The sequence below is a fragment of the Ustilaginoidea virens genome, chromosome 5 (genome assembly GCF_000687475.1).
Source record: "Ustilaginoidea virens chromosome 5, complete sequence".
NCBI classification, from domain to species: Eukaryota; Fungi; Ascomycota; class Sordariomycetes; order Hypocreales; family Clavicipitaceae; genus Ustilaginoidea; species Ustilaginoidea virens.
The window spans coordinates 1779158-2050652 of record NC_057320.1 but is presented as its reverse complement, the minus strand read 5'-3'; the positions used below and the strand labels follow the sequence as shown (position 1 = coordinate 2050652).

Sequence of the window (271495 nt, the reverse complement as noted above, 5' to 3'; positions counted from 1 at the left end):
AAGGAAATCGGAACGGCAGTAAATATCTAGAGCTATTTAGGAGAACGTAAAGTAATATATTCTTTTATTACCTATATCGTTTATATAGTAATCGATATCGATAGATAGCCATCTACGGTTATACTTTACGTTATCCTAGGCCTTACCTGCGATATTATCCTTAAAATACCTTAGATAGAGCACTATAATATTATACTACAGGCGAAGTAATATTAATTAAAGATCGGATTAATAGGTAGCCTTATTATTAAGGAATTAACGAGAAGGCGATAGGGTCCGATTATAATAAATATCCTTAGCTCGGTCTTTTATAGTATACTAAAGCAGGCAAAATGCTCTAAAGACTAATCGACTTCCTTTATTACAATAAGCTTATAGGAGATAACATATATCCTCTACGTTATACTGCCACCTTATTAAGACTCCGCCCTATAATCGCAAAAGCCACAGGTACTCCTAATAGAATTATAGGAATTTGCTAACCTCTTTAATAAGGAGAAAGCTTCTAATCTCCCTCTATACTAGGGTATATTAGACTACTATATCCGGCTTAAAAAGACTATAGATAAGAGCCAGCCAGACTTACCTTAGGGCCTATTATATAATATACCATAAGACTAGTTACTTAAGGTTCGAAGATAAGTAATTAACCTAATAGATAAAGGATAGATCTACACAAGCTCCTTATTAGTAGTAATACTAATCCTACTAGCTAGAAAAAGGAATAGTAGGTAGCGTTTTTATATCGACTACCAAGCCCTCAATAAGGTTACAATCTAAGACTAATACCCCCTCCCCTTAATTAAGGAGACCTTACGATCCTTATCCCAAGCGAAATAGTTTACCAAAGTTAATATACATATAGCATTCTATAAGATACATATTATAAAGGGCGATAAATACTTAACCGCATTCCGCATATAATTCAGACTATTTAAATAGCTTATTACGCTATTTAGCCTAACTAAGGCCCTTATAACCTTCTAAAGATATATTAATAGGGCCTTAGGGAATACACTAGGAGACTTTATAACCGCCTACCTTAATAATATTTTAATTTATACCGGGGGAATAAAGGCAGACCATATAGGGCATATTAAGGAAGTCCTTCGACGACTATAAAAGGCCGGCTTAAATTTAGATCTTAATAAATATAACTTCGCAGTAAAAGAGGTCTAATACCTAGGATATATCATAATAGCTAGAAAGGAAATCTATTTAGACCCTAAAAAGATTAAGGCTATCTAGAACTAAGAAGCACCTACGAAATTAAAAAGCATTTATAGTTTCCTCGGTTTTACCAACTTCTACCGCGATTTTATCCTAGACTTCTCCCGCCTTATCGACCCTTTAATTAGGTTAATAAAAAAAGGGTCCTATTCTAATAATTAGATAAAAAAGAGGCGGCATTCTAAGCGCTTAAGTAGTATTTTATATTATCTCTGGTTCTCGCCTAATAGGACCCTAATAAGGAGACGGTCCTTAAGGCAAATAATTCCGGCATAGCCCTCGGCGGCTATCTATCGTAAATTAGGGAGGATAGTATATTCTACCCTATTATATACTATTCTGCTTACTTATCGGACGCAGAATAGAACTATACTATATACGATAAAGAACTCCTCGCTATTATCTCTTGCCTTAAGGTATGGTTAGTAGAACTCTGCTTAATAGCCTCCCCCTTTACTATCCTTACCAACCATAAGAACCTAAAATACTTTGCCTAACTATAAGAAATATCCAAGCGATAAGCCCAATAGGCCGAAACTTTAGCACTCTTTAATTTCTATCTTCGGTATAAGCTAAAATTATAAGCCTAATGCCTTAATACGCTTTCTCAATAGGAATAAAAGGTAGATAAAGTAAAGCCACAAATCGGCTAGATCCTAAAACTACTATCTATTTCAGCACTTAATATAGATAAGATAAAAGGCAAGATAATACCGACCTTAGCCCTATAGACCACCCTACCTTATAGCCTATATATCTTCGCCGACTCCTACCTTTAAGCTATTTAAAACCAAGCGATATCTAAAGATAGCATATATCGGGCCCAATAGACGGTAGTCGCAAATAGGGAACGATAATTTTTAGTAAAAGCGGCAACACAAGAATAAATTACTAACTATACCCTAAATGCACACAGTATACTCCTTTACTGGGCATAGGTATAGCTTCTATCATTTAAGCCCTTAACTACTACGGTAATCTAACGCTACTATAACTCGCCCATTACAGGCTACCCAAAGAAAAATACTACCTTCTAACTATTACGATAGGATTATCACTTCGACAATATATCGTCTAAGGTAGCAAGATATATTTAGAATTGCCGATACTATAAGGTGCATAAGAGCCGCTAATTACGCTAGGGGTTATTATAACTGCTACTAATTATAGACCGCTTTTAATCGTAAATATTAATCGACTTTATAACCGACCTTCCTACCTATAATGCCTCTAACCCGCAATTCCTTATAGTCATTATAGATCGCTTATCGAAGTATATCTAGCTTAAGGCTATATACTTAATAAAAGCAGAAGACTACGCAAAATGCTTCTAATAGTACTAGTAGCGCTTTTATAGCTTCCCTAAGGAGATTATTAGCAATTAAGGTTCAAATTAGGTAGGCTAATTTTAGTCTATACTATACAAATCAATTAGGACCGAGCAACTTCTATTAATAGTATACTACCCCCAAACTAATAGCAGCATAGAGCAAATAAACTAAAAGGTATAAACAGTCCTCTGTATTATAGTTTCCTTTAATTAGTACGATTGGCCACACCATCTCGCGGCATATTAACTTGCATTAAACAACTAGACCTCATCTATTACTAAATTTAGCCTAAACTAGCTGCTTAATAGGTTTAATATACCGATTATCGCCCTACCTCTAGAGGTAACCCTAAGCTTAACTACCCTAAAAGGGCATATAGCCCTCTTTCTTAATAACCTTAAAGAAGGATAAGAATTAGCCTAGGCTACTATCGCTTTCGCATAATAATAATAGCAAAATACTACTAACCATTTATAACGCTTAGCCAAACGCTTCTAGGTTAGTAATTAGGTATAGTTAAACCTCTAGAATATTAAAACGAACCGCCTATATAAGAAGCTCGATTAGGTCTCTACTAAATATACTATTATTGCCATCTTATTACCGCTTAATATCCAACTCGATATCCTATAAGGTATCTATCTAGTTTTTTATATTAACCTAATCGAACGAGCCGCTTCTAATCTATTACCTAATTAAATAATAACCGATATATAACCCGGGCCCCTATTCGTCCTCCCCTAAGACTCTATAAACCTATATAAGGAGTATAAGGTTAAAGAGATACTCATAGCGAAGAACGCATAAGGCCGGGGATAGAAACATAATATACTCATAAAGTAGAAAAGGTATAACTTACTAATATAAAAACCCCTAGAAAACTTTAAAGATACTACCGCATAAGAAATATTCGAAGGCAAATAGGGGGATATTAAGACTCACAATAGGCCTAGCCGGATCTTAAAATAGGGTCTATTAGACCGGTAAACGATACTAAACGCCTACTACTACTAAAAAATAAAATAAAATAATAAAAACATATAAAAAAAAAAAAAAAAAAAAAAAAAAACATAATATAATAAACCAAACCGGGGCCGATATAGGCTTAACCCTAATACGCCCCTTCTTAAGGCCACTCTCTATCTCCCCAAGCCTCCTCCTACTCTTACAGCGGCATATTAGCTAATAGCAGCAGGGGCCCTTATCAGAATGAAATTATTTATTGTTATTTTATTTTATTATTTTTGGATATCTATCGCCGATAATTCCTACGCATCGCCGCATCATCAGATTGAAAAAGGTATTAAGTATTCAGTACTTATATTTATATGACGGCTGCTAGTAAAGTTGAGTACCCAGTACTTACACACATTCCCTTACGCGCAAATGTATGATGCATTACAAATTGATCACACCACTTTATCGTCGCAAATCTCGATGCATTATAAATGCACATTTCGCCACATATCTATGATATCACAGTATGGTTACGATATTTACGTCAGATTGATTTCACTAGGGATGTTCTATGTTGGAATATTATGTATTTAAATCCCTAGATATTCCTACCTAAATAGTGGGAAGGAAGTATGGATGGATGCACGCAAGCAAGTATGCAGAATTAATGCATATTAGATTGTCCCTACGCCTTAGTCTCGTATCTTATCTGTGCTGTTACTTTTACCTTACTGCGATTTTACCATTCCACTGCCTTTATCCTTCGCATACTGCATTATCTAAGCAGGCGCAAAAACCACCGTTTTTTGTTTGACAATTATAAGCCCGGTTTGCACCCGGTAAATCGCTTTATTCTATCTATTTTATCCTATCGATTTCTCTCCGACTATTATTCGCGTGCATTTATTGCCAGCTGCACGCCGACAAATTACTAGCTAGTCCGACGGATTGCCAGCTGTTTCCCCCTTTTATTATACACGCAAACAACTGCGTACTAACTTTAGCCAGCTGCACGCAGCTGTGCATAGGTTTGCAAGAGTGCAATTACGCATTCTATGCAATATTAATCTTTTCTTACTGCTATATTTCTTATACCTCTGTGCTAATATTATTACTAGGACCGTATAAACGCGTGATAAATAGCGTGCAAACTAGCACAATCGCGCATTTTCATATTGCAACTCTATCACCTTAATCTGACCTTCGCCGCGCAACGCGCAATAGGCATACCGACTGCTTACCTACGCACCTTCTATTATATTATTGCTATCTTGCCAGACGATTTTCTACGATTAAATATTCTTTCCGATGAAGAAATCACCCTCGGGCAAAAGTTCTGCTAGGGCATCCGTGCTGCCATACAAATTGCTAGTGTAAGGCATAGCCCAAAAGAACGCAGTAGTGCCGATATATTTGCCTGCGCGAAACATTTCTTCTGACTTAGGAAGCCGGCAAACGACTTTTAACTACTAAGGCCGGAAGACCATAAGTGTGGTATATTGTGACTAGATAATTGATCCCTTTTGCCTAAGACTATTTACCGGGATTATTTTGCCCTTTAGATTTATTTAGACCTTTATCCGTTAGATTTTCTTTAACTAAGGCTAGGTTATTATTCTTTCTTATTGTTATTCTTTCCTATCTATCTTACCTATCCTACTTATCCTACCTATCCTACCTATCCTACCTATCCTGCCTTTCCTACCTATTCCATTATGGCTACTAATACCGACCTAGGGAACCCGGCAAACTTCTAACTGCTAGGCAGTAAAGACTGGTTTAAATGGATCTCGATTATTGAGAAGTTCGCTATCAACGAAAACATTTGGGCCTATATTAACCCTTCCGTGGAGAAACCTAATAGGCCTACCTTATAATAGCCCGTTAAGCCTACCGCTTTTACCATTAAGCCTTATGCTTCCTCTATCTTTGACCTCGACGATTCTGATTTTACTAGGTTGCAGTATATGACGAATGTCTATAGGACTGCCCTATAGGATTATAAGGATAAGAAAAAAGCTCTCGTCAATATCTAACGTTGGATTATCGCAACTATAGGCAACTACTACGATACTATAAGCCAGGAGAATGATGTTGCCGCATAGCTATACCTGTTAAAATAACGCTTGCAGCCCACCACTTGGGACTATGAAAAAGATATCCGCTAGCGCTATATAGCTGTACTGCGAAGTCCTAATAGGACTAAGATATCCAGCTGGATTACTTCCTATAAGAAAGTCCTTGCAGAAGCTATTAATATCAACCTACCAGATATATAAGGACTCCGACCAACCCAGGATTTTATTGATGCTGTGGAATCTATTGCACCAGCCTTTTCTAATTATTGGAAGAATAGAATTAAGGAAAAGTAACGTAATAACAAAGAAGGATGGGAGAAGAAGATACCCGACGGTTATTATATCAGTGATTTATTTGAGCAAGAGTTTGCTACACAATAAAGAGCACAAGGTGCCTTTGCCTCGTTCCAGGATATAGATACCACTATAGATGCAAATAAAAATCAATAAAATCAACAAAAAATAACCAACATTACCAAGCCAAAACAACCATGCATTTGTGGCCTTTTTTACCGCTAGGAAGATTGTTATATTTTAAACCAGCAAAAGGCGCCTAAGGATTAGAAGCCTAATACCACTATACTTAATAAAGTCCAATCCAAACTTTCATCCGATCAGCGCTTTAAGGATATAGTTATTAAAGCATTGCAAGCGAAAGGAATCACAATTAATCCTATTGTGTTATAACTACCCTCTCCTTCTACATCACTAGGAAGTGCGTTTGCTAGTAAGGATAGCAATATGTTATACAACCTTATGCAACCCGAACCGACTATATCGTCAACGACTATTACCAGCCCATAAGCAAGCCCATAGGCATCCCTATCTATTACCAGCCTATAGGCATCTCTATTTATTACTAGCCTATAGGTATCCCTTCCTATTACCAGCTCATAGGCATCTCTCTTAACTACACCCTATCCACTCAAAGATTCCTGGATACTGGATAGTGGTTCTGATATTCACATTACCAACAATAAGGACCGGTTGCTGGATTACGTACCAAATATCGAGCCCGAAACAGCATTTGCAGGCGAATCTAATCCTTCTATACTAGGATATAGAAGAGTGCGATTAAATACTAATAAAGGCATCTTCGAGCTACTATATGTAGCATATATACCGACGTTTTATACTAATGTGGCAAGCTTAGAACGATTTATGCGTGCGAATTACCACTGGAACTTATAGACTGGCTGGATTACACATAATAAGGACCGTTTATTTTATACTAACTAGATGTTTGGCCAGTAGGTTATTAAGTATAGCGAAGTCGCTGTTGCTACTGCCACTACTACTACTACTGGGGATACTATAGTATCTTACCCAACTCGCACTACTACTACTACTGGGGATACTACGGTATCTTACCCAACTGGCATAGGGGATATTACGGTATCTTACCTAACTGAAGATACTATAGTATCTTACCCTTCTGACGATACTATGGTATCTTGCCCTTCCACATCTACTACCTCTAAGGATACTACGCCTCCTTTATCTATTATTAGTAGGGAAGACCCTACTATACTAGATAAAAATATATCTCCATCAATCAACAATTCTGCGGCTACATAATGTATATCATCTTATCCCACTCTAACTACTACAGCGCCCGTTACAGTAGTGGCTATCTCGAAGGATACTTAAAATGCGTCTGCCTCGGAAGCTACGGCTACGATATGGCATAAACGACTAGGTCACCGCGATAAAACATCCTTAGGTATAGAGGATGAAGTCACAGCGCCTTATTCATCGGCATAAAACGGCCCAGCTGAACGCTCGGGGGGTATTACATAAATACGTGATATTACCGTTGATGAGAATAACTATGATAGTGGTAAAGCCACCGCTATACCACAACGACTTAAGATACACCCACCACAACATATCGATAATACTTCTAAGTATGAGGATATAGATGAGCTCTATATATCTCACCCTTCTACTACTGTCATACCTATTCCCACTACCCAGCCTTATATTCCTAGCCTAACCTTACCTTCGACTTCTATACCTACTAGTGAATAAGCTGTTCCTAGTAAACAACAATATTATACAGTCCAGCTACCTACTCTAGCTTCCATATATCCTTCTGAAGCAAGTACTGAGATTAGTCCTATACTATAAAGGTCAGCTAGGCTGGCTAGTAAAAACACTTCTAGTACGGCTTTTATTAGCAGCTTCTTTCTAGGTACTAAGAAGTGCCTATACCGACCACTTATACCACCTTAATTAAGTAATACCGACTTGCTAGATAGAGCTAGATCCTAGCCTATCTAGGGGGGTATATCAGAATGAAATTATTTATTGTTATTTTATTTTATTATTTTTGGATATCTATCGCCGATAATTCCTACGCATCGCCGCATCATCAGATTGAAAAAGGTATTAAGTATTCAGTACTTATATTTATATGACGGCTGCTAGTAAAGTTGAGTACCCAGTACTTACACACATTCCCTTACGCGCAAATGTATGATGCATTACAAATTGATCACACCACTTTATCGTCGCAAATCTCGATGCATTATAAATGCACATTTCGCCACATATCTATGATATCACAGTATGGTTACGATATTTACGTCAGATTGATTTCACTAGGGATGTTCTATGTTGGAATATTATGTATTTAAATCCCTAGATATTCCTACCTAAATAGTGGGAAGGAAGTATGGATGGATGCACGCAAGCAAGTATGCAGAATTAATGCATATTAGATTGTCCCTACGCCTTAGTCTCGTATCTTATCTGTGCCGTTACTTTTACCTTACTGCGATTTTACCATTCCACTGCCTTTATCCTTCGCATACTGCATTATCTAAGCAGGCGCAAAAACCACCGTTTTTTGTTTGACAGCCCTTATAGGATAAGACGCGCATATAGGCTATACATCAGACAGGGATAATTCCCCATATATTTACAACGTAATAGAGTCTATAGGATACTATAAGGCGAATATAGCAGGAGCGCACCAGGTAACGATAAGACCCTTTAATAAGATAGGGCTAGATAATATAGTATCTATAGAGGCGGCTACGATAAAGATAGTAAGGGCGTAAAGGGCTATAGCGCGGGATCTGCCTACCGCTATAGTAGTTACACCAAATAACCTTATACCAGCGGCGGTAGAGCCTCCGCGTAATACCAGCCGCCCTAGTCGTACAATAGTTCCCCCCCTACGTAATACGCAGGGAGGGCGGGCCAAGATAGGGGCAGGGGTAGTCAGGGATATTAAGCTCTAACCTAATACTACTCTATCTTAGCATAATATTTTTAGGCTTCTACTTATATCTCCCTTATAATATTTAAAATAGGAGCGAGATCTATAATAGACCCAGCCTAGCGCCGCAAGGGCATTAACGCTATAGATACGGCAGAAACTATACTAGCAGCATCTTTTAGCCTAAACGCCAAACACGGGGCACTAGGGGCCACCTGCTCGGCAGCAAAAGCGCGACGCTATTAATCATTTAAAGCCTGAAACTCGGGGGTAAGGATAGCAGTATACGCTTTCTATATATCCGTCTTAGGATGAGCGGGCTTTACGATGGCCCTCCCCTCCTTTACTACTTTAATCTAGCTATATAAAATGCATCATAGTATAGGGTTCCCCGCAAGATGCTAATCAAGCTATATATAGGATGCATAAGAATTAGTACAGCTTTTATACCCTTTAGCTCTCTTATAACGCTTATATATAGGCAATTCTCCGGTCGACTATATACGCTTAGTATATCTATCGTACGGAAACTTTTTATCTTTTATATACTAATACTCCTTATCTAAAGAGTCCCCCTTTAGGAGATAATCGTTAGCGGCATAGTATAACTTCTAGGGACGAGTAGGGCTCGATCCCTCCCTAATAGGGGCACTTCCGGCGGCAGATAAAGATATATTCAGGCTCTAAATAAGGTTAGCATAAAACGCTCGCAATAAAGGTAGGGACTTAAGACTTACTAATAGGCTTTACGATAGGGTAGACCGGGTCTCACTATAAAAGGAGTTAGCAGCCAATTGCAATAAAAACAAAATTTAATAAGGAATACTAATATAAACGGGATAGAAATAATACTTCAACCGATTAGTATATAATACGGGCTCAATATAGGATAAAACTTATAACGATAGGGACCTTCAATACTTATTAATGGCCTTAATAAGAAAAAGGGAAGAAGGAAAAGAGCCCTAATAAGGAAAAATAAAGACTTTAAGGAGATTTCCAGCCGGCAGCTAGCGAAAATTTTTTTATAATATTCCTAGCTGTATTGGTTAACCTCTAGCTAGTAATACAACGACGAACTTCCACGCGCTTCCACTATATTATTCCCAGTTAATAACTATACGACTCCTATTAATTGTATGGCTATATCCGCTATAATTATAGATGAATCCTTCCTATACCCGGCAATTGGCCTATATACGGATTTAAGGATATCGCGATATAGTAATCGGCGATATGATTAGTCCCTAGCGGAGGATTAATTGATAATAGAAGGCGATTTTTCCGACTCTAAGGCAGAAAAGGGGGGTATATCACAGGCTCGGGCTACGCCCGCGCCACAATATGGCTAGGACTTAGGCTGCGCCCGCGACTAGCCTCAGGAGTATCGGCACAGGGTCATAAGGGCTCGCTAAGGACTCGGCCCGTACTACGTACGGGCATAAATAGGCTACTTAGAGGCCCTTATTCGGGTCCTCTCTCTTTCCTCCTTAGTCTATTTAATATATTTATTCGACGCCTATTCGCAGTAGCCCTAGGGCCAGTCCTTTACAGCTTACTATAAAAGCTGTTAATAATTCTGCTAGACCTAATAGTCTAGTGCCTATATTATTAGTCTTTAGGGTATATCCCCGACTTACAGATAATTCACCCCCTAGCTTATTAGTATTATAACGTGCCTTAACGTTACGAAAGGCTATTAATAAAGCTAGGAAATACCTCGCTAAGCGATAAATTCGCGATACCCTTACCTAATAGAACGGCCTAAATATACGGCCTATCTACTGACTACCCCTATAGTTAGATATATAGGTATAAAGAGAAAAAGGTAGATAGTATAGGCCGTACCGGCTAATTAGCATTAATAGTGAGACCTATATCGTATAGATGCCATATAGCCCGGTTAAGTACCGGTTAACGGTCGTTAAGCTATATAACTATAACCCTAACGATACTAAAGATATCGTTTATACCGAAAGACCGGCCCGCTCTAGTTAGATAGAAGTTAGGATACTAGCTGCAGCCGCACCTCTAGCCGAGATAATACCTATAGCCGCGATATATCTATCGCTAGCTACTAGCCCTAATTAAATCAGGCCAGTATTACCATTACTACCGCCAGTATGTATAATATCCAACGTTATAATTAATAAGGACCAAAAAGAGGCTCTTATTAATGCTATTACTTCTAGTACTATTATCGATGCCTTTTTCCTAACCGCAAAAGAGTAAGCCGACCTATAGCTTGCTAATTAATTACGCTAGGAAGGGAAGATAACAACCTTAAGAACCCCCTTCGAATAGTCTGACTATATAGAGGTAGAAGTATTACAGGCCCGCAATATATTCCGATTTATTACCTTTAATATCGGTAAATATAGAGCCTAATATCTCTTTAACTTACGTATAGTACAAGAGATTAAAGGCAAAGGTATAGATACGCCATATAAGAAGTCACAACTCGTTATATAAGGTTATAGTAATAATAAAAAGCAAATGATATTAACTTAGTCCCCTATAATCTAATAGGCTAATTAACGGCTATTTATATTATTAGCCCTATTACTATAACGCTCTTATGGCTTATTCCTTTAGATATATAATATTATATAGGCTTATATACAGTTATTAACTACCCTTAATCGGTCGATTATCGCTAAATTACCTAAGTAGATAGCTTACTAATACCCTAATAATACTATTATAGAAGTAGTGAAGCCACTATACGGAATAGCTAAGGCAGGCACTTACTAGTGGGCGATATACTTCCGGCACTATCGCGAGAAGTTGGGTATAACTATATCGACTTATGACCCCTATTTGCTAATATCCACCGGCGATACTAACCGTACTAGCGATATTATATGCTTCGGTATCGTAGGTATATAGACTAATGATACCCTCGGCTTAAGTAATAATGCCTTCTTCTAATGGGAGGAATTAGAGCTTACTAAAGCAGGCTTTAACGCTAAGCCTAAGATAAGGCTATTGCTAACTATACCCCTGATATTTAACAGATATATACTAACGGCTGATAATAATGGTATAACCTTATGCCAGAAAAGGCAAAGTAAGAAGATTACGACTATCGATAAAAATATACCTATAGCCTAGCATAATTATATCGAATAATGCGCTTATAGCGCTTATATGGCTATAGTCTGCTAGCCTGAGGCCTCTTTTAACCTATCCGTCGCAGCATAATAATAGCAACCTAACTATAATAATATCGCGAGGTTGAATAAGCGCCTTTAATAGTAGCGCGATAATTAGGATCGTAGCTTACAGTATATTAATCTAGCCCTTACTATAGCTAAACTCTTTATATTTATTAATAGATCCTTTGCCAATAATAAAGATTTAAGCTCCTAGATTGGTTACGTGATTATGCTAGGGAACGAGGTAGATATAGCGGATAATGCCTTCAACCTGATAGGTAATATTATTACTTATAGCTCTATAAAGAGTAAGCGTGTGATATATAGCGCACTCGCTTTGGAGCTATATAGTATAGTATAAGGGGTCGATATTGCATACGCGATAGGCATAACCCTTAATATAATTACCAGCAGGCTAGGATTGCCGAAGGTCCCTACCGTTATATATATAGATTCGTTTTTATTATACGAATGCCTCATTAAGCTAGGCACTACTAAGGAGAAAAGGCTTATAATAGATATTATAGCCCTGCGATAGTTATATAAGCGCCGGGAGATATATAAGATCTATTAGATTAATAGGAATAATAATCTCGCCGACGCAATGACTAAGGGAACGCCTAATAAAGCCCTTAAGACTTTTATCGACCGCAATCAGGCTGTTATATATATAGAAGGGTGGGTAAAGAGGCCAGTTAATGTCTGACTGCATTTGAGTATGATTGGTGATATTATAGGTGGCAAGTGTGTGGATTTTCCCATATTTAATGTTGTGTTGTTTTACTGTATTTACTACTGCCCCTTTTTTGCCCCTTTATTTTAGCTGCGATATTTAATATACCGGCTGTACGGTATGATGCCGGCCGCGCGGCGCGATAGCGTTATCGCCGGCATAACCTGCTGAGACCGCGCCGCACTCTCTTTTCTATATGTGCGCCTTATATCCTAGCGATTCTAATGTTTGCCTCTATAAAAAGAGAAGCTGCTAGTATCAGAATCGCTATCGCAAGGTGCCCAATTGGGCATATTGCAACGGATGTGCCGCGTATACTGCCGCATATACGATGTGGCCCCTTTTGCCTCTTTACCCCTAAGCCCGGTAGGGCACGCGGGCAGCCCGGCCCGACTGCGCCGATGCACGTGACCATGGCACGCATAAAAAGGCTATATCGTGTAATTACCCTCTTTTGCTTCCTTTGTTGATATAAACTCGGGGTACCCAGTTATACGTAGGGTCGCGCGCGTGGTATTAAGTACCGTGAGGTCACCGGTCAAAGGTATGGTTACTTCTTTGATTATGACTAACTAACTAAGAGGAAAGAAAAGAAGCAAAAGAGTAATTACACGATGTGGCCTTTTTATGCGTGCCGTAGTCACGTGCATCGGCGCGGTCGGGCCGGACTGCCTGCGTGCCCTACCGGGCTCAGGGGCATAGGGGCAAAAGTGGCCACATCGTGCGTAACGGGTGTGCGCGGCATATTCGTCGTAATGTGCCCAATTGGTGCCCAATTAGGCACCTTGCGATAGCGATTCCGATACTGGCAGCTTCTCTTTTTATAGAAGCAAACATCGGAATCGCTAGGATATAAGGCGCACATATAGAAAAGAAAGTGCGGCGCGGTCTCGGCAGGTTATGCCGCCGATAACGCTATCGCGCCGCGCGGCCGGCTTATATAGGATCATACCGTACAGCCGGTATATTGAATATCGCAGCCGAAATAAAGGGGTAAAAAGGGGCAGCAGTAAACGCAGTAAAAGCAATAAATGCATACAATATTGAATATAGGAAAATCTATACACTTGCCACCTATGACATCACCAACATCTCCTAAACGTAATCAGATATTGACCGGCCTCTTTACCCACCCTTCCACACGTATTATAGCCTTATTGTGGTCAACGAAGGTCTTAAGGGCTTTATTAGGCGTTCCCTTAGTTATTATATCGGCGAGATTATCGTTCCTATTAATCTAGCGGATCTTATATATCTCCCGGCGCTTGTATGACTATTGTAGGGCTATAATATCTATTATAAGCCTCTTTTCCTTAGTAGTGCCTAGCTTAATAAGGCATTCGTATAACGAAAACGAATCTATATATATAACCATAGGGATCTTCGGCAATCCTAGCCTGCTAGTAATTATATTAAGGGTCGTGCCTATCGTGTATGCAATATCGACCCCTTATACTATACTATATAGCTCCGAAGCGAGTATGCTGCGCGTTACCTACTTGCTCTTTGTAGAGCTGTAAGTTATAATATTATTAGTCAACTAGAAGGCGTTATTCGCAGTATCTGCCTCATTCCCTAGCATAATGATGTAACCAATCTAGGAGCTTAAATCTTTATTGTTGGCAAAGGATCCGTTAATAAATATAAAGATCTTAGCTATGGTAAGGGCCAAATTGATGTACCGTAAGCCACGACCCTAGTTATCTAGCTACTATTGAAGGCGCTTATTTAATCTAGTGATATCGTTAGGGTTAGGCTGCTAGTATTATGCTGCAATAGATAGGTTAAAAGACGCCTCGGGCTAGCAGACTATAGCTATATAAGCACTGCGAGCGCGTTATTCGATATAATTATGCTAGGCTGTAGGCGCATTCTTATCGATAGTGGCGATCTTTTAGCTTTAACCTTTCTAGTATAATATTATTGTGCCGTCGGTAGTGGCTATTAATATACATCCGTTGAATATTAAGGGCACAGTTAGCGATAGCTTCGTCTTAGGCTTAGCGTTAAAGCCTGCCTTAGTGAGCTCTAATTCTTCCTATTAAAAGAAGGCATTATTATTTAGGCCGAGGGTATCGTTAGTCTGCATACCTACGATACCGAAGCATATGGTAGTATCGCCAGTATAGTCAGGAGCGTTAGTACGGTTAGTATCGTTATTACCGGTAGATATTAGCAAATAGGGGTCGTAGGTTGATATAGTTATGCCTAATTTCTCGCGATAGTGCCGGAAGTATATCGCCCACCAGTAAGTACCTGCCTTAGCTATTCCATATAGTGGCTTTACTACTTTTATAATCGTATTATCGGGGTATTGATGCGCTATCTGCTTAGGTAGCTTAGCGATAATCGATCTGTTGAGGGTGGTAGATAACTGTACGTAGGCCTGTATGATATTATGTATCTAGAGAAATAAGCCGTAAGAATGTTGTAGTGATAAGGCTATTGATATTAGTAGCCGTTGACTCGCCTATTAAATTGTAGGGGATTAAGTTAATATTAATCGCTTTTCGTTATTACTATAATCCTGTATAATAAGCCTAGACTTCTTATATAGGGTATTTATACCTTTGCCTTTAATTTCTCGTACTATATATAAGTTGAATAGGCATTAGGCTCTATATTGACCGATATTAAAGGTGACGAATCGGAATATATTGCAGGCCTATAATGCTTCTATCTCTATACGGTTAGACTATTCGAAAGGGGCTCTAGGGGTTATAATCTTCCCTTCCCGGCATAATTAGCTAGTAAGCTGCAGATCGGCTTACTCTTTTGCGGTTAGGAAAGAGACGTTAATAACGGTATTAGAAGCTATAGTGTTAACAAGAGCTTCTTCTTAGTCCTTATTGATTATGACGTTAGATACTACCCTTACTAGTAATAGTAATAGTAGCCTGGCTTAATTAGAGCCAGTAGCTAGTGACAGATATATCACGGCTATAGGTATTATCGCGGCTGGAGGTGCGGGTATAGCCGGTACCCTGACTTCTAGCCTGCCGGGGCGGGCCGGGCCTTTAGTATAGATAATATCTTTAGGATCGTCTATACTAAGATTAGTATTATGGTCGGGGTTGTGGTTATATGGCTTAACGACTATAGACCGGAACTTGACCAGGCTATATAGCATTTATATAATATAGGTCTTACTATCGAGGCTGATTAGCCGGTACGGCCTATACTATCCACCTTTTTCTCTCTATACCTATATATCTGACTATAGGGGTAGTTGGTGGATAGGCTGCATATCTAGGCCATTCTATTAAGCAAGGGCATCGTGAATTTATCGCTTAGCGAGGCATTTCCTAGCTTTATTAGTAGCCTTTTATAATATTAAGGCGTATTATAATACTAATAAGCTAGGGGGTAAATCGTCTATAAATTAAGGATATGCCCTAAAGACTAATAATATAGGCACTAGACTATTAGGTTTAGCGGAATTATTAATAGCCTTTATAGTAAGCTATAATTTCTATTCTTTTATTATTAGGTCGCCTACTTCGTTATTAATAATAGTATAGGCTCGGCGTAACAGGGCGTAATATCTTTCGACCTTACTAATGCTATTGTAGGCTTCTATAGGAATTTTATCTATATTAATAGATAAAAGCCGGGCATTATGATGGAATTCAGCAGAAGCAAAGTTTAGTCTAGCATTATGGACTATCCAATCCGGTAGGCTAAGGTAGGTATTAATTTAGTATTCTTTGAGGGCATTCTAAATATTATAGGCCTTCTGCCTTTATAGATTAAGAAATCTAGCTGCCTAAAAGCTTATCGCGGCATCTATAATGTGTAATACCGGCCGATTATTAATATAAAGGATATTAACGATAATCTTATAGTTAAATTAGCTAGTATCGTTATCTTTAAGTATGAATTTGAATCGGCTAGGTGCCTTTGCGTTTATCTAGTATTAATGGTATATATAGGTGATGCTTTCGATGATATTACAATTAATATTATTATAACTAGCCCATTAAAGCAATTTGGTAAGCCTATTGATAGAGGGATGCCTGAATCGACGATAAAGCTAATGGATTTCCTATAATAAGAGGTAGAAGGCAGTAGTATCCGTGGTATTAAGAGTCTACTATAGATGTCCCTATTTCCTAATAATAGGGACCTTAATATCCCCTTAGATTAATAGGTTATCAATATTATTAAGCTTTATGCCTATCCTATCTATATCTATAATAGAATAAAGGAAGGGGGTGCCACTATTAAGGATATAGAAGGGGATGTTCCTAAATATTATAGGGATATTTAGTATGCCGGAAGATATAGTAGAGCTAGCGCCGAAGTTTACCATATGCTTTTTATTAGTTATCTCGATAGTCAGGGTCTTCATCAATCTTATTAGGGCCTTTACTTAACCTAGGCCTGCTATTGATAAGCCGGAAGCGCTAGTATCTAGTAGGATTCCGCGGAAGGTATGGTTACTATACTATTCTTCTTCTAGAAAGGCAGAATTACAGTCGGGTAGTAGTAAGGGCATTCGGAAGGGGTTAATCTATAGGAAGGCATATCGGCATAATTTATCCTATAGGGCTTATAATATTTCGATAGATAAAGAAGGTGATAGTTCTATTTGCGTAGGGGCTAGGAAGTACTAAGTGGCTATAATTTATAGTATAATAGCATTCTCTGCATCCTATTGTGCATCCCCTACTATTATGACTTTAATATCTTTAACGATATTATTAAAATCGGTATCTTTAAGGTGGCTTTAGTCGGCAGTCCTTTCGTATTCCTATAGGAAAATACGGAATTTCTTATTATTAGGGGCGGTCCGGTTAGAGCGGTTTTTTAGCCATTATGCCTTTAATTCTTATTGCTTTTTATCAGTATAGTTAGATGACTAATATCCTGATTTATTGCAAACGAAGCATCTTCTTTAATAAGGCCTAGATAGAAAGGCGCGATTTTATTATTGCCATTGATACTACTGCTATAGGCCGAATCGGCGTTAAAGGCGGGATTGACTATATCTACAGTCAATAAATAATGCTATATTATCATTAATAATATCGTCAGTATTATAATATTATTGTTGAAGGAAATAATGCTATTAATTTATATAAATTAACTCGTAGATAGAAAGGGATCGCCATAAGTTAGCGGCAAGGCCTTCGAATATAGGGGCATATCGATATAGCGCCTGGCTATACTTAGGGGTATCCTTTATAGCATTAAGGACTTATTAGTGAAGTTCTATATTAGCTATAAAGGGGGGAAAAAGACTATAATATAGGCATTAAAGTTCTTCCAATAGGATATTAAGGCATTCTAACTTTAACTTATTAGGATATTTTGCGATAGTTGATTGGAGTGTTATTCTATTCTAATGGTGCAAATAGAATTATTTTGTGTTTTTATTTTCGAAATGGCTCTTAACTTTGCGGACTATATCGTCAAAAGTGAGGGTATTGCGAATACATTTAATATTATTAAAGTAAAAGGTCTTAATATCGCCGATAAGTATAATTTAGAAGGCTCTAGCTAATGCATTATCGGGTAATCCTAGTAGGCGGCACTTACTCTTAAAAGAGATAATTTTTAGTATAATAAAGTCATCTATTTTACCACTATATCTATCCTCTATACGATAGCTATATAAGAGGTTAGATATCTTCTTCGATATATTATTAAACCCGGCCTCTATATAGGCTCTTTAGGTATAATCTTTTTGGTGGTATTATTATTCTAGAGGGTATTCCAGAACGGCTTATCGGTAGCCTTACGGTAGGCTAGCGGGAGCTCTAGCTGGGTTATCCTATAACCCGGGTCGGTCCGGATTTACCAATCCTCCCGTTAAAATGGTCCGTTCATCAGCCTAGGTAGGGCGATATTGATAGGAAGGGCCGGGTGCCATGCCTATTTTTAGTATTATTGGATAAGGATAAAGCGTTAGGGCCTATAGGCCGCAATACCGCGATTCGTGATATCTAGTATTAGGGGCGGCATTAGCTTAGAGGGTATTATTATTAGGGTCTTCTATTGAGGGAAGCATATTATTAGGGCCTATAACTCGACCTCTATTAGGTATACTATAACCTCAAAGGGTATTAAGATAGCCGCCTCGGCTAAGGGTATAATCCCTAGGTTAATATAATTAATCGGGTCGGTCTTATAGGCTATAATCATTAGCCGTTATATATTATTATTAATAACGAGAGCTCTCCCCTATTTCGAATAGCGGCCTATTATAAATAGGCGTCTTCCCTTTTAGTTATTAGGACCGGCCCTTTTCTTATTCGGTAGGGACATAAGGCTTCTTTAATATAGAGGGGGGGACGATAGGTTATTATAACTATAATCGTACTATTAGTATTGCGAATTCCTTTGGCGTTAATAGGGCTTGTGAGTGCTATAGCGAGAGCCTTAGCGAGGGTATTCGCACAACCGTTATAGGGGCTCGTAATAATAATAATAAGGGCCTTATGCGTGTATATAAAGGCGTATTTTGAAGCCTTTATATCTCTTGCTCGGTATTACCGATAGGTAGTAAGGTTTCCCTAGTAGGGTTAAGCCGGGATAGGAATATACTGCGAGTAAATTGCCGGGTTATTTCCTCTTGAGGCTATTGTGGATTCTATTATTATTAAAGGCATTTAAGTAGGGTTAGTATTATTAGGGAACCCGATACTCCAATATATACGCCGCATTCCCGTAATATTAAGCGGAATTGCCGTAAAACCTGAGTATTAATACGGCGGAATAGGGCTTTATTCTATTCGCTATAATCCTCGCGGAATTATTCCTAGAGATTATTATCCAGGTAGGTGTTTTCCTCATAGGTATCTATAAGGAACGCGATACAGTTATATAGCTATACATTTATAGCATTATCAGGGTCGATGGGCTCTATAGCGTTAGTCTAATTGTCGTTAAAGAGTGAGGCAAACCGTTGTATCCTTTTAGGTAGCTCTCATAATTATTATAATATTAATGATGATAAGGCCATAGTGTTAAGGTAAGGGTTTAAAGGGGGGGGGGGGGGGGATATATTACAAGGAGTATAAGATTCGAAAGGGCTTTTACTAGAGTAGTAAAAGAAAGAAAAAATAGAAAAAGGTTATAAATCGTTCTTTTTAAATGCTAAGGGTATCTTCAAATATCGTAATATTTAGCGTAAGTTTTCTTCCTCGTGATAGACGAAGGGAAGGAGAGGTCACAAATCGTTCTCCCTCTAGTTAGCATAGCTAAGAAAGCTTAACTGCCTCTTCGATATTAATATCTTGCTGATCTATAATGCACCGTTTTTTGCAGGATATTATCCTATGAGTGGTAGTTATCACCACTAATCAGTATTGATATAAACTCGGGGTACCCAGTTATACATAGGGTCGCACGCGTGGTATCAAGTACCATAAGGTCACCAGTCAAAGGTATGGTTACTTCTTTGATTATGATTGACTAACTAAGAGGAAAGAAAAGAAGCAAAAGAGTAATTACACGATATGGCCTTTTTGTGCGTGCCGTAGTCACGTGTATCGGCGCGGTCGGGCCAGACTGCCCGCGTGCCCTACCGGGCTCAGGGGCATAGGGGCAAAAGTGGCCACATCGTGCGTAACGGGTGTGCGCGGCACATTCGTCGCAATGTGCCCAATTGGTGCCCAATTGGGCACCTTGCGACAGCGATTCCGACATCCTTTCTTCCTTCTTAGATAGTCAGTCATTAGTAAAGTCAATAAATCCTTTACTTAGTGACCTCACGGTACATAATACCACGCGCGCGACCCTACGTACAACTGGGTACCCCGAGTTTATATCAACAGCCGGGACCTAAATTTACTAGGTTCCGTAAGTTACTAGGCCTTAGGGCCTGCTAACTTATATTATTTTTACTAAGGTTTTTTTTATATATATATTTTTCCTTAGCCCTTTTTTAATGCATTTTCTTTCTCTATCCTTTATATACGATTAGCTTGCTACTATAGTAGCTAATTAGAGGGGGTGTTAAAATCCTATAATAGTCTACTAGACTGCTGGCCCTTCTACTATCTTTTAGACTTACGACTATTCCACCGGACTTATAGTAGTCTTACTAACCTTAGGCCTTTACCGTATACCTTCTGGATTTTCAGTGGATTAGTACTATATACCAAATAAGGTAGGCCTTTATCGGGCCTTATTTTTAGTAAGGCTTGATATGATATATCAGGCCTTATTTTAAAATATATGGTAAGACGGCATATGACGTACCGGGCCTGATTTAAAAGATATTTAATACGGCCGGATATTACGTAGACACACCGGGCCTTATTTAAAAATATTTAATACGGCCGGATATTACGTAGGCATACCGGGCCTTATTTAAAAATATTTAATACGGCCGGATATTACGTAGGCATACTGGGCCTTATTTAAAAATATTTAATACAACCGGATATTACGTGGGCATACCGGGCCTTATTTAAAAATATTTAATACGGCCGGATATTACGTGGGCACACTAGGCCTTATTTAAAAATATTTAATACAACCGGATATTACGTGGGTATACCGGGCCTTATTTAAAAATATTTAATACGGCCGGATATTACGTGGGCACACCGGGCCTTATTTAAAAGATATTTAATACGGCTGGATATTACGTGGCACACCGGGCATTATTTTAAATATTTAATACGGCTGGATATTACGTAGCACACCGGGCATTATTTAAAATATTTGGTAAGGCTTGATATGACGTATTAGACCTTATTTTTAAATATATGGTAAGGCTGGATATATTGTGGTATAATGGGTATTACAAGGAGCTCTCTTATTGGCTACCTTGGATGCCTGGGCCTATCCTCTCTCTTAGATATATTTAGGATAGCTTTTCCCCTTCTTTTTAGATAGTAGAAGGGCAGTACAATCGAACTTATTAATGCACTATATGCCTCTTAACTCTTTTCACCTTTCCTGCGTTTCTGGTTATTTATATTTGTCTTGCCTTTTTACCGGCTTCACTTTATATTTACCCTCAGAATTGTAACAACAGCAATATGTAAAAATTATCAATAATAGATATTTGTAAATAATAAAATAAATGAATAATAAATAACTTTTATTCTGACATATTTTACAAGTAATTTAGGACTATATTTTAGAATATTAAAATATTAAAATATATTTTTACATAATTAATTAAATTTTATTAAATCTTAAATTAATCTTTAAAATTTAATTACTATTAAAATAAATAAAATTTCTTATAGAATTGGCCTATGCATTAATAAGAACAGCAATTATAATAGTAGGAATACTTTTAGTGCAAAATAACTAGGTTAATAGGTAAAGGAATCTTTCAGATTAAAGACTCCTCTCTACTGGTCGCTGACTTCCGACGACATAATGGGAAGGGAAGTCCCCGTTACAACTTCTCCGCTCGCGCGGCTACAACGACTCATCTCGTCTCCTTAACCGAACAACATTTGCTAAAACTCTTGCCCATCATGGTCGGTCCTTTCCCATCTATGTACTTTGGATGACTGTACGCGTTTGGACTTTGCCAAGCCCCGCACCTTTTGATGAGGGGCTGGCTGAGCTGTAGCGCAGCGTGCGCGGCGGAGAAATTAATTGAAGTTTTTACATTGACAATGCTGAGCGTAGGCCGACTCTCTCACCGAAGAGCAAGTTTCCGAATTCAAAGAGGCGTTCTCTCTCTTTGTCAGTTCTAGATCCTCCCCCATGCTTTGCCGCTTGGTATTTGTCTCGTATTGACCGAGCCCGCTTATTTAGGACAAAGACGGTGATGGTGAGTGAGCACACTAGATGTCGCCAACCTGGCGCGTCCTGAACGAACGTATCGCTCGAGCGGGATATTCTCTGGCTTTGCACCTTGTCTTGCACTTTACACTACTGGACATGAGTTAGTAGTCAGACTGACTTGCATGTGTAGGCCAGATCACCACAAAGGAGTTGGGAACCGTCATGCGCTCTTTGGGTCAAAATCCATCCGAGGCAGAGTTGCAAGACATGATTAATGAAGTCGACGCTGACAACAATGGTACCATTGACTTTCCTGGTAAGAGGCCGCTTGAATCCAAACATCTGGAAACCTACCGTTCCTCCGCATGTGCCGACGTTGACCGCTTTTTTTCTCTGAAGAATTCTTGACGATGATGGCCCGAAAAATGAAGGACACCGATTCCGAGGAAGAAATCAGAGAGGCCTTCAAGGTTCGATAAATCGTGTCGACAGGAATATACTTGTAGGTCCACTAATCACTATACGGCAGGTTTTCGACCGTGACAACAACGGATTCATCTCGGCCGCAGAACTCCGTCATGTCATGACTTCCATCGGCGAAAAGCTCACGGATGATGAAGTCGACGAGATGATTCGGGAGGCTGACCAGGACGGCGACGGCAGAATTGATTGTAAGGTGCCACAGCACTCGTGTGAATGAATGGATTTCTTGGCTAATAACTTGGTATCCGAAGATAACGAATTTGTCCAGCTCATGATGCAGAAATAACAGCCGAGCATAACTATTGAGGAAGGGAATTCGTCGATGAATGGGGAGACTGTGCACTCGCTCTTCTATTTGCTCAATCCACAACGTCACCGCATATCTAGAATGAGGATTCGCAGATACAATGGTGTTGCCGAGAGCTGAAAAAATATCCAGTTCCTCGTCCCTTCCCAATCTCGTTTTTATTTTGACATGTTTCATAGTAGGCAATCTGCTAGCCGCTCGCGCTTGATGTCGTATTGCGCCTTTGTTGAAATGCCACGTCCACGTCTTGTCTTGAATTCTCTGCTCCCCTTACCTTACCATGGACAGGTAGGTGTAGTCAAGTAAGGGGTGATATGACCATGGCAGATGGCTTGGTCAGTCGAACTTGTGCCGAATCCCGGCAATACCAGCTTCTCAGCTCCTCAGCTCCTCTTCTTATAAACACCGATGCAAGGTAGGTTTGGGGCAGTGCTTTGTCCACGGGAGTCGAAAAACGAACCCGAGGCAAGCTCCCCGGTTGCTCGGGCCGTAGCTCTCCCCGACGTTTAACAACGGTGGTCAGTTTTCCCAGGTACCGAATGGCGCGCCAAGAGGTTCATGGCGATAGTCACCTGCGTCGTCATCTCGGGTAGGATACAGAATACCTATTCATATGCAAGCATAGACACTTCTTGGTGATTATTTTTGGCCGTCTTATGACTGAAAGCCGTCGCTGGATACTGTTCTCTGGATTCCAGGCCGTGGCGCCATTACCTAAGGCTGGTAGATACGTACCCCATCCGGGCCAATCCCAACAGTCAACTGTCAACTACGGAGTAGTACCTCGTCGCCCCACGTTCCCTAACCTCCAAGTCCCAACCTGCCTCGCTCCAGGACATTGACTTCCCACGTCATCAGTGTCAATGGGTCCCTACGGTAGTTGGTGGGCTGTTTGATTCTTTCTCTGCTGCCTACCTGCCCGCCTCAAGCAAACGAATCATTACCTCCCAAACGGGGTGTATGCACAGCTCGCCTCTCTTCCGCAACCCCCCCCCCGGCCTCTTCGACCAGCCAGCCACTCGCCCTCACAATGAGCTCCTGTAAGATCTTGTCTTCAACCAAGTTTGCACGACTTGCTAAGAGATGACGCTGCATATAGTAAAGCAATTCATACGAAACGTCCGCGCGGCGAAAACCATTGCTGACGAGAGAGCGGTTATACAAAAGGAGAGCGCCGCTATTCGAGCAAGCTTCCGGGAAGAAAGTCATGATCACAACATCCGGTAAGGGGGCTGGCTGTTATATCACGATAGAAGACTCGGAATTCTTTCAAGTCGTTCGAAACTGACTCCTGTGACAGACGCAATAATGTCGCCAAGTTGCTATACCTCTTCACGCTAGGGGAGCGCACCCACTTCGGTCAGATCGAATGCCTGAAACTGCTCGCCTCTCCTCGATTTGCGGATAAGCGCCTCGGCCACCTTGCCACGAGCTTACTTCTGGATGAGAATCAAGAGGTTCTAACCTTGGTCACTAACTCGTTGAAAAAGTATGTATATTCCACTGGCGGTCTTTGGCACCGCATCGTTTCCCCTACAGGCACCGGGTTAACCCCTGTCGCGACTGAAGTGATCTCGGGCATTCAAATCAATACATCGTGGGCCTTGCTCTATGCACGCTCGGCAATATCGCTTCCATCGAAATGTCTAGGGATCTGTTTCCAGAGATTGAAAACCTGATTTCTACATCTAATCCCTACATTCGAAGAAAGGCAGCTCTTTGCGCGATGCGAATTTGCCGCAAAGTCCCCGACCTGCAAGAACATTTCCTCGAAAAAGCAACCCACCTTTTGGCCGACCGGAACCATGGGGTTCTCTTGTGCGGTCTCACACTGGTCACGAGTTTGTGCGAGGCAGATGAAGAGGAAGGTGGCGAAGAGGGCATCGTTGACAAGTTCCGGCCCTTTGCCCCCAGCCTCGTAAAGACTCTCAAGGGCCTCTCCACGTCGGGTTACGCTCCAGAACATGATGTCACCGGCATCACCGATCCGTTTCTGCAGGTCAAAATCCTGCGACTCCTCAGAATCCTTGCCATGGGAGACTCCGAAATCAGCGAACAAATCAATGATATCCTCGCTCAAGTGGCGACCAACACGGACTCGTCCAAAAACGTGGGCAACTCCATTCTGTATGAGGCAGTGCGTACCATCCTCGACATCGAGGCAGACTCTGGTCTCCGCGTTCTTGGCGTCAACATCCTGGGCAAGTTCCTGACAAATCGTGATAACAATATCCGTTACGTGGCGCTAAATACTTTGATAAAGGTGGTGGCTATTGAGCCCAATGCTGTCCAGAGGCATAGGAACACGATATTGGAATGTTTGAGGGATCCAGACATCAGTATCAGGCGCCGTGCCCTTGATCTTAGCTTCACCCTCATAAACGACAGCAATGTCCGCGTACTCATTCGGGAGCTCCTGGCGTTCCTGGAGGTTGCTGACAACGAGTTTAAGCCAACCATGACGAGTCAGATTGGCATCGCCGCCGACAAGTTTTCCCCCAACAAACGATGGCATTTTGATACCATGCTGCGAGTCATGTCGCTTGCCGGCAATTATGTCAAGGAACAGATTCTATCCTCCTTTGTCCGTCTTATTGCAACCACGCCAGAGTTGCAAACGTATGCTGTACAGAAGCTGTACGCCAACCTTAAGAGAGACATTACCCAAGAAAGCCTCACTCAAGCAGGAGCCTGGTGCATTGGCGAATATGCCGATGCTCTCCTCCAAGGCGGCCAGTACGAAGAGGAAGAGCTTGTACAGGAGGTCAAAGAGCATGAGGTGGTGGACTTATTCGCAACGATTCTGAACAGCAGCTATGTTACTCAAATCTCCACCGAATACATCGTCACAGCCTTGATGAAAGTGACTACGCGCTTTTCAGACGTCTCTCAGATTGAAAGAATCAGGCGAATCTTGCAAGGTAACCAAACGAGCTTGGATGTTGAAGTCCAGCAACGGGCTGTTGAGTACAGCAATCTCTTCTCGTTTGACGCCATTCGGCTCGGCGTTTTAGAGAAGATGCCGCCGCCGCAAATAAAGGAGTCTTCCAGAGTTCTTGGTCCAGCACCTTCCAGGAGGTCCAAAGTCGCAAACAGGAAATCCAAAGTTATCAAACCAACGGAGCAGGATTTACTCGATCTCATGGACGCTCCGGCGGCCCCCTCCTCCAATGTCTCCGCAACTACAAACTCAGATTTACTAGCCGACATCCTCGGAGGCGGCAGCGCATCACCCTCGTCAATGTCTGCATCACCAAGAGCTCCCGAACAAGGCGACATGGCATCCATGATGAATCTCGTCAGGCCCAATTCGGGACTATTCACCTCGTCGCCTGCGCCACCACCTGTCGGTTCGGATATGGCAGGGTCGGACCAAGCGCCCCCACGACATGCTCAAGCAGACCCGGGCTACTCTTGCTACAACGCCAACAGTCTCAAAGTCAGCATACAGGTGCAACGGAATGCAGAAGGGCTCATCCAAGCCGTCGCACGGTTCCAAAATGTGTCTACGTCTATCTCTCTCCACAATGTTGGGCTGCAAGCTGCTGTGCCCAAGTCTCAGAAACTCCAGCTTCTCAATATATCGGCTTCACAACTAGAACCTCATGCTGTAGCTACGCAACTGATGAGGGTTTCTGGGTGCAACGGGGTAAGACTAGCAGGATCTCTGTCTTAATGGCCCCTAACTACACCCCTGGAAAGGAAACATTGCTAACTATTCCGAACGTAAAGCCCCTTCGCTTGCGTCTTAGAATCGGATATGATCATCCATCCGCTGGGAAAGTAATGGATCAAGTAAACTGGACGGAGCCGTGATCACAATTCGGTTTCGGTTTCAAGGAAGGGGGGACGGGAACACGACCATCTCAAAACAGCTCTGGAGCTGGTGCTACGCCTCCGAGAGGTTGCAATAATGTAAGCAAGTTCATAAAAACAATGATCTGGTAACGCTCCATGCACGAGCGCCGCTGGGTCCTCCATGTTCTTCGCCTTTGCACACGGAGTCTCGGCTCAAGTCTTTGATTGGACCAGGATCTTTCTCGGACTTTTTTCGTGCTAGGATTTCACCGTGGCTGTTGGAAAACGGGGATTTTCGTATTCGTAACGATAAATGCCTCGCATCGCATCGGATTCAGCGCCGTTTGCTACCCTTGTAGAAAGTTTTTTTTTTTTTTATATATATATATATTTTGATAAGATATTGCGGCCGCTTTGGCTTTCTCGACTACGGGGACGACATACATGGCCAAGGTACCAAAATCACTACTACGTAAGAGAGCTGCTAGCAAGCCACTTGGGTGGGATACTTGGAGCGCATAATCAGGGAGAGCGGATGTTCCCCCTGCGTAGGAGTAGTAATCGATTGGAAATTTTGCAGTCCGATAAGTGGCATCGTCAACATTGTCAAGAGGGTTGTGTGTTTTTGATCTGTTGCTTCCCTCTCTCGTCACGCGGATTTCATATTCTTACCCGAAAACAAGGCAACTGAAATTGATCTAATGGTTACGGGCATACAAATATATGAAGCACCCTGAAAAACCTGCAGTGCATGAAGCAAGACTTGTGGGTGAGGGTTGGAACGCTTCTATCCACGGTCGAAAGGGTTGAGGGGAGTGAGCAAACTGTCAGAGCTGACAGCCTCGAAGTTTCTGTCGGAGACGTTTCTGTCGGAGATGAATTCAGGAGCTCTTGCAGACGCATCTGTTGTCAAAGTAAGCCCGTGTGTGTGGTGGGTGTTGTGTAAGGAAGTTGCTAGTTCAGGTCTCTCTCAAGGGCCTGGTTGAGACGGGTCGTTTTCGTCCTTGGAACCATCACGAAAATAGATCATGGGCTTTTTGCCTCCGTTTGGTGCGTGCTGGGCTTGGCAAGTCATGGCTAGCGTTCCTATTGCCCAGTTTGTCGGGGAACAGTTCCCTGGCGCTCCCAAGCGCCGCTCCCTTGATGGCAAACCCTCGGCCACGATTCCTTCGCTCGTCAGCAGCAGCGCCCTTGATTTTGAAAGCGTCATCGGTTGCGCTGTCCGGGGTGATGACGACGTTGGGGAAATCCTCGATCCGCAGTCGAGCCGATCCTATGGATTCCTCCAGCTGATCCAGCTGGTCCAGCTGGCCTCCCCTCCCCGAAGATTTCGTGGGAAAGAGCTCTTTACTACTATTATCGGCCAGGCCACTCTTTATCGACCTCGCCTCGATCCTATTTCGGTCATTAGATCTTTCTAGCTCGTCCTGGTGCGCATCGCCGCCGTCCAAGTGTCGACGAGGCGACGCTGACCTTTTCCGCAGCGAGGATCTGTTTCCAAAGAGCTCCTTTCCGTGGTTATGATTGCTCCTCAAGTGCGCATTCGTTGCGTCCCTTGAGCCAGAGCCGCGCCGGGACCGCTGACTCCGGGGGGCGTCATCATACATGCTTGCCTCGAAGACTTCGGCATCATCAGTTGATCCGTCGCGCCTGTGCCGGCCAGCAAGGCTATGGTAGCTGCCTTCTCTGTCTCTGTACCTGGCTCGGTCTTGTTGCTGCTTCCTTCGACGTTCTTCGGGATCATGCTCAGGATGTAGCAGGTAGTATCGGCTGCGCAGCGCAGCCCCAGCTTGTTTCTTGTCGCTTTCCACCGCAAACCGAAGTTGGAACGAAACTTCTGGCTTGCCGTGAAAAGGCTTCGCCGGCAGAGTTTCCCCAACGGCAAGCGCTGTTACGTCCAAAACCTCCATGGCACTCAGGGCGGCCAGAGCATCGTGAGCTATCATGTTGTTGGCAAAAACGAGGTTTGCGGAATGATCGTCAATCCACTCAATCCGGTCGACGAGACCAAAGTGTGATCTGACATATGCTTTGATTTCGTCTGTATGCAGGGTGTCGACCCCATGAATGTGTATTTTGTTTGGCACAACAGTTTTGCTCTCACTGCCCCCTTCTTCTCCGGCCGCGATCGTGGGTCCGTCCTCTGCCACCTCTCCAGGTTCTTGAGGCTCGTCGTTGAGTTGCTGCCCAATACGAAATTAGCAGGGGACCACTGACCATTGCTTTTCGACGGGAAAGAGACGCCGGTCGCGGCTCGTACCAGAATTTCCTCCGTCTGTCGGGGTTCGGGTTCGTCGGCGAGCATTTCGGGCATGCCATCCGCGGCATCGCCCATCTCAATGTCCAAATCCATGGCGCGGCACAGGTTCGGCAAGGCGGAAAAGGTGGAAGTGTGCAGAGTTCAAAGTCAGGGCTGTGGCTGTCTCTGAAGGTCCTTAGGTACGTAGTGGTGAAGAAGAGAGCAGAGGGAGGCAGCGCAGAGGGAAGCGGAAATTTTGAAGGCGCCGCACATGAGCTACCTGGCGTGCAATGTAGCCGCCAAGTATAGCTGAAGCACGGAGACCCGATCTTCAACTCCGCCAAAGACGACGATCGTAGTGAGCCTGAGGAGTTATTAGGGAGAGGTCCGGCCTTATGGATTCGAGCGCTAGGGAGGATAAACAGGAACAAGCGATGACAGGGACTGGAAAGGAAGCAGGCAGGAATGAACCGTTGAAAAGCCGGGAGTTGCATGCGACGTTGAGAAGCTTGACTAGCTGGCGTGTGTGTGTGCAAGCGTTTCTCCCACGCATCCCGAGGCCAGCACAGCCACAGAAGCCACCAGGCCAGCCACCTGCCTGCCACCAGCCACCAGCCACCAGCCACCAGCCACCTACCACCAGCCACCCGCCACATCGCATGCCTGGTTGCCCCAACAAAATGGGGCCAAGACATGTGCTTTCTCGCCCCACCTAGATCATCTATTGTTCGCTCTGCCCTTGTTGACAATGCTGACAAGTTAGCAGTGTTGACAACTTTGACAAGCTTCTCTGCGTCCAAATGTCCCAATACAGCAACCCGCAATTGCAGAAGATTATACGTCAATCGATCCAGACCCATACATGCCAGGCAACAAGATATCCAAGATGAAGTCTAAGTCTGCACTGGCCGGGCTCGTGACCTCTGGCATATTGCTCCTCCTCCAAAGCTCGCCCGTCTGCCAGGCAGCGGTCCTCAATCCTCCTCATCAATCCGCATCGTCAAGTGGCAACCCATCCAACATCTCCCGGTTCCCAATGCTGACGCGGATTTGCGACGGCGCCCTCGAGTTCTTCTGGGGCCGTCGCCGATTGAGAGAAGGATCGAATCAGTCACCGACTTATACTGCGTCGCGAGCCACGTACGCCAACCAAGTCGTGCTGAGATTCAACATCACAGACGACGGCCAAGAAGCCGTTCTTGCGGCAGCCGCGTCAAGGCTATTCCTGGACGTGTGGGCGCTTACAACCGACTTTGTCGACATTCGCCTGCACCGCGAGGAAGTGCCTTCACTGATGGGTCTACTTCCGTCTTCACTCCAGGCCGCTTCGACTACCCTAATCTCGGACCTTGCATCCGCCGTTTACAACTCTGTGCCGCACCACGATCGGGGGGCAACTGCCGAAGCCGATGATTTGTCATTGCCCCGCTCGTTGCTGGCTGCTGACAGCGACAACATCTTCTTCCAGGATTACCAACCGTTGCCGGTGATTGTTCGCTGGATGCGGCTTCTTGAAGCCATGTTCCCTTCGTTTGTCGAGTACATCTCCATAGGAAAATCGTTCGAGGGAAGGGATATATCCGCCTTGCGTCTCAGGGTGTCCCCCGTTTCTGTTGACTCGGGCCCGCGAAAGACGATAGTGGTCACTGGTGGCCTGCATGCCAGAGAGTGGATATCCACAAGCACCGTAAATTACTTGGCGTGGTCCTTCATCATGTCGTTTGGAAATGAACGCATGATCACAAACTTACTCCACGAGTTCGACATGGTCTTTGTACCAGTAGTCAACCCTGACGGCATGGAGTACTCATGGCGGGTAGACCGGCTGTGGCGAAAATCGCGGCAACAGACCAGTTTGCGTTACTGCCCAGGCTTCGACTTGGATCATACGTTTGGATACGGGCGGGATGGGCCACAGTCTCAGGCGCAGGCCGATCCTTGTTCAGAGAGCTATGGAGGAGAGGAACCTTTTCAAGCCGTGGAAGCAAGGGAGCTGGCGGCATGGGCTCGTAACGAAACCCTGAACAAGATCAAGTTCGTCGGGCTCCTGGACCTTCATTCATATTCTCAGCAAATTCTTTTCCCGTTCACCTTCTCCTGTCAGGAGAGACCCCCAAACCTGGAAAGTCTAGAGGAGCTGGCCGCAGGCATTGCCAAGGCCATCCGCATAGCAAACGGGGAGTCGTACTCGGTTTCGTCTGCCTGTGAAGTCGCCACGACCGCAACTGAAGGCCGCGTGGCTGGTCATCAGTCTGCATTTCGCATCGAGTCAGGCGGAGGCTCTGCTATCGACTGGTTTTACCATGAACTGAACGCCCACTTCAGCTACCAGCTCAAACTCCGCGATACAGGTAGCTACGGCTTCCTTCTGCCCAAGGAATACATTGTCCCCACCGGCGAAGAGGTATTTAGCGCCTTGAAATCCTACGGTGACTATCTTCTCGGCAATAACGGAATCGAAAGGTTACTGGATGATGAGGAATCCGATTTCCAGATCAATGCGACTTCGAGCGATGCCACCTTGACAACGAATCAAGAACTTAGACGACGAAGGTTGTGAGGCTGACCAGACTAGCGGAGAGCGATTGGTTTGAAACGAACTGGATTTATTCCAAATGTTGCGGCCCATCACAGAGCTTCAGATGACGAACCCTAGAGCGGTGCGGTGCCGGATGCTCGCGGAATAATGGCCGCATAACCTCGCTGTCGCAACAAGTATGGTCTGGCCGGCATGCCTCACCATTTCCCAGGACATATCGAAGAGACGTGTAGGCTGCTGTCAGCGTCGAGACGGAGTTGCACAGGATAGAACCGAACCTGGCCCTCGTAGAAGAAGGGAGAAACGCTGGCGAACAGGTGGCGATGACACGGATTCTTGATCCCTACAAGATCACCTCGTACCTCTGCGGGCACTATCTATATGTTACTAGTATCGTTGTTGTTCTTTGTTGGGCACCAGTTGTGCGAAAGCCCCTCGCCGGCAAGCCGCAACTAACGCCCAACGACGGATAACAATGACAATAACATGGATAGTGCCGCATAGAAAGAAGTGCTTGCGTATAAGTGTGTATATAATTGCCGCCAGTGTCAGGAGTGCGTAATGTCACGAATTGATGGCAAAGCGGTTGGTGAAGGCGGGTACAGTACTCCCAGTCTGCGCCTCGGAGGCCCAAACTGGTTTGGTTTTGGTTGGGTGCAACTGTGTAGAGAAGAGAAGAATGCTTTGGCAGACAATTTGATCTGGCCCGATATCGCATCACGTGAGAGGCCCCACCAAGGTCCTTTTCGGCTTAGCGTGATTCAACATGCCGCTCAACGGCCCAACACACGCTGAAATTTCGGAGCTCTTCCTGGTGGTTTACGTGTTTGAAGATTACCCATCCTCTCACTTTCTCTCCAAAGAGAGGCAAACGCCATAACGCCTCCGTCATGTTCTCCAGAGCTCTGAGAGTGCCCCGAGGGTTACCTCTACGTTCTAGGGCTCATGCTTCTACTTTTCTTTCCAAGCGATCCGTGACAACTGATGCTGCCTCCGCCTCCCTACACAATGGCGTTCCTCAGGTGGGTCGTTATCCTTCGGACATGATAGCTAAGCAAAGTCGATATACCAAAAGAAATCGATTTCCAAAAGGGCGAAATAGTGCCGCATGGTACCTGGCTACAGTTTTCCAAGCTATGAAGTTGCTAACAGTTCTTCTCTTTCCTCGCCTCGTGTCTGATTACAGTCCGAAGACGAACCTTTCCAGGTCACTCTAAGTGACGAGAGCTTCGAGACGTACGAGCTGGACCCTCCTCCGTATACGATTGAGGTTACCAAGAAGGAGCTCAAACAGATGTACCGCGACATGGTGAGCATTAGGTAAGACTGCGCATGAAACCTCACGGCTATGCCTATGCCGCACACAGGTTTGTTTAGAGATTACGGCCGGTGTTGACTAATAATCCCGCAGACAGATGGAGATGGCCGCAGACAGATTGTACAAGGAGAAGAAGATCCGTGGATTCTGCCATTTGTCTACTGGACAAGAGGCTGTTGCCGTGGGCATCGAACATGCCATTACCAAGGCTGATGATGTGATAACTGCCTACCGATGCCACGGCTTCGCGCTCATGCGTGGTGGCACAGTGCGATCCATCATCGGTGAGCTTTTGGGTCGACGTGAAGGCATCGCTTACGGCAAGGGTGGTTCAATGCACATGTTCTCCAAGGGTTTCTACGGTGGCAATGGCATTGTTGGTGCTCAGGTCCCCGTCGGAGCTGGCCTCGCGTTTGCCCACAAGTACAAGGATAGCAAGACGGCCAGCGTGATTTTGTACGGTGACGGTGCCAGCAACCAGGGCCAAGTCTTTGAGGCTTTCAACATGGCCAAGCTGTGGAACTTGCCCGCTCTCTTTGGCTGCGAGAGTAAGTCTCAAACCCCCCCCCCCTCTCCGCCCCCAATTTGCCCGCCCGTAAAATCTGACGCTTTCGCTCTAGACAACAAGTACGGTATGGGTACTTCTGCCGCTCGTTCTTCTGCTTTGACCGATTACTACAAGCGTGGGCAGTACATTCCGGGTCTCAAAGTTAACGGCATGGATGTCCTGGCTGTCAAGGCTGCCGTCAAGTATGGCAAGGAATGGACTGGTGCTGACAAGGGGCCCATGGTTCTCGAGTACGTCACCTATCGCTACGGTGGTCACTCCATGTCCGATCCCGGAACCACCTATCGTACCCGCGAAGAGATCCAGCGGATGCGTTCCACCAACGACCCCATTGCTGGATTGAAGCAGAGGATTCTGGACTGGGAGGTGGCCAGCGAGGAGGAGCTGAAGAAGGTCGACAAAGAGGCTCGAAGCCATGTCGCCGAGGAGGTGGCTATTGCCGAGGCCATGGCCGTTCCTGAGGCTAAACCATCCATCCTGTTTGAGGACATCTACGTTCGCGGTACCGAACCTAACCACATTCGTGGCCGAACCCCTGACGAGAACTTTTACTTTGCCTAAAATATTGCCTAAAGCCTTGGATTGGAAATGGAAACCACGAGACACAGACTACGTGTGGGTTATTAAACTTGTGCAAGATAGTGCATCGGCCCATTTATTTTTAACTCTTTTAACCTTTATTGCCATTTCCTTTTTGTATTATATTGTTTTAAATAAAGGACTGGAATAAAGACTGGAATGCTTAAACATTTATATTGTATTTTTATTTCATTGTCGACCGGCTCCTGCCAAATGAATTCAGTCGCGACTGCCAAAAAAGCAGTCGATGCGACCGCTAGCCATATGCGGCTCGACAGTCGGTAAATGTACTAACCACGTGACTCGGGCTCAGGACGTGATTCAGCTTCCTGCCGCGAACAAGCAATTAACGCGCTTCTGCTCTCTTCAAGCGCGTCATGGTGCTCACCAGCTATGTTGTCCATCGTAGCAGGTTTCCCCAGGCTCTCATTGCCATTCCACATCGACCATCACTTCGCGCTGATGTATTGAAACTGGCTTCCAAAAAGGGCTTTGTGAGTATTCTGCACCAGTCACTGGTTCAGTTGGACCCTGCCAAACGTTGCATCATGGCACCGTCAAAGCAGGCAACTCTGGGGTATGTAAAGGCTAATCAGAGCACTTTGGGGTGCGTGACAAAATGAATGAGCGATGTGGTCAAGTGCAGACCCTTTTTCTACCTGACTTGATGTTCTGAATGCTGACTTGTTTACTTTTTCTTCTTGTGTTTGTATAGGAAGTTTTTTGGTGCGAGAAATCCAGCGCCGCAGCAGCAAACGAAACTTGCATTTGCCACAAAAGCTTCTCCTCCAGCGGCTAAGGGAGACAAGAATTTGAGAACCAAAGAAAACGTAGATCCAGAATCAGGCCAGTGTTCTTGACTTGTTCCCTACTGATGACTCCATCACTGTCAGACGAGGCGCGCTAACCTGCTCCTTTGTAGACTCCAAGAAGCGAGTTCGGTCATCACGCAGCACTGGTCCCGTCAAAGCGGGACTTGATGAAGATGAGGAGCCTATAACTAAAAGGACGAGGAGAACTCGAGTCAAGATAGAGGAGGAAGAGGATGAGCCTGTTGTACCCAACTTAAAAAAACAGGAAGTTGAGGATGCCAATAACAAGGACGGCAAACCAGATATCAAGTATATCAGAGCCAGAACGAGTCCAAAAGCAGCTGCGGACCACGAGTCTGTGAAAAGTCTCGATGAAGAGAACCCAAATGAGGCTGCGGCAGGCTCCGGCTCCGATGTTGGAGAAGATGGCGAACTCGAGGAGGAGCCAGAAGTCGCCGCCAGGGCGAGGGAGAAAGTGCAAACACAACTCAAATCAAAGACCAACAAACCCGCTTACCCAGACTGGAAGCCCGGAAGCCCTGTTCCGTACGCTGCTTTATGTGAGACCTTCTCACTGATTGAAATGACGACCAAGCGACTGGTCATAATGGAGCATTGTTCCTCGTTTCTCAGACAGGTCATGCGCTTGACTCCTGATGACGTGCTGCCCACGGTTTTGTTGATGATCAACAAACTCGCACCGGATTATGCAGGTATCGAGCTGGGCATTGGCGAATCGCTGATTATGAAGGCCATTGGAGAGACAACCGGTCGAAGCCTGCAAGTCATCAAGGCTGACCAAAAGGAGATTGGTGACTTGGGCCTGGTTGCCGTCAAGAGTAGATCTACTCAACCTACCATGTTCAAGCCAAAACCCCTGACGGTACGGGGCGTGCATCAGGGCTTGATGAACATTGCCACCGTCACCGGTAACGGTGCCCAAGGCAGGAAAGTCGATGGCATCAAGAAGCTCTTATCTGCGGCCGATGCTCATTCGACCACCAAAGCCGACATCACAAAGGACAAGGGTGGGCCTAGTGAGGCCAAGTATATAATAAGATTTCTTGAGGGAAAGCTAAGATTAGGACTAGCGGACAAGACTGTGCTCTCCTCGTTAGCCCAGGCAATAGTCTGTCATGAGGCGGACCAGAAAGGCAAAGTTCCCAGCACAACCGAGATGGCGGAAGGCGAGACTATTCTGAAGACGGTCTACAGGTAAGTTGCAAGTTTCATGGGGGCCCTTTCAAGGATCGTCTGCAGAGTTGCTGATATACTCTGCCTCTTTTTGAAATAGCGAGCTGCCTAGCTACGACGCCATAATCCCGGCCGTGCTTGAGCATGGCATCATGAGGTTGAGAGAGAATTGCAAGTTGCGTCCTGGTATTCCTTTGAAGCCCATGTTGGCGAAACCAACAAAGGCTATCACGGAGGTTTTGGACAGGTTCGAAGGCCAAACCTTCACCTGCGAGTACAAGTATGACGGCGAGAGAGCTCAGATTCATTACGTTTCAAAGGAAGCCACTCAAGAATTTAGCCAGGCAGCCGTCGGGGCTGCCAAGCTGGCGGCTGACGGGGTGGCCAGCATCTTTTCCAGGAACTCGGAGGATCTGTCCAAAAAGTACCCCGATATTCTCGCCAAGCTGCATACCTGGGTCAAGGACGATACCAAGAGCTTCGTACTTGACTGTGAGACTGTAGCCTGGGACGTTTCCGAGATGAAGGTTTTGCCGTTTCAACAATTAATGACCCGAAAGAAGAAGGATGTCAAGGTGGAAGACGTCAAAGTCAAGGTGTGCGTCTTTGCGTTTGATTTGTTGTATCTGAATGGCTCGCCCGTTGTGGGAAAGTCTCTGCGGGAGCGCAGAGCCCTGCTTCACGAGTCTTTTGCGCCTATAGAGGGTGAGTTTGCGTTTGCTACGTACATGGACGGCCAAGAACTCGATGAGATTCAGCTTTTTCTCGATGAGAGCGTCAAAGCCTCGTGCGAGGGATTGATGGTGAAGATGCTGGATGGGACTGAGAGCGGATACGAGCCCAGCAAACGCAGCAGGAACTGGCTCAAGGTGAGTCCCGAGACCCCGACACCAAGAAAAATCATGGTCATGACCCATTTTTTCTTCCTTTTCTTCCTTTCTTTTTTTTTTCCTCTTCCGGCAGAGGATAGTATCCGGATTTTGTTTTCTGACGTGGATTACTCAGGTCAAGAAAGATTACCTGGTTGGCGTCGGTGACTCGCTGGACCTGGTCGTCCTTGGCGCTTATCACGGCAAGGGAAAGCGAACCTCGGTGTATGGTGCATTTCTCCTCGCGTCCTATAATCCGGCCGACGACACCTACGAGACGGTTTGCAACATTGGAACAGGCTTTTCCGAGCAGGCTCTCGAGGAGCTCCACACGCAGCTGTCCCAGATTGTGATTGATCGTGCCAAACCCTTCTACTCGCATTCCTCGGGCAACCAGCACCAACCGGACGTGTGGTTCGAACCGCGGTACGTGTGGGAGGTGCGGACAGCAGATCTGACCCTGAGTCCTCGGTACAAGGCGGGATGCAAGGAAGGAGTCGATCCGGTTGGTGGCAAGGGCATCAGTCTGCGGTTCCCGAGATTTATCAAGCTGCGCGACGACAAAAAGCCCGACGAGGCAACGAGCAGCAGACAAGTTGCCGAGATGTACAGAAAGCAGGAGAGTGTGACGAAGAATAAAGGGCCGTCAGTAGACGACGACTTTGAGTATTGAAACAATAGCAGCAGGGCGCGCAGGTAGTTGGGGCGAAATCCCAGCGTGGCTGACCGAGACAAGCCCGGATGGGGGGGTTTTTTTTTATCGCGATGTTCTAGTTGTCTTAGCTACACCAACATGATGATCATCATGTTTCTCGACATTCACAGAAGCCAAGATTCTCAAAAAAAAACTTCACGGAATGATGTGACGCCGGTTATGAAAGCATAACTGCCAAAGCAGCAGAGAATGAAGAAGAGGGAGAAGAAGGAGGAGAAGAAGAAGAAGAAGAAGAAGAAGAAGAAAATCTTATAGTATGCTCGCAGCATCTTCATTATCGTCAGTTCTCAACAATCCATGCGCACTCCCCTGCACGTCCTCGCCGCCCCCCTCTGCTGCGCCACGCATCCCGGCGTGCTCAACGCCGCCCGTCCAAGCGGAAGAGCTGGTGCGCCTCGTCTCCTCTGCGCCGTTCAAGACATACCACACGTCCTTCTTGGTCAGGATCCCCTGCAGAGCACCGCGGTCGGTAAACAGCACGTATCGAAGGCCGAGCCTCTGGAAATACGAGACGACGAGGTGGAGGCTCGTGCGGGACGGAAGGGTCAGCGGCGTCTGGTCCATCCACGGGCGGAGATCGAGCGTCGTGGCGGGATCCGCCAGGGGCTGGTGCGAGAAGTAGGCCTCTGTTTCCGGGGCCAAGGACCTCGGGGACTGCGTCGCGGTGCGGATATTGTAGGCGAGCTCGGCCCGGGAAATGTACCCCAACAAGACCGCTTCCCGGGGATCGGAAATGACGGGGAAGCCGCGGTAGGCGTGCGTGACGAGGATGGCGTTGAGAGAGGCGATGGTGTGACCCGTGGCGGTGAGAACGACCAGGTCCTCGATGCGCGTCATGATCTGCGACGCGGACACGTCGGGGATGACGAGCGCCTCTTCGCTGTTGTCGAGGAAGGGGTATTCGTTGAAATGGATCCAGGACTCGTAGATGCCGCGGCGGGAAAATGCATCGCCGACCCACTTGGATGTCATGACGGCCACCATGATGGGCAGGACGTAGGTGAGCGCGCCGGTGAGCTCGAACATGATGACGACGATGGAGACGGTCATGCGGGTGACGCCGGCCAGGGCGGCCGAGGCGCCGATGATGGCGTAGGTGCCGGGCGTGATGCAGGGCACGTCGGGCGCGCATGAGGCGAAGACGAAGAACGAGGGGTGGTTGTGGACCCAGATCTCCATGACGATGCCGACGGCGCGGCCGGTCAAGGCGCCGATGGCCATGGACGGCAGGATGACGCCGGCGGGAATCTGCAGGCCAAAGGTAATGCTGGCGAGGAAGAAGCCGAGGACCGCCGCAAAGATGAGCAGGATGATGGTTCTGGCCGACGCCGTGCCGGTCCGGCAGAGCCCTATGGGATCGTCGAGGACCTGGGAGCATTCCGAGAACAAGCTCGACACGAGCTCGGTAGACTGCACCTTCATGTAAAAGTTGGGGTAGTTGACGAGCGCTGTCAGGAGCGCAACCGCGATAACTTGGACGACGGGTCCTGGAAGCCACGGCTGCGCCTGCTTCCAGCGCGCAACAGCCATGTTGGCTCGGATGAAGAGTCCGCCGTAGACGCCCTATGCCCTCCATGTTGAGAATGGTGTTTTTTCTTTTGGAAAGCATCAGGAGGGGAAGAGGGGTGGGGGAAAAAAAACCGAAGGAAAAGCGACTTACGCCCAAGATACCGAGCATGGCATAAGGGATGATTTCAAACCCGTGCCAGTCCACGCTGTACTTGGTCTGATACAAGACCAGCTTCCCGGACCGAAAGGGGTCAAAGGCCTGCAGACATACAGCGGCCGTCATGGCACATACGAAACTCTGCCACATGGTCTTGTCTGGGAAGTAGTATGATAGTTGCTGCGAGGAGCGCAATTAGAACGCAGTCCAGAGACAGAGACAGAGACAGAGACAGACAGAGACACCGGTCAAGAGACTGGAGAATGGGCATATGGATGGGGGCCGGACCTCAAGACTAAACAATACGCCGCCAATGGGCGAGCCAAATGCTACCGAGATGCCAGAGGCTGCGGCTGCTGAGAGTATCTCGCGCTTTCGAGCTTGATGGCGACGTTAGGACGAAACGAACTGTCGAGGGGAGCATTCTTCGTCTGGGCGTATTTACCTTCGTTATCACCGATATTCGCGAATAGCTTAATGAACAGGTTGGCGCAGCAGCAAGCGACATGCACCAGCGGGCCCTCCTTTCCGAGCCACATGCCGGATGCTACAGCAAGAACCTATCGACACAGCTTGTTATTCACCGCGGCGAATGACACAAAATCGGCCCCCCCCCCGAGTCATTGCGCCATGACGACCTACCAGGCCCGCGGATTTGGTGACCAAGGTCCAGGTACCCAGAAACCTTCGTATGACGAAGCCGCCCAGGACAGTCTTGATCTCGGGGATGCCGCTGTGCTTGGCATACAAGGCGTACTCTTGGACGAGAAGGGCGGCAAAGTACGCCAGCGATACCTGGCGCGGGCTTGATTAGGGTGCGATCTGGCAAGCGAAATGGAGCGTTGAGGCGCCGAGGGCGTCGATTTATATAAAAAAAAATAAAAAAAAAAGAGGCTCACCGAAAACAAGAGGTAAAAACAGTACTCGATGATCCACCGTCCCCCCGCAGCGTGAACTCCGAGAGCCTCGCTCCAGTACTTCCACCCGGCACACTTGAACCCTTGATCATAGCCAAGACAGCAAAAGCTCTTGCTGAGGTAGAAGCGGCCACCTTCCGGCCCGCTGGAGCAGAAACCAAGCTTCAGGTCGCTCAACCAATCGCTAGTGACGTCTATGCCGGCAGCCACTAGACCGACCAGGATTCCCGTCAGGACGAGCACGATCCACACCTGGCTAGCGTCCAGGAAGTATCTGAGGTAGCCAACAAGACCGCTCGCGCTCGAGGACAGGACGCGAAGTCGCTGGCGTTCTTTGGTATACTCAAAGATCCAGTCGATGGCGGTCATGTCCTCGTACCCTACCCGCCGCCCAGGTCCTTCTGCGTTCCAGTCGTTGGGCAAGCCCTCTTTGAAGACGGCGTTAGTGTTGCTGGATCGCGTCGTACGTTGGGCCGAGTCGGCCGCCGCAACGACAGGGTACGTGTGTTTGTGTTGGCGAAGCTGCCGAGGCGAGCACGACGGTTGGTTTCCTCGCGAGAACGAGGGCGATGCAGCCAGGGCGGACAGGAGCCTTGACGGTCTGGGCAGCACGAATGGCTCTTGCTTGCGTTTGAAGGACGGGGAGTCATCCAAGTCCTGGTGGAGAGGATCGTCGTCGTCGTCGTCGAGGAGGTCATGACCAGCGTCAACATCAAGGTGGCCGTCGTCAGCTAAAAAGTCCATCTCGTCGCGGCCATCTGATGTCAACGACGGCGGCGTGTGCGCAGTACGCGGTGATGGTGACGAGCATGACGCGGAAGCGGAAGAATGGTTCTGGGCGGTTCCCAACATAATGCGGCCTATCCCATCTTTCAAGGGTGGTGGTGGTGGTGAACGGTCGGTCTATGATGATATGATCTGTCCAAGGTGTTAATCCAAGGCGGTGCGTTTGCCGGCTGAAATATTCAATCAAATGACGCTGGCCATGCTTGCAAGTAGTTGAGCGAGGATCGAAACCAACCACCACGGATGACAGACGTGCAAACGGAAACCTGCAGATACTGTACGGAGTACGGAGTATGTATGTATGCTTCCTGAAAGCTGCAAGGCTAGGGGGCAATTAGCGAGGCGTGGCCTACGGAATACTGTACTCCGTGCTTGCGGCGGTTTTGAGCCAATCGCCCCAGTTGCCTTGCTCCTGGTTCTCATTCTTTAATTGCTATTGGGTGACGACATCGTGCTCTGCCCCACCGAGTAACGTGTTCATCAATGTTTGCCACTTCTCATATCACAAACACCAAGCATTTCGGTTACATTTCGAACCAGTGTCCCAAGCGGCGGCTACTTTCTCTCTCATCACCTGCCCCGAGGCGGAGGTGTGGGATGGGGAAGGAAACAAGTAGAACAAGCAACAGGAATAGGAATAGGAACAGCAGCAACAGCAGCAAGCAGCAGCAAGCAGCAACAGGACGGGCTTGTACTGCCTCGAATACACCATGGACCAAGGCGCTGCCCAGACCAACCCGTCGTCGCCAAGGCAATCTCCAAGTCAATCCCAAAGCATCCCGGATGCTGCCACCATATCCCGCATACAAGCACTGCTCGAAAGCAAGCAAGACACCCAACGCTTCGTCGCCTTGGCTCTTCTCAAGTCCGTCCTCGACAATTCACCCCAGCTCCGCCAAGATGCTTCCGTCATCCAACGCCTGTGGGCAAGCACGTCGCCCAAGTTTCTAGAGAGACTGGTGCGAACGGGCTCCAGATCTTCCGGGCAAAATGCCAAAGAAATGCTCGACCTAGCCATCTCCGTCCTCCATACCTTTGCCGCGCTCCTTCCCCAGTCATCCATTGCAGAGCCCAAGTTCACCGATAGGATACCTGGGCTTGTCAATGCCGTACTGTATTGGTGAGTCTGAGCATGCACGGATTCATGTCTGAACCTCAACTCTGATACGTGGCAGCTCGAATGACTCAACCACCTCACTCTTGCAACTACTCCACACCCTTGTCAGCATTCCCGAGGGAGCAAAATCCTTCATCCATGTTGAGGATCCAAGTCCCTTGGCTGAGATTGCTCCTAGTCATGCGCTAGTATTGGATATATTCCGCTTTGCTTGGCTGAATGGAATGGCGGCCGTCGTTGAGAAGCATCTCTTGGTGAACCAGATAACCGATACCATGCGGTTCCTCGTCTCTTCATTCATGGGCACCGACGGCGTGACTTTGCTCGACTTTTTAGGAAGCTTCCTTCGAGACGCCCACCCAGATGTTGGTACCTCTTCCTCCGGCGCTGAATTTTTTTTTTTTTTCCCTCGTTTTCTCCTTCGTCTCCGTGTATTCGTTCGGATTGTTACCCCGTTTGAGTAGTTCCACCCGCTCATCAAAAACTTCTTAGATTTTGCCATACGAGCCTCAGTGGCTAGAAACAATTTCCGGTTTTATCAAAAACTTGGCAGCGAGTCGACCTAACCAACTCGCCAGGTCGGCTTACACCAGTGCAGCCGCTTCCATGTTGCAAGCGTATCCATCCTCGGCCCCGAGATTGCTCTTTGCCGATAACAAAGATGATGACAAACCATTCGCCTACCTTTTGGTGGACATAATCCTCATTGACATTCGATCATCTACCCCAACACTCCTCGAGCAACTCAATCAGCCTGGATACACAGAGCTATCTCAAAGATTAGCTTCAGCCCTTGACGTGATTGCCATCTTCATTGGCTATCTCGTGCGTTGTTTGGAAGACGACTCCATAGACACTTTCACCCTGTCACCGCAGAGCTTGCTCAAGCTTCGAAAAAGCATTTCGGAAACCATGTCTGGAATCGCGGAATATCTCCGCGACAGATGGGATGCTACATTTGCTGGGGCCATGGGCCTGCATCCGGACGCACGGGTTGCAAGCACAGACACGGCAACGGGCTTATACCGCTCACTGACTTGGGATTCGATGACTACGGTTGCCGATGAGGATCCTTTGATTCTGTCAGCCATTCGATCGCTTTCCCTCTGGTTGAGGGAAGACGAAAATGAAATGCTACAAAAGGAGGCAACCGGTCTAATGGACGTATTCATGGAATTGTACCGGAGAAGCTCGTCGGAAAGGTTAGACTTTAGACCAGCTGTGCTGGTTGCTTTGGAAGCCCTCATCACCATACCGCGAGGCCGAAAGCTGTTTCTTCAGCATGACGGTTGGGGCGTTTTGAGCCAGGACTTGGGCCAAGTTTTTCAGAAGTCTTTGGGTGGTGACGGTGACGCCGACGCCGACGCCGATGCCGACGCTTCTCGGGGTGTTGAAATCGTTCGCGTCTTGCTCACGGTTGCTGAAGAGGAGGCATCAGACACGCCAGAGGAGTGGATGGATAGCGTTACCGCGATGGCCCGATGGGATACTCCTGCTTTGGTCTCGTCGGCCAAATTCCAGGAGCTTCAGATAGCTTTTTTGCAATTGTGCTGTGCTCTTTTACACGGCGCAACCAGCGGCATGAGATCCAGACACAGGCATTCCATCCGCACGATTCAAGACGTTGCCAATCAGATGACAGAAAATACCTGCAAAAAGGACAAGGCGTTGGCCGACGCCCTGGACGAGGTCCGGGTTTCGCTCGACAGATTTTGCGGAGAACCTACAGCCGGTTCAGGATGAAATCGGATTGGAAGGCTTAAAAGAATCCTGCTTCTGGTCAGGACAGATCGGCCGGCACGCCCTCGGTCGCCGGTATCCTGTCTGACACACTCCTATCAACGAGCTGCACCACTGCGAGCAGTTGGATAGGAGACTTTGCGATGGGCTACTGCATCGTTCTATCGGCTCTGCAAGGGATGGAAGAAAAGAGGTTGGTTCGGATCGGCTCGTTGCTGCAGGTTGATGCTGCCAAGGGACTTGTTCGTCATGCTCACTGGTGTTGTTGAGCCTCCCCCAAACGTTTGTCTCGAAGCAACTACCCATGGCCAGTTGCAAGCTACATTGAAAGTGGCATGCGGCGCAAGGGGGGAAGAGGGGGGGGGGGGGTTACGCGGCTTCAGCGGACCAAGGAGGGCCGAATCAAGATATCTGCTGAGGTAAAGCTTGTTGAAGTGCAAGATGGGATCCATGCGATAATCCTGCCCGCGGAAATGTGTTAGGCATCCCAGTAGGGACAGCAGCCTTGAATGCTTCGTGAATGTCATTGCAAAGGTGTCCGGGGTCACTTCCGGGTGTAGAGCTGCAGACGGGAATTGTAGTCGGAAGGCGCAAGCATCTCGACATGGATCCATGCACTTGATCTGCTTTTGTCGAGTTCCCTGGCGGATCGAACGTGGCGGTGAAATCTCGAGTTCCGTCATGGCAACAGTGCAAGACACTCAGCCCTGTCGCTGAATTCCCTCTGCAGATTTGCACACAGCAAACGAGCCCTTGCTCACGGCACCGCCAGCCTTGGACTGCCTTTTGCGTGCCCGACGCACCTCAATCTCCACACGCCGCATCTCGGCATCTACCGAGGCCAGTCGTGGAATCACATCCTCCACCGCTCGAGCGGAATGGCTTCGCGCAGTCCGCAGCGGCATGGGCGTCAGGATGCCGAACCATCTGAGGGGATCGTGCGGCAGCCCACGCCGCGCGTCTTTGCGCGTTCCTTTGCCATGCTCGTCATCGGAGACTACACCCTCCTCTCCCGTCTCCTGGCCGTCTTGAGCCTCGAAAGGGTGGGCTTTGGTGCGGAATTCGGGGGCTTGGTGCTCGCTTTGCAGGATAGTCAGCCGGCGGCTGGCCCGCATCCTGTCGTCGTACTGGTCTTGACCGAACCTCAGGCCCCGCTCTGCGAGAAAGTTGGCACGCGCAATGTCTCGATACACCAGGGCTTGCAGCCTGGATAGTTCTTGACGGAGCCGCGTGTATTCCTCCAGGAGGCAGAGGTAACGCTGCAGGAGGTGGTCAATGTCTTGCTGATCGGGATTCATGGTCGCAAAGGCCTAGTTTTGGGAAGAGGAGACGCGGTCGAGGGAAATCTGACGCTTTGCTGTTTCCAAGACGGGGTAGAAGAGGGGTGGAGTCGTTTGCTTGACGAGGGGTGCTGGGAGGACCGATTTGGAGCTATAAGACGGGTGTTGCGAATGCATTTGTCGAGGTTGTTTCCTTTTCCAAAATATCATGTCCAGGGGCAAGAAGTAGACGAGTGGGTGGGGCCCGGCGGATGGGCTGGCGGCTGGCGACTGGCGGCTGGCGGCTGGCGGCTGGCTTACGGACATGAGCGAATGTTGGCGAATGTCGGCGAATGTCGGGAAACGTTGGCGACGCAGCTTGCGATGGATGGGAATCTCTAGCAACAGCCAACAAAGCGAACGCCAGCAAAGGCAGCCAGCCGTATCCTTTGATATACATCTTCTTTGCTCAATGCAGCCGTGCTGGAAAAGCTTGAAATTGAGACGGGTGTTTGCGTCTCACAGGACCAGGGTGTCTCTGGGGGTGACGGTAGCCAAAACGATAAAACGATGGGGCCTGGCAGTTGGAATCCAAGATCTGATCTGGCCGTGAACAATACTCCTGCTCTCTTGTTGTTGGTCCTTGGTCGTCCTGCGCTCCTCCGCCTCATCCGCCCGTCCCCAGCCCGAATTGTCTGGCTCCTTGGCAAAGCGGATGCCGCGCCTTTGCGCAGGTTGAACTACTCCAAGTGCTTAGCGGCCCACTGGGGGAAGACAATGGGATGTTTGCATTTATCAGACGGGTAACTCCATACGTACAGAGCTCTGGCTCTGGCAAAAGGAAAGAGGGGAAGGGGGGGGGATCGTCATTGCAGATCAAAAGTGGCTGTTGGACGGGTAGGGACTGGGGGGGTGGAGTTTATTTACGATGCCCCCGGAATCGTGGGAATCCTAACATGGCAAAATATACGCGGCGGCTTGGAAGTTGGAAGCTCCTGCAGTCAATCCGCACGAGACCCCCGTTAGCCAGGCAGTCAGCCATATGACTCGTACCACATACCATACCACACCGAGAACTGTGTGCTGCTCCGTCCTGGCCATACTCGGTACACATTGCAAGTCCCCTACTCGGTATAACTTGGCTGGCCATGTTTGCTGCGTTGGTGAAGGGCGCCGTGGCGTCAAGGGCCGTGCCCGAACGGATCGACCGCTCTGGGGCCCATTTTGACGAGGCAAAGTCGAGCATCTGAAGCTGCGGCTGCGGCTGCGGCTGGACTTGTCCCAACTGGACTTGTCCAGTGGTTTTTGGCGTCGACGCGCTGGATGCAGCCAAAGGCGAAGGAGGGGGGGTTCTGGCTGGTGGAGGAGCGGCAGTCAGTGGTTGTTCAACTGGTCAATGCCAAGCACTGCGATTTATATCTGGTCAATCTGGATTGGCGCCTGACGAAATGCATTCGTGCTCCGCGGTACGGAGTACGTGCCTCAGAAAGGTGCCTGCAGGTAGTTGCCGGCCCTCTTGAAGCATTTGAACTGTCAACAATGACACCTAGCAGCATGCTCTAATCCGAGGCTGGGCGACGGGGGCAGACAAAGATCCGGAAGTTTGTGCTGGTTCTGCCCGAGCAAAAAGGAGCCAACTCTGGTAAAACTGAAATCCAGAGTTCAACTTTGATTTGAGCTCGAGCCGGCGGCTCAGTTTGTCCATTGACCGAGGTACGCCCGTGCCTGCCTCGTACCCAAGGTACCAGGTACCTAGGGTATCCGGCACATTCGTCATTGAGCCGCAGTTCCTGGGAGGTACATACCCAGGTCCGCTGCCCGAGACAAGCCCGCCAGCCAGAACAGCCAGATCAGACCACACTGCTGGACCCCTGATTGGACGGTTGGCCAGGACCCCCCCCCCCAATCCCGCCCCACCCCGCCCCACCCCAGACGCCCACGACGCCCACCTCTCTCTCACCTGAGCCCCGTCCTCGCTCGCCATCCCATCTCATCCCATCCCATCCCATCACATCCCATCACATCCCATCAATCAATCAATCCCCGTCAACTTCATCCGAGCCATCACCAAATCTCTTCGTCATCACCACCTCCCACCCATCGCTTCCAACCCTTCGAATTCCGCATCGGCACCCGCTCCCGCGCCCACAATCCGCAACCCGCTCCCGCACCGCCTCCGCCTCCGCCTCCGCCTCCGCATCCGCCATCGGTACCGTACGCTCCTAGGCAGGCTTCATCGCGAATTTGGCCCTTTGCGCCTCGGGATCCGTTGCGACCTGTTCTCTACCCTCTGTCGACCGAGGCTGCTCCGCTCCATACACAGACAGCCAACATGGCCGTGGTCGCGACTATCAAGTATGTGCCTAGTTGCCGTCCTGCCCTGCTGGCCTGGGTACTCCCGTTTCCTCGAATGCGCACGCCGCCCTGCGTCGTCGTAGATTGCTGTTGAGCCAAACCGAATCCGCCTCCCCCTTTTTTTTCAATATCTTTTTTTGCATCCTTTTTATACCGCTAGTCGTCCTCCGACTTCCGTGTAGCCAACCGGCATCCCCTCCTTCGAGACGTCTCCTCTCCATGCCAACTCAGAATCTAACCGATGCCCTTCTGCTCGGCTTGGTGCATGAGCGCTTTCCCTACACCACCATCTCCATGTCTCCAGCCTATCTTTTGCTAACCGTGCATATCATTCCTTAGGTGCGTTGTTGTCGGAGACGGTGCAGTGGGCAAAACATGCCTTCTGATCAGCTACACCACAAACAAGTTTCCATCCGAATACGTCCCTACCGTTTTCGACAACTATGCTGTCACAGTCATGTGAGTAGAGGGCACGACGAGGGGCTTTTTTTTTTGTTCTTTTTTTTGTCTTGTTTTTTTTTTCCCCTTGTCTTCAACCAAATTCGTCCCCCTTGCCGCGACTTCAAGTCGATTCCTGTAGTCAGTATTCGGCCGCATAGGAGGGGCCAGGAGGCATGGCGACCATCCATTTACGATGCCATAAATAAATCATGACCACATTGCCAAGTGATTTCTTTTTCTTCTTTCATTCCCCCCTCCTCCCCTGTCGTTGTGTCTCTTGCTTCGAAGAGGATAATGCGCTTTCCCGTTCAGAATCATCTCCACGTCACCCAAGCTCTAACGATGCAACAGGATCGGCGACGAACCCTATACGCTTGGCCTCTTTGATACCGCTGGTCAAGAAGATTATGACAGACTGCGACCGCTCTCCTATCCCCAAACCGACGTCTTCCTCGTCTGCTTTAGCGTCACATCCCCTGCATCGTTCGAGAACGTCCGATCCAAGTGGTTGCCTGAAGTCCACCATCACTGCCCCGGAGTACCCTGTATCATCGTCGGCACACAAGTCGACCTGAGAGGAGACAAGAGTGTCATAGAAAAGCTAGCCAAGCAGAGGATGGAACCCGTTCAGGAGAAGGACGGCAAGAAGATGGCTGACGAGCTGGGCCTCAAATACGTCGAGTGCAGCGCACTCACGCAGTACAAGCTAAAGGACGTTTTTGACGAGGTAAGCTGTGTGGTGGGTGCATGTACTACTGTGCGTTTCGCGTACTGATGGGTGATGATTTAGGCCATCGTGTCCGCTTTGGAACCGCCAATGCCCAAAAAGAGGTCGCACAGATGTCTACTTTTGTGAAGGGCGTGACTATACTGAGCTGAGGGCCGACCGACCGATATGAGAACCAATGGAATCGAGGTTCAAACCGGCAATTTAAACGAAACAAGAAAAAACATATAAATCTATATACTCGAAATGGTAGAACAAGATGAAGACGGATGCGAGGGGAAGGAGAGGGGCCGCGAACACATGTCTCATCCCATGGACAATCAATGCAACTCGCTCTTCGGAGATTTTACTGCTCCATGAGTGGAAAAAGACGGAATCTTGTTTACAAGATGATACTCTTGACACACAAGTTGACATTAGACGAGACTTGGCGATGGCAGGTGACTGGGTAGGGTCAGCGAGTGCTCCGCAGGTCATGATGATATGGAGTGGATAGGGCGGAATGACCATGCCGACTTTGGGGGGAGGAAGGGGGCTGGGATTTCTCGGCTTCGGGCTTCTGCAAAGGCCGTTTGTGTGGGCTCATAACCGAATGGATCGCAATGGAGCACAATGTTCGCCGGGGCATGGCCAGACGGCTGGAAACCTCCCGCCGGGCTTTGGCTCGTTCGAAACCATGGGTTGAGAACCGTGTCTGTCTGTTGTTTAGTCTGAACCTACCACTTGTGTCTCGCTACCGGAATTGGGGCTGTCCTTTTATCTCTTTCCCGCACTCGTCTTTGGTTTTGCGCTTTTTAGTTTCCATGAGTATTTCTTCTTTCCTATTTCCTTTTTTTTTCTTTGCTTTTTTTTTTTCTTGGCCATACATCGAGATGAGATACCTTGACAGGAACAGTTTGGCGACTGGAGTGCAATTTACATTGATAAAATTTTCTTTTTCTTTTGCCGGTCTTTTTTATTTATTCTATTCTATTCTTTTCTTTTCTTCTCCTCTCTCTTGTTTTTTTTTTTTTTTTTTTTTTTTCCTTCTCCGGCTGTTCTGCCCTTGATTCTGCGGCGTACTCGGTTGACATCTGACACTACTTCAAACCAAGGAGGCTGCAGCATCACGCATTGGCCCTGAGAGACTGATATGCCGTGCTTCAGTGAACGAGAATCCGCGCCAAACAGGTGGTGTGAAAATACCGCAACCCGTCCGTCATCCATTTACGAATCGACATGGACGTGTCTGCTCTACATAGCCCTCGCATCAGGTGACCCAGTCGAGCTGCCGGCCTGGCAATTCCATTAGTTGGTCCAGTCGATATGCCACCGCGGTGCCTCGGCGGGGGCGGGATTGCCAGTGCGATGCTCTTCGTCGTGATGCCGCCGTCTCTTGTCCAAGCCGCAAAGCTTGCGTGACCAGCAAAGCATGTTTTGTCGCGTCAACAGCAGTCAGCGATGGCGAATATGCATGCATCATTCCCCGACAGAGCAGTTGGTCGTTGGACATGTAAAAGCAGTGCTGAACACATGGCTTTGACTGCTCCTGGGGTACACGATGCATGGGAGGGCCGGGCATTGCCGCCGGTTGGTGCTTGACATGGGACATTGGACGAACAAGCTAGAGGTTCGAATGACTCGAGATGCACAAGGAATTGAGGTTGTGCACTTGTGCCCCAAGTCAGCAAGATCCGCCGGTTCAAGCCAGCTGTCTCTGTCTGGTGCCTCATATCAGTCGTGCCGACGGTACCGGCACCTGGCAACTGTCTGGTCCTGGCGCACTTGATAACTTGGGTACCCCCTTATTAAGGTCCTGACAGGTATCGCAGTATACATGTAGAATACCCAATAAAGTCTCACATTGTGTGGCGTCACACTTTTGGTGCAACAATAGGTGGTAGGTACCTAACCTAGGTACCTAATTTGATTGCCCGGAGCACTTGCACGGAGCAGAACATCACATAAGGTAGGTACCTAGGTAGGTACCTACCACCTAAGGTACCCAGCTCCTATCCACTTCAGAGGTACCTGCCTTGTATAGAACTATAATGCCTATATCCGATGCATCCTGCAAGTCGACTACCTCCTCCTGTAGGCACCCAAGGTCCCTTACCTGGTTTCTTCATTCCTTGCCCCCAGATAGATGCCTTTGGAGCCCCCATGGCTCGCTTGTCTCCTTCCACTCGGAGCAATAGTTCCCGAGGTTGGCACTGGGATTTCCTGGCTTCATGGTTCAGGAGGATCAATGGCATGCCTGGCATGGCATCCCCTTTTACCCTGCAGTTGCTAGCTGCCAGCTGCTAGTTGCTCCACATGTCTGCTTTGTACCGCGACTTGTCTGCGTGCTAATTGCTTGTACTGGGGCACTTTGTCAGGAACGGCAGGGACTTGCACCTGTGCAAATCAAAGTAGTGCGGGATGCAGATACGCCTTTGTTCCATGATAATCTTAGATGCTAGGCCCTTTAGGTACCGCCTACTGATGATGCGGGCGGTAGGGGCCACACCCAGCTTGGTGTCTGGTACTTTGCCAATCCTTACCAGCTGGAGTTAGTTCCTCTTGTGCCTGCCTGCCTGGAAGCCAGTCTCAGGTTGGCCAATCCTGGCCGTCTACTCCGTACGGAGTATCTCCACTTCGTCCTCCCCCATCAATTCGGGGTGCCCCTTTGCCTTCACGACAACACGCGCATTGCCTGGCTCCGTGCTCGATTCTCCTCCTGGAGCCTTCACTTGTTTGTCTTGTCTATGGGCAATCAATCCCTGCTCTAGATGCATATTTACTTCCAAGCCTTCTTTTAAATCTCCCTAACCTTCATTTATGGACACTCGTTTTACCTAGCTTTGAATTCTTTATCTTGTTTTTTTTTTTTTTTTTTTTTTTTTTTTTTTTTTTTTTTTTCCCTCCCATTCGCTGGTTCCAACTTCGGTCTGACTCCCCCCTAAATAGCGTTTCCAGCCGCTGGACCTCATCGACAACCACCCTTTTCTCGACGTCCTTCTTGACCGCTTCATCCCATCTTTCCACTTGTCGTCTGATTCGTCTGACAAGTCGGTGTATAGCTTGTCTTGCTACATCCCCACGGAGCTGATAGGGACGACGCTGGGCTCGGCACACAGGTTGCTTGCTACCTTTGACACTCTTTTCTTTTCTCCCCTCCTTTCATCCTTGGCAGGCTTCTTCATATTCAGTCAACTTCTCGCCTTCAGTGGCCACCAAACAGGGCGAAAGATTTCCCTGGCTAATTTTATTCATCCATGATCAAACTCAACTGATCCTGGAACAAATTGTACATGGGCATCTGCATCAGCCTCTTCTTCCGCTGTATCTGCTGCCCTTTCCCCCTCCTGACATAAGCTTGCTTATTCTTACTGGATTCCGAATCCCACGATAAGGCTCATCTGCTCACCTAGCTGCAAAGATACGGGAAATTTTCGACAAAGCCCCGCGCCCCTCCATCTATAGAGAAACGAAGTCGACGAGAATCTCCCCGTCCGTCGATTTTTTCGTGCCTTTTTCAGGGCACGCACATATTTCACAACGGCTGTTATATCGCAACTCGGGCGGGACTCCCTCGTCCCCCCTCATCTACTTAGGATGGATGTGAGCGGCTCTGTTGGACAAGGCGCCAATGCAAACTCTGCTTCTCGTTTCCAAGGCCATGCGTCGAAGCCGTCAAACAGCGACACTGGCTTCTCCCATGGCGCCTTTACATCCAACATATCGGGATTTGCTGACCGCCACCCTCGCCGAGCCAACATCACCTCTTTGAATACGCAAAACATGGGCCAAAACGAACCCGCATCTCCAAGGATCAATGACATGCCAACTCCCGGGACCGCCTTTGACGTTCAATTCACCCCTTTACTGCCCTCTCAGCTACTCCTTGGCAGCCCTTTCCAACCAGGAAGCCCTGCTGCGTTTGGCACTTCCCAGTTCCAGAACCTGCCTTCTTTTCAGCGGAACCAGCAGCAGCAGAGCGGAAATCATCAGCAACACAATGGTGGAATATCTAGCCCTGGTCAGCAAAACTTTGCCCCCCAGCCATACCAGACAATGGTGTCTCCGTCCACCTATGGCGCCCCCCAGTTCTATCCTCCCCAGTCCCCGACTGGCGGTTTCAACCTGCAATCGGCTATGCAGCCTGCCTCCCCCGTTTTGGGCTCCAGTATCGCAACTGGGAGCAGTCGAACAGTTTACTTGGGCAATATTCCCCATGACACGTCTGCCGAGGAGATCCTTGGCCACGTCCGAAGCGGTCAGATCGAGTCGGTCCGGCTCTTACCCGACAAAAACTGCGCCTTCATCTCCTTCCTAGACGCCAGCTCTGCGACACACTTCCACTCCGACGCAATCTTGAAAAAGCTCTGCGTCAAGGGGCAAGACATCAAAGTTGGCTGGGGCAAGCCTTCTCAGGTTCCTACCTCGGTCGGCCTGGCTGTTCAGCAGTCTGGTGCTTCACGGAACGTGTACCTCGGCAACTTGCCCGAGGACATCACTGACGAGGAGCTGCGTGAGGATTTGGGCAAGTTTGGCGCCATTGACACGGTCAAGATTGTGAGGGAAAAGAACATTGCTTTTGTTCATTACCTCTCCATCGCGAATGCGATCAAGGCTGTGTCTCAGCTTCCCCAGGAAACTAAATGGCATGCTCCACGCCGCGTATACTACGGCAAAGATCGATGCGCGTATGTCTCAAAAACCCAGCAGCAAAATGCGGCGCAGTACCTTGGCATAGCCCCTGGTTATGCCCACATGCTCACTGGGGCTGACCGCGATCTAATCTCGACTGCTCTCGCGCAGCAGTCGGTTGCTGCCGCGGCGGTCGCTACCACGGCGGGTGGAATCAACAACCTGGGGAATCGAACCATTTACTTGGGCAACATCCATCCCGAAACGACCATTGAGGAGATCTGCAACGTTGTTCGCGGTGGTCTGCTGCATCACATCCGATACATCCCTGACAAGCACATTTGTTTCGTCACGTTTATCGACCCTACCGCTGCCGCCTCCTTCTACGCCCTCAGCAACCTGCAAGGTCTCATGATTCACAACCGCAGACTGAAAATCGGCTGGGGCAAGCACTCTGGCGCGCTCCCCCCCGCCATTGCGCTCGCCGTCAGCGGCGGCGCATCACGTAATGTATATGTCGGGAATTTGGATGATACGTGGGCTGAGGAACGCCTCCGTCAGGATTTCTCCGAATATGGCGAGATTGAGCTGGTCAACACGCTCCGGGAAAAGAGCTGCGCCTTTGTCAACTTCACCAACATCGCCAACGCCATCAAAGCCATCGAGGCCATCCGCGGGAGGGAGGATTACAAGAAATTCAAGGTCAATTTCGGCAAGGATCGCTGCGGCAACCCTCCTCGGCAGATGCAGCAACAGGGCCAGTCTCCCCGAGGTGATGGTGTGGCTTCTCCTCCGCCCAGCGGTTCCCAGAACAGCGGCTCTCCGCAGAAGGGTTCTACCCCTCAGCAGTCAGCCGCCTTGTTCAGTGCGCAGAGCAACCCCCTTACGTTGTACCTGAGCCAGCTTTCGTCGCAAACGGCCCAACTTCCGCAGCACCAGCAGCACCAGCAGCACCAGCAGCATCAGCATTTGGCCATGCAACAGAACCCCCTCTTCAACACGACACAACCGTCATCCAACGAGCTGAACCTAGACGTGCCTACGCAAGAATCTCTCGGCGGACACGGACAGTCGGCTAGCCATTCCCATGGATACGGCACCAATGTCACAACATCAGGCGCCACAACCATTGGCGGGCTCCTCGCCCCCGGCAACGCGCGCGGTTCGCACAGCAGAGCTGTCAGCTTACCAGTCCTAGCTCCTGGATTCGAGAATGGGGGTAACAGTCCCAACAGCCTGGTTGGTGGGAATGGCGGCGATGGTGAGAGGCGTGGACACCACTACCAATCCAGTTTTGGAGGCTTGAGCGCCACTGGTTTCGGCCTGGCAATCCAGGGAGGCTTGAACGGATGGGTTGAGGAAGAGGTGGCCAACTGATGTCACTTTCCTGCATATCTTCCTTTGGAAAGCGAAGGGAAGTTGGGGATTTCGGCTTCTTGGATTTGTTGCAATCGGGTCGGGACGGAGGTATTTCTTCCCGTCACTTTGGCTTCTCGGGAAAACCCAAACCTCCCTCCCCGCCACCCTCTATGTTTTTTTTTTTTTTTATCTTTTTTTTTCTTTTTCTTCTCTCTCTTTTTTTCTTTTCTATAATATCCACACTTTACCCAATTAAAACACTTCCATCATTCCTACATTTTTATTTCTTGGTAATTTCTTTTCCTCTTCCTCAGTGTACGAAGTTTTGAATCTATTTTTTTTTTTTTTTTGTGCCTGTGGTATATATTTGGATCACAAGCCTCAGGGGTTTAAGCTGGTCCAGCAAGGGTACGGTTCGCAGGAAGAGATTGGGTACACCGTTGGAAGTATCGCCGTTGAGGGGAGACTGTGTCTTGACGTCCAAGATGTGCAAGGATGGGAGGCGCTAATATAATGTGGCAATTCCAAGCAGCCGGGTCAGCAAGGCTTTTCTCGCGTTGGAGCAGGGGCAATGGCACAGGAAGCGAGGCATCCGGGAAGTTGGGAGAATCACGTCCACGGGCTTCCGCGGAGCAGGAGTGGGTGATGTTGCTGTCCGGAGGGCCATCCATGCATGTTCATTTGTCAATAGTTGGTTGGGCTCTCTCGCATGGCTAGCGTTTGGCATGTATTGAGGTGATTGCTCCTCGGACACCTTGTCCAGTCCGGTCTGTGAGCTGCTCTAGGTGAGTAAACTTTTGCGACCACCGCTTCCGCCAATTCTTTTGAAGAAAACATGAAGCGACGCGGCGACCCTGCTGCCGAGGATTGCCCCGGTCCCAAGTAATGTTGCCGTGTGTGCGACACAGATGACATGTAGACGGGTCGTTTCCAAGCCGACCTGGTCCTGGTGTTGCCCTCCCGTCCCTGCTCTGGAGCCAAAAGGTTTTGGAGCTGGACGGCCAAGTCTTGACGCATCAAAGATGGTATATTGCCATCATCGCCACTAGACCAGGGCGTGCCACACCACCGGCTGGGATTTTTATCAACGCTCTCGCCTGCAGAGTCGGACATTTGTGCCGCCACCAACGACGAGGGTAGCATTCTGCTGCCTTTTTAGAAACAAGAAAAAAAAAAGGATTCAAGCTGAGCTCTGCGGACAACCATGTCTACCGGATGGTGGTCTACTTAGCTTGGATGCTGGATACTGCGCTGCCTAGGCTTTGGCCAGGTCCAGTATGTGCATGTGAAAAGCCTGGGACCGGTATCAACCAAGCATAAAAGTCCACCCACCAAGTCGTCTCGTCATGCCATTCGAGGACGGCAGGTTTTCTTCTTCTTCTAAACAAGGGTCAAGAGTACCCCGCGGGTTCCGGCGCGGCAGGAAAAGGAGGGGCGTTCATGTTTGTACGGCATTGCTGCTTCCAGTCGTGCGGGGTGAATCTATCCACGATGGACTTGAATGCTTGCTAAGTTCCGCTGCTCAGCTGGGTCCCTTGACCATGGGGCGGGCGGGCGGTTCCTGCTCAGCTTACCAAGGTGCAAAACGACTCGTCGCCGTCGAGGTGGTCGCCCGGTGCTTTGCAGCCGGGAATCGCGACGGGTCGGTCATTGTAGCGAATGCGAACGTAGAAATCTCGCAGACGCTTCTTCTCCGGCTCGCTGAGCGCCTGGGTTGGCTTGCGACCTATTTGGTGTTGATGGGAGGGCGAGCGGCCCAGGAGGGCGTCCCACCACGAATGCCTCGGAGTGGCTGCGTCTGTGTCGGTTCGCTGGAACAATTCCACGGCAATGTGGCTGGTGAAGGGAGGCCATTCGTCTTCGTTCAAGGCGCCGAGACTGGCAAGGGTGGCAGCCAAGGTCGTGTCGTGGCACCCGCTCAGACCGAAAAGAATGCCAGACGGCACGGCATCCGGCTGCTGCTGCTTCGCCATGCCGGGCGGGCTGTTGCTGGTCGGGACCCTCGCGGCAGACTCGACCATGCGCAAGACCAGGTCGCCGAGCAAAGCGCCAATGCCCAGAGTGCGATATTCCTCGCTCTCCTTGTAGCCTGCGTACCATTCTTCCACTGCAATCTTTTCCAGGACGCGCTTTACCCTGGCGTCGTAAAACTCGCGTGGCAGTCTCGTACCCGGTCCATGGGCAGACGTTGCGTTGACAGTGTCCATTATGCCGCTCAAGCGGGGACGCGAATCCACAGCAACCCTCGGTCTGTCGGGCGGCATCCATTTACCCAACTTGTCGGTGAGGTAGGCCATGTCCTCGCTGTCGTTCCACCGGTCCGCAGCTCGTTGAGCAAAGGCGCGGGCCAGGACGGCGAAGCGGCGGCAATGGGAGTCATTGGGAAACAGAGTTTCGTCTGCGGGTGCGCGGGAGATGATGGTCGGGGGAGAGAAGTCGTCGGCGCGGGCGTGGCGAGGGAAGAGCCCACTCAGGGCCTGCTGCACGGATTCCAGAGCTCGCGGAATGGGCGTGGATCGTGCGTACATGAAGTCGGTGTTTTGGACTTTGGCGGGGAGAAAGCCGAGCTGGTCGACGTACAGCTTGCGAAGCCTTTGGCCCAAGTGAAATGTCGTCTCGCGGCCGCGATCCGTCAACATGCCCGCGTCGCAGATGCTGTCGATTTGGCCGCCGGGGCCGGACGCCAAGACGGGAGAGCCGTCGGGGGCCGTGGTCTCGAGCCTCCGCCTCCACTCGAGCACGGAGAAGCGCGCCGTGTCCGGGTCGAGGACGGCATTGCGAAGGTGATTGACGGCGGAGCAATAGGGCCAGAAGGCTGGGAGACCCGTGTTTGCGAATCTCGGGTTGGTCGGAGTGCGTTCGCCATGGCGAAGAAGAATCTGGACTTGGCACAGTCGAAGCTGAGGGGGGTAGAGCGCTGCCAGTTCGGCATCAGAGTAGGGTGGCCGCGGCACCAGAGTCGACATGGCTACGCTGCGGCATTCGTGCGGGAGACGGTGGCTGAGGGAGATGAAGACTTGACACCCCCACACATGAGCTTGAAGATGGATCCAAATCCAGTTCCAAACGAGATGCCATCGGCTGTTTAGACATTTGGAATTTGGCACCAGCCCCAGCCCCACATTCATCAAGGCAGTGAAGGTCCGATCGGGGGCCACCAGACCAGGTGGCTGCCGTTTCCTGCCACCTGCCAAACTACCTAATGTACCTAAGGTACCTGTAGCTCCTGCCAAACTAGCTCCTGCCAAGCTAGCTCCTGCCAAAGTAGGTATGGAGTACAGTAGCTCCACCTGCCAGATGGGGCTGCCGCACAGTGCATATTTTGCATATTGCATTTAGGTAGGTACAGTAGGTAAGGTACCTATTTAGTAAATGACCGATGGCAGATGGCACCTCAATTCAAATACCAGTTACAGAGCAAGTACCTCAGGTACCTCCGAGTAGCTGCAGATGCAGTCAATCCTAAATTCCCGATTCCCAATTGCCTGGCCCGTTCGACAGCCCTACCCTACCACCAATGAATCCGTCAGTGCCAGGATGGATCATGGATGAATGCGTCATGGACCTTTCCGTGCCTGTCTTGTGCAGGCCAGGCCAGATGGACACACGTCTTGTCCTCAGTTGGCGACCCAGGTAGGCTACTACGTGCCTGAGAGTCCCGAGACTGACATGGGACTCCTCCGAGATAACACAACACAGTTCTGGCTGGTGCGTGTCAGATGCGCGAAAGCCGGCGAGCTCACGATGCAAGGCCCCGAACGTCTTACTCAACGTTGATTCTGACGATTTCCCACGACCTTGCGGCAACCTCGTACTGCCCCGCTTGACTCCTAGGGGGGAGGGGGGGGGGGGAAGGGGAGGGCTGCTCTCCTGTAGTCTGTGTGGCCGGCAGACTCGGGCTGGAGTGGAAATGCCTCCAGTCTGAACCAGACAGACAGACGCCTAGGCGAGACGCCCCCCTTGGGCTTACGATAGCATCCCCGGTGCCCATCTAAACCCCGTCCCCGCCACCAGAGGAGAGGAGGAGCCCAGGGCCCCTCAGCGCCAACTCCCTTGCTGCTTGCCCTGTCTGCCGTCTTGCCCTGCAATCTGCCCTTCGTGATTCAACTCTTCCCCAGCTGATCAGAGAGCCCGGGATGAACGGAGTGCGAGTGGCAAGCAGCATTGGCCCGGACAACCCCGTCACCGACATAGAAATACGCTCGTCTTGTTCCTTTTTTTATTCCTCACTTCTGACCCAAAATCCCCGATTCACTCAAATGTTGGGTTGTCAGGGAGGACCTGGCTGCTCATCACTTGGCTGTGCTGCTTGCTATTGACTTCTTCAAACGTCAAAAAAAGCCGTTATACATGTAGCCGTCAACCCAACCCATTTCGGGACAATACCGCATTTCAGATCATCAATCTTGGCCTCTTTTTATTCATTAGACCGCAGCAAATCAATCTGAGCAAAAAATTATTGCAACATGAGTCCGGCAAACCAAATTGGCTTGCCAAACCCGCTAAACCCGCCAAACCCGCCGAGTCCAACCTGCCGGCATCACGCGGCTGGCTTTCATCAGCTTTCGTCAGGCTCGACTTTCCAGCAAAAGCAAGTTTCTGGCTTACAAGTTGCCCCTGATCGCGCGGATCTCTCCAATGCAGATTTTATTCAAGATCAAGATGAGGCGCTGGCTGCTCTTCAACCCGCCCTGAGTGCAGCTGCAAGTCACATGACGTCCGCTCACACCCCTGCGGCAGAGAAGGCAACGGCTTTGGAACGGGTGTCTGGCGGCAGTTGCTTTAACAACCCAAACCTGGGGACTCGGAATGGAGAACGGGCACAGGTGCAGGCCCCAGGAGGAGCAGAAGATGGACAAGATGGACAAGATGGACAAGATGGACAAGATGGAGAGTGCGACATGGTCCACAGCCTCAACATACCCCGTTCAGAAGCCACGCAGGGCGTCTCTCCAACAATGGCCAAACCCGGGCATCCCATGGCATTCGCAACCGTCGCTCCGAGCAGCGTACCACCGCAGTCTCCGTCGGCAGGTGAGCTGCCCTTGCCTTCCCCCTGGGCATCAGGACTCAAGACTGTTGCCGCCGATACGGCGTCGTCCCGTTCCCGTCAGACCAAAGGCCTGCTAGAGTCCGCGTTTGGCCCTACAAGGCAACGCCGCTCGCGGTCTGCAGGGCAGGAAGCTTTCAAAAGGCTCCAAAGGGCATTGCCTTCCTTCTCCGCTCACACAAACTTGCTTCCCTCTTTGCCAACTTCCTTCCTGTCAAGTCTCACGGGGGACCACAAAACCAGTCAGCACTCGTCCCCCAAACCTGGAGCTGCCTGTCACCTGCAGTCGGCAACACTAAGCCACCAATCTGCTACCCCCAAGACCTACTCTATCGGATGCCCAGCAGAGTCTGGCAAGGACGACAGCCATGCTCCTCTGCAGGGTCCAGCAAGACGAGAACTTGCTTCCTCCTCAACACCTGAGCCCCCCCCTTCTGTGCTGCGACGAGTGACCTCTGACGAAAGCATGCTATATCACAGTCTTTCGCGCCAATCCTCATTGGGAGACGACAACAAGTTCAGCGACGTGAGGGAAATGGTCAATATCCGATTCATGGCAATCAGGGATAGCCTTCCAGATGTGCCCAATTTCAAGATGCCCAGTCTGACACGACTACAAGTTGCTTCCCGGATGCCTTCCATATCTCTCAACGGTCTTTTCTCCAACTCAACAGTAGACCACGCGGGCGACCCACCGAAGCCAGAATCAGGCGGAGAGAACGTGCGCAGCTCGATCTCCGCGGTTCCAAAAGCGGTGACTCCTGCGGCCATGGACCGCGTTTTGGAAGACCTCACTGGTGACCTGGTCATATTGGGTGGTTATCGAGGCTCTGTGCTACGCTCAGCCGAGCCGCCGCATCAGCAGCTCTGGGCTCCCGTGAAGCTTGGTTTCAACATGCGCAAAGCGAACCTGGAGGTTGGCTTGGATGACGAAGACGAGGAAACCATGGAGGAGCGCGTAATACCTTCGGGTATGCTGAAGCATGTCGGCCCCGTGGATGTGTCCCGGAAGCTGTTCAAGAAACTGCGCTCCTCACCCAACGCCCGCAGCGGCAAACTCCGAATATGGGACTACGGATATGACTGGCGACTCAGCCCAGCTTTGTCGTCAAAGAAGCTGCAGAGTTTTCTGGCCACGCTGCCATCCAACCAAGCCGGCATGCCTGCGGAGGCTCGTGGGGCCATGGTGATTGCTCACAGCCTTGGCGGCCTGATAACGAGACACGCGGTCAATCAACGGCCGGAACTGTTCGCTGGCGTGCTATATGCCGGGACGCCACAGCGCTGCATCAACATCCTGGGACCATTCCGCAACGGCGACGCTGTTCTCTTCAACGAGAAGTTGCTCACAGCCCAGGTGAACTTTTCCATCCGCACATCCTTTGCTCTGCTGCCTGACGACGGCTCCTGCTTTGTCGACAAGCATACCGGACAGCCGTACCCCGTCGACTTTTTCAATGCTGACGACTGGGTCAAGTGGCGCCTGAGCCCTTGCGTGGCACCGCCCTTACCGCCGTACAATCGCGGAAAGCAGCAAAGTCTGTCGTCCCCGCTCTCGTCATTGCTCCCCAACTCGTTGCTCAAGTCAAGAAAGCCGCTGGATCCCGGCCCTCGACCCAGCCCCGGCCCCGGCCCCTCACCTAGCGAGAATCTCGGAGCTGCTCCGCCGCCGTCTCCGCCTCAGTCGCCGTCAACGCCTTGCGCCGTGCCTGGCACCAGTGTCCTGGACCATGAGCGGTACATGCTATATCTAAGACGAACACTTGCGGCAACTAGAAGGTTCCGCTCTGAACTCGTGCACTCCAAGGCCCACGAATCATCTAATGCCTACCCGCCGCATGCCGTCCTCTATGGAAAGACGATCCCGACAGTCTACGCAGCTCAGGTGGCTTCTCAAGAAGCGATTGCCTACGCTGACGCCTACGATGACCTGCTTTTCAGACCCGGGGACGGAGTAGTTCTCGCCCGTGAAGCCATGCTGCCCGGGGGCTACTCCATCGTTCGCTCAGGGAGAGTGAGCACCGAACGTGGCCATCTCACCATGCTAGGCGATTTACCAGCGGTGTGCCAAGCACTTGATGCTCTCCTGCGGGGTCGGAAAAGGGGAATCGGTCTGAAATGATGACCAACTCTCGCCTTTTTGGGAAGGCAGGCGGCATTAGATTCCTTCAGTGGGGTGGATGAAAGGGAGAGAGGGTGTTTGTTGCGGTGGGGAGGGGTTTACTGCGCGAGAGAGACGGAAAATGGACATGATGGGATAGTATCGACAGGCGTGTGCGGTCAACCTCGAGATCAACCGAAGCCGGATCAATATATCACCACACGGATAAGGTGATTGATAGTTTAAGCGCCAGGAAGTGACCAAAGACGCGGCGGCTGGCATTTCTATCCTCATCAGACCAAAGACGGGCGAATTGGACCAGATGCGAAACAAGGTGTGAAGTCGATGAGAATATTCGTGTTTTTTAAACTCTCGCGATGGCACGTCTTTCTGTTATCGGTCCACAACGCCTTTTGGCACCCTCAAAACCCGTGCGCTTGATATGGCTGAGTACCTACTTGAGACCGCATTCTGCTGCCCAAGTACTCTCAAGGTCATTTTGTACAAAAACCCAACCCAGAACACCATTGTGACCGTTCCGACGATTGAGAATGTACAGCCCCATCTTCGTACAGCAGGACCGGTTACTGGAGACAGAAAAAAAAAGGAGAAAAAGAAGAAAAAAAAAACCCCCCCTTCCCTACCAACCAAGAGTAGGTAAAAGTCATCGAGTATAATTGCCTTCCACGGCCGAAAAATGGCCGATTAGGCTTTCGAATACAATTGTGCTCAGGGCCTGCACATCCAGCTATTGGAATGAGAGGAGTTGATTACAAACGCCAACTTGAAACGTGTTTGGCTCTTGCCCACAACTTTGGGACCAGAGAAGACTCATGTTGTACATTGTACTAGTACAGAGTGACAATCGTAGTGGCTTCCTTCAATATAGGAGGTTGAAGGGGTGAATGAAGTTCGGCATAGCCCTTTTCACCAAGCATTTCTTTTTTTCGGCAGTGGCGATTCCTATGTTGGTCATGTTGCGAGCGTCTTAACTTCATATCCAGTCGGGTAGATCTTGAGTCGTCATTCTTCTTGGCATGACGTTTAAAAGAAAAAGAAAAAAGAAAAAAAAAACCCCCCCCCCAAAGAAGTAAAAGAAGGCCGTGCTGCTCACGCCTGCGGCGGCTTGTCGCTCTGACAGCCCAAAAGCAGTCAAAATAAAATGTGCTCATCTACAAGCCGATGATAAAGTGCGAAGAGACACGATCGCCCATGAAGGGGGCCGCCAACAAGACAACTCTAAGCACGCCGTTTGCATGGCCATCCTAACCTGGCATTTCATGCGCCTCTCGGTCAAGATTGGTTCTGCGACTTCGTCCTGTTCGCGAGGCACGAATAGAACCTGCTCCAAGAAGGGCATGCGCAGCGCTAATTGTTTGATTACGTGGACGGTAAGACTCGCTGCAGCCAAGGAGTTATAGGCGCCTTCCACCCAGAAGAGGGCGTCGCTGATGGCAATTCGGCGCACGGCAGCTAGATGTGCCCGGTCGCACATGGTCATGCAAGTATGAAACTGGGCGTCGGCAGCCATATAGCCTTCTCGAGGCCCGAAGTATAGGATGTCGCTCTCAGGGTTGAAGAAGACGTGTCCCGGCATCCTGGCAAAGCCAAAGGCGCATCGGAAGGTTTTTAAGGCGTCCGCTCGAGACTCGGCGCAAACGTGCAGGTTTACGGGAACAGGCGCATCGGAAGTGCATCCCATGAAGGCCATGGTAGCACAAGAGGTCGGCTCCTTTAACGAGGGCGATTTGCCGCCACAGTTTAACGATACGAGTCTCATGACAGGCAAGTTCAAGTTCCAGATCTTTAGGCGCAGCTCCGGTGGAAGGTGGAAAAACAAGGTCTGTATTTCGACGAGGGAATAACACGGGTTGTCAGCCGTGGGCATCTCAAGGCCTTTGGATCCCTACCTTATCCCACCCTCCTCGGCCAGCTTGTGGATGTTGGGATATGGGCGAGATGAGTCAACGAGCAAGAGGAAAACTTACAAAGGAAGGGAGTGGCCTTGTAGAATCCTGATCCACAGAATCTGGCGGTGTTTCCTTTGCTTTGAGGGCCATTTTTGGTTGCGGAAAAGCAGCGAGTTGTGGCTGGTGACAAACTACTCCCTCTATGGCTTAAGCCAACTCTTCGACGCCGTCTAAAGGAAGATGACGAAAAAGCTTTGCCTTTTCCAGATCGATCACTCAGTTAACAATTGATTGGTGAGCGAGTCGTGGTTGCTGACCGATTGCTGCAGGCAAAGAGATGAGAATGAAGCGAGATAAATCCCACTCCCAGGTCTATGTTTACGGGGTTATTGGGGTGTTGGACAATGATAAGCGGTTCCTAGTCCAGTGGACGGCTTGCAGAGCTCAGGAAAAAGTTGCAAGATGCATGAGTCTATTTTCGTATATCTTGAGGAGCCTTTCTTCTTCGGTCCTCCTTTCCTCTGTGTCTTTGTTTGGAGGGGTAGGCGAGCGGGGAGCTGTTATAGTTGAACTTGGGGAGGAAGGCTAAGACATGTCTAAGGGTGAAGGGGTAAAGCTCCCCCAGGTCGAGAGCGTGTCAACTGCTCTCTCTTTCCCCCCCCCCCCCCTCTCTCTGTCTCCAATCCGCGCGTGTATGTGCTCGCGTTCAAGTTGTCGTATTGCCAGCAAGTTTGAGATTCTGATCCGACACGGCCATACTGAGATTGCGGCACCCAAGACGGGGGACGACGTGCCCTCTGCAACGGTCCAAGATGGCAAGACGAATGAAGCCCGTCATTACCACCACTGTGACAAACCAGAGATAAGTTACTTTACCTACCCAACGTAAGTACCCCGTTCCCCGTCAGGTATAGTGCCAAGGGGCGAGAAGAGAGTGCCCCAACGAGTCCTGTCACTCAATACGGAGTACTCGGAAACAGACAGTACACCAGTTCATTCAGACCCCAACCAAGGACCCGAGTTCGGTTCTCCGTGTCCGTCCTGTTGTTTCGTTCTTCATCAAACGGCAGCCCAGGGGTTGCAGGTTCGGTGCTCACTGCTCAATGCTCACTGCTCACCGGTCCATGTCGTCTGCTGCAGCCCCCTAGAGGGTTTGGCGTCGTCATTTCCAAGGAACGGAATCGGGAAGACTTCTCACTGGACAATTTCTGGGGCCATCTGGGCGCAAATACCCGAATACCGGCGGCTTTGCTAACGCATAGGGGGCCCCGGCTGGCTTGAATGCTTCCAGCAACCTCGTAACTGAACCAATTGGGGACACTCCAGTGGCGGTTTTCGTTGCTCTGTGTGCTTTTGGTGAATCTATTCTCCTTTTAGGACGCCAGATCCGCGATAAACCCTGGTCCCCTGACTTTCGATCTTGGCCGTCAATTGGAATCTGACGGGTGAGACATCCATCACTCGGCCGGGAGCTGCAGATGGGCCATGGTGCGGGAGCATGTGGACGGGAATTGATGCCGGGTTCCTGGAGTGGCTTGGCATTTACAGTAGCCTCTTCTTGGTACTTAGCTCTCGTTGTCCGGCTCGAAATACTAGGCGAGGAACTGCTGATCAAATCCATCTTGTGCTTCTTGACTCTCTTTTTTTTTTTTACAAACCCCCCCCGTCGATGGAGCCGCTTTCTCTCTTTTTGCCACCCACTGTCATCTTTTACTCTGGTTGAATGAGAACATGGGTCCAGAGTACCTTGCATTCTCATTCCGTTGCCTGCTTGAACAGTCGATATCTGTCTGTGCTTTCCAAACAGCCCAAGTACCGCCACTGTGGCTTCCTGCTTGCTTGCTTGCTTGCTTGCTTGCTTGCTTGCTTGCTTGCTTGCTTGCTTGCTTTGGCTAAATTGATTGTCTGCAGAGCCGTCAGAGCTCCCAGGAACCTGGCTGTCGGGAACTTCGAGTGGTACACCGTACAACGAGCCGGGGTCCGGGAAAGTGTTACAAAAAGTATGTTTCTTGGAAGGGGGACTGAAGGATGGACATGAAATGGAAACTTTCCACAGGCTCCTCAATATGTGTCTAGTGCTTTGGGGGTCGGAAGGAGGACGCAAAACTCGATGCTCCCTCCGTACCTCGAAGTTCGTACGGTCGGGCAGATACCGCTGAGCATACTCCGTAGAAACGGGCAGGTGCCTGCCGCGTAATTTTCTTGGCGCGCAAAGACCATGTACCCTGCAAGCAATGAGCATCGTTGATTATCCAACCATCTCGTAATCCCTAGAGTCGGGACTTTGTGTCACAAAGGTCCAATAACTGTGTTAGACGGTTCGGGGGTCGCGCTACTCCCGTACTCCGTATGAACAAAGTTGTTGGCTTGGTGCGATGGTAAACCGACAAGGTTTTCGGCGATTGTCCTTTTGAGAGTCGTGGCGATGAGGCACGAGCATCAAGTCTTTTTTTCATTTCCAATTTCCCCCTTCTGCATGACGTACCCCTTGTCACATGCCTACGTACTCATTCATGGATGTCCGGAAAGTAATCATGCAATTAGTCAAGGGCCCTGTTCGTCGCCTGGCCAAGTGATTACTGAGCCTAAACCAGGACAAAATCCATTCTGACTAGCCAAAGGTCAACTTCATGAAGCATTTGAGAACGACGCCACCTGCACCTACTAGGGCCACAGTGGATTAGCTTCAGTGATGGAAGCTTTTCCCATACATGTAGCACGCAAGCTCGACCGAGACAGAAATTGGGGATTGGGGGAGCCATAATTCTGTCAGAAAATAGTCGAAACCCCCGAAAACAGTCGGTGTGGTACGAAAATAGAGGCCAAGTGAAAGACGACGGACTTTGGGGGGCCGGCCAGGCGGCATCAAGCTAGGTAGCTGTAGGCTAGCCGCCCTTTCTGCACTCAAATCAACCCAGTCTTGTCTGCTGTTCTTCTCGACTGCCGGGCCCCGAAGTCTTGTGTTGGTGTTTTGAAAGGAGTTGACCCTATGAAGTACTCCGGAGTCGGGCATAATGTCGACAGGGCAGCACCTGCCAGCAACCCCTTGTGGCTCCACCACGTCTTTCCACTTCCACGTGGAACTGGAACTGGTGGAGGAAGGAGCAAGCCAGATCCTGTCCGCCACATTGTACGGAGTATTGATCATCATATCATTCTGAATTCACTGACATGATATGACATGATATGACGAATACCAGGTACCATCATGCGCGGCTCATATCATTCCGCTGGACGATGATTATGAGTCTTTTCCCTTTTGTGTTTTGCCATTGAGCTAACACTTATGGGGGGTAGTGAGGGACGACGTTCAAGGTTGGTTGGTCAGGGTCTTTTAGCCAGCGCTTACCGATCCAGGCGGGCGGCAGCGAAGCCCTGTCATGATTGGCCCCTTGCTGTTAAGCGCCAAGGTTCCCCCACTCCACCCCCCCATGATCCGCCCGTGTATCGTGTGTAATCGTGGGTTTCTCGCCAATCCGCGGAACCCCAGCTGTCTCGTTCACCATGCCCGACATGTTCAACAATACTCGGCGCGGTTATTCTGTACTGCGGACTTGGCTGCGATAACCGATTCGAGATATCATTGGATGTGCCCCATGGAAATTTAGGCAGGGCTTCACTGACCACTGCAGGTCTGGCGGCAGTGGAACATCGCATAGGTGGTTGCAGCAATAAACAACGACCACCACAACCAGACCACAGCCAGACCACGACTTCGGCCTCCCCTTTATTTCTTGTACGTGGATGTCAGATAGGGCTCTCAAATAAGACGCACGTTTTCTCTCTCATCTTCTTATCTTTTCGCTACCTCCCAGTCCTGCTTCTCCTTGCACGCAAGTTATTTCACAGAAGCTGCCTGGTCATCTATTCTGTATTTTTTTTTTCCAACTTTGCGAACTCGTTCTTTTGCCAGTGTGACAAAACCTTCTACGTCAGCCCTGGTTCAGAATCTGTACCAAGATGAGTTCGAGTCTGAAGAACGAGCTGACCGTGTCTGATCTCGAGGTTGACTCCCATGCATTGCGGTCACTCTCGAGGTCCGCTATCCTCAATACCATCCACAGCCTTCGGGTTGTCATGACGGCTCTGGCACTGTCAGCTGGCATCGCAATCTTGGGCCTTTCAGCAGATACCCTTTTCGTTTACAATTCCACGCACTTGCCCACCGATTTCTTGCTGCCACTGTGGCCTGAGAACTTGGACCTTAGGCCAACCAATGCCTTGGTCGCTGGCAGCGTCATTGCTACGGCCATGAACATGGCATCTATTCTCGCCAGCAAAGCTCCATCAGTTAGTCACTCTATTGATATTTCCCGGCTATCTACCTAGGCAGTCCCGACACACACACACATATTCGACATCCTTCCCTTTACCTGGTTGCCTTGTCATTTTTCTTCTTACAAATATGCAAGCCCCCTCGTTTCTTCTTCCCCCCTTGCAGGACTAACCTTCGCCACGTTCAGATTCGAGGCCGAGTCAAGGTTCATTCATCAATCAGCTTGATTGTGCCCCTGATTTCGTTCATTGCTTCCCTTGTTGCCATGGTGCTGTTCTACGCCATCAATACATCAACAACTGTCGACACCTTCCAGAGCTGGACATGCCGCTGGAAGTCTGTTCCCATGTCAAGTCGACCTCATTTTGGCACACTATGCAAGGAGAGTCAGGCTGCTCTAGCTCTATCCATGCTCCTGGTTCCGCTAGAGTTGCTTATCTTGGTGGCTGCTTGCTTCCAAACGATGCTGGAGAAGAAGGGTTGACGGACCAGTGCGCCGATGAGGTAGCATTGCCCTGTCGGAGTTTAATCGGAGGGCCTCAAACTGCTCAGATACAGTGTAGCACCTTGGCGTTAAGGGTCACCAGCCATGAAGGGATGATGCGATTTTCTTGGCCCAATGTATAGCGACTTGATTCAGTCTTTGTGTCCTATTTTCTGACTCTCCTTCTATTTCTCATTCGTATTCTCATTCTTTTCCTCTCGATGACAATGGGTATCGGTGTATGTTTAGCTGGAACGTACCAGACAGTACCAGAGTCCGATACTGGTGGTGGGTACTGGGCAAGCACCCGACCCCTTGCCTTCCCAAGTTTTACCCCCCGCGGATCAGCCAGAGTACTTCCATTCCCTGCGCTCCAGGCACGGTATGGCGTGTATCTCCCAAGTCACCGTCCACCCCTACGCCACCCTAGGCTCCCACCATCCAGTAATCGTTGCTATATCCAGCGGCAGGAACTGCCTTCACGTTGCAAACCTTCACCAGCTTTACACGCAGGCCGTTTGCTCAACATTCCCCTGCCTCCATCGCCATTATCATCCGCAGCTTGCTCTTCTCTCCAAAGGCATCCCAAGCGTCAATATAAGCGCCGCTTGGCAAAGTGCCCCCTCTTCGTCTTGAAGCTTGAGAGTCTTGCTGCGATCCCGAGTAACCGATCGAGGGTGATCTCGCCAAGCTGATATCGTCTTAAGCCTCTCTCTCCTTCGTTTCGTTCGGCGACCAACTCCGCCATCATCCTCTCCGCTTCTTGTCGGTAGCCATTTATTAGTGTACACCACGTGCCCGGAAGAAATTGACCCCCGCGACCTTGATTTGTCAGGTCACTGGCCCGTGAACCATGGAGGTGAGTTGGTTTCGTATCTAAATCCGATGTCTCGTGCGGCAACATCACCAGCCGTATACGACATTTCCCCTTTCCGTTTCATCCATGAGGGGAGCAAGAATTGCGTTTCCAGATTTGGGTCTTCCAAAAGCTCGAATGGCCACCGCATCTTCACCAATCGGCTCTATTTCCCCAGTGGCATCGCGGCCTCGAAATACCTTGGCTATTGCCGAGTGGCGTGTGCCGCATGGGTTACACAACCGACATTCCGCTTGAAGCAAGGTCTCGAGTCTTTGTTCCGTCCAAGTGCGTGTCAGATAATGGGCCCTGGTATGGACTGCCATGGCCTGATTGACGCATGCCACTCGTTCGTAACTCGTTATGTTGCGGTGTTTTGGTTGCATGCGGCCAACCCTAATCCTGTCGTCGGGGTCGCGGAGCAAACTGGGAGACGTTGTTTTCACGGCTATGGCTGTGTTGCGTCACCATAGCACACGTGGTTCTACGTCGATACGGGAAGGGCTGAGGCTTAACGACAATGCGTTTTCAAGGGCTCTCGGTTGGTGCCAGATACTGACCGGCCGACTGACTTGTCAACAACAACCTGCCCTCGTGCCATGATGGAGACGTCGCAGCCGGCCTTCCTTACCAAATTGCGTCCCTCAACAAAGGTCTTGGAGAAAAGAAACACGTTCTTATCACCGTCGGCCTATCAAAGCCCTTGCGCCTTCCGCAGACCGACTCTACCAGGTCTCGTGAGACCGTGGCTGCGGCCTTGAGTGACAAAGGGAAGTTTTATGGCCTAGCGGTCTTGGGTACCAACAGTTGGTCAGCATTGCGACATGGAACTTCTGCTTGTGAGAGCTGCTCTGCCCGCTAACCGGTCTGAAGGCAAAAGGTGGCAAACAAATCGTCAACTGTTTTGGATCGAAGCTCCCGAGTTTACATATAACTATCCTCTCTGCAACATTCCGCAAGTGCTGGATTCGTGGCTCCTGGTACCTCAAATAATAATACCCGCCTCCTCATCCCTCAACCTTCTCCTCCAGCCTGCTGCCATGACCCTCAACCCTCCCATTCGCCAAGTATTGCTGGCAGAGTTGGGTGACGATGCCAACTTTGCAGCTCGATCATCTTCTGGCGTATTAAGTCCGGCCAAGCTAACCTTGCAACGTATTCATATGCAGGTTTCGGCGGCTGTGCAAAATAAAGAGGCTACCAAGACGGCTGGTCCTGCTCTGGGCCTGTCGCCGAAAGGGAAGCCGCGCCTGCTCTTGATGGGCCAGAGACGGTAGGTGCTATTCGTTCTTTAACCGTGCTGAAAAGTTGCGCTGAAAAAAAGCTTGCAGAAGCGGAAAATCATCCATCTCAAGCGTTGTGTTCCATAAGCTGCCACCAAATGAGACTCTTTTTTTGGAGTCGACGGCGCGGATACAGAAGGACTCTATGGCGTAAGAGAAACAACTCCCCTTCTACCACGTGATGAAATTAAACAATATGAATTAGGTCCTTCATGGAATTCCAAGTGTGGGATTTTCCAGGGCAAATCGACATCTTCGACAACGCGAATTTTGACATGGAGGCCATATTTGGCGAAATCGGTGCTTTGATTTGGGTTATAGATGCCCAAGATGACTATCTCGAAGCCGTCTCCCGCCTCAATGCTACCATTCTTTCTTTACAGCGTAGCTATCCCAACATCAACATCGAGGTATTCATACACAAAGTAGACGGCCTTTCTGACGATTACAAGCTGGACATTCAACGCGACATTACGATTCGCATTCAGGACGAGCTCTCAGATCACGGGTTCGAAAATGCGCCAGTCACATTTCATCTCACGTCCATTTACAATCATTCCATCTTTGAGGCCTTCAGCAAAGTCATACAGAAACTCATCCCCCGCCTTGGGACTTTGGAATCCATGCTTACGAATCTTTGTCGTACATGCCGCTTCGAAAAAGCCTACCTCTTTGATGTGCTGTCTAAAATCTACATTGCCACGGATAGCGCTACGGCAGACATGGCGAGCTACGAGATCTGCAGCGACTACATCGATGTCATTATCGACATCACCGAAGTATACGGCACATGGCAGCGTAGTGATGACAGCCGAAAGAAGCTGGAGGGCCAGCCATGGAATTCCAAACTCGACGAACAGATTAGTTGCTCTACCGCAGAGAGCTGCTTGGTCCTGCACGACAGCAACAAACCAATCATGCTGCGGGAAGTAGATCGTTACCTCGCACTGGTAGCGATTATGAGGGATGACTCGTACGACAGAATGCCATTGGTAAATATGAATGTGGAGGCAGTGGTGGAAGGCCTGACCGAGTTCTTCAACATAACCAAACCTCGAAGATGACAAGTGGAAGAGACCAGCGCGGAAATATGGGAAGCAGAATCACTGCATCATGATTGTGCTAATGCTGCAGACTTTGATTCCAACAAGACGAGTCGTTATACCATAGTCCTCAGCCTGATGTACACGTCATCTACTGAAAACAAAGTTCCTGAAGCCATCCTTGTTCCTTTCCTTCCCCGATAGTGCTCCTTATTCAGGAAGGGTGAATGCACGCCAGGTCATCCTATTCCCCGCCAGAAGATATATTCTGGCAGGAAGCGCTCCATGCAACGCTGTCTTGTCGTGGACTTGCATTTTTACGGGACGTGACACGTATTCCGGAGGAAGCACCAGCTCTGTCAAGTCGCTCCTCTGAATCGCATGGATATCTTGAGGTTTGCTTTCGTCGTACGCCAGGTAATGGAGATGTTCAGCCTCTGTGGACAGGAGAACCACACTAATAGTTTTGTTGTCTAGGTAATGGCGTTAGTACATGTCGCAATTTCGCTGGTGTTTCGTCGATTCGAGGGAGGGGGAAAAAAGAAAAGAAGAAAAAGAAAAGAAAAGGAGAGGCAGATACACACCGTTGCTGCATAGGAGAACCAAGGTTTCATCGTTGAGAAACTTGACGTCAATGAGCTTTCGATTCGTGAGGCTGACGCACACTGACATGGTGGGATGGTTGGTGCTGATGCCGTTCGTTATGTCCATGGCAGTTCGAAAAATATGTACTGAGCCGTAGCGGAACAGCGTTAATCAAACTCTCAACACACCGCCAAGAAGCTAAGCTGAGCAAAGAAACATCATGACAAAACAAGACGTACCTCTGTCGTCTGCTGCTTTCGATGCAATGGCCACATATGAGACACCTCGCTAGAGCGTTGAAAGGAAAAGGAAAGAAAAGAGAGCAACGTCAGCGGCCGTGCGGAACAGTCTGTACCGTGTTTCTGTCTACCGACTCACATTCTCTTGTTTTTGGCATAGTCTTATATCCATCGCGGTAATGGGCTGGTTGATGGACAGCTTCACAGGCTTGCCAAACCGAACGCTTCGCTTCTTGGCTTCGGCAATACCGTCAAATATCCTATTTCCCCAAGAAGTCGCATACGAGACTAGAAAGTCCAAGCGTTGTAGAGCCTTTCTCGACGCTTGCTCACTCTCCTGTTTCCTCAGCTGGGAATCGAGGATGGGGAGCAGGCTGACGCCATCCTCGATGTAATCCCAGTCAGCCTGCCAGTCCTCCTTTGAGACATGGCTGAAGAATATATCCAGAGGACTGTTGGTCAGAAATCTCTGTATGTATCTGAGCACCTTGGAAGTGTCTATTGTGGCTTCTTTTTCTGTTAATTCGTCAGCCGCAGTGGTGGAGGAGGCAAATCGATCGATCTGGAAACGTAGCCAGGTTGAAAAGGCCTTGAAGTGCTCCAGTTCGTCCATTACAACGGATAATATCTCGTGGCCCACAAAACTCAGACAGCCGATGATGTCAAGAGTCCTGCTGATTTGGGTCACTGAAAAGCCAATGTCATCTCTATCGTCGTGAAACTGAGCTAGTCCACGCAATCTGCTCAGGATAATAGCGCACCGATCTAGTGCTGGCAAGAAATTCTCGTGAATTAGACCGCGCAGGTTCTCCAGCCCAGAAACAACAGCCTTGTCCCACCGTTTGTGCCCCTACGCCGGAGGATCAATCAGACCGGAGGATCAATCAGAATTGCCGAGATCAACTCTGCACGAAGGTCGGCGAAATCAAAGGCAAACGTGATCAAGCAAGGGCCGTTGCAGTACTCACTCTCTCGGCTAAGCTGTCTACTAGCCACTCTCGAAGAGGCTCATAGGCATGGCCAGTGACTACGGTGTGATACAACGCAGGAACAATGCCGCGAGGACCACTGTGTAGTTTTTCAAGATCGCCTTGTACATTGCGGAGAAACCGGCTGGGCAGGTCCCGCGTACCTTTCCACTCGGTTTGCATGTGCTGTTGTGCTTGCCTGACATATTTCAGCAGTTTTTGCAGGGTGGTCAGCTTGGTTCCTAGGAGAGAAAGATTGATGGCCGATGACGAGATAAAAGACAAGTCCATTGGGACCAAGTGCAGAGTTTGCGGTTCTGCTTCTTCTTCGGCGAATATGAGCGTGTGCGTGGGTAGCTGAGGATGGAAGGCGTGAGAAATCATGCGAGATTTTGGTGCTGAGTCCGAAACGGGGTTTGGAAACGTCCCAATGAGAAAAGAATCATAGAGATTGAGTTGGAGGTCGCCGTCATCGGTTCCCACAACCATGAGATGTACCTGGCCGAAATCCTGGGTCTTTGGCAACGGGAATAAAAAATCTATTCCGGCTCGAGTCGTGAAGACGGTTGCATCTTGACTGGTCACGCTGTGAGCACTGCAGAAACAAACTCAACAGGATGAGCAGGGCCCCTTTGTAGCAGACTCACCCTATACCGGCGCTACCGGTCGGCAAGGGGCTGACTTTGGGTAGAGCCGTGTCGACCTCGAGAAAACCAAGTTCCTGGGGCAAGTTAAGAGGAGGCATCCGGTCCTCATGATGCAGGGACTCCTGCGCCATGGTCTCCCTGGCGCGTGACGGTAGATCTCTGGCCATTTTGTTTCCAAGACTGCAGATGGCCCAGCCAATGTGCGAAATCCTCGGTGCCGCATCCCCTCCATGGGCACAAACGGGAATATGATGGGCAACCTTGGTATTATCCAGTCCCATCAATCGAACGACGCCATCACTCCACCCTACGGCAAGAAAGTGGCCTGCACAGCAAAAGTTGTCAGTTAGCCTTGGGTAGCAAACGCTGTTGATTGTGCGTGGGAGAAGGCGGAGGCACTTGCCGTCTGGCTTCCACGTTGCACTGGTTACCTCTGGCGCCTCAGTTCCCGGTATCCCAGCTTGATGTATTTTGGACACAGTTTGAGCTGGTGGGCGGATTATAAACAGGGCTTTACCCGGGGCATCCCACGTGGTTGATAAGTCGAGTGTGGGACAGCTCAAGGGAAAGCCGCTGGAAGCTTTGCTTTCGAAGACGGTTTCACTTAGAAGCGAAAGCCGCTTTGGTTCGGCCATGTTTGTCCAATGTCTGGTGATCAAGAAGCCAGCCAGCGGCACTGGGAGACCCCAGAGGAGTAGCAGTTCTGGTTTCAGAATCTCATGGCTAGCGGGTTGTAGTAAGCCGGGGTCGTCAGCACTCTGGCCAGGAGCTGAGAAGAGAAACAGGTTTGTTCATAGATCCAGTCTCAGGGAACCGTTGTGTGCCCAAGGTGATGATGATTGTATGTTAATGAGCAAGCAAAGCCTATGGCTACATGAGGTATAGGAGGTATGTATCAATGGGTCTCCAACTTGGCTGCAGGTGTTTAGTCCAGGTACCCAAGTACCTTCAGCCGATGAGCCCCACTTTCCACCCCCACCCCGACCGCAAATCCTACTGTCGTAGTAGGTACCTCAGGTAGGTACCTAAGGTACCGGCAGTACTTGTGGTGAATACCATCTTCGCCAAATCGTTACGGACGAAATAATACTTCAATTTTATTTGCAGCTTAGATGCTTCGCAACAATGTCTATTATTGCATCTTATACCGCGCCACTCATATGTCTGGCTTTTCATGGCGCCCGGTGCCCATTCCGCTCCAAAGATAGCCAATGACAACCGGTTTGTCGTCCTCTTTGTCAGATCAGCAAGTCGAGCCCCAGCTTTACTCCGAGCGTTGAACAAGTCGCACTTTGCCATAATCTTTTACGCTCTTTTTTTCACGCAGCCTATTCGACAGAGTAATTGTCGGCAGTGGACTTGATCTCTTTCGAAAAGGTAATCTCCTCATCCTCTTCCAACAGGGATACTTTTGTTACCTGGAAAACGGTCGTTAGTGTCACCCAATGATATGACCGGGGACTTGGGGACTTGGGGACTTGTGGACTTGTCTGAGGTTGGCGGCACTTACATCAACGTCTACATAAGGGCTTGTTTTACTGAACCTGACAGTCATTGGGAAGAAGTCATTCTCATCACCGCTCTCAGCCTCGAGTTCGAATGAGCCGGTGGGGTTTTCGTCATCAACCGAACCAATGTTCCACTCCAACATGTCTCCCGAGACCTCGTACGTGGCATCGTAGCTGGACACGACAGGCTCGCTTCCTACATAGGGAATGGCGATGCTCACATCCCTCAATGCATCGCCACCGGTAAGCTCGTACTCAACAGTGATGTTGTACTTGCCGACATCATTATTGATCCATACGGTAAAAGTGATGGGACAGGCGCTGCTGTCGTCGACCTTTGGCGATGCTCTCCATCGGAGAACTGCCACTGCGTTTTTAACCGGAAACCCACGTGCAGTGTTGCTCATTTGGATGGTCTTGGAACTATTAAACAGGTTGCGGTCCACATTGGGGTGGGTTCGGAACTGAGCACCGTGAGACGGCATCGCTTGCAACCCAAGTTTGATCTTGGTCACGCTGGGGTCGGAAATGCGCAAGGCGAGGTCGCCGCTAATAGAAAGCGAATTGACCGCACCTTCCCTCGAGAGGCTGGCGCTGATGGACTCTGAAATGGTGACGTGAACGGCGTCGCGATCCAGTGTTGAAGAGACACGGGGCTCGGCAGGCTGAGTGACGGCGGTGTGGGCAGGAGTTACCAGAGGAGAGTCATCGACTTGGCCGCCCAGGTCGCCGCGCACCCTCTCAAACATGTCGTTGGTCTTGGACTTCTTTCCCAGCTGCATGCCTTTGGCTTTGGGAGCCAAGGACCTGATGATGATTCGTCAGTCAAAAGGATGGCCTAGGCCAGCATGATTTGACAAGGCAACACAAACTTGCTATAGGTTTTGTTCTTCTCCGCTTCGTACGAGTCGTACGAATCCGTGGCGCTGGGTCTCGCTGGAGGTGTGTAGGTGGGATAAACAGGGGTTCGCGGCATGCCGCGGTTGCCCCTCGCAGACTCCTTTCGTTGCATTTCAAGCTGCTTGGCCTTTCGCTTTCGTTCTTCGGCTGCCTCGAGTTCTTTATTCTATGACATGATCAGTATCATTCGGGGAGCTTTGAATACAGCCGATACAACGACATGGTCAGCATACTCTGGCAATGATCTCCTGGATGCGCTCCTCATGACTTTCCATCTCCAAAAATGTCTTGATCTGGCTCATGGTAAGATTCTCGCGGTAACCAAGGGTAACGAGCTCATCAAAAGCACTGAGGAGCTCATAGGCATTCCGAGTGATCTCCCTCTCGTCAAGGGTACGGCACGCGTTTGTGACAACTTGGGCGAAGAGGTGTAGGGAATCAATGTCTTGGAGGATGTTGGACTGTTTGTTGGTGATGAGAACCATGTAGAGCTCATCAAGAGGCTGATAGACGAATCGAACATTGTCCTGCTCAACTGTTGTGTGCTGAGTGCCGCTGTCGGCGTGCTTGGGGAACGAGGCGAGGAGAGCTTCTATCCGCGATCGTGGCATCTCTCGAAATTGGCGGGAGAGGACAGCTTTCCCGCCGCGGGTGCAAATTGAAGCCGCCAGAACAACCTGGAATGAGTTAGCTATGGCTCAAAGATCCAGTCAAATCGACTCTGAACGCACCATCTTGGGCTATTTGTTTTTTTTGTTTTTTTTTCCCTCGGCGCAACCAAGATTTGGTTATGGTGAGCTTGTTGAGTAATGGGATTGATTTGCTTGTCCACAGGGCTATCCCTATCCCCGTACGTGCTACGTACACGACATCCAAGTTTCCCCCCAAGTCAGGTGTGAGGCTGGGTGTCTGGTTGCTGCATGTGGCCTTTGGTAACCCCCACACTGCACAGCCTTGAAGTACCCAAGTTCCCACTAGTAGGTGCCCTACGATAATTGTTCAGCTCCCAAAAACCCCACCCATTCGGGTAAAGTCTCCTTCCGCTTTATCCATCATTCATTTCATGTCACATCATGTTTTATTTCTGGGCTTGAACCCTTTCACAAATGAGATACTGCTGCATCCTAACGTCGTCTGTATTATCGTGGCACCGTCTTCCAGCCTTGGAAGTTTTCATCTCTTGCACAGGTTCTGTCTCATTGAGCAAGCTTGCAGAGTAGAAAGATTGTGCCGCCACCGCAACAGAACATTTGAAGCTCCGCCACTCGACTGGGGCTGGTCTCAAGAGAAAGTTTCTTTGGCCGTCAGGGCCTTCGGTCAACAAGCCGCACCATTTGCTCCCTCTATCGTGACTGACGGACATGGAGGTGGAGATGGATTTTGCGCCGCAACTAGGCATCGATGCTCCTGACGACGATTTGATAGACTATGAAACGGACGCAGAAGGGGAACTAAATGATAAGGAGCACAATAAGCTAGTTCAAGAAATACTGGCCGTCGGAAAACCCGATTTTGAATTCGACTCCGCCGACGAAGACGCAGAAAGCCGAGATGACAATGTGGACGATTTGGAGACAAATATGGAGGACAAGGACGCGCCCATAAGATCTGTGCCACAGGTTTCACACACGCATGCCTCGGAGAGCCGTGAGTCTGCACACGAAATAGACTACGACATCGAGGAAAATGTACATGTGCCTGTGGCGGATGATGCAGCAGAAACTGGACTGGCAGAGGCGGTCGAGCAACAGCTGTCGGAAGGGCTCTTGAAAGTTGAAAATGAAGCAGGGGAGGAAGAGCAGAGCCCTCGGACTGAGGATCACGAGATTACTTGGGAGCAGGAGCACAGCGACGCTGAACTTGACGAGCATGCCAACGAAGCTAGTGCTATGGCAAAAGACGAAAATGCCAGCAATGTCTCCCCGTCAGAGGTCGCACTGACTTCTTCCGAGGCAGCAAATCAAGACCAGGCTCAAGCGGCTTACAGTTCCGATGATAATATATCAGGGACTCCAAGTTATGATGACGATGACGGCGATGACGATGACGATGACGGTGACGGTGACGGTGACGGTGACGGACATGGAGAAGAGGCGGTGCCCGCTGAGATATCTGCCAGCAGCCCAGAACAAGAAGGAAAGCTTGGCTCAGAAAGCAAAAACGTCGAGTTTCCCTCCATTGTAGTGCATTACAAGGGAGAAGAATTTCCTTTTTTTTCGTCCACCTCGGAGGGCTTTTTCTCCCATCTCTCTGTACTTGACGATAACGTGAGAGTGTTATTGGCCGGGTTGCGAGCCGAGCTGTCAAGCGAAATACTCGAAGATGATGATCTGGTGTTTCAAGTCGACGAGCTTGGACTCGAGTTTGCGGAAGTAAGTCTTGAGACCCTACCTTTAGTTTATTCAAGGCCCCAAGCTGACGCTTTATAAGTCTTCGTCACCGGACATCTTGACAGATTTTACGTTGGGGCAAATCCTCGAGGTTTTTGACATATTGGTGAATAATCAAGATTACGATGACAGCAGAGCCCTGTATACATCTGTCTTTACCCGCCCAAACCCCGCCAGAAGGTTCGAGCTTCTAATGGAGAAGGCAAGTGTCGGGACAGGGCTGGACAAAGTCATTGAACTATTTCAGCCACCCGACTCATCTCACGTGGAAGAACTGGCGGCGGCCTGGGACGGCGATGCCTTGAATGCTCTTACTGACGAAGATGATGATGACAATGATGAACAAATTACGCATGATGTTGAGCATGCCGCTGTAACCACTACCACTTTCTCTACTGAGCAAGTCGTGGACGTGAACGAAACGGTGAAAGGTTCTGAGTGGCAAGAGAAACCGGGGAATATGACAAGCCAGGTCCAAGTTGAAAATGGAAGCCATGGAGGAGATGCTGAGGCCGACGAAGACTCTACTGAGGCGGTTTCAACCAAAGGTTTAGTTGCGCAAAGCGACGTGGAAGATGCAGAAGAACAGATTCAAGAGCAAAGGCTTGTGAAAGACGCGTACCAGCAATCATCTCATGTCGACATGAATGGTGAGTGTTTTCGCTGTAAAGACACGAAGGACTTGGATCTGATTTGTTACCCGTCAGACCAGCAAGGCTTCGAAGCCAATGATTTGATTGGATTCGAATTTGACGAACCGATTGATGCCGTCTCTTACCGCTCGCCAGCGAACGATGGAGAAGATGTCAAAGATGACATGGAGCACTTAGTTGCGGACATTGGTGCACATGACGCGAGCACGAGCACAACCCCGACCACTACAAACCTGCAACGTGATGGAGACGTGTCGTCTTCTTCCACACAATCTGGCGCAATTGGTGCCGCTGCGGGCAACGCAGATCTCGGTGATGCAGCTCTTGAGGATGACGTTGGCGAGATTGATTGGAGAGATGAGCCCGAGTCCCATTCAGACCATGTTGGTGACGCATCCTTGAGTGCGGCAAAACGAGCCCGAGCAGACGATGAAGTTAGGGCTGAGGACACTCAGAGTATGTGTCCCACAATGGCAAATCTTTGTGAGACTTGACTCAACTAATCATGATTCTTTAGATGTCAAGCGTCGCCGACCCTGATTCGTGATTGTGATACTAACCAACCCTTCCTATCCTTCCCAACCCTCTAGGTTTCCCTCCTTTTCTACTTTTTTTTTGTTCCCTTTTGTTCTGTTCCTTGTCCCCACGAATGCGCCGTTCCTCCCAATTTCTACATCCTGACATGCAAAAGCCATCCCTGGTTTCTGGCGACATTATACCGGAGCAGCAAGCCTGCAGCAAACGTTGATTCAGTAGCAAAGGTAGGGCATTGTCGTGTTTACTAACTTTGGAAAACGCAAACGCGTCTGTTACAGAAGTAGGAACTCTTTCCAAAAAAGAAAGGAACAAAAAGTGGTTGGTTATTCGAGGCGTTGGTTTGAATTCTACGACTCGCGGGCTCTTTCTCGCATTTCTTGATACTCAACTGCAAAAGACATGATGCTTTCCCACGTGGTTTCTCGACACTTGAGTAATGAATGCCATTTAGGGCTCGGAGATGCAACATGTTGATCTAGCAGAGGCTGCAAAAAGTCGAGGATTCGGTGATGTTGGCATAGTATATCGGTACATTCTGGTCTGCGATGGAATGAGGTAGGCCCAACCCTGATCCTCTTGAAGCCTTTGTCTCCCGAACCCTTTTTGGCCAATCTGGTCGTTGATGGACGGCAACAGCGCGGCTCATCAGCATGGTTTGGGGAGCATGGCATCGACAAGGAGGCGCCTTTTATTTGTACTCTGCTTCGCCACTGCCGCTACTACTATAGGGGCAATATTATATACAAGTGCTTGTGATGTATATGCAACGGGCCCCATGCTGCAGAGATGAAGGTCGTTCAAACGGGCATTCGTTGGGTTGTTGTGCACCATTCTGAACTTGTCGACGAGGATAAAACCAATTCTCGGGGGAGGCCGAGGGATCATCTCTGCATACGTGCATGATGTGTGTGATGGGGCCATGGATTGGATTGCTTTTGACACTAACGAAAGGGAAACGGGATGGGAGTAATAGAGGATTGGAACATTCCTTGCCTTCCTTTGGCTTGCCTAGACGTACGCCACCCACCACTAATGAATGGTGCCTGAGGGAGGAGGACCCTGGGCCAGGGGGGGGAGAAAGTTGTGGTTGTGGGAGTTAGTAGGAAGGGGCCGAAGAGTCAAGTCAATAATATCCCTACCTACCTCCCTGCAGCTTCCATGGCAAAGAGGACGACGACATGGATGCTTGCTTTCATTGTCTCTAGTACTCCGTAGATTCATCACCTCCCGCGTCCCACCTCCCTTCGAGACTCCCTGCTCCAGGCGATCGGAACGCGAGTCGGTGACGGGCGCTTGTCAGTGGGAGTCGGGGCCACAGGACCCTTCCCTTGTTGGTGAGCACTGGTGGACCCCATCGGATCTGTTGTTGTTGGTTTTATTAGTGACGAGACAAGACTGGGGTGGAGGGTTCATCGTCCCAGACTCCCAGGCACGTCGTTTCATATGGCCGTTGGTGAAGTCGCATGGAGCAGTTGATGTAAGCGTGAGCGATGGCGTCCGATGCCCACGGGCGGCGGGAAGAAGGGCGGGGGGGGGTTAGGTTGGGGATGAGCAGCTCAATAGAGCTTACTGGTTTTGTTGCAGGTACGTGAATGAGGCTAGGAGGCGAGAAATCGCATCAGCAATTGCTTGGGCTTTGGCAGAAACTAGAAACTGCACGCATCCTTATTATTATACCCAAACTTGACGTGACGACGACAGGCGAACGCTGCTCCCTCCCCCGTCTGTTTGATGTTTGATTCGACATTGATCTGCATTTCACATTTGGCCCTGGGTTTTGGGCGCCTTTGTCGACGGTATTTTTAGAAGCTTGAGTGAGTGAGGTGAGCCCTTGTGGGAACCAGACCCATGAGCAAGCAACAAGCCTTTTTGATCCCAGCTGGGGGGTGTGTGTGGTCGTTGGTCAGTCAAATCGGTTTGGATAACTGCCCTGGTAGGCTGGCACGTCGGGAGCAAGGGCGTGACGGGTGCTTGGGTTCAAGGGGGGTATTGGAGATCAAGGGTATTTGAGTTGGTATTTGACAGATTGACTTTTTTTCGTTTTTTTCCCTTTTCTTGTCCAACATTTCTCCTTCCTTCCCTTTCCAATTCTTGTCCCCCCAATCCCCCCCCCCCGCGCAAACCATTTGTTGGGCTTCCAAAAGGGGTTTAGTTATGGAAACGCCTAAAATTCTTCGTCGCCTCATGGGCTAAACGCCAGGGGATGGTGCTCATTGGTGCGACGGGGGCTGGTGGCTGGACGCCCACTGCCAAAGGGCCTGCCAAAAAAAAAACACGCCCTGGAGTGGAGCTCCGTACTGTGTGTACGGTACGGACTAAGTACCTATTCTAGTACCTCCTGGCTGGGTACCTCTTGCCGTAGGTAGTAGGTACCAGGCACCTAATACTGTGTATGTTGTCTGCCGCGGCAGGGCAAGGAACTTGGCAGATACCCAAGTCTGGTGTCAAGTCTGCTCCAGTCTGCTCGCGTTGGACTGTAAGCATCTGGGTACCGAACCGAGTACCTTTTTTCCCCTGCCGCATGCCTCGGGGTTCCGTGGCTCAAAGTAGTACATACCAGACTCCTGTATTCCCAGTTTGCCAGTCCCCACTGCCGCAACCCGCCGCGTTCATGTTCATGGTTCGTTCATGCCAGGCTGCTGCTGCTGCTTGCTTGCCAACTTACAACTTACAACTTCCCCCGCCCCACCTTCCTCCCCCCCCTCCCCACACCTTTGTTGCCCGCCGCCGCCACGACGACCTCGACCCTTTCCTCTCCCATCGCCGTCCTTCTCCCACCACTCGTCGCCCTATCGCATGCCCGAGCCGACTTGATTTACTGATTTTGTTTTTTTCTTGCTCTTCCGAAAGACTTTCCGTCTCCCCTTCCCGGGTCTGGCACCATCTTTTGCGACGCTTGGCACACGAAGCTGGCAGCCGCCCCTTGCCGACAAGCTTGACCGGTTCCTGCCCACGGCCGAGATACAACAACCGCCCGCCTTCCTTCGAGGTCGAACAAGCTCGCTCGCCGCAATCCCACGCTTTGCTTTGCTTCGCGCCCGTCGCCCCAGTCGTCCTGTCGTCCCGTCGTCCCGTCGTCCGTTCCGCCCTCGTGTCTCGTACACGCGGCTGTCTTCCATGCGCGACCGCTGGTGACCTGCCGTTCCAGTCTCTTTTTTTTTTTTTTTTTTTTTTTTTTTTTTCCTCGCACCTCGCTCACCCCTAGGCCGATCCCGACGGCTGCGCATCAGAGTTGAGGGCAACCGCAGTTTCAACCTTTTTCTCTCCTTTCCATATTCGCGCTTCAATTGTCGGCTTCAGTCGCCCTTTCGGCTCCTTCGGACGGTTGACTCTGGGTATCCCACCCGCGGTCCCACCCGCTGTTCCAACCCTTGGTTTCCTTGACTCATATTCAACAAGATTGAACTATGCTTGATGACAAGTGCGTTTTGAGTGGTGATTGAAAAGTCTCGGCTTGGCCCCAGGGCTAGACTCCACAATCACTTCGCATTCTACACATGGTAATGGCGAGGTGGTCTCGTACTGACTGACCCGAACGGCAACAGATATATCGGCTTGGCGCTTGCCATGTCGTCTGCGTTGGCTATCGGTAAGTTTAGTCACCAAAGCCATGTGCGATGCCATTTACGCCGGGAACTGACAGACCATCGCCAAGGCACTAGTTTTGTCATCACGAAAAAGGTTCGCTTTCCTTGCCTGGCAGCGCTCTTACACATGATGTTCCCATTCGACTTTGGCCACTTGACTTTGGCCACTTGGACCGCTGACTTTCCGCTCGTCTATCAAGGGCCTGATGCAAGCCGAGGAAAGACACGGGTTTGAAGGCGATGGCTTCGTCTACTTGAGAAGTCCTCTATGGTGGGCTGGAATCGCAACACGTGCGTTGTCTTCCTCCCCAACGTCGCACGTGTGTCGCTAATTCCGGGACCGATTAGTTGGCATCGGTGAAGTCTGCAACTTCGCCGCCTATGCTTTTGCCCCTGCGATCCTCGTCACTCCTCTCGGGGCTCTCAGCGTGCTGATAGGCGCCGTTCTTGGGTCGTACTTTTTGAAGGAAGAGCTAGGAACGTTGGGCAAACTAGGTAGCGCCATATGCCTCATTGGCGCCGTCGTCATTGTCCTCCATGCTCCACCCGATGAGGAGATAAAGACCATTGATCAGATCCTAGACTACGCTCTTCGGCCGGGTAAGGGAATCGATTGCCTTGATCGGCATTCTCGGGACCACCTCTTCTGACCCCCCCCTGTCACTGCTCTAGGCTTCCTCCTCTACTCCATTGCCGTAGTCTCCTTTGCAGTCTTCATGATTTACAAGATCGCCCCGCAATATGGCAAGAAGAACGCGCTCATCTACCTATCCATCTGCTCGACTGTCGGTTCTATATCAGTCATGTCTGTCAAGGCTTTCGGCATTGCTCTCAAGCTCACCTTTGCGGGCAACAACCAGTTCAGCCACCCTTCTACCTATGTCTTTATGATATTGACGGGCGTCTGCATCCTTACGCAGATGAACTACTTCAACAAGGCACTGGCTTCCTTCCCCACCAACATGTAAGTTTGGCTTGGCCGCTTCCGCGTCGTCTACTCTCGGTTTTTTTCATGTTTCAGTATCGGCCCTTTTTTTCTTCTTCTTTTTTTTGCGTACGACTGATCAGAGTACACTGGATGAAAAGCGTCAACCCGCTTTACTACGTTACCTTTACCACCGCCACCCTTTGCGCCTCCTTCATCCTTTTCAGCGGTTTCAACACCACCGACCCTGTCAACACTCTGTCTCTTTTGTGTGGCTTTCTGGTGACCTTTACTGGAGTTTACCTGCTCAACCTTTCTCGCGCGGATCCAAACGGCCAAAAACTCACTGCCGGGCGGGGAGGGTTTGATGCCACCCCAACCGACATGGTGTCGGGCTTTCAAACGCGACGCAGCATGCAATCCCGAAGGAGCGGCGATCCGTCACGACACAGCCTCGGCGGCCAACACGGAGACCGAGAAGGGCTGATTAGGGCCTACGATGAAGAGGAGGCCGGAGGTTTCGGGCTCACGGACCTTGCCGAAGATAGTGGCGATGAGGACGGCCGCTCCAACGGGGCACCCAATGGCAAAAAGGAAGAACACAGCAATGCCATTGAGCTGCAAAATCGGAAGTCAGCTGAGAGATGAAGATCAAAGAATCTTTCCAATTGGCGTCATTTTTACGGTTGACGACTCTTTACACACGCAATGACCATCCGCGTCAGCGGAAATGACTTTTAAATCCTCTCAGCACTGTGGCCGTCTTTCTGACGATTCTAGAGTGTCTTGTTAGAGCACTATACCACCATACCCTTGACATTTCACGACCATTTCGAGTCGGAGGAGTGGGATGCTTTCTGATACGCACACATGCAGATATCTGCTGCATGACTTTGATTACCATCTTGATGCAAAAAGGCGATGTTGTACAGGGGCAACACAACATTTCCGAAATTTGCGCGTTGAGAGAAGCCACAAAAAAAAAAAAGGTTATTTGAGGACGTTGGGTCCGCTGAGTTTTTTTTCTCACATTTTCTTTTCTTGGCTTCGGCGTTATGGGCATTTTTCTTGATTTTTTTTTTTTTAATCCGGAGTCCATGTCATCACCTATTCGAGACGTCCTTTTCTCCCCCAGCTTTTCTCTATTAGCGGTACTGGAGAGGGAATGCATCATGAGAGCTTTGGGCATGGGAACGAGTACATTGCGACGATTATGGGCAGCAAATACCCGTTTCTTTTTCTTTGTACGAGTAGCACTGCATTTTTTTTTTTTTTTAATGAGATAGAAACCAAGAGGCAGGGAATGCTTGCAGAGAGTAGGGGCGGATGGGTTCTGGGCAGGTCGCGGGCTCTGGAAGCTCATTCTGTCGACGACTGGGAATTGACTCGGCTGATTTTCAAAGTCATCTCTCGACGGCTAGGGTTATGTTTTCCCCAGTTTTTACTAAACCTAGATGCTTGGTCAACTAGGTTGTGCTTTGGTTGCAGAGAAGCTGTGCATGTCTATGATCTAGGGACTTGGCGGCCCGCCTTGTCAAGGTGGAATTCAACAAGCTGCTTTCCTCTCCGCTCTGCGACGATGGCGACACACACAACATTCACATTTAAAGGGCGATGACAATGGCGAAAAACCCGGGGTGATGCTCGTCATCCTAGCTTTGGCTTTGGTCAATGGGGGCCTCAGAACTTGTTTCATCAGATGCTCTGGTCTCATTCTCTTTTCATGGCGTGGCCTACCATTTTACAAAAAAAAAAAAACAGGATGAAACCTTGCAAAACCCCCGCACTTTGACGCATATAACTAAGATCAATTGACGCCTTGGAAAAGACATATTTGTCCCGATAGCTTCGTTTCCTCACCGTCGCTGACTGTCCGGTTCTTCTTTTCTTCCAACCCATGGAGAATATCGATCACATCGCTTCTTTCCTCCTCCCGCCCCGACATGGTCTCTTCCTCGTTTATTGCTGAGCCTCGGCTACCTCGCCTTCCTGCTCGGCAACGCGAGCGTCTTGGCTGGCTTGGGCGGCGGCGGCCTTGGCACCGTAGTCTTGGCTGACGGGCTGAAGAACGGCCTGCTCCTCCTTGGGATCGAAGATGGTGACGGCGTCGGGGAGCGACTTTTGGGGGCCGGCCTTGCCGTCAGGATCAGAGCCACGCATGATCTTGACCTTGATGCCCAGGACACCCTGGCGGAGCAGGACGTGGCGGGTAGCCGTGTCGATGAAGTCCTTGGCAGGCTGGCCGGAGTGGATCATGAAGCCGTCGGTGAACTTCATGGACTTGGCGCGGGCAGCGCGGAGCTTGCCCGAGACGACGACCTCGCAACCCTTGGCGCCGGACTCCATGATGAAGCGGAGGACGCCGTAGCAGGCGCGGCGGACGGCCAGGCCGTTGAGGAGCTTGTAGCGGAGGGACTCGCACTGGGCGACGGCGGAGAGGCCGCGGTTCTGGACCTTGGCGGCGTACAGCGAGACCGAGTTCTCGGGGAACTTGAAGCGCTTCTGGATCAGCGAGGTGAGCTCGCGGATGCGGCGGCCCTGCTCGCCGAGAACTTCCTGGGTCTGGGTGGCGCGGATGATGATGTCGGTGACGGTGGGGGTTACGCGGACCTCGACGCCCGAGTAGCCCTCCTCGGCGAGCTCTCGTTGGAAGAACTCGTTGAGCTCGGCGTAGAAGACGCCGTCGGCGACGAACTTTCTTCGCTTGGAGCTGCAGCAGCACACGTGCAAGTCAGCAAAACGCACTCGCCTTTTTCTGTCGGAACAGGTGCGGTGCACACTGGCCATCGAGAGGATTTTCCTTCAGCCGTTGTTCCCTTCCCCCTCCCCCGCCCTCCTTCGGGGATGGGGGAAGGGGGGGCATTGGCACAATGCGGGCTTTGCCAGGAAGCCGCGTGACGACGGAAAAATCGGAGGGCAGGCGGGCCAAGAGGGCAGGTAGGTTTTGGGTAAACACTCACATCTGGGATCCGGGATGAGCCATCTTGACTGCGGCAAAAGAGGGTGTTGGGATGCGTGAAAGGGCGAAGAAAGAAAAAGACGGCGGTCGAACAGCACGGGTTCTCGACGGGGGGGGGTTTGAGAATCGACTCGGTTCGCGATGTGTCGGTCGTCGACGGGTGCAAAGAGGGGCCTCGCAATGGTTCGTTCGTTCGGTTCCTGAAATTCGGATGTGGGGTTGGAGCCCTAAGCCTGCACTTGCGCTTGCACTGCAACTTGCACTGCAACTTGCACAAAGTGTCATTTTCTTCCTTATTTTTTTTTTTCCTTTTTTTTTTTTTCTGTGTTGTGTGTTAAGGGTCCGAGTCCTTTGTCATGCCCCGCTCGTAGCCTCGTACTGTGGATGTACCTGCCCGGGCAGGTAGGGTGGCTTGGCTTGTACTGCCACCTATGTACCGTATGCAAAACGGCAGGCAGATCACCGGGCAGGGGTGCTGGCCAAGCGGAGCCTCGGTACCTAAATTACCCAAGGTAGCCTTCTGTCGGTGACCTAACGTTATTATTGTATCAACATGTCGGAATTGGAAAACAAATGCTGCAACCTTTCTGCTGCTGCGATGGAGACTACCTAGCCTAGGTACCTACCTAAAGCTGCCTCTTACCTTGGAAGCCAGGTACCCGAGGATTAGTGCCTGGGTAGAGCGCATCTCGCCCAACACCCAACACCCGCACGGCAAAGCCAGGATTCCAAGCAACATCAGAACTGGGATAGATTCCAGAGCTCATGGGGCAATCTTTCTTCCGTCTTTCCACGCCTAGTTCGATACCACGAGCCCGTGCCCCATACACACAACCGCGATGCCCAGATGGACGGCGGTCGAAGCCAAGTGTCCTGGTGTCTGTCACTCGCGTGCCCCGCTGCAGCACGTCCTCCGACAAGGCGCGGCGCTAGGCAGCCCCCAGGGAAGCAACGCCTGACGTCTTCGACGCTCGTCCACCCCGCCCCGCCCAATCCGTGCTGATCATCAGATTCATCTCGACCCAGACTGGTGCTCTGGCTTAGCTTGGCTTGGCTTGGTTTGGCTTGTGATCTGAACGCCAACGCCACAACATCCAGGCCGTCCGTCACTCATCTCCTGTCTCTACCGAGAACCGGCCAACGACTCAGCAGGCTGATGGGAACTCGTGTTCAGCTTCTCCGTGTATTATTATAATGGAATCATAAAACCCACGTCTTCATCTCTCTCTCTCTCTCTCTCTCTCAAGACTCTCACATCAGCCAGCTGCGACGAAACCCTCCCTGTACGTGAGTCTTGTTAGCTACCTCTGTGTGTCTCGCTCAACTGACGCCTTTCAAGAAAATCCCCCCCCATCACGGATGACAAAGTTGGGGCCGATCCAACAGTAGCCGCTGCTGATGCACCTTCCCACCGGATTCCGTCACCTCGCAGCCCATTTTCATCCTGGGACTCCGTATCGGAAAATCGCTCGTGCGCTAAACACAGAATGGAGGCCAAGCAGGTGCGTGGGCACGGTCTCATCACCGTCATTGTATAGCCTCGTACAGCTCTAACAAGAGTTGACACCCTCCTCGTCCATGAAACTCGACAGGTAATCGACAATGTTCAAGGTATATATGGCGGCCACGCCGTCACCGGTACCTTGCGACTCACCGATTACCACATGGTTTTCTGCGCCCCCATACAGCCGCAGCAGTCGCCCCAAGGCTCTGGTTCAGATTCTTCCCTCTCTCCCAGGATGAGAGAGCGATGGCTGACCTACCCGATCCTGTCATACTGCGCTCTTCGACCGACCCCCCCTGCCTCTCGACAGTCACCATCCATCCGCATCCGATGTCGCGATTTCACCTTTGTCACGTTCAACTTCGCAGACAACGATGTTGCCCGGACGGCGTTTGAGTTTATCAAATTTCGAACCTGCAGACTGGGAACCGTCGAGAAACTCTACGCTTTCAGCCATAAACCGCTGCGGAATGAAAAGGAAATGAACGGATGGGAGTTTTACGATCCAAAAGCAGAGTTTCGCAGGCAAGGAATCAGCGAAAAGCTGCCTGACAAGGGCTGGAGAATCACCCACATCAATCACGATTACTCCTTCTGCGATAGCTACCCTGGTGTTTTGGTCGTTCCGTCCAAGATCTCGGATAACGTCCTCAAGTACGCTCGGGAATTTCGTTCCAGAAACCGAATCCCCGTCTTGTCCTATCTTCATCCGGTCAACAATTGCACCATTACCAGGAGTTCGCAACCTCTTGCCGGCATCACCAGGAAGACAAACGTGCAAGACGAGAGACTTGTTGCTGCCTCCTTTTCTGCTTGGATGCCGGGCGGCTCGGAGGAGTCTACGCACCCCACCAGCCAGCAGGAGTCTCTGGACGGGGGCTGGCAAGGTTCAAACCTGTCGGAGATGGAGCGATTCGAAGATGAGCCGACATCTCGATATGCGGCCATTTATGATGAAGAGACCGGTGAGACCAGAGTGTATGGGCGGCAACAAACCAACATGATTGTGGACGCTCGTCCGACAATCAACGCCATGGTAAATCAGGTACAAGGCATGGGATCCGAGAACATGGACAAGTACAAGTTTGCCACCAAGTCTTTTCTTAGCATTGAGAATATCCATGTCATGCGTAACTCACTGAATAAAGTGGTTGAAGCGCTCAAAGACGCCGACATCTCCCCCCTGCCGGCTAATCGAGAGCTTCTGCATCAGAGCGGCTGGCTGCGGCACATCCACGACGTCCTGGACGGGTCGGCAATCATTGCTCGCAGGATAGGCATCAAGCACTCGCACGTTCTGATACATTGCTCGGACGGATGGGACCGTACGAGCCAGCTGAGCGCCCTGGCGCAGATCATGCTGGACCCTTACTTCAGGACCATGGACGGTTTCATCGTCCTGGTGGAGAAGGACTGGCTATCGTTTGGCCACATGTTTAGGCTGCGCTCCGGGCACCTGAACCACGAGGACTGGTTCTCCGTACAGAGGGACGCCTTGGCCGGGTCCAAGGTCCAGCCGGGAGAAACCGATGGCCGCAACGATGCCCTGCAAAACGTTCTTTCCGGTGCCAGGCGCTTCTTCAACCCGAGCAAGGAAGAGGCCGACTTGGCGACAGTCAGTGAGGTTGCTTCCGGAAAAGTCGTCGACGACGAGGCCACGACGCCCAAGATGGTGAGCCCAGTCTTCCACCAGTTCCTCGACTGCGTGTATCAGCTGCTGCGACAGCACCCTGCGCGCTTCGAATACAACGAGCGGTTTTTGCGTCGTCTGCTCTACCATCTTTACTCTTGCCAATACGGAACGTTTCTTTACAACTCCGAAAAGCAGAGAAAGGAAGCCAGAGTCGGTGAGAGAACCTCATCGGTCTGGGACTATTTCCTCTGCCGAAGACAAGAGTTCAGAAATCCAGACTTTGACCCGGCCGTAAACGACCGGGTCATCGGCAAGGAGAGGATCCTGCTGCCAAACTTGAAGGATATCCGATGGTGGCATCAAGTTTTTGGCCGTACCGACGATGAGATGAACGGGGCTTTGGATGCCGCCGCCGCCGCCGAAAGCGGACGGCACGCGGCAGTTTCAAGTCTGAAGGAGTCCCCCGGGCCCCGGTCCGTCTTGCGCTCTGCTTCAGGGACAACGCCGCCGCCGGGCTTGATCAACAGCCATTCCGTGCTGACGGCAGGAGAAACAGCGCACCAAACCCTGACGCCCGAGACAAGGCAAGCCTCCCTACGCCACAGCGCCTCCGCCGACAGCGCGAGCGCGTTTGCCGCCATCAGGGATGGTCTGCAGGGTCTCGGCATAGGCAAAGCGATGCGTGACCCCGCTGGTCGCGCTGACGGGTCAGCGTCTGCGATGCCGCCGTCACATCAGGAGGAAGACATGCGCGAGATGACATAGAGGGCCAACCAGGTGCTTGCTGAACAAGCCCCCCGAGACCGGGCGTGATGAGACGGTAAACACCCACTTCCACGGTACTCGGCGACCTTTGACCGTTCCTCATGCCATTTCGCCGACGGATTTTGTAAATGACGGGTCCCGCCCTCTTGTCCAATACTGATCAAGCTAGCTGCACCGCACCCCAAGAGGCGGTTATCAGTTGCGGTTGGGGCCTTTTTTTTTTCTTTTTTTTTTTCCTTTCTTTGAGCCCCCCCCCGGGGAATTATTGCCTGGAAGAATCATCTTTGTTGGCGACGGCAATGCTTTTTTCTTCGTCCTTTTAGTTTGCATATTACTTTCCCATTGCTGCGGTATCTGGGCCATGGCCAGATAGTCAACCAGACAGTCGTCGGGCACTTCCCAGCGCAGATTAGACGACGACGGACCACAGCATATGTACAGTCAGTCAGACAAAGCGACGTATTGGACTGGAGGGATGCGGCGGGGATCGGGACGGGCATGGTCATGTCAAGTGATTGGAATCACGAATTGACTGAGGGTGCTTGTAAAAGGTCGATGGCAGGGACGGCATCCAAAACATCTACGTTGCTGCATGGGCCAAGGAGGATATGTAGAATCATGGAAAAGTGTCGATCATGCCTTCCGAAACATGCAGTCCGCCACTCAAGTGTCATGGAATATCCTGGGCTGTGCTAATGCTAACCAGGTCGAACCGTTTGTAGCGCTTTTACATTTGTTTATTGGGGATCTATTCTCTTTTTTTTTGTAAAAAAAGGGGGGGGGGGAAAGGGGGGGGTTGGTCGTGCCGTGTCTGCCCAGAGTCGAACGAACCATTTCGGGTTTGCCTATATGGGAAATTCTTTGCTTCCACAAATCTTGTTTTCCGTCGAGAGCTTTCTGGAACCGGGGTCGGAATCTATAACAACACCCCGAGATCTATCTCGAGCGTGCTGACGGGGTATCTGATACTACTGCGTTAGCAAACAATGCGTCAAGGCGTCTCTCCGCGAAATCAGACAGAGAGAATAAGTTGACGCAGTTCATGGCCAACGCACCTCAGGTCAAACTTTTCCAACACGGTCGGGTGGATGATGCCAAACTCGCCGATGCGCCGGTCCTTGCCCGCCAAACGCAAGTGCACCGAAGCACCGTGTCCGGGGAAAAAGGTGCCTTCGTCGAGCTCCTCGATCCAGTAGCCGTCAGCCTTGCTGGGGCTTTCTTTGACTTGGTAGTCGATGCTCTTTCCGGCGGACAAGCCTTCGTCGTGGGCGATGAAAGCGGTGCGAAGCATGGCCAAGATGCGGTCGAGCAGGCCGTGGACGACTTCGAAACCGCTGGATTTGCCGCAGTAGGCAGCCGCAAAGTGGCGTTGGTTGCGAGCTTTGCGCTCAGCAGACTCGTCCTTGAACGTCACGTCTGAGGTTTCAAATATTTTGAAGGGAACGGCATGCCCTTTGTTTTCGCGTATCGTCTTGAGGAGACCAGGCAGCAGAGAGGTGCGGACAATTTGGTATTCCTGGGTTTTGGGGTTGGCAAGTCGAACTGCCGTCTTGCCATCATCCCGGCGATTCAACCAGGCAAAGTTCTCGTCATGGCTGCACAGGATGAGCGGCATTACTTCACTCCAGCCGGCCATAGCCGCCTCCATTCGAACAACATCAGCCAGCTTGTTGATTTTCAATGGGGCTCCGATGGTAGCGCTTCGGGTAGGGGCAGTGCGCGGAAGCTTATTGAAGCCGTAGCACACGGCGAGATCCTCCATAATGTCGCATTGATGCAAGACATCGGCGCGAGTAGGTGGGATCTGCACCTCGAGCAAGTTGGGATCCGTGTCTGATGGTTTGGAAACGTAGGCCATCTTGGTGAGAAGCTTGCAGAGGCTCTCGGGGGACTCGGTCAAGCCCGTGCAGCTGTTGAGATAATCGACCTCGGCGTAAGCGACTCGAGGCTCGAGAGTCGGGGTGACGCGAGTCAAGTTGTTATGGTCCGAAACGATCTTGACTGGCTCCACGGTGAAAGGTTGGTCGACGTATTCGGAAAACATGGTGACAAGTACGTCGGTGACAATCTGCAGCTTTGTCAGATCCGTGGCGGTGATTTCGATGAAGACGTTGGTGGTGTTGGTTGTGATTTTGGAGTGTTCGCCATTGATGATGGGAGGGAGTGAGCAGACGGTCCGGTTGGCATCGTAAATGACTGGATAGACTGGGGCGTCGCGGATGATGTGTAGATAACGGCCCAGATGCTTGTCGCCGTCGTAAAAGGCCATGAGCTCTTGACCGTCCATTTCCTTTGTCTGATTGAGAGGGATGAACTTGATGTCTTTGGGCGGTAGCGCTTCGTAGGTGAAGGGCCCTTGGATGGTATCAAGATCGTGTGTGCCCATGGAGACGAGCGTTCGGTTGCGGGCCAAGTTCTGATGAAGCTTGTCTTGCAGGGAGATGAAGGAGTCGTATCTGTCTTGGGTGAATTTGATATTGCGCAGCACGGCGCCAGAGACAAAAGGTCGGACCTTTGTGGTGTCGGGTGAAACCTTGATGACTTGGGTCGTTGCATCCTTGGGCTCGACAACGCGGTACTTTGGAGGGCTGACACGGCCGAGAAAGATGTTTAGGTTGAGGGCAATGCCTTCGAAGCACAGCATGTCGTAGCGATTGGCTCCGATTTCGATTTTCAGTTGAGGAGGCTCCTGCTTCCCGTCCACAATGGGCCGTTCCTGGTCCTCGGTGTCTTCGTCGAGCTCGATGCCATACTCGAAGCAAATGTCCTCGAATTCTGGCTTGGTAAAGCTGCGCAGTGATGAGCCATGTGGACAAGGGCAGTCGGTTATCGGGGGGGGGAGGAGGGAAGGAAGGGAAGGGAGGGATGAGGAGGCGGTACCTGTTGCCGAGAGCTTCGAAGAGCCTGTACTTGTCAACAGATATGGTAGGCATCGCGAAGGGGATGTTTCTCGATGCTCAATGCCTCGGCGGAGAGGCCAGCTTAGCGGGCGTTAATCCAAGCAACGGCGTGGAGTGAGTCGAGTCCGTCCAAGAGTGGCGGTGATGTTTGATTGGGGAAAGGTAGGAGAGGGGGGGGGGGGGATGGCGGGGTGCTTGGGTGCTTGGGTGCTTTTGTCCGGGTTGAGTCACCGATATTTTATTTATTTTTTCCGAGCTTTATTTACCCTGTTTTGCAGTGTTTTGTCTTTTTTTTTTCGTCTTTTTTTTTTTTCATAACCCCCCCCTCCATCCCACCCAATCGACCTCCTTCCACTTGCCCCTCGCTCAGAAGTGGACTTGGTGGTGGGATAGGCGGCGCAGGTACCCTGTGGCTTGCTTTTCTCTTTACCCTGTGCCGTCCTCAGCAGCAGACATCAAATGAGTCGTGAGGTGTTGTCTCCCAACCTCGGTTGGTTATAGCGAGTTATCAAGGCGCGCCAACTTTCCTTCTCGGGCTCTTCGGCAAGGTCCAAGGCCCGCGGAGGAAATGACTCGGTAAAGGTTACCTTGGGCAATGACAGCTCTTCAGAAGAAGTCAATATTCAAGACCTAAATCCGTAATGGCTGTCTTGGAGAATTGTACTTTGCGCTTGCCTGGCGCTTGCCTGGCGCTTGCCTGGCGCTTGCCAGGGCTCAGCACGTATCTATTCTATCACCTGGCAGGTGGGGCTGCCTAACAGAAGAAGCGGCTGTTACAAGTGTGGATGTGGTCTGGTATGTACTGTGTACGTACTCTGGAAGTAGCTGACCTTGGGTGCCCTAGAATCCCCGCGACAACCACTGGGCGAGTGCGAATGCAGCAGCACGGCACAATATATATATATATATATATATATAATGCAGGCAATCTTGTTTTCGCATACGATTTGCCGACGAAAATGCTAGTTTGACCCGGAATTATCTTCTCACGTCGCAACGTTCGAGACAAGTTTATATATATATATATATCGCTTACACCCCCCTAGGCTGCGCACATGGATCGAAACAATAGAAAGTGTACCTTTTGGGTACTTGTTATCATTCTCACGTTTGGTCACGGAAATATGGCGGCACATTCCCCCCCCCCCCCCCCTGCCATGGACCACTGCCATGTACCTCTGCCATGTACCACTGCCATGTACCTGCCGTGTACGTCGCCACTGCAAGCCTGTCCGCACCCGGCAAGGTACAGGTACAACGGTATATACGCCTTGCCTTGTCTTGTTCTTGATGCCCACCCACCCGTCCACCCTTCCTTCCTCTGGCCGCCAGCCATTGGCGGGGTGCGGATTGTGAGGATTGTACTGGTGTCTGGTACATGTACCTACCCTGGTAGGAACGTTTCCTGCCAGCAGGCAGTGCGCGCACATGCACCCACCAACGGATTGGGTGACTTGCTCTGCTCTGCTCTGCTCTGCTCATTGCCCTGCTCTGCTCATTGCCCTGCTCTGCTCATTGCCCTGCTCTGCTCATTGCCCTGCTCTGCCCTGCTCTGCTCTGGAGTCTGGTTGCTGCTTGTTTGGGCTCCACGACAAGACAAGGACCACCACCACCCCCATCGCCTTGCCACACCCCTCGCTCCAACATCCCTCCCTCCCTCCCCCCCCCATCTCGACGAAACGTTTTCTCACATCTCCTCTGCTGAAGCGCTGTCGACCCCGTCATTCGCCATGACTGACGCGACCAACGCAAACGACGAGCTTTACCCCATCGCAGTCCTCATCGACGAGCTCAAGGTGAGGCGGTCAGAGTTGTTGGCCTTCCCTTTCATCATCTGACTCGACCGACCCGACCCGACCCGAACCCTCCCCTCTGTCGTCATCGTCCCACGCGTCCAGATGCATCCGTCCAGCTTCCGGGTCTTCTGCTCTGCTCCGCTCCGCTCCGTCCCCCATGCTAACCATGGTTCTTTCCCGCGCTTTATAGCATGACGATGTCTTGCTCCGTCTCAATGCCATCCATCGCCTGTCCACCATTGCTCTCGCCCTCGGCGCCCAGCGCACCAGAGACGAGCTTATCCCTTTCCTCGATGGTCAGTGTGCCTCGCTTCCTTGTCCAAACCCCGGTTGTTCTCGTCTGTCTTGGCGTATTGGCCTCTAACACATCAACAACATGTTCGGCTCTCTTCAGAATCGGTCGAAGACGAGGATGAAGTCCTGGTCGCGCTGAGCGAGGAGCTAGGCAGCTTTGTCGAGTACGTTGGCGGATCAACATATGCCCATGTTCTGCTCTCGCCATTGGAGAACCTGGCCGCCATCGAAGAGCCAGTCGTTCGAGACAAGGTACGCTTCAACTGCACTCTTGGCGCTGACTCGGAGACCTTGTTCCCATCAGGCATGGAAACATGATGGCCCTGACCCTGCTGCATCCAGGCCGTCGAATCCTTAAACAAGATATGCGAGGCCCTCTCACCACAGCAAGTCGAGGAGTACTTCATCCCCCTAACCATCCGACTCTCCAAGGCCGACTGGTTCACCTCAAAGGTCTCCGGTTGCGGCCTTTTCACAACGCCCTACCGCAAAGTCTCCCCCCCGACCCAAGAACAGCTTCGACAGCAATTTGGCCTCATTGTCCACGACGACACGCCAATGGTCCGCAGACAAGCCGCCACTAACCTCGCCAAATTTGTCAAGGAGATGCCAGCGTCCATTGTCATTGAGGACATGATACCGCTGTTTCAGCATCTGGTCCAGGATGACCAGGATAGCGTGCGACTACTTACCGTCGAAGTCCTCATCTCCATCGCGGAAGTCGTACCTAAAGAGCAGCAGTCTAGTCACGGTGTTTTGTTGACCTCGCTGCGCAATTTAATAGAAGACAAGAGCTGGAGAGTCCGGTACATGATTGCCGACCGATTCGAAAAGGTCAGACAATCCCACCCCCACAAGGAGATATATTTATATACATTTCTTGTACACGTCCCAAACATGCTGATCTTGAACTAAAAACATGCGCAGATCGCCAAAGCGGTAGACGAAGAGGTGGTGTCCAGAGATCTTGTTCCGGCGTTTGTCAAGCTCCTAAAGGACAATGAGGCCGAAGTTCGAACTGCCATCGCCGGCCAGATACCCGGATTCTGCGCGTTGGTGGAGCGAGCTACTTTGCTTAATGATATCATGAGCAGCGTCGAAGATCTTGTTTCTGACAATTCCCAACACGTTCGCGCCGCCCTGGGTACCCAGATTAGCGGATTGGCCCCCATCCTGGGGAAGCAAGAGTGCGTTGAGTTTGAAACTCCGGTCAGCACTGGCAACCGAGACTGACGAGGCGTTGGTGCAGGACCATTGATCACCTCTTACCCATGTTTCTACAGATGCTGAAGGACGAGTTTCCTGAAGTCAGGCTTCACATCATTTCAAAACTGGAACAGGTAAACCAAGGCAAGTAGCATGTCTTTTTTTTTTTCTTCTTCTTTTTATTAGTAAATACTACTAATACTTGTGTCACAGTCATCGGCATCGACCTGTTGTCTCAATCTTTGCTGCCAGCAATCATTCAGTTGGCCGAGGACAAGCAATGGAGAGTTCGCCTTGCCATCATCGAGTACATTCCCTTGCTCGCGAGCCAACTCGGTGTCAAGTTCTTTGATGAGAAATTGAGCAACTTGTGCATGGGTTGGCTGGGGGACACCGTCTTCTCCATTCGTGAGGCTGCCACTCATAACCTGAAAAAGTTGACGGAAGTCTTTGGGGTGGAGTGGGCGAGCGAGCAGATAATTCCCAAGGTCATGGGAATGGGAAGCCACCCCAACTACCTGTACCGAATGACCACTTGCTTTGCCATCTCGGTAAGTTGCCGCTTGCGGACAGAAGAATGCGATGACGACCGTCTGGCTACAAGTACTCACCAAAAGACTAGACCCTGGCCGGTGTTGTCAGCCTGACTGTCGTTGCCAAGTCGATCCTGCCCATGCTGGACAAGATGGTCGACGATGACATTCCCAATATTCGATTCAACGTGGCCAAGACCTATTCAGTCCTCATCAATGCCCTGCGCCGCTTGCCAGACGAAGGGACGCTGTATTCGCTGGAGAGGGAAGGGGCAAAGATGATGCCATCGCCCAAGGGCCAGGAGCTGATTCAACAACGTGTCCTGCCCAATCTCGCGAAGCTACAAAAGGATGATGATGTTGATGTTCGATATTTTGCGACCACAGCGGCAGCCGAGGCCACAGGATCCATGCCGAGCGGAGACCCCATGAACACTTCGCCATAGAATGAGATGGTAGCAAGAAAGACGTAATGAAGCAGTGCCTTTGTACCGCCGCAGAAACCATGCTCCGCGCCCTGCCAAGTGGGAAAAGGAAAGTCGCCCAAAAGTCCCCAAGAAATGTGGATGGCAATTCGAGGTAAAATGAAGGAAAACCGGAAAAAAAAAAAAAAAAAAACCAAAAGGCACCACCTGTCTATATTGTTCGTGACGCAAAGTGTTTGAAGAGTAAACATTTTTGCCAGAGAGAGAGAAAGCTGGTCCCGCATCTATCGAGGGGAGAGGGTACGAGGGATAGATGGGTTTGGGAGGTGCTGATGATGATGATGATGATGATGATGATGGGGAGGTGAGAAGGGGGGAAGGGAGGGGGGGGGGAAGGGGGGGCTGCTACGAGTTTGGGACAGGCGTATACAAGAATAGAGCAAAAAAACGAGACGGAGGAAAAAAAACACACGCAAAGTTACAAACGATGCCGGCACAGTAGCTTGGCTCCTTGGGGCCTGCAAACCAGAGGCTGCCTCTTCAACTGCGTCAAAGTGCACCTTCACCGTGACAGTGCGAAAGCAAAGGCACCCGCCGACTGGCACCGTCCGTCGCTCTTGTTATTCCTACTCCTTTCTAAAACACAGCGTGCTGATAGTCTGCCCCTTGACGCCTCCAAAACTAAAAGACGGGTAGTCGACCTTGCCAACGACCGCAAACCTCGGCCCCGCGGCAGCATCGGCATCAGCATCAGCATCAGCATCAGCATCAGCAGCAGCAGCAGCAGCAGCAGCAGCAGCAGCACCATCAGCAGCGTCACGCACGCCACCGCCCTCGCGCTGAAACCACCTGGTCAGCTCGTCCTCGGTCCAGTTGCAGCTCGTCACCAGCAGCACGCCCCCCTTCTTGACCAGAGGGAGGACCCTGGCGCAGTACAGCTCGCACAGCCGCCTGTCCTGGATCTTTTCGCCTGACAAGCAGACGGCGTCAAAGGTGCCCTTGTCGAGAACCACGTCCCACCCAGACTCCTGCGCGCCGTCCAGGACCGCCGCGTACGGCCCGGACATGATGTCCCACTCGCGAAACTCGAGGGGCGGGCAGTCGCCGCCTCCGCCGAGGGCTTCCGCCGCGGCGACCTGCCTGGCCAGCGCGACGCTCTGGGGGCTGTAGTCGGCGCCCAGGGCGCGGCCGGTCCAGTCGCCCGCGCGGAGGGCGAGCAGCATGGAGCCGTTTCCGCAGCCGAGATCGAGGATGGAGGCGGAGCTCCGGGGGAGGCCGGCGAGGCCGTCGAGGAACCGCACCATTTTGGCCTCGGCGTCCGAGTCGTCGAACCAGACGGTGCCGATATCGTGCGGGTCCGAGGCGTGGTTGGACAGCTCGCGCGTGTAGAGCTTATTCCAGCTGCAAGTAAGGGGGGAGGGGGGGGGATGGGGGAACGGATGGATGATGATGGTTTGGGGATCGTGTCAGGGAGGGGTTGGTGGGCCCGTTGCGCGTGAGAGGGTGCTGAGGGGGGGTTTGGGACGACGTACTATTCTTTGGTTCCTAGCTCGGAGGGATCGAGGCGACTTGGCGGCGAAGCCGGGGCAGTCATGGTGCCGGGGGAATTTGGGGGCTTGATGGAAATGTCGGGATAGATTTTATGGATTATGAACGGATTTTCTTGAAACGAGGGAACGAGGGGACGAGGGGACGAGAGGGAGGGGTAGTTGGTTTGGTTGTTCGCCGAGAAGGGCAGGCGGTGGAAGGCGGTGGAGGGGGCGGTGGGGCGGTGGGGCGGTGGTGGGAAAGACGCGAGAGGAAGGATGCAATTGCGGGGCAGAAAGCCAACGACGACGCCAACGCGACATGAATTTGAAAAGGGTAAAATTGTCCTGTCCTTCCTGTCCTTCCTGTCCTGTGATGTTCCGTCCCGTTGGTGTTTCTGGTTCCTGGTTCCTGCTCCCCCGACTCCCTGTCTTCTTCCTGAACCCATCTCTGCTTGCAAATGGTTGTTTTGTGGTTGCACGACGCAAAAAGCCAGCTCGTCACGCGGCCCCTCGTGCAGACAGCATTGATACGGCTGACAGGCACGCGCGAAGCCCCCAACACCTCCAGTATATCAAAAACCGACAAGAAAAACAAACGCCATCAATGCCTCTCGCCTTGCTTGGCTTTGTGCCCCCAAGTCTGTTGTCAGCCCCTGGTCTAGCGACAGCACCGCGGGGGAGGGGGGCGAAGGTGTGCCACGAGGGAAGGACACCAAACAAGCCTCTACCCGCATTTACCCTCAACAGATTCCAATATTTCCCGAACCCTTTGCACCATGCTTCGCTGGCGTTGCCGTCGTTGCGCGGCATGATGATTAGACAAACACAAGCGTCAAGAATAGCAATCGTGACTGAAATGGTATTGAATCCAAAAAAAAAAAAAAAAAAAAAAAACACCACGCCCTTTGAAAAACATAATCACATCATGATATGATGATAAAGTCATCTCGCGTCAAGGGATAAATCCAAGCGAAGCCTAGGCTAAAACCCCAACCCGGATCTAGTCGGCATGACAAAGCTGAAGCAGAACCGGGATTCAGACTAGGCGTCAGGCGTCGGGCCTCTTTTAGTAAAAGCTTTCGACCATGGTATCTTTCATGCTGGTGTTGATGTTGCTGGGTCCCAGGCCCTCGCCCAGTCGGAAAACGCTCTCGATGACGCTGAGCTCTGTGGCGGTGGTGTCGAGCCCGGTGACTGCTAGCCAATCATTGACAACCATGCCAGCACCGACGACATTGCTGCCGCGATTGACGCTGCCGGCGACAAGAGGCACTTGCAAGAGGCTGGATAGCTCATCCTGGTCCTGAATGCTCGTCTTGGGATGCACCAAACCGCCTTGGTTGGACAGGCTCATGTAGCTGCCCACGAGGACGTTGTCGGCGACGGTCTGTCGGAAGACCTCGACGCCGAGGACGTCGGCAATGATTTCCTCTGTTTCGCGCTCGAGATCGGGATGGATCAGGGCTATGTGATCGTTGGTGGCAATGACATTGCCGAGGGCAGAGAGACGCTCCTCTATGCGCTGGATGCGCACCGAGTCCGGAAGCGAGTTGCGCAGGTGTTGCAGCTCCTGGTCCGTGGTCGTCGTGGGCACAAGCAGGCCCTTTCGATTGCCGGCCGTCAGTCGGCCGATGATGCGGGTCCCAGCAATCGTGGTGCGGACTGTGGGCACGACGTCTTGGAGCTCAGCTTCGAACACGCTGTAGAAGTTTTCGCTGGCGCCGAGGGCCACCAGGGCATACGAATTCGTCAGAGTCGAAAAGACCCCAACCCTGTTTGGGGGGGGAACGAAACAGAAGACATCCAACGTCAGTTGCAAGCACGGCTTTTCAGCAAGCGGGAAGATGCGACGACGGTGGAGAAAACAAGAGAGAGCAAAAAAAAAGAATTTGGGTAGCATGTCTGTTTCCAAATAGGACCGGACCGTCGGCCGCAGCAAAGGGTGATTCAACGATTCCATCATGTCCTGACGGTCCTTTGGAAAGAAAGGTTGGGTATGGGGGGGGGGGGGGGAAGATGCTTGGACTTGCGCAAGAGGGGTGCGACGTACTCGTTGGAGTTTTCGAATTGAGCACGAACAGCCATTCTCTGGTGTATGGGCGATTATGGGGCTCTTTATTCGAGAAGCAGGGATTTGAAGGAAGAGTGATGAGAAAGAACCGAGAGATGGGCCACTCGTTGCGACTGAGAGAAACAGCTGGATGTGGAATTGGCCCCGTTGGTGATGATGGTAGGTGGTTTACCTTTTGAGACAAAGCCTTTTATGTACGAACGAGGTCTGCCTGGGGAAAGAAACTCGACGGAGTACGGAGTACAAAGTACGGACGGAAGCACCAGCATAAACATTAGGTACCTACATGTAGGTATGTAGCACCGAGTTGGAAAGCCAAAACTGCCCGGGTTCAACTACTCCATGGCACGTGCTTGAGGGGAGGGCCCCCCCCAAAAAAAAAAAGGAAAAAGAAAAAAAAAAGAAAAAGAAAAAAGAAAAAAAGGTGGTGCGGGGTCGGGTCAGTCAGTGTGACTCAACTCGGCCACCAGAACCTGGCAACTGACTATGTACCACTCTGACCAAGCAGACGACACACTCACTCAAACTCAAACTCTCCCTCCTGATGCGCACGCGCGTACGAGGCATGAGTCACTATTGCTCATTTCGACCGACTCCAACCCCCGAGCTTGAGTCTTCACCGACACCGTACGGCTCCCTCTCCTTCCCTGGCCCTGGGTTGCTCCACAGAATGGGTGCGTGGATTGACGGGCCGTGTGCGCACGTTGCAGTCAGTGTTTCTGGTGACCACCACGTTACGTACGCACGCTGTCATGTACTCGGTGGCTCCTGCCAAAAACTCCACAAACACCGGCATTTGCAGAGCAACATCCCGACATCCTAACATCAAACATAGACCGCATCTCACGTCCACGCGCTGTCCAAAGGGAAGTTAAATTACGGTCACGTCCACTTTTGCCCACGAACGGCGTCAGATGCTTCCCGAGTTTTGTGTGCGGGCATTTGCCCCACCATGGGGGGTAAACGGCGTTGTATATATCCTCCTACCCGCTTCGCAGTGTAGTGTACTTGCTCCTCCATAAACAACACCAGCCGTCAAACATGTAGTCAAAATGTCCAAACCGGAGCCTTGGCAAGCACCTGTCGACCTCGAACTTCCAACGCAACAAATCCGGCGAATCGTACCTTGGCCGCGTCCTTGATCGAACCTGTTTGTGAGTATATCACGGTCAGTCTCCCACATCAAACTCGCAAGTGCATCGCTGTTTGTGGCCATAGAACGCCAAGCCAGGTGAAAAGGGAAAAAGGAGAGGGAAAAAAAAAAAAAAAAAGAGAGACAGAGAGACAGAGAGACAGAGAGAGAAAGAAGAGAAAAGAAATAGCAAGGAGAAAAGAGTGTTTGTTTCAAGAGGCATTGACGTACCACCGGCTTTCGCCTTGTCCCCCCTAGTTTTAGCATTCGTATCCTTGTCGTCTTCGTCCTCGTCTGCATCTGAATCGCCCTCCCCATCCCTTTGCCCATCTAGCGACGGCAGCCCTGTCTTCTCAACCTCCATGAAGCTTGTTTGCACCAGATTTCCTGGGAGAGGATATGTGATGGCTACATCTCGGCTCTCCAGCGGCAAGTTGGCGGCAATCGCAACCGCTAGCTCCGCAATCACGGATGTGCTGCCCTCCACTCCGTGGGGAGGGGGCGAGCTGAGATAGTGGTACAGATACGCGGTCAAGCTCGCCGTCACCTTGCCCGTCAGCATGTCGCGGTTTTGCGCTGCCTCTGCCGAGCCCAGTCTCTTCTGCAGTCCGTCCAGCGTCGCCATCCTCCAGTTGACAACCTTGGTCGTCAGGGCGTCAAACTCCTCCGGGCTGCAAAGCGTGTGCGAGTTGCCTCGGATGCTGAGCTCAATCTCCTTCAGCTCTGCGCTAAACTGTGCCTCCAGTGCAGGGTGGAAGCATCTGTTGAAAAGCTCCTCCACCAGCCAACGGGATACGACTGCGCGGCCAACAGCCGTCATCTCCTGCTTTCCAGTTTTCAAAGCCTCGCCGCTGACCAGATTATCCAGCCAGGGAGGCAAGCAACGCCAGTCCTTCCGGATGTTGAAGGAAAGATTATTGATGGCACCGTTGAGGCGATTGAACCTGGTTGAGTACTCGTTGTCGTCCCACGCTGTTCGCGACTGAGACATGCGTTGATTGGCGACGGCGTTTTGCAATTGCTCGACCTGGCTGCTGAGCTGCTCGATTTGGGACTTGCTCTCAAAGTAGTACCGCTTCACGTGTTTATATTTCGCAACTTTTCCTCATGTCAGCTGTCTCTTGTTTCCCCGCTCCCGCTGATTGGGATGAAAAAGGGAATGGATCCAAACGCGCAAACTGAAAAGGAGAAGAGAGGAAGAGGAGGAAGAGGGAAGAAGTGCTCACGAAGGTCTTTGAACTGTTTCTCGAGTTCTGTGTCTCTATCCGAAGGCTGGGGGCTGTTTCGACCCTGCTCAGCACCCGAAGAAGCATCCATGTATTGCGAGCCTCTGTCTCCACGATAACCCGTGTTTGACGGTACGCCTTGACCAGGGGCCGGCGCGGGGCTCACCGTGTTGAGAGAGATGCTGCCTTGGCGATGGTAACCGGGAGGAGGGCCGGGCGGTGCGTCAACTTGGCCGCGGAGCGCCTTCTCAGCGTCCTGGGCGCGGCGGCTGGTCGGCTGTCCGCCTCCTCCAGGTGTGGGCGGTGCCATTACTGCCTGGTCCTGTTCTTGGACGCTCGCTCCCTGGTTCAGCGGCGTGTGGGTAGAGATGTCTTGAGACGGTGCAGATGCGTGATCGAAGCCCTGGAGCTGGAGTCCCTGGTGCTGCGACAGAGAAGACCTCGCTTCAGAATGGGTCACCAGAGAATCGTGAGAGAGTTGGGAGATTGTCTCAACGTTTTGAAAGTGCGGGCCAGTGGGATGCTGACTCGTTGCAATGGGTGCTTCTCCAGTGTGCTGATACGAACCTTGGGCGGTTCTCGAGGCGTAAGGGAAGGGCTGTTGGCGTCCTTGGTGAACTTGCTGGTCGTGAGCTGCGCCTTGCTGTTGTTGGGGGGATCCGTGCTGAGCTTGCTGGTCCTGGATGTGAATCGTCCCCTGGCGCTGAAGCGGCTGTGGTTGTGGGTCCTGCAAAGGCAATGGAGGTTGCTGGTTGGGAGGCTGTTTGCGTGGAGATGGGTAATCGGGCGGTTGATAAACCTCGTTGTACGGCGACGTCTCCAGGTGTTCGGGAGAGACTTGGCGGACGAAGTTGTTGCTCAAAAGCACGCGAGAGTCCTGTAACGAGGATTCCACGTTAGATGCACGCCTGTCAAATGAATACTCGTCGTGCCGACCAGCTTGATGAGGCGTTGAGGGCTGCTGGCTGCAGGAGACTTCCGGTCGCCAGTCACGATGATCGGAAATATCTGTCGCCTGAGACAAGCTCTCCTTCAGAATGGAAGGGTTTCTCACCCTCTGTGACGGCCTGTGAGCAAGTCCGGCCGTGTTGTCGTATGGGTCCGACTGGTTTTGAATAATAGTCTGCTGCGACGAGGTTGGTTGTGCTGGCGGGTGATGTTGTTGTGGTTGCTGTTGTTGTTGCTGTTGTTGTTGCTGTTGTTGTTGTTGCTGTTGAGCGTCATTCGACTCGCGGTTGGAGCCGAACAAGCCCTTGATCAGCTTACGAGCAGAGCGTTTCTGGGTAGCAGCAGCAGTAGGAGCAGCAGATGTCGAGTGTTGCTGCGGCGATTGCTGGTGCGGGCCTGTGGTCGTGAGGTCGTCGATGGAGCCCGACGGAGCCCCGTAGACCTGTGGTTGCTGCTGCTGCTGCTGCTGCTGCTGCTGCTGCTGTGCTTGGTGGTGGTGGTGGTGGTGGTGGTGATGGAGGAGGAGGTGGTGGTGGTGGTGAGAGTTGAGGGGAGCTCCGTATCGCTGGGTTTGAGAGTGGTCGACAGCCGGGTCAAAGTCTATAGGAGTGGGCGCCTGATGTCCATCAAAAACAGGGGAGCCGGCAGGGCCCGACGTCTGTACGGGACAAGGCACGAGGTTTACGCCGCCGGATTGAAGGTTGAAAGGATGCGGAGGCGGTGGAGGCCAAGGCGGTTGCTGCTGCTGTTGATGTTGCTGCTGCTGCTGCTGCTGCTGAAGCTGCTGCGGGGGTGGTCGAGCCTCCGCCAGGCTGGTTGTTTCGAGATTGTCGCTGCACCCGAGCGTGGCAGTGGAGGAGGGCAGGGCTGACGGGGACAGGCCAGCAGCAGCTATGTCTTCAGCAGCACGAGAGTCGGCCTGGCTTGCGCTGCCACCGCTACCTGAACCGCCTTCGCCTTGTTGTTGCTGTTGTTGCTCATGTGCCGCCTGCGCTTGCACCACGCCACAGTTCGCTCCCGTCGACAGCTGCTCTGGTAGCGCGGGCTGCGATCTGTTGTTCAGCTTGCTCAGGCGTGCGAAACTCGGCATTCTCGTCAGTGCTCTCTCTGTTGGCGGAGTCTGCTACGCTCCGCTCGATTCACCGAGCACCCAGGCCGCCACGAGGAAGAGGAGTGGTGGCGGGAGGGTAAAGGGGGGGGGGGGGGGGGAAGGGACGGTTTGATTGATGGACGAGTCTGATGCTGTATTCCTTTAACCATGGGGGTTCGGCAATAGAGTCTGCAAAAAAGCTGAGTTGCCCTCGCGCCTCGGTCAACCCCGAGTCGAAAACCGATTCTGGCCTCTTTGCAAATTTGGCTTCCCCAGCTCGGCCATGCCATGTTGACCCCTCGCCTCACCTCACTCGCCTTAACTCGCCTTAACCTCCTCCACCTTTTCCCTAGGAAGAGTAAAACTGGTCTTAAAATGGAAAGGCGTTTGTTCGTTTCAGTATTCGTTATTGGCGGTCCACGCCACGCGTCCACCGGAGGCGACGCCCGCTTAGCAGAGAGGTACAGTACTTGGGCAGGTTAGCATAACGTTACGGTGTACGGAGTAGTCCGTACTTGTACTTTACTGTAGAGTGAGTGCACAGCACACAGCAGCGGAGTTGTGCCGAGTACCTAAGGTTACGTTAGGCACCTTACCTAACCTAGCGTACCGCGGAGCGGCGCATAGTGCGCGGTGCACGGTGCGCGGTATACGTGCCTCATCAACGAGGTCTTGCTTGAGGTGGATCAATTCGATGTCTGGTGTCACCCACCCACCAGGGATCAGGGATGCCTGACGTCCCTGAAGCTGCTGCTGCTGAGCTGAGTTCGGACGCTGATGGACGAGACGGTTCGCCTTTAACCAGACTGCTTGCTGCTGTTGCATTGATGCTTTAAAATAGAACCGCGAGGTCCACTTTTCCTCGCTCACCCCGCTCCTCCCTGTATGTACAAGTACGCCGCAGCAGGTGCCTTCCAGGAGGTACCCGGGAGATACCTAACCGCCCCCCCCCCCCCCCCCCCGCCGGTGACCAGCCTGAGTGAAGTCGCACTGGCTTGATCGTACCATAAGCCCGCACTGCCGGCGACGTGATACATGCTGTATTGTATAGCCGTCGGCTCCTCGCACCCTCCAGACGTACTGGGTGCTTCATCATTTCTGCATGATGTTGCTCTACCAACAAGTATCATGGTTCCTGTTCCACCAGCTATCTCGTAAACCATCCCACCGCCTTGCATCTGAATACCCCAACAGGTTGGGTCAGCTTATCGTGTGAAATCTGGAATCTGTGGATGCCCAAAGGCCGAGGCACAGACAGAGAGGTACATACGTAAGGTAGCGCTGTCATGGTTAAAGAAATGTCTTATCAACCTTTCACGCCAACTAGAACGTAATCGGCAAAGCGCGCAACCATTATCGGCAGGCATGGAACATTCAACAAGCCATGGCTTCAGCCTTCGGTCAAGCGCCAGCCAGACGTGACTGGATTGTAGGACGGACCTTGCTTGACAGGGCAAAATCATGGGCGTCCCACTGATTCCGATCCGATCAATCGCTCATCTGGAACGAGTCGACCATCTTCAAAAGCTGGGTAACCCAGGGTAGACCAGGTCATCCTTTCCAAACAAATCTCTTTCGCAAGCCGTCAGTTGTCAGACACCTGGCTCAGGCTCTGCCTGCCGTCAATGTCCATCCAAGCATGCTTCTCTCCCCAGTGTACCTAGCCCTCACTGCGGTCGTGCTCTTGGGCATTCACATCCTCCGGCACCTTAGCTCGCCCCTTCGAAAGGTTCCTGGACCGGCCGTCAGCCTGTTTACGTCGTTGTTATTGAAATGGAAACAAGTCAATGCTGCTAGAACGCTCTACATCCACGCCCTTCATGAACAATACGGACCCGTTGTGCGGATTGCCCCAAACGAGGTTTCCTTCACCTCATGGCCTGCCCTCAAGGAGATATACTGCTCCGGGGGCAGTGGCTACGATAAATCCGACTTCTACAATCTGTTCAAGGTTTATGGAAGGAGGTTCGTCACGTTGCGTTGACGGAGACTTTGGTTGCAGAAACAAACGCATCTGATTGCCGTTGCAGGACCATGTTTACCACACTGAACAAGGCTGATGTAAGTTGCATCATCGCCTTGTCTGCTATCAAGAAATTTCAAACGGACGGGAATGTTGATCGTATCGGGGCGGCAGCATGCAAGACGTAAGCGCATCCTCGCAGATCGGTATGCCAACACAAATATAATGCGTAGTGTATCCTTGGACGGTATCCGAAAACGATCGAGGGAATTCCTGGATCGATGCACGGCGGCAGGTGATTCAGCTACGGACGTATTTGTATGTTGTGAATATTCCTTTCTGTATTCCCTTTTCTTTTTTTCCAAAGACAAGCAAAAGCCCCGTAGCCTCTTTGTCCCCAAAACAGAGACAGACAGACAGACAGACAGACAGAGAAAAGAGAGAGAGAGAGAGAGTCGCCAAAGTCGGGCGAGGAGAATAGGCGCCGGTAGGGAGGAGAGGCCATGTCGAGCCGTTGCTAACTAGGCCTGGCAGATTTGTACGTTTTGTTGTGATGCTTGACTGTTCAATGGTTCGCGCAGTTAACCCCAGCAGCTCTTCATGCGTATGCGTGTGATTGCATCACCCACCATTTGTTTCATCCCAACGGCTCTGACTGCATTGGAAAGAACATGGACGAGGAAATGATGCATCAGGTCGCTGCAGACGACAGCTTACAGAGTAAGAACGAGCCCAAGGAGAGTCAAAAACAAGCTTTATTGACGTGTCGCCCCTTCACAGATCGGCTCATTGCATACTATTGCCCAACTCTGCACCGTTTGTTTGCCGGAATATTGTCGCTATTTGTTAAACCCCGGTTTGTGCCTTTGGCAGACAATTTTGTCCTGGAAGCCAGCAAGCGCACCAACGCTGCAAGCTTCACCCTCATGAGCCGTCTGAAGGAGAAGACTGCCAATCTTGACCAGATTGACGTGGCAGCGGAATGTCTCGATCACATGGTGGCTGGAATAGACACGACGGGCGACACGCTTTGCTTTCTAATGTGGGAGCTTTCGCAGCCTCGATCTCTTCATCTGCAGCAACGACTCGCGGAGGAATTTCAAGCGCATCCAGACGTAAGCACCCACTCGCTCCCCTTCTTGGATGCCGTCTTGTGTGAAGGACTCCGATGCTATCCGGCAATCCCAATGTCCTTGCCTCGGCTGGTACCTCCCGGGGGTCGGACCATTGATGGCTATGCCATCCCGGGGGGAGCAATTGTTAGCTGCCAAGCTCTTTCTGTGCACCGCATCAACAATCATGTTTACCCAGACCCCGAAAAATTCAACCCCGACAGGTGGATGAGTCCCGAGGGCGATGCAGATAGGCGACGGTTGTTGTTTTCCTTCTCCAGCGGAGGAAGGGGCTGTGTTGGGAAGCAGTGAGTTAGGCCGCCTTTCGCCTCCTTTGCTTTAATCAGCTGACTGCTGGCCGAAATCCTCACTCTGTCGCTGACTATATAGTCTTGCCATTGCGGAGATGAAGGTTTTACTCAGAGACGTTTATTCACAGTACAGAACAGTGCCGGACGCTTCTATGACGGCTGAATCGATGACCATGTCGGATCAGCTTATATCAACGAGGCCACTGGGCAAGAAGTGTCTGCTCAGGTTCCATGCTCTACAGGAGTCAGACTTGGGGTCCCAGACCGGGTAGACGTTCCGTATATCCCGCTGTGCCGATGGCCTTTTGCAAAGATGAGGTTGGTGGCGGAAATCACTGTCTGACGACGTCAAGGAGCGACACGACATACCTTTGCCTTTGGGGAGTGCTTTTTGGGCAGCTTGAATGAGACGTGGGATGCATCGAGCATGTCGAGTCTCGGTACAGATCATGCATGAAACAGCACCGGAATCGACAGGAAGCATCTTCTTCGTTCGTTCGTAGGGTCGAGCATGGATGATACTCTCTGTCCGAGTTGTCTTGTCGCACGAAATGGAGAGGCGCAGCCGACTTGGGCGGCACTTTGTTTGGGGTAATACATGGCAGACTCCATGCCGGGGCTTTCGTAACAAGAACACGGGGTACAACAGGTAAGGTACCTTAGGTAACAGGTACCTACCTTAAGTAAAGCAAAGCCAGGCGTCACGGGGCCAAGACAGAAATGGGAAAAGAGAAAAAAATAGTGGACCGCCGCCCGGAAACGTAAGGACACATCCGCCATCCCGTGCCTTCCATCACTTGTCTGTCCATGCTGCCCCCGCCCATTCACACCCCCGTTAACACACCCCACCTCATCACCTGAAATCTCTGGCAGAAAATCCAGTCCACATTTTTTCCTCCTCCTTGCCTTTGTCGTGTACAACTTTTGACTTTTTTTCCTCTCCCACACACACACGCGCACGCACAATAATTTCTTTCATTGTTCGGACATCATCCATCACCGAACGTTTTCGCTGCATCTCGCTTGCAACTTCACACTCTGCAAGGACAAAAAGAGCAAGAACGAAAGAGCAAGAACGAAAAAAAGCAATCTGGTCAGCCTGTAGACTGTTGTCGCAGCGCCCTGTCACACCTTTTCTTGTCGGGTTGTTACGCTACTTGCCCAAACTCGGTCTTCGAATTTGCTCAGCAGTCTGACCTGACAAGACGTCGGTCGATTGATTTGCCAACGATCCAAAGCGTCCCCGCCCCTTTGACCCGTCGATTTACTTGCTGTATAGCAGAACAAACTTCACTTAGCGAATATCGGCGCACATTGCTGTTTATGTATCAGCACGATCACCTCACTCTACACAGACCCCTGTTCAAGCTGCACTTGTTTCGCATACCGCGAAGACCTTGCAGCTTCAATATCAGTTCCGCTGGCTGAGGACCCAAACTCCAAAGTTTCATGCCTACCCTACTGTATCCGATCTATTCTCTTGGCCTGCCCTATGTCAAACCTACATCGTCTTGTTGAGCTCCGATAATCCCCCGCCCCCCCTCCGAAACAGCTTCGCCAACCTGATTTAGCCTATCACGGGGAACTCCATGCCGAATCTTTCGTTCTAGAGCTTCGAAACGTGTCACAGCTCCAGCCTTTCTCTACAGCCTTCATAGTCTTGGAACAAATCACACCGTCTGAAGTTATCAAAAATCATCGAAGAACTTTCCCCTCGCCAAAACACAAAAGAAAAACAATAGAAACGCCAACATGTCTCTGATCAACGTTCGCCGCGATGTCAGCGACGCCTTCTATCGCTATAAGATGGAGCGTTTGCAAACCAAGATTGAAGGAAAAGGTAATGGCATCAAGACAGTGGTTGTCAACGTCTCCAGCGTTGCTGCTTCTCTTGCCAGACCTGCGTCCTACATCATCAAATACTTTGGTTTCGAACTAGGGGCCATGACCAACAACGACCCCAAAGATGACCGCTGGATCATCAACGGTGCCCACGAGGCTGGAAAGCTTCAGGATCATCTCGATGGCTTCATCAACAAGTTCGTCCTTTGCAAGAGCTGCAAGAATCCCGAAACTGATGTAAAGATTGATAATGACCGAATTTTGCTTGACTGCAAAGCTTGTGGTCAACGAACGGCTGTTGATCTTCGCCTGAAGCTAAGTGGTTACATTCTCAAGAACCAGCCTAGCAAGAAGAATAAGAAAGACAAGGCTGAGCGCAGAGCTGCCAAGAAGGCCAAGCAAAATGGAAATTCCAATGAGAATGGCACCGGAAGTGGGGGTGAAGAGGGCTCCGAAAATGGCTCAAATGATCACGAGATCGAGAACGGTGACGCTGGTAGCGACCGTGAGTTCAACAAACTTCAAGCTGAAGCTGTAGAGGCTGCTGTTGTCGAGGTCAAGGACGACGAATGGGCGGTGGACATGAGCGAAGAGGCTGTAAAAGCTCGTCAGGCTCAGCTTCCTGGTGACTTTAAGCAGAAGCTTAGTCTCATTGACGACGATGAGGAAGGCGAGGGTGGTAATACCGTCTACGACGAGTTTGGCGACTGGATTCAGACTGAGGCCAAGGAAAAGGGTGGCATCGATCAGGTGGACTCGATCAATATCTATCTCAAGGCCAAGGAATTGGGCATTGAGACCAAGCATCGCACTGTTCTAGTTCTTGTACAGACCGTCTTTGACAAGAACGTTTGCGGTCAGATTCCCAAGCGTGCTGGCATGCTGAAGCAGGTAAGCATTCACACTTTTGTTGTTGCTGTTGTAGTTGTTGTTATTGTTATTGTTGTACTGCGCTCTATTGTTTCGGCAGCTCAGCTTACGTTGAGAAATCCACAGATTATCAACTCGGAACGCCACGAAAAGGCTCTCCTTGGTGGCACCGAGCGCCTCGTTGGCTCTCTTTCAGTGGAGAATCCAGACATGCTGCCTCAGATTGTCAAGGTTCTGCAGCTGTACTACCATCATGACCTCATCAGCGAAGAGGTCGTTACCAAGTGGGGAACCCACGCCAGCAAGAAGTACACTGACAAGAACACTTCCAGAAAGATTCGCCAGGCTGCGAAGCCTTTTCTTGACTGGCTGGAGGAGGCCGAGGAAGAGGACTCGGATGAGGAGGATGACGAGTAAGAGCAGACGAGGAACCCCACCCGTGGGCTGTGTGTGTGTCTCTGGTTATGGTTTTTCTTGTCGAGAGTCAATAAACCAGCCAATGTTTTGTGTGGTTGACAAAAGTTGTTTTATTTTTACATCCCCTCTCTGGTAGCTTTCCCCGTTAGTCTGACCACAGAATGTACGGCTCAGGAGTGAACGGAACCCGTTGCGGCTGATCAGCGCATTTCCGGGTTTTGGACTTGTCACTGTTCACACGAGTTTGAACGGTTTGGATCAAGAATCAAAGATTTTGGAGCCTGTTTCCCCTTCTTTCATGATGTACGTGCCGAAAACCAGTCTCAGATTGCAAGAGAGCCGTCCGGACAAGGCGGGATAACAAATAGTGAAAACGAGACTTGTTCTTTGTCATGAACATTAGATTTGATTTCCCATGCACACCTGTCTTTTATGTTTTGCATAATCACCGACATTCCTCCCACCCCGATATAATGTTACACTTGGTTGATTCTTTTTTTTTTTTTTTTTTTCTTTCTTGTTCCCCTGTGCCTTGATCCTCCAATACCGCGTCCTTGTCGGTACGCTCCTCCAAAGCTCTCTGGTGTGCCGCAGTCGCCGTCGCCTGCCCATGCTTTCCTTCGTCCCGTCGCGTCACCTACCCTTGCGTTTTTTTTTTTAATTTTTTTCTTCTTCTTCACGTCGTGTCGTGTGTTTTGCTGAAGATGTACGCGCTTAAGGACCGGGCGACGGCTTCTTCATCATCGTCGTTGGCGATGGTGTGGTCGAAAAGTCCCGTGTCGTCGATTTCCTCGGTTTCTTCCACGGACATGGCCAAGAGGCCCTGGATGGTTTCGCGACCGAGACCAGCAGCAGAGAGGCGGGCTTGAAGGGCTTCGTAGGGGGGTGGCTGGACGAGGATGTACCGCGCTGAGAAGTCCATGTCCTTGGCAAATCGTGCCGCCTGGACGGTGGGTCATTTGTGTTAGTCGCTGCTAGACTGACCGAGTCTCCTCTGTGGCCGGAAAAAAAAACCGAAGATAATGATCTACCAGATCGGGGCCTCCTCACCTTCATGTCTAGCTCTATGATAGGCACCCTGCCGGAATCGAGGACGGCGTCGACTGCTTTCCAGCTGGTACCGTACGCGGTGCCGTCGTCGCGGATCCCGTGCTCAATGAGGCGGTCGCCATCGCGTAGCTGGTTGAACTCTTGCGCACTGACAAAGTGGAAGCTCTTGCCCTTGACTTCGCCATCCAGCGGTTTCCGAGTGGTGTGTCGCACGACCGGAGCAAAAACGCCCTTGTGCTGATTGAGTAACTGCTTGACGAGGGCCGACTTGCCGGCCGCTCTGGGGCCGGAAAGGACGACGGCGCTTCGGTCTTCGGGCATGTCGCCCTCTGGCGCGACTTGCTCCGCTTCCTCGCCTTGCTGGTCCTCCTCGTCGGGCTCTTCGAAGATGGCGTTGACTTTTTTCGGGTCATCGATTTTATCAAATGCCGCCAGCCTCAATCGCGCTGCTATTCTCAGAGCCCTCCAGCTCTTGCTCGCTTTCCCGGCGACTGCGGCGACCTTGGTCTGGTCGCTCGCGGGCATTTCAATCTCAAAGTCGTCATCGGCTAATTTTCTCTGGAAGCTTCCGAGTTCCGGCAGCTGATATCTCTCTGCCGACTCTAGCTGATCCAGATTCATCTCGTCCTCTTCCCCATTGAGAAAGTCGAGCGATACCGATCCGATTGGTGTGGGGCGCAGGCGTTTGTTGGTCGCTGACTTCTGCGCTGAAGCTCGTGCTTGGTTGAAAAGCGATGCGGTTACTGGATCGCGCTGGATCGGAGGGCAGCTTGCCATTTTCCAAAACACCCAGTTCTTGTCCCGAGTCAACACAGTTTCAACCATCCTGTAAAAGTAAGCTCCATCAATGCCCCGCTTAAGGTAGTCTGATATGGTGGATTTCATTTCGGTTGCCCATTTTGCCTGCCATGAAATTAGAAACTTTCATTTCGGGTTGAAACCCTCGGCTCTTGTTCCATGATGCACTGCATCACAACTTACGTTCTCCTCGCTTAGTTCGTCGCTGTAAATGACCGATTTGTTGGAAGCATTCATGCCGGCGGCCTTCTCCTTGGCTCCGGCGGAAAGTGAGAGTAGGAAGTCCATGACGATGAGGGCTTGGACCAGGACGTGGCGTCTGAATGAGAGGTCGCATATCTAGAAGCTCTGTCAGAAGAGGGCCGCGCGTGGGTAGGACAGGGATGAAGGCGCTCATTACAGACTTCAAGTTCAAATAGATCCATACTTGTCAAGTACTTGGGATTGAAGGCCTGAGGAGCATCCTCAAAATCGTAACCTTCTCTTCCCTCTCTTTTTCGCTTCAAATTCCTTCTCGAACTTTCCAGCAATGACTTGGAAGATCCTTCGCTCTGGTGGATAGCATGGAAAGCCTTCATTGTGGCGTCTAAGCTGCGTTTGAAATGCGTAAATTGACGAGCGTCGAATAGTCTCAGCGGCTGGCTGAAGCTCTCCTGTAAAGACCAAAATAGGGGGTATAAAGCTTCGGGATCGAATGACGGTTGTGAGTCTTTGGAATCAAAGGTAACCTCCTTGGCCCCTTTCGTGTCCGCGGACGACTTGGGAATCTCGGCAGACGCATCGATATCCATCGACTCTCCCTGCTGCACACCTTTAGCAGCAGAGAATTCAAACGTCGTGACGTTTTCGACATGGTATTCGCCCCGAAGGTTGACGGAGCTTCGGTCGCCGAGAGGAAAGCTCTGAAATAGAAAGATGAAGACTCGGCCGCAGAAAGCCGTGTCTTCGGCTCTGGAGAGGCGGCGCAGGAGTTCGTTGCAGCTTCTCAGAATGACCAAGTGTTTCTGTTTGAAATGCTTTGCTGTGATGCGCTCGCGGCGAGACTCGAGGTAGTCGAAGACTATGCGGCATCCCAAAATAGTCTGGCTGTCCAGCAGCTCTTCAACGAGCCAGAATAGCAGCGCGGGGTCGCATTGGCCATCGTCGGAGAGAATCGAGAGAATATCCAAGAAATTCCACATTTTGACGAAGTCGGGTGATTTGATTGGGATCGTGGCCTGAATCCAGTCAGTACCAGCCACCCTAGGGAGCCAACGTGACCATCACTAACAATCAAGCTATCGAACAGATCCCTGGCTGCCGTTTCAATGATGGCAAATTGCTGATTTGAAGGCTCTTGACAGTTTGCCGTACCGCCAACGTTGGAGATGGAGGCCGAGATGCGCCCAGATATATCGTCCAGGTTGGATTTCTTCAACGCCGGTTCAATCGTTGGGGTAGGCTTCGCTTTGGCTGCTTCAGCGAGCAACTCATCGAGTAATGAGCTGAACCTGGCTACGGCAGACACACCGGGGTTTTCCATGGCCAGAGCCGGCATTGTGAGAGGCCTGCTGGTGGCTTCAGCAACAATAACCGGAGGGCTTCGAAAAACTCTGGGCGACAATCGTGCAAAGCCCTGCCCCTGCCGTCCTTGAGCGAGGTGCTGTGTTTTCGGCGGAAAGAAGTCTTGAACGGTAAAGAAACCAGAGACGGCGGGTGCGTGGAAGACGCGCTACCTACATCCAAGTCGAGATGACTTTCGCGGCGCAAACATTATAATGTATTCAGGGGATGAGGAACGGTAGTCTTGGCGCGCAAGTCTGTATTGTCGTCCAAGTCGAGGTGATTTCCGCGGTGCAAACATCATCATCATGTATTTGGGAGATGTGAAACTGCAGTCTTGGCATCAAAGGGAAGCAGCCAACCAGGACTTCCTGCCAGCCACTCAGCGCCGAGGTACCAGATAAACACGTAGTAGCAAGTTTTGACATGCAGTAGTAAGTATTTTCCGTGGATTTTTATACGCACAGGTACTACTAGCCCGATGGTTGATTCTCACAAGTCACTAGGGCTAAAGAGATAGAAGACATTGATACCTCCTTGCGAGCCTCACATAATCGCAGCATCCCCCGCGAATGTATCTGCTGCTAAAGTTTGAAAGTCTCAAGCTTTACAAAGAGAATAAGTTAAAGACTTTTTCTATTCGTGTTTACAGAAAAATAATTCTCAAGAGGTTACTGAGGAAGAAAGAGCTTTTGCTCTTCTGTTTTGGGTTTAGCCCCTACGGCGTGTTTAAAACTCCGAAATTCAGCAGAAAACTTGAACCTCCCCAAAACAACTCACATATCCAAGGTTACTTACGTGTACTAGAAGTACTCCCTAGAGCTCCGTAGATCGAACGACTTGTACTCCACCGCTTGTTATGTTCAGTGCTGGGTTTCAGAGCACTTCGGCGCAAGCCTTCGGTGGGGCCTGGGGGGTTCCGCTGCCAGGTCGCCGCCACCACCCACTATAGGTCCTCCGCCTGGCAGCTGGCCTGGGCTCAGCAGGCTCTAGGAGTCTGCTGATTCTAGCACGTAGAAATCAACCCTGCTGCGCTCGCTCGCTCGCCGGAAAAACTCCAGCCGAACCAACCTTCTCAACCCGCAGCTTTCCGTCTATGCGATCCGCGACCGGTCTCTGCTCTCCAACCGCCTCAGAGACGGCCTTTCCTGGCTGCTGACGATCCTGCCAGGAATCGATAATGCCTACCGCGAAGCGTCTGAAAGGCACTGGTGTTGGTGCCGTCACAGCCGGAAGACCGAGTGAATCAGTTCCCGTCGTTGAACCCGACCGTCCAACGCCCGCCGAAGTCGAAGGCGAGGAGCATCAATTCGTCCAGCTTGCCAGAAAGAACTGGTTGAAGCTAGGCAACAAGCCACCCAAAGTCAAGAACGATGTTCTAAAGCAAGGGGTCTGGAGCGTGCTTGAGCAGGATGGGTTTTCGTACAGGCTTCTTCTGCTCCTGGAAAGTCTGCAGATCTTGGAGAGGTGCGGTTGTCCATCCTTTCCCCTCGCCGTCCGTGTTCGCATCTAAACGACTCGTCGTCAATCAGCTACCTATGGCCGGGCTACACGGACGAGGCTTCCAATTTCCATGTGCTTCTCATAGCACTAATAGCCAACGTGAAGCGTCGCGAGCATCTGGAAACATGGAGTAAGTTTTGCCGATTCCAGGGATAACTTGTACCATACGACACTGACCCTGCGTCAAGATTTGTTCGTAGGTCGTCTGGAGGATTTTTCCTCCATGTTTCGACGAATACTTTCCTTGACCCTCGATCGCACGCTGCCCACTGTTATAAGAACTCAACTTGTTTGTTTCTTGATACATGCTTTCCAGAGCCTCGATTGCGCCATTGTAAGAAAGGAATGCGCCCCTCTCGTATCCATAGGACTTTGGCAAAACTTGTGCAGCGAAAAGCTACGCGAAGGCCTGCTGGATCAGAATCCTCAACTTCGAAAGACCTGGAGAGCTTCTCAAAGACGGTTCGATGCAGCCGACGACAGCGTCAAGGCTCGTCTACGTTTCGACAGATCATGGCTATACTCAATGCTCCTTGACTTCTTGAACATGTTGCAGGACAGCAAAATCCCGGGTTCGTCGCCCTTGGCGCTTCTCGAAGAGCGCACTTTCTTGCTAACGCTGTCAAGGCTGTGTTCTATACTGCGAGAGATTCACTGAGTTTCTCTCTGATCTTCAAAGTCAGCTTCCCACGCGGCGATATGTCAATACTCTAATCCAAGACTTGAACGTTTTGCCGGTGATGAAACGCTCGCCAGTGTACAACGACGAGGACAATTCGCTGTTGAGAGACCTGCACGCGCTTCTCTCCCATTACACGTATTTCGCAATCGATGATCAGACGGGTATCCAGCTGACTGCCACCGAAGTCTACGACAAGCATTGCGCAGCTCTCGGAAGACTGCAACGCGTTGCGCTGAAGCACTTCAAAGACAAGCTGCTAATCTTGGCACTTTCCAACTACGGCGGGATTGAAAAACGGGATGACCTTGAAAGTCTCCTCGAGCCGTTGACCGGCGAGGAATTATCCCAGCTTTTCCATCTTCTCAACATTCGATCCACCTATCCAGAGTGTCCCTCTCTCCCAATTGATCGAAAATTGCTCACGGAAATATTGCTCCACAGGTATGAGCGAAAAAAGTCTTTCCGAGACACTGCTCGATACATGCCTCTATTACCAACAGAGAGGTCCCTGTTTGATACCGGGTTTCAAAGAGCCGATTCTTACGATGGCTCACGTCCCTTGGCCCTCCCCAAGTTGAATCTACAATACTTGTCTTGTGGGGACTTCCTGCTGAGAGCCATGATACTCTATCGTTGCGAGGCCTTCTACGGCATCCGGAAAGATGTGGAAGCTGCGCTGCGGCGTCTCCGACCAGAGTCGAACCAATCTGGAGTTACGAATTTTGCAGGATTCTCTAAAATGGCGCTTCCCATCTCGAAGCCGTCGTAAGTTCACAGGATTTCCCGACTGCGTACTATTTGGGCTCATTCTCACTGCGTACAGCATCTTGGAAGTCATGCCGCCGCTAGTAGGCGAAGATCTGCCATCAATGGTCAGAGCTGAAATTTCCATCGATGTTAGACGGCTAGGACCAAATGTCATGAGAGAATGGGATAGTCTACGGCCTGACGATGTTGTTTTCCTACTGGCGATTCAGCCCCCTCCGACTCAGCCACCTGTAAATGACGGGGGAGTCCGCCCCGAGTATGAGAAGCTTGGTATCTCGTCCATACGGGCGGCTGAGATACTTCTAATCACCGACGAAAAAGGCCGCCACGTGAGGGACGGGTCCATGCATCTTGACAGCAAGCGCCGGATAACTGTTAAGCTGGATCCATACATGTATAGCCGAGATACAGAGCGCTCAGCAGCGGCAAAACCGGGCGTTTACGATCAGATGAATTTACTGTTGAGACGGGGGCGAAGAGAGAACAACTTCAAGCATATTTTGGAATCTATTCGGAAACCTGCACTGTCAGAAACGCCCCTCCCCTCCTGGCTCCATGAAGTCTTCCTCGGTTATGGTGATCCTGCTGGAGCAAATTACAACAATCTATCTCACAGAGTCAGGAGGCTCGACTATCGGGACACCTTTCTTGATTGGCAACATCTAGTTGAAAGCTTACCCGGTAAAACAGTTGACCCTGGTGATGACGTCGCGGGCAGCTTCGGCCCTCCGTACGTCCTAGAGGAAGTAGAGGATGACTCCAAGGGAGACGAACACAATGTCGGCCAGGTGTCGAAAAAACGGAGGCGCGGTGCGGAACCGACAACAAAATCCGAAGTCACCTCTCTCAAGGTTTCTACGTATGAGCCGCCCAACAATGGGCCGTACCCGTCAGATGCGCCCAAGGAAAACTCTGTACGATTCACGCCTGCTCAGGTAGAGGCCATCATGTCTGGATCACAGCCCGGGCTAACAGTAATTGTTGGTCCTCCGGGTACTGGAAAGACGGATGTGGCGACTCAAATAATAAACAACATCTACCACAACTTTCCGCACGAGAAGACACTGCTGCTCGCGCATAGCAATCAGGCTCTTAACCAACTGTTCGCGAAAATTATAGCTCTAGACATCGACCACAGACATCTATTGCGTCTCGGGCATGGAGAGGACGACTTGGACGCCGAAGGAAGCTTCGGTAAGCACGGGCGCGTCGAGTCTTTCCTCGACAACCGACAGAAACTTCTACAAGAGGTTAGGAAATTGGCGGTAAGCCTAGGTGCACCCGGCGCCCATGATAACTCAGCAGAGACGGCCGGTTACTTCAACAAGGTGTATGTGGAACCGGCTTGGCAACGGTTTGAAAATGTTGTTGCCTCGGCCGAGACTTCCACCGCTGAAGCAGTCAAGGCTTTTCCCTTTTACGAATATTTTGCGGACGCACCTCAGCCGTTGTTCCCCGAGGGTTGTAACAGGGATGAAGCGGTGAAGATCGCAAACGGCTGTTACCGCCACATTTCCAAAATCTTCTCAGAACTGGCAGATATTGTGCCTTTTGAGATTCTTCGCCGTGACCGAGAAAAGGCCAACTATTTGCTCACCAGCGAGGCTCGGATTGTCGCAATGACAACGACCCACGCTGCCATTCGACGCGGCGAGATTGCTTCACTGGGATTCCGGTATGAGAACGTCGTCATGGAAGAGGCTGCTCAGATCACCGAGCTGGAAACATTTCTGCCTCTTGCCATGCAAAAGCCGGTTGGCAAGGAGATGCCCTTGAAACGGGTCGTGTTATGTGGCGATCACTTTCAGAATTCACCCATTATACAAAGTCTGGCGTTCCGCCATTTTGCCAACCTCGAGCAATCACTCTTTTCCCGGCTGATTCGTCTTGGGGTTCCAGCAATCATTCTCGATCAGCAAGGTCGCGCCCGTCCGTCGATCGCGAAGCTGTACCAGTGGCGCTACCCCAAGCTTGAAAACCTGCCACATGTGCAAAATGAGCCCGAGTTCGTCAGAGCCAACGCGGGCTTCAAATACGACTACCAATTTATCAGTGTGCCCAGCTACAAAGGGCGAGGAGAGTCGGAACCAACGCCACATTTTATTCAAAATCTTGGTGAGGCGGAGTATGCTGTGGCCATCTACCAGTATATGCGCTTGCTAGGGTATCCGGCAGAGAGAATAAGTATTCTAACAACATATGCTGGACAGCGCGCCCTGGTCAAGGACGTGCTTGCTTACCGTTGCGGTCGAAACCCGATTTTCGGTCTACCAAAAGCTGTTGCTACAGTCGACAAGTATCAAGGCGAACAAAACGACTGTAAGTGCTAAAAGCTGTCACTAGTCAGAGCTTGACAAAAAAAAAAAACGTCAATGGGACGTGCGTATGCATCAACTAAGATTTTGGCTAGATATTATATTGTCCCTCACTCGAACGTCTCGTGTAGGTTACCTACGCGATGTGCGACGAATGACAGTCGCAGTTTCGCGGGCCCGATTGGGATTATATGTGCTCGGTCGCCGCGAAGTGTTTGAAGCCTGCCCTGAGCTTCGGCCCGCGTTTGACCTCCTGCTTGAGCGATCGGATAAACTGATGCTTGTGACGGGAGAAATGTGGCCCACGGAGAGAAGGGACGTGGAAGGCAGTACTGCGGTGGAAGGAGAAGTAGCCATGGAGAGCGTCGAGCATTTAGGACAGTACGTCTTCGAGATGACCAACACCAAGGTGAAACGGGAGCAGGGGCAAGAAGCGGAACGGGAAATGGAATTGTTGGAGACTATTCCTGAGGGAGTAGACGAAGAGGAGGCACAAACCACGCATTACGAGTACGACGAAGAAGCCGTAGAGCCAGATATTTTGGAAGTAAGGGAAGGTGAGAGCAAGAACTGAAAAAAAAAAAAAGAAAGAAAAAAAAGAGAGAGAGAGACAGGGGATGGTGGGGGGGGGGGGGGGAGAGAAGGAGAAAAGAGGCGAAAAAAAGAAATGAAACGTTCTTTATATCTCATCCGTGGCGGAGATGTCGGGGTTTTGGGATTTGAGAATGAAAAATACTACCTAGTCAACAGGTCGATAGCACCTAGCTGAGTTGGCTCTATGGTCATGTATTGGCACATATTACTAGCTATGTAGTGTTCTGTTTGTGATATGGTTTTCGGACTGAAAACTCGAATATAGAGTTGAGCCTCGAAACAGCGTATGTTGCGCAGAAGACGTGTATTGTTTCTGTTTCCAGCCAGCCAATCAAGCGTAATTCAACCCAACCTGAGAAAAGGGGACACCCAGTACATGCGAGCACCGTTCGGAAAGACGGAAAAAGAGCTGGAATGAGGCAGACCGACGAGCCAGGCTTAGACATGATGGGCGGAGCAGGGAGGATAAGCCATGCCTGTAACAGTACGTTTTCCTTCGCGCTTAATCAAACGGATGATTCAAGCCGGTTTTCAAGAGGGAAACATACAATCACGACTGGAGAGGGAGCTGTTGAACACCCCAACAAGGAGCCATCATGCCCATGCCGACTTTTTTTTGGCCCTGTACATTCGCGAGGGACAATGATACTGTGAAAGGAGCCGTTGTCGACATCAATCATGGCGCGGCTAGGCTGGGATTCATTGGACAAGTTTCTTTGCTAACACCCAGTCGCGGTGTCTGGGGTTTCTTGGGGCTCTGGGGTCTTCTGGCATGAGGTTAATGAACAATACAAGGCACACATGGCATACCGTCGATGCCTGGGTTCGGCTGGCAGAAACTTGAACCGCCGCCAGGCTAAATGTAGCGAGGCAAACGGCAAATACGGCGACTGCGTCCGCAGCAGGTAGGGATGTTGCATTCCTCTGGCGTTCAATTGAGTCACCGTTGGCAGCATCCGGAGTTGACACCTTGCGACAGACATAGCTTAGGTATGTACCTACATGATAGGAGGTACCTAAAGTAGGAGCTACCTTAGGAGGTACCTTACCTGCTTCATGCATGATGGGTTCATCGCGCGGCGGGCAGTACATAGTGCATCAGGCGCCCTCGCACGGTGGGATATGGGGCTCTGAGGTGGTCAATCGAGGCCTTCCAGGAGCCACCAGCCAGCGGGCATGCCCGCCCATTACAGCGAACAGAACAGCAACCACACAGGGCACCAGACGGCAGCACCACTGACGGCAGCACCCCTGCACAGCAACCAGCTCAGAGATTTAACCGTCAACGGTCAATCACACTTCCAACTTTACGCACCACAGGGCCCAGGGGTGGAGACTGGAAGCACCCCCCCCCCCCCCTCCTTCCTCCATCCGCCCCCCGGCTCCTTCCTTCCCTCTTCCACCCATCCTGCTGCCCAAATTTTTTTTGCAGCGGCTCCTCCTAAACCCTCACCTCTCGTGCCAATCAAAACACCACTGGTCCCGGTGGAATTTTTCTCCCTCACCAGACCTTCCCCCTCCTCTTCATCGGCATTGGACTCTTCTTCTGCGTCTGCAGTACCAGGAGAATCAGTTCTTTTTTTTTTTTCCCCTCCTCGCCATCAACGTCTGCGACCGTGGTAGTCCTGGGCTCGACGCCGACGATCCTGCCTTGGTCGGTATATTTTTCTGCGTGACATTCGCTCTTCCTTTGGTCGTCCTCGGGATTATTGCTTCTCTCGAGCCCCGTCGAGTACCTGGTGTTCCAATCAACCCCCCTTCCGCCCGCATTTATATCGTCTTCATCCTTTCATTTCACGACAAGTTCCCCTTTGGTCCCCTGTCGGGATACAAACGAGGCCGTGATTTAGTGAGCCCAGAATCAAGAGACGGGAGCAAAAAAAAAAAAAGAAAAAAAATAACAGGTTTTCTTGACCACCTGTGCTTGTCGGTTTGGGTCCTCACTTCGACATCTCCGCATCAACGAAAGCCACTCTACCAACACTCACCGTCTTGGAGTCGATTTGGTCCTTTTTTTCCTTATGACGTCGCCTGCGAACCATCAAAGTTCGATTCCGGCGACCAACACCTCTGCGACCACGGCGTCTTCTTATGCCTCCGCTGCAGGTGCGCCCAAAAAGTCATCTCAAGCGCCGCTGGTTGCGACCGGCTCTCAAGCTCCAGTCGTCGTCGGTTCTGCCTCTGCCTCCGCGGCGCAGAATGCAAAGACGGCTACTCTGACATCTGTAAACGGCAAACCAGTCGTCGCTCCTGCTGTCCCTGCTGTTGCCCGCGGTAGCCTTACCAACGGTTTCAGCGTGGACCACACCAGAAAAAGCTCCGTCACCATGGCTGCCAACGGCCCCAACTCTTATGCTGCCAAAAGTGGTGCCAAACCTGGAATCCAGTTTGGCTTTGATTCTCCCGCCATGGCTCATAGTACTCCTCAGACGGGAAGTGCTGCGCCCATCCCCATCCCTGGGGCTGGAAACCAGCGTGTTCCTTCCCCGGCTCATTCTCCCTCTCCGATCCCTCAGCCATCAGCCAGCGGCGGTCGACCGCCCTCTGGTCTTCAGCAACCTAGCGGTCAGATGACTTTTGGAAGCCTTAGCAGCGACGGGGAGGTAAGCTTGACTTGAAGAGACCATATGGTTTCCCCCCCCCCTTTTTTTTTCTGGTGGTTTTTGCGGCCCCCCCCCCTTTTTTTTTTCCCTCCCGGGCCGTCACCAGCCCTGGGTGCACGTTCTTATGCGCGCCCTTCATGCCTCATGTTCAAAGTTTGTTGGGTACTTGCGTCAGCTAACGATAAACCCGAATTGCAGCGCCACATGAGACAGGGTTCCGTGCCTTCAAACACAAATGCCATGGGGCCCCAACCTGGCGCTCACTTTCGACGCGAATCGAGCCACTCCGTACAGAGTGAAAACAGAGGCAACTTCCCTCCCCAAGGAGGGCGCGGCCGAGCCTTTACTCACAACAATCAGTATAACAACCAGATGGGCTATCCTCCTAACAATCAGTTTCGCAATGGCCCTGGGCAGAGCCGCGGCATGCCTCCGTCCTTTCAACCCCAGCCTCGCAACATGGCATACCCCAACTCTCCGCAACCAGCCCGAAGCCCGGCCCTGGTACCGTCGATGCCGAATACCCCAAACATGGCTCCTGCCACGGTGCAATCCAGTATGCCCATGCAGACGCCGCCTCAGTACCACTACCCGCCTCCTATGGCGCCTCAGCATCAACAAGTACACCTCCCCTTTTCTGACATGTCTGATACGTTGCACGTTAAGTCCCACAGCAAGAAATCCAGAAGCCGCCGAGAACACGCCAAGTCCCTGCAGTCAGGGCGCCAATTGGACTCTATACATGAACTCTGCGCAAGCAACTCTGTCCAACCTCAGCGACACTTCTGTCAGCGGCCAGAGCAACAGTGGCGCGACCATCAGAGTAGCAAGCGGCGTGTTGTGTCCAGTGGCACGGCCAAGTTGGCCATGCAAGGCCCCCAATACATCCCCCCCAGACTACCCTCCCACAATCCATCGTCTCTTGATTTATCTCCAGAAAATGGTGGCTTCGAACTTTGGCTGACTATGAAACATCAGAATTATGGTTACCCCCCGCAGCAAATGGATCAATACGGACGACCTATCTCTATGCCCTATAACTACAACAATGTACCGCCGTACATGGGGCCTCCTCAAGCTAACTCTCCAGGTTATAGCCAACCCTTTGCGCCTGCGTACCATCAGCAAAGCCACCCCATGTCCCGGAGCCCGTCACAGCCAGAACGGCCATCGAGCGCCAACCAACAGACGCAACCACTTATCGTCAGCTCCTCCTCTCAGCCCACCAACACCCCTGGCAAACCCGCCAACAATTTTGTCAAGCCCAGGAAGAGTGCGGCCATTCAGATCAAGAACGCCGCGGGCGAAGTCGTCGACACATCGACCTTCAAGCAACCGGTTTCCCCCGCCCCCAGCGGCCAGCAGTCCAAAACTCCTCCTGCCATTGCTTCTACTCCTACCCCACCCCCCAAGTCTTCCACACCATCACATGGACGGTCTGAGAGTACCGCCACACCAAAGACTGCCAAAGAAATTCAGGATGAGCTGAAGGAGAAGATTAAGCAAGCTACTCGAGTGGCTGCCAACGAGACGGCCAAGGCGAAGGAGCAAGCCGCTGCCAAGGAACCTGCCGCCGCTCCGGGCACCGCTCCTGTAGAAGCTTCTTCCTCTGTCTCCAAAGTGAATCCCGACACTGTCAAAGACGCGTCTAGGAACGACGAAGCAACGAAGGTGGAGGACGATGACGGGCCTGCAAAGCCGGCTGCCGATAATGCGGACCCTGACGAGGATGAGATTGAGCGCATGATTCGCGAAATGGAGGAAGCTGACGCGAGGCGCGAGAAGGAGGAGGAAGAGCACCGAAAGCGAGCCGAAGCCGAGAAGGCGGCACAGAAGAAACAGGACGAAGAAAATCGCAAGCTGACTGCCGCTGAGGAGGACCGAAAACTGCGAGAGCAGGAACGTGAAATGGAGCGATTAGAGGAAGAAAAGGAGCGACGTCAGAAGGAGGCCGAGTCTTCTGGCAAGGTCTTGTCGGTAGCCGAAGCTCTTGCGGCTGCACGCTCTGGCAAGGATGCCGAAACCCTGAATGTCGAGTCGGTCGTTGACAAACTATCTGGCATGAAGTTGGCCGACGACAAGACCGCCAGTGACGGTCCTGGCCAGAAGCGCGGATCAAAGCCTGCTGCCCTCAACCTGGCACCACTCATTACCAAGCCGGTTGAGCCACCTCAGCCCAGCGCCGCACTCCAGTCTCTAAAGTCATCTCGGTTCCTGCAGGTCATGGATCAAGATTTATACCCGACCGGCATTCGGTCTCCTAACCCTGCCCTCAACGCTGCTGTCACCAAGAAGGGCAAGAGCTTCAAGTACGATGCTGCTTTCCTGCTGCAGTTCCAGAAAGTTTTTACTGAGCAGCCATCGGTCGAGTTCCACCAGCAAGTCAAGTCGCTCATCGGAGACCCCGACCGTTCTGCCCGTGCACAAACGCCTAGGCAGCCCTCTAACCGTGGCAGCGGCGGGTTCTCCATGGGCACGTTCAACGCGCCTCCGCCAGGTCGTACCCTGCCACCGGGCACGTCCTCTGAGCAGCGCATGGCAATGTCCAGCGGTGCCATGCCCCGACCTCCTGTCGGCTCCATCGGATCCTTCCGTGGCCCTGGCGGGGCATTCCCGGGCACTGCCATGTCACGCACGTCGTCGCAGTCCAGGGCCGGCGCCCCCAATTCGCCCAGCGGCCGCCAGTCCAGCCGGTCCACTCGTGGTAGCCGTCGCGACTACAACGCCAAGGACGTCCAGGCTGCTAAGACCATGCCTTTGACCGCTGGCCAAGACATCAAGCCCATAGCTGTCACTACCAATGGCTGGAAGCCGACGAGCATCGTCGGCAGCAAGGGGGGTGCTGCCGCCATCACGGCTGTCCCTTCGGGCTACCTCGATCCCGAAATGGTTCAGAGAAAGGTCAAGGCGGCGCTCAACAAGATGACGCCCGAGAAGTTTGACAGAATCGCAGATCAAATCCTTGCCATTGCCGGGCAGTCCAAGGACGAGTCGGACGGTCGTACACTGCGTCAGGTGATCCAACTTACCTTTGAAAAGGCCACTGACGAAGCCCACTGGGCCTCGATGTACGCAAAGTTCTGCAAGCGAATGCTGGAGAACATGAGCGCCGACGTCCGAGATGAGCGCATCAAGGACAAGAGCGGCAACGTTGTCAGCGGGGGCAACTTGTTCAGGAAGTACCTCCTGAACAGATGTCAGGAGGAATTCGAGCGCGGTTGGAGCACCAACCTGCCTCAGCCCAAGGAGGAGGAGGAGGGTGGCGGGGAAGACGGCGGCAAGAAGGCCCTCGGAGACGCCGCCATGCTGTCTGATGAGTACTACGAGGCTGCCGCTGCCAAGCGTCGTGGCCTCGGTCTGGTGCAGTTCATTGGTGAGCTGTACAAGCTGGGCATGTTGACGGAGCGCATCATGCACGAATGCGTTCACAAGCTCGTCGACTACAAGGGCGTCCCCGACGAGGCGGAAATAGAATCTCTGAGCAAGCTGCTGCGCACCATTGGTGGCAATCTGGACTCGACGGAAAAGGGCCGTCACATGATGAACGCCTATTTCCAGCGGATCCAGAGCATGGTTGACCTGCCCGAGCTGCAGAGCAGGATGAAGTTTATGCTCATGGATATGCTCGACCTGCGAAAGGCGAACTGGATGTCCAAGGAAGCCAACAAGGGCCCCAAGACTCTGGACGAGGTCCGTGCCGAAGCCGAGGCGGCGGCAGCCAAAGCTCAGGAATCGGCTCGAAGCAGCACCCGCGGCGGACCTGGCGGCCGTCCGACCATGGGCCGGGGAGACGCCCGCAACTTTTCCGGCGGCTACGCGCAACAGACGAGCAACCAGGTTGGCATGGACGACCTTCGCCGTCTCAAGGGCTCTGCCAGCCGAACCACGAGCCAGAACCTGATGCTCGGCCCCACGTCGATGTTCTCGTCGCGCAGCAACAGCGGCAGACGTCTGGGACCCGGCGGCTCTTTGGGCCGCCCTGGCGAAGAATCTGGAGCATCGTCTCGCACCGGGACACCTCCCAATCGTGACGGCACGTCCAACACCAACGCGTTCAGGTGAGCCTCTCTCTTTAAAACACACTCACGCCGTAACCTAACCATGAGGCCCCCATTCTAACCCGACGTGACTCTTTAGCTTGCTGGCGACCATGGATTCCGAACATCCGGCCTCACCCCCCTCTGCAGGACCCTCTCCGGCCTTGGCCAAAGCTGTCCTTGACAGCGAGAAGAAGGAGAGCGAGTAAAAACAAGAAGAAAGAAGAAGAAGAAGAAGAAAAGAAGAAAAAGAAAAAGACGTGAAGTTGATTTCTCTTTCTCGGTTGTCTTGCATCTCGGGTAATAGACTTGGCGGATTCTGTTTCCTTGGATTGTAGGCTTGTCTTTTCCGCAACGCGTCGTGATATTTCGAGACGTGTCAAAAGTTGTGCACGCGTTCATTTTTTTACTTTCTCTCCCATTTTTCTCATTTTGATGCAATGATACCTCAACCCATAGATTATTTGAGATGAGACAAGGGAAGGCTCTCGCCACAGACGGAGGAATAGAGAGCAACGCTGCGTCATGGGCATCACTTCTTATAACCTGACTATTTTCTGTTGCTCTCAACACGTTGACTATTTGCGTCGGATTATTTCGCTTCGCTTCTTCTCCATTATCCCTGAAGATGATGTTACCTTTTTTTTTTTTTTTTTTTTCATCGTTTGTCTTTTATTTTAACTTATCTTTTTACTCTTTTTTTTTCACTTTTCCTTCTTTCTCTTTTTTTTTTCTTTTTTTTTTTTTCTTGCTTTACTTTCTTGCCCGGCTCTTGTTCTCTTAACGATTTTTTAATTCTTCACCAAGGGTAAGGTGACCCCAAGTTGGCATGACACCGCCTGCCTGCCAGCCTGCCTGCCACTGCCGACCTTGCCCAGTTCATACTGAAAGGGATAGCTAAGCGGAGAAGATGCAGGCTTTGTGATGAGAAATGGGAATAGCATTCATGGCAGTGGATGAGGAGGATTGACGCGTCTGCCGAGGCGAGGGAGGGAGGAGCTAGCTGGATTTCACGAGTCGGTTTTCCAATTTCTCGACTTGCTCGACCTTTATTCGACCAGGCCGACTGAATCACGTCGATGGCTTCGGCTTGACAAGATTGCTTCCATGCTTCCAGCCCTCCCCCGAGTGTCCCCATGCGGGTGAATGAACAGACGAGGCAGGTCAGGCGGGATGAGCAAGGTCGCTCTGCGAGACGAGACCAGATGTGCCATTCTGTTTTTCAGAAGGCCGGGCGGGATCCAGGTCGCTTTCTTTGTTGCACGGGGTGATTTGGACGGGATGAAATGCTGGGTTGGAGCGAGCGGGAGGGCGTTGTTGTTGTTGTTGTTGTTGTTGTTGTTGTTTGTGGCCAGCCTCATCATTCATGTGTGTGCTTGTCCTGGATACCTTGTTCCACGCCGTCGCATCTTTGGTTGTTTCAGTAAGGCTGCTGGGCTGCAGAGTTCGAGCCAGCTTGGTCTTTTCCTTGCCGGGCCTTTTGCGGGTTGTGTGGTTCGTTTGCTGTACATCGTTTTAATCTTTGGGGGGGCAGCAGGACTGATCTGTGTCAGTCAGCTGGCGGGAATGAGCAACCTTGTTTTGACCATGTCCTCCTCACGACCCCTTTTTTTCTCGTGCGTCGTCGTCGTCGTCGTCGTCGTCGTCGTGGTTTGTAGTTGTTGGCCCACTCGCACTGGTTGGTTGCACCTGGTCGAGCACGTGGCCTTGCCCTACGTACAAGTGACAGTGATGAAGCTTTTCGCGCATCTCGCTTCGCCTGCCTACTTTGGGTACGGCGTAGGTCCGTAAGCATCGACCGACAAGTCTGTCCTGTCCTGGGCTGGGCTGGGCTGGGCTGGGCTGGGCTGGGCTGCGGTTGAGCAACTGAGGAGTCGAGGTGGACGGCGCAGTCGCAGCGAGACGCTGCAGAACCAACGTCCGTATTTATTGTACTGCTTGTCTAGATACAGCAACAGCTACTGCTGCAGAAAACAACGATGCATGTGCTTTGATTTAAATCTTTAAATCCGCTGATGCGTCCCAGCAACCCGAAAACGTTGACACCCAGACACCAACCAAACTCCCCATCCCTTGACTTGCCGCCGACTGGGACTCGGCAAGGGGGAAGTAATAATAATAATAATAAGAAGAAGAAGAAGAAGAAGAAAGAGAGACACGACACCGCACAACACAGCTGCAGTATGCCCCGGCTCCCTTCATCCTTGCGGCACGGCAGATGGCTTGTTGAACCCCAGCTTGGCAAACAGAGTGTCCATGGCCACCCATTGCCGGCCGCACTTTTCCAAATACTTGTCGACCACACCCTTTACCGTTCCGAATCTCACGCGGTTGTGCTCCCCAAGTGCCAGGATCCTGTCGCGATCCTGCCGCGACAGGGCCGAGTCGTTCGTGTCGCTGGCCCTGGCCCGAGCCTTGTCCACGTCCCACAGGCTGGCAAAGTACACCAGCTGGTTGTAAATGGCCCTTTCCGTGTACTCGAACCGCATGCGTCCCAGGCAGTCCCGCGCGAGTCCCTTGGGCCCCAGGCAGCGCGTGCCGTACACGTTCATCTGGCGCGTCCTGTTTCCGCACTGCGAATCGTCGCACACGAGCCAGCCCTCGTAGTAGCGCGACGTTTCCTGCCGGATGGCGTATTCTACCTGCGCGACAATGGACAGCGTGGGAATGACGGCGCCGCACCCGCTGCACAGCACGCCCGACGACGAGACGCTTCCGGGCGACGACGCTACCAAGCCCTCAAAGGCGGCGGCGAGCTTGCATCTCCGGCAACGCAGAGACAGCCTGGCACAGTCGCCGAACCGGACCTCGTCGGGGATCTGGGATTCGAGAGGGTGGATCTCGACGTCATCCGCGCGGCCGCCCTGCTGCGCCGGATGAGAGCTGTAGCGGCGGATGTCAAGGCCGAGCTGCTCGGCCAGCTGCGACGTCGAAGTGCCCGAAATGTTTGCGCAAAGCCGCTCCACAGGCGGGAAGATCTGCTTTCCCAGATACCACTCGACGTCCGGCAAGAGCGAGCCGTCTGCTTTGACGTCTCCCGGGGCAAAGGCCCGCTTCGGCGCGGGCTCGGAGGAGCTCTTCCCGTCGCCCGTGATAATGTACGACACCACGTCTCCCTTGCGCACCGTCTTGCCCCGCGCAATGTCGCGCAGAGCGACTTGGACTTGCGGCATCGAGTCGGCGTTGGGATACTCCGTGGGGCCCTTGCCGAGCTGCGTGTAAATGATGTACTTGGCCACGGGAATGCTCTGATCTCGCATCTTGCTCGAAATATCGCAAAGGTACTCGTGAATGCGCGCGACCGACACCTCGGCTTCCTCCCCGGACAGGATTTCGTCTAGAAGATGCTTGGAAACCTCCTTGGACAAGGCGCAGTATTCTCGCCGTCTCATGTCGAGACCCTTGACTTCCATCTTCTCCACAAACTTGCCATCCTTCTCAATGAGGTTGATGGCGGCGTACTTCTTCTTTGCCTGGAGCAGGATGCGTCGAAACACATTGTCAATGTCGATTTCCAGCAGCCGATACTGGTCATTGACGGCCTTTTTGAATTCGTTGCCGACTCTGAAGGCGTCTGCCACCGTGTCCACGTTGGCGTTGATCATGACGGAATCAGTGTCGCCATAGATGACCTGTAGGGACTTGCTTTCCGCGAGCTCTTTCGTGCTCCTCAGGATCTCGCGGCCTTTGAACGTAGTGAGCACAGCCAGCGGCCGGGCGTAAAATCGGGATTTCGTGTAGCCCAAACATCCGTACATGGAGTTTGCCGTCAGCTTCAGAGCCAGCTGCTTGATGTCCCAAGTCGCTAGTTGCTCGGGAGTGGCGTTCTTGTCCTTCATAAGCCCCTTGACCTGGCGACGGCGGCCAACGAGGGTTGCAATTAGCCTTGGTAGAATGCCTTGCTCCTGGTCTACTGGCACTTCCGGGACCGCATCGTCGTCTTCAGTCTATCCAAGCACGTCAGCAAGAGGCGGCCAGAGGGCGGCCAGGCATTGCGTTGCCTTGTCCAAAGGAGGCTGCAATACTTACTGAAGCGCCTCTGTCGACCGTGGTGAAGCATATGTTGAATTCCTGGATGATGGACGGATAAAGCGAGTTAAAGTCCATCACGAGGACAAACTTGTCGTATAAACCCTTCTCGGGCTCAAACACCAGGCCACCCTTGTACTTGTCTTTCTTTTTCCCTTCCCCGCCGTTTTCCTCGCCGTTCTCGTCCTCCAACTTTTGACGGCCGCGAAAGGATTGCTTGTCGGGACAAATGTACTTGTTCCGATGAAACTCGTGAAGCAGAATATACTCGTTGCGTTCAGCGCGAGTACCAGTCAAGGTTCGAGCCCAAGAGTTGCCGGCCAGGTTAGTCAGGACTTTGGTCAGAGGTAGAAGCTGGACGCTGAGAGCCAGCGCGGCGATAAAGTGTGTGTCGGCTTCCATGTGCGTGATGTAATCCATGAGACCCTGTTTTTCCTTGGCCCAGCTGCTCAAAGCAACCTCGTTATCAATATCCCGCCGTCGGTTATCACCAGAAAGGTACAGGCTGCACATTTCCGTCAGGCTCCAGTTCTGGCACTTGTACATGGCCGACTTTCCTGCGTCATTGGCGAGGTCACATAGCAATCGGCCGACAATGATTTGGCGCTCGGCAAAGACGTTGCCACCGACTTTGCCGATCGAGGCAGGCCAATCGGACCGGCGAAAACGACCTAGCCTAGACCATTGGTGAATCTTCTTTTCACGCAAGCGGTTCAGCAAGACACTGTAGTCCACCCCTTCGAACTGATGGCCTAGGATGACATCTGGATCAGCCACGTCAACTTGAGCCAGGAAGAAGGTCAAAATGTCGGCCTCGGTTCTCTTCAACACGATGGTTCCTCTGTTTCGTTTCTTGGCGAGTTGGTCAAAGCCCAACGGGAACCCTTGCCCATGGGGACGGATGACTGTAAAGGTCCTGCAGGGGAGCTTCTCAGCCGGCGTCGTGTCGTTGAGTGAGACTTTATCATAGACTCTCGCGCTAATGGCCAGGATTTCTTGCTTGTTCTCCTTGGCGTTGAAAGCAGTTCTCAGAGCGATGCTCATGAGCGTGAGTGGAGGTGCGTCGAGGCCATCCGAATCCGGGATAACCGAGACCATGCTGGGATGTTCTGCCAATACTTCGAGTTTGCAATGCGAGGCGTTTTTTATCGCCCCAAAGTCCGCGTCTCGAATTTTGAGCCAGCACGGGCCCATGATGTTCTTCCAGAGAACAAACTGCTCGAACAGAGCTGTGTTGGTTCCGAACACATGGGAATATGTTTGCCCAGCAGCGACGGCTTCGATTTGCGGCTCTAGAAAATGGAGTTAGTACGAAACGCTATCCTTTTCCCTTCCCCTTCTTGTTGACGTGGGTTTTTTTTTTTTTTTTTTTTTTTTTTTTCTTTCGTTGAACCATGTTTATCTGCCGCTCGCGACTTACTCGTATATGGATAAAACAACTTCATGTATTGCGCTTCTTTCGGCACGCCAGGCAACTCGAAAGCATATTTGCGCGTACAAGCCTTGATCTTGTAAACATCCACTTTCATCTTGGTCATGATCTCATCGATTTCTTCGTAGACGTCCATCATCTCGATGGTTTCATCTGTTGCCTCACTGTCCCTGAAGCGCTGCTGGCGTGGGAGAAAGAAAAGCTTTCTCAGTATGTTGTCAATCTTGACGAAGCAACTGACGTAGCCACTTGTTTTTTTATTCAGTACCTTGCCGAACATGCAAAGGCTGCCATTCACCTCGGCATAATCCGTCCAGAAGAAATTTAGGCTGCCGTCACTCTCAACAGCATCCCTATGATCAATCTTACCGATACCGCGAGTCTCGGTGGGATTGTGAATGACATTGAGCCTGTCAGTGAGGCTGTTCCAGGACGTAGAGTCAACAGAACCATCGACCGCTTTCTGGGGGGATGAAGTAGTCGGCGGCGCTTGAGGAGCTTGATCCAAGAGCCTCTTCACCGGACGGGAACCGGTGATATTCACGCCTGGCAAGTCGACAGCTCCGGCATGAGCAACTTCCATCATGTCGTCATCCCCGTCGTCTGCGGCCCCTTGTTTGGTTTGAGCTCTCCGCTCAGCTTTCCTAGCAGCAGGTGATGATGCAGGAACATCGCTCATGGGGGCATCAGGGGTAGGCTGTATCTCATCATCGTACGTAGGAGCGAAACCGTCGTCAGATCCAATAGCGCCAGTGACCGGGGAGGATAGCCGCGTGTCAGTCCGTTTCTGTCTCTTGTGCATGGGTTCCTGAATCGGCGATAAAGCTCTGGGTTTACGGCGGTCACCAGGCCCTTCGGGTTTCGGAAGCCGTTGTGCTGCGGGAGCAATTTTGGTGTCAACTTCCCCCAGTAGATCCGCAAGGAAGTCGTCATCTTCCCGAGTCTTGACAATCTGTAGACGGATCTTTGCTTAGAGTAGGCCCTGGAGCGTGAGCATGTATAGCATCATACCTTGGGCTTAGACTGCTCTTTACCAGCACCTTTGGTGAAGTAGTCACTGATGTTACGGTCATTGACGTCTTGCTTGGATTGGTTGCCGTCCCGCTGCTTTTTCACTGAATGACGGCTTAGCGAACTGTCCGGAAAGTAGCAACAGTGTACCTTGGCATCACATTATGGAGAATGAACCGACCTGTGTTTTTCGACCTGCCTCGAACAGGCAGATCCTCCAGGTCGCTGTCAGAGTCGTAGCGTCTTACACGATCCCAATCTTCACGCCCGTCATCTGCATAGCCCTCGCCATTATCGTCCACGACAAAGTCGTCCTCGTTGAGGCGCCGGCGGACGATTTTCTTGTAGCCTTCTTCGTCGACTTCGTCATATATATCTGCCACATCTTCCACGCGGTAATTGTCAAAGGCCTTCTTGCCCGATTGGCGGAGAGCTCGAAGCTCTGCGAGCTTGGCCCGGCGATCAGCCTTGGGCATGGCGGACTGGCTATGAAGCAGCAATTACTGGCATGAAGAGGATATTGGGCTTTGGGATTTGAAGCACGATCCGCATCGGTGGGGGCGACAGTGTTCGCTGGAGTTACCGGTGGTATTGCTGTGGTATGTGCGGAGTAGGGGGAATGTCTTTGGATGCATGTATTCACTCACAAGAAAAGTGTCCCCCTCCCTTGTCAAGCGGGACGGGGATGAAGCTTTGCCTTGTCGCGTCTTTGGACCGCGTCAGGAGCGCGCGACGCGACTTCAGTCCCATTTAAACCCATTAAAGGCTTGGATGGACCCATTTTTCCAGCACCTGCGCCGCCGTGGAGTGCGGGTATCCCCTAGGTACCTAAGGTACCTTAGGTAGGTAGGTACCTGTCATCTCGGCCAGTGCGAAGGTGCAGACTTTTTTAGCGAACCACGGTTTAAGCCAATAGAAAATCATATACTGCGGGCTACTTCAACAGACTAAGAAATAATATAATAATACAAGTACCGGCAATTCCCAGATTTACAAAGAGCTGCATCGCACCCGTAGCCGCATTTAGCCAGAGGCTTAAAAATAGGTCTTATTATGCCTCTATTAATTAGCTGCTTAAGAATTAAGGCAGAGAAAAAATGCGTTATCATTAATATTAATGCTCAAGATGTCCCTTATTGGCTCTAAAAAGTGGGTCCGCTACAAAGCCTGTACCTTCGCGCCTTCAAAGGACGTCCGCGTTCCTGCCTGCCTGGCGGCAGGTTCATAGGCATGACGTACCCCATGTACATACTCCGTTCCGAATCAAAGTCGTGGATGCTATGTAATTGATCCTTCCACCACCTGTCCCAGCATCATGAGGGTATTCCAGATATTAAATCTGTTAGAGCAACGGCTCCTCCTTTCCAACTTTCTCAGCTGCCCGCAAGCCTTGTCTAGCGTATGAATACCAGCCAAGCAGTTACGCACCTAGGCAACCAAAACAACAGCAGAGCACCTGCCTTCTGACTTGAACATCCTCGAGACAGCCCGACGCAGGCATCCATTCCGATGCCATCGCCCGCTCCAGGCACAAATCATTCCATCGCACTCGAGCTCCTTCCCATGTGCTGTTTATTCAAGAACGAGGCCGATGCTCCCTACTTGCCTTCCTGAGCTTGGATCCGCCTTCCAATGGCTGCTATGCTATTCTCGCCTTGTCGTCAACCCGGTCCCATAGTCATTTCCAACCCGTATCAACACATCAACACGATCTTACCGCAAACTCGTGGGGAGAATATTCATCAACCATACTGAGGCTCATCGCGTCCTCGAAAACAACCCGATTCCTCATTCATCATTGTACTGGCTACACCAATCCTTGCCTTTGTATCTGCCAAGCAAGCACGTCAGCATCAGTCACTAATCGTGCATGATTAGTCCCCAGCATGTTGTTCTCCAAGCAGCGTTCGAGGCCACGGGCTGTTCAGAACAAGGCTTCCGATGGGCCACGGATTGTAAGCTAGAAGCTGTGGAACAATCGATCCCAACAGTCATCAACCAATGGCCAAAAGGAGCAGGCTAGCATCCAATGCAAAGTTCCTGACCGCCGATGGTTTTCGACATTCCGGCCCGGACCCCAACTTTACGAGGACAAGTCTGAAACGTCATCTGCCGTCTCTAGCCACAATGGCACTGGTATCGTTAGCAAACAACGTAAGTCGAACCCCAGCTAGGCTCAGCCTGTTCAGCCTTTGGCCGCAACCAAAAACCATTGCTGACCACAACTACTGATGAAATCTGGCAGGCCGGGCTGGCACTGTTAATCATCGCCGAAGCCTAAGCAGCGTGTTTCAAACTGTCAAGGCAAGGTATTCTCGCGACAAGCTGGACAAGAATGAAAATGCAGCTCAAAATCCCGACTTGTCTCAATCAGTAGTGCCCCCGGACATGATATCGCAAGGAAGTACGAGCATCAGACGTGAACAGAGACACGACTCTCCACCTCCTCGCTTAGATGTGCCGTTAGAGATGACGTCCCAGGACATGACGAATGGATCATCCACATTTCGCAGTTCCTTGGAGAGAGCCGTTGCCGATATTAATAGCAGATATGAAACACCGCCAAGCACGTGTATGGCTCAAAGTGTACGCGTTACGGGAGCCAGCAAGCTGGCAAACTCTAGCCAAGTTGCGTTTCCATCTAGAAGCAGCTTTCGCCCTCGTTATCAACTTCCTACATTTGTCGATACACCCGCGCCAAAAGCGAGGTCCGCTGCTGGGGAACTACAAGAAATATCCTCCACCATATCGACTGAGTCTGTCCCTCTGGAAAATAGAGAAGTTGCCACTGCTACCAAGGATAAAAACGAAGGTGGATCCCGCTTATCGTCGTTCTTTCTCGATGAGGTTCTAGGCCCAAGCTTTGGTATTGGAGAATTCATGAAATCGCAAGAAGTGACAAGCGAAGAACGCTTGTCGGAAACCCGGAAATCACTCGCAAAACGCTCAGTTTCCCCTTCGCCGTCCAAAACCTCGAATGAAACTGTTCTTCGAGGTACCAATAGTGGGCTTCTGATCGAGGCAGCGTCAGATTCCGAAAGAAGGCAGAGGGCTTCAGCAATTCCCATGGCGGCAATTGGTCGCACTGCAACTGTTTCCAAGGAGGCAAACGACGGTGTCTCGCCGTACGAGACGATGGTAAGAAGAGACTACCGAAGTCGTTCCAACAGCGAACAGCCGCCGCGCAACCCCTCTGGACTTAACTTGGGAAGCTTGGACGCAGACAATCAGTTGCCGGAAGTTGGAAGTGAAACGAGACGTGCCCGTGCCAGGAGTAACCCTCATGAACCAGGCTCGGTTTCCTTGGCCTTGAATCGACGTCAAACCTCTGAGTGCAGTCATGCATCTACCTGTCATGAGGAGAACGTCCCGTCAGTTTCCGAACTCGTCAGCAAATTTCGACGGATGGGATCTTTACCCGGCACGTTTCCTAGTCCTGCCTCGGAGACTGCTGGATCACATTTGGGCATGAGACGAGTATCCCGAGGCAAACAGTTTGAAACCTACCGGAGTCGCTTTTCAAACGGCTCGGAGGTTGACTCGGAGCTGTTTTCCAACGCAAGCGATGCTTTTGTGGATATCCATTCGAGTGTAGTCCCAAAACCGGTCAACAGGAGGGCACAAGTAGATTAGTCTTGCATCATTGATGAAGCATGCACTGACTGTCATGATGTTTTCGTCTTCTTTTATTCTTCTTTTTTTTTAAAAAAAAAAAAAAAAAAAAACGAGGACACATCATTGACAAATGGGAAAAGACATTTTACCACGCAGGAAAGTTGAATTCTGTCTATTGTACATGCGCCAACTCTTGATTGCCAGGTCGGATGTTTTGGAAGACCAATAAATGCTGAACAGTATTCTTTCAATATATGTAGCTTTTTACTCCAATTCCATCACGGGTAGTAGTATCCATAGCGCCTCATTACTCAAAGCGGTGATGCAAGATTTTGGGGACAAGCACACGAATCGTGAGATTAATGGCCTTTCAAAGGCTCGGTTTGCAACACGGTCCCGTGATGAGGCCTGGGCTGTATTTGCGACGGGCATCTATTTCAGACCGGTCGTGTCCCATACGAAGTCTCCGCCAGGTCGATGAAGTCGGTCGTCTGGCAAATCCGTGGCCTCAGACTCTTCAGACTCTTGCAAGACTGTGCGCGATGACGAGCCGCTCAGTTTAGGCTCTATTTGCTCACGATTAGAGTAAAAGGCCTGTATCTCGCGGTTGATTTTGGCCCCGGAGGATCGGAATTGACGCAGCTCGTTTGCTGGAAGCATGGTCTCTTTGACGACCTTGTTGGAAGCGGAGAACATTAGCCGCGCGAGAGCGATGACCTCACGCTTGCTGTTGTAGAGCATGCCCTGGTCCCTCTTGGTGGGCGGCGGAGAGGTTGCTTTGAAATAGTGATGGTGCACTGATTTGTACGGCTCCCAAAGGCGAGCCAGGGCGCGGGCTATCTGCGTGCCGTACTCTTGTTTGGCGGACAGCTTGTCGCCGTCTTGGGCACGCTTCCGCATGTGAAAGTGGTTGACGAGGGCGACTCGCAGGTAGAGGCGGAGGGCGTGGAGGTCGGGAACCTGAAGGCGGCTGAGCATGGAGTCGAGAACCAAGTTGGAGTTGGCGGAGGCGTTGGGGTTGATGTTGTCGCGAACGCAGGTTTGCATGGCGATTTGGTAATGTTTGGGGCCGATGAAATCGGCAGGGACGATGTCGAGCAGCGCCGCTGCGTGGCCGCTGGCTTTGGCGACCTTGAGCATGCCAAACATGCGGAGCCAGATGTCGTTGTCCGGAACGATGCCGTGGTGGCGAACCAGAAGGTTCCAGTACTTGATGCCTGCAGTGGTGAGCTTGCACGAGGCCAGGGCAGTGAGCAGCAGGGCAAGGGTGTTGCGCCCCGGCTTGGCGCACGATGGACTCGAGGACGATGAGACGGCGGCCTTGGCGTCGGATGCTGCTGCTGCCGCTGGTGCTGCCGCTGATGCTGCCCCTGCCCCTGCCCCTGCCCCTGCCCCTGCCCCTGCGGCGACGTCGCGCCCGGCTGGGTCTTGCAGCAAGGCGTCGTCTGACCCGGGGGCCGCCTTGGCCAGGTTTGGAATGTTCATGGTTTGTTGCAGGAGGTCGAGGACGCGGCGTTTATCGTCCCGGTCCGGAGCCAGCAGCAAGACGCGGCCCATTGCGCAGACGAGCTCCTCGTCAATCACCAGCCGGCCATTCTTCCACTTGTCCAGGACCTCGGCCCACAAGCCCTTGGCACGCTCGACGGCTCTGGCCTTGTTTGCGACCTGCTGCTCCGGGGGAAGCTGCTGGTCGACGGGGTTATTCATGGCGTGATGGCGCAGGGCATTGAGAATGGTGGTGTAGGTGTACGCGGTCGGGGCTCGGGCGGACTCGTCGGCCGTGCCTGCGATGAGGAACATTGTGTCGAGGTCTCCTGCTTTGGCGCAGACGTTGAGGACGGCGTTGAGGTGGATCGAGTTTGGCTGGATGCGTTTGTCGGCCATGAGGATGTTGTAGTGCTTGACGGCTTCGGCGACGGCCAGCTTGGGGTGTTGGGATTTGGCGCAGCCCCAGAATATGATGGTGTAGGTCTGGACGTTGGGCAGCTGCCCTCTTTTCTTCATCTGGTCGCGGGCAAGACGTGTCGTGTGGTGTTTCGTTTAGTCTTTTTTTTTTTATTTCTTATGTTTTATTGTTTTTTCTTGTTGGCTTGGTCGGTTTCCTCAAACTCACCTCGTTGTATAGTTTGATGGCGCTCTTGAGCTGCTGCTTTTCCAGCAGATGCCCGATGAGATGGTTCCAGGCCACCACTAGCTGACGGTCCTTGCTGGCCCTTTGCGTCAAGAGCAGCGCTTCGTCGAAGCGATCTTTGCCCAGGGCATCCGCCACGTACTGCGCAATCTTCCAAGGGTCGTCGTCCAGGTAGTCCAGGTGCTTCTTGACCACGCGCTGCAGCTTGGACTTCAGCTTCTGCGTCGAGACCAACGGGTCGGCCAAGGGCTGCCGCGGACTGGGCAGCGCCGGCGGCGTGTGGGCGGCGGCAGCTCCGGCGGCAGCTCCGGCGGCAGCTTCAGCTGGGAGAGGAGGCGTGGCCGCGTAGGTTCTGCCATGTGCGCGGCCTAGATGCGCGGCCGGGCATGGTGTCGCGGAGGGGGTGGTGGCTCGAAGAGTTCGGCGCAGGCATGACGTGCACGAGAGGATGTTTGCCCTTGCTACCATGACTCTGGGATGGGGTGTCTCGCGGGCGGGTTGGTTTCCACTCGGGCGTATTGCAGCATTTGGTCCAAGCTTGTGGCCGGCAAGGTGAAGGTGGGCGTTTTGAAGTTTTTGGATAAAAGGAAAAGGAAAGGCTTCATTTTTTGCCTTGGCTGACAAGGGGGAGATTTGGTGTGGCTTTGACCGACCGCGTGGCTGTGACCAACCGCTTGGCCGTGACGGACCGTGTGGCTTGAGCGTGGCTTGTCGCTAAGCCAACGACAATGGCCACGCCAACCTTGGAAATGCGTCTTCGTCTTCGTCTCGTCTCGTCTCGTCTCGTCTCGTCTCTGGTCTTGCCGGATCACATCCAGCCCCTTCGCAATCAGCTTACTTTCTTCCTCCCCATTGGCATCAATTTGCGCCAAAGTATCGAATATTCCCCCCTCCCCCACCATTCCCGTCGGCAGCCCGGCCCGCCGCTCCAGAACTTCCGCCCCGGCAATGGCGTCGCCAGCTTCAGACTTCCAACAGATCATCACAGACGGTACGCGAGACCTCGCAGCCCAGCCCACACGACCCGTCAGTCTCAGCATGCCGCAAATCGCTGACAAGGAAACCCCCCCCCCCCCCCCCCCTTTTTAGCACGAGAGCGCAGGAAGAACTCCGCCCTGGCAGACAGGATATTCAACCGCGACCCGAGACGAAGCGCGCCGTCAACACCCAAGCCCATCACCACACCTGGAGGCTCGCTCGCCAGTCGCGTCGGCGTCAAAAAGGTACATTGCCGCGCTCCGTGGTTCCCCCTTTCTCCTTTTCCTCATTCTCGCCGTGGGAATACTTGATTGTACACGCACGCACGCACGCACGCACACGCAGCAGGACGCCGAGAGCAGCTGATCCTGGAACCGGGCTGAACAACTCGCAAAAAGCAACGCGCCGCCGTCCCTGCCGCCAGAGAGCTTTTCCGCAACAAAGCAGCCTCGACGCCCGGCGCCGCCAACGGCGAATCCACGCACCATCTCTACCGTCGAGACCCTGCCCGGGACGCCTCGTTCGGGTCCCGCCTCTCCAGGCCCGACGCGCCGCGGAACCATCGCAGCGCGAAACTCGCCGCCGCCGTTGGCAAGGTCGACGCCGCGCAGGTCCGGGTCGTCGGCAATGCCCCTGCTCCTTCCCCTGCTCCTGCAGCGGCTCCCCCCGGCGACGCCGGGCTGACCATCCGCGGGCTCGCCGGACCGTTGGTCGTCAGGGGCCAGAACTTCGCCCCGGGCACCACCGCCGCAGACATTGAGAGTGCCATGACCCCCGTCGGCGGCGAGATGATGGGCTGCAAAATCATCAAGCACCAGCCGCTCCTCGTCGCAGAGATGGTCTTTGCATCCCGCGAGGGCGGCGAGCGGGTCATCCAGACGTTTAACAACAAGACGGTGCGTCCTTTTCTCCTCCCCCTTGCTTTTGCTGCGCCCTGCTCAATCATCCAACGCCCGCCCTGGGATGGGAAAACCAAAACGCCCCCGTTTGCCTAACCCAGTACTTGCATGCCTCCCCCCAGGCCGATGGCCAGATCCTCAAACTGTACCCCTTGACCGGGGGTTACCGTTACCAGCCCTCCGCCTCGAGTCCGCCCGCCAGTGCTCCCGCCAGTGCTCCCGCCCAGCCTAGGAACTCCAAAGGCGCACATGGAGCAGACCAAGTTGTCGACGGATCAATGGGGTTCCCCGAGCCGGCGACAAGCACGAGGAGCAACCACCGACTCTACAGCGACCAGCTGGCCGGCCCGAACATGAGCGGCCGCGGTTTCCACAGAGGCGGCAGAGGGAGACGCGGTCGGTGACGTGTACTTCTCTTGCTCTTTTGGCCCCTGTTCGGGGATGCTCTGCAGAACTGACGACGGCCTTTTGGCCCTTGGCTACTGGCACGCCACGCACGCCTTCTGTACTATTACTCTGTCTTTCTCCTGCATGGACAGACACCCCACGAGATGGGCAAAGCAAAACAAAAAGCTTCACAACCTCGTCCCACATGCTTCTCCCCGAGAATGAAAAAACGCCCGCCGCGTGTATCATGATTGTACGGTGCATGTCTCGGTTGCTTTTATTGCGGGGAACTCTCCATCCTCTCTGATGACATGCCTTCCCGCTGTCCCGCTCGCTCAATCCCCCTTATACAGTAGTTTGTTGTTGTAAATTCCACATGGGCCCGTTTCGCATGCCCCTGCCCCCCCCCCCCCCACCTCCCTTTCCCCTTCGCACCGCCGCCCTTCCAACTTTGAATCCTTGGATCCTTCTAAACAAACAATACAAAAGGGAAGAAAAAGAAAAACGTGAAAAGAAAAAGGAAAAATAGGCGGAAAATCGACCACGAACGGCGCCACCACCCAGGCCAGCCCCTGCCCCTGCCCGATTCAAGCAAACCCCAACCCAACTGAAGGAGGTGCAAGTCTTGCTTTTGCAGGAATTTTTTTGATTTTTTTCTCTTTCTGTTCCTCCATCCTCCAGCAAGGGTAGAATGAGACCACAAGAACCAACCCGTTGCGCGACACTACGGGGAGCAAGGGAGACGGGCCATCCATCACCCTCATTGCGCAAAGCTGGGCTTTCTAAATTCCCTAAATTCCCGTCGTGCTGCCTTTCGCCCCTACTTGGCACCAGAGAAAGCGAAACGAGGGAACACTCAAGCAATAGGAAAATCCTGTCCCGGGCTACTATACACTTCGTATACTGCTGCTGACTCCCGGTTTGGCCGACATTTGATCAACTACTGGCATTCCTGCCCATGGGCCCAGGGACTTGAAAAGATGAGCTGCTTCCCACAAGAACAATGGCACGTATAAATGTTCCGAGCGTAGGCTAGAGTAGAAACCGCCCGGCTAGGAAAGTGGGCGAGTCTGGAAAATGCCCACCCCAACCGAGAGACTGACCCGACTGCCGTAGAAGCTTAGCCGTCGCGGCATGTAAGTCTGATGTTGCGACACCTAATCCCTTTCGTGGCACAAATAAAAAAAAAAAAAAAACCCCCCCATTACATTCCCAGTCCGTTTCCAATCGGTTGGCGAAATAGGGGAAATGCTCCGGTGAAAGCTTCAGAGGCGTATTGCTTCCTCCGTGCGTACATGTAGTTTTCGTGGCGGGCTGCCTTTGGGGATTCTTTGTTTCATCTTTTTGACCACGACTTGCCAGTATGGAACATCGCGATGGCGTGACTGTTAAGCCGTCCAGTCTGCCGCGGTCTTGATATTTCCGTGTAGTGATGTCGAGGCGGTTTCAGACCCCCATCTACCGACATTGCACGACAAAGTGCGAGGCTAGACGAGGGCTTTGTTCCACTAACAAACTTTTGGATACGATGGATGGCTTTGCAGATTGGAGACTTGTCCTACTAGTAGTGGTGTGCTGAGTGTGTGCTCGCTCCTTGTGACTCTGATTGGCTCATTCAACGCCACGAGTTCTGATTTCCCATGAATCCCTCTTCCAAAGTTCGTTCCTCGAGGTTGCGTATAAAGTCTCTGTTGCCTCTACCGGCTGGCTGCGCTCGGCTTCCCCTCCGCCCAGCTCGACCTGGCGTATTGTCCATCCCGACCATTCCCTCGGGCGGAGGGTAGTAAGCCGGGCTAGGCTGGAGGCGAATGGGCTGGTTAGGGTCGAGATGACTTGCTACTCGCTGGATGGCGGCGGGGATGCCGCTCTGCTGCTGTTCCATGGTCGAGGCCCTCTGTCTGCTGGCTCTCATGCTGCCCTGCTGGTACATGTTTGACTGAGCCACGCTTCCGTACTGGCCAGAGGCGATCGGCTGCGGGGCCTGGCTCATGACCATTTGTCCGTACTGACCTGCCTGGGGTCCGTACGATGGTGCTATGCTGCCGGAATTTCCAGCAGGAGAATAGACGGGAGTGTTGCCGTAAATGGGAGGCTGAACGTGTCCTGGCTGCGCGGGATACTGGCCAGCAGCAGCCATGTTCGGGTAGGCTCCCTGGGCCGCCGAATGAGCAGCCGCAGAATTGGCCTGAGCCTGGGCTGCTTGCGCACGTTGCTTGCTCAGGGCCTCGGCTTGCTGCTGCTGCTGGGTTCCTGGAGCCGGTGACCTGTTTAGGGAACTTGCTTTCAAGTTCATGGGAGGAACAAAAGGTCCCGCATATTTCTGCTGGGTGATGAACGGATGCAGCTTCGCTTGTTGTGGCGACCATCTCTCAAGAGGATTGATGGTTAACAGACCACGCACAAAGTCTATGAAGGCAATGCGGTTGTTCATCTCTGTATGGTTTTCTAGTCAGATAATGGTGTTTCCCAAGTCGCGGTACAACAACAACAACAACAACAACAACGATAACAATGACAAAAGGAAGAAAAAGGAAGGGGGAAAAGTGGGGGGGGAAAGGTCTGCCTCGTTGCAAGAAAAGGCTTTTACATACCTCGGTCAATCTCGCTCTGCTTCATGTTTTTGCGCGGCATGGGATACGACTTTATAATGTCGGGCAGCGTGCTTTGCTGAAAGTACTTCTTGCTTGGCTGCTCTTTCGTATTATGCTCTCGCGCGTACTGCTCCATACTCTTCAAGTGGTATGTTCGTCTGCCAAACTCGTCTTGACGTTTCTCAAAGAACTCTCCCGCTTGTTTGCCCATTTCGATCATCCAGTTTTGGGGGTTGCCGAGCATCTCGACAATACGAGACACTTGATTGTATTCCGACGAACCTGGGAACAAGGGCAATCCAAGAAACAGCTCGACCACGATGCAGCCCAAAGACCACATGTCGATGGCGGAGGAGTATGGCAATCCTAGCAAGACTTCTGGCGAACGGTAGAATCTTGACTGGATGTAAGTATAAACTGTTTGACGTTCGTCGCAAGCTGATCCAAAATCTATAATCTTGATGATTGGGCTTTCCAAGTTCTTGAGCAGGATGTTTTCAGGTTTCAGATCACAATGGATCAGCCGAGCCTTGTTCAAGAGCGCGAGGCCGTTGAGAAGCTGCTGGGCAAAGACTCGTACAAGAGTAGTGCTCAATCCCCGGAACTGGTTTTGTTTGATAAGCTCGTACAAGTTGACGCTCAGCAATTCGAATACCAGGCAAAGATGTTGTCTGTGAATGAATGTATCTTTGAGTCGCAGTAAGTGATGATCGTCATTTTTGTCGAGTTTCGTGTTTAGCTGCACAAAGGGGGCGGGGGCTTGTCAGCGGATTTGCGGACTTTGGCGACGTCCGAGGTTGAGGGACCGCAAAATATATATATATATAAATATAAGGGGAAAAAAGAAAAAGGGGACTGACCAGGTCAAGGACAGATACTTCCATCATGCTCTGGTTGAAGTAAGCCGTGCGATTCTTGATGACTTTGACGGCAACAACTTCTTGCGTTTTCAGATTCTGGCACTTGACGACCTGACCAAACGTCCCTTGGCCAAGGACATCTAAAATAAGGTAACGATTTCTGTCCGAGACGGGAGAGAGACAAAGTCAGCGGGCCTGCACGCGTTTTTCGAGGCGATGTTGGCGAGGCCGTAAATGGCAGGTTTGCACATACTTGTGACCAGCCTCTTCCGATCCCAGTATATCGTTGACATAAAGTATGTAATCGCTATCCTCATTGTCGTAGCCATCATTCTTGACTCCCTTGCTCGGCTTCGTCAAAACTCGACGAGGGTTTCGCGAGGTCTCGTATTTGAAGCTAGGGTTACAGATACGATACGTTGCTGGCAGGTGAGATGTAAGAGCTTGCAGAGGCTAAAATGCGGTGAATGACGGGCAAATTAGTTTGACGATAGTTTCCACCACCTCCACCACAACAACAACAACAACAGCAACAAAGGTAGCTCATGAGCTACTCACACTGATGAAGCCTCCCTCGGGATTAGCTCGTCGGAAGGGCGGCTGCCGGTTAACTTTGGGCCGCAGCTCGGTCAAAGCTCGCACCTTGCGGAACTCGGGAACAGACTTTTGCGGCGGGGGGTTCTGCCGTCGAGGGGATTTGGGTCCGTTGGGAAAGGAGGCACCGTCGAAGCTTGCCAAGCCGGATGAAGAGTAACTGTCCTGGGGGGAGTTGAAAGGCATGATGGGCGGCAAGTTCTGGCAGGCCGATCGCCCAGCATAGTAGGGGCTCTGCGGATACTCTGGCTGCGCGTTCGGGGTTTGGGTTTGAGGCGGGGGGTTGGCGAACTGACTGGTTTTGTGGGCGTAGGGCGACGTGGTTGCCAGGGTGTCCATGGGAGAGTAGCGCTGGGCGGCGGATGACGGCTGTTGCTCGTGCGGCGATTGCAGGGTGGAGGAGCGTCCACCAGAGTGATGAGGCTGGTGGTGAGGCCTCAAGGGGTATTTGATGCCGGCATGGGCATCTTGAGCATCGTGCATGGCAACATCGCCATTGCCGTCGCGTGGAGCAGGGCCAGCTTGCAAGAGGGGGGAGATGGCTGGATTGGCGCCGTGGAGGACGACGGAATGGCCGGCAGGATGGACAATGGGGAGCACGGGAGCACCGCCGTGATGCTGATGTTGATGCTGATGCTGATGCTGGGGGTGATCGTAAGCATAGCCCGCGGAGGCAGGCGGCTGTTGACCGGCGTAATCTCGAGGCATCTGGCCGCCGCCGTTGTGCCGTCGCGAGGCGCTGGCCGAGTCGTTGTAAGACTGCTGCTGCCACGATGAATCCATTCTGAGGGGGGGCGAGGGGGAGACAGAAGGAGGAGGAGGAGGAGGAGGAGGAGGAGGAGGAGGAGGAGGAGGATGGGGGCGGGGGAGAAGGGCAGAAGATTGCCGGCAGCGAGGAGGGCGGGCGGGCGAGGAAGACGTCAACAGCAAACAACGACAACGATGGCGGCGACGATGGATTGACGGCTCCGAGTCTGACGAGTCTGAAAAGCGCGGTACAGGACCGCTACCGCTATGGCGGGATGAGTGAAAGAGTCGCTGCGAGCTGGCAAAGCTCGCGAGCTTCCCAAATGGACAGCCAGAAGGATTGGGGGGGGGGGGGAGGGTCGGGGTCGGTTTGATGTTGCAGGGCTGGACGGACGGACGACTGGAGTCAACTGGGTTGTTGTTTTGTTTGGCGCGGTGCTGTGCTGTGCTGTGCTGCGTGCTGTGCTTGTGCTTGTGCTCGCAGGAGGGCAATGCCATGGGGTGGGAGCACGGGTTTGGCAGGCTTATGTGACCTCAGCCAGTCTGGACTCTGGGCTGCTCGACTCTGGGCTGTTCCAGACTTATTACATAGCATATTTTAGCACTCGGGCGTACTAAAGATGGCTGAGCTCCAGTTCCCCATCCCCAGACCAGCAACCCAAGGTACGCTGGTTGACCTTACGTTAGGTACCTAATGTACCAGACACCAGCTCTGGACTTGTTTGGTAACTGCTACTCCGGAGTCCGTTTCTGCGGTCAAGCGGTCGCCAAGCCCAGCATGACGCTCCAATGCCGGTTCCGGTTTTTTTCCCCTTCCTTTTTCTTCCCCCCCCCCCCACCACAGGTGGCCGGTTTAGCGGCATACGCACTGCCCTCAAGCTGCTGCTTGCTGACAAGGCCCGAGCGAGAGCAGCAGAATTGCGAACCAAGCACATGCTGGAGAGCTCGAAGCCGACATGGTTCGAGCAGGAGGGCGGCCAAACCATCAGACTTGGAGAGGCAGCTACCTTATCTAGGGGTGAGGATGTCGTTTCCCTCGTACATACCAGGTACCCAGGTTCATACCTGTGGTCAACCAGCGAGTACCGAGTACCAGGTACGCTCGTGTATCCCGCCCAAGTGGAGACGTTGCTCGCTTTCGGCGCCAGGCTGCTGTCTGGTTGCTGCACAGTGCAAAACGTGCAAAACTTCGGCGTCCCATCAGGCACCACCGAATAATAAGAGCCCAAATATATGACGCAGTCGAAGGCGGCCTTCAAGTGCCCAAGTACCTGGAACCTCTTGCGGGGCTCCGGAGAAGGAGCTTGATGCAACAGGAAGCGAACTCCACTCGCACCATTTTAGCGCCGCCGCCGAGTCCAACTCTGTATCGCTGCAGGTTTCGTAGCCCGTGCCTTGTTGCCGGCTGCATCTATGTACGAGGCAACTTATAACAGGTGGTTCCCCCCCCCCCCCCCCCAAACCCACCCTCGAGATTGACCCCATCGCCATTCTGCTAGCTGGCCGAGCTGGACGCCCGCAGCTTAGGTGCCGGGCTAGGAGGCGGCACCGGACGCTGCTAGGGCGAGCCTCGAGACATCAATGCAATGCGTGCAGCTTTCCCGTGCCATTGACTGCAATTGTTAGAGGCCGCTGCCGCTGCCGCTGCCGCTGCCGCCGCCGCCGCCGCCGCCGCATCATACGAGATAGTCGGGATGCGCATATTTACCCCAGGGTACATGCACGGCTAGCTCCTACATGGAGGGTTACTCTAATCCTCGGCACTTTGGCACCCAGGCATTCATGTTCTTCTTCAAATCAAGACCTGCCGCCTGGTCGACCTGGTTTGCCGTATCTGTCTGGTATTTGGCCACCCACTCCCACTGATCTACGCTACCAAGATCCAGTCTAATCATTTGCAGCCAGCAGCGAGATTCCGAGAGCTCTCTCTAAAAAGAAGAAGAAGAAAGAAAGAAAGAAGGAAAGAAAGAAATATCCATCATGATACCCAGCAGATGCTCAGCAGATACATGGTGGAAATTGGTGACCACGAACCACGCCGGCCTACCTTCCGTTCTGCCACATTGCACACTGCCTCGGGCCTTCTTCTCCTGTCCTTGGCTTGACTTTTTCGATAGTCGGCTCTGAATAACCCCAGGAAGCGTCAAGCCAGCCGACTTGGGAGCCGTGTTTATTCGTACCAGGTCCCAGAAGCATACGCCGTATTGGTCGCCCATCTAAAACATGCATACTATGCATGATATGCCCGTCTAGACACTCGCCTCGAGAAAAAAGCCGCAATTGCAGCTCTGCACGAAGGCAAAAGCCACTAGGAAGTCATCAGAAACCGAAAGGGATGCCAGGATAGAGATTCGAACAAGACAAGCACAAATCAGCAAATGGGTCAGGATCCTGTAACGATGAGCATGATACCAAGAAGCATCTTGAAAAGCGCCCCCCTCCCCCCCCCCACCCCCCCCCCCCCCTCCAAAAAAAAAAGAACAAGAAATAAAACATATAGAATATAAAATAAAATGGAAAAATGTTCGAAAGGTTCCGCGACTGCATCAGCAACAAAAACACTTGTGTTTTATTTTCGTAAGTCGTGAGAAAATGCGCACATCTGTCAGGCAGGCAAACTTCGCGGGCAATCTGAGCAAACAGAATACGACGAATGGAAAAATTCACAACGAGATACTTAGCAAACCGTCCATCATTCCCACATCTCCAAACGAGGAGGCAGAAGAAACTCAAATAAAAGTTGCAACATGGTCATCAAAGAAAAAGAGAAAGAGAAGTAGGACATGCAGAAACAGAGAAGAGTAGAACAGTGGAATCAAAGTAGAGAAATAGAGGAATGAGGCTGGTGGGTAAGATCGATATAAACCAGGAAGCATATCGCTTCAGAATTATCAGGGGTATGAGACAAGTATGTGGAAGATTCCGAGAAGAACAAGAAAGAACACATGCTTTTTTGGTTTGGTTTGGTTTGCTGGGGCTTTTTTTTTTTTTTTTTTTTTTTTTTTTCCATTCCCATCATATGTCCATTTTCGCCCAGGACAGCGCCCCCTTCCTCCGGCCCGTGTGCATCCAACAGCCATGAGTCTCATGCTGACAATTTATCCGTGTTCAAGACTGATAGCCACCAAACCCGTTGTTGTTAAAGTTCTGACCAGGGGTAGGTTGGTTCCACTGGCCGTTGGGGCCTTGTTGGCCTCGGCCAAAACTACCCGTGTTCTGAGGGCTACTGTATCCCATGGGGGAGCCGCCGTAGCCTGCGGGCGATCCGCCCTGAGGCCCGGCGAAGTTGCCAGGTTGGCCACCATACTGGGCTGACGGACAGGCGAGAAGCAAGGTCAGCTTACGAAGGGTTCTGTACGTGGGGGAAGGGGGGGTTCCGCGCCTCATCAAACTCACCGCCATATTGGGGATAGTATGTGGGTGTTGCTGGGAAACCGGGTGTCTGAGAGCCTTGGGGGCTGTAAGGCTGGGCATTATCGAAGTTTCCTTGAGCGTTAGAGGCCTTGTCTTTGCCCCACTACGTCGACTTGGGGTCAGTAATCGTCAATCCATGCCGAGGCAGCTATGGAACGGGATCGTCGTCCAACTTACGCTGCATTTGAGCGGTCGGCCATTGACGTTGTAGCCGTTCATCTGACAGATGGCCATGGCAGCGTTCTCGTGCGTGTCCATCTTGATGAAGGCGAAACCTCTATCAGCTTGGAAACGTGACTCGACTACGAAGCCAAAGTTCTGGAAAAGGGGCACAATGTCGGTTGGCGTGGTATAGGGCGTCAAGTTGCCGACATAGCAAGTCGTCTGCCAGTTCGGGGTCTGGTTGAGGATGACATCATAACTGGCCACGCCGTGAGCTGGGAATTGATGGTGTCCAAAAGGCGTCGTTGGCGTCATGCCCATAGCCTGCATCGCTTGTTGTTGGGCGATGGAAGGTTGCCCCTTTTGATTTGCCCAGTTGCATCGAATGGCCCGCGATCCGAGCCATTCGCCATCCATGGAGCTCAGCGCCTTTTCTGCATCCGATCTATCTCGATAGGCCACGAAACCGTATCCTCGAGTTCGCCCGGTCTTCATATCCCACATGACGCGGGCCTCGGATACAGTGCCAAAGGCAGAAAACGCTTGGGTTAGAATCTCATCGTTGACTTCGTTGGACAGGTCGCCGACGAAAATGTGGAAATGGCTGGACGTGTCTTCCTTGCTAGTAGTGTTTGACTGATAGGCCCAGTTGACCCGGATCTCCTAAGAGTCAAAAGATGTAAGCTAACGCGGCAAGGCGTGATGTGATGTGATATTCAAGGGAGATTCCCAGCAAGGGTTGACAATCTTACAGACTGATGAACTCGGCGCCCGTTTAGTGTCTGCATCGCACGCTCAGCAGCACCAGGGTCGTCATACTCGATGAATCCATAGTTGAATCCTTTGGCCTGCAGGTGGTTTCTCGTTAGCTTGAGGGGTCTTTTTTTTATTTATTTTATTTTATTTTATTTTATTTCCCCTTCTCCTTTCACGCCGAGACTGAGGAGCTTTCTCACGAGGCAAAACGCACGTTTTTGTCGGGTATAATTTTGACGTTTTGTACGTGGCCGGTAGTCTCGAAGATCTGGCGAAGCACGTCCTCAGTGACACGTTGATCCAGGCCGCCAACGTACAGTGCCCGCTTGTTAGGCTCGGGAGCTGCTCGTCGAAAACTATTTGAACCACCCGGTGACATCATCCCGGCATTGTCACCGCCAGCGAGGGGAGATGTGATGGCAGTAGGAATGGGATTCGTATTCTGCGGGATGTGTAGCGGAGGTGGTGGCAAGTGAGACGAGTTTCCCTGGCCGTTTTGGCCTGGGTTTCCGTTACCGGCTGGTGCCTGAGAAGGCAGCTGAGTTGACGCGACGGCAGCAGCAGGGTCGGCCATTGTTGCAATGCTTTGATTAGGACGATGTTTGATTCCTTTGGGCAACTGGGAACGCAGTGCAGACGTCGGTTACTGATGGATTGCTTTCGATGGAAATTGCCAGAGACGGAGGAATGCGAACACAAGAGACGTTGACCTCAGGTATCGGCGGAATATTTCGTGGCGAGGAGCCGCGGAGGTATCGTTTCGCGTCGTGTGCAGCAGAAGGATCGTCGCAAAAAAAAAAAAAAAAAAAAAAAAAAAAAAAAAAAAAGGAAAAGGAAAAGAAAATGAAAATGAAAATGAAAATGAAAAGAAAAGAAAAGAAAAGAAAAAAGGTGGAAAAAAAAGGGGGGGGGAGGGGGGGGTTGGGTTGGACGGCCCAGGAGTTTCGAAGGGTAGGAAGACGCGGAATCCAATCAGGGAGTTTTGGACTCTTGGAGCGAAACTATTGAGAGAGGAACACGATAGGGATAACGATGATGGGGGAGACAGACTGGGCTTCAAATTGCGTGAACCATGTGACGGAAGGAATGAAAAACGCGAGAGGCCAAAGAGCAAGAACGCAAAAATCGCCAGTATGAAGACGTTCTTGGTTTGTGGCTGAATGAAAGGCGGTTTGATTTTTTATTTTTAATTTTTTTTTTGTCTTGCCCACCAGTCTTGGGGAACAAGGCAATGGAGAAAGCTTGCGGAGCGAAGGAGTTGTGTGGAGGTTAATCAGGGGACCTTGGCCCGCAGAAGTGGGCGGTGGGCGGTGGGCGGCAGGCTCTTCCCTCTGGGCCCCTGGGGCCTCTGAGCCCGTCAGGCCACAATCGCGTCAACTCAGCTACATGTACGGAGTACCGAGAAGAGACTAAAGGCTTAGGCGTAGGTACCTTAGGTAGGTAGGTATGTATGTATCTACCTCCTACCTAAGGTACCTGCATGTAAACACACAACCTCCTACCCCCTAAGGCACCCAAGGCACTTGACGCGCACGGTAATCTCAAGCGCTCTGGTTCAAGTCTCGGACTCGCAGCAAGCCTGGGTGAGTCGCGCGACAGGGCTATAATAACAATTACAAAACTGACAGTGGAATAATACAAAGTTCTGCCATACGCTCTAGAAATTGGAATTTTTATTTTTTATTTTGCACTTCCATGTAATGATAGCCTGGTATTATACGCGCTCGTCTCGCGGCCTCATGACCGTTCCAAGCAAAATATGGCAGGCAAGGCTTCAATGTTCTTTCAGAGGAGAACTCTATTGTGCTCAAGTCACGGATACATGCATGCACACGGCAAACCACCAGTCACGAAAAAAAAAAGAAGTATCATACCCCCCCAGTTCTTCACAAAGGAACGCAATGTCAGCTTAGGCAATCCGTACCAGGAATTAAATTTAGCTTGCCCATCGCATCAGATATTGGCATCATTTCCCCCCCTTGTTGTTCCGGTTTCTTTATTCACAGATTCCAATTAACCTCCGACCCTCCCAGTTCTTTTTTATACTTTGGGGTGTCAATGCTTACGACTGGCCTCTTCTCCCTCCGGCCGCCCCCACTTTCAGCCCAGGCGATTTCCCGGCTTACAATCGGCCAAACGTGCAAGTTGAACTTCTTTTAACCATTTCCGCCGCCCATCAAGTGTTTCGACACGCAGTCTCGAGCTTAGCGTCCACCACCACCACCACCACCACCACCACCACCACCACTACTGCTACTACTACCAACGAAGAACGTCATTATTCTTCTTTTCCTTTTTTTTTTGCCTTTTTTTGCTCTCTACGGCATTATTGAGCACGGCCTCCTTCGCGGCGGGCAGCCTTCCAGACAGACGCCTCACTGGGGTCGAGCGGGTCGAGCCAAAGCACCAGCCAAAGCACCAGCCAAAGCACCAGCCAAAGCACCAGCCGGTATAGCGACAACCTGTATCATGGCCTCGTCACCGAAAGCAAGGGATCCTCTGGACGCACTCCAGTTGCTTGTCAACGACGTGGTACGTGTGCTCTGCATCTCGGCCGACCCAAAGCCTCAAGTCTCGGTTGTCACGCACCCCGCAGGCATTGATTTGCCCCGGGTCACAAACCAGCGTTTATGTGCTAATGTTTCGGCACCCATGTCCAGCTTGTTCACACCGGCAAGGCTCTGCGTGCCTCGCGACGAGATGGTCAGGGCAACCTGCCTCCGTCTCCACCACAAGCCAAGTTACCAGATACCATCAAAGACTTCCATTCCGCTCTTGACAACCTTGAAAATGGCATTGTGAGTCTGCGCATGCTTGCCTTTCCCATGACCCTGTGCTAATGTCCTGTCTCTTCTCCAGATCCGTGCCAAGTCGGTCCTTCTTCGCGACATGGATCAGCTTAGGATACATAAGCATGCTTGCCAACAGTCGCACATCTCCCAGCCGCATCCCGTACAGGCCCAACCCAACTCTCCCGTGACCATCGAGCTGGATTCATCCCCGCAAGCTTCGCTCAAGAGAGAAACAATGGAGACCTCCGCCGTGGCTAGCAAGCCCATCGCCCCCTTTCCTGATATGGGAATGCCCGAGTCTACCTCGTCAGCCGTCATTATCAAGGAGGAGACTCCACCATCACGAGCCGCAGACACCAGACCAGAAGGCGGGACTTCAAGCACGGTTCAGCCAAACGGAAAGCCGTTGACGCCTGCGGCACCTGCGTCCGCGGCTGACCCAAGGATGGAGGAAAAGCAGCCTGCTCTCACCGGCGGCAACGATGGCCCGGTCACGGCCAATTCGGACCTCAATTTCACCGACATGGAGTTCTCGCTGGCCCCAGGAAGCGATAACCAGACCCAGCCCGGCGCTGGCGCTGTCGCTGTCGCACCTTCAGGCCCCGGCGAGGCCCCGCTCGAGGTCGTCGCGTACGGCGCCGCCAACGTCGGCATGCAGAGAGGCTCCTCGACAACTACCAAAGCCCAACAAAGCACGGCCACAGACCCGCCGGCCGTTCCGCCAACCGCGCGGGCGGATACCTTGACAGAGGCACAAGCAAGTGCCCAGGGACGAAAGCAAAAGGAGCTGCATCGCCCTGAGCCTGCTCACGCTTTCACTGGGGGTGGACAAACCGACGGCATGGACTTTGACTTTAGTCTTGACAACGACGGCATGGGAGGCGACACGTTTGATGACCTCATGAATGACCGAGACAACACATTTGACCCGATGGAACACGGCGATTACGACGCCAACTATTATTTCGACAAGTCTGATGAGGCTTAGGCGGCTTTTTTTCTTTTTTTTGCCTTTTCCTTTTGTCGATTTAGTCGAAATACCGGCCTTTAAACTTGGGACAGGATTTTGACAACACATGACGTATCCCGACAAGAACGGGCAGGTAGAAAGAAAGGGAAAGGATGCAGATCTATATGGAAACACAGTCGGCCCAAATGCTATGGAGCCATCAGAAATGTTTGTCGTCGGCTCTGCTGCCTGGCGTGGATTGACTAGTTGCGGTACGGTCTGGTACGGTGATGTGACGGGCTTGCGGCGCGGATTTGTCGGGATCTGTCGGAATTTGTGTGTTCTCACGTCGTCAACTGGTGGTCGGGTGGAAATGCAGCAATGGCCGGGGGTCTGTTTCGATGCCTAGCGCAGGTCTCCCTGCCATGTCAAGCAAGTAACCAGGTATCTAGACGGTCAAGGAAGACGCGTTTGGACCAAATCGCCCTCGCAGCATCATGCCCTGCTGCTGGCACGCTCTATGCTCGTGCCCGCATCGCCCAGGCTTCGAGCAGTAGTAACCTGTCGACGGCTTTTGGAGTTGGCACTCGCCCAATTCCGCCCGCACAGCCGTAGTCCAGCCGCATGTACCGTGGTCGCGACCGTTGGCTGATACGTCATCTCCCTTCCTCTACGGTACGAGATGGTTCAAAACAAGGGTCCGATATGCCCAGTCGGAAATCGTTAACCTTTATACAGAGGAAACGAGAAACGAGGTAGGCGGTCGTAGAGACGAACCTGAGGTCCGCTAGTTGCGCTGCGTCCCCCCCCCCCCTCCCCGCCGTATTTGGACAGAACCTTGGGAGCCGTCATCTTTGTTCTGCTCAAGAAGCACCACAGAGAAACGACCAGATTCGGCCTTTCACAGATCACGGCTTGCCAGGATGGGCGCCAAGACAATGAAACTATATGCCCCCGAGGTTCCCGAACCCAGTTGCTCAAGTTAATGTGGCCGATGCAAGAGGCAAGAGGCACTTGAAACTTTTGGTTCCCTTCTTTTGATTTCCTTTCCTCTCCTTCCTTCTTTCTTTGAGGCTGGGTCCGTCTGCTTTCTGTAAACAAGCCGGTGATCGACGACTTTGAATCCTCAAATATATGATTAGGATGAGCATATAGATTCAATATACCAACATCAAGTAGCCAGTCGGCTCCTGGAACCGAAATCCAAAATCGTAAGAGTTTTGTCAAAAATCGTCAAAAGTGCAGCAGTTGTCGTATCTCATAAGGCACCAAATCCCCCGACCCCTTTTCTGACGAAACCGTGGACTGGAGTTCCCAACGTCTTCACGATGAGGTGGCGGCTGCTCGCGCTTCGAGTCCTCGTCGCTTGGCGAGTAGGCTCTTGAACGCGCCGATAAACTGCACGATGGATTCCTCGTCATGCGCACAAAATCGATAGCTCTTTTCTTCTGTTATGACTTGCAAGCAATTCTCTTTGCTCTTGCTGACCGGGTCGGTATCCACAACGTCCACAACGGCAGACAGCTCGACGATCCACTGTGCTGTATATTCTGATTCATCCTTGTAGAGGATGAGGTTACGGGGTCGTAGCACCGCCCACATATCTTTCCATTGCTTCACGCCTCTTTTGCTTCGCAATAGCCAGAGCCAACCCTGCCATATTACTCTATCAGGGTCTGGCTCTACAGGCACACCATTGCCGCTTTGGAGTGCGGCGTTGATAATGCTGAGCTGGCTACCAGAGCGTTTTGCAGCGACTACATCGTCATCTGTTAGTTGCGTGATGCACAAAAAGTTCCATTATGTTGGCGAGAGGGGACAGTGGTTGGGGGGGGAGGGGGGGAGTGGAGGATCTCTCGAATGGTGCTGCACCTTTAGGTCTTTGCGGCTCAGTGTCTGACCAATCCGATTGTGATACCAGTTCGGTGCCGGACATGCCCGAGGAATCCATCATGCTAGATTTCCGCCGCCCGGCCTCACTCGTAGTAAAATTGGATTCTGGGGGACAGTATGCTTCCGGGGAGCTCGATAAAACGCCTTCTACGTACGGGCCATCAGAGGAGCCGGTCGCATGGGAGCCAGTCGTTACATTGGACACCATTTCTCTTGGTGACACGCTTCGCGCCTTGGGGCTCGCCAGGAACATCTCTTCTTCCTCTTCTTCGATTCTCGCCTCCTTTCGGATCAAATCGACCCACTCTTGCGCGTCCGGCTTGGTTCGAGCTTGAAGGTGGAAATTGCGAGAGGGAGAGAAAAGGCCAAAGACGTTGTGGCGCTTTTGCTTTGGATCTTTGAGAAATGCCACTGCCGTCAAATCGGAAAGATACAGCTGGTGTCGTAGCTTGGTCTCCTTTTCGTTCTTGTACATGGACAGAGTGTTGGGGCGAAGGACTAGGTATACAGCCTTCCAGTTCTACCTCACATGCGTCAGAGCCGGTTTTGGGCGAGTTTAAACACACGAAACAGGCGGTAGGTGTATCGAGGAATGAGTCCAGTACGGTGCACCAACCTTTGTCCTCGTGCGCTTTTCGAGGTAGCCGCTCTTTATGACGCGGTCAGATTCGAAGCACCCATTCTGATTGACATTTACCAGGGGACCGTAGTCTGGCCGGCCCCTTGACAGTGAGGCTGCAGTGACTTGGCCGCCATCCTCGGCAATGACACTGCTGCCTTTCCGTGGGGTAACACCAACAGCCTTCGGGGTTGTCATGGCGGCCTGGTGGACGTGTTGAGGGAGAAGCCGTCTTTCCCTGTCAAACATGTATCCGTATCAGCATCAGGGCCGGCAATAGGCGACTCGACGTCAATGCGGGCTAGTTTGCCATGAACGATCAGAGCGTTTTCCAAGTTTCCAAACGGCCTCTGGCGGTAGTACGAGAGATGATGGTTGCGAAGGTATTATTTCGGAAGGGGTAGTGCAGCGGATTCGGAGGGAAAGGTCGATGACGGACAGATGGTGTGGTGAATCGTGATTGATTGAGTCAAGGGTAGTTCAGTGGTGGGAAAGTCTCGTCAACAACTTGATCCGTAAGGGAGGACTGCCGAGCGAAGGGTCGAGACTGGAAATCACCAGAGGGCAAGACACAAGACGGTCAGCATAGTACACCGTACGGGTGATGATGATTGAACCTTGTGAGAAGCGATGGAATGTTGCAGAACTTAGGGGCTGCACGGTACCATCTCATGGTTGAGAGGCCCAGGACGGAGCAGTCGGAACGTAAGACGGGGGGGTTCTCCAAGCCAGGAACAATGTTGCAGCCTGCGAGTTGGTGATTCTCACACAGAGGATACAAACATGAATGGTTCCGCTAGTCTGGCTGGCTGCTGCGATTTGATGTCATCCACAAAGGTCCAGACAATAACTGCGGAGTAAACCAGGCCTGGTAGCTGGAGCTGGGGCTGGAGCTGGAGCTTGAGCTTGAGCTTGAGCTTTACAGCACTGGTCAACTAGCTATTGATTTCCAAAGGTTGCCGGGCGGAGCGGCCGGGGGGGGAGGGGGGGGGGGCGCGAGGCCGGGGGGGAAAGCGCGGGTTTCAGGGCACTTGCCAAGCACTGGCAACCGGGCAGGCACCTACCCAGGCTACCTGCACGAGGTACGAAGCCGGCGAGCACTGCTGCACCCCCACTTTTTACCGTTTGTCTCCAAATTAACCATTTACTGTCTCGTCTTGGCGTAGCCTTGCAAGACTTTATATGTCAAATCACGCTCAAAAATCTAAACACACTTTTATACCTACCTAGGTATGTAATATATAAAAAGAAAAAAAAATATTCGTCCCCAAGTAAAAGGACAAAAACATCAAGTCGACAAGGCGACACGCTCTAAAGGAAAGAATATAAGGTATATATAGCGACAAACCCAAAGTGGGTCCAGTCAAGGCTACTATGGTTTTTGATGGCTGCCAAGTACCCAAGTAACGTCAAACGTCGGCCTTGTCCGTGTGGATGGTTTCCAAGAACAATCAAATATCGCCCCAAACTTCCGTTTTTTTTTTTTTTTCTCTTCCGTGGCGCAGTTGTCAAGCCGGATCATCCAAAAACTTCTGGCCTCTGGGGCATGGCCACTGCGCTCGCTTCTTACACGTCTCGTCTCGTTTACTTTGGGAATACGCCAGCCCATCAAGACCATCATCACCTCTCTTGGCCCCGTCCCGTCTCGCATCATGGCTTCGCGAAACCAGTGTCGGCGTTGCAAAAACATCGACGCTCCGTACGACTTGCGGAATGATCCAACGTGCCGGTATGTCGCCCCCAGCCTGCGCAAGCTGGCCTCCCTCGTCGCCCGTCATTCGCCTTCTTCTCTTTTGAGTGCCAAGGACACAAACACACAGAGGCCGACCTCCTCCTAACAAAATCCTCCCCCCCCCTCCTCCACCCCCGCAGCGATTGCTTCGTCGACTACGTTGAAACCAAGGGAGGACGTCGGCTGGGCGCCATAGCCCGGGACACCAGGACGCCTGGGAGACCAGGGCCCCGGAGGTACTTGGCCGGGCTGTCCTTTGGACCGTCGTCTACTGCCATGATGCAAATCCTCGACAGGAGCGCCAGATTCCACTCATCCAAGAAATCTTCGCCCGCGTTTGAGCCACTGGCCGTCCATATCGACGCAGACTTGTCGCATACACCTGACGAGAGTGACACCCCCGCACGGAGATTGCTGTCCAGGCATCGACAACGGTTTCCCAACGTCTCGTTTGAGTGTCTCCATCTGAGTCGAATCTGGACCGTCAAGACAATAGATTGGTCGTCGCTCTCTAGCGTGGCTCTGCATGATCCGAGCATAAGCGACCCTGTGGAACGGCTGAGGAGGTTCTTTGAAAAGCTTCCTTCCGTGTCCTCGAGGGTAGATGTACTCCGGCTCTTCGTACGGCACCTCCTCTTGCATGTGGCGTTCGAGAGGTCTTACACCGCCGTCCTGTTTGGCCACACTACAACGGCCCTGGCCGCCCTTACTCTGACAGAAGTCGCAAACGGCCGCGGCTATGCCGTTTCTTCCCTGGTAAATGACGGGCTCTACGCAGTCCGCACACATGGCTCGGCCACCTCATCCTCTCATACCGAGGGCCTCACTGAAGCCCAGATGCCCATATACTACCCCCTGAGAGAAGTGTTCAAGAACGAGCTTACGACCTATATCAATCTCGTGCCATCATTGAAGGAGCTGGTGCCGGAACCCGAATCCTCTGCTGGGAGAGTCGTGTCTCACAAAGATTTGAGCATAGCAGAAGTGGTAGGCCGGTACTTTGATGATGTCGAAGCACCGTACTCCGGAATCGTGGCCAATGTAGTACGTACGACGGGCAAGTTGGACAGAGGGGCTGGGCAAGGCTTCTGTCACATGTGCGGAATGGCGTTGGATGAGCGAGGAGATGCACTTTGGGCCGGAGAGCTGGGCGATGACGGTCTCGGTGCTCTCGACCACAACCAACCTGCTGGGCTATGTTATGGTTGCAAACGTACTGCCAGTGGATAGGCTAAACGAAAAAAGACCACAGCACATCCCATTTACGTCACCTTGGCGGGGAAATGACAAATTCGGGGCCATGATTCAATATGCAACCGTAAAAGTTTTTGCCTGGGTGAACAAGGAGGGGGGAAAAAAAAAAAGAAAAAAAGAAAAAAAGAAAAAGAGGAGGCTTCGCTTCTTTTGAACGCTTCCTCGTGCTTTTGATTTCTTATAGCCCCGGCCGGCCCCCCTTGGGGAACTTCAAAATGGCACACCTTCAAATACGCCGCTGTCTATATGAGAACCGAAGAAACACCAGAAACACCACTCCAAGATGTCATCAAAGAACAGCATGTCTATCGCCACGCATCTCTGCAGAGAAACTCTATATCAACCGGTTGAGATTCTACAAAAGAAAAGGGTCGGACGGGTGGTTACGTTCCATGAACCATTGGGAGCAATCGTCTCTCAAAGCTTCTCATCAGCTTGTTGGTCTGCTCAGCCAGTGAAAGGGTCAGGATTGTGTGCGGTAAGATTCGAGCCAGATGAGGCAGGAAACCCTTGTAGATGGCGAAAAAACCTTCGGTTCGAATCGTCTTTCCTAGGCAGTCAAAAACACCCTTGTACAGGTTGCCATTTTGGTTGTACAGACGCGACATGATGGTGTCTAACAAGGCACTTGTGCATCAGCAAAGGTGTCGTCGTCATTTACGTGCAGGAACTTTTTCCAGGACTGAAGGTGCTTCGCTTTACCTGGTGGGTGCATGAAGCAGCAGACGACGAAGCCACTGACCGCGCTGCTGCTAAGATGCAAGGCAGGCCCTTCCTCCATGCCTGCGTGTCGCATCAACCTTCTCTTGGCGAAAAAGTATGTCGGCAGCTGGACAGAGCTACCAAAGCCGGTTCGAATCATGGCGGCACCAATCCCACGGTAAAGACCTCGCACACACTCGCCGCGGTAGATTTGCGACAAGCCGTCCAAGGCATTGCGGTACCGATGCTGCGTGCCAACTGGTAGGAAAGGGGAATAACTCTGCAGGCGAGTTTTGACAAGGAAAAAAGGGCTGCCAGCAGCAGCGCCCAGGACGCCGGAGAAGGCGCCACAAAACATGTTGATGCCGAGATTTTGCGCCTTTTCGTTCCTCAGGAATAACGTGGCAAGAGCTTTGCGCATCGGATCATAGAAGCCCAACCGACAACCGTTGAGGAGTATCTGGTAGATGTACGCTGTTCCCAGTCCGCGATAGATGCCCCGGATGCCTTCGTTTTTCACAATGACGCCGACGCCATGAATAGGACCGCGGTAATAGTGAGGTTGGTGGCCCTTTAACTGAAGTTCTCCTTGCAATTGCATTCTGTGGCAACCAAGAGAAGACACAAAAAAAAAAAAAAAGAAAAGGGGGTCAGATCAAAGGGTAAAGTTGTCTAGCTGTAGACGGTAACAAGTTGAGCCGTCGCAGAGGCAACTCACCGAATCTTGACAGTTTCGAAGGGATGGGTCGCAGTCACAGCACCGCAGGCCGCGATGCCGCCGGCGATGAAGGCCCTGGTGGCGATACAAACGTCAGCTCAAAGCATGATGCAGCGTGATCCAGCGTGATCCAGCGTGATCCAACGTGCGAGGGGTGGGATGGCCGGGAAATCTCGCACGACGATTCCATCCGGAGCAGCATACCCAAGTGTCGTGGACATTGGTCCCCAGATTGTTGATGGACGACGGAGGGATCAAGGCACCATGAGGCGTGGCCACCGGAGCTGCAAGTGGCAGACAGTTACGATGGCGAGCTGCCCAGGCGAATGACCCAAGGGGTATAAAATAGACGTGACGTCCACAAAAACTTGCCCTCTTGCTGGGAAGAAAGGCGCGATGGAAGGCGCTTTTTGGTTGGGCCCTGCGACGGAAATGCCCAGTCTTCAGGACAAGAAGGGCTGGTTTGCCCTTGCTAATGAGCTCACTCGCGTGGACGCAGTCGGGAACGCGGCATCAGGCAGAGAGGAGGAATTTTTGGCCAATGGGGTCGGTCGGGGGCTGTATTTCGGGGAACGACGACGTGTTCGTGAGGTATCGGCGGAATTGGGGTCAATCAATGGGCAAGAAACGAAGCAGAGCGAAATAATGCTTCCAAGGTCGATGCTGCAGACTTAATTTCCTTTGCCGACGTCGGCCGCGGGAAGAAAGTTGATGCTGCAGAATCCACCCTGGGTCACAGTCTAGGCGGGACCGTCGGTAGCCCAAGCGAGCGACGGTTAGGCGATGGCCACAGGTGCAAGAAGCCTAGAGGTATCTTAGGTACCTTAGGTATATAAGATATCTGGCAGTCAGTAGCGACTACCAGATACCTAACCTACCTACCTACCTAGGTATCCTAAGGTAGGTAGGTAAGGTACCTCAGGTTGGTTAGGTACTACCCAGGTAGGAACCTAAGGTTCCAGCACTCCGCACAGTGAGCCGTCTCAAGCCGCAACCTTGACGGGTTCCACCCAGGCTGCCCAGCCCTTATTCCAGAATCCAGGCATTTGTTGCGCCGTCATTGATCACCATTGAATTTCGACCCCGTCTTGCGCATTTCATCACCCATCTGCGGCTCGGTTGCTGCTGGAACAGCCACGGCCCCTTTCCTTGACTACCATCGACCGTCACCCCATCTGGGCATATAGCCAGGAGCTGCGCAAGGCAGCCAGACTGGCTCCTTGCTTCTCCCGCAAGATTCAGGCCGCCGCCCGCCGCCCGCCGCCCGCCGCTTCGCGGTACGTCATGTCCTCCACGCCCATGGACCTGGATCGTTCGACAGGCCCCTCCAGCCTCGCGCTCGGGCAGTCATTGAAGATTCAAAGGTCCTTGGACAGCGCGCCACCCGTCTCCCACTTGAAAGATGTGATAAGCAGCTTCAGACCTGTCAAGGTTCGTCCGCTCCTTCCGACCCCCCCGCTGCTCCTCGGTCGGGTCTGCGGTCAACGGCATAGCAATGACGTGTAAATCTGATCGGGATGCGGTGACAGCTGCTTCGACGTCAAGACCTGAGGGAAGGCCGACCGACTCCGCATGTTCTCTCTATCGATTACGACGATGAAGGCGAACTCCTCATGACATCGGCGAGCGACGAGACAATCCAGATTTACAACGTCAGGGATGGCCGTCATGACAAGAGTCTCCTCAGTAAAAAGTATGGGGTCAAGTTGGCAAAGTTTACGCACACCAACTCGAGCATCATATATGCATCTACAAAACAAAACAGTAAGGTCGCCGCCCTCTCTTCCACTCCTGTCCTCCTCGGTCCCTTGGCGCGGCTCGTCTCTAAGTTTTTCTTTTTCTTTTTTTTTTTTTTATTCTTTTTCGTCCTGCTTCTCCTAGATGCCATACGATATCTTGCCACCCACGACAACTCCTTTATACGGTACTTCGAAGGGCACGAAAGTAACGTGACTGATATTGCGGTCCATCCCGGCTCTGATACCTTCATCTCTTGCTCACAGGACAATACGGTTCGACTATGGGATACTCAGTCCAAGAACGGACAGGGACAGCTGTTCCTCCGATCGCCGTCCCTTGCTGCCTACGATCCCTCGGGGATGGTGTTTGCCATCGCATGCCCCAGCAGCGGCAGTGTTCTGCTCTACGACGTTCGTAACTACGACAGGGCGCCGTTCTCGACGGTCGATATTCTTGAACAATGCTACAAGGTAGACCAGCAGCACCTGGTCAAGGGTTGGACGAAGCTGGAATTTTCCAACGACGGCAAGTCACTGCTTGTCGGCACCAAGGGCCAGGGCCACTTCTTGTTGGATGCCTTTGAAGGGAACCTCAAGGCGTACCTCCACCGACCAACCGGTGGAACTAGGCGGCAGGCGCCGGGGGAAACGCCTCCCTGCGACAACGGAAACGCAGCAACGGACCCTCGCAATCTGGACAGCAGTGGAGATTGCTGCTTTGCGCCTGATGGTCGATTCATCATCAGCGGATCCAGGCAGGACATCTTTGTGTGGGACTCGCTGTCCTCGATACCCAAAGGTAAAGTGCTGGAACCTATGTCGACGCTGCATGATAGGAGAGAAACGGCTGTCGTGGCCTTCAATCCTCGGTTCAACTTTTTTGCCACTGCAGACCAGGACTTGCTCTTTTGGCTCCCCGATCCTCATGGCTAGTCACTGTGAGGGTGTTTTGCGGTTGGGGTGGGGGGGGGGGGAGCTTGCTGGTCTGTAAGCTGGTATATTCATCTGCTCGGGGGTTAAACGACTCGACGGTCCAAAATGCCTGTAAAAAAATACGCTCCATGTCAGCCCTTGGTCGCTAGGGCCGGCAAACCCCAAAAGGCAATCGCCATTGTATATGTACTATAAATCAAATAATAAAACAGGGAGCGTGAAGAGCTCTTGGTTGACGGGGAGGAATTCCATGGAATGGACGGGTTCAATCGTGGATATGTGTGTGCTACAGGGTAGTCGGCGAGGCTCGCAGGCCCGTCGACTTTGTGCGTCCTGCCCCACCAAAAGTCCCATCATTTTCGATCGAGCATACATGTAGTGAGTGTCCAGAGTGCACCAGTCCAGACCAAGATACCAGGCAGAAGCTCTCTCACCCGTCAAAACAAGATCAAGCCCGTCGTCTCGCCATCCAGTCTCGAAGCATCGCCTCGGTAATTGCCACGCCAGCCCCCCCCCCAATGCCGCACTTCAAGTCAAGCCAAGAATGGCTCGAAAAGTCAACCCTCCTCCTCGAGGCCAGCCCATCCACAGTAAGTATCACCACCACCACCACCATCTACCACCACCATCTTGTCGGAAACCCCCGTTCGCAGCTTGTTTGTTTTGGTTTTTTTTTTGTTTTTTTTGTTTTGTTTCGTCTGTCATTTCGACCCCCCTTTGTCACATTTTATTTTTATTTTTATTTTTATTTTATTTCTCCGCGCCATAGCCTTTCCAGAAAAGCTGAATCGACGGGGTTCAGACCCGCATAACCACGAGATACTCCATCGAACAAGTCAAGTCGCGCAAAGCCAGGGCAGGCTCGACCAGCGACGTCGAGGCGCCGAAGCCGCCCCGCGGCAGCCTCGTCTTCACAACCTACGATACAGCCACCGGCGTGACCCTCAAGTACCGCACCACAAAGGCCGCCGAAGTGACCTGGCTCATGCAGTCGTCCCTGGGCCAGCTGGGTCGCAACATGGCGGCCATGCCGCCGGTCGATCGGCTGGACAGCAAGATGCCCGATGCTCCGGCCGGTGCAGCCGAGGATGGTGACGGAGGTAACCACGCCGGCGGAGCTGCCACGCCGGCGCTGCAGGCACAGCCGTCACAGCACCCGGCTGGGAAGAAGAAGAAGAAAGGCAGGAAGTGAATTGAGTGAACAAAGTGAACAAAGCCAGGGCTGCTTTTGCAGGGGGCGCAGCTCACTGTTTGCGGAGACTTTAATGGAAGAAAAGTGAGAGGAAGAATTTGGTCACCTGCAGAGTTTCCCAGCCGGGACAGATGCCACGCGCCGCATGTTGAATGCAAACACGGGACACAGAGCATCGGGTGACGGCGGGCACAGCAACAAGTCCAGTGTTGAAAAGCAGGCATCCCTCTTCCTGGACCCGATTCTTGATGACGCGGTGCAGTACGTTATCTCATTTCTTTACCGACATGTGTCCCCTGTCTACTTTTGGACGACTGTGATCCATCGCCTCATCATGTTAGAGAATGACAAAAGGAAATATAAACAGTGATAAAAATACATTTCCGAAAATGCCCCAACGCCCCGCCAAGTTCCGACGCCATTAACCTTCTTACCAAGTAACCAGGAAATCGAGCCCCTAAGCACGCCGAGGCCATCATCAAAACCAGCGCATCCAGCGATGCGGTCTTCCAAAAAAGAGGGCAAAAAAAAAAAAAAAGGAAAAAGAGAGAAAACACACACACACACACAAACCATGGCAGCCAGCTGCAATGTATTCCCCCCCCCCCCCAATAGCACAAGAAATCAGAAGAAATAATGGGGTATATGAAGCCATACTCGTACGGCCAGTCTAGAAGTCGTCGTCAAAGGAAAAGTCACCGCCGACTTCATTATCGTCAGAGACGGCACTGCTCTCGTCGACCTTCTTGGAAGTACTGGCCATGACACCGGCCTTCTGGTATTCACCAACTCGCTTCTCAAAAAAGTTGGTCTTGCCACCCAGGGAGATATTCTCCATAAAATCAAACGGATTCGCTGTCTTGTACACCTTTTCATTCCCGAGAGCAACCAACAGGCGGTCGGCAACGAATTCGATGTATTGCTTCATCAGTGTGGAGTTCATGCCGAGAAGAGCGCACGGCAGAGCCTCCGTCAGGAAATCTTGCTCAATGGTGACGGCATCGGTGATGATTTCTTGGATGATTTGCTTGCTTGCTCTTTGCTTGAGATGAGAGTGCAGCAGGCATGCAAAGTCGGTGTGCAAACCCTCGTCACGGGATATGAGTTCGTTTGAGAAGGTAAGCCCGGGCATGAGGCCGCGCTTCTTGAGCCAAAAGATGGACGCGAATGCACCACTGAAGAAGATGCCCTCGACAGCGGCGAAGGCAACCAATCGTTGGGCGAAGCTAGACTCCTTGTCTTGGATCCAGCGGATGGCCCAGTCGGCCTTTTTACGGATGCAAGGAACTGACAACATGTTAGCCGCCGAGGGATGCTCATATTGGCAAATGGGGGGCTGGTGGGCCAACATACTGGTTTCAATGGCATTGAAGAGGTAATTTCGCTGCGCGTGCTCCTTGATATACGTGTCGATCAATAAAGAATACGTCTCGGAATGGATATTCTCCATCATGATCTGGAACCCGTAGAAACAACGGGCTTCAGGAACCTGCACCTCGCCGCTGAACCGCTCAACCAGGTTTTCGTTGACGATGCCATCCGAGGCAGCAAAGAATGCCAAGATGTGAGAAATGAAATACTTTTCATCGTCGTTCAGGCGATTATTCCAGTCGTGCAAATCCTTGGACAGGTCTATCTCTTCGGCTGTCCAGAAAGAAGCCTCAGCCTTCTTGTACATTTGCCATATCTGATTGGAGAAGCGGCAAAGGTCAGTAAAAAGGTACAACACCAATAGTCCGACAGCGCGGTTACACATACCTCGTGATACTTGATGGGGAAGAGAACAAAGCGCTGCGGGTTCTCCTGCAGGAGTGGCTCGTCGATTTCATCGGCCTTGATGCCGGGAGCGACAGAAGGAGTCAAAGACTCCTTCTCAGTTTCTTCAGTATCGGGCTTCTGCTCGGACTCGACTTGCTTGCCCAAGGCGTGGAAAGCCGCGACGTCTAGCATGTTCTCCTTGTTGGACGCGCCAAAGTCCAGCTTCTTGACGGGCGACTCCATCTTGAAGGAGTTCAAGGCCGAGGCAGCCTGCAGAACATGTCAGTTTTCGTCTTACTTGGGCTGTACAAGATTTGCGCGTTGAAAGACGGGACAAGTGAAGAGCGGTGCTGCTGACCTGCTTGGAAGGGGTGATTTCGACGGCCATTGTGATGAGATAAGACGCAAGTATGGCAATGATTTATACCGAGAGCACAACAGACGTGTTTCGTTGCTTGGGCTCGGCCTCGAATATGTGAAAGAGACGCGATGGTTGGAGATGGCATTCACGAGTTCGCTCGTGGCGCCAGTGCCTTTTTGTACCAGAGCAAACGGGCGTCATCACGTGCTGCGCGACGCGTCGGGCGTGTTTTCATGGTGGGGAGGGACGCGGCCAACCACTTAAAAAGGGCAAATTGCTTGGGCCAGTCACCAGTGCAGGTGGAGGTATTCACGGACTACGCACGACATGGACCCGCTTATGGCGCAGCAGGGTTGTCGTAGCTACCAGGTGTTTTAGGTACCGAGTACGCAGGCACGTTAGTATCGAGTACCCCAGCTTAGGGGCGACGCACACGAGTTCTGAACCCGCGAACTACGAATACTGCAAAATCTTTGCATGATACACGAGAAGAAAATTAGATGGTGGATGAATCTACTAGTGATGATGATGGTGATGATAGTGATGCCTCCCCTTTTTTATTATTATTATTATTATTATTTATTTTTTTTCCCCTTCAGTTCCAACATGGTTCCTTGGCTGGAGGCTTGAACTTCCCCTAACCCCAGGTGGCTCGGTCCCCCTTGTCCAGATGCCTGGCTACCTCCTAGGTAGGTACATGTACCTAGGTACCTAAGGTACGTAGGTGCCTCTTACAGACTACAGGGGCTTACCAACCTCGGATTTTTTGTACAAACCACCCACCCTGTCGTAGGCCGACGCGTATAGGATTGTCAGCTTTACGCGGTCATGCACAAAGAGAGGCGAGATTCAACCACATTTCAATCGCAAAGTGCGGAGTACGGAGTAGAATCGGACCAACGAGCTTGCCCAAAGATTAATTGGGCCGGGCTCTACGGAGTCCGGAGCTTGGCGTTTCACACTTCAAATGGCGTTGCCGCCAATGGCAGCCGCCTCTCACTACGGAGTACTGCGTACGGATAGTCAAGGTGCTTTTCAAATTCATTAACCATGAACGGACTCGGGATGTGCTCATTGCCACACAACGCTGCAGCTGCCCGGGTAGTTTTTGCTGGTCCGGAGCACAGAATCACAGGTACTTGCAGAAATGGAGTCTGCAGTGAATTACAGAGAATCGGGGCAGAAGCCTTATCAACCCCCCAACAGCCGGTAGAACCTGTCGCGGAACAACCCATCACGAGGCTCAAAGGCTGGAAGGCTGACTAGCCCGACGAAAGGAATCCCATCCGAGCACTGCCAAGCACAGAAACAAGGCCAATAATCCGGGCAGTGCTTGATTCCCGAGCCTTGTGCGACCCAAAACATCAAAAGTTGGTTTGATGGCCTGTGCAGCGGTAATAGACATGGATACAATAGCCTGCAGAGGGCCATCCGACGCGCCGTAAAGAGTACGTCCGTACTAGGTAATGCTGTCGATTGAAAATGTGCTGCCTCAAGTGTGCCCGAGCAATTAGTGAAACTACAGTGGTCCAGAACGCTTCCGGCCGTTGGGTCGCCTCTCAAGCGACTCCTCTGGAGTGATGATGCCATCCTCGGGAAGCCGTGTGCCTCTTCCTCGGCGACGCGGCTCCAGCCCCTGAGCAGCATCTTGATCGAGCTTGTGCACGTTGTGCTCAGCCCTCTCCCGCAGGAAACTCTCGAGAAGGAGAGCATTTCGCGTGTTTCCCCTGAAAATGGCTTCCGCGCCGGGTACAAGTCCGATCAAAAAGTCAAGGGCCACATTCACCATCATGTGCGCCTTTACGGAGTTGGGAAGACCGCCTTCAATCTTGCAGCACTTTCGAAAGACGGAAAGCGACATGAGCCCGTCAATAGCATCTCCAATCCTTGTTACCGTCGCCAAGTCAGCAAACAAGAATGACACGCTGCAAGATGTGTAAAGGGATGACAGGGAGAAACCAACTCACACTGGGATAATACCAATGACTGTGCTCCATCCAAACCCAACTCCAAAAACGGTGAACAAGGACCAGTCGAGGTGATGTACTCGTCTTCGGACTCTCATCAGAACCTTGGCGTCGTGATCTGACAGACCAGGAGGTAGAGCCCTCTTCTTCTTCACTTGCTTGCCCGTCGGTTTCCCGTTGGATTTGACGCCCGGGACTTTTTCATAATAAGGATCCTAGATGAGGATATTAGCACCATGATTGTCCGTTTGTCTGATCAGCGCAGGATAAGTCTTCCCCGCGAAGCTGTAAGCCGTGTAAGCCTTGTAAACATACTCCTTGACCAAACTTTTCTTGCAGCTTCTTGCCCAGGAGCTTTTTTACGGCGGTTTTTACAACCATCGACGCCATCTTTGCTTCTATGTCTCTGTTTTGCCTTCTATTCTTTCTATGTCTTTTTCTGTCCTGGACGGTGGAATATTGAGGAAGTCGGACTTCCACCTGACAACCAGCTCCGGGGTATCGTTGGGGGTATCGTTGGACGCTCGTCTCGCTTTATAAAGGGAAGAAAAAAGGTCATGGGAGGAGGCGGTCATGTTGTGAGGAACGAGGACAGGAAAGGGTCCGTCTTTTTATGACGTTGGGTATCGACTGGCGCTGCACCTTTCCCCCAGGATTTCCTGTTTGGTTGCCTCCTCGTGACGCCATGATGTAATTTGGTTAGCGCCTGCCTGCCTTGGCTTGATTACCCCGGCCCCTGATTGCTACGGAGTACGGAGTACAGAAGCCGAGCACCGCCACAGACTCCCTCAGTCAGGTCAGGCGTGGAGAACTCAGGAATACTGCGTACTGTGTGGATAGCCCTGGACCAAAGAGCAGAGTTTGACTGTGTGGCCGTGAGGCTCGCACTGAGCAGCGCCACACCAGCTCTTTTGGCGCCGCTTAGCACAAACGGCCAAACGATAAAACTACGGATGATGCCATCGTCATACATACTCCAGCCAGTATATCCTTTCCTTGTGCATTTTCAGGCAACAGCCAATAGACACCCCGTCGATAACTCTAACTACGACCCGCGAACGTCTACACCGCGTGCGCGTGCAGCTTTTTTCATTGCGGCTGCACCCTGGGCATCCCTATAATAATCTTCTCGCCATCCTGCCATCCCGCCATCCCGCCATCCCGCCATCCCGCCATCTCGCCATCTCGCCATCTCGCCATCTCGTCGTCCTCTTGATTGCGACTTGTCGCCGTCACACGAAGCGCGCTGTCCTCCAGACCAACCATGTCCGGCAACCCTTCAAGGCTGCACCCTGAATATTTCCCTGAAAAGTTCGCGAAAAAGCTCCAGTCTGTCTTCATGTGCAAGCTACGTTTCCTAGCGCATTGATGGAAATTACAGTGGCTGAAAGCCAACGAGACACGATGACGGCAGATGGGATGCAGCTCGAAGATTGTAAGCTCTCCCTTGCAGGCGCAATATGCGGCTTCATAATGCTAGTCATACCATGTTTGTGCTGACTGTTTGGGGATCAGGGCTGGACGATCTCTGCGTCCGCTTCATCATCAACCTCCCCCAAGAGGACCTGTCGTCTGTGGCTCGGATATGTTTCCAGGTTGAGGAAGCTCAATGGTTTTACGAAGACTTTATAAGACCACTGGATCCCAACCTACCCTCCATGTCACTGAGAACCTTTTGCCTGCGCATTTTCCAACACTGCCCGTTACTTGCCTCGTTCTCGGTTGAGAATCACACCAAGGCGTTCGAAGAATTCTTGCAGTACAAAACCAGAGTTCCTGTACGAGGCGCCATCATGCTCAACCACATGATGGACTCTGTCGTCCTGGTCAAAGGTTGGAAAAAAGGCGCAAACTGGAGTTTTCCGCGAGGCAAAATCAACAAAGACGAAGATGACTTGGACTGTGCCATTCGCGAGGTTTATGAAGAGACAGGGCTGGATCTTCGTGCCGCTGGCCTCGCACCCGATGAGAAGAAGCCCAAATACATTGAAATTCCGATGCGAGAGCAGCAGCTCCGCCTCTACGTCTTTCGCGATATCCCCATGGACACTAAATTCCAGCCTCGCACGCGCAAAGAAATCAGCAAAATCCAATGGTACAGGCTTTCCGAGCTGCCGGCCTTTCGCAAGAAGGGCGTGCAGAACCAGGGCGAACAAAGCACTGGGCCTGCAGTCAACAGGTTCTACATGGTTGCCCCTTTTCTCGTTCCTCTGAAAAAGTGGATTCTTTCGCAGAGGAGAATCGACGACAGGAGAGCAGCCAAAGAAGCCCGAAACCTTGCGCCGCTCCCTCCCGTTGTTGTGGATGATATCGCGACGACTGAAGACGACACTTGGGCGCCAACTTGTCCTGAGCCTGCATCTCAGGTCCCTGCCATTGAAACGCTCGACGGGGCCACGAGAGAATTGCGGCGACTGTTGAAGATGCAGCCCCCTACTCAAGGTATCCAAGTCCAGCCAGAGGAAGACAAGGGAACCGCGCTTTTGTCAATTCTTCAGTCTAACAGTGATTGCACGACACAACAAACATATCCGACCCCGCTATCGCCACAGTCTCCTCAACGTGCGACAGGATCGGCAATGCCACGACCTCCTGGTCATGCACATCACTTCAACACCGCCCGAGCCCCGAGTACTCGGCAGATTCCACAGCACTCTCCTTCCGTTTTGTCCTTGCAGGATTACGGACGTGCGCCTGGGAACCTCCCGCCAGGCACAGTCAACCATGCAGAGCACCGGGCTCGGTTCCAGAGCGGTTTAGAGCCGCCGCATTACGTCGATTCCAGGAACAATCCGCTTTTCGCGTCGCAAGGCTCCTTTCAGCAGCCTGCAACGCCTCAGCCCAATAGCAATCACGGCCCTCAATCCGCCGGCTTCGTTTCCAGACAGAGCTCTTTGTCTGGGCAGTTGAATCAGTCATTGACCAGCCCCAGCTCCGCGAGACTTGGTGAGGCTTCTGCTGCTCTTCTCAGCGCCTTTAAGCGAGATGCCGCTTCTCCGCAGACGAGCCTGAACAATCTTGACGCTATGGCAAGTGCGTATCGAAAATCTTCTAGTGGACAAGTGTCGCATGATCCCTTGCGAAGCTCGTCAGCCGCCCCCCTGAGCCAGGCGGCTGGTGGCTCGGCGTCACGCCAGATGATGGAACACAGTACTATCTCCGAGGTAGTCGGGTCGTCGACTTATCCGGCGGGGGTTCAACATCGGTCTGCCCTTTTGGATATTTTCAACCAACGCCACACAACAAACGCTGGGGCTCACCATTCCTCGGAAGGTATTGCAGAGTCCGGTCCTAGCGACGTTGCTCAACGTGCCGGTCAGCCTCCGCAAGAAGAGAGTGCTAGCACACGGCAACTAGATCATCATCATCATGACGCTTCGACAGGTCCAAAAGTACCTCTGGAATCTTATCCTGCTCAAGAAAATCACGGCCGACCGGCATTGAGCTCGACGCGTCAGGGAGGGAAACCCATCCCGTACCAGAATCAGCATCGAAAGCCCGTCGGGTCCCCACTGGTCCCAGGCCGTACTAAACAGCCGTCTCAAGTACCACGCATCCTTAAGCGAGGACAGAGTATGAACCAATTCAACGATGCAGACAACAACCAACAGAGTGCTTCATCAGCCACGGCACTGGGCTTTGCCTCGGCCAAGCCTGCTCCTGGCCATACCGGGGCTATGCCCGAACCCACCCATGGACCTAGTCCAGGTTACCGCGACGGAGATTCCCACGGCCCTCGTGAGAAAAAGGAGCAGCTCTTGTCTCTTTTCGGCAAACAGCCAGTTTCTGGTAACCCGAATGCGGGATCAGGTCGGCTTGAGAAGGAAACGGGAAATATCGCAAATACCACTCAGTCGATGATGCCCTCCAAAGCGCCCCGAGCAGAGGAGGCTCCCATGTCTGCTGCGGAGAGGACATTCTTGTTGGATTACTTGCAGTCCGTTACCAAGAATGCGGGACGCGGATAGCTTTGCCTATTCTATGACTCATTTTGCGCTGCCTAGTCTCGAGCGCTCAACCTGACCGACAACCTTGTGAAAGACGTTATTTCGTGTCGGAGATGAACGTTGTTGAGAAACGAAAAAAAGTTTTGGCAAGTAAGGAACTTTTGATAGCGATAACGTAGTCGGAGTCGAGACTTGCCCCTTCGTTCATGGCTGCTGTGCCTCCTTGTTAACATTGATCAAATCGGTCCTTTGGGCGTGCCCATTCGTGTGATGCAAAACAAAACCCTTGATGGCGGTTAGCAAGCCCTGCGACCATGCTTCTAGAAGACGTGTTTATGCCATTGCCGTCGAGGCTCGTGGTAAATCAGAGTAATTTCCACACCACGGCTTGCTTGGTGAGTTGGTAAGCACCGAGCCAAGCCCAATGTGCGTGGCTTCCACTTCCACACTATTCAAAAGCCACGTTGAGCATCAGCTAGGAAGTTGGGGAGTTTCTGTCTGACATTTGAATACATACCGGTCCCGAAGGGAAGGGGCGGAAGAAGCTTAAATTGTCAATGTTCTCCTGTTGATGCCGAGGCAATTGTTGAAGCGCGCGCAGCTGGCGGTGTTGGCGCTGGCACCGCGTCACCCGTGACGGTTGAGACGTAAACAGTTGACTGACCGACCCCTTTGGGGTTTTCCTTGATGGCACGAAGTGAAGTACGTCGGCGCGTTTGTCTGACCGCATGGGTGCATTGCGGGATGGAAAGTTTTTGAGCACTCAGCCGACACGCGCAGGCCGAGAATGGGGAGAACCAATATTTCTTACGCCCTTCCTACACGGCCAAGACAGCCCCATTCCGCGTCCATGTTCTGGGGTCTTGCCACGACAAGTAGCAGGGTGCATTTTGGACAGTTTCCAAGGGAGGCTGCATTTCAACGGCAGGCATGGCATGACATGACATAAGTGAACCTGGCATTCCGACGAAACATTAAGCCAACCACGGCCTCTCAGACGGGGCTTCTGAGAATGCGTGACGAAAAAAAAAAAAAAAAAAAAAAAAAAAAAAAAAAAAAAAAAAAAAGAATGAATACCTGGTAAGTGGGGAACTCGGCACTTGGAAGACGCATCCCGTGTGTGTGTGCTAGGGTGCCTGACACTGGAATGTTGTATCCGTAGTCATCATGTCATCATTGGCAAAGGGGGGAGGAACACCATGGAGCAGAAACACCCGAGTGTGTGTGTCGCTGTGGGCTGAAGATTGTTGAGGACCACATGCAGACATATGTGCATTGCATGATGCTGGCTGACGGGGAGTTTTGGGAATGTTGGCGCAAGAATGAGGAAGAGGAAGAGGAAGAGGAAGAGGAAGGAAGCACGGAGTGAGTATTCGCGCCAACGTCCTCGTGGCAGCCGAGGCGGGAATGCGCAGGTGCAACTGCCCACCCTGCAAAGCGGCGCAGGCTAGTTGCTGAGCGCGGTATGGTACAGTAGGTACGCAAATGTATATTCAAGGCAGGTGGGGTGGTAGGTGAGAGCATTCGCACTTGACGAGTGAATCGTGAAATTTTGAAATATGAAATGAGAAATGAGAAATGAGAAATGCGAAATGCGAAATGCGAAATGCGCAGTGGGAAACGCGGCGAGGCGAGAAATGCGGCTGTAAATATCTGCACTATCCGTGACGAATGCCAGTCATCAAGTGATTTGGGTGGGTTTTACAGGGATTACGGAGTTGGTTGAAGCTTAATTAAGCGTCAGTCAGTGGACGTGAACACGCGTTTGCAGCTTTAGAGCTCAAGTGTCAAAGGGATTAGCCAGTCGTGTGTGTGGGTGGGCGCGTGGGTGGGTTTTGTTTTGTTGGGTTCGGGTTTGGGGGCGGCGAAGGGGGGGGGGGGTTTGGAAGAAGAGGCGCAGGGCAAGTCACAGAGGGCTCATGCCTGACGCGGCGGGGCAGCATGGCTATTTTTAGAACAGGCGCTCGAGCGGTCAAGACGACATCTCCAAACTAAAATATTACTTTCATCTTTCAAAAAGGTCCCGGTCCCGGCCCCGATCCCGTCGTGCAGGAAACCGTACAAGACGTTTGACTTTGGCGCGTTTGATCGAATAAAATGTTGAACTCGTTTTACGGGGTACATGGCGTTTCCATGGCTTCCGGATTATTCTCCGACCAACATAAAAAAAACACCACACCATTCCCAAGGTTGAAATTCACCTAATTACTCACATGTGCTCGGTGGATCAGGTCCTGCCAAGGCAGAACACGAGATCACGTGCCGTGGCGTCTGGCTGGTCACTTTAGAGATGCTAGCAACGGACGATGCTGATTTGGCCGGCAAATCAGGCATCTAGCAGAAACGGCGGTTAGCTGGTCACGGGCTTGCAAGAATACAACGTGCAAAGCAGGAGAATGAATCGATACCTACATGTACCTACCTTAGGTACCTAATTCACATGCCCAATCACCAACGTCGCGTAGCAGCTGTCAGAGTTGTCTGCGGGGAGGGGGGCCCCTATCTAAAAAAAAAAAAAAACCGGGGCCTGCTGCGTATGTACCTAGGTACCCTGGCTGTCAACCCCCGAGCCGGACGGACTTGCCGTCTTGTTTTGGTTTGTTTGCCGTCTGGTCTGTTTGTCTGGTCGGAAAGAATGTGGCACAGGCACACAGGGTTTGCGAAATGGGCGCGAAATCGGCTGCTAACTGCACGTCGCTTGCTCGGTCGGAGTTTACCCCTAAAACTGCCTCGACTTCCCCCTGTCCTGGCCGCGCTTCTCTCAATCTTTACCACCGACGATCGCCGCCTTCGTTCCCGCTTTATGCACGATCATTATTATTCCTCCCCCCCCCCCTCTTTCACTTCGCCACGGCCCCTGTTCTCCTCTGCCCGGACCTTTTTGCTCCTTGACATTCGCTTTTCCTGACCCCGGCTTGTCTCGCATCTCGAATTGCAAATCCGTTCACCACTCTCCGAGTCCCGACTGTTGTCAATCGCCCCGACCAACAAGCCGTTGGATGCAACCAACCCGGCCGTTTTGACTGCATCTCGACACGTTATCGACATATCCTCCGTTCCAACTCGAAAAGCGCCCTCAAACGAAACTCCCGTCTCGTTCAATCAGTTTCGTCTTTTGGTAGCGTTTGAATTCTGATACATCACGCTTCAAACGACAACAACAACATCATCGTCAACACCATCATCATCATTTCGTCAAGGGAAATTGGAATATTTCAATATATATATATATATATATATATCTTTTCACTCGCTTACAGCTCCTGCAAGGCCCGCCCTGCCGCCTTCTCAAAATGCGTTTTCCCCCGTCTTTGCTGCAACTGGCCTTTTGCTTCTCCTCGTTTGGCCCCGTAACTACGGCATCGGGGTGGCCTCGGTGGCTCCCCGACCTCGACTCTCTCGTGGTACGGGCTGACAGTCCCGATGCTTCGAGCGCTACACGTAAGAAGCCAATCCCCGCAAAGTTTTCTTTCCAAATGTTGTTGCCTGACACACCCTGAACTAATTCTTCTTCGTCACAGCAATCTCCTCCAACTCGCCTGCCTCGTCTCCTGCCTCCGCCTCGGGTTCGGCAACTGGGTCGATAAGTCCAGGTGCTAAGACGACTGATTTAAATACCGCCAAAGCCACCCCGTCTGGCAGTCAAAGCGGCAGTCAAGGCAGCAGTCAAGGCAGCAGCAAAGGCAGCAACCCCGTGCCTGTCTCCGTGGTTGGCAATCACACCCAGTTCCCTGCCCAATACCCTCCCGGCGGTATCAGTATGCAGACGCCAAACATATTTCTACAGCCTTCTGGCTTGTACAAGATTAGCGACTACGTGACTTGGTCATGGAACTACACCTCCTTACTCGCCACTCCGACTGCCATCGATGTCATTGTTAGCTGTTCGACTGGGAGCGATACCTTTACTTTGACCTCCAGCATGCCCTTCGCTACCGACGTTAATTACGTCTGGGATACCAAGCAGCAGGCCAACAACGGCAGCAGTCGCCTTTTCAACGCCATGTACACCCTGATTATCAAAGACTCGGCTGCCGCTATTACCCAGGCGCCGGAAGCCGGCTACCTTGGCGCATGTCCTGGTTATACCTTTGGCATGTACGCTGCCCAGTCTTACGTGCCCTACGCCCAATGGGTTTGCGTGGGATGCAGTGCCGCGTCCTCTTTCTTTGGCTACCAAGCCCTAGGACTCGCAGTCACGATGAGTGTCATCACTGTCATGAGTTTTACCTGGTTTGTTTCTGGCCTGGGGTTATATTAGCGGTTCCCACCTTTCATGGGTCTTGATCTTTCTTCACCCTGTTCTTGTTTAGAGTTTAGAGGACGGAAACACCCTGGTCTGCAGCAGTTCTAAACGGCTCATCCAGGCTGGCTTTTTTTTTTTTGGAAACCATTGTGGAAACTAATACTAATTTGAAGCCATTTTATTTTTTACCTCGATTGCTTTTTATTTTTATTTTTTTCGTCTCCCTCCCCCATCTTTATGTCTTTTTTCAAGCGACACATTGGGCTATTATTATGCATCATGTGAGAGTAAACCGAGGGCGAGTGATTTGGGGACACGCTTTGTTCTGGGGATAGGGGGTTATCTATCTCTGTTTCTTTTCCATCATTTCGGTAGCGTTAGTATGGCCAGAGGCGTTGAATATGGTGAAAGTTTCTTCTCAATGAAACCCTGCGCGATTTCTCGCCGGCTTGTCCGTTATTTTCGTGCATGACAGCAATAGAAGAGCTTTGGTTGCTCCACAATGACTCCAATTTCGAGCTATTCACTCACCTCTGTTTGGTGTATAGACGTGTAATGATGAGCATTGGCATATTTGCATCGAAACTGACGATGACGTGCAAAGTTCTACACACATAGAATACAGAAAAAAAAAAAAAAAAAAAAAAAAAAAAAACTCTCGACAGGCAAGAGAGAGGGCCGGACAGATGTAGCTAGCTACCTACCTTAGGTAGGTAGCTAGACCATGCGCAAGGTGAAGCCTGCCCCCCGCTCTTGTTGGTTCCGGCCTTGAAAAATGCCGCTCAGGTCCACGTCCCCTAAGCTGACGGCCTGTCCTCGGATGGGCGCATCAGGCTCCATTCTGTGTCTGCGTTCCTGGCCGGCCCTGCTGGGGAAGGTGGGAAACAAGCTCTCCGGCTTCGGCTTGGGATCCTGGCGGAAATACTCGTGCTGGAGCATGTCCCTTGCCGTGGGACGCCGATTCGGATCCAGGGCCAGGAGACTGTCGAGCAAGCTCGCCCCGGCCGTGGTCATGTTGGGAAAGCGAGCGCGGATGACGGACCCAGTGGTCTGGGGGTTCTTGGGAAGCTTGAGGTTGCGGGCGTTTGGGAGCTTCCGGAAGCCCGGCCACGAATCGTCCGTGGGCACGCCGCAGAGCTCAAAGATTTTGGCCATCTGGTCCACCTCATTGCTGCCGCGAAGCAGGGGCTCCCGCGTGATGAGCTCGCCGAAGATGCAGCCGACGCTCCACATGTCAATCGCCGCGCCGTACGTGCTGGTGCCCAAGAGGAGCTCGGGGGCGCGGTACCACAGCGTGACGACGAGCTGGGTCAGCCTGGGCGACGGGTCGCCGACGTACCGTGCCATGCCGAAGTCGGCAATCTTGAGCTGGCCTCGGTTGTTCAGGAGCAGGTTGGACGTTTTGAGGTCTCGATGGAGCAGCCAGTGATCGTGGAGATAGGACAGCCCGGTGGTCAATTGAAGGAGGAGTTGCTTGATTTCGGAAAAGAGAAAGGGCTCGGGCATGTCTTCCAGGATGCCCTTAAGATCGTGTTCTACAAACTCGAGAACTAGGTATATGGAGCTATGAATTGGGGAGGTGGAGGGTGGTTTCGGGGGAAAGGGGGCCAAAGTTAGAAACGACGATTTCGGCGAACAAGGCGTCCCCCTTTTTTTTTTTTCTTTTTTTCCCCTTCTTTCTTTATTCTTTCCTTTTTCTTTCTTTTTTTTTTTCCCCCCTTCCCAAAGCACAAAATATGCCAAAAAAAAAGGACAAAAAAAAGGACAAAAAAAAAACTTACTTATCCAATCTCGGCATGTCATCACCAACAACGACATCTTGTAATCGCACAATGTTTCGGTGTTTGCAATTCTGCAGTATCTGTATCTCCCGAAGCCCCGTCACCGGCAGGCCATTGCGATCTGACTGATCAAGCTTCAGCCGCTTGAGCGCGACTACGCGGCCGGTCGAGCGTTCCATGCCCCTCGTCACCCAGCCGTACGTGCCCTCTTCAATGTCGTTCAGCTTGTCGTACTCGTCGATGCTTCGGCTCTTGGCCCAGGTCCCCGCATGCTCGAAGCGCAGGAGCTTCACCGGGCCGGAATCGTCTGCGCCGGAACCCGCCGGCGACGCGCGCTCTGCAGCCCCGGGTGAGAGCCTCGGGCGTTTCGACGGCGGCTCTCCGTCATGGTCTCGGCTCGGCGGCAGTGGTGACGGCGCTGCCTGCCTGTCCGCGTCGAGCTTGAGTGCCCTCTCTGCCTTCTTCCGCCGCCTGTGTTCCTTTTCCTGCTTCAGCCTGGCCTTCAGCTCGGCATCAGCCTCCGTGTCGGCCCACCTTGACCTGCCCGTGCTGGCCATGTGGGGATGAAGCGATGGGAAGCTGTGAGGCGGCTTGAGCCTGGAGTTCCCATCCGCGAATCGGCGTCGTCTTCCACAGCCAACTCGCGGCGGGTGTGAACGGGGAACGGGGAACGATGGCGAGCTTGGGGGGGAAAAAAAAGAAAAAGAAAAAGGAAAAAAAGAAAAAAAAGCAAAAAAAAAAAAAAGAGAGAGAAAAAAAAAAGAGTTGTCGTATGAAAAGCCAGAGGGCGGTTGGGCGAGTCGACAAGACAGGAGGGATCCGTTGCCAAGGAGGTTTTGGAACTTTTGATGACGTGGGGAAGCGAAAAGAGAAGTCGGGATGGACCATGCCGACAGAGTTGTAGATCCATTGATGGATGATTGACCATGGACAAGCTTGCGGCCAACCAGGGGGGGGGGGGGGGTCGCGTGTCTTTCTTATCTTATCGCCTGGCAGCTTCGAGACTTCCAAACACTCAAAACTTGCAAACTTGCAATGCCCTTAGTCCACCAGACTTCCTTCATACCATGGCTCATCGTCTCCCATGAAGTTATGAACGCGACTTCCAAATAAATCCAATCAGCCTGCCTCACTCAGCCTTGCCAATTCTACCTACCAACTCCCAAACCCCCTTGGGCCTCGGTTTCCTCCCGCAACAACGCGTTATGAGGGCCACGACGGTTGCCGCAGTCCGCAAGGGTCTGCGGCGCGTCTTCCCTTGCCGGTCTTTGTGTTTGTGCAATACTCTTGCTGGACGTGGACGACATTGCGCCGCCTCGACCTGGTCATCGTCGCCAAAATGGCCAATCTCGCCAACCCCCCCGATCAAAAGACGAGCATCCACCGCCGTTCCTGGTCGCCAAGACAGGCAGTGGTCAACACCGCTGGCCAAGCAGCTGTTCGAAGCGATATCGGTACGTCAAGAGCTTTTGCTGCGTGCCCGTTCATAATCGGACTACAACGTTAATCCTTCCTCCCTTCCTCGCGGGCCCCCAAAAGACAACGGGCCCTGTGCCTTTGGCGGCCTACATGCGCATGTGCTTGACCGGAGACTTGGGCGGCTACTATACTGGCGCGATTGGCCTCGGCCGGGATCAGTTCGGCGTCGAGGGCGACTTCGTCACGTCTCCCGAAATATCCCAAATCTTCGGCGAGCTCGTCGGCGTGTGGTTCATCGCCGAGTGGATCAGTCAAGGCCGGCCCAGGCAAGGCGTCCAGCTAATCGAGGTTGGACCTGGTCGTGGCACCCTGATGGACGACATGTTGAGAGTGAGTGCACTTGCTTGCCCGGCTCGGGCTTGCGCCTGATTTTATTTTATTTTATTTTTTTTTTTGATTTTTGTTATTGCTTCCCTTCATGCGTGAAGCATTCGTTGCCTGTCGCCCTTGCTCAACGGCCCTGTGCGCCCCCTCTACAGACCATGAAGCGATTTCCGGCCATGCTTGATAGCCTCGACTCGGTGTTTCTGGTCGAGGCGAGTCCCGAGCTTCGTGATGCCCAAAAGAGGCTGCTTTGCGGACCTGATGCCCAATTCACGTCGGGCCATGTTGGCACGCGGGGGCATGAAAAGCACGCAGGAAAGCCCATCGTATGGACCGAGAGCATCAAGTCCATTCCCCTTGGTTGGCACAATCAAGCCCAAACCCCCCCCTTCCCTTTTTTTTTCTTTCTGTTCCACGTCTTTTCGCGCGCGCTGACTCGCTACCCGCCCCCCCCCCGCGACAGAGGCAGACAAAGTGCCATTCATCGTAGCTCACGAGTTTTTCGACGCCTTGCCCATTCATGCATTCCAATCAGCGCCAGCCGAACCACCCAAATCCACAGCCAGTCGTCTCCCCGAGCAAGATCGCGTCGCCAGCGCCCCTGCGAACCCAACCTCGACGCCACAACCACCTCGTTCCGAGTGGCGTGAAATGATGGTTTCCCCTGTAAACCCAGCCGCCATCCCTGCCGCTCAAGCCAGGTCCAAAGCCGACGGCTGCTCGCATGAGGCCCCCGACGAATTTCAGCTTATCCTCTCGTCCAAGCCAACGCGACACTCGCGATATCTACCCGAAACATCCCCCAGATACCGAAAGCTGAAGCAGGCTCCTGGCTCCGTCATCGAAATCTGCCCCGACGCGTCCCTCTACGCTGCCGAGTTCGCGCGCCGAATAGGGGGATCTGCTCTATTCCAAAAGCCCACGCCAAGCGGTGCCGCCCTGATACTGGACTACGGCACGTCCGACACCATCCCGGTCAACTCCCTGCGGGGCATTCGAAACCACAAACTCGTCAGCCCCTTTTCAGCCCCGGGCATGGTGGACTTGAGCGCCGACGTGGACTTTACAGCCGTTGCGGAAGCTGCCACGCGCGCTAGCGACGGCGTCGAAGTCCACGGCCCCGTGTCTCAGGCCGACTTCCTGGAACGCATGGGCGTCAGGGAGAGGGCGGACGTGCTGGTAAGGGCCGCCCGCGCCAAAAATGCCCCGGTAGACGCGATTGAAAAGTCCTGGAAGCGGCTTGTCGACCGCGGCCCGAATGGCATGGGGAAGACCTATAAAGCTTTGGCGATATTGCCCGAGAACAATGGCAGCAGACGCCCGGCAGGCTTCGGAGGGGACGTGGCGCGGTAGTTTAAATAGGGGCTATCTATTGTGAACCCCCGTGTCTGAGGGAAAGCTGGGGGAAAAAAGTGTAAAACCGACCTGTGCCATATGGGATTCAGCCCATACTTTGGAGCATTGCTCTGATTTATATAGCTGCAGACAAGGAGCAAAAGCGGCGGCGGAATGCCTAGTCTGGACGATTCCCTCAAGGTTCAAAGTCTCTGGCGCCCGCCAACTCTGATAATGTTACATATATTTTGAACAATCAATCTTCACCTGGCCCGATGCGCTGCCTTTTCTTAGCCTTCTCCTTCTTTCCCCCTCCACCTTTTTATTATTTTTCATTATTTTTTTTTTATCCTTTGCTTTCTCCCATTGCCCCCAAGTAAAACGCCAGGTACCTACCGTTCAACGGATCATTTTCGTACAAGCTTGGCATTCTCCTCGTCGCTCCCGTCATCGGAAAACTTGTCCACATCCTCCCCGACTGCAAAAATGGTTTCTCCATCAACGGATTCCCGGGAGATACTTTTGGGAGGCGCTCGCGGGGCGTTGCCGGCTCCGGCTGCGGCTGCGGCTGCCTGGGGATGCGCATGACTTTTGCCAGCCTGAGCCTCTTCGTCATCGTCCCAGTCGTCAGGAAGTCCAATGTCTCCAATCTCAAAGTTTCCATCGTCATCCTGGGCGATTTCGTCACTCATGGCGAAGCGACGATTATGTGCGGTGGGCCGCCAGACATAGGCAACAAAGGCCACTTCGGCGAAGTAGACGACGTGGAGCCAGCCGTCTAGTATGAACCATCTCGTCTTCCAGTGTGTTGGAACAAAGTCGGGGTCACTCGCAGAAGCAAAGGTGAAGCTGGTGAAGAAGAAGAAGGCGAAGACGACGATGATGCTAATGAGAATGGACCACCAAAGCTGTCTGTACATGGCCTCCTTGGCGTGCTGCTTCCGCTCTCTCAGGTCCTTGAGAGTGAAGTTGAGAGAGTTGAGCGTCCACACGTAAAAGGCGGTAAGGGTCGCGGCGAGGGGCATGATGATGATGAGAATGAGCGGACCTTTGCAATTGCGGGTCAGTACATAAGTAACCAGAGAGTAGTGTCCGAATAGGAGGGGCAGCGATGCCGACGGGGCTCGGCACTTTTCAAAACGTACTGATGCTCTCAGGAGCCACCACCAGATTGTGGATTGCATATATAAGACCAAAGATGAAGTGGGAGGCGGCAAGCAATCGTACATGGACCATGGTGCGACCAAGCGTTGGCTTCACCACGCCGTAGCCCATGCAAACAATAAGCAAGAGGAAGAACGAGAAGGAATTTCGTGCGGCGTTGAGGATGCCCACTACTACAAGGAAAGCCTTGGATCCCACGGTTGAGCCACCGTGATTTTCATAGTCTAAGACACACGTACGCGAATGAGAAAACAGGTTAGCAAGGATTGTGACAGCGAGTTGGTCCTCGTCTGTACCAACCGTAGTAGCCCCAAGTGATGAGCATCTCTACCACGAGGAAGACCAATATAGCGGTAATGTAGTTTTGAACAGCCACTATCGAATAGTTAGAAGGTTGCAATCTTTCCATTACTGCCGGCATACGAGGGGAGCAGGAAGAAACAAGGACCTGATTCATACATATGTCATGGCGATGTTGATAATAGAGGAATCCCCAGTATGCTGCCATGAGGGCGTAGACGATAGACATGGCTCCATAGAAAGGCAGCTTGGGAATCTGGGTGGCGGACAACTCCCCATACGCATTCCGGAACTCAACGACGGCTTTGTAGTTCTCGACGGTGAAGCCGTCCGTTACAACGCAGTAGAACCCGGTTTTCTGAATGGAATAATGAACGGGACCTGCACTCTTCAGGTGGACAGCCTGCGTCGAGATCAAAGCGTTGGACTTTTCGGTGGCATTCTGGGCTATGATGTACTCGCCAATATCGGTAGAGTTGCACTGGCCGGACTTGACGTAATGTTCGTCGCAGATTGGAAGTCTCTGAGCGAAGAAGAGGGAAAGATTAGCCAAAGACGGTGGTTCTTGGTCCAGTTCTGCGCCGAATCCACTCCTGTTTCTCGTTTCGAGAAAGGATAAAAAAAAAAAAAAAACAAGAGGCAAAATAAGAAAGAAAGAAAGCAACTTGGCAGCAAAGGGCGCGGACTTACAGTTTCTCCAGTCTTGGCATCTGGAAAGCCAACCAAGTCCTTGTCCTGCCATTCGAAGATGATTAGGCTGACAATAGGGTCGCTAACTTCGGGTTTACTAGAGTTGAGGAACTTGACTAGGATAAATGGATCTACTGGTCCACCCCAGCTGGTTCGGCTGTACATGCCTATCGAGGAGTTAATAATGGTAATGGTATTCCAAAGACGAGATGAGCGGCAAAAGCAACAGACCAGAACAACGCTGGTGGTTCGCATCGGAATTGTCCTGCGTAGAAATAGTATCTGTTAGAGAGAGAGGAGAAAACTGCGGGACATGGTGCGCGGCCTTACAACAAGGACCTCGAGGGCCAGAACTGTGCAGAAGGAAAGCACCAGGTTTAGGAGCGTGAAGAGCCGCTTCATGCTGGGCGATTTGCAGCCGGTGACTGGGCTGTAGCAGCACGGGGACCGATTTCCAACAGCAAAGAACCTGTCTGCTTCGAAAACAGGAGACGCGAAGGGGATTCTGCGTACGGACTTGGGACTTTTGCCAGGGTTTCGAGGGTAGCGGTGCGGCGCGGTTTCGCGAGAGGATGGGGTAGTGGTCACAGATTCGCTGCAGGAGCTCGAAGATGGTGTTGTTGCGCTCGGCACATTAGCGGCGCAGCGACTGATGAAACATCTGAAGGGATTGGTCGGTGAGGCTGCTGGACTTTGCGCGAGGAGAATCCGAGGAGATTCCAAGAAGCGAACTCGATGGGTGTGGAGATGATGCGAAGTGAGGCGAGGCGAGGCGAGAAGAAGGGGTGGGGGGGGGGGGGGGGGGGGTTTGGGAGACGGCGATGCTGCTGTTGATATGCCGATGCCGATGCCGATGTTGATGCTGATGTTGAACTTGATGGGTTTCCGATGTTGCTGATTGATGTTGATGATGCTGACGCCGATGCTGACGGCGATATGTTTGGGATGTTTTGGGCAGTCAGTTCAGCTGCTGTCTGGTTCCTTTGTCTGGTTCTCGGCAGCCCTGCAGATGTGGCAGCTTGCACATCCAATCGGGTGCTTCGCACATGTAGTCTGTACCGACGGCAGAAGTAAGTGCTGGTATTTGGGCACTTTAGCTTAGGTAAGGAGGTAGGTACCTAACCTAAGGTAGGTACCTACATGCAACGACCACGGGACAGGCAAATATTGAAAAATTGCAACAGATTTGACACTTTCAACATTGTCATTCGGAGCTTTCCAGCGCGTGACACTAAGGGATACCGACACCGGCCTTTGCAAGCTGTAAAGGAGCACTGAGGGTGCCTGTCTGTGCCTGGTCCTGATAACCTGATACTTGGCGCTCTGCCGAAGCCAGCAGCAGCCTGCTTACCAGGTAGGTACCTACCTGCCTGGTACCTAAAGCGGTTGGATTGTCAAAGTCGCGCAGCTTAATGGGGCAGTACTCCTCCGTACAGTAGGACATTTCCTTCTAATTGCATGTGTAGATTTTTTGCGGCTTATGTACGTGGGCCTGCATAAATGGGAGACATCGGGATATTCGGGACCACTTATCACCACATGCATTAGGTCTGGTTCCTATTGCTAGTGCCTACCAAGCAGGCACGGAGTGCGTCCAAGTACGAAAGTAGCGCGATAATAGTCTGGTACCTTATATGGGACCAGGTACCTAAGTCAGGTTAGGAGGTAGGTACAGTACCTACGGCAGACGGGCTGCAACTGCCAGAATATGGATTCTTCCCCGGACAGAGTACCGAGTACGACGCCGTGATGCTTAAACCCTACAGACAAAGTACTAACCAAAGGTACCTAAGGTTCCTAGGTAGGTACCTGCGCAGACCGCCTCTTATCAGAATCGGTGTTGGGCTCGAGATGGGAAATGGCGGTATCCAAGCGAGGGGTGCAAGAATTCCTGGGCAAGCATACGCACCGTCGCCAACTACCTCCTTAGCTTTGACGGCGCGCACGCAGGCTCTGCATTACTCCCGAGTCCGCACACGTACGGAGTGCATGCACACACGCGCGACGACGCGCAAACGAGGTTGTGCGGCACGGATCGTGGTGCGGAAGGCGCCCCCAACAAATCAAAGTACCCCCCCGAGTCCCCGACTTCCCCGAGGCACACATGGACAACTGGGGGGCACTTGCCACTTGGGGCGCCCCCAAGCCGGTTCCTGGTGATCCGTCATGGTCCTGCGCTGGCGGTCTCATCTCTCTCGCCAGGCAAGGGCAAAGTAAAAAAGAGTCATCAACCTGGCGGTTGAATCGGCCGTGACCTCTTTGAGCCATGTCAAGATTGGGTTGCTGGACTGCCTCATGGAAACATGGTGACGAGAATCCAGAATGAATGGCGCGATGGGGACCTCGGACCTAGTGGTTGCGTCAAGCGGCTGGTTAGGTAGCCACGCAACAGTCTGCGACTTTGATGATTGAGGCTCGCCCGCAATCCAGGGAATGTCCTCATGCGCTCTGACGGAACGATGCTGAACGAAAAACCATGCTTCACGGCTCGGCTGATGTGTGAGCGGGCGGACTTGCAAGGTTATTTATAAAGGGGACGCCGGACGGGTACGGAGCACGAGGTACGCCACCATGGACGGCCCCCTTGTTGGAAGTTCCGTTGGACATTCCATGAATCCATTGGGGGTTTAGCGAGATTATGCCACCCTGACTCGTGTGAGATTGCGAGTCCCAAGTGGCTTGGGCCCTGGTCCAGCCAGGAGGTAGGTAAGGTAGGTACGGATAACACTATGTACTCCGTACCTACCTACCTACCAGGTACGTACCAGACCTAAACTAACCCAAGGTAGAGAGGTATGTATGTAGGGCACCCAAGGCAACCCCGGCTGGGAAGTTGGAGCTCTGGAGGCGTCAATCCAGCGGGAATGGAGCTAGCCGACGCACCCATTCCAGGTCCCCACTGAGTTCCGCGGACGAGTAGGAAGCTAAGAAGCAAGTATCCTCCAAACCCCCTGGCTTTGGCAATGACAAGTTTTTGGCTAGCGTGCCTACCTCGTAGGTAGGTAGTAGGTGCTTGCTACGGGCACTTGCATTAGATGCCCGACCTAAGGAGGTAGGTAGGTAGGTACCTAAGGTATAGGTGAGCTAGGAGGTACCTCCCTCCTAGTATCTGCCCTACGGGCGACAAGCTCGCTCGAGCAGCTGAGCCCCCAGGGCTCCCTGACCCCCGACTGACTCTTGGCTCCGACTCCCTGAGCTGGACATGCTCAGCTTCGTCAATGTGCTGCTTGGCTGTATTGTATCCGTACCAGCCTACACTATCCGTGCGTTCTCCAGCGTTCCTCGCACTTTACAATTTGACCCCATCTCCCCTCCCCTCCGTCGTTTCTCCTCCTCCTCAAGGTACCTCGAGTCCGAGTCTGGCACGGTCTCGAATGACTCCCACGTGATTGATACAGTCTACAGCCCACAATGGGCACAAAACATACTAACCATGATCGAGGCGGTTAAATCAAGAAGACCAAGCAAGGACTTTGACTACTAAGAGTCGATACAGCAGGGCCAGGCCTTCGCAAGTAGGATTGCCAGTACCTGCGATCCTTGCTTCGTGTTGACATCTGCCGAGTCCAATAGCGTGTACTCGGTAATGCATCGCCGGGTGCTGGCTAAACCTGCTCCACGCTCCGTTGGAGGGAGGAACTGATAAAGCATTGACGCCGTGGAGGAAGTGAATAAAGAAACGGCATGTTCATACTCTCCACGACAGCGTCAGTGAACAACCAGTCACTTAGGTACTTAATCCGTAGTAAGAACTCCGTACCTCGCTGGCTGCCATTATCATTAGCCATTATAGCCATTATAGCCATTGCTGATAAAGCAAGGTACCCACGGCACATGTCAGGCTTCAGCACTGGGCGGAAGCGTTCCAGCTTCAAACTTCACACCATGCATGGCTGTTACAGGGGGAAGCGGACAGACATGGGTCGGTTTTTCTAGTCTTTTCCTCGTCGAACATCTGGGGTCGAAAGCGGCCAGGGCTCGGTATCCCCCCCCCCCCCCCCCCCTTCCCCCGAAACTGGTCTGGTGCCTTTACTAGTGTCCTCGGGGGTCGCGTATCGACTGCAGCGTCGGCTTTTCTCTCAGGTTGGCGGCGGTGTGCACAAGACGATACGATACGATACACTGCGGACGTGTCTGGCAAGCCAAACTCGCTGTGGGGGACGGGACGATGGACGATGCGAAGGGAGGGAAGGGGGCTTTCCTTGAAAGAGTAAGACATGCTGCCCCTTTGACATGGGATGACTAAAAAAGAAGCAAAAAGTTTGCTGACCGAGGGAGACGGTTGAGCCTTTGAGGCCAAGAAATGTCGCGAGGTTGTGGCTCAGCACCTCGGGTACCCCCTACCTGAAAGATGGAAGACTTGGGCCTGGTTACTGCGTACTTCCCGTACTCTGGAACGGCAATGCAGGAGAGAATGCCCCGCCACCACGTCCCTCTTCCGCCAAACAGCCCCGCTCACTAACGGCAAGACGAAATGGAAATTTCTTGGACCTGGGAAGTAGGTACCCGATACTCCCGATACTCCGGAAGCCTTCTCCAGTCACGTACCTACCCGTCTGCACCGGCGGGGATGGATGCCTTTCCACCAGGGAATCCAGGTTGCAGGATGTTCCTCTACCGTAACAACAGGTAGGTAGGTATGCAATACTGGTTGTTTGTGCCTATGATGCGACTACCAAGCTACCCCGTCTAGCAGAAAACCAAAATTTTTCGCACGTCTCGCGCCCAAATACTACTCTTTACATACACACTCACCATCACCAGAGGTCAAGCCGTCTCTTGGAAGGTACGTTCCCTGAGGTTGGTGGTTGGTACCTGCAAAGTCTGGTACCTCGCTGGCATGTATCTAGCAATAGTCTTGCCAGTCTGGTATGTCTCCCCTCCGTACGCCCCCTCGAGGAGATGCGGAGTCGGTTGCTGCACGTCCTCTTCTGGGTGCGCCCAAGCCAGCCCCCAAGCTCCAGCCCCAGCCCCAGCCCCAGCCCCTAGCCCCATCGGGCCCCCGTCCCAAGTTCCAACCAGACTCAACGTTGATCCAAACCTGATACCCCGGGCGCTATTAACCCCCACCCTTCCGCTGCCCCACATTCACGCGTCTTTGCATTGATCCTGCGCTGCGCTGGCACGAGCCACGCCGGCTGGGCCGTGCTGGGCAGGAAGCACGCGCCCTCGCTCCTGTCTGGTCTTCTCTGATTGAGTCTTGTCGCTCAACTGGCTGCATTACATTACTCTCTGGTCGCTCAAGTGTCACAGTCAGCAAAGTCCGCTCCAAGTTTTGTCCAGAGTCTGATTGATGACTGTCCTAAGTCCTGAGTCCTGAATTCTCAGCCACCCCAGCCCCAGCCCCTCCTATCCCTCACTCATTCCTCCCACTTGCCCACGTTCTCCCACCTCTCCCACCTCTCCCACCTCTCCCACCTCTCCCACTCCACCTCTCCCACCTCCCACCTCGTCTCCTCTCTGCGCGCCCCCCCTTTCCGCTTAATCCGACCCCCGTATTGAGCTGCCCCCCCCCCCTCCCCAGATTCTCCCCCCCTCTCTTCCCCCTCTGACCTTCTGGACTACCAAACTATTTCCTCCCTCTCCACTCGATTTGCCTCCCCCTCTCCTCATCCCACACCAACCCACAAGCTTCAGCTTCATCACATCGCTCTTAATTCTTTTCTTCTTCTTTAATTTTCTGCTTGTAGTTCGGCGTCGGTTTATTCCCGGAGCCATTTTTTGAGGCCTCGATCAGCCTCTTTTTTCATCATCACCATCTTCACAGCCTTTCCATGACCAGAATACAAACTACCCTAATGACCACCTTCGCGATCGATTTCAGCGCTGTCACACTTTAAATCCCACGGGAGCGCGTGCGAGCGAGGACCGAGGAGCCGACACTGCAAGCGAGAGACTCGAGGCGAACGTTATCCAACCCTTTGTACTGCCAGCATACAAACACATCCGCTCAATTTGTGACTTCTCAGTCCCGCCATTTGGTAGCTGGTACTGTCACCCGGTCTCTGCTTGCCGCTCACGTTGATCCAACAACTTGGCCATCAAAATGCCTGGCGCCAGCGTCGCTGTTCTCGCTCCGCAAGCGGCATCGACGCCTTCCTCGAGGAAGGCGTCTCTCGTGCCGGAACGCAAGTACAAGTGTCAGTTTTGCAATCGAGCCTTCAGCAGGAGCGAGCATCGAAGCAGACATGAACGTTCACGTAAGCATCACTTCCACACACCCTGTTACCCTATCATTTCACTGCCACGTTATCAGACTCTTGAGCCCCCCCCCCCCTCCCCCCTTGTTTGGATCGGCTACTCTCTTGGGAAAGGGGGAGGGCGATCTTTGTGAGACACTTGCCTAACCCGGATATTTCCAATGTGCCATCTTCCTGTCTGCCATCTGAACCATCTAGATTAACGATCCGCAGATACCAAAGAGCGACCTTTCAAGTGCATGAAATGTAGAAGTACCTTTGTCCGACGTGATTTACTCCTCAGACATGATCGAACAGTGCACGCCAAGGATGGCGGTGTACCACTTCACAGCGATGGCAAACGCCGCGCAGGCGGGCCCAAAACACGTGCTGTCGGGACACCGGCAAAAACACCATTGGCACTCGATACGTCGACTCTGGAGCAAATGGAAGCTGGAAACGATGGTCTTTTTGATGTGGAAGCGGCTGCCATGCTGGTTGCTGACCTTCACCATAAAGCCACTGCTGCCATGCGCGTAGATGAGGGAAACTTGGAGGACAATCCATCCGCGGCTATATCTCCCCATGGATCAACCCTCATGGAATCGACTGTCACGTATCCGTCTGGAGCTATAGCTTTGCCTCAAATGCAATGGGAGGGGTTTCTGCCCTCATCGGTACACGAGCCCAAAAGTCACTCAATAGCGTCCAGTATATCTGGATCTTTCGAATCCCAACAATCCGTCGCGTCGGGGACCACCCTTCAGCCACGAGCCAACCAACTGCCACCAAGAGGTGGACAGCACGCCAGCGGTATCGTACCTGCCCTGCAGTCCATCATCCAGGCCATCCCCGAATCCAGCGCCGGCACCCCGGGAGCACAGAGTCCGTCCCTCCTTGATCCTGCTCATGCTGGCTTCCAGTCTCCCCAAATCATGGGCGATGAGGAACGCAATGCCATTCTCGATCACATTCGCTGCTACGATCGAGAGCACGCCATTCCCGAAGGCTTCCGCTTACCTGGTTTGGGATCCTTGAACCGCTATCTGTCGACTTACTTCGGCCTATTTCACCACCACCTGCCTTTTCTGCATCCCGCATCGTTCAATCCTTGCCAGGTGTCGCCTCCGCTGCTGTTGGCTGTCCTAAGCATCGGGGCTCTCTATGCCTTTGACCAGGATCAAGCGTACATGCTTCACATTGGCTCAAAGGTGTTGGTAAACCAGTTTCTCCAGAACAAGGAAAACTTCAGTTCTCGAAAATGTCCCCTCTGGACCATGCAGAGTTCGCTCCTCAACATGATTTTCGCCAGCTGGAGTGGAGACCCCAAGGGCCTCGAGTGGGCCTGCTCGATCAAGAGTCTCCTGGCCAACATGGTTGCCGGTAACAGATACGAGCTCAAGCTGCGCCAAGAAGCACGCGGTGCCGCCACGCCGAGTCGCCTGGAATGGGTCGAAGATGAGGGTTGTCGCCGCACTTATTACGCCGTCTACATTTTCTTTGGGCTTTTGACGTTGACCTACAACCACACTCCTGCCATCAGCTTCAATGAGTTTGAAGATCTCCAGCTCCCGTCAACAGAGGCCTTGTGGAACGCTCGCATCGTGGATGATGCCGCATGGCCCGAGCATCTGGGCAGGTCGCCAATCATCACCTTCATGGAGGCGCATGACAACCTGTTTCAGGGCGAGAAACTGCGGTACAGCGCCTTTGCGACTCGTGTGATGATCAATGCTCTGTTCCTTGAGGTGTGGTATCATAAACGCAGTCCCGAGGCGTTGCAAGACGTGGTTACCGAATACAAGCTCCGCCTTGCGCTCGAGACCTGGGAACAGTCGTTGGACATGTGCGAGCCGGAGTCGGCTGCTGTTATGCTGAGTGCCCCTCACAAGGGACACCCCCTGCTCTTCAATGCCAAAGCCATGTATCGCAACGCTCGTGCTCGACTCGAAGTCGACCTCAAGAGCGTGCAAGAAGCCCTACGATACCACGATTCATACGAAGTGGCAGCGGCCATGTCACATGCTCGCGATCGGGTAAAGCGCTCGAGTGAAATGCTCAAGGTGATTCAAGAATGCTACAACTGCATCGAGACGGCCGTTGTTCAGGGAGTCCGCTGGGTGGCGCGGACGTCACCGACCAACTGGAGCGTGGAGCATCCTCTCTGCGGCATGGACTTGATGATCGTCCTGTCGTTGTGGCTCTACCGCCTGGAGCACGACGAGGAGCCTGCAACACTGGAAGAACTGGCCATGTACAACAAGATTCGACAGCTCTTTGCCAAAGATCTCGATGAGAGCTACATGTCACAGATGAGCTCAATTGTGGCTCGACTCTGGGGTTCGATGCTGGACGAAGTCGTTGTGTGGGGGTACGTATGCTTTGTGAATTTTTTTTTTTTTGTGGCCCGATGGGGATGTCGAGACTAACTCGTTCCGTTGCAGCATCACCCGTCTGATGGGAGAATCTTTTAAGCTGCACTCGCAGGCGCTTGTTGGCTACGTTGACGATCTGGAAGCTTCGTCAAACGTATCTACTCCTTCAATGACATCGCAGGGCCCTGACGAGGACAGCGTGTACTAATATTTCCTTGTTTTTCCCTTGTCTGACACGATTTGAAACGAAACTCTTTTTGTGCTGTTGGGCGTTTGATTTCCATGTCTGTTGGTTACTTTTGTTCTCTCGGGTTGCCCTGACAATTTGCTGATGCTGTTAACAGCTGCTGTTTATTCGTTGTCTTTTGGCTGGGGTTTCTATGCTATGGCTTTGACCACCCAGGCCAGGAGTTGTTCCTTGGTGCTCGGCTTGATATCAAGACCACCACCATGTTGGAGCCAGGGCGAGTCGAGTGATGGTGGACTTGGTTCGGGCACATTGATTTCGCGTCGCAGCGTTTCCTTACACGGAGGTCTTTGGAGGCGGGAGATTGTGCTTTTGGCCGGCGAAGCAGAGGATTAGATGCGGCAGACGGAACCTGGTGATGGGGTGCGCGCGGGCGATGACTGGCTGGTCCGAGCCAGATTGGGGCTCCTCGCTGCGGCAACGCGAGCCGACGACTGCGGACGGCGGGTCGATCTGGCTGGCCCACGACGGCGATGCCGCTGTCTTTTTTCTCTTCTTGTTGTTGCTGTTCAATCAGCCATGGCATCTACTGACTTTAATCTTTTGTCTGCGTCGCGGAGGCCGTCCTTTACAGCGTGTCTTGGTTCCTAGCAAGGAGAGGACATGTCTGCATCTCTAATGTCTTTCTTGTCGAACCTGTCACGTTTGCTTTTATTTCTTTTCATTTCTTTTTCATTTCTTTCTTTTCTCTCCTTTTCTTTCTTTTCCTTTCTTTTCCTTTCTTTTCCTTTCTTTTTTCTATCATCTTTTTTTATTTCCTTGCCATTTCCTTTTTATTTTATATTAGTCTGTGTTTATTTTCCTATTTTCTTCCAAAGTTGCTCCATCATTATCAAGCATTTCGCAATTGTACTCTGCCTACTTTGCGTTTTTAGCTGCTTCTGCTTTGCTTCTGCTTTGCCGTCTCTCTTGTTCTTTTCTCATGTTCTGGTCAGATACCTTGTTCGATACACTCAGATTGGTGCGCTTTGTTTTATTCCTTTGCGTTGTTTCAACTCTCCTTGGGTTTTCTCGTCTTGGTAGTTTCTCATGCAACTGCGCAGCAGGCGTGTACGTCAGTCATTAGATGGGTCTGATGGTGACGGCACAACGGGCGATGGATGACGCACTGCAAATTGGGCTCTTGTTGAGCCAGACATCAATGTTTTTTTTTTTTTTTTTTTTTTTTTGCCCTTTTTTTTGACTGGAAGCCAGAAGCCACGCCTGCTGGCAAAGTGTATAGATACTTCCTTACTTTCCTTTGGTTCCTTACCTACCTCCTAGTTTTGCTGTCAAATACTAATCCCTTCTCTGTCGCTCCTGCCTACCTACGTGCCTACGTGCCTACGTGCCTACGTGCCTACGTGCCTACCTACCTACCTACCTACCTACATGTACCTCCTTCCTACCTGCGGTTCTGCGATTCGTGTGCGTGCAGCTGGTTTCCACGAAGGATGATTGGGGTAGGAGGGTGGGACGAGACGGATAGACGTGCAGCGCACGAGGAAGGAGGTTGCTTGGTTAAGTTCTGTCTGGTGTCAACTATTTCTTAGCCAGTGGCGACGGCCCGGCAGGCAGCCCGGCGAGCCTTGACCTGGTCGCCACTTCGATTCTTGACCTTGCTTCGGGATAAGAAAGTAAGTAACCAGCTCCCTGGTTCTCCAAGACGGCCCAGACGTTTTTCATTTCCATCCTTCCATTACTCGGCAACAACCTACGACGGGATACCAGGCACCAGTCCTTCTTAATCTTCAGCACGTAGGGGCGTCATGCACTGCGGTAAGGGAGTCGGGTTCTTCTTCATGTTCGCCCACGTTGGCGCTGGAACATGTGCTTGCGGTGGATACAGCATGCCGGATCCCCGGCAGGAAAACAAGTCCTTGTTGTTCGCCGAGTCGTTGAGCACCGACTTCAGCGCCATTCGAGACGTGAGCCAAAGCGCCGATTGGGTCAGACAGGAGTTCAACGTGTCAGCCGAGGCTGGGAGAGGCAGATTTGGAAAGTCGTTTCTGCCAGACAATGTGTTTTTACTGCCGCAGGAGGACGTGGCGGCGGGCAAAGGGACAGCACGACACGGTCAGACAGTCATGGCTCTACGAGTGGCCAGCCGACTCACCGAGTCGGGCGCGGTCACGTCTGCCGAGATGGACACGAGTCGACGGGATCTCTTCTGGGGCTCCTTTCGAGCCATGATGAAGCTTGCGCGTGTTGCCGGCACGTGTGCCGCCTTCTTCTGGGTATGGTGGATGCGCGCATGTCTAGCCGTCCGTAACTGGTTCGAGTTCTCCCCCCCCCGGTGTGCTAACTAACAGCCATGCCAACGAGGACGGGCGGATACGATGCAGTACATGAACGACACGCAAGAGATTGACATGGAGTTCCTGTCCCGAGAGTTTGATGTGGGCAACCGAGTCTTTCCAGTCAACCTTGTGGTGCATTCGTGGAAGTCTCTGCGAGATGGCTACGATGCAAGCAAAAGCGGCACGTTGAAACGGGTCAACCTGGCCTTTGACCCGACGGATGACTTTCACGAGTATCGCTTCGACTACCTACCTGGACTGGTGACATTCTACGCGGACGGGAAGCAGATAGCAGAGTTGACGGGCAGCGACGTCCCCTCGAGCGGAGGCCATCTCATTCTGCAACACTGGAGCAATGGCAACCCGACGTGGTCGGGCGGGCCACCATCATCAGATGCTGTAGCCTTGGTGAGGTACGTGAAGGCTTACTTCAACTCGTCCAACCCCAACCACCACCAAGATGCCCAGGGACAGGAGGGGGTTTGCCGCGCCAGCAACGACGCAAGCAGGAACATGTGTCCGATACCCGAGGGAAACTCCACAGACAATGGCCAAGGCGACCAGGCATCTCCCCCTGATGACGGCGCCGGGGGCCGCAGCCAGGAAAACGACGACGACGACGACGGCGGCAGCTCTGACGAGTCGGATGCAGCAAGGCCCCCGGCGATGCGGTGGATCTGGCTGGTGGCGATTGGCATGATGGGGGTTACGGACGGGTAGCAATGAGTGGCAGGGCTGGGCTGGGCTGGGCTGGCTGGCTGGATTCGGACCCTGTTGACTCGACGGGGGCAAGAGTGGTTGCTTGTTTTCGGCCGGTGGTTGGAGGGGGGTTTTCGTATGCTGGTATGCTGTCGAGCTGGCTCGAGCTGATTTGTTGAATGATGACGACGGGTGTTGCAACTCGGCCGATTTGTGTGGTGTGATGCTCGGTCGGTCCTGTTCACGTTGGTCGTATACACTTCAGCAGGCTGAGAATCAGGCGGGGTCAAGCGTCGTCGCCGTTGAGTAAGTGGTCCGTCTGCTCAAGACGATTGGGCGGCAGAAGCTGGTTTGCAGACGTTGAGCGAGAACACGAGACCAGGAAGTTGCAATTTTTTGCTGGAAGTCTGGGAACCGACGTGGTTTAAAGGAGCTGGGGCTACAGCTACAGCTGGGCCTACAGAAGGGAGGGGGGTTGCCCCGGGGGTGGGCTTTGTGGGGCAGTGGCGGGTCCGGGGTGGGACCGGAGGTGGAGGGGGAAAGGTGGGGCGCCCGGGGGGGGGGGGGGGGCGGGGGGTGGCCGCCGCCTCAGTGCTGCTTCCAGGCTGTCATGCCGCCTGAGTCGCTGGAGCCTGACGCCTGACAAGCAACAGGCAGCGCGGCGCGGGGAAGCCCAGCCGCTTGGTATGTGTCAATGCGCCAGCACGTCGACGCCGCATGCGACATGCGCCATGTGATGCGACGCCAGCCTGGAGACAGAAAAGACAGAAAGGCCAGAAGAGCCCCAGTGCCCGCACCCCCCCTGCCTGCCCGTTGGTGTGGATGCGGCTGGGGTCCACTTGGCAGATTTCCTCCGGCACGGGGCACGCGGCACACGGCACGGGGCACGCACGGGTTGCGGGGCGCGGCGGGTTGCGGGGCACGGGTCGCGGGTTTGTTGCCGCCCGGACCTGACAGCCAAGATGGAAAGGGAAAGGGAGGCATTGCCGCTCGCAGGAGGGGCCTGGGGCCTGGGGCCTGGGGAAAACACCCACCTCCCACCATAATGACGGCGCTGTCAAGTCCATCGGACTCCGTGCTGGTGTCAGGCTCCCCGCAAGGGGCGGATGCAAGGGGGCGGGTGTATGCGCTCGGTGTGTGCGCGCGTGTGCACGACGGCTCGTCCGGTCGACGCAGCCACTTTGCTGTGCGTTGGGCTGGGCCCTCAGCATCAACCATCTATATATATGTATGTGTGTGTGTGTGTGTGTGTCTCTGTGTGTGTGTGTGTACATGATATACATGTGTATATATATGCACCTGGCCTGCTGCAAGGCGAAAGCTTCTTGTCCCGCTCCGTCAACCATGGCACCTGCAACCCTCAACGTCGTCCTCCGCAACGAGACCGGGGCGTCGCAGCTCTACGCCCACATCACCGGCCGGGACGAGCACGGCATCGTGATGCTGTCGTCGGATGGCAAGACGCCCCATCATCCCCCGAGCCCGAGCGACACCCTTCAGCCGGTGGGTGCTGACTGCGCAATCGCCGTCGGCGCGCACGGCGCCTCGCGAACCGTGTCCATTGGCCGCATCTCGGGGGCGCGCATCTGGTTCTGCAAGGACCAGCCCATCCGCTTCTTCGTCAACCCCGGCCCGGCCCTGGTCGAGCCCTCGGCGACCAACCCCGCCGACGCCAACTACAACCTGGCCTGGGGCTTCTGCGAGCTCACCTGGAACGAGCAGCAGATCTACGCCAACGTGTCCTTTGTCGACTTTGTCAGCCTCCCCGTGTCGATCCAGCTCAAGACCGGGGGCGGGTCCGTCAAGACGGTCGCCGGCCTCCCCTCCGACGGGCTGGACCGCGTCTGCGACGCTCTGGCCGACCAAGCCCGGGCGGACGGGAAGGCCTGGGACAGGCTCGTCGTCAAGTCGCCCTCCGGGGCGAACATGCGGGCCCTGAGCCCCAACTCGGGCGGCGTCCTGAGCCCCGACCTCTTCGAGGGGTACTACGCCCCGTACGTCGACGCCGTCTGGGAAAAGTACGCCTCCGAGGACCTGACGGTCAACACGCAGTTCCGCTGGGGCGACGCGGTCGGCAGGGTGGGCAAGGACGGCAAGCTCGCCTTTGACGGCGTCGGCTCCTTCGACAAGCCCGCGGCCTCGGACGTCTTCAGCTGCAGCACCGGGCCCTTTGCGGCCGGCCCGGGCGTGTCCGAGGAGATGCTCAACCTGGGGGCGCGCATCGCGGCGGCCCTCAACAGGTCCACGCTGCTCGCCAACAGCCGCCAGCCAGAGGGGGAGACGCTCGGCTCGTACTACAAGGACGCCGTGACGAACCACTACTCGCGCATATGCCACCTCGTCAGCGTCCAGGGGCGAGGCTACGCCTTTCCCTATGACGACGTCGGCCCGTCGTCGGGCGAGGACCAGTCTGGCTTTGTGAACGACCCCGATCCGCAGGAGCTGACGGTTTGTGTTGGCAGGCCGTTGTCCGACTAGGTAGGACAGAGGGGCCGCAGCGGGAGTTGGGAAGCATCAGGTATGGATGGTTGGATGCTTGGCTGGGCCGCCTGGGCCGAGGTCCTGTTTTCCTTGTTTTGCTTTGTCTTTTCCTCTCTCTTTTCTTTTTCTTTCTCTTCTTCTTTTTTCCCCTCCTTTTTACTTGTCGGCCTAGAAGAGGTAGCGTGGTGAGAGGAGAGATTGCTGGAGTGGACATGGGGACCTGAGCATTGACATTGACGTGTTTTTATATAAAGGGGCTTGAACTTGTGAGTGGATGTTACATAGCCAGGCCATTCATTGCTCGCGGTCGGGGTCGTTCTCCCCTGCGGACCTCGTCTCTCTTCCTTGGCTGCCGGTCGTGACGGGACTGCGAATGCCGGCATGCGCGACTTGGTGTCCCAGAATTGGTGTCTTGTGCCTGCTGCGCCGTCATTATCCAGGCGTCCGCTGGTGTTGTTGCCGTTGAGCTGGGCTGATGCTGTGCTGTGCTGATGCTGTGCTGTGCTGATGCTCTGCTGATGCTATGGATCACATCGGACCTCTTCTACCCTCTAAGCAACGAGCTGGTTGCCTAAGCTCAAGGCCCCGGGAATTCCGAATCAGGCTCTCGCATCAACACGGCCAATTCTTCACGAGGCCAGTTCATTTCTTGAATCAGTGTGCAAGTCCGAATCAAGTTACCGGGGCCTGAACAGAAACGACGACAAGACGTTCATCATCATCATGCCAGCAACTCCCTTCATGACACGTTCCTCACCTTCTTACCAACTATCAAAATTTCCGAAACCTCCGGTTCCCTTCAGCTTCTTGCCCGCGGGTTCATCCCGAGCTTCCTCCAAGACTTCGTCCGTAGCCCCAACTGGCGCGGTTCCCATCAGGTATTTCCCCACGCTTTCCTTTCCTTCGGCTGACCCGACTGCCGAATCTCCACGGATCCTCTTGCCGGTCCAAGTGATTCTGTCATCATCGGTGCCCCCTTTGCGTCGAGCTTCTTCATTTTCCTTGTCCTTTCGCTCTTGCTCCTTCTTTTCCCTCTGGAATACCTCAAACGGATCGACAAATACGACAATGTCCTTGATGAAGATGCTGGCGACGGGTCTGTTGCTTTCATCCGTCTGGACTGCCTCCATTTTCGTCAGGACCTCTTTACCGTCGACAACGAGCCCGAATATGGTGTGTTTCCGGTCCAGGTGAGGAGTAGCTTTGTAGGTGAAGAAGAATTGGCTCGAGTTTGTGTTCTTGCCCTTGTTGGCCATTGAAACTGTATCAGAGAAGACGATGCATCAGCCATTCGCAGTCGCGGCCGGTGAATGGGAGACGTGTCCCCCCCCCTTTATTCTTTCTCACTGGCTCCCGGGATGGGGACGTAAGCTGTCATGGACGGGGAAATAATGTAGATTTGTACTCACGTATGCCTCTGCTGTTGTGAGTCAACGGTCCATCAATCTCATCATCAAAGTATTTGCCCCATATGCTTGAACCGCCTTTGCCTGTTCCAGAAGGATCTCCTCCTTGAATCATGAAATTGGCTATGTTTCGATGAAAGGCAACGCCTTTGTAGTAACCTTTCCGTGCCAGTCGTACAAAGTTCCAGACAGCCTTGGGCGCCGTGTCTGTGTGCAGCTCAATGGTCAGATCGCCAAGATTCGTCTCCATTCGGGCATAGCCCTTGGTTTTGACTCGTTTTGGTTTCAGCATGAAATCCTCCTCCGTCAATAGAGCCCGTTCGCCGCTCGTCTCTGGCGTCAGACCGGTACTTGTAAAGCTGGCGGCGGCCTTGCCCGTCGTATATGCAGCGGCGTTTGCTGGCAAGCTCTTGTTCCGAGTCGACGAATGAGGCACGGCAACCACGCTTTTCGAAGACGAGTTGGATGGCTGGTGAGCTGTCGACTTGGCCAAGGTTGTGGAGTTTCGGTTTACATCCCCGCCCGCCTCCCGCATTCTCCTTGCCCTCTCCACGGCTCCCTTGGCCTTGAGCATCTTGTCTCCCATGCTTCCCAAGGCAGCGGCGTTGAGCGTGGTAGTGTCCCGTTCCCCCTCTTGCGCCTTGCTAAGCTGCGCCCCTTGCCCGTCTTTGAGGTACTTGAACTGCTCGAGATTGCGACTGGCCGCATTCTGGGGATCTTGCAGAGTGATGATGTCGGCACGGGTGAAGGCCTGGTCGTCGAGGAGGTCCTTCCACATCTTAGCCTTGATGTTCATGCGTTCCACCGTCTCCCATGCGAACACGTTGGCATAGGTCCCATGACGAATGGCCACTACGTGTGTGTTGTCGGTGAGGATCTTGTAGGTGACGGGGTCGATAAAGTCGCCCCTGCCGTCGCCAAGACCAGCGCCGAGCGAGTCAGAGTTGGAGTTTCGCGTGAAATTCAATCGCAGCAGATCCTTCTTGTTCAACGGCTCGCCATTGACAGGGTTTTGATTCGGATGCTTGTCCAGCCATGCGCCAATGACTTCCACGTCGAAAATGACACCATCGGGTGTGCAGACTGGGTTCTTGAAAGGCTGAAGGCTGGCTGCACAAAAGTTGAAGGGTAGTCGGCGGAAAGCCGTCCCGTCGGAGGCGTGACGTGCGGATGCATGGGCACCCGTGCTTGCGGAATAGGCATCTGAAGACGACCATTCCGAGTGCGTGATCTATGAGCCCCAGGTAAGAGTGAGCAGCAGCGTTGTAAGCGTTGGGAGAGGAAATCTGCTTACATAGAGCTTGTCAGTTCCCTTGCCCATCGTGACTACATGGGGCCAGCTAGCGAGAGTCTTGGAGTGTGTGTGTGTGTGTTACCTTTGAGACAATCAAGCCAGGATAGGATTGAAGGAGTACAAAGGCCGAGACTCTCTTTGGCGATGTTGCGACTGTGTGGGCTCGTCGCCGATGGGCTCGATGCCGAAGGTTTGTTTTATCTGGCACCGCAAACGCTTTATCAATCGTCGTGTTCGGTTTGTTGCGAGTGCTGAAGATGTCATCACTGTAGATTGTCGTTGGGGGGCTAAACTACCCAAGGTAGAGAAGTATGTATTGAGGCTGGGCAAGAGGAGCAGTGTCGTATCGAGCAGCCCCTTGCTGTCAATGCCTGTCCGCTCTTTTTTCGAAGGTGAAAGGTCACGTGACTGGTCCGAAATAGGACGATTGCCTTTACTGCCTAAAAAAGCGGGGGGCTGCTTTGGCGCAATCAATGCTTGGCAGTCAAGCCGAGCCACTGTACAAGTACCGTGCAGGGGGACGGGGGGCGGCAACAAGGCTGGGGGGACAGGGCTATTTTCTAGGGGCTGTGCCAGACATAACTAGCAGTCCGGTGGAAAAGTCCTGGGTCCTAAAGCCATATGCTTCGTGCCTTGTTAGGACTGCCCACCAGCTCGTGGATTGGGAGCGTTATAGGGGAAAAAAGGAAGAGAATCGTGGACATGGAGTCAACGCATCGCGCTCAAGGAATGGAAAGCCGAAGGCAACTACGGAGTAGTAGTACCAATTTCAGACGCGTGTTCATTAGGTGCTTGGGGTACCTGGCAGGTACATACCTACCTAGGTCAGGTAAGGTACCTAGAGGTACCTACCTACCTACCTTAGGTACCTTACCTAATGTACCGGGCCTGTCGATAATGGCTGGTGACCGTCTCCTCGAGCTGGCTCCTCCAGGTGGGTTATCGCCGACGATGATTGCAACAGAGGACGACCAAAAAATAGCGTCTTCTGCTTCAAAGGCGAGAGAAACAATCTGTCGTCTGTCGCCCTGCTTGTATCGACAATAAAAGAGCAGTGACCTACTGAGGACTTGGAGAGCCGCAGTCCTAGGACACCTGGCACCTGCGCGCAGAGGCGGGGTGGTAACACATCATCCATTTACACTGCCCAGTACCTACTAGGTACCCGTGCAGGTTGAGGTTTCTGGGTGCTTATGTGGTGCTTGGTGCTTGGCTGACCACTGGCTGGGGGGCGGGCTGGGCTTAATTCCAACACTTAGTCAACCAGACCAGCCTGGACGGGGAACCCACTGCGCAGTCGCTGTCGCCGTTCTGAAACCAACCGGCTCAGAACATTAACCTTATTACGCGCATCAGCGCCCTCGCCCCCCCTACAGCCAATGTGATGTGGCCATACGGAGTGCTTTGTCTGCTGGTTTGATCCCCATTTATCTTGGGTCTCGTCCGTCTGGTCAGCCTTGCACCCTCGCAACTTGGCAACCTGTCTTCCCGTCTCAACGCCCTCACTTGCCCGCACGTACCAAGTGCTCGTTCCGCCTCTCCATCGTCACGTCACATCCAGCCCTGAAGAGGGGAGGGCTCGTGCACCGGCCATGCTATAAAGCACTTGCTTGCTTGGTCGATTCAAAGTCAGTGTGAAAGTATTGACCCCGTCTATCCCGTCTACCTGCCTAGGACTTTGTCTGGGTTAGGCACCTAACATAGGTACCTGCCTACCGAGCACCACCACCAACCCCCAACCTGGTGCGCTTATCCGGAGTGGTTTGCTCCGTGTTGACGTGCGACGCTTACCCATTCGACTGCCTTTTCCCCCCCATCCGTACTCTCAAACCGCCTCTAAAACCTGTCGTTTCCCGTCGACTCATCCATCCGGTACCCGTCCGACGCAATCCCCCTCTCCATCCCCGCACTGGCCATGGATGGCATCGTGGGCACGGCGCCGCCTGGCACCATGTATGTGCGGGCTCTTTATGACTACGAGGCAGACGACAGAACCAGCTTGAGCTTTCACGAAGGCGACGTGATCCAGGTCATCACCCAGCTGGAGAGCGGCTGGTGGGACGGCGTCATCAACGGCGTCCGGGGCTGGTTCCCGAGCAACTATTGTCAGATCATCTCCAACCCCGACGACTTGCCGGACCACGACCGAAACGGACACCTCGGCCCTGTCGACGACGAGACCGAAGCCATCGAGGGCTACGATGAGAGCTTTGAACAGGATGACGATTCTGAAGGCGACGGCCCCATCGATCTGCCACTGGAAGGCGCCGATGCCGCCGATAGATCAAGAGCAGACTTTTGGATACCTCAAGCCACTCCGGATGGGAGGCTTTTCTACTACAACATGATGACTGGCGATCGAAGCATGGAACTTCCATTAGAGTCACCAATCTCCTCCACAGAAACGGGCCCTAGAGATCGGGCCAATGTCAATATTCCAGACAAGACCAGGCCACCTCTCGAAATGATGGCCCGGGGGCTAAGCCAGGACGAAGACGACGACTCTGCAACCTCTGCATCGGAAGCCGAAGGCGAATCCTTAATGATCGCGTCACAGCCTTATTTGGTGAGAGGATCCAAAAAAACCCGCTTCACAGTTTCATCTCCGAGCTGCCCATGATTTTTTTATTTTTTCTCTTTTTCTTCCCCCCCCCTTTCTTTATTTTTTGTATTCTTTGTCTTTCTAACACCCCCAACAGGAAAGAAACCGAGCTTCACTTGGTGGCGTCCTGTCGCCATCTACGTCAATGGATTCTATAAGCGGCGCATCCTCCAGCCAAAGGACCAAAAACGACCCTCTCACAGTTAACAAGCAAGGTGGCGGCCCAGGGCCAAGTATGGCCTCGGCCACATCATTCACCAGTACTACATACAATCTCCCAACCACGGCCACAGTTCCTCGGTCCTTCTTTGACGATGGTTCCACACCTCCACTTACATGGAGCCTGCTTGTTTCCAACATGAAACGTGCCATTGACAACTACCGTGATGCCATTTCGAAAAACTCCCGCTCAGAGTATGTTGCCAGAGCCGAAGATATATCGGACCATTTGCGGCTGCTTCTTTCTGCCGGGTCCGGCACCACTGATAATCACTCAGGCCAACCTTCCATTATTTCCACCAACAAGGCATTATACCCACACTTTCGAGACATGATGTCCAAGTTCTCCAAGCTTGTCATATCGTCTCATATTGCTGCTGCAGATTGGCCAAACGCGGAATCCGTTCAAAAATGCCTTCAGGAGGCAGATGGAGTGCTTCTCGGGGTCTTCAACTATGTCGAGGTTGCACGGCAACAGCGAGGCGAAGAGATTCCCCGGTTGTTTCCAGGGTTCGTCATCGGCAGTACCAACGGTGGGAGCTGGCAGAACAATGGTTTGGGACCGCGGGACATCATCACCTCAAACTTCCTCGAGGATGAAGAAGCGCAGGCTGAGCCAACGGCAAACTTGGATGGCAAACTTTTGGAAAGGCTGGATGAACAGAAACGCTTACTCGTGTCAAGCATACGTGAGCTCGACAAAAGCCTCATCACGCCTGAAAAAATCGTGACTACCCTCCGACACGTTGTCATTGGCAACAATGTCTGCTTCGCAGGAGGCAAGGTTCTGGAGATGTTCAAGGCTTGGATTGCCATGATTGAGTCCATCGATTTGTCCTCGCTTGGAAACAGCTTCCACACCCCTCAGTTAGTCGACTTTGGCACCAACAAACAAAGCTTGTACGACAACATCTCGGACCTGATTCTTGGCTGCCAGGCAGTGGCCGGACCTTTGGCTGATGAGTGGAGTGAGGTGCGCGGGGAATCTCTGGAAAGCCGTCTTGAGTACGTGAGGCAGTGTGCGAGGGTGTTGGAAACCAACGCGTCACATATTGGCTTCTCCCTGCAGCTACTGTCCGAGCAAGTTCAGATCAATCTTCAACAAGAACCCCAGCCGACTGGGCCTCGCTCTCGAGAAGCGGCGGCCCCAACAACGCTGCAGCGCAGTGAGACAATGCCAGGTGATGGTCTCAATCAACGGTCCGAGTCGAGGTCCGAGTCGAGGTCAGAGTCGAGGTCAGAGTCGAGGTCAGAGTCAAGGTCCGGGCCGGGTCGACTACCATCGGGTACAGCTTCGCAATCGTTTAGCGAGGGCGACGGGGTCTCCGGGACTTTCAGAATGGGAGATTACTCCAAAGTGAAGAAGATCTTTGGGGAGGACCCATCGCCGCAATCCGGGCTACCAGCCAATGACGACACGCCTGACTACTTGCGTCTGGAATTTGAAGCCGATGTTTCGTGGGATTCCAAAACGTCTCCTCCTACTGTCAAAGGTGGCTCACTCCTCGGCTTGGTTGAGCAACTTACGCGGCACGACAAGCTCGACTCAAACTTCAACAACACATTCCTCCTCACCTATCGGTCATTCACCTCGGCAAGAGAACTGTTCGAGCTGCTGGTGAAACGATTTGGCATACAGCCACCAGAGGGTCTTGGCCAAGCAGACTTCGAGCTTTGGCGCGACAGAAAGCAGAAGCTGATACGTTTTCGCGTCGTCAACATTCTGAAGAGTTGGTTCGACAGCTTTTGGATGGAAGGATCCAACGAAGAATCAAAGCAGTTAATCCGCGACGTATACACGTTTGCGAGGGATACTGTAAAGTCCACAGAGACTCCGGGCTCAGGTCCTCTCATGGCTGTTTTGGACCAAAGATTAAGCGGCAAGGAAGCAGGTGCGCGTCGGATGGTCCAGACGTTGAACCAAAGCACGCCTACGCCCATTGTTCCCAAGAATATGAAGAAGCTCAAGTTCCTAGACGTGGACGTTATAGAGTTTGCTCGCCAGCTCACAATCATCGAATCAAGACTGTACGGCAAAATCAAGGCTGCGGAGTGCCTAAACAAGACGTGGCAAAGAAAAGTCCCGGCTGGCGAGCCTGATCTCTCACCTAATGTGAAGGCGCTGATTCTGCATTCCAACCAAATGACCAACTGGGTTGCAGAGATGATCCTGGCTCAAATGGATGTGAAGAAGAGGGTGGTTGTGATTAAGCATTTTGTTTCAGTTGCAGATGTTCGTATTCAACCCCCCCCCCCCCCCTTCTCTCTCTTCTCTCTCTCCCTCTCTCTCTCCTATATCTCTCCCATTCGTTTATTTATTTTTGCTCTTGCCTTTGTCACTCACCCTCCGTCGAGCCGAGCGCTGTCACTGTCAAATATTAGGCTAACTTGATGGACAATAGAAATGCCGCGGCCTAAACAACTTCTCTACTCTGACATCCATTATCTCGGCTCTCGGGACAGCTCCGATCGCGCGCTTGAAACGCACATGGGACCAGGTGCCTCAACGCACACAAGGAGTTTTGGAAGCGATGCGCCGGGTCATGGCTAGTACTAAGAACTTTGGCGAGTATCGCGAGGCGCTTCACGCCGCGAATCCGCCCTGCATCCCTTTTTTCGGTACGTCTGTGTTGGATGAGGCTTGAGTTGGAAAAGTCCCGAACGAGGCCACAAACGCAAAGCACCGGCTGACAAGAAGCAATAGGCGTTTACCTGACTGATCTCACATTCATCGAGGATGGCATCCCTTCAATCATCAAAAAGACCAATCTGATCAACTTTGCGAAGCGGGCAAAGACGGCAGAGGTCATTCGCGACATACAACAGTACCAGAACGTTGGATACTCGCTGCAACCTGTCCCAGAACTGCAGGACTATATTCTGAGCAACATGCACGCCGCCGGTGACGTGCACGAGATGTATGACAAGAGCTTGCAGGTGGAGCCGAGAGAGCGAGAAGACGAAAAGATTGTGAGGTACGTTACTGTCCCCGCATGGACTGAGGACGCATGGTACCTCGCTCCCATGGAGAAGCATGTTGACCTGCTATCCTTTTTTTCCTCGTCCCTCCTTGTCATTTTGTTCCGATGTGCAAATGCCCCGTTTTTCCTTGCCGGATAGCCGAAACATATTGCTTACTCTCTCTCCTTCTTCTCCTCCACAGGGTACTGGCGGAATCCGGCTTCCTTTAAGCCACCAGCGCTCCCAAGCAAGAAATTCAATCAACAAACGAACTAAGCTCCAGTAGCCCCTTTTGAGGGGGAGGGAAAGGGGGGATCAGCCGACCAGCCAAGCCCAGGCGCGAGAGCACTAGCGCTAGCCCTCGCGGACATGATTTGAAGCTACTGTTGGTTGAGTGTTGAGTCGAGACCAGGAAGTTTGGCACAGGTACCGAACAATGATTCTGATTCCCTACCTTGAAAGAAGGTCACGAACACGTCACGTACAGACGGCCCGACTCAGCATCGTGCCATGTGCTCCCGCCATAGTCGGACGTGTTTTTCGACCTCTTGAGCCTGACTTATGGAGAGCTGACGTGGCCGGAAGACAACAACAGCTGGTCATTCCTCGGCGCTTGCGCCATCCCCTTGAATCGGCTTCACGTGTGGCTTCTCATCTAGCCCAGCTTTGGAGAGCCTGTGCTCTAATCCGGACACCTTGACCCAGCTGACACGGCCTGGAAAGGAGGTCTGCAGGCAAGACCCTATTCTTTCCTTCCAGACGGCATCTCCATGGTCCGCCAAAGCTCACCACCGGCCTACTTCATCCATGAAGACTGCTGGGTGAAACTTTTGAAATTGCCTTCATGACCGGTGTCCGTTTCATCATCTGTCACTCGCATGACGAGAGTTCCTGTTGAAGTTGAGAAGGTGCATGATGAGGCATCGGCCTCAAGAGGCCATGGGTGCACAACTCGGTATTGGATATATATCACAGCTATGCACAGACCGTTTTTTATTGTATTACTATAGTTATATATGCCCCCCAAAAAAAAAGGGGGAGGGGGGGGGGTAGTCAGTCGACGGTGGCCGGCACATATTTCAAGTCACGTTGGTGGGAGGCCATTGTGCTTCATTTGTGCGAGACTTTGGGGAGACACCATCAAGCGTTATCAGACAGACGCTGTGGATGTCTTGCTGTTGCTGTTGTGACTCAATGGCTCCTAGTTGACGCAATAACTCATCAGGTTGTTTATCCGGGCTTGCAACTACATTTCCACTCGGCAACCGAAACGATCGTGTGCAGTTTGTCAAGCAATAGAATAAAAGCGGGGGGGTAAAGGAAACGTCAACAGGTACCTAGCCTAACCTACATAACGACCCTTGTACTTGTACTGTCGAGATGCCATCGGTGACTATATCAAGATTTGTGAATATGCAACTTATCCTTGAGTCGCTCTTTCAGACTCTGCTTATCTTTCCCATCGACATCTTGGTGACTGATTCCCGGCGAGGAGGAGCCCTTCAAGTTGTTACCGGTTCCACGCTGTATGCCTTTCTCTTCCAGGAGACCTGGATGAAGACGATTCATTTGTTAGTGGCAATCCCAGCGTCATGTGGCGTTTGCATCATTGCAGAGCCAGTAATTGGCGGCGCCTGGGAAGACTTGGAGAAGAGAAGTGGGAAGGAATGGAAAAGAAAGAGATTACGAGGAGCGAGGCACGCACGATCTGCTTCCCTTCCGGCGCCAGGCAACGTTGCGTCAAAGTCACCGCCATCGGCGGCAAGTCCAGAAGTCTTGACGTACTTTTCTCCGGTTCCTTTGTTGGTCTTGTTGCGAGTATCGGGATTGCTAGCACCGCCGTCAAGGTCCTGGGAGGATGATGTAGATTCCGCTTCAGGCACCACCACCAGGTTGCCTGCGTCTCCGCCGTTCTCTTTGGCAACCGTCTCTAGCGGTCGAGGACCATCCCCCATGACACTCGGCGCGTTGTCTGTGTCTACTGGGCTACCGACATGGTCGCCGCTCGATTCCTCGGTGGTGGTGGTGGCATCAGCAATGGCGTGGTTTGCATCATGATGCTCTGCGACAACAGGTCTCGAAGCGCGGGTTGCGGATTCCGACTCAAGCTTACGGCTTGCTGCTGATGTGTCGCCGGCTCGGTTGGGTTCTTGGAGTTGCGAAGCAGTTGTGCTCGACGCGTCGGGCTCTGTTTGTGATTGTGCGTGCGATTGGGCATTAGACGGGTGCAACCTTGGGTCTTCTCATTTTTGTTTCGGCGGCGAGGCAACAACCAAACTCACCCATGTTGCCGGCGTCGTATGGCTCGCCCTTTGCCACATTGCCTTGGACGCCCGAGACTGGCTCGCAATGTTCCGTGCCGTCTCCCCAGACAGCTTTGGCCGCTGTTTGGGCCATGCTGGCGATAGTCTCCATGGTCTTCTTGACCCTGGAAGCCGGCGGGGGTGATGAGAGGCAGAGAGGGGTCTGTCTATATGCAGGGGGTGGGCAGAAGGCGGTTTGCTTGATCAAAGGATGTCAAGGTGACATATATATACATGTGTGTGCGTGTGTGTGTGTGTGTGTGTGTGTGTGTGTGTGCAATTACCTAGACGTAGTTAAGCAAGTTGCAGCTGGGATCGAAGCCGCTAGGAGATGGAACATGGTCTGGTGGGATTTGTGGCATTTTATAACCGTGCAGTGAGCCATCTTCTTGATCAGCGGGGGAATCACTAGGAAGCAACAGCCAGCGGCGGGCCAAGGCCTCTGACGTCGTAGCCAGCTGGCCACAGGTGTGACAGGAGGAGGCAGCTGCAGACAAGTGGCTGGTCATCATGGTCATCATGGTCATCATGGTCATCGTGGACGGCTGGCTGGCCTTGTGCATCCCTATTCCGGATTCCGCACTCGGACTATCTGCATGACGTCGTTTCCCTCACCTGGACCCACCCGATGGCATCAAACCTTGTGGACGAGCGAGCGAGATTGGTGAGATTGGTGAGATTGGTGAGATTGGAGATTGGAGATTGGCGGGGAGATTGGCGGGGAGATTGGCGAGGGGTTGGCGAGGAGTTGAGAGCCAGGCAGGGCGGGATGCAAGTGCCAAGCAGGGTCAAGAGTGTCAAGAGTCAAGCCTCAAGCCTCAAGCGCAGCTTCCCGCTCTTCGTACGGAGTTTAACGGCGTTTTTGACATGTTCACACGTCTAATACGTACATCCAGATGTCTTGGCTTCTTCTAACAACTGCCATCATCACGCATATTCGGATGACTAATCCGAAGCGTGCTGTGTCTGGTTTGGCCCTTTTTTTTTTCGCCAAGTCGTCCGCAGCAGTACCGTTCTGGTCTATTCTGATTGGCTGAAAACCGTTACCCCCACCCCGGGAAGTACATGCTTGCCGTTGTTTGCGTCAGCCTCGCTTGTTTGCATTGCCCGTGTTGGCTCGATGTGGTCACGGCCTCATGACCACCGCCATCATCATCATCATCCCCTCGCTCCCGATTTTCCCAGGTCTGCATCGATTGTCGAGCGGCCAGCGCCGTGACTGGGGGCGGAATACAAGCGCGTGTATCCCCCCGTACATGTTTACATGTTGCATTCCAGACGGAAGTCCTCTGCTTGGCTGGTAGAGGTCGTTTTACCATGGCGCCAGATGTCGAGCCCCCCCGAACAGGTACTTCAGATGCATGGCTGCTTCGTGCCACCCTGCTGACTTGCATCCCCGAGGTGCTGAGCAAACTATCAAAGTCGCGTCCAAGAAGGAGAGTAGGCCTGGCACAATCAAGCTGAAGAAGCCGCCCCCCAAGCACAACAAGCCGGGCAATTGGAGGGATGGCAGCGTTATCGAAGGTATGGAACAAACAGCTACGCCGCGTCGCCTTTCATCCGGCAGCAACCACTCCTGACGCTTCACCTCCAGATGAAAAGAAGAAGGCCGTCAGCTCGCCATGCCTGTCGGCGCCCTCTCCAGGTCCCGTCGTGAACCAGCTAGACGAGACAGCCAGGGAGACATTTGCGACCGGTCGACCGCTGGAAGATAGCCCCGATCTGCAACAGTGCAAGCACTGCAAGAAGAGCATTCTCACAACCGCAGCCAAAGCCCACATTACACAGTGTCTGAAGTTGAAGAAGGAAAAGGCGCAGCAGAAGAAGGAGAAACGAGAAGCAAGAGAGCGCGCCAAGGAGGCTGCGAGGGAGGAGGAGGCTCGCAAAGCTCATGAAGACAACGCCGACGCCGACAGCGATGACGGCGATAAAAAGGGCGGTCCTGCCGCCAAGCGGGTTGGCAAGAAGCCGGACGACGACAAGAAGGCCGGGGGCAAGAAGCGGAAAGCCGAGGGAGAACCGGAAAAGGGACCGAAAACGAAGAAGAAGAAGGATGAAGCTAAAGCCAAGGCTGCCAAGCCCCCCAAAGGTGCGTTGCCAGACCCAGCTGGTTCACCAGCACTCTTACCACACAAAAGTCATTGCATTGCAACCTTCCCTGACCGAGTACCGACAGGACCCGTTGATGTCGAGAAACAATGCGGTGTCACACTGCCCAATGGCCAGCCGTGTGCTCGCTCGTTGACGTGCAAAAGCCACTCCATGGGATTCAAACGAGCCGTGGCAGGCCGTTCCCTTCCCTACGACATGCTGCTGGCGGCGTATCAAAAGAAAAACCAAGCCAAACAACAGAGTAAGTACCGTGTGAGGCTCCAAAATGTATATTTGCCCATGCATGCATGGGTCAGGCTCCCCCGCAAACCGGATCAGTGAAAGAGATAAAGTTGAAAGATTTTTCTTGAATATCTATTCTAACCATGCTTGACAGAGGCTGCTCTCGATGCAAACGCGCCGATAGAGGACGACGATGCCAACGCTGGCCCTGTGGATTCGGACGAGGAGACCGCGGCGATTATGAGCGCTCTCTCACACTGGCAGCCTCAGCCGCTCATCCCGCAACCGGTATTTGCACCCATCAAGCGGCAATACCAGCTGTCAAGGCTCCACGAGCAACTGCAGCTCGCAACGAACGGTGGCCGCACAAACATTTTTCAAGTTGTGGGCTATGGGGCTCAAAGGGTCGCCGAGGGACACGCAGACCTGCCGCCGGAAGGAGAAGACGCGCCTGGCAAAGCAGACATTGGTCCCTTGGGCTTCCCCGCCTCGGCGCGATCGTCGACTTTTGGCGGTGGTGTGACTTCGCAAAGATCATCCATCAGCAGTCGTGCGTGAGCGTCTTTGCGTTTGTCCCAGGGTTCGTCCCAGGGTTTGTCCCATCGACGATGCGACCAACTCGAAAGCCGCGTCTCCCCCGCGGGAGCCTTGGATGCAATTCCTCTTTACGTGATGTCGAGCCTCTCACAATTTTCCTCACGAGCCCCGTTGCTGCAGAGAAGGCAAAAGAGAGCAGGCAAGTCGGAATTGTGCCATTGGCGACGCGAAGTGTAAACTCTGTCAGGTAGATGGTGCGGCGGTTTCCCTTTTATCTATGTTTTCCCCGGTCGGTTTTTTTCCATCTTTTAGAGCCAGTTGGCTCTGTATCTTATCCATGGCGTTTGGCGCTGGGCGAGTGATGAATGCAATAGCGCTACTGGTTTCTTTGTTCTTGCCATCTTTTTTTTTCTTTTTTTCTTTTTTTTTTCGCTTTCCATCCTGATACCGCTTCTTCTTCTTCTTCTTCTTCTTCTTCTTCTTCTTCTTCTTTATTCTTTCTCCATGTATTATTCCAGAGGCAAAGTATCAAACCCGTGGGGGAATGACAATGTGACCACGCTCGAAGCCGAAGCGAAGCGTTAAGCATAGACTACTAGTGGCCTGCTTAAGCAGAGCCATATCCACGACACCAAGCAATGCTTTTGGCTGAATCACACACTCGAATGATACATTGACGCTCCATATTTCTCCACCACGAAGCCAAGAACAAAGCACCGTTCCTTGTTGCCGCCGTCTTGGCCTAGCCATTGCGGGGGCGGAGGGTTTCAGTCTTGTTTGCGGCACGGGCAATGTTGGAAAATCACTTCCAGATGACTTCCTTTTTCCTTGGGCTTCTCTAACGGTAAGCGAGGGACGTATTGCACATTTGTACGGAGAACCCGGACGCAGGCGCGCTGCCCGGTTTACTGTTATGACCCAAGCTTCGAAAGAGGCAACACGTATGTACGGATATTGAATGCTAAAGCTACACCCTGGCAGTAGTCAGAATAGAGAGCCGTATCACTGCTTCGTTGTCCGGCCATTCGACTACTTTGATCCTCAATTGAGACTTTGATTCCCCGACTGGCAGAACCTTTTTGGGGGAAAAAAAAAATTAAAAATAAAAAGACACCCCTGACGTGCCGCTTGTTTGGGTTGCTTTTAGGACATCAAGCTGCCGCAGCTCCGACGTTCCCGCCTTAGACCGACCAAGTTGCTTGCAGATGCGAATCGCATTCGAAACAAAAGCAAGCCACCACATCTTGATGGATCAAGAGGGAGGGTTCACTCTGCGGGCCTTTACGTGTGCTGTATGGCTCGGCGAAACGCTTGTTTCCGAAACCCGGATCGACAATGGTTGTTCGATCGGTCCTTTGTCGGCTTGCCACCTGCGTATGAATTCTCTCGCAATCCTGCCTCTTGAAGCAGCTCCAGTCGAAGCAATGACACCCGCCCACCCTGTGTGTCCTCTTTATGGATGATGGTTGCTTTCGCCTCGGATTCTTCCTACGCAGACAGGGCGCTGCGCCTTGCGCGTACCTCTGGAATGAGCAGGCCATGCCCGAGACGGGGCTGTACATCGTTGATTGCTCAACATTGAAATCCTACGCCATTTCTTTGCACCGTGTTGGAGCCACGAGCAGCAAAGCCGGTCCCTTCAGATTTGAGGAAAACCAACCCTAGAGGCAGTTCCGGGGGCGATGACGATTTCTCCGCCGGCTTGTTACTGATGGGAACGTCGCAGACGTAGCACGTGATGAATGCTTCGGGCTCAGAGGCGACCACGTCCTTGGGTGGGATCAAAAACTTCTTGACGCAACTCAGACACATGACATGGCCACATGATGTAGCCATCACGGGACAGGAAGCGTTGGTCAGTGGCTTGACGCAAGCCGGGCATATCCAGTGCTGCTTATCGGTACCGGAGCGCGCCGCGTCCTCTTGAAACTGAACGGTGACCAGTCGCTGTAGCGATATGGCGTGCTCGGCGCCTTCCGTCGAGGCAGGGCAAATTGGGGCAGTCCTGGTGCTTTTGTCGGCAAGAGGCAGCGTGCCATAGTGGGCATCGGGTGTCAGAGACGGTGTCCAGAAGGAAGGCAATCTTGATTTGGTAGCCTGGCATACGGCGTCAATAAGGAACAGGGTTGTCACGGAGGTGTTTTGTCAAGTTGCAACAACAACAACAACAACAACAACAACAACAACCCTTGGACACGAAAGAAGCGAGGATATTCCCTGGTACCTTTTCAGCATCAATGGCTTTTCTAGCCTTTGCCCTGTCCTCTTGGGCTATGCGACCAAGCTCTTCATTGTCGATGGTGAATTTCCGTTTGCTGCCCGACTGCGCAAGTTCCTTTTTCGCTTGTTCCCCCCCTACCTGCTCGTCTCTTGCTGGCCCTCCTTGATCATCATCTGGTCGTCGGTCGTTTGGCAGCGCAGTAGGCGAGGCGGATCTCCGGTGGGGATTGCCGAGTCCAGCTTGCGTCAACTCAAAGTCCCGTATGGCGCGTTGTTGATCCTCCTGGTCTTTGGCAGCTTTGTCCTGCGCAGTCTTCAACTGCGCTTGACGATGTGCCTTGTCCGCTCTTTTCAGCTCCCTTTTCTGAGCCAAGAGGTTGGCCAAGGCGCATTCGCGACAGAAGACGTGGCCTGAGTGGCAGGCAACCGGCTCGCGAGCCACATTGAGGCATAGGCGGCACGAGCCGAAAGGAAGAAAAGAATCCCTGTTCAGCCGGGCCGAGGTGGAGGACCAGTTGGCTTTGGCGAGAGCTCGCTCATAGGACGTAAAGACGGCGCGGGACGTATTTCTCTTGCCTAAATGTAGAGACGGCAAAAGCCAATGTCAGTTAGGCCGACCGATGACACACCGGCCGATCACATCGGCAGATTTTGGGGGTGAAGCTGTTCAAGGTACAGGCCGGCCAAGCGGGTCGAGCCCGAATGCAGGATTGGCTTACTGTGTGACATGACTGTGCAAGGAGATGGCTGATGCGGGATATTTTCTGTCTGATGCCGTGGCCTGTGAGACCATGCGAGAACAAGACGGAATTCAGGATTGATGGGTTTGTTTGCTCGACAGATGGCTTGAGGTTTGGTTGCATGCGGGAGGAAAGTTGAGCTAAACAAACAACCTTATCGAGATGGTGGTGGGTGGATGGGAGTTCGCAGAACGAACCAGTACGTACCGTGCACGTACCGTGTACCTTTTGCGCTGGGCAGTTACGGAGTGGAGTAACGAGTAACAGAGACGTCCTGAAACAAGGATTTCTATTGGCAGGCTGCACGTGCTTGCAAGCAGCCAGGCGTCGCTGTTTGAGCTTTTTGCTGTGCCGTTTCGTCTCTCGAGCCAGCCACGCACGAGTCTCTCTCAAGAGGGCCTGAGCCTCCCTCCTCCAGCAACGACTCGTTCTCGCAGACCAGGCCGGCGGCGACGTAATTGACGGCGGCCTTTGCGACGCAAGGAATGGCCGCAATCCGTCATGAAAATCCCCCCGACGTCGCCTCCTCTGTCTGCGCCATCACCACACGCTCCTCCTCATCCTTCGCCCTACATCCCGCAGCGTCATGGCGGGCACCGTCGCCGCATCGCGCCAGAGCCTCTCGCGGCGTCTGGGGTCAATGGCTGTCATGGGCACGGTGGGCATCTTGTCCCGCGCATTCCTGTACGCCTTGAACCGCGTCGAGGTTGTTGGGCTACACAACCTGCTCGAAACACTGGACCGCCGGCGCGCTGATCGGTCGCGTGGTTTGCTGACCGTTTGCAATCATGTGGCAGTGTAAGTCCAAACCGAGTATGTGTCTTCTCCTCGGATTCCATCATTTGCATCTCGCCCCCCTTTCGCTTCCCACCCCTTCCCTTCCAAGTCTTGTCTTTCTGATGGCAGGAAAAAAGACATCGACAGGGAGCTAATACGATTCGATACCTGACCCACAATGCAGACTCGACGATCCTCTTATTTGGGGTATCCTGCCTTTGCGCTACACCCTCGACCCCGAACTCCTCCGCTGGGGTCTAGGAGCTCATGATATCTGTTTCCGGAGCAAGTAAGTCGTGCCAGTCTGGAATTCCTCAAGCAGGGATAAGGAAAGGCCAGGAATCATCCTGGGGGCTCGACCCAGCATCCAAGCCTACTGAATGGAGCAGTTTTTGTTGATGTGCTCGTAACGCGAATCACCAGGGCTTCCTCCACCTTCTTCAGCTTAGGCCAGGTTCTGCCCACGCGTCGGCTGTGGCACTCGTCCTTTGGTGGCCTCTACCAGCCTACAATGACCCAGGCCATCGGTCTTCTCTCGTGCCCCAGCCCAGCAGGAGTTGCTGCAGCAGAATCGTGCTTCTCCACGGACGGGAAGGACTCGTTCTCGGCTCCCGCTGCTGATCCAGCTCACAGGGGCGCATGGGTTCACGTATTTCCGGAGGCCTGCTGTCATCAGAGCCCTGCGAGTACCCTTCGATACTTCAAGTGGGGAGTGTCACGGCTCATTCTTGAAAGTGAACCTGCCCCGGAATTCATGCCCATGTTCATTCATGGCACACAGCATGTCATGCCCGAGGAACGCGGCTTCCCAAAGTTTCTACCACGTATCGGCAACAGAATCCGAATCGTGATTGGCGAACCAACCAATGTCGATGATGTGTTCGGTCAGGAGCGAGCCTTATGGAGAAGGCTGGTTGCCCGAGGCGAACCAGACTTGCTGACCCGGGGGCAAGATGCCATCCAGCTGAGGATTCGAGTCGCCAGGCTGGTGCGAGACGAGGTCGGGAAACTACGCGAGAGCATCGGCCTCCCCCCTGAGGAGGACCAAACCGCAGCGTTGGCGGAGACCTGGTCAAAGGAACCGAACAAGCGCAAGTTCAAAAGTCCCGTAGATGGCAGCCTTGTGAACAGAGTGTAGTTGCACCCCGCTCCTGATTTCTGACCCTGACAAGTCCGTGTACAGTGAGTGACTGGATTGACGCGTGGCTGAATCAGACGTCTTGCCCTTCCACTGCACGATTTGGGAAGCCCCCTTCGTCATTGGGTGTTGTCGTTGAACACTTTCCTCTTCTCAAGTTCTAGTTATGTGCTATCTTTGAAACCTGAGACATACCCAACAATTAATGAAATAGAAAAGCCTAATCGTATTGGGCGGTCCCACGCCGGTCAGAACCTTCTAGAGTAAACCTGCAATCAAAAAGTCCGCCAAACTCCTTAGCTCCCAACTGTTAAAGGCCTCTTATACTCGGACGGCATACGATGAATGATTAAGCTGCAAAGACAATGCTTTACTTGCTTGCAATTTCCAAGTAGTAAAAACAGGAAAAGAAAGAAGAAAAAAACTTAAAAAAAAAAAAATAACCGCAAGAGAGCACAGGCCGCTTCCCAAGCTGCCAAGGTCTAAAAAGATACTGTCGCAGAACCCCAACGTGGGACCAAGAGAAGGGGTGGAGGAAGGGGAGGGGAGGAGGGGGAAAGATACAGCATCCTAGTAGTTGTCATAATTTTGCGCCGGTACACCTACTGGAAAGACCCTCGATTGAGAGTGCGGGTGCAAGGCCTGCTGCGGATGTTGGTGCATGATCAAATCGCTGAACCAACGGTGCTGAAGCGCATCGTGGGCGCTGATGCGCAGTTCAGGTCTCAACTGCAACATGCGCTGAAGAAGATCGATACCCGTTGGATCGACGGCATGAAGAATGCTACGCAGATCCTGCGTGGCATACATTTGAAATGTAGGTTTATACTCAGGAAATTGAGTGATGCCCGGCCACGTGCGTTCCGTGGGAGTTCCCATGATGCGAAAGATTCTCACAATCTGGTCTTCATTTGTGGTGCCGGGGAAAAGAGGCCGTCCTGTATACATCTCAGCCATGATGCAACCTGCAGACCAGATATCAATGCTGGTATTGTACGTCCTGCTTCCGAGAAGGACATCTGGGGCTCGGTACCACAAGGTCACGACTTCGTTGGAAAAGGTGTTGACTGGGATTCCAAAGGCTCGAGCGAGACCAAAATCACCAAGCTTCAAAATCCCTTTACTGTTTATGAGGAGATTTTGGGGCTTCAGATCGCGGTGAAGAACTCGGTTCTGATGGCAGAAGTCAATGCCCTTGAGCAGCTGATACATGAAGCTCTTGATTGTTGCTGGCTTGAGAGCGCCGCGCTCGCCGTGCGTGTCCATGTATCTCTTAAGATCGCCGTCCATGTATTCGAAGACGAGCATCAGTTTATTCTCGGTGTGAATAACATCATGCAAGGCGACAATATTTTCGTGCTTGAGCTCCTTCATAAGAGAAATCTCCCGGATTGCAGTAGATGGCGTGCCCTCTTCCGAGTCTAGATGGATTTCTTTGAGAGCAACGAGTTCGCCAGTCTGTCGGTTTCTGCCTTTAAACACCTGGTTTATGCAAGGTTAGCTAAGCTTCGGCGAGGATTTTCTGTGGCCAAAGCCTCAACGAGCTGCAGCGGCTGCCATACCGTAGCATAGGTGCCTTCACCAAGCTTTTCCAGCTGTTGAAACGAGCTGGGGTGTCTTTTCCCGTCCATCTTGGCGGAGTATGTGGAGCCCGGTGGTGATCCGGCAGTGTTAGTTCAGCACGAGACTGTTAACCGGCTCGGATTTGTCCCTTATTTTTTCTTTCCTTTTTTGTGCGGAGTATGTGTTTTTGTATTTCTTGACGAATATTTTTGTTCGAGTCAGACTCGGCCGGCGACGCTAGTAGAAAACGTCTGGTCAAGACGCATTGGGGAAATGGAGTGAGGGGCGAGGGACGACGGGTGAGGGACGAGGGGCCCGGAATCGCATAACTTGATCGCACTTTATAGAAGCATAAGTCGCCGCGTCTATGCTTTTAGTGAAGCGCCGGGATGCCCAGAGACTTCCTAACCCATCCCGGGAAAATGTGGATCCTGAGACCCCGCATCAGTCTCTAGCTTCAGACTCCAGACTCCAGAGCTTGAGGTGGTGCCCCACGGCCCCACTTACACTTGCCTTTGCCCCAGTGTCATCAACGCGGGGGTGGAAGCCGCCAAGCCTCCAGGACGCCAGATGGACGAGACGGACCAGAACGACATTCCACTTTGATTAGCCAACATTGATCAGCGGCCCGTGGTCTGATCTCGTCTTTTGTAGCTCATTTCGCCGCAAAGCTTTCACCTTATTCTCCTCAGCGCCCAGTGCAGGGAGCGACATTCGCCCAAAGCCGTCAGATGGGACGCTTGCCCCGTGCCGCGAGCTTCCTCTCGAGAATCTGGCATCTAGATACCCGACTCCCGACCGCCAAGCACCTGGAAGACGGCCTAAGATGCCATTCCTTGCGCTGTTTGAATCTTTCCTCTGAAATCTGCACCCGACCCTAATCATACCCATCTCTTCTATCGAAACATTCGAACCCAAGCCATGGGACACCACTCACGTAACCAAGGCGGATGCTCAGGCACAACAGAGTCGACATGTCCTCCTCCGGCTTTGCTCCCTCCACAAGCCCCTCCGAGTCTTTTGATGACGGCAGTGGAACAGGCCAGACTGCAATCGCTAACTGGAAAAACCTTCAAGACTGATGATCATGGATCAAACAGCATGCCGTCCTCGCCCGGTGATTTCTCGAGCATTTCAACGTCTGACGGTCATCACAGCCTCTCAGCTAGCTTTTCTGAACTCCCTTCTCGTCAGTCGCCGGCCCCGGCTAGTGCCTTTCCGGAAACGAGGGACTCCATCCCTCAACTCGTCATGCCTACCGTCATGGTTCCTCAGCGCCGTCCTTTCTCCGACACAGGGAGAGGCCTGGGTAAACTCAAGATTCTGGTTACTGGCCAATCAGGTCAGCTTCAACATCGTGCCCGCTGAATAGCTGGGTCACATTCGCTAATGTCCAGACAGGAACCGGGAAAACATCCCTCATTCGCGCTATTGGGCAAACTTGTGCTCACATTGTGCAAATGGACAAAATTACCGACGCTCCGAATCGCCGCCCGAGCAATATATATGCGAGCACTCGCCCAAGTCCTTGGTGGAAGCCGCATGCCGACAATGCCTGCAAGGGGCGGCGGCCTACAATAACCGACCAAGTATTGGACAAAAACTTGTGTTTTGTGGATTGCCCAGCCCTATCCACGGATAATGAGGTACGAAATGGACCCAGCCGCCTTTCGCGTTCGAACAACTGCTTTCTAACAAGACAAAGGCTACCTCCCCCGCTGTCGAGTATGTTGAGAATCATCTGTCTCATCTGTCTGTTGAGTATATCGATGACGCGGACCTGATTGCTCTGTTGAGCAGCGGGATCGAAGCAAACGTCGACGTCGTGCTCTATTTACTTGCTTGCACAGGTCCGCTGAGTTACTCCGTCGCTTTGACGAAAATGGCTTGTTCGCAGCTGATATACTAACCCAGGTCCTACGGGAAACGATGTCCAATGCATGAGAGACTTGCAAAACACAACAAACTTCATCCCTATACTTTCCGACATCGACGGCCTATCAGCTGATGAGATTCTCTCAGCCAAACGACGGATTCTCTGCGACCTCGCGGCTGCAAAGCTTGACTACTTTTCCTTCATGCCCACAGAGTCCAGCAAAGACGTTGGAGGCATCTATGCGGTGAACAGTGCGGTTACTCTAGATGGCGATGCTGTCGATGCAAGCTTTGTCATGGATTCAGACTATCTGCCACCGTTGGTCGAGACTGACCTCGATCGCCTGGTCTCGGCAATCCTATCCGTGGAGGGCAGCTCCCACCTTCGCTACGCCGCTGCGATTAAAGCCGTCAAGTGGCTACGCGGGAAGCCTGTCGGCGGAAACTCCTATGCCCTAGCGTCTACCCGCAGACTCCTGTCCCGCGGTGCTCGCGAAATCTTGTCCAATTTTGCCAACATGTCTCGAGAGGCAGAGCATCGGGGCCAGGTCCACAGCACGTCAGCCTGGGCAGAAGGACTGCGTCAGAGCTTAGCTTCTGAGCGGCTGAACCTTTCGCAACGGCACACGGCCCAGGTCATGTCTTCTACTCAGATGACCTTGGTCAGGCCCAACTGTTCACGGCCGCCGGACTCCAGATGCTGCCATAACTGGAGCTGCGCCTCGAGCAGCAATGACCAAGACCCGCTGGGGCTGTTGCAGCTCCTGAGACGGTTCCAGATTGGCAGTCAGTTAACGCTGGAGCTACTGAGCAGCTTTGGCGTTTTATGGTGTGCGGCAACATGGCTCCTCTGGCCGAAATGGCCATGGTGAGGCCGAACCACCTCGTATTGTTCCCCGGGCCGTGCAGCCGTCATCACATAATTTAAGGGGGAGGGTATGTGTGTGTGTGTTTACATGGATATGGATCCAGTGCAGTTTTCAATATGATCTCCAAGTAGCGCGGATAGCCTACAATTTACATTTTCTGCAATGACCCTTTTGACGCGGCTCTAAAATCCCCCGTGGGATAATATGAACAACATGACAACATTGTCAACTTATGATTGGCTGGGGCTTTTTCACGAAAATTTTCAATATCAAACACAGTCCTGAGCCCACCAGCGCAACTCGCCGTGGTCAATACCGCGAATCGTGGCTTCAGCATCCCCCCACCGCTGCCTGAAAGTACGGAGCGTTGCACCAGCAGGACCGATACTTTTTGTCTGAGTCGAAGAAGCGGGGATTTTGACCACATTCGTCTCTGCCAGGTGAGTCTTAAGTCGCGCAGGTAGGGAGGGACGTGTCTAGCGCTCATGCCGGCAGGACGTTAACTCGTCCGCAGCTAGGTCAACCTTTTAATGCTCGACGGGCGACGACAGATTTCGGCAGGGAATCAAATCAGCTCTTGTTTTTGAAACGAGTAGCCGGAGCACGGTTCCACCATAGTAACATCAGCCTGGCGCACTCCGCCGGGTTGGAGAGCGGGTGCGTTGTGTCTTGCGCCTGGCAGACATGGGGGTGCGGCGGTGCGGCCAAGTTCCAAACAACTCTGCTGCCGAATCACCAGGTTGTCTTTTCTCCAACCGCATTCTGACGTAGCATAATTGCCCCCTGCTCATCCTCGTCCCCTTATAATACAATACGTGTGGGAGGATTGACGGTCATCGCCTTGGCTGCATGTAGGTTCCCTGGCACATAGGGCGTGGACCTTTTGCAGTTCTACTGCGTTTGGATCCGAACAGAGGCACAGGGCTGATTTCACTGCAGGTGTCAGGTCAGGGAGCAATGCCAAGTAGTATGATCATGAAAACTACGCGAACCTCCCAATCTTATTGAACCGCCAGACTCTCTGCCATGATTTAAACATTGTAGCCGCTGGACACGGCTGGACTTGTTGATTCAATGATGATGCGTGTACCAGATCATGCCTTCATGAGAGGGACTCAAGGTGTTGTTGCAATGGGGGTTGGAATATTTTTTCGACATCAACAAGGTCGCAGTAGACCTTTCGCATACCGAGCTGAACAGTCGGTATCTATCTGCTCCATCCTTTCTCTCGCTGTTCCAAGAGAAGTCTCGGTAGGCCCTCAAAGATCCTTTTTGTATGCGTGTTCCGGCTTGTGCGTAGTTTCATAATCAATATGAACGTAAGCCCGTTCAATGTCTGGCAGGCTCTCCAGCTTGAACTGAAGCTCCTCGGCAATATCATGAGTCTCTGACAGGGTTCCAGAGGGATCCATGACAATGTCGACCTCGGCAATGAGTCTGGGACCGGAGTGGTACACTCGCACTGTGTCGATTCCCTGGATAACAGGGGAGTGTGTGAGGCATACATAGGTGATGAGCTGCTGCATATCCACGGACGCCACGACACCTACTAGCAGGAGAAATTCATTGAAGGCGGTGCGCAGCCAGATGAACGAGACGAGTAGGGAGAGCAGAATGGCACCCATCGGATCAAGCCACCATTCGAGCTTGGAACCGCCTACCGACGTCAGAATACCGAATCCGTTGATCAAGAGATCGTTTCGGTGGTCTTGCCACAAGATGTTGATCTGGCTGTACTTGTCTTTGATGGACCAGCAGAAGAGGAAAAGAGAGAACTTGGTCAGGAAAGCGGCACAGACGGATATGACGGAGGGTAGGTGGAAGTCCCTGGCCTTGTTCCCCCCGGAGAGCTCCTGAGCTGCGAATGCAATGATGATGAGAGATACAGACGTCATGAGGAAACAGAAGACGATGTTGCCGACGGTTTCGAGCCTAGCTTTGCCAGCAGGGAAACGGCGGGGATCCACTCGTTCGATGGCACGGTTGGAGAAGATGAGGGTCAGGTTGCTAAGCGGATCGAAGATGGCGTCGGCCATGGTGGTAAACAAGGAGAGCGAGCCCGAGGAGATGGCAGCATACAGCTGAAGAGCCGTCAAGACGATATTGGCCGCGAGAGATCCGTAGATTGCGATACGAAACTTGAGCTGGCCGTCGCCGTATTCTTGACGGGCCTCGGCGCGGTGCTCCTCGACTGATTTGAGCATGCGTTCGATGGCGGCATTCTGGTTTTCGTAGAAGCCTCGGAGCTTGCGGGCATCTCGCTTCGGGCCCGGCCGGTCACCGCTCGGTGCGGGATTCTGAGAGGACGACGCGGCGTGGGTTCGGGACAAGGCTCTCTTGCGGGACGAGTTTGCCTTGATCTTGTCCAGGTCGGATTCGGTCTTGTAGGACGACGAGAGTCCATACGGGTCGCTTTCGACGCTGAGGTGAGGAAGTCGGGAGTTGTGGCTCGAGTTTACTTGGCTTTCAACGTCTGTGGCCTGGGAATGGTGGCGTTCAACGGCATCTTGCTCAAGGTTCGATGTCGAGACACACTCTACGGCGGTGCTAGCGGCCACAGGGTGGCTGGAAGGATGATGGTGACGGGGGTGGTGGAGGTGGTGATTGATGTGGTGGTTATGCCGCGAGGGTGAGTGGGAACTGCTTCTGCTTGGCGCGAGGTGCTGCAGGTGATAGACGGAGGGGTGGTGAGTGATGGTGTTGCTGGCGTCGGGTGTCATGGTTTCGAATCGTGGGCAGCGACATGGACGACCAATTCGTGAGCTGAAACGGACCGAAACGGACTGAAGCGGAGGAAAACGACAAAAGGCCAAGGCCCGCTTGCACTTGGACTGGGACTGATGGGCCAGTTGGAACGAGCTTTTTTCGTGGATTCATGCAAAAGCTTTTGAGAATTGAAAAATGTCGCAAGGAGACAGATGCCGCGACTTCGGAGCCTCGAGACGTTGAGCTTAGATCAGAACAAGAGCGGGCAAAGACGGCTTGGGTACATGCATGTACCGGAAACTTTCAGCTACTCAAAAGGATGCAGCTGGAGCACGTTGCTGCATAAGTACCGGAAAGGTAATGAATGCATACGAGAATGGGTTTTAGAACGGTTGATGCTCCCTCGTCCGCTGTCTTATCGGGCGCACCTGATTCGCTCGCCGCAGACGTAATGGTACGGCATACTCCGTGCAGTGCTCCGTGCGAGGAAATCGCAACCCGACTGCTCTGCTCACCAGCCAGTCATCTTGTTCTGATCCATTCATCCTCACGGCTGTTGCATCATTGATGGTGGCACAACATGTCTCGATCAAACAGCCTTGGTGCCTGCAATAGGTAGGTTTCCTTTTCTCGAGCCACCCCCGTCACGTGCGGCTTAGCAGGGAGCACATAACAAACCCTCCCAAGCCTACCTAGGTAGGTAGGTATTTATTGTTCCCCAAGGTGCAATTGGACGCTGATCTTTGTCACCACCATCATCAAACCAAACAATCTCCATGGGCAAAATCCAACGTCTTCGGATAGTATGGCACAAAAAAAATATCAAAAATCAAAAATCATGTTGTTGGAAACTCAATTATTGCTTGGGGGTTTCGCTCTCTCCCATGTCTTGTCGCTCGCTAAAGCTTCGCGTCAAAATGTTCATCGGTAACCCCGGTTCCACCCGAGCGTTTCAAGATCCAGCTGATGACATCTTGGGCAAACTCGTCTTTGCAGTAGTCTGTGTGGAGTTGATGGTATGCTCCCTGGTATGACTTGGTGGTTTTGTCGTCCACGTCGTGTTGCTGCTGGAGAAAAGCAACAGCGGCATCGTGGCTACACGTTCTATCTGCCGTCCCATGAGCCAGCAAGACGCTTCTCACCTGTTTACCGAGCCGGACTTGACCGGAAGACAAGAGCGCCGTCCGGTCCAAGAGAGAAGCCAGACCCTCGAGCGTTCCCGTGTTGTGGCATAGGGGGTCATCTCGCACGGCCTGAACAACAGCTTCGTCTCGGCTGAGATACTCTGGGGGCACGACGTGTTTGAGCTGCTGATGCGGCAAAACCCGAGCGGCTAAGCGACCGGCATAGACCTTGAAGCAGTTGGGCTCTTCGCCCGCGGGGAAGCCAATAAAGGGGCTTTCGAGGATCCAGCCACGGACTTGACCGACCAGATGGGCATACTTGACGTCTCCGGCCAGCGTGAGAATCTCTCCGCCGCCCATTGAGTGACCCATGACGAAGATGGGGGGGGCGGATGCGACATCGTCCTTGGGCGGGAGCTTGTCTTGAATGAATGCGGCAACGTCAGCGACAACCTGCGAGGTTGGTCCTGTCAGTCCCTTCTGCGATGGCTTGGTTACGGTGCGACCCCATCCTCGCTGATCCCAGCCCAAAACTTGGATTCCCTGGTTTGCGAGCTTGGGGAAAAAGTCGTTGTAGCGATTGACGTGCTCGCTGAAGCCGTGGACAAAAACAACCTTTGCCTTGATTGGGCCGTTTGGCTGAAAGAGGCACCGAGTTAGCAGTCGCCATGGAATACCAGCTGCATCATGACATGCAAGTCGTACGAACCGTCCAGGTTTTGGAGTAGAAGCTGCTCTGTCCGCATTGGAACTGGCCCTCCGAGGCGATTGACATGACGACTCGCGCGGCCTGCGCTTGCAGAAACTGCACTGCGCTGCTGTACTGCAGAATCGCACTGCACTTGTGCCAACTTGGCTGGTCGACGGAATAGCCGGGGTACCGTACCTAACCTAGACTAATGTAGGGGTGTTCTTGAGTGGGTCCTGAATCGGAATGCTGGGGTCGAATGAGCAAGTGAGCTTCCCAATGGAAACCTATTCTCCTTGGTAATTATAGATGTGAGGGGATAAAGGGAGGAGGAAAGGAGCCATGGTGCATGGCTGCTACCGATGCGGTGCAATTGGTTGTTAAGGTAGCCGGAGTTGAAGGCTAGAGCATGGCGGACATGTGAAGCTCAGCAGAGTTGACCCCACATCTAAAAAGAGTCAAGCCTGTACGTGTACGGAGTACGGAGTCTGGTACTCTCTGCAGTTGTCTGCACTCGGTTCTCCGGAGTCATAGGAGTCACATGACTACACGTCTGCATGGAACTTCGCCCCTTGCAGCTTGTCCTGAGGACATCTGGTCCATCCCATCTCGAGTTCCACCCAGATCGTCACATTTGATCAGTGAATCTTTTGCATCGATCACATCCCGCACTTGTGTAGTCGCCGAGCCTAATGATGGAGCTACATCGGGACCTGGCGAGTACAAATAAAACCTGGCCACAAGTCTGCTGCCTTAATATCGGCTTGCTACTTACCTAGGTAGTGGAGAAATCTATTACAATACCAGACACATGCAGCGACGGCCGCCCCCCCAACCAACGCTTATTCCCCAATCACGCCCTTATCCTTTTATCCTGCATCAAAGGCGCGAAGCATAGTCGTCCACGCACGCGATGCGCTTCCCGCCATACAAGCGGTTTTGCGCCGTCTAAACACAGCCCAAGTGCTTACTTCAATGCGGCCTCGGGAGCCACCTAGCAAAGTCGTTTCTGTTGGTGTCAATGACGCGCAGTTCATTCTTCGCAGGGCACCAACTCTTCCCAGCGCCCAAATTGGCGGCTAGAAGCACCGGTTCAAGGGTGGCTGACCTCCTATCCTCCCTCGTCACTGTTCCCCTGCCGACTGCGCCGCTTGTGTGTGTGAAATGCCCCTGCTCGTGCGGTGGTCCCGACATACTACTTGCTCTTCTCCATCTGCTCTTCCTGCATATGCTCCTCTCCTGCAAAGTCGTCTTCCATCTCTTCTGATTCGGCCACGTGCGGCCCAAATTCAGACTGTCGCTTCTCAGGAATCTCTCCACCACTCATCTGCCACTCCATCAGCTTGCTGAAAGCGCTGTCCTTGTCGGCGGCTAGCTGGGGGTAACTTCCAATTTCAGCTACCCTCCCTTCGTTGTTGAGAACGATGATCTGGTCGGATCGCTTGATGGTTGATAGTCTATGTGCAATGGAAATAGTCGTATTGCGTCCCCGCAGCAGTCCAGCCAAAGCCTCGTTCACCAAGGTCTCGGATTCCGCGTCCAAGGCGGACGTGGCCTCGTCCAGGATAAGGATGTCGGGGTCCTTCAAGAGCGCACGTGCGATTGCAATGCGCTGCTTTTGCCCGCCAGATAGTTGCGAGCCCCTGGCTCCGACTTGGGTCTCAAGCCCGTCCGGCAGGTCGCTGACGAAGTTGCAATTGGCCCTTCGCGCTGCGGCAATAATCTCGGCTCGTGTGGCGCGGGGCTTCCCGTAGGAAATGTTCTCCGCAATCGTGCCGGAAAACAGGACTGGCTCTTGAGATACCATGCCTATGCGTCGTCTCAGAGACTTGACATTCATTGTCGACACGTCCACTCCGTTGATGGTGATTGAACCCGAGCTTGGGTTGTAGAACCGGAGCAGTAGTGAGGCGACGGTGGACTTTCCTCCCCCGGATGGCCCAACGACGCAGACGTTGCTTCCGGACGGTATCTCAAAGTTCAGACCATTGAAGATGTTTACGGCCGGCCGAGTCGGATAGGCGAAGCTCACGTTGTCGAACCTGATTGGTCCCTGCGCGGATTTCACGTGGATGCCAACCGTCTGAGGGATGCCTGGACGACGGTCCTGAAGTTCAAAGAGTCTGCTAGCAGCTCCCACCCCCTTCATAAGCTCGGAATAAAAGCCCGATAATCCGAAAAGGCTGGAGCCGGCAAAGGCTGTGTACATCATAAAGGAAGTCAGGTCGCCGAGAGTCATTGCGCCCGAACGAACAAAGCTACCGCCGACAATGAGCATGGCAAGGATGGTCATGTTGCCAGCCCAGCCAGTCGAGGCAAAGAAGGTTGCAGCGATAAAAGATTCGCGCTTCCCGAGGGCAAAAATACGTCGAATCTGCCTGTTGTAGCGCCCGATTTCTTGCACTTCGCCGACAAATGCTTGGCTGGTTTTGACGTTACCCAAGCGTTCCTCGGCAATCTTGGTTAGTGTGCCCAGGTTCTTTTGGATTGACCTGCTGATGTTCCGAATTGCGCGGCCGTACAGCACAGCACCGACAGCAATCGGTGGAAACATGAGAAGAAGCAGCCCAGTCAACTTGGGGCTTGTCCATACCATGATGGCAAAGCCGGCACCACCACTGAAGAGCGACCGCAGGCCATCGCTTAGATTTTGGGTTACTGACTTGCCGACAATCACAGTGTCAGAGCTGAGACGCGAGATGAGGTCCCCCACTCGGTTCGCATCGAAGAACTCGGCATCCTGAACATAGGTGCGTCTGTATAGCTGAGACCTTAGCCTCGCGACAACGCGCTCACCAATGATGCGTAGTAAAACGACCCTGCCAAAGGTTGCCATGGCGCCGATTGTTAAGACGGCGCCAAGCCCGAAGAAGAACTGGTTCAGTGCTAGGCCAAATAGACGGATATCTTGGACGTCGCCCTTGGTGGCAAGATCCAGAATGCGGCCGACGGAAAAGGGGATCAACATGGTGACGCTGGAAGAGAGAATCAGGAAGCAGAATGCGACCGCCAACCATCGGAGCTCAGGTCGAGCAACTTTGATCAGCCTCCATATCTCTCCGAAGCCAGCTTTACTCTGAGGCTTGCCTTCCTTGGAAAGTCTCGCGGACAGGTTGACTTGCGCAGCTTGAGCAGCCTTGTCGCTTTTTTCAAATTCTCGATCCTCGATTCCATCGCGGGAATCGGCTCGAGCCTCAGCAACCGCAGAGTCGTTGGCACCAATTGCTTTCGAGTCAGAATCCGATGAAGGCGCTTTCTGGAGCGCGAACGAGCTGGCGGAAAATAGCCGGGCATGTGATGTCGTGCGGCATGGTCTTGGTGCCGACGCCCATGCTCGAGCCTCGTTCGATCGGGTCGAAAAGGCGGCGCGGTCCTGAAGTCGAGCTCTGAGTGGGATGAGTCGAAATTCAGGAAGCAGTCTATCGTGTAGCAGTGGTCTATGAAGCGGTCTCGTGCGCGAGTAACAGGAGCTGAGTTTTGCAATGGTGTTACTGGAGTGGTTGAGAAAGCGTGCCAAGTCGAGCCCAGGCGGCAGCGCCAGCCGTGTCACACCGGACACCATATCGAGTGCAAAGACGGAAAATCAAGGAATTGGAAACTGCGGCATTATAGATGTTGCCTGGCTGCGCGAATGCAGGACTCGGCGGGTCGGGGAGCAGTCGGTACATGCAACGAAGAAGAAGAAAAGAGCTTGGTGACGGCCAAAGAGAAAAAGTCGCCGTCATCGCCCACAAGTCATATTTTGACCTGAACTTGTCCAGGACTCGTAGAAGGAGGTCCAGGGCGTTCCGCCCGCAGTTGGACCGGGCTTGGCTGTGCTAGGCTGGTAAAAGCGGGTCGGCAAAGACTTTTGTTCTTTTGTTGAAGCAGCAATCCAAGCCTTATCCTATCCAACCGAAGTTGCCGTCATGTCCTGCTTGAGCAAAAGGAAAAAGGACAGCAGGCCAAGGATGATTCTTATGGTTGAACTGGAGAAAGGGTTTTTTTTTTTTTTTTTTTCGGAGAAAACGTATTGCTGTGTAAAGGCGCCGTGCCGCCTCAACAAGACTTCCCTCGTACTATTCCGTACTGTGCAGTGCAGAGTGTACGTTAAGTTATGCACTGCCGTCGGTACCTGGTACTTCCCGAAGTTATGCAGTTAGTGGGGCACCAAGAGGTCACTCCAGGCTGCCTTATCCGCCATGGCTTGCCTGCGGCTTACAAGTTGCTCCTCCGCATCTCGGCCATTCAGTCTATGTATGCTTCTTATTGTCAGACAGCAAGTGACCCTGGCTCAATACACCAGTGGTCAAACTCGTTCTCTCGCTCGGCCAGCCCAGACAACATCGTCGTGGGCGGTAAACTGTCGCGGCTCGCTGACGTCAAAGAGGAATACCTACTGTATAAACGGAGCACTCGCTGCCGCATTCCACAATGGCATCCAAAGGCGCGATACCCTTTCTCGTGGCAATGATGCTGCTCACAGGAGTCTGCAATACGCTCCTGACCAAATATCAGGTATTTATTGTCCTAGATTGCCTCGGACCTGTTCAGGACCCACGGCCTACAGGCTCCCACCCCCCCAATCGCCCAACAACTCGCCTAACAAAGGAACGCAGGACAAGCAGTGTGTTCGCGACTGTGACGGAAGACGACCTGTGCTATTCGAACAACCCGTGCTGCAAACGGCGCAGATGTTTGTCGGTGAAATGGGCTGCTGGCTAGTCATCGCGCTGCTGGCGTTGTATCGGAAGCTAGTTTCAAAGTCACCTCCCGAAAGTCGCGGCTATCTCACCGTGGGGACGACGGACGTTTTCCAGGATGAGCAAGGTGGAATACCCAATGCGACCGACACCTCCGTCCTCCGCGGCTTTCGGATTCTTCTCCTGGCGCTGCCAGCCGTGTGCGACATCTGCGGCACAACCTTGATGAACGCGGGACTTCTTCTTGTTGCCGCATCCATCTACCAGATGACCCGCGGTGCCTTGGTGTTGTTTGTCGGTCTTTTCAGCGTCATGTTCCTTCGAAGGCGGCTATATCTGTTCCAGTGGCTTTCCCTTGTTGGCGTTGTGCTAGGCGTCGCTGTCGTAGGCTTAGCAGGCGCTATCTGGCCCGATGAGAAGAAGCCCTCGCAAAGCATCGGGAGCGCTGAGTCCGGAAATACAAGCGAAGGGGCCCTTTCGGATGCCAGCAGAGCCATTGTCGGGGTGCTTCTGATTGCTGGTGCGCAAATCTTTACCGCAACACAGTTTGTCCTTGAAGAATGGATGTTGGAGAACTCGTCAATTGAGCCTATCAAGGTCGTTGGCTGGGAGGGAATATTTGGTCTCTCCGTCACATTGTTGGCCATGGTTTCGATGCATTTCCTGGTTGGACGGACAGAGGCAGGAAAGTACGGCCCCTTTGACATGGTCGAGGGGTTTCGACAAATGTCGCAGCGCAGGATTTTGGTTTCCAGTCTCCTCATTATGATCAGCATTGGGTAAGATAATGTTCCCCCTTTTCCTGGCACTGAGGGCAAGGAACCCGGATTGCTGACAGTGGTCACCATGCAGCGGTTTTAATTTCTTTGGCCTTTCGGTTACACGAAGTGTCAGCGCAACATCACGATCAACAATCGACACCTGTCGAACCCTCTTCATCTGGATCGTTTCCTTGGGTCTAGGCTGGGAGACGTTCAAATCTCTTCAGATTGTCGGGTTCGCCATGCTTGTCTACTCCACCTTCGTTTTCAACGGCATTGTTCAACCTCCATTCAGAAGCCTCCGCGTCGACGAGGAAGTGGAAGAGCTGCTTCCCGAGGAACCCTTGGGGCATTGATCGCCTTGCTCGGCTTTTCTATTTTCTTTTTCTCATTCCCAAGATGAACGCCCTAATTCCAAATCCAGGCTTGGATATTTTTGACAGTCGTTCCAGCTTTCTAGATGGACGTTGGAGGTAAATTTTTGCACTCGTGTGGGAACAAGTTTGACGCCGGGTCGTCATTGAACTGCCATGCCAGCCTTTTTACGCATTACTTTCCGGGGTGGTTTTTGTTCTTGTTTTTGTCCACCTTTGGTAGCTCTCGTGCGCGGCAACTTTACGGTTTACAAATCACAATCTTCGTGACTCAGATTTTCAATCTTGTTTCAACCCTTGTGTCGTGGAATATTACCAATGCGTTACATGGAGGGAGGCCCGTCTTACGTTTTCCTTTTTTCCATGTGGATCTGTCTGCTCTGGTAAATTGGTTCGACAAGGGTCCGTTTAGCATTCCACCCAGCGTAAACGGCACTAGCTAATACACATCTTGTGAAGAGTTCTGGACCGCAGAGCATGGTTTGATCAGCATCCGAAAAGCTTTTTGAGCTGGGAACGACCAATATTATAACAATGGTACGGACGTACTACCAACACCGACGCAATGGGTGGCGGAGGTCTCGGGATATAAGCTCTGGCAATTTCAGCACTTGTGGGCTGGGGTACACCAGGCTCTGAAAATGGTCTCGTCTTGGCTTAATCAACATATTCATTCCTCTCACAACTGTATTTCAACAGCTCCTTGTCTGAAATCGTACGTGGCCAACTACCTAGGTGGACAGTACGGTTCGTGCTCCATCGGCGAGCTTGTGCTTGATATTGTAGTGCAATCTCTCAAGTAACATTACATAAAAGCTCGGCTTCAAGAATGTATTTGCCTTCTTTGTACTTTTCCGAGTTCTCGTATGCCTTGTCGTACTTCCATCCCACAGTTTCTTTGCATTGACGACAGGTAATGTCGCGGACAATATGTCTCCCGGTTGTCATGTTGCGCTCACTCGGCTCACCTGCTTCGACGTTTACCACACTATGAAACAAGTATGCTTTGCCGTGCTGGCCACGAAAATTCTGCATTCCGCTCTTGTTAGTTTGGTGTTATATCATCAGACGGAGGATATCGTGTGCCAGGCGCTGAGTGCCTTCTCCAAGTCCCACGTCCAAGAGTCTAAGAAGGGACAAGACAAGGAAGAGGGTGCAATTTGCATTCAGAAACAAGACGATCGACTCAACAGGTCCGATCAGACATGAAACCCGATCCCGCCTTTATTCGGGAGTGCGCAGGACGTGATTCTCCACAAAGTACGCAGAATACGAAAAGACGGCGTCCGCCGGGGAGAAGAGAGAGGCAAGGGTTGAGCTTGCTACAGTAAAGAGCGCCATAAGGTCAACTCACTCGGCTTATAATATCCTCATGATTTGCCAGATGCGCTTTGCACGTTTTGCAGCCGTAGATCTTACTGCTGTTGAGGTACGTGTTGTAAGACAAGCCCATGTCGCCGTAGTGTGCGGCGAGCTGTTCAGCAATACAGTTGGTTGCTGGCGACTGGACAGGTCAGTATCAGATTATGTTGGAAGCATCTGTCTGTCGCCGACGCGGGTTGGATGAGGATGTCGCCAAGCGCTCAGAGTGTTGGATGGGGAATGGTGGACGGTTTGGCACTGTCGAGTGATTAGGCTACGTCAACAAGGCCCAATAGAATAGGAGGGTGGCTGTTGGCACGCGGCTCTTCGAGTAAAGTCGAGAAAGGCAAGTGCGGATTACAGACGAAGGGTAATGCGACGTGGCGTTCCTTCTTTTTTAAGGAAATAAAAATAGAAAGCTTCCGATAATGGAATGAAAAAAGCAGGAGCTTTTGTAGCCTTTTCGAGAATTTCTTTGAAGCCTCGCTCTCCTCCTTTAATTTTTTTTTTTCACACTCGAGTTTCAAGCAGTAATCAAGGATGACTATGACTGCTCACGAGGCGAAGAGAGGCCTGGTGGTCGGTCACTGGTCATTGGTAGTCTGCAAAGGTGAACGAACGGAACCCTGCCGTCCCCAGGAAACGACCATTCCAGGCAAGCACATGACCCACCCATCCCTGTACACGCTGATTACACGTGCTTCCACTATGAATCAAATTTTACCTACAACTTCGACATGATATAATGTAACATTGTGTTGGCCCAGACCCGACAGGTAGGACCGGACAAGAGCGAGAGATCAATGTACCTGCTTTATACCTCTAGGGTCGGTCCTCAGTTTAAATGGTAGGTCTTGCTAGTACGTGGAAACACGGTAGGCTTTTAGTGTAGTGATGAATAACTCAATACTGATTTCAATATCGACATGGCCAGGCAAAAGGCCGCCCGCCGCACATGTCATTATTGTTACAGGTTATGCTTACGCCTGGTATCAAGAATCGAAAATGAAGCCGAGAGGGAAAAATCCCCCAAAAGAAAAAGCCAAAGAGGAAAGAGACAGAGAAAGAAAAAGTAACAAGGGCAAAGGCTTATTCTGCCCCTTTCCTTCCTTTCTCCTCAACCTTTTTGTCATGAATATTGTTGAAATGCCAGATGCCTTGCTCTCTGTCACTCGCAAGACGCTCCATGTCCATTTGACTCACTGGCACTCCTTCTATGCCCTTGACCGTTTTACCTTCCAGAAACATGATGAAACCACCCACGCCCGCAACTATGCAACCCAGAGCAACAAATAGCCCTGTGGACCAGCTTGGCCGATCATAACGGTTCATGCCCCACATGAAACCTGAGAGAACGCACTGAAAGAAAGTATTCGCGACCATGAGCCAGATGACCAGGTCCAACTTCCACACTTTCGTTTCAGGCGCTCGCATCCCAGTGAGAGGAGCTTCTGGAAGTTTTGTTTCCGGAAACGGTATCGCTGAGGGGAAAACTGACTGAAACTCCTGCTCCTCAACGTTATTTGGGCCCAGGTTCGGTGGTAGTTCGTTTGAGCCTGGTAATCGAAACCATGATCGATGAATGGCAGCAAGTCGCCGAAGCGCAATTTCTCGTTTGCAAAGCCGATACTGGAGGACGAAGTACAAGTCTCGGAACCGCCACGGGGCAAGACCGAATCCAGTGACACAAAACAAAGCATTTAGAATTTGCGAGTCAATTTCAATCCAAATACGGCGGGGTGAGTTGATGTCATCACAGGTGGGATGGCACATGGCAGGAGCTTTACAAGGAAACACCATCAGTATACCAGTCAAGTTGCACTCGACAAAGAGCGAGACTCACAAGCATTGCAGAGAAGAAGGAACAGCATCCCCCCCCAAGCAACCACATTTAGCCCATAGACGGTAACGAAAAAGCCGAGGGGAGTGAGTACATAATTCCAAAACGCCAGTGTACCCAGGTTCAATGACTCGCCAAAAGAGTGTTTCGGCGGGAAGTGATAGCCATTCGGAAATGGCGCGGCAGAGGCTGGCTCGGCGGCGACAATCGTCACATTCTGGTGTCCCGGCCTTGAATGCCGATTGTTTTCTGTGGCGCTTTCTTCAAGGACGGATTGAATGGGAGCAGACGCCGTGGTTAGAGGTTCCGATGTGGCAGTCCGAGTCTTGGTTGAGCCGACCGAGTTCGAAAATGGTCGAGGAGCGGCCTGCTGCGAGACAATCGATGATGCTATTCCTCCTGTGGCAGCAAAAAAGCCCTCGGGGATATCAGAATGTCCAAAAGATTGGGAGACGCGACGCAAGCGGCCACTTAGCGAAGATGATGCGGCGCGGCGGTTGTCCGAGACGCTCCTGGATCTCGAGGTCTGACTCAGCTCTGACGCATCTTGGTTGATTGGAGGGAATGGTTCAGTTTCTGCACCGCCGGCCATTGCCCCAGGGATGCTGCTGCTGCTGGTTATTGTGGGGGGAAATCAATCGGACTACCACGATATCGTCAATCAGATTCGAGATTTTCCCATTGTTTTCGAGATGCAAGGAATGTTCTGTTGAAAAATTTCTGGATCTTTGGCGTGGGGGCCCTAACCCGCCTACTACGGAGCACAGAGGTTAGCACCAGATACCGGCTGATGTACTATGTAGCTGTGCGCCGGAAAAAAAAAAGGAACGGAAGGAGCGACAGCGACCTCATCCATCTCATCCCATCATCAACCTTCGGCTGCAAAGTATCTGGCCACCGCACTTTCACATTATATGATAAAAGGGAGTTTCCACATCCTCTCAGCCAGCCGTCCTTTTTGCACCTGGGTCAGCAATGGCTGCCGGACAGGAAGGGGAGCATCACGCTGCTGCTGTGCTCAATTTAGCAGTCACGGTCTTGCAGAACTTGAAGGATCAACATGACTGGACCGACTTGAAGCTCGTTAACGACCTGGGAGGGCCTCGATCATTAATCCGAGGGCTCCCGCCGAAAAGAATTTACATACATCCTGATGATCAGATAGCGGCTCTCGCTCAGCATGCAAGCACGGGGGAACAGCTCTTTCAGGCGCCCCAGTACGAATGGGTCCTGCCTGTTCATATCAACGAGAAATGGTGCCTAGCAAGATTTGCAGCTGTCTTTGCTTCTCTTCCCAGCAAAGACTCGCATCAAAAACGAATCGTCCTTGCGATACTTCACGCCGATTCCACCGTGGTTTACTACTTTATGCATGAAGGAATCGTCAAGCCTCGTCAGAATTAGGCGCGACAGTGTTTGACTGCCTCGAAAGGCTTTCGACCACCTTCTTCGATACTCGACATCTATGGGCGGAATATCACTTTTTGCACTTTCATCTTGTCAAAGAGATCATAGCCTTCGGTGGCCTGACTAAGTGGCATGACATGTTCAAACATGAATCTAAGAGTCAAACATCTCATTAGTATTAAGTCTCAAAGGAAGATTTGACAATCTCGCATGCTAGGCTATCGTGAGGCACCTGATGAGGGCTTTTCCCTTTAGGTTAGGGCTATTTCTAAACTTACTCCAGTTGTTTCTGCTTCTGCTCCAGAACTTCCAAAGCTTCTGCGAAAACATGCCTCACTGGGCATCTTCCCATTTGAAGACGGACGTTTTTTCTGCATTCTTCTCAGCAAAACTCGGTCCAAAACTCGGAGTTTAGAAGACGTATACGCTTACCCATAAGCCTCATTTCCAGACCATGGAATCTGATTGCATACGTCAGTCTAATGTTGAATGGAGAAACGGATACGAGAACACACCTCGGCGTTATGAACCCCAATGCTGCTTATCACCCCAAACTGTCGCACAAGGTCAAAAGCGGTCCGAAGCGCAGGCGAGAGGCCAACCGCTTCGATGACAATGTCAGCCCCACGACCTTGCGTTGCTTCCAGCACTTGCCTACGCATTCCCTCGGGGTCTTTTTGGAAGTTGAGGGGTTTCGCTCCTATTTCTTCGGCAATCTCCAAGCGGCTATCCACTGCATCAACGGCAAAAAGATGGCGAGGATTGAGAGCAGAGGCGCAAGTGATGGCACAAAGACCAACCGGACCGCACCCTATCACGACAACAGTTGAGTCTTTGATCTCTATTGCGGAGGACAGTTGAGTGGCGCTTTTGACACCGTAGTATCCCGTTGGAAAAATATCCGCCATCAGAAGCAGAGCACGGTCGGAGATGGCCTCGGGAGCTTTGAAAACAGTGCTATCGGCGAAAGGCACTCGCACGTATTCTGCTTGTCCACCATCAAGGCCGGCTGAGCCGAACAGCAAACTTTGTTCGCAACGAGCCGTGAAGCCCCTGGCGCAATAGAAACACTCGCCACTGCAGATTTCATAATCCTCAGCATCTGAGCTCGGAAGGCCGATTGTTTCGCTCCAGGCATTCCGACATACCATGAGACAGTAAATGGGGAAACGATTCTGTCACCGATTTGAACTGTGTGGACATCAGATCCAACCTGGTGAACGGTTCCAGTAAATTCGTGGCCCATGATAAACCCATCGCTTGACTTCTGATGTCCACGGTAGACATGAAGCTCGCTATGGAAAAACACTCAGCTACGTCGAGACGCGCATTTCAGAACCTGAAGAATATCGAAAAAAAAAAAAAAAAAAAAAAAAAAAAAAAAACCTACGAGCCACATAGTGCAGTTGCCTCGACTTTGACGATGATGTCTTTGCTGTTTTGGACTAGGATCGTCGTCAGCGGCATATACAACCTAAAGCCAAGGTCGGTCTCTTGAAGGCAGGGTCTCAATTCGACTGACTCTGTGGCAGCGGACGATCTTGCACAGAGACACGATACGGTCCCTCGAATACGACAGCCTTCATCATTTTACAGCTACTTGTATTTGCGCGGATATAACAGGTTAGTTTCCGCTCCTTTGGATACGAAGACGACGAACGCAGCCCCTGATAAACGCAGCGACGGCAGCGACGTAAGGGGATGTTCAACCGTCTTGCTAGGCGATCCAACGACGGTAACGATAGCTCCGGCAAAATTTGCTGAATGTATCGAGAACAATCTTTATCTCAAGATCACGAACACTTTTGGAAGATGATTTATATTTTTTCTTGCTACTTCCAGCTATAGCAATGCCGGCGGTGAATAAGGAGGGGCTGGTGGAGCCGCGGTTCCTTGTAGTGCCGACCTCGGGTACTAAAGTAGCACGAGCACGGTACTCCGTACGTGGACCTTGCCGTTACGCCTGGGCCAATTATACAATGGCAGGCAGTACGGAGTAGTCTGGTGCTATATAGCTCCTCCGTGTTGCGTAGCCCGAACTGCGGCTCAGAGGTAACGATTTGTCACACCGAAACTATTGGCATGCTTCAAATTGAGGGGTCATGGCACCAGGGGGTTCTTGTGGATTCCAAATCCTGGCCTGTCACTGTCACAATGGCCCCAAAGTTATCAGTTGTGTCTTTGCGAGCTTAGCTAGCATCGAGGAGAGTATTCCTATTGACTTGATGTGAGCTGTGGCAATCTGGACGCAACACAGCTGGAACACCGATGAGTAAGCCTACGGATAGCTAGGTATGTACATATAAGATCTGGAAGTACCAGTAAGTCGCGACAGTACCTGGAGGAGCGGGTCTGGTTTTTTTGCTCGGCCATCCTCCGCTGGGGCCGTCTCCTCGGGGTCAAGTGTGCCTTGTTCCTCCAGTGCGGGGCAGGCCCTGGGTCTTTTCTGCAGGGGGCGCGGCTGATGAAGTCCCCAGTGGCACGATACGGAAGCAGTCAACTGGTCTGGCCTCGACACAACACAACGGGCGGGGTCTCTAACGGCTGGAGCCGTACGGAGTACAGACCACATGCATGCAAACAGGTAAGGTGCCAGGTACTCCGTATGAGGTAGGTACGTTGTGAATCTGCAGTCTGGTCTGTTGTACGGACCGGACCCGGACGTGCTTGGAGCCAGCAGGGGGAAGGTTCGGCGGGTTAGGTACTGGTTGGTACCTACCAGCTGTTATTACTCCGCACCGGCGATATCAAGATGGTTTACCTCCTCCGTACGTGTATTCTTATTGTTGATGAAGTGATGGGGCTTCTTAAACGCGGCGGCCAAAATCAAGTCATCTCTCTAGCATTTTTACATGTGGCGAGACACGAAAGCGACCCGAGGGATTTTGCGCTCTTTTGTCCGGGGCCAAAGTGCAGGACCACTGAGGTGGTTAACATGATCGATAAAAAAAAATCATGCGAAGCACTAGCGACAAGGTTCTACTGAAGCGTCAACTCTTGCCCCTCAAGTCCCTTTGGTAGTCGTGTTGAGTACGTCAAGATCATGAAGATGGCCCGGCCCGCAAATGAATCGTCTGCATTGTCCGCCCATTTGCGCGAAAACAACCACCGGCTGTTGTTGTCAATGCTTGCCAAAGTGTGCAGTTGACCCGACCAGAAAGAACTATTTTTTAAAGAGCTGGGCTGGTTAGGCGCTGAGCGGGGACTTCAACAGCGAGGCGTCTGCCAGGAGCATGTAAACAGGCAGGGACGAATTTTCGAACATGGAGTGACGACAAGCCCAAAATGTAGCTTCTATATTTGCAACACATTTCATTTTTCTACCAGCAAGCGGCCAATACTTTCGCTGCTTCGAACCTTTGAAGGTGTGCCGCGCAAAGGCGACCGCGGTACACGTGACTACAGCACATATATGGATGCTATATTATTTCCTTTTTCTCCTTTATGCATTGATCCACCTGGTAGTACCCCGCGCGCGCCCTATATATAATAAAGTATCTCTTAGTCGTTTCATAATACTAATCAGTGCATCGTTATAAGAGCCGCTTCTGAGGCTATCGCATGGGCAAAAGTCGTGATAATGTGTGGTGTAGAAAGGAGAAAACGCGTGTAAATAAAAAAGGGAAAAAAGGAGCGAAAGTTAATAAATATGGAGGAGCTGCTTAAAGAAAGATTGATCTGTGCGAAAGTAGAAGGTTCTATTTCAGGCTTAGCGTACTGCATGTTCGAAAATCTGCCCCTGCTTGTTTACATGCTCGGCAGAAGACCAGACCAGACTTGTTGCCGGGGTCCCGTGTGGGGCTGTAGTCTGGGAAGGAGACGGCCAGCCGCCTTCCTCCAATTCTGCAGTCGTTGCGTTGCGTTGGGCCGTCTTCGCCTTGCTGGTGCTGAGACGCTGGGAGTCTTGAGATTGCGAGATTCTTCTTCTTCGCCATCTCCTCCCAGCCTCCTCCACAGCCCCCCCTTGGCCCATTTGCGCTCTTGTTTCCCCAACCAAAGTTACCAAACACACCAGACCAGACTGCTTGCTCATGTCGACTACCTCCTACTCGCAAGCACCTCGCCGCTATCCTTTGCCCCAAACTTGGACAACAGCTGGAACCACCTGGTTGTTCGCTATCAACGATGCCTCGGGGCTCAGCCCCTGCCTAGTGCCAAGAGGTTACAGCCATCATCCCCTCCAGGGGCCTCCACCATCGCCCTAGAGGCTAGATGATAGCATGATCAAACCAGATGCAGACGGCATATACCTCCACAGCATCCAACAACAATTCTCCATGGTGGTGGCTGCTCGACGCCTGCATCCATCCTTGAAGAACAAACCCACCCTGCATATCCTGGCCCCCGCCCCGCTCCTCGCCAGCTGCTATTTGTGGACATGTTATGTTACCCGTGAGTTTTCGCTCCTGCTGGCCTTCAACAAGCCGTCCATTCAGCGTTACCAGTCAGTGAGTGACTAATAAGTCTGTCAGTCAATCAGTCAATTCACTCACTCACTCAATCGGTCGGTCGGTCACTCGGTCACTCGCGTCCTCCTTCGCGCCGCTTGTCGGTCCCTTCCCACTTTCCAACACTTCCCTAGGGTTGACCCCGTTTTTGTTAGTATTCCATCGCATAGTTCGTGTCGCAGCTTCTCCTGTTACCTGTCTTGCCTTCATCCAGAATTTCTTGTTCCGCGAACGAACCGCCGTGTGGTGGTAGAGTTTACTGTGTCTTAATGCGGCAGACTCGAAGAAACCGCATCGTCCGCAAACAATCCCAAGTTGACTCCGCGCCACTGTCAACAAACAGATTCACTACCGACTGGCCTCGTTGGGGAGTCCTCAAGCTCAAGGTACATGCTACACACTTTCTCCTGAATTCCCCGTTTCCAAGATTCCTTTGCACCTGAATTGATCGACCCTGCTTGACACGCTACTTGGGATGGCAGCTTGTTGGCTTTTTTTTTTCTTTAAAAAAAAGAAGAAGAAAAAAGAAGACATCTGCTTCCCCCATTCTCTTATGCGTGCAGCTACAGTACCGATTGGGATTCCCTTCACAGGATAGTCCTTGTTGGTGACTAGCAATTGTGATTCTATTCGTGACTGATGGTGTGATTGCTCGCCCGACTGCCAATTGCTAACGGGGCAGCTCAAAATCCCAGAAAGTCGCCGAGGCTTCAGCCAACCCTCAAACCCTGGACTACGCCGACTTGAATGTAAGGGTACAAAGGAGGATAGCCTTGTTGCCGTTGCAAGCACCTTCAGCATTCTTAGATGGTGCCTACATATGTAGTGCATACCATCAGTAGCATACGCCGACGTTCAGAAACTCGCCCAGTGTCGACAAGTCTGTTCTGCCGTGTCCGTACAGGAAAGAGCATGCTCGTTGATTTGTCTCGTCTCTTTGTTCTGTAAACGAACCAGATTCCGAGGCTGCGGCGTTTACTCCTCTATTGTCAAGGTTGTCCTTACAATCTAGCCCTCCATAGAAGCTACACACTCAGTTCATGTTACATATTCCCTCTCTTACGAGGGCCATGGCGAGATAGCTGCTGATAGCAGATCCAACAAACATGACTATGGCTGCCGGGCAGCATCAGCTACAAAGCCGCCTGCCTGTCGACACTTACGACCCCGACGACGTTGTCCCACGGGGCAGTCCTCTCATGAAAGCATTGCACCCGAAGCTCGAACCCTCCCCAAGTCCGCCCCCGGACATTCCTCCCTCTCAAGTCAGTTCAAGTCCTCCCATCGGCGATTTTTACAAGCGCTAATCCCCCAAAGATCCGTCCCAACATTGGGGATGCAGTTCTTTTGGCCTCTCTCGACAACGGCCGTCGCCCAGAGATTGCTCGGGCAGGCTATCGCGCTCTACCGGGTATCGACGAAGAGGAAGAAGATGGCTCAACAGGGGACTTGCCCAGACTCTGCAGTACCGGCAAGTCCCCATCTCATCCATCATCAAAATGTTTCGCGGCACGTTCGACTGGCCATATGACTGGTCCTAGCTTACAACATCGGGCAGCTGATTCGCTACAAGCCGTCTCCACGGATTCCAAGCCATCATCAGTTCCCGGGGAATCGCCAGACATTGCTCTTTCCGCTCGGCAACTGTCTTTGAGTGATGAACGAGTCCCAAGTTCTGCTTATCGCCTCGCATCCAAGGATTCGACGCACCAAAATGCCATATCCGAGATATCGAATAAGTCTCCTATAGTTATGCTGACTCCGTCAAGCAGCGGTCTACCGCCCTTGCAGATGGATTCTCCAAAATTCGAGTCCAATGGCCATAGCCTTCCCTCCATCCGCTCAACCCTTGGCGACATCGACAGTATCCCTCCGGAGCCACCAACGCCAGCTGACCAGGATCTTTCAACGCTCCATGGCTCCGGCGCGCATTTCACCAGGTCGCCGCCTGTGGCTATGAGGTGCTTGCCGCCCATGTCAACCTCTCAATTGTCGCCGCCCATATCTCCAAATGAGACGTTTCAGCTGAGCCTTCCGTCTCCTCACTCCTTACCCGGGTCTAGTAACTATAATAGTTACGCTTCCAACGGCCTTAACCATCAACCCGGTAGGGAGCATGTGGCTGGTGTGTCCAGCGAAACGCCTAATACAGAGCAATCGGCGCTGACGCCAGCCACAAGCACGTCTGTCGCTGATCGAATGAGCATCGACGGCATCACCAACCCCTCCATAGGTTTGTACATTTGCAAGTATGCGGGCTGTAGGGCACCTCCCTTTCAGACCCAGTATCTGCTCAACTCCCACGCAAACGTACATTCCTCAGCACGGCCACATTACTGCCCAGTGCCAGGCTGTCCTCGAAGCGAAGGTGGCAAAGGCTTCAAACGCAAGAATGAAATGATACGGCATGGTCTTGTACACGACTCTCCTGGTTACATTTGCCCCTTTTGCCCGGACCGGGAGCACAAGTATCCCAGGCCTGACAATTTACAACGGTAAAAATCCCTTGTTCCATTAGTTCATGCAAGTATAAGTGCTGATTGGACAATAACAGCCATGTGCGGGTCCATCACACCGACAAAGACAAAGACGATCCGATGCTACGGGAGGTCCTTTCCCAGCGTTCAGATGGTCCGAGCCGCGGTCGACGAAGGCGAGGTGGAGTTGCGGTGTAACAGTCAATCCCATGAGCGGCGGATTGCCCGTTTCTTGCGAAAGCATCGCCTCGCTGTATTATCATTTTCGGCGTGCCGAACTGGCATAGGAGAAAACGCAATGAAATCGGGTTGCAAGCATCATCCAGGTCCCCAGCCAACTGTGTTTGACGGGCATTAAACGCGCAACTTTGGGGACGACGGATGCTTCCCGCCATGTTCTGTGTTTTTATATTGTCTGGTGCACCTCTTCGCCCTTGAAGCTGGTATAAGCTACCAACCCTTGGTGACCGTTGATTCTCTGTCTGCTGCGTTTTGAGCCGCTTGATTCTCTTTATTGTCATGCATGGGCGGCGTTGGAGGTCTCATATACCAGGCAACATGTGCCATACGATTTTGTTCATCATAATGTAGCTTCAGGCTACCGATAGTTTCATGAAAATAACTTGACAGACACCATGACATTAACCAATTGAACATGAAAACCCCCTCCCCCCCTCCTTCTCTGGGGAGCGTGCGTTTGATGTAGAAACTTTTGGCCTTTATTGAGCTTCTTGCATAGTTGAACAACAACATACACCAACAGGCGCAGCGGCAGAGAGGTGCTGCGAATCGCATTTGGCTTATTCTGTTTCAAACATGAGTCTACCTTTTGGGGAAAAAAGAAGAGAAGAAAGAAAAAGAAAAAAAAAAAAAAACCGGTAAAGGATCATATACCAAACGTACCTATCGGGTTGCCATTGCCAGCGTACAATGTGTCCCAACATCTCTCTCTCTCTCTCTCTCTTTCTTGCGCCTCGAGCTCCTTCTTTTTGCTTGCAACACGTCACCGCTCATATAGGCTCCCATGTTCCAACACGGACTGGCGAGTCGCTAAAGATGTGCCCTTCCATTGCCACGGCCATGTTGTGGGACCCGATGCTCTCGACGAGAACCCACAATCCCTCTGCGCCTATGCGACCGGGCTCCATGTCAAACTGCGGGGTGCGTATAGGAACCATCGGATCTCGAAACTCGTTTTGCCCGGAAACCGCAATGACAGCTTGTCCAAGACCGTGACCATGCACGACTGATACACGGACCATCAAGGATGCCGGCGGCCCGGTCCTTCCGCCGTCCTGGGGTATGCTCACGGCCTGCATGTTCACCGTCGCCCGGGTTAAACAAGACGCATCGACCGGCACGCGATACTTTTCCTCGCCCTCCGTCATGAGGAGTCTTGGAAGCTTTCCAAGGAGTCTGCCGGCCCCGTCCGCCGGCACAGGGGTGACGCTGATTGCGGTCTTGGAGGCAAGACGGAGGGCGAAGCCGGCAACTTGGCCAGCATCGAATGTCGAGCAAACCAAGGTGTAGGTTCCGGGCTCGAGCAGCGGAATGTCGGCCACGGCACATCCACGTCGATATTCACCGGAAGACGCCACCAGGTCCTTCAATCTCACGCTCGTGACTCGGTTACCCTGCGCCCACACAATGTCCACGTGAACGTGGATTTCACTGAGGTCTGCGGAAAGGAGAATCGAAACAGGGGTTGCCCTGTTGACAGAGAGCTTGTATTGAGGGTTCTGGAAGTACGTGGCACATGAAGAGTTGCCACCGGCGGTTCGTCTCGTCCAGGCCCCTTTTTCTTCCACGACACAGGGCATTGCCTCGGAGGCTTCCGCCACGGTAAGCGGACAATGAGAAAACAGTAGCATGGTAAAGGAATAGCTGGGCAAAGGCAGTTCGTGTTGATCGAGAACCACTGTGTACTGGCGATTGGGCTTGGCTTCCAGACGAACCAAGGTTTGAGGAGAATCAACGTACGGTCCATGATAAAGCTCTTCACCTCTTGTGTGGACTCTGTGGCCCACGTTGTCGAATATCGACAAGCTCATGAAGCCGAGCTGACGGCTAGCTGCGGCCGTGGAACCTTGGATACCACTTCGGGCAAGTTTAAGCTCCGCGTCAGCGAAATGCCGACTTACAACGATCCAGACAGTCCCGGGAGTCGACGACGCCACGGCGAACTGAGGGTTCTTGGACAAGACCTCACGGTATATCTTGGACGGTATATCCCAGGAAAAATTGTAGTCTCGACGATGAGAAAACAGGGAGGGATTCCAATTGAGATACATGACATCGAAATGCTGTGCCACGTCTTCGAGAGAGACCCAGAGCCGGCTGCTGGACCGCTGGGAGCCTGTTGATAACCCTGTTGCAGACTGTCCAGGCAGCGAAGATTGTTGGTTCAAGCTGGCTGCCGATTGCGTTGTCGAGCCTTCCAATGTTGCCATGGAAGGGCCATCGCACCATGGATTCTTGATCAAGAGTCGCCGAAGGCCCCCGTAGGAATCCACATTCTCAACCGCATAATCATGCTCCCCTATTAGACCCAGGATTTTCTCTTCCTCTGCGGATATTCGACCAGTACCAAGCGTGATGACAACATCTTGCGACTGGTATGCTGTTGAGATGCGGCTCCATATATCATTTAGATCCGAGTCTTCTCTTGAAGCAAGTTAGCATGAGAAATTGGCCGCAGGGGCGAGTTTCACAGGATGGAAGCATTTTGACAAGGGTTCACCATACTTTTGGAGAAAGATTTGTTCCGGAATCCACCCTATAAGAACCCATAGATCTGTGCTTGAATTACTTCCCGGGAAATCATAGCCACCCCGGACTTTCAAGTAGGCCTTTTCCAGAAGAGCGGGCCACAAAAGGTGACGGTTGTTTCTGTCGACCACGAAAAGATTGCGATTCGTTCGCGACATAGGCAACCTGTCATCGATTGTAACGCGCCTCGCACACCCATTGAAGTTCATCTTCATCACGTACATGCCGGACTCGGAGAGTTTCGGCCTGCCTTTTTCGTGGTCGAAAGGATGAAATATTGAAGAAAGCAGCTGAGAGTATGGGGTAATGCAAAGACATATCTTGTTAGTATAGACACCTTGGCGACGTGGGAGTTTCGACATGGTCTCACCGCGCGCTTTCCTACCAGGACGTGGAGGGCTGCGGACAGACTGGCTACAACAGAACAGTCTGTGGTGACGTCTTGAACCAGATCACTGTTGTTAGACACCTGCATCATTGCGTCTTCCCTAGAAGATTTGTCGACAATATCATCGAGCTTGAACAAATCGAGCGGTTTGGCCCACGCTTCGAAGTTCTGCAACTGTGTTTTTGACAGGGTGAAGATTGCGTCGTCTCTGAGGGAAAGCAGGGGCAGGTGAGTTATAGTACCCAAAGCAGTAGCAGAGTAATCCTTGGCCAGGACGAAGGGTTTGGTTCAGCTCGACCTACAGAAACAAGGATGATGATGTTTGGGAATCGACGGTTGGGGAGTCGCTGTCCCATGGCGGGAAATGATTTCCATGAAGCCTTGAGCTACCACTACCTGGAAGTTCCGCCCGAGGTTCTACAGGCACGGCTGGCCGAACTTTTGGGGAAGCAGTCGGCGGTGCCGTTTTCGAGAGACGTCTCTTGAGGTTTTCTGCGTACGAGATGAGTTCCTGACATTTGCGTCTGAGACGGGCCGAGTCGGGCTTGTTAGAGACGTCCAGCGCTGCGCTCATGTACAGTTCAGCCGCTCTGATAGCATGTGTGAGTGCGTCTTGGCCACTGCATTGGGTTGCGAGAAGCTCTTCATCCTGTCGTGGACCCAGAGAGTCAGAAGTCAATCGTCCGTCGCTTGTCTTGGGTGGTTGATGATGATGGGATATCGAAGGGCTTTCAAGTCACACAACTCCATGTTCACAAAAGGAAGAAAACTTATGGAATAAGACGCAAGGCTTTTATAAAAGCCGCATCATCACTTCTACGTACCTGAGCTTTCCTCTCCATATCTGCGTCAAGAGGACTCAGTTCAATGCAGCATGGTCTGTCTACCTTTTGATTTTCCTTTCTTTTCCTCTTACCGCCTTATGCTTTTCTTTTTTTTAATTGCCTGGCATTGAAATCTTTTCTCTTTTCTCCTTCGGGTCTCTTATGTCGAAGCACATGATGGGCAGCGGAAATGGACAGAACGGTGCGGCGGGGGCCACTGGACTGCGATCCAGCTGCGGTGCTGTTATGGGCTTGGCTACGGTGGTCAGTATCGTATCGTATCCTTCCTGCCTTGAAGAGGTGGTGCTCCGTTAGGTAGTTCCGTACGGTTGTTAGAGAGAGGCGGACCCACCTTTTTCCAGATCAATACATCCTAGCTGGTATCTCCCGCCGAACCTTCACTAAAATGCTTATACAGGTACCTACATGTACCTTAGGTACTTACCAGGTACCAGACACCTAAGGTAAGGTACCTTAGGTAAATTTACAATAGGGCCAATAAGAGACCGTTGTAGATGGCGGGTTTTCGTCTGCCTTGAACACTGCTAAATTGAACAGCCTTTTGACGAGGGCATAAACGAGGTCTATTTTCAATCCCGTGGTCAAATTAGCAGGAATCACCTCGCAGCCGCTCTATATGCCCTACGCGTGCGATAAGAGCGATATAGCTCTTCATAAATACAGAAATTGCTCCCACTACTTCCTAGTCTGTTAATGTATCTTTTAATAGAAGGTTTTCTAATGGCTTAATAAACCCTGGTCTGATATAATAAGCCTGCACCTTCACACCTTCAAAGGGATTTAAAAAAAAAAAAAAATCGCTACTGCGCGTTTAGCGTGTTTGGCTACCTTTCGTGTCGAGTGTGGGGAAAACACGAAACTAACACGGCAACACAGCGTGCAGGCGCGTCTTGTCGAGCAAGGACAGAGTTATCCGTACTGGAAAAAAAACGGCACGGAGACGGAAATTGTTGCAGGCCGGAAACGGTGGGTCACTCAAGATGGAATGGCGACTGACAACGGCAGCGGGCGGCAACCATGGGGCAACCAATATTGCAGTACCTGTCGGGATGATGCGAAGAACCGTCGAGCGATACGGGACAACTCGGGTAGGAATGCGAAGCTCTTTTACGAGTTGGACCAGACATGGCGAGGTAAGCCAGGGAAGCGAAGCGGCACGAGAATACCTTTGGTATCTGTCACCTCAGGTCAACACAACAGGTAGGTTCCGCGGTACCTGCCCTGGTCGATGGAGGAATACTGCGAGTGGCGAGATGGCCTATACGGAGTACGGAGTAGTATGTACGGATAACCTGGTCTTGTTGTTGATGCGACTTTTATCGCGGAGGGTGATGAGAAAACACCATGAAAAATCTAGAGAATGGCAGAAATCAAAACAAAAACAAGGATGATTGGCAGGGATGCGCTCGTCACTACACGTCTGGTACGTGGGGAACGGGTTAGTGTCTGGTGCACTGCATGTGCGTAACCAGTTTGGCGTCTGGTTGGGTTGGGCACGGCACCAGGTCTTGGGGCAGGCCTTCGGGGGCTCAGCTCAGGAGTCGGAGTCGTCACCAGGACAGCCGAGGGGCCTCTGCACTGTGCAGTCAACAACTGGTTGTTGCAGTCTGGGTCGCTCGCTGCATGTGGTCTGCAGTCTGGACTCTGCAGTCAACATGTTGCTCCCGCTGCCAACAGCGCCACCCACCCTGGGACACCAGGGCCCACCGCCCACCGCCCACTCGCTCGCAGTCAAGTCCCCCCCCCCCTCCAGACTCGCTGAGGAATGGCCTCCCTTGTCTCCATGCCTGACCTTCAGAACAGACCGGTGGCATCAACTCTATCCGCAGCCAGCTCGGCCTCAGCCGTCGCCCGTTAATTTTTTTTTTTTTCCTTTCCCTCTTCTTTATCGACGCTGGCCTGATCGCTTGTCTTATCCGCCGTCGTCATTGCGGATATTCTGCGCGCTGTTTGTTTGGACCGTGGCTCATCCAATCCCAGTTTACTTCATTCTGCTTGGTCCGCCTCTTGCTTTGGAACGGCCCCAAACCTTGGGAACGCACGGATACAACGGACGACGAGCCATCGCCGAAAGCCCATCAATGAGGCTTCACCTCCCACATCTCAAACATCAGCTTCTTTATTCATCGCAATTGGATAACCGCTACCTTCCCCCCCCCCCCCCCCCCCCCCCCCCCACTCTGCCTCAGCCTCAACCGCAAACCACCGAGTCTGGCTTCAGGAATCTGCCGCTCATCACGCCATCTTCATCGACGTCCATGGGACAGCCAAACTCCTGTACTTCCAAGAGCTGGATGAAAGATTAACTTTGCTCACCTGCCACACCTGGAGACGTTGGCTCCTCTCCACGCATCTCTCCGCCCACGCATCTCACCACCCGCCCGAGGCCAGCACCAATGTCGAATTCAGTCCGCGCCATCACACCCCCCCCCGCTGCGGAGAGGCGCCGGTCCGAGTCGAAACGCGTGCTCGGAAGCGACTCGACCAGAAGAACCAGCAGGAGGGTGACGGCTAATGACGTACTGCCGGTGCCCGCTCTACATGCAGAAGCCGTCGATCGCGCCCTGCTACGAGAATTTCAACCGCCACACCGTGACAGCACGCCGGCTGCAAGTCCGCACAGAAAGCGACAGAGAATAAACGGCGACAGGTGCATCATCCCCACCATGTTCGCTGGTTTTTCGTTGTGTTTGGTGTGGAGACTAATTCTGCCTAGATTTATTCCTACACGGTCTGGTCAAGATCTTCAAGCTAGCTTTAGTTTGCTGCATGAAGATGGGTCTCCCACGACTCCCTCAAGGCAGAAGAAGCGAACTCCTCATGGAGAACTGCATTTTCAAAAAAGTCTGTTTGCCATACTACTCGATCCCCTTCCAAACCAAGGCTCATCAAACGACGCTAACTCTGATGCCTTCCACATAGCCGAAGAAGCAAACCGGACCTTCTCGACTCTCCTTCGGGCCGAGCTATTTGAAAACTCTGTTCCTCAATCATCGAATGCTTCGAATCTGTTACCAGACAGCACCGTCAGAAACATGTCGATGGCACGGGCTCATGATGTAACCAGAGCTCAAACCCCGCCGAATAGCAAACCCGCCACCTCTCTGCCCTCTTCTTCCTTGACGCCATCCACACCGCACAAAAATCTCTTTTCATACATGTCTCCACGACGCCATACTGATGTGGCCGGGCATCTCACTCCCTCAAAAACACCCCAGAGCCGGCACGGGCCAAACTTGGATACCACAGCAGAAATCTATAGCCTATCGCCCGTGAGGTTCGGAAGCCAGCAGATGCTCCTCAGCCCTCGGCGGCAACCGCGGGCTGTTAGCAAAGTACCGTACAAAGTTCTGGATGCTCCAGAACTGGCCGATGACTTTTATCTGAACTTGGTGGACTGGGGTAGCGCCAACGTCCTCGGAGTCGGACTTGGATCAAGCGTGTACATGTGGAATGCTCAGACTAGCAAGGTGAGCAAGTTGTGTACGCTGGAAGACGATACTGTGACAAGCGTTTCTTGGATACAAAAAGGCACGCATCTCGCGATCGGCACAGGTAAAGGCTTGGTACAAATCTGGGATGCGGAAAAGACGAGGAGGTTGCGAACAATGACTGGGCATACAGCTCGAGTTGGATCGTTGGCCTGGAATACCCACATCCTCACCTCGGGCTCTCGAGACAGACTCATATATCACAGGGACGTTCGGGCTCCAGACCAATGGCTCAGAAAGCTGGTGGGACACAAGCAAGAGGTTTGCGGACTGAAATGGAACTGCGAGGACGGTCAACTTGCAAGTGGAGGGAACGACAACAAGTTGATGGTTTGGGACAAGCTGTCGGAATCGCCGTTGTGGAAATTCTCTGATCACACTGCAGCTGTCAAGGCAATCTCTTGGTCTCCCCATCAACGTGGGCTACTAGCCTCGGGCGGAGGAACGGCCGACAGACGCATCATCTTTCACGACACGGTCAAGGGAAGCGTCATCAACGAAATTGACACGGGTAGTCAGGTCTGCAACCTTGCGTGGTCCAAGAACTCGAACGAGATCGTCTCGACGCACGGATACAGTCAGAATCAGATCGTGGTCTGGAAATATCCGTCCATGACGCAGGTCGCGAGTCTGACTGGGCATACATATCGTGTTCTCTATCTGGCAATGAGCCCGGACGGTCGTGTAGTTGTCACTGGTGCTGGCGACGAGACGCTACGATTCTGGTCCATCTTCGGTCGCCGCTCTGGAAGTCGTGAGGAAGGGGAAGGCGCGAGAGGCACATTGGCTAACTGGGGTATCATACGATGAGACGACGATTTTCGACAATCTTGGCCAGCCCATCTAAGCATGTCATGGCTCCTCTCATTGCGACACGGCGGGAGCACCTGCGTCATGAGACAAGCAACACACTGGGGCAGCAACACCCCTGGAGAGGTGGTGGAAGAGCGTTTAAATAGCGACATTGATTGTTTATGTGATTCACGCAGCGTACATAAAGCAACTCGTTTATTATGTTTCCAGATATTGTCCTTTCATATTATCATATTATTCTATGTGAGCAAGCATTCATGGATTCATCAAAGAAGGGACTTGATCAGGAAGCCCTAGTAGGGTAGAGCTTTTGGTTGGCGGAAGTTTTGAGGCAGTCGGCGAAAGCGGTGGCCTAGTTTATCATATTCGCATTTATTTCCCCACAACATTCCATGCGGCTGCATCTCCATCCATGCAAAGGGTTTTTTTTTTTTTTTTTTTTTTTTTTTTTTTTTTTTTTTTGGTTCGCGAAGAAAAGACAACATCCATGCCCCCCCTCCACCCCCCTTTTGGCATAAAGCAGGGGCAGTTGAGTTGAGTTGACTCAAAACGTTGACGTGAAAAAAACCAACCAACACACAGCACACACGTAGTGTCCACGGCAAGTAATTTAATCGCTAACTGTGGTTGCTTATGTACCCCTCTCTATGAGCCCTTCTATACTCCCCTGCTACGGCTTTCTTTCTCGTGCAACATCTCTAGCCCCACAGTCAGCCCCTGTGATTGAGCTCTCGTCGAGCAGAGGGATTTTGTCCAAGCTCATAGTTCTACCGGTGGCCCCCACGAAGCGTGAATGGTCATGGGTTGACGAGCTGTTTTGCGTTTCTGACATGGTTTTGTTACTGTTGCTGTTGTTGTTATTGTTGCCCTGGCCTGGAAGTGCAGCCACAGTCCCTGCGACGACCGAGTCAGGGTGTGGAGTCAGCAACGGCGATTGCAACATGAGCTCCGGAGTGTTTTGCCATCTCAGAACCTCGGCCTTCATGGCTTCCAGCTCTTTCTGAAAACGCTTCCCGAACACGTCAATATAGTATGTCGATCCGTTATAGATACTCCACGCAAAGACGGTCAACAGAAACAAGGACGAGGCCCATCGGCTGTGGAACCACAAAGGGCAGGGGAGCATGGTCAGGACCGCATAGCTGTATTGAATCATCATAAAGGCCGGCTCTTGAAGGCCGGCTGGAAGGGACAGAACAATTCTTCCGATCCAAGTTTTGGAGTAAGATCGTCGCAACCACGTAAAGGATGTTGGACGACCAGCCGCAATCTTGTCTCTGCGCCTCACAGTGATGAAGAAGTAGTAGCTCAACTGCCAGAAAGCATATGGTATCGTGCTCCAGGAGAGCATGGAGATGACGTTGGCATATGCCGTCGCGGAGCCAGAATCTGCGTTCTTGACCGCCCATATGGCAGGAAACCTGGATTCCTGCTCGAGAGGAGAACACAGGTGAACCAAACAATGGAGCGTGACACAGGGCATGATGTGGATGAAGAGAGAGGTGACCTTGTCGAGGCTGTGGAAGACGAGGGAATTACGCCACATGACGATGGCCACGGCGTTGTTGCCAAAGGCCAGACAGTAGGTTGCTGTGAACAGCCGCTTCGAGTTGGGAAACACCCAGATGCTGAGGGTAAGCAACACGTTGACGAAGTAGCAGAGGTCGGCGAGGAAGTAGTGGTAGCCACGGCTGCGGTATGTGAAGAATCGGATGGGCATAAAGTAGACCAACTGAGCGGTGTACCAGAGGTGAAAGTGCTGCGGGTACCCGCCGATGAGGTATCCGCTGATAAAGATATTCATGACCCCGCAGATGAAGGAGATCTTCTCGCGCGCGCTGATTGCCTTGGTGTCGTTCCAGTGCCGGCCCAGCTTCTCAACCCGCTGCCGCATCCGTCTCCTGTAGCGGTCGAGCTGCTCGTCGGCCGAGGGAACGCGGCGTCTCCATTCTTCAACCATGCGATCGCGCGCCAGCTGGGTTTTGGACTTGAACGCATCCTTTGATCTGCGGACTTTGTCCGTCTGCGCCGAGATGCCCTTTTGAAGCTTCTCCAGCTGCTGTGGCAAGGCGAAGTTGTCCAGAAGATCGAGCACGGTGAGTCGATCAAGAGGCGGGAGCGGATCCCAGTCGTCATGGTAAGAGTCGCTGCCGGAGACGGAGGGGTTCCTCGAGAGCCTGTGGCTATTTGTCGGCGTCGGATCAAGACACGGCGACTCCAGCGTGGCGGGTTCAGACGACGATGCGTTTAGATGGGCAAGTGTCTCGGTATCTTGTTGGGGAGCATCTAGCGAGTCCGAGGTTGGTGGCTCTGGAAAAGGTTCCTCATCCATCCTGAGAGATCTGGCACGTCGGAGAGATGCTGGTTAAAGGTGTGGTTTCCAGACTGCCGAGCTTATCAGGGGATCAAGTCGGCATACTGACAGAATGTACTTCGAGCCGGTTTAAAGGGCGGCCCTGATCCAAGTTGCATGATCCTAGCGTGCTTATGGGCAGCTAGTGCGTTAAAAACAGGAAATTAAACCAGCGCTAAAATATCGCCTTATGAAAGCATATACAGCATATGTAGTAAGCAATATTAAATTAGCTATATACTTTATAACTGATTTATTGAAGATTGGATATTATATACGTGCTGTCACGGACTCGGGCTATACCCGTGCCATGGATTGGCTGGGGCTCGGGCTGCGCCTGTACCTAGCCCGGGACGGATTATATAAGACAGACGCGCGGGCCGATAGGGCAACGCTAGGGTTCTAGCCCGCACCACATACAGATATAAATAGGCCTTAAAGGGACTTTTATTCAGGATCTTTCCTTTATTCTTTAGTTTATTTAATATATACATTTAACGCCTATCTGCAGTCGCCCTAGGACTAGTCCTTTATAATTAAATAAACTTTTTTAACCTTTATTATTATATCACCTATAACTATTAATAATAGATATTGTTAAAATCAGCGCCTTTTTAGCTGTATTTTAGTACTGGTCTCGCCACCATACAACGTCTCTACGTTAAGATATCGCGGTGGCTATACCAGGCGCTATAGTGGGGCACAGCGCCCCACAACGCCGATTACAGTGGGCCACAGCGCCGGTCACGGCACCGGCACAGCGACCCACATCCGGCCACAGCGGCCGGTCACAGTAGGCCACAGGGCCCACAACAGGCGGCGCATTTCTACGGGATTACCAAATAGGCAAATCTTGCTAATACCAGCACTTTCGGCCTTCTACATACAGTCACCCGCTATATCGAGCCTTTACGGCACACCAATATAGGGATTCCGGCCCGTATGACAGACCAATATAGGGCTTCCGGCCTGTACGGCAGGCTGTTATAGGGCATTCGGCACACCGCTATAAGCCACTGGCTTGGTTGGGTAGGCACTGGATAGGATATTGGGCACAGACTGGGCACGGTTGGGCAGGCCGACTTTTCGTCGGGTTTTTTCGCTATTTTTGCGGTTTTTTATTATTTTTAACCGCTCTTTCAAAATGGTAGAAATATGTCCAAAATTCCCTCTTTCTAGCTAGAATAGTTACCAACAATTAGAATTAGATTTCCCTGATATCTTTGCTCTGGTCAACCTCTCGTGCGCTTTAAATCTTTAACCTGCTCTTTGTTTTATTTTGCAATGCCTTGTACGCCACTGTTGGTATCCAGTACATTTCCAATAGTATTCTGAATCACCATTTTGCAATAAGTATAACTAATAGTAAAGTAATCGAGCAGTAATAAGGGCGAGATACCCTTAGTATAAAACCCTAGCGGCTAAAAGGATATTAGTGTCACGGGCTCGGGCTACGCCCGCGCCACAATGTGGCTAGGACTCGGGCTGCGCCCGCGACTAGCCTCAGGAGTATCGGCACGGGGTCACGAGGGCTCGCTAAGGACTCGGCCCGTGCTACGTATGGGCATAAATAGGCTACTTAGAAGCCCCTATTCGGGCCCTCTCTCTTTCCTCCTTAGTCTATTTAATATATTCATTCGACGCCTATTCGCAGTAGCCCTAGGGCCAGTCCTTTACAATTAGACTTTTAATTTATAGTAAAAATTGTCGGAATCGCTGTCGCAAGGTGCCCAATTGGGCACCAATTGGGCACATTGCGACGGATGTGCCGCGCACACCCGTTGCATACGATGTGGCCACTTTTGCCCCTTTACCCCTAAGCCCGGTAGGGCACGCGGGCAGCCCGGCCCGACTGCGCCGATGCACATGACCACGGCACGCATAAAAAGGCCACATCGTGTAATTACCCTCTTTTGCTTCCTTTCTTTCCTTTTAGATAGTCAGTCATTAGCAGAGTAATCAAATCCTTTGCTTAGTGACCTCACGGTATACGATACCACGCGCGTAACCCTACGTATAACTGGGTATCCCTTAGTGTAACCAATACTGATCAGTAAAGTTAAAGTTCACTTTATAGATTAGCTAGGACTAGCAAGAAGAGACGATTTAAAAAGATCGTGTTAATAAGGAACGTGATTTAGCCTAATTCAGTTGAAACGGCTTATATATTACAGACTAAGGGATAAGCTGATTATATCTAACCTTCTTTACTCGTCTATCACGAGGAATAATCGCCAAACATCACACTGATTGATTGTATTAGTTAGTAACAATTGCTGAATATTACGATATCTTTAGTTGTGCCGGGAACTATAAAATGCTAAATCTATCGTAATACCATTAGTAGGCATAAAACGCAGGTTCTTACGCAAGCGACTCTGAACCGCAATAATATCTACGGTAAAGGACCTATTTACCGATATACAGTCAAATAAGCAAACGGAACGCCTATAATACCCTGCCCGAATATTGCTTCCTTCTTTCTACCTTCTTTTATTAATTACTTCCTTCTTTCCTTTATTAATTACTACCTCTCTTTATTAGTTATTTCTTTCTAATTCCTATACCTCAATCTCTCTCTCTCTACCACCTACGCCTATCCGCAATATTATAATGGAGGCACTATTGCCGGAAAAGCTTAAGCCTTTCGCTAAGATCATCACAAAAGACTAGATTGATTCGATAAACTAAGTTAACCTTATAAACGCTACGGACGAATAGTTACACAATCGTATTGCCTACCTTATCAATAGTTATATAATAGGCGATGAAAAGGATGATAATCTATAGGAATAATTCCGTGAGGATTGCGATAAGTGGACTGTGGAGATATTCAGCCGTATTAATAAATGGCTCCTACGGGAATTCCGAACAACCCTACGGGAATATAGAGTGTATATTAGAAGTATAGGATCATCAATAATTAGGACCCTTCTCAACTGTATGCAATAAGAATATATACCTAAATGGCCTTAAGAAGAAATAGACCTCTAATTTGCACGTAAGACCTTTATATCCCGGTTAAACCTAGATAGGGAATAATTAGTCCCTACTGCTTACACCGAACGGGAGATATAAATAAACTAGGATGCCCCCTCTATTATAAGCTCGAGGAATTCACTTCCTGCTATAATTATTCGGATACTATTACAGATACCGTTATGGATACCCTTATAAATCCCTTCGCGATTACCCTTATAAATACCCTCGCGATTACCCTCGCGAAGACCTTTATAAGCCCCTTCGACCCCTAGGGACTTTATAACACTAATGGCATAACAACCCCTTATCCCTCTATCTATATTAAAGAAGGCCCCTATTCCTACTAATACCGAAGAAGAAAGGGGCCGGCCGCTATAATAGAAAGGGAAAGCGCCTATTTATAATAGGCCGCTATTTAAGACAGGGGAAAGCTCCCGATAATAATAGTATACAGCGGACAATAACTATAGCCCGACCGACTAAATACTACACCCTAGGGGTTATACCCCTAGCCGGGCTAGCCGAGGCGGCTATCCTAATGCCCCTCGGAATTATAATATGCCTATAAGAGCCAGAGGTCAGGTTATAAGCCCCGATAATATACTTCCCTTAATAGAGGGACCCGATGGTAACACCTTCGAAGTCACTAATATCAATATTCCCTAATATGCCGTTACTAGCGGCATAACGCAAGCCCCTAATATTGATAAAACAGCTGCCCCTAATACCAGATATCACGAATTATAGTATCGCAGCCACAACCTATAGGCATAGATGCCTCAACTACCGGCTTAAATGCCTTACCCGATAATGCTAAAGATAGGCACGGCACTAGACCCCTCCCGGTACTATTAGCCTATTTAGGCCAATAAACGGATGGTTTTAATAGGGGGAAATGAAGCCCCTATTAATAGGGGAAGAAACGAAGCTGCCCCCAATAGGGGAGGAAATAAAGCCCCTATAAACTTCCTACCTATAAAGGACTGGCCCTAGGGCTACTGCGAATAGGCATTAAATAAATATATTAAATAGACTAAGGAGGAAGAGAGAAGACCCGAATAGGGGGCTCTCGATAGTCTATTTAACCATATATTAGCACGGGTCGGGGTCCTGGTATAGTCCCGTAACCCTATACCGCTAACTCATATAACCCTACCTAGGCTAGGCATAAGCGTAGCCTAAGTCCTAGCCATATTATAGCGCGGGCGTAGCCTAAGCCTATAATATACCCCCCTCCTCCGCCTCGCAATCGAATTAATTACATTCCGAAACCCGCCCCTCCTCTATATAGGCCTAATTAGGTCGCCTAGGTTTTTATTACGATAACCTTAAGTCTATTCATCGGGTCCAGTTTATATATATAGGGGGTATTATAGAGTGGCCAATTCGATAGTAGTATAGTAGAAGCATATAAAAGGCCGGCGTTATATCGCTAGTTAGAAGCTATCTATGGTAGCCATTAGTATCGTAAAAATTTTTTCGCTAGCTATTAGTAGGTAATCCCCCTAGGTAAAAGTGTATTTTCTTTCGCGCCCTTTTTATTACCTTTTTTCTTCCCTTCCTTTTCCTTCTTATAGCTGATTTAATTATTATCGGCATCCTACTATAAGTATTATCCCCCCTGCCTAAGGTCGTAATAGATGCTAATATTAATAGACTAATTACCTATATATTCTCTAAAGGCTATACCCTATTTCCGCCCGCATTTAATATATATATCGGTTCGAGTCTGGTGCAACTCTATATTCCCCTAATTAACTATATTAAGACCCTAAATATATTTAAGCCGAACCCTAGTAGCGGCTAAGCCGCAGGCAGCGCGATAACCTTTATAGAACCCAATATTGTGGAAATCCTGCGACCTATAAGCGGTCTAACCGCCTTATCTATTAAGCGCTCTAGCCCTTTAGAGCGCAAATGTAAGCCGCAATACGCTATAGGCGACTATTTATTAGAGGGTGATTCCTCTAATAAAGAGTATAAATACGCCTATAATAAAGAGTTTTTATATAAGCGATATAACCGAAAAATATAGGCGATTAGTATTCTCCTCGTCTATATACGAAAAGGTAAGAGTAAAGGCTACTCTTACTACTAAAATGCATATAGCTTGTGTATATAGCTCGATTTTAAGCTTATTAGTAATCTTAGACTCTAGCGGATCTATTAGGCGCAAATTAAGGCATATAAGGATGGCACTATTATTATTAAACCTATATATCTTACGACTAAGACGATTAAAGCCTAGGCTATTATCCTTTCGCCTTCTTTTCGGGCCTTTAATAACTAATAGCGGCATACTATAGCCGCCGACTAAATAACTCCCTATATCCCGCATCTTGCTTTTAGTCCCTATAGTACCGCTAATAAAGTATTAACCGATATCTCTTAGGCTATAACTCCCTCCCGCCGCTAAGCTAGATTAGTCATCGATTTAGCCCCTATATTAAGTATAATATAGGATATATAACGAGAGGCCTGGGAGTACTATACTTAGATAGAGTAGTATTTAGCGGCTCTTACCCGGCCTTATCTAGCCCCCCCTCCCGCCTGCCTTTTACTAACCTATTATACCGGGGAACCGCCTACCTATAAGTAGGATATATAAGTTCCCTTAAAGGCCTAGCCGTACTACCTACCGCAGAACGCCCTAGCACTATAGCAGCCCTAGCCGCCGCCGCCGCAGACCCTATAGCGTCCTTATTGGGCCCTATTATAGCCCCCCCTATATTCCCTATATAGTATATTCCCTAGAACGCTATTATATTAAGGTCGTATAAGCAATTATCCGCATTAGGCCTACTCACTATATATACATCCGACCCCCTATAGATACTACTATAGGGGTTATATGCAGCCGCCCCTACTACTACTGCCCCTGCAGCAGCTACTACTATAGGGGTACGCTAATCCCAATAGTGCTAAAAAGGGCCTATATAACGACGAGTATAGTGGTTATAATATAGGAGAGGGGGGAGGATAATATTAGCCCGAGAGAAGGGCATATAAGCTTAATAGTTTATTTTTTTTTTTTATAAATAGGCATTTAAGTATTATTTATAGGTCCGGTAGATCTTATTTTAATAGCCTAAAGGGCTTATTATATATATAAATATTATCCTATTTAGTTTTAAATGCCTTTTATACCGCTAAATCTTTAAAGTTTTCTAGGGGTTCCTATATAGGTAAATTATACCTTTTCTATTTAACTAGTATATTATAGTTCCTACCCCAACCCTAAGCGTTTTTCGCTATTAATATTGCTTTAACCTTATATTCTTTATATAGCTAATTAGAGTCTTATAGGAGAATAAGTAGGGGCCCTAGCCTAATATTAATTATAGTTTATATTAGGAGTAGATTAGATACGGCCTATTCGATAAGGTCGATATAAAAAACTAGGTAGATACCCTTAAAGATATTAAGCCGGATAGTAAGCAGGGATAAAACGGCAATAATAGTATATTTAGTAGAGACCTAGTTAAGCTTCTTATAAGGGCGGTTTATCTTAATATTCCTTAGGCTAAGCTATATACGGTCTCTAACCTAGAAATACTCTACTAAGTAGTGCGAATAGTTTATTACGTCTTATTATTATTATTATACAAAAGCGATGGTAGCTTAGGCTAACTCCCCTCCCTCCCGGAGGTTAGCTAGGAAAAAAGCCGCTTACCCTTTTAGTATTTTTAAGCTTAATATTACTTCTAAAGCTGGCGCAATAGTTAGTATATCGAACCCATTAAAGAATTGGTTTAAGCTAAACCCTATTATTAATAATATCTAGTTATTTAGGGCGAGTTAGCATACCGCAAGGTGCTTAGGCCAGTTATATTAGTTAAAGGAGACTATAATATAGAAGATAGCCTAGACCTTTTAGTTTATTTATTTTATACTATTATCGGTTTAGGGGTAGTATACAGTCGAAAGGAGTTATTTAGTCCCGACTGCCTTATAAAGTATTATCTAGAATTATCCTACCTAATCCGAGCCTCTATTGCTAATAATCTCGTTAGGAAATCTATAGAAGTACTATTAGTATTATTAGAATCGCTCTATATACTCTTCGGCTATTATAAAGTATATCGCCTCTAGCTAGATATACTTTAATAAGCGGTTAGTAATTACTATAAGGAAGTATAGGTCGGAAGAGTTATAGGCGGGAAGGTCTATTATAAAGTCTACTAATATTTACGATTAGAAATAGTCCGGGATTAGTAAGGGCTATAGTAGGCCCTATTGTAGTTAGCAGCTCTTATATACTCTGCGGTATCGATAATTCCGAATAAATTTTACTACTTTAAATAATATATTATTAAAATAATAATCCTATTATAGCAATTAGAAGGTAGTATTCTTCCCTAGGTAACCTACTATAGGCGAGTTATAGCATTATTAAATTACTATTATAGTTAGGGGCTCGAATAATAGGAGCTATACCCGCCCCCGGTAAAGCAATATGCTATATATATTTAGGGTATAATCTGCAATTTATTCTTATATCGCTGCCTTTATAGGGAATTATCGAATTAGTGGAAAAGTTTTCGCGATTTCGCCCGCACCTCAGTACCGGCGCGAATACACCCCTAAAATAATCAAAAAGTTGCTAGATTAATCCCTTACCTCGTCTTACCCCATCTGCCGATAGTATATCGGCACCAGGAGGAAGGCATAATCGAAGCGGCGGAAATTATAGACTTAGACAGAGGAAATAAGGGTAGACTCGAGTCGAGCCACTATAACCACTATATCACTATCGCTAACGATAATTATAAACGAATCAGCAGTAACGCCGCATAAACTAATATAGGAACTTAAGAAGAAACCGAATTTCTTAAATAGTATTACCAAAAGATCGCAGACTATATCCCAGTAGCCACACTAGGAAATATATAGAATGCTATCACTAGCCTAGTCGATAGCATTAAATATATTAACTAAACTAATCCTGCCTTAAACCTGAAATCGAACCTTATTACGACTAATAATCTAGAAAAAGTAATAAAGAGCGCTATAAATAAAGCTTTTGCCTTAAAGACCCCCTTTAGAACGACCTAGGCTAGTATTACTACTAAAGGCATACTAACGATTATACTACCTAGACCGACCACCTTATTTATACCGCCGAGAATCTACTATAAAATAATAATTAAAAGAGATAATATTACTAAGAACCTATAATAGAGAACCCCTATTAAAATTATAAAAGCGGTAAATACTACTACTAGAGGTATTAACGCTATTGCCGCTCGCCGACTCTATAGTAGAGATATAGTTATTACTTTCGCAGAAGCTATATCCTATTTTACTATAAAAACCACCTAGATCCCCCTCGCATTTAGTATAAAAGCCATACTAAATATCTATACCTTTAGTATTATTATTAAAGGATTCCCTACTTAATTCTCTAAAAATATCCCTATTAAAGATATTAAACTAAACCTAGCCTAAGCTAACGGCCTAGGCATTAGTAGAGTCACTATAAGGAAACCCTATAAAAAAGCAATAAAAGCCCCCCTAATTATTAGAGTAACTAATATAAAAGTAGCAAACCGACTCTATAAGATTAGAGTTATCTACTAAGTAGAAATCTTTAAAGCTAAACTATATAATAAAACTATCCACCTAAAATAGTATTATTAATACTTCAAATTCGGATATATTGCGAATTACAATATAAAGACCCCTTAATGCAGATAGTATAGCGTAAAGAGATACCCTAATAGAGATAAAGACTGCCTTAGCATTATTAGTAATAAAAGAGAGTACTACTTTAATTACTAAGGACCCTATCTAGCCTAATCTCGATTCTACCCTATAGTAAATAAGCAATAGGATATCGCAAGATAGGCTTATAGTACCAGACTAATATAGTTTGTAAATACTAGTACCTTATTAATACCTCCCCCTTTTATCCTAGAGGATAAAGGCTATAGATACCTTACTAATAATTCCCTAAAAGAAGACTCCCTAAAAAAATAAATTAGTAGACTATATAAAGAAAGCTTTATTACCCTTAAAAAGACTAATAGTAGTAGTAATATTACTGTATTCTTCTAATCTAATTTATCTAAGCCTACTACTACTAATGCACCGAAAGCCCTAACCCCCTAGCCCTAATACTAATAATAAAGGTACTATACTAGAATATATAAAAGAAATCACTATTAGTATACCTCGCCTTTAACTATAAATCTAAACTAGATATTATCGCCCTCTAGGAATTTATAGCCCTAAATAGACTCCCCCTATACTTTAGCCTTAGTAGATACTAAGTAGCCGCCTATAGTAAATATATAGCAATCTATATCTATAAAAGATATACTCCTGGCTCTTAGGCAATAGACTTAGGCCTAAACTAGTGCTATATTATATTCTAAAATATTAATATCTACTTTATTTACTCCTTAATCCCTTCCCCGAATTAGTCTACCCCCTTCTAGGAATTCGCCTAAACTACCCCTCGCCCCTATAGCATCTTCACTAGTAACTTTAATATCTATTACCCTATATAGGACCGCTTTTATAGAACCTCCTTAGGCTATAATACCCTCTTTAAACTTATATTAAAATAGAAGCTAACCTTTATAATACTATAGGGAGAGATAATTAGATAAGCCCTAAATAAATATAATAGCACTATTAACTATATATAGAGTATAGGAGACCTTAATATAAAGTTTATAGGGGCGGCAGATATTACTAGATCTAATTATATCCCTTAGGTAATCTAGGTAGAAATAGGACTAAATGAGTTTTATAAACTACTGCCGATATACTAATAGAAAAAACTTAATAAAATCCTCGCTTAAGCTAAAGCCAAAGTTAGAATAACTATCTTATATGCCTTATACCTACCCTAATCCCCTATAGAGATTAATACTTTCGCCTAATAGCTTACGACCTAACTATAGGCTATTGCTAATATTGCTATGCCTAAAAGAGGAACTAAATTGCTAAAAAAGGCCCTATAATAGACCTAAGAAGTATAATTGGCTATAATAGCGGCCTATAAGGCTATAAGAAATTAAAGAAAAGACTATACTAGCCTTAATTAGCTAATAGCATAAAGAGTAGAGATAAACTAAACTAAGATTATCTAATAGGAAAGGTACTAAATATAGAAAGAAGCTATTAATAAGGCTATAATAAAAAACGTAGACCTATAGTCCCTAGAGAAATAGGCCTGGATATATAGTAGACTCCCCCTAGAATTAAAAGAAATCCCTATATTTCTCTAAGGCGAAAGAGCCTAAATATAGGAAGCAAAAATATATTCTTCTAAAGTAGAAATACTAATAGAAAGATTCTTCCCGATATTAATAGCTACCCTTAATAATATCCTAGACCTGCGATTCCCCTGCCTTACTAATGTAATATTTGCCCCTAAAGATAAATTCTCTAAAGTAAATATCTATAATACCCTCTAATATATAGCTAGCTAGAAAGCATTAGGCCCTAATAGTATACTAGTAGGATTCCTTAAAGCCTATAGAGAACCGGTTCTTAGAGCCCTAATAATACTCTTTAATACTATATATAGAACTAGCTACTACCTAATATAGTTCTAAGAAGCTAAAGTTATAATATTAAGAAAACCTAGTAAAATACCTAAAGAATACTAAAGAATAGGAGCCTAATACTTAATATCCCTCTTAAACCTCCTTAATAAAATCCTTAAAGCTATAATAGTAAAAAGACTAATAATAATCGCAAAAGAATAGAAATTACTATTAGATATATAAATAGGCAATAGAGTAAATAGATCAATAGATATAGCGCTATATACCCTAGTAGAAGCAGTTAAGGCTACCTAATAGCATAAAGGAATAGCATTACTACTATAACTAGATATCTCTATAGCATTCGATACTATTAACTATATTAGGCTTATATACCTCCTCCTCTAAAGTGGCGCCCCCCGATAGATAATAGCTTAGGTCTAAGGCTTTACTATATTATATTTAGCTAAAATCTTCTTTAAAGGCCAACCTACCTAAAAATTCTTAATTATAGTAAAAGTGCCCTAAGGCTTTCTAATCTCTTTAATCCTTTTCCTCTTCTATATTATACCTCTATACTATAGACTTAAAGTAGTAGATAACTCGCTAACCTTAGGATTCGCAAATAATACTAATATAATCGCATATAGTAAAATAATGCAAGATATAGTTATAACCCTCTCGAAAGTATAAAAGATCTATAAAAAATAGTTAGTAGAGGCCGGACTAAAATTCAACCTAGCAAAAAGTAAGCTAATATACTTTACTAAATAGTACCGATTAGATATTATAATAATACGACTTAATAATATAACTATCTAGCCTATATAATACGCCCGATTCCTTAGAATAGAGATTAACTGCAAACTTAGTTAGACTGACTATAGGGCCTAAATAGTAAAGAAGCTAAAAAGGCAAAAGCTCGCCTTTATCGCTTTAGCGGCCTCTATATAGGGATATTAGTTCTATAAAGCCTAACTACTATATATATAGGTTATTAGAACTATAATCGCCTTTAGCACTAGAATCTAATATACTCCTATTAAGCTAGGAGAAGTAGCAAAAGGTATTATATATAGCCTAGCCGCTAAATAGTCGAAATACCTCTATATAGTTATAAAAGCCTACTAAGTAATACCTAATGCAATCGTAGAAATTAAAGTAATAATCCCCCTATTCGACCTCTACCTTAACCTAGCCTAATAATAATTCCTTATTAGAACCTAAGAAAGTAGTATAGCCAACCTTATCTTTAATATATATACTATTATCTAGACTTGGCTATAATAAAGACCTACCTATAGATAAAGATAACTGACTAAGAATAAAATACTAAATTATATAGCCTTTAAAGATTCGATTCTACTTTAGGATAATAAACTATCCCCTACTCACTCTTTAGCTTTTAAATAGATAAAGAGATAGTAATTAAAGTAATAATTCGCCTAAGTATAATACCCGCTAAAGAACCGCCCTATTACCGAATATACCCCTAACTTTACCTCTATAAAGAAGATACTAGATCTCTATAATAACCTCTATAAATATAAATCCTCCTTCCTTACTTAATTTAGAATAGAAAAAATAAGCCTTAATAAGTTCCTATATAAGATAAAGGTCCTATCTATCTACTACTTATATTACCGATATAGTCCTAATATAGAAAATATCAAATATATAATCCTAAAGTATAATAACTATCTTAAAAACCCTCCCTTTTATATCTAAAACCGCCCTATATTAGATAAGTATAGTATCACCTAAGCATTTAAAAATAAAGATTTAGCTAAGTAGGTTATTAAATAGGTCTTTAATACCTACCGGCTCGAATAGTTCACCCTAATTATCGCACTTACTACCTATGCAGACTTTAGCTCTAATAGCAACTTAATATAATTGCACCCTAACCCTAGACTATATATATATATATAGATAATTATAGATAAAGATACGATTAACTATATAGATAGGGGAAGAACGTCTTTTTTATATAAGCTATTTATATAGTCGATAGATTTAGACCCCTAATCTTCTTAGTACCCCTAACCCTTTAGACCCCTATTTATTCTATACCACCCTCTTTATTACTATAGCTATTATTAGGGGCCACTTTTACTTTCCCTTTTCCTTTCCCTTTCCCCCCTAAGGAAAAAGATACTATAAATTTTAAATATATCTTTTATTTAACCCTAGTAGCTAAACCTAATATCCCTTTTATAAGTAACTCTATTATCTTTAATCCCTCCCTCTTCCTCTTAAAGGGGGAAAAGGCAGAGGTATCGGTATAAAGATAAGGAAAAGATAGCAATAAAACTACTAATTTAGCTTACTTAGGCTATACCGATTAAACAATAGGTAGGGGAGGCTTTAATAGTAGTATAGATAGCGCTCTAGAGGCAGACGCTACTAGCTAAGACTCCGCTTAAGACTTTATAAACTTTAAAAACGTAACTATTTACTATAATTTACTAGAAGATAGTATCGTAAAAGTCTTAGACTATATTAGCGAGACCCCCTCGCTATAAGGCGGTTCCCCTATAGCAGTAGGCCTAAAAGCAGGCTTATTATCGATATCTAATATAATAATAGAACTAATAGGGCTTCTATTGCTAGTAGTAGTAGTAAGAGGCTAAGGTCCCTCGACCGACGAGAGAGGCTAGGGCTTACTACTATAGGCGCGCTCTAAAACTAAAACCCCTTTCTTAATAAGCCTAAGGAAGTTAGCCAGCAGTAAGATTAGGACTATAGGTACTATTATTCGTATTATAATAGTAGAGTCGTTTTAACCCTTTTAAGGTACTAAAGTAACTAGCGTAATAGACCGATATATAGCCTATTAGGCCTTATAGTAATCGTCTTTATCTACCTACTAAGGTTAACTATAAAGTTAAAGGATACCGGCAAACTAATATACTTACTTCCTACTCGCAAGTATAGGCCTTCTATAATATAAGCATACTCTCTACCGGTTCGCAATTTATAGTATTACGCACTAGGATATAATAAAGCTTCCGCTTCGAAGTATAAGCGAAATAGGCACCCCCGAGCCCTACCTATTATTAGAAAAAGATAGATAACGATTAAAGAGAACCTCTTACCTTATTAGTTATAATAACGAGCGGCCATATTGGCACTATAGTATATATAGGGACGATACAGCTATTTTTAAGCTAGGCTAGGACCTAACTCTAGAACGGTAGGCATATCGAAGAATAAAGGATGCATAAAAACTACTATAATGTAATCGAGGCGGAAAAATAAAGGAAAATTCTTAGCAATTTTCAATAAGGAACAAAAAGGGAAGAGGAAAAGAATCAAAAAGGTAAGGCAGGTAAGGGAGACTTTATACCACTATATGCCCGCACTAGATCACTTAATTATCCACTAGCTGCCCCAACCTATATTAGACGAAATCAATAACAATAAAACGCGCGACTCACCGCGACACCGCCGCCTACCCGATACTAACGTCACCGCTGCCTCTTATACCTAATAATATTGATCACATCGGTTCCGATTCATACCCACCCCAGAGCCTAACCAATGCCTAATGACTACTAATGTAAATTACCGCGCCTATCGAGGCGTGCCCACTATCCATACTTTCCCAGCCCTACCGCCAGACCTAGTCTCGCGCGATAGGACACCTCCTCGCAACGTATAATAAACCCCCTTCGACTCTAAAGGAATACCATCGACCACGGATAATATATAGGTTTTCCTCCCGGCACTCGGGTTTCCTATATAGATTAAGCATAGAGGTACTAGCACTAGGCTAGATAGGGGCTTATCCCCCCCCCTAGATAGCTTAGCTAGTGTAATATATATATATATATAGGGAATTATCGCTCTCTATTCGCTACTACTATTTATCGTGCCTAGTATATACTATCTTTAGATATTGCTTAGTCCTAAAGAGCCTGAAGGTAAGTATTAGCGAAAATATATAGGCCGTAAGGTAGGGTAACCTCTAAATCTAAGGTTAGGGTCCTAATGCCTTCTATCCTATCTATATTGAGTGCTAAAATAGATAGCGGTTTTAGGATCTAGCCGATTTATAGCTCCGCCCTATCTGCCTTTTATTCCTATTGAGAAAGCGCATTAGGGTATTAGGCTTATAACCTTAGCTTATACTAAAGATAGAAGTTAAAAAGTACTAAAGTCTCGGCCTATCGGGCTTATCGCTTAGATATTTCTTATAGTTAGGTAAAATACTTTAGGTTTTTATAGTTAGTAAAGATAATAAAGGGGGAGGCTACTAAATAGAGTTCTACTAACTATACCTTAAGGCAAGAGATAATAGTAAAGAGTTCCTTATCGTATATAGTATAATTCCGTTCTATATCCAATAAATAAGCAAAATAGTATATAATAAGGTATAGTATACTATCCTCCCCGACCTATAATAGATAGCCACTGAGGGCTATATTAGAACTATCTGCCTTAAGGACTATCTCTTTATTAGGATCCTATTAAGCGAGAACTAAAGATAATATAAAATACTACTTAAACGCCTAAAATACCGCCTTTTCTTCGTCTAATTATTAGAATAGAACCCCTTTCTTTATTAACCTAACTAAAAGGTCGATAAGGCGGGAGAAATCTAGGATAAAATTATAGTAAAAATTGGTAAAGCCGAGGAAACTATAAATGCCTTTTAATTTTATAGGTGCTTCTTAGTTTTAAATAGCTTTAATCTTTTTAGGGTCTAAATGGATTTCCTTTCTAGCTAT

At 51.4% G+C, this 271495-nt stretch overlaps 77 protein-coding genes across 77 annotated transcripts; 39 read left to right on the top strand and 38 right to left on the bottom strand.

The window, feature by feature from the left end:
- Nucleotides 1-22159: 22159 nt before the first annotated feature.
- On the top strand, nt 22160-23184 carry UV8b_06434 (calmodulin; the record flags this gene model as incomplete). The annotated part of the gene is made up of 7 exons (XM_043143931.1): nt 22160-22162; nt 22317-22373; nt 22446-22461; nt 22606-22731; nt 22815-22885; nt 22945-23086; nt 23150-23184. 7 exons carry the CDS (start codon nt 22160-22162, stop codon nt 23182-23184), a joined length of 450 nt encoding a protein of 149 aa, XP_042999866.1.
- A 1051-nt stretch (nt 23185-24235) lies between these two features.
- UV8b_06433 (uncharacterized protein) lies at nt 24236-27021 on the top strand (the record flags this gene model as incomplete). The annotated part of the gene is made up of 5 exons (XM_043143930.1): nt 24236-24245; nt 24305-24428; nt 24506-24694; nt 24775-26854; nt 26938-27021. 5 exons carry the CDS (start codon nt 24236-24238, stop codon nt 27019-27021), a joined length of 2487 nt encoding a protein of 828 aa, XP_042999865.1.
- Nucleotides 27022-28016: 995 nt separating this feature from the next.
- Nucleotides 28017-29356, bottom strand: UV8b_06432 (uncharacterized protein; the record flags this gene model as incomplete). Its single annotated transcript, XM_043143929.1, has 2 exons — nt 28017-29186; nt 29264-29356. 2 exons carry the CDS (start codon nt 29354-29356, stop codon nt 28017-28019), a joined length of 1263 nt encoding a protein of 420 aa, XP_042999864.1.
- Nucleotides 29357-30128: 772 nt separating this feature from the next.
- On the top strand, nt 30129-31802 carry UV8b_06431 (uncharacterized protein; the record flags this gene model as incomplete). The annotated part of the gene is made up of 1 exon (XM_043143928.1): nt 30129-31802. One exon carries the CDS (start codon nt 30129-30131, stop codon nt 31800-31802), a length of 1674 nt encoding a protein of 557 aa, XP_042999863.1.
- Nucleotides 31803-32671: 869 nt separating this feature from the next.
- UV8b_06430 (uncharacterized protein) lies at nt 32672-34228 on the top strand (the record flags this gene model as incomplete). The annotated part of the gene is made up of 4 exons (XM_043143927.1): nt 32672-32803; nt 32968-33101; nt 33193-33647; nt 33720-34228. The coding sequence occupies 4 exons, from the start codon at nt 32672-32674 to the stop codon at nt 34226-34228; spliced, it is 1230 nt and encodes a 409-aa protein (XP_042999862.1).
- A 566-nt stretch (nt 34229-34794) lies between these two features.
- On the top strand, nt 34795-37794 carry UV8b_06429 (uncharacterized protein; the record flags this gene model as incomplete). Its single annotated transcript, XM_043143926.1, has 5 exons — nt 34795-34823; nt 34962-35092; nt 35169-36273; nt 36353-37121; nt 37258-37794. The coding sequence occupies 5 exons, from the start codon at nt 34795-34797 to the stop codon at nt 37792-37794; spliced, it is 2571 nt and encodes an 856-aa protein (XP_042999861.1).
- A 291-nt stretch (nt 37795-38085) lies between these two features.
- On the bottom strand, nt 38086-41271 carry UV8b_06428 (uncharacterized protein; the record flags this gene model as incomplete). Its single annotated transcript, XM_043143925.1, has 6 exons — nt 38086-39399; nt 39497-39682; nt 39791-39882; nt 39948-40062; nt 40145-40297; nt 40402-41271. The coding sequence occupies 6 exons, from the start codon at nt 41269-41271 to the stop codon at nt 38086-38088; spliced, it is 2730 nt and encodes a 909-aa protein (XP_042999860.1).
- A 644-nt stretch (nt 41272-41915) lies between these two features.
- On the top strand, nt 41916-44065 carry UV8b_06427 (uncharacterized protein; the record flags this gene model as incomplete). The annotated part of the gene is made up of 3 exons (XM_043143924.1): nt 41916-42325; nt 42381-42687; nt 42815-44065. The coding sequence occupies 3 exons, from the start codon at nt 41916-41918 to the stop codon at nt 44063-44065; spliced, it is 1968 nt and encodes a 655-aa protein (XP_042999859.1).
- A 698-nt stretch (nt 44066-44763) lies between these two features.
- On the bottom strand, nt 44764-45360 carry UV8b_06426 (uncharacterized protein; the record flags this gene model as incomplete). Its single annotated transcript, XM_043143923.1, has 1 exon — nt 44764-45360. The coding sequence occupies one exon, from the start codon at nt 45358-45360 to the stop codon at nt 44764-44766; it is 597 nt and encodes a 198-aa protein (XP_042999858.1).
- A 2293-nt stretch (nt 45361-47653) lies between these two features.
- UV8b_06425 (uncharacterized protein) lies at nt 47654-48973 on the top strand (the record flags this gene model as incomplete). Its single annotated transcript, XM_043143922.1, has 4 exons — nt 47654-47676; nt 48016-48135; nt 48469-48844; nt 48908-48973. The coding sequence occupies 4 exons, from the start codon at nt 47654-47656 to the stop codon at nt 48971-48973; spliced, it is 585 nt and encodes a 194-aa protein (XP_042999857.1).
- Nucleotides 48974-56205: 7232 nt separating this feature from the next.
- UV8b_06424 (uncharacterized protein) lies at nt 56206-57780 on the bottom strand (the record flags this gene model as incomplete). Its single annotated transcript, XM_043143921.1, has 2 exons — nt 56206-56322; nt 56389-57780. 2 exons carry the CDS (start codon nt 57778-57780, stop codon nt 56206-56208), a joined length of 1509 nt encoding a protein of 502 aa, XP_042999856.1.
- A 1500-nt stretch (nt 57781-59280) lies between these two features.
- UV8b_06423 (uncharacterized protein) lies at nt 59281-61986 on the top strand (the record flags this gene model as incomplete). The annotated part of the gene is made up of 1 exon (XM_043143920.1): nt 59281-61986. One exon carries the CDS (start codon nt 59281-59283, stop codon nt 61984-61986), a length of 2706 nt encoding a protein of 901 aa, XP_042999855.1.
- A 1147-nt stretch (nt 61987-63133) lies between these two features.
- On the bottom strand, nt 63134-64025 carry UV8b_06422 (uncharacterized protein; the record flags this gene model as incomplete). Its single annotated transcript, XM_043143919.1, has 2 exons — nt 63134-63808; nt 63954-64025. 2 exons carry the CDS (start codon nt 64023-64025, stop codon nt 63134-63136), a joined length of 747 nt encoding a protein of 248 aa, XP_042999854.1.
- A 3810-nt stretch (nt 64026-67835) lies between these two features.
- UV8b_06421 (uncharacterized protein) lies at nt 67836-68635 on the top strand (the record flags this gene model as incomplete). Its single annotated transcript, XM_043143918.1, has 2 exons — nt 67836-68165; nt 68339-68635. 2 exons carry the CDS (start codon nt 67836-67838, stop codon nt 68633-68635), a joined length of 627 nt encoding a protein of 208 aa, XP_042999853.1.
- Nucleotides 68636-70531: 1896 nt separating this feature from the next.
- Nucleotides 70532-71838, top strand: UV8b_06420 (uncharacterized protein; the record flags this gene model as incomplete). Its single annotated transcript, XM_043143917.1, has 3 exons — nt 70532-70764; nt 70823-70924; nt 70980-71838. The coding sequence occupies 3 exons, from the start codon at nt 70532-70534 to the stop codon at nt 71836-71838; spliced, it is 1194 nt and encodes a 397-aa protein (XP_042999852.1).
- A 189-nt stretch (nt 71839-72027) lies between these two features.
- UV8b_06419 (uncharacterized protein) lies at nt 72028-74891 on the bottom strand (the record flags this gene model as incomplete). Its single annotated transcript, XM_043143916.1, has 7 exons — nt 72028-72290; nt 72402-72548; nt 72642-72690; nt 72781-73491; nt 73610-74186; nt 74257-74581; nt 74660-74891. 7 exons carry the CDS (start codon nt 74889-74891, stop codon nt 72028-72030), a joined length of 2304 nt encoding a protein of 767 aa, XP_042999851.1.
- Nucleotides 74892-75584: 693 nt separating this feature from the next.
- Nucleotides 75585-77398, bottom strand: UV8b_06418 (uncharacterized protein; the record flags this gene model as incomplete). The annotated part of the gene is made up of 5 exons (XM_043143915.1): nt 75585-75674; nt 75767-76571; nt 76637-76830; nt 76898-77341; nt 77396-77398. The coding sequence occupies 5 exons, from the start codon at nt 77396-77398 to the stop codon at nt 75585-75587; spliced, it is 1536 nt and encodes a 511-aa protein (XP_042999850.1).
- A 627-nt stretch (nt 77399-78025) lies between these two features.
- UV8b_06417 (uncharacterized protein) lies at nt 78026-80247 on the top strand (the record flags this gene model as incomplete). The annotated part of the gene is made up of 4 exons (XM_043143914.1): nt 78026-79036; nt 79095-79704; nt 79762-80163; nt 80225-80247. 4 exons carry the CDS (start codon nt 78026-78028, stop codon nt 80245-80247), a joined length of 2046 nt encoding a protein of 681 aa, XP_042999849.1.
- A 642-nt stretch (nt 80248-80889) lies between these two features.
- On the bottom strand, nt 80890-82001 carry UV8b_06416 (uncharacterized protein; the record flags this gene model as incomplete). Its single annotated transcript, XM_043143913.1, has 5 exons — nt 80890-81185; nt 81263-81303; nt 81483-81604; nt 81815-81842; nt 81922-82001. 5 exons carry the CDS (start codon nt 81999-82001, stop codon nt 80890-80892), a joined length of 567 nt encoding a protein of 188 aa, XP_042999848.1.
- A 1650-nt stretch (nt 82002-83651) lies between these two features.
- UV8b_06415 (uncharacterized protein) lies at nt 83652-85404 on the top strand (the record flags this gene model as incomplete). Its single annotated transcript, XM_043143912.1, has 7 exons — nt 83652-83665; nt 83790-83833; nt 83900-83925; nt 84032-84122; nt 84180-84431; nt 84504-84795; nt 84918-85404. 7 exons carry the CDS (start codon nt 83652-83654, stop codon nt 85402-85404), a joined length of 1206 nt encoding a protein of 401 aa, XP_042999847.1.
- Nucleotides 85405-86715: 1311 nt separating this feature from the next.
- UV8b_06414 (uncharacterized protein) lies at nt 86716-87739 on the bottom strand (the record flags this gene model as incomplete). The annotated part of the gene is made up of 2 exons (XM_043143911.1): nt 86716-87466; nt 87717-87739. The coding sequence occupies 2 exons, from the start codon at nt 87737-87739 to the stop codon at nt 86716-86718; spliced, it is 774 nt and encodes a 257-aa protein (XP_042999846.1).
- Nucleotides 87740-89202: 1463 nt separating this feature from the next.
- Nucleotides 89203-91617, top strand: UV8b_06413 (uncharacterized protein; the record flags this gene model as incomplete). The annotated part of the gene is made up of 2 exons (XM_043143910.1): nt 89203-89217; nt 89308-91617. 2 exons carry the CDS (start codon nt 89203-89205, stop codon nt 91615-91617), a joined length of 2325 nt encoding a protein of 774 aa, XP_042999845.1.
- Nucleotides 91618-92533: 916 nt separating this feature from the next.
- UV8b_06412 (uncharacterized protein) lies at nt 92534-94550 on the bottom strand (the record flags this gene model as incomplete). Its single annotated transcript, XM_043143909.1, has 3 exons — nt 92534-92579; nt 92673-94406; nt 94498-94550. The coding sequence occupies 3 exons, from the start codon at nt 94548-94550 to the stop codon at nt 92534-92536; spliced, it is 1833 nt and encodes a 610-aa protein (XP_042999844.1).
- A 1697-nt stretch (nt 94551-96247) lies between these two features.
- On the top strand, nt 96248-98792 carry UV8b_06411 (uncharacterized protein; the record flags this gene model as incomplete). Its single annotated transcript, XM_043143908.1, has 8 exons — nt 96248-96313; nt 96504-96609; nt 96708-96859; nt 96950-97441; nt 97535-97794; nt 97857-97957; nt 98027-98364; nt 98436-98792. The coding sequence occupies 8 exons, from the start codon at nt 96248-96250 to the stop codon at nt 98790-98792; spliced, it is 1872 nt and encodes a 623-aa protein (XP_042999843.1).
- A 605-nt stretch (nt 98793-99397) lies between these two features.
- UV8b_06410 (uncharacterized protein) lies at nt 99398-100365 on the bottom strand (the record flags this gene model as incomplete). Its single annotated transcript, XM_043143907.1, has 2 exons — nt 99398-100172; nt 100304-100365. 2 exons carry the CDS (start codon nt 100363-100365, stop codon nt 99398-99400), a joined length of 837 nt encoding a protein of 278 aa, XP_042999842.1.
- A 1001-nt stretch (nt 100366-101366) lies between these two features.
- UV8b_06409 (uncharacterized protein) lies at nt 101367-102385 on the bottom strand (the record flags this gene model as incomplete). Its single annotated transcript, XM_043143906.1, has 2 exons — nt 101367-102072; nt 102351-102385. 2 exons carry the CDS (start codon nt 102383-102385, stop codon nt 101367-101369), a joined length of 741 nt encoding a protein of 246 aa, XP_042999841.1.
- Nucleotides 102386-102915: 530 nt separating this feature from the next.
- UV8b_06408 (uncharacterized protein) lies at nt 102916-103374 on the top strand (the record flags this gene model as incomplete). Its single annotated transcript, XM_043143905.1, has 2 exons — nt 102916-103080; nt 103207-103374. 2 exons carry the CDS (start codon nt 102916-102918, stop codon nt 103372-103374), a joined length of 333 nt encoding a protein of 110 aa, XP_042999840.1.
- A 44-nt stretch (nt 103375-103418) lies between these two features.
- UV8b_06407 (uncharacterized protein) lies at nt 103419-106767 on the bottom strand (the record flags this gene model as incomplete). The annotated part of the gene is made up of 4 exons (XM_043143904.1): nt 103419-103519; nt 103735-104601; nt 104730-105606; nt 105784-106767. 4 exons carry the CDS (start codon nt 106765-106767, stop codon nt 103419-103421), a joined length of 2829 nt encoding a protein of 942 aa, XP_042999839.1.
- Nucleotides 106768-108406: 1639 nt separating this feature from the next.
- On the top strand, nt 108407-110425 carry UV8b_06406 (uncharacterized protein; the record flags this gene model as incomplete). The annotated part of the gene is made up of 7 exons (XM_043143903.1): nt 108407-108732; nt 108798-108828; nt 108905-109048; nt 109265-109268; nt 109325-109450; nt 109511-110150; nt 110233-110425. The coding sequence occupies 7 exons, from the start codon at nt 108407-108409 to the stop codon at nt 110423-110425; spliced, it is 1464 nt and encodes a 487-aa protein (XP_042999838.1).
- Nucleotides 110426-111905: 1480 nt separating this feature from the next.
- On the top strand, nt 111906-113282 carry UV8b_06405 (uncharacterized protein; the record flags this gene model as incomplete). The annotated part of the gene is made up of 2 exons (XM_043143902.1): nt 111906-112886; nt 112992-113282. 2 exons carry the CDS (start codon nt 111906-111908, stop codon nt 113280-113282), a joined length of 1272 nt encoding a protein of 423 aa, XP_042999837.1.
- A 676-nt stretch (nt 113283-113958) lies between these two features.
- UV8b_06404 (uncharacterized protein) lies at nt 113959-116667 on the bottom strand (the record flags this gene model as incomplete). The annotated part of the gene is made up of 5 exons (XM_043143901.1): nt 113959-114225; nt 114333-115235; nt 115314-115469; nt 115535-116347; nt 116401-116667. The coding sequence occupies 5 exons, from the start codon at nt 116665-116667 to the stop codon at nt 113959-113961; spliced, it is 2406 nt and encodes an 801-aa protein (XP_042999836.1).
- A 1185-nt stretch (nt 116668-117852) lies between these two features.
- Nucleotides 117853-122514, top strand: UV8b_06403 (uncharacterized protein; the record flags this gene model as incomplete). Its single annotated transcript, XM_043143900.1, has 6 exons — nt 117853-118139; nt 118205-118305; nt 118364-118747; nt 118803-119622; nt 119681-121944; nt 122036-122514. 6 exons carry the CDS (start codon nt 117853-117855, stop codon nt 122512-122514), a joined length of 4335 nt encoding a protein of 1444 aa, XP_042999835.1.
- A 2041-nt stretch (nt 122515-124555) lies between these two features.
- UV8b_06402 (uncharacterized protein) lies at nt 124556-129383 on the top strand (the record flags this gene model as incomplete). Its single annotated transcript, XM_043143899.1, has 4 exons — nt 124556-125137; nt 125336-125758; nt 126116-129195; nt 129275-129383. The coding sequence occupies 4 exons, from the start codon at nt 124556-124558 to the stop codon at nt 129381-129383; spliced, it is 4194 nt and encodes a 1397-aa protein (XP_042999834.1).
- A 955-nt stretch (nt 129384-130338) lies between these two features.
- Nucleotides 130339-130923, bottom strand: UV8b_06401 (uncharacterized protein; the record flags this gene model as incomplete). Its single annotated transcript, XM_043143898.1, has 2 exons — nt 130339-130651; nt 130775-130923. 2 exons carry the CDS (start codon nt 130921-130923, stop codon nt 130339-130341), a joined length of 462 nt encoding a protein of 153 aa, XP_042999833.1.
- A 449-nt stretch (nt 130924-131372) lies between these two features.
- Nucleotides 131373-136122, bottom strand: UV8b_06400 (uncharacterized protein; the record flags this gene model as incomplete). Its single annotated transcript, XM_043143897.1, has 5 exons — nt 131373-133121; nt 133204-134495; nt 134624-135587; nt 135647-135750; nt 135828-136122. The coding sequence occupies 5 exons, from the start codon at nt 136120-136122 to the stop codon at nt 131373-131375; spliced, it is 4404 nt and encodes a 1467-aa protein (XP_042999832.1).
- An 839-nt stretch (nt 136123-136961) lies between these two features.
- On the top strand, nt 136962-139279 carry UV8b_06399 (uncharacterized protein; the record flags this gene model as incomplete). Its single annotated transcript, XM_043143896.1, has 5 exons — nt 136962-136967; nt 137134-137446; nt 137525-137601; nt 137659-137800; nt 137892-139279. 5 exons carry the CDS (start codon nt 136962-136964, stop codon nt 139277-139279), a joined length of 1926 nt encoding a protein of 641 aa, XP_042999831.1.
- Nucleotides 139280-139693: 414 nt separating this feature from the next.
- Nucleotides 139694-141860, bottom strand: UV8b_06398 (uncharacterized protein; the record flags this gene model as incomplete). The annotated part of the gene is made up of 2 exons (XM_043143895.1): nt 139694-141265; nt 141375-141860. The coding sequence occupies 2 exons, from the start codon at nt 141858-141860 to the stop codon at nt 139694-139696; spliced, it is 2058 nt and encodes a 685-aa protein (XP_042999830.1).
- Nucleotides 141861-142340: 480 nt separating this feature from the next.
- On the top strand, nt 142341-143673 carry UV8b_06397 (uncharacterized protein; the record flags this gene model as incomplete). Its single annotated transcript, XM_043143894.1, has 4 exons — nt 142341-142383; nt 142482-142615; nt 142769-143266; nt 143392-143673. 4 exons carry the CDS (start codon nt 142341-142343, stop codon nt 143671-143673), a joined length of 957 nt encoding a protein of 318 aa, XP_042999829.1.
- Nucleotides 143674-145271: 1598 nt separating this feature from the next.
- UV8b_06396 (uncharacterized protein) lies at nt 145272-148484 on the bottom strand (the record flags this gene model as incomplete). The annotated part of the gene is made up of 5 exons (XM_043143893.1): nt 145272-146089; nt 146248-146986; nt 147108-147267; nt 147361-147560; nt 147666-148484. 5 exons carry the CDS (start codon nt 148482-148484, stop codon nt 145272-145274), a joined length of 2736 nt encoding a protein of 911 aa, XP_042999828.1.
- A 3072-nt stretch (nt 148485-151556) lies between these two features.
- Nucleotides 151557-153354, bottom strand: UV8b_06395 (uncharacterized protein; the record flags this gene model as incomplete). Its single annotated transcript, XM_043143892.1, has 5 exons — nt 151557-151759; nt 151845-151965; nt 152040-152687; nt 152777-152872; nt 152995-153354. 5 exons carry the CDS (start codon nt 153352-153354, stop codon nt 151557-151559), a joined length of 1428 nt encoding a protein of 475 aa, XP_042999827.1.
- A 1895-nt stretch (nt 153355-155249) lies between these two features.
- Nucleotides 155250-156560, top strand: UV8b_06394 (uncharacterized protein; the record flags this gene model as incomplete). The annotated part of the gene is made up of 3 exons (XM_043143891.1): nt 155250-155312; nt 155441-155578; nt 155640-156560. 3 exons carry the CDS (start codon nt 155250-155252, stop codon nt 156558-156560), a joined length of 1122 nt encoding a protein of 373 aa, XP_042999826.1.
- Nucleotides 156561-157844: 1284 nt separating this feature from the next.
- Nucleotides 157845-159231, bottom strand: UV8b_06393 (uncharacterized protein; the record flags this gene model as incomplete). The annotated part of the gene is made up of 3 exons (XM_043143890.1): nt 157845-158278; nt 158394-158934; nt 159031-159231. 3 exons carry the CDS (start codon nt 159229-159231, stop codon nt 157845-157847), a joined length of 1176 nt encoding a protein of 391 aa, XP_042999825.1.
- A 1454-nt stretch (nt 159232-160685) lies between these two features.
- On the top strand, nt 160686-161995 carry UV8b_06392 (uncharacterized protein; the record flags this gene model as incomplete). The annotated part of the gene is made up of 2 exons (XM_043143889.1): nt 160686-160762; nt 160906-161995. The coding sequence occupies 2 exons, from the start codon at nt 160686-160688 to the stop codon at nt 161993-161995; spliced, it is 1167 nt and encodes a 388-aa protein (XP_042999824.1).
- Nucleotides 161996-162402: 407 nt separating this feature from the next.
- On the bottom strand, nt 162403-163660 carry UV8b_06391 (uncharacterized protein; the record flags this gene model as incomplete). Its single annotated transcript, XM_043143888.1, has 4 exons — nt 162403-162635; nt 162722-163323; nt 163440-163514; nt 163644-163660. The coding sequence occupies 4 exons, from the start codon at nt 163658-163660 to the stop codon at nt 162403-162405; spliced, it is 927 nt and encodes a 308-aa protein (XP_042999823.1).
- A 1063-nt stretch (nt 163661-164723) lies between these two features.
- UV8b_06390 (uncharacterized protein) lies at nt 164724-166111 on the top strand (the record flags this gene model as incomplete). Its single annotated transcript, XM_043143887.1, has 3 exons — nt 164724-164870; nt 164969-165203; nt 165321-166111. 3 exons carry the CDS (start codon nt 164724-164726, stop codon nt 166109-166111), a joined length of 1173 nt encoding a protein of 390 aa, XP_042999822.1.
- A 518-nt stretch (nt 166112-166629) lies between these two features.
- UV8b_06389 (uncharacterized protein) lies at nt 166630-167303 on the top strand (the record flags this gene model as incomplete). The annotated part of the gene is made up of 2 exons (XM_043143886.1): nt 166630-166701; nt 166914-167303. The coding sequence occupies 2 exons, from the start codon at nt 166630-166632 to the stop codon at nt 167301-167303; spliced, it is 462 nt and encodes a 153-aa protein (XP_042999821.1).
- Nucleotides 167304-167973: 670 nt separating this feature from the next.
- UV8b_06388 (uncharacterized protein) lies at nt 167974-169449 on the bottom strand (the record flags this gene model as incomplete). Its single annotated transcript, XM_043143885.1, has 4 exons — nt 167974-168590; nt 168657-168990; nt 169062-169331; nt 169420-169449. The coding sequence occupies 4 exons, from the start codon at nt 169447-169449 to the stop codon at nt 167974-167976; spliced, it is 1251 nt and encodes a 416-aa protein (XP_042999820.1).
- A 1492-nt stretch (nt 169450-170941) lies between these two features.
- Nucleotides 170942-171779, bottom strand: UV8b_06387 (uncharacterized protein; the record flags this gene model as incomplete). The annotated part of the gene is made up of 3 exons (XM_043143884.1): nt 170942-171308; nt 171390-171604; nt 171705-171779. 3 exons carry the CDS (start codon nt 171777-171779, stop codon nt 170942-170944), a joined length of 657 nt encoding a protein of 218 aa, XP_042999819.1.
- Nucleotides 171780-172757: 978 nt separating this feature from the next.
- Nucleotides 172758-175357, top strand: UV8b_06386 (uncharacterized protein; the record flags this gene model as incomplete). Its single annotated transcript, XM_043143883.1, has 2 exons — nt 172758-172824; nt 172905-175357. 2 exons carry the CDS (start codon nt 172758-172760, stop codon nt 175355-175357), a joined length of 2520 nt encoding a protein of 839 aa, XP_042999818.1.
- A 343-nt stretch (nt 175358-175700) lies between these two features.
- UV8b_06385 (uncharacterized protein) lies at nt 175701-176066 on the bottom strand (the record flags this gene model as incomplete). The annotated part of the gene is made up of 2 exons (XM_043143882.1): nt 175701-175784; nt 175854-176066. 2 exons carry the CDS (start codon nt 176064-176066, stop codon nt 175701-175703), a joined length of 297 nt encoding a protein of 98 aa, XP_042999817.1.
- A 2563-nt stretch (nt 176067-178629) lies between these two features.
- On the top strand, nt 178630-179597 carry UV8b_06384 (uncharacterized protein; the record flags this gene model as incomplete). The annotated part of the gene is made up of 2 exons (XM_043143881.1): nt 178630-178777; nt 178858-179597. 2 exons carry the CDS (start codon nt 178630-178632, stop codon nt 179595-179597), a joined length of 888 nt encoding a protein of 295 aa, XP_042999816.1.
- A 702-nt stretch (nt 179598-180299) lies between these two features.
- On the bottom strand, nt 180300-181920 carry UV8b_06383 (uncharacterized protein; the record flags this gene model as incomplete). Its single annotated transcript, XM_043143880.1, has 2 exons — nt 180300-181146; nt 181364-181920. 2 exons carry the CDS (start codon nt 181918-181920, stop codon nt 180300-180302), a joined length of 1404 nt encoding a protein of 467 aa, XP_042999815.1.
- Nucleotides 181921-182568: 648 nt separating this feature from the next.
- On the top strand, nt 182569-184519 carry UV8b_06382 (uncharacterized protein; the record flags this gene model as incomplete). The annotated part of the gene is made up of 4 exons (XM_043143879.1): nt 182569-182817; nt 182903-183172; nt 183322-183526; nt 183630-184519. The coding sequence occupies 4 exons, from the start codon at nt 182569-182571 to the stop codon at nt 184517-184519; spliced, it is 1614 nt and encodes a 537-aa protein (XP_042999814.1).
- A 389-nt stretch (nt 184520-184908) lies between these two features.
- UV8b_06381 (uncharacterized protein) lies at nt 184909-186820 on the bottom strand (the record flags this gene model as incomplete). The annotated part of the gene is made up of 5 exons (XM_043143878.1): nt 184909-185549; nt 185647-185889; nt 185966-186040; nt 186125-186488; nt 186656-186820. The coding sequence occupies 5 exons, from the start codon at nt 186818-186820 to the stop codon at nt 184909-184911; spliced, it is 1488 nt and encodes a 495-aa protein (XP_042999813.1).
- Nucleotides 186821-192701: 5881 nt separating this feature from the next.
- Nucleotides 192702-195417, top strand: UV8b_06380 (uncharacterized protein; the record flags this gene model as incomplete). Its single annotated transcript, XM_043143877.1, has 3 exons — nt 192702-192855; nt 193069-195205; nt 195279-195417. The coding sequence occupies 3 exons, from the start codon at nt 192702-192704 to the stop codon at nt 195415-195417; spliced, it is 2430 nt and encodes an 809-aa protein (XP_042999812.1).
- A 1787-nt stretch (nt 195418-197204) lies between these two features.
- UV8b_06379 (uncharacterized protein) lies at nt 197205-198455 on the top strand (the record flags this gene model as incomplete). Its single annotated transcript, XM_043143876.1, has 2 exons — nt 197205-197672; nt 197748-198455. The coding sequence occupies 2 exons, from the start codon at nt 197205-197207 to the stop codon at nt 198453-198455; spliced, it is 1176 nt and encodes a 391-aa protein (XP_042999811.1).
- Nucleotides 198456-199778: 1323 nt separating this feature from the next.
- UV8b_06378 (uncharacterized protein) lies at nt 199779-200912 on the top strand (the record flags this gene model as incomplete). The annotated part of the gene is made up of 1 exon (XM_043143875.1): nt 199779-200912. The coding sequence occupies one exon, from the start codon at nt 199779-199781 to the stop codon at nt 200910-200912; it is 1134 nt and encodes a 377-aa protein (XP_042999810.1).
- A 764-nt stretch (nt 200913-201676) lies between these two features.
- UV8b_06377 (uncharacterized protein) lies at nt 201677-203642 on the bottom strand (the record flags this gene model as incomplete). Its single annotated transcript, XM_043143874.1, has 3 exons — nt 201677-202176; nt 202325-203552; nt 203616-203642. The coding sequence occupies 3 exons, from the start codon at nt 203640-203642 to the stop codon at nt 201677-201679; spliced, it is 1755 nt and encodes a 584-aa protein (XP_042999809.1).
- Nucleotides 203643-205530: 1888 nt separating this feature from the next.
- On the top strand, nt 205531-209627 carry UV8b_06376 (uncharacterized protein; the record flags this gene model as incomplete). Its single annotated transcript, XM_043143873.1, has 5 exons — nt 205531-206181; nt 206315-208669; nt 208839-209055; nt 209141-209411; nt 209600-209627. The coding sequence occupies 5 exons, from the start codon at nt 205531-205533 to the stop codon at nt 209625-209627; spliced, it is 3522 nt and encodes a 1173-aa protein (XP_042999808.1).
- Nucleotides 209628-210795: 1168 nt separating this feature from the next.
- UV8b_06375 (uncharacterized protein) lies at nt 210796-211812 on the bottom strand (the record flags this gene model as incomplete). The annotated part of the gene is made up of 3 exons (XM_043143872.1): nt 210796-210947; nt 211103-211585; nt 211680-211812. The coding sequence occupies 3 exons, from the start codon at nt 211810-211812 to the stop codon at nt 210796-210798; spliced, it is 768 nt and encodes a 255-aa protein (XP_042999807.1).
- Nucleotides 211813-213017: 1205 nt separating this feature from the next.
- UV8b_06374 (uncharacterized protein) lies at nt 213018-214592 on the top strand (the record flags this gene model as incomplete). Its single annotated transcript, XM_043143871.1, has 5 exons — nt 213018-213048; nt 213102-213224; nt 213295-213789; nt 213877-214053; nt 214189-214592. The coding sequence occupies 5 exons, from the start codon at nt 213018-213020 to the stop codon at nt 214590-214592; spliced, it is 1230 nt and encodes a 409-aa protein (XP_042999806.1).
- A 1551-nt stretch (nt 214593-216143) lies between these two features.
- On the bottom strand, nt 216144-217520 carry UV8b_06373 (uncharacterized protein; the record flags this gene model as incomplete). Its single annotated transcript, XM_043143870.1, has 3 exons — nt 216144-216668; nt 216796-217367; nt 217511-217520. The coding sequence occupies 3 exons, from the start codon at nt 217518-217520 to the stop codon at nt 216144-216146; spliced, it is 1107 nt and encodes a 368-aa protein (XP_042999805.1).
- Nucleotides 217521-218117: 597 nt separating this feature from the next.
- UV8b_06372 (uncharacterized protein) lies at nt 218118-219446 on the top strand (the record flags this gene model as incomplete). The annotated part of the gene is made up of 3 exons (XM_043143869.1): nt 218118-218329; nt 218493-218597; nt 218732-219446. The coding sequence occupies 3 exons, from the start codon at nt 218118-218120 to the stop codon at nt 219444-219446; spliced, it is 1032 nt and encodes a 343-aa protein (XP_042999804.1).
- Nucleotides 219447-220016: 570 nt separating this feature from the next.
- Nucleotides 220017-221077, bottom strand: UV8b_06371 (uncharacterized protein; the record flags this gene model as incomplete). Its single annotated transcript, XM_043143868.1, has 2 exons — nt 220017-220928; nt 221009-221077. 2 exons carry the CDS (start codon nt 221075-221077, stop codon nt 220017-220019), a joined length of 981 nt encoding a protein of 326 aa, XP_042999803.1.
- An 853-nt stretch (nt 221078-221930) lies between these two features.
- UV8b_06370 (uncharacterized protein) lies at nt 221931-223756 on the top strand (the record flags this gene model as incomplete). The annotated part of the gene is made up of 4 exons (XM_043143867.1): nt 221931-222351; nt 222411-222655; nt 222715-222859; nt 222924-223756. 4 exons carry the CDS (start codon nt 221931-221933, stop codon nt 223754-223756), a joined length of 1644 nt encoding a protein of 547 aa, XP_042999802.1.
- Nucleotides 223757-225012: 1256 nt separating this feature from the next.
- On the bottom strand, nt 225013-226473 carry UV8b_06369 (uncharacterized protein; the record flags this gene model as incomplete). Its single annotated transcript, XM_043143866.1, has 1 exon — nt 225013-226473. One exon carries the CDS (start codon nt 226471-226473, stop codon nt 225013-225015), a length of 1461 nt encoding a protein of 486 aa, XP_042999801.1.
- An 885-nt stretch (nt 226474-227358) lies between these two features.
- On the bottom strand, nt 227359-228358 carry UV8b_06368 (uncharacterized protein; the record flags this gene model as incomplete). The annotated part of the gene is made up of 2 exons (XM_043143865.1): nt 227359-228222; nt 228293-228358. 2 exons carry the CDS (start codon nt 228356-228358, stop codon nt 227359-227361), a joined length of 930 nt encoding a protein of 309 aa, XP_042999800.1.
- A 1108-nt stretch (nt 228359-229466) lies between these two features.
- Nucleotides 229467-231833, bottom strand: UV8b_06367 (uncharacterized protein; the record flags this gene model as incomplete). Its single annotated transcript, XM_043143864.1, has 1 exon — nt 229467-231833. One exon carries the CDS (start codon nt 231831-231833, stop codon nt 229467-229469), a length of 2367 nt encoding a protein of 788 aa, XP_042999799.1.
- Nucleotides 231834-232684: 851 nt separating this feature from the next.
- On the top strand, nt 232685-234070 carry UV8b_06366 (uncharacterized protein; the record flags this gene model as incomplete). The annotated part of the gene is made up of 3 exons (XM_043143863.1): nt 232685-232768; nt 232870-233732; nt 233806-234070. 3 exons carry the CDS (start codon nt 232685-232687, stop codon nt 234068-234070), a joined length of 1212 nt encoding a protein of 403 aa, XP_042999798.1.
- An 813-nt stretch (nt 234071-234883) lies between these two features.
- UV8b_06365 (uncharacterized protein) lies at nt 234884-235541 on the bottom strand (the record flags this gene model as incomplete). Its single annotated transcript, XM_043143862.1, has 2 exons — nt 234884-235117; nt 235443-235541. 2 exons carry the CDS (start codon nt 235539-235541, stop codon nt 234884-234886), a joined length of 333 nt encoding a protein of 110 aa, XP_042999797.1.
- Nucleotides 235542-236539: 998 nt separating this feature from the next.
- UV8b_06364 (uncharacterized protein) lies at nt 236540-237882 on the bottom strand (the record flags this gene model as incomplete). The annotated part of the gene is made up of 2 exons (XM_043143861.1): nt 236540-237231; nt 237294-237882. The coding sequence occupies 2 exons, from the start codon at nt 237880-237882 to the stop codon at nt 236540-236542; spliced, it is 1281 nt and encodes a 426-aa protein (XP_042999796.1).
- A 383-nt stretch (nt 237883-238265) lies between these two features.
- Nucleotides 238266-238694, top strand: UV8b_06363 (uncharacterized protein; the record flags this gene model as incomplete). Its single annotated transcript, XM_043143860.1, has 1 exon — nt 238266-238694. The coding sequence occupies one exon, from the start codon at nt 238266-238268 to the stop codon at nt 238692-238694; it is 429 nt and encodes a 142-aa protein (XP_042999795.1).
- A 59-nt stretch (nt 238695-238753) lies between these two features.
- On the bottom strand, nt 238754-240283 carry UV8b_06362 (uncharacterized protein; the record flags this gene model as incomplete). Its single annotated transcript, XM_043143859.1, has 7 exons — nt 238754-238850; nt 238976-239068; nt 239130-239158; nt 239213-239774; nt 239846-239992; nt 240088-240142; nt 240220-240283. The coding sequence occupies 7 exons, from the start codon at nt 240281-240283 to the stop codon at nt 238754-238756; spliced, it is 1047 nt and encodes a 348-aa protein (XP_042999794.1).
- Nucleotides 240284-242917: 2634 nt separating this feature from the next.
- On the top strand, nt 242918-245820 carry UV8b_06361 (uncharacterized protein; the record flags this gene model as incomplete). Its single annotated transcript, XM_043143858.1, has 6 exons — nt 242918-243145; nt 243316-243531; nt 243841-243894; nt 244228-244410; nt 244463-245640; nt 245700-245820. 6 exons carry the CDS (start codon nt 242918-242920, stop codon nt 245818-245820), a joined length of 1980 nt encoding a protein of 659 aa, XP_042999793.1.
- An 812-nt stretch (nt 245821-246632) lies between these two features.
- On the bottom strand, nt 246633-249621 carry UV8b_06360 (uncharacterized protein; the record flags this gene model as incomplete). Its single annotated transcript, XM_043143857.1, has 5 exons — nt 246633-248286; nt 248368-248681; nt 248762-248987; nt 249082-249428; nt 249604-249621. 5 exons carry the CDS (start codon nt 249619-249621, stop codon nt 246633-246635), a joined length of 2559 nt encoding a protein of 852 aa, XP_042999792.1.
- A 2399-nt stretch (nt 249622-252020) lies between these two features.
- Nucleotides 252021-253925, top strand: UV8b_06359 (uncharacterized protein; the record flags this gene model as incomplete). Its single annotated transcript, XM_043143856.1, has 3 exons — nt 252021-252274; nt 252341-252468; nt 252547-253925. 3 exons carry the CDS (start codon nt 252021-252023, stop codon nt 253923-253925), a joined length of 1761 nt encoding a protein of 586 aa, XP_042999791.1.
- A 673-nt stretch (nt 253926-254598) lies between these two features.
- On the bottom strand, nt 254599-256260 carry UV8b_06358 (uncharacterized protein; the record flags this gene model as incomplete). The annotated part of the gene is made up of 1 exon (XM_043143855.1): nt 254599-256260. The coding sequence occupies one exon, from the start codon at nt 256258-256260 to the stop codon at nt 254599-254601; it is 1662 nt and encodes a 553-aa protein (XP_042999790.1).
- Between the last annotated feature and the right edge of the window lie 15235 nt (nt 256261-271495).